Source organism: Aspergillus undulatus, assembly GCF_047715775.1.
Source record: "Aspergillus undulatus strain CBS 261.88 unplaced genomic scaffold BDV17scaffold_52, whole genome shotgun sequence".
NCBI classification, from domain to species: Eukaryota; Fungi; Ascomycota; class Eurotiomycetes; order Eurotiales; family Aspergillaceae; genus Aspergillus; species Aspergillus undulatus.
Genome location: NW_027396656.1, coordinates 1 through 222,126, shown reverse-complemented (window position 1 = coordinate 222,126; position 222,126 = coordinate 1). Strand labels below are relative to the sequence as shown.

At 51.4% G+C, this 222,126-nt stretch overlaps 82 protein-coding genes across 82 annotated transcripts; 36 read left to right on the top strand and 46 right to left on the bottom strand.

Moving 5' to 3' along the window:
* Positions 1-1,635: 1,635 nt before the first annotated feature.
* Positions 1,636-3,270, top strand: BDV17DRAFT_294361 (putative C2H2 finger domain protein; the record flags this gene model as incomplete). Its single annotated transcript, XM_073762820.1, has 3 exons — positions 1,636-1,650; positions 1,740-2,275; positions 2,451-3,270. The coding sequence occupies 3 exons, from the start codon at positions 1,636-1,638 to the stop codon at positions 3,268-3,270; spliced, it is 1,371 nt and encodes a 456-aa protein (XP_073612462.1).
* Positions 3,271-4,797: 1,527 nt separating this feature from the next.
* On the bottom strand, positions 4,798-7,221 carry BDV17DRAFT_294360 (ankyrin repeat-containing domain protein; the record flags this gene model as incomplete). The annotated part of the gene is made up of 1 exon (XM_073762819.1): positions 4,798-7,221. One exon carries the CDS (start codon positions 7,219-7,221, stop codon positions 4,798-4,800), a length of 2,424 nt encoding a protein of 807 aa, XP_073612461.1.
* Positions 7,222-7,332: 111 nt separating this feature from the next.
* On the bottom strand, positions 7,333-9,062 carry BDV17DRAFT_271899 (alcohol dehydrogenase family protein). The gene is made up of 6 exons (XM_073758832.1): positions 8,654-9,062; positions 8,418-8,564; positions 8,248-8,344; positions 7,728-8,192; positions 7,556-7,677; positions 7,333-7,492 (listed from the first exon to the last, which is right to left on the bottom strand). Exons 1-6 carry the CDS (start codon positions 8,782-8,784, stop codon positions 7,390-7,392), a joined length of 1,065 nt encoding a protein of 354 aa, XP_073612460.1. The 5' UTR covers positions 8,785-9,062; the 3' UTR covers positions 7,333-7,389.
* Positions 9,023-10,371, bottom strand: BDV17DRAFT_271895 (putative Yippee zinc-binding protein Moh1). Its single transcript, XM_073758831.1, has 2 exons — positions 9,724-10,371; positions 9,023-9,651 (listed from the first exon to the last, which is right to left on the bottom strand). Exons 1-2 carry the CDS (start codon positions 9,820-9,822, stop codon positions 9,418-9,420), a joined length of 333 nt encoding a protein of 110 aa, XP_073612459.1. The 5' UTR covers positions 9,823-10,371; the 3' UTR covers positions 9,023-9,417.
* Positions 10,372-10,423: 52 nt separating this feature from the next.
* Positions 10,424-12,069, bottom strand: BDV17DRAFT_271894 (putative translation factor pelota). The gene is made up of 3 exons (XM_073758830.1): positions 11,834-12,069; positions 11,277-11,768; positions 10,424-11,214 (listed from the first exon to the last, which is right to left on the bottom strand). Exons 1-3 carry the CDS (start codon positions 11,909-11,911, stop codon positions 10,570-10,572), a joined length of 1,215 nt encoding a protein of 404 aa, XP_073612458.1. The 5' UTR covers positions 11,912-12,069; the 3' UTR covers positions 10,424-10,569.
* A 397-nt stretch (positions 12,070-12,466) lies between these two features.
* BDV17DRAFT_294356 (uncharacterized protein) lies at positions 12,467-13,423 on the top strand (the record flags this gene model as incomplete). Its single annotated transcript, XM_073762818.1, has 3 exons — positions 12,467-12,620; positions 13,098-13,166; positions 13,230-13,423. The coding sequence occupies 3 exons, from the start codon at positions 12,467-12,469 to the stop codon at positions 13,421-13,423; spliced, it is 417 nt and encodes a 138-aa protein (XP_073612457.1).
* A 654-nt stretch (positions 13,424-14,077) lies between these two features.
* Positions 14,078-14,982, bottom strand: BDV17DRAFT_294355 (mediator complex subunit 15-domain-containing protein; the record flags this gene model as incomplete). The annotated part of the gene is made up of 3 exons (XM_073762817.1): positions 14,078-14,431; positions 14,480-14,581; positions 14,644-14,982. The coding sequence occupies 3 exons, from the start codon at positions 14,980-14,982 to the stop codon at positions 14,078-14,080; spliced, it is 795 nt and encodes a 264-aa protein (XP_073612456.1).
* Positions 14,983-16,872: 1,890 nt separating this feature from the next.
* BDV17DRAFT_271892 (uncharacterized protein) lies at positions 16,873-18,037 on the bottom strand. The gene has a single exon (XM_073758829.1). It carries the CDS (start codon positions 17,660-17,662, stop codon positions 17,216-17,218), a length of 447 nt encoding a protein of 148 aa, XP_073612455.1. The 5' UTR covers positions 17,663-18,037; the 3' UTR covers positions 16,873-17,215.
* Positions 18,038-18,560: 523 nt separating this feature from the next.
* BDV17DRAFT_294354 (LysM peptidoglycan-binding domain-containing protein) lies at positions 18,561-19,246 on the bottom strand (the record flags this gene model as incomplete). Its single annotated transcript, XM_073762816.1, has 4 exons — positions 18,561-18,731; positions 18,788-18,816; positions 18,875-19,006; positions 19,174-19,246. 4 exons carry the CDS (start codon positions 19,244-19,246, stop codon positions 18,561-18,563), a joined length of 405 nt encoding a protein of 134 aa, XP_073612454.1.
* A 2,543-nt stretch (positions 19,247-21,789) lies between these two features.
* Positions 21,790-23,863, top strand: BDV17DRAFT_300246 (glycoside hydrolase superfamily; the record flags this gene model as incomplete). The annotated part of the gene is made up of 5 exons (XM_073764019.1): positions 21,790-22,164; positions 22,316-22,810; positions 22,866-22,931; positions 22,963-23,175; positions 23,231-23,863. 5 exons carry the CDS (start codon positions 21,790-21,792, stop codon positions 23,861-23,863), a joined length of 1,782 nt encoding a protein of 593 aa, XP_073612453.1.
* Positions 23,864-24,570: 707 nt separating this feature from the next.
* Positions 24,571-25,350, top strand: BDV17DRAFT_271889 (putative necrosis-inducing factor-domain-containing protein; the record flags this gene model as incomplete). The annotated part of the gene is made up of 1 exon (XM_073758828.1): positions 24,571-25,350. A coding segment is annotated over one exon (627 nt), but the record flags the coding sequence as incomplete, so codon positions are not given.
* Positions 25,351-27,039: 1,689 nt separating this feature from the next.
* On the top strand, positions 27,040-27,949 carry BDV17DRAFT_182649 (uncharacterized protein). Its single transcript, XM_073754967.1, has one exon. It carries the CDS (start codon positions 27,307-27,309, stop codon positions 27,907-27,909), a length of 603 nt encoding a protein of 200 aa, XP_073612451.1. The 5' UTR covers positions 27,040-27,306; the 3' UTR covers positions 27,910-27,949.
* Positions 27,950-27,995: 46 nt separating this feature from the next.
* BDV17DRAFT_182617 (uncharacterized protein) lies at positions 27,996-29,050 on the top strand. The gene has a single exon (XM_073754964.1). It carries the CDS (start codon positions 28,128-28,130, stop codon positions 28,881-28,883), a length of 756 nt encoding a protein of 251 aa, XP_073612450.1. The 5' UTR covers positions 27,996-28,127; the 3' UTR covers positions 28,884-29,050.
* Positions 29,051-29,292: 242 nt separating this feature from the next.
* BDV17DRAFT_294349 (alpha/beta fold hydrolase) lies at positions 29,293-30,140 on the top strand (the record flags this gene model as incomplete). The annotated part of the gene is made up of 2 exons (XM_073762815.1): positions 29,293-29,725; positions 29,776-30,140. 2 exons carry the CDS (start codon positions 29,293-29,295, stop codon positions 30,138-30,140), a joined length of 798 nt encoding a protein of 265 aa, XP_073612449.1.
* A 543-nt stretch (positions 30,141-30,683) lies between these two features.
* On the top strand, positions 30,684-31,918 carry BDV17DRAFT_182626 (intradiol ring-cleavage dioxygenase). The gene is made up of 3 exons (XM_073754965.1): positions 30,684-31,035; positions 31,108-31,552; positions 31,627-31,918. The coding sequence occupies exons 1-3, from the start codon at positions 30,788-30,790 to the stop codon at positions 31,813-31,815; spliced, it is 882 nt and encodes a 293-aa protein (XP_073612448.1). The 5' UTR covers positions 30,684-30,787; the 3' UTR covers positions 31,816-31,918.
* BDV17DRAFT_182636 (tRNA 2'-phosphotransferase) lies at positions 31,586-33,337 on the bottom strand. The gene is made up of 2 exons (XM_073754966.1): positions 32,999-33,337; positions 31,586-32,912 (listed from the first exon to the last, which is right to left on the bottom strand). The coding sequence occupies exons 1-2, from the start codon at positions 33,152-33,154 to the stop codon at positions 32,022-32,024; spliced, it is 1,047 nt and encodes a 348-aa protein (XP_073612447.1). The 5' UTR covers positions 33,155-33,337; the 3' UTR covers positions 31,586-32,021.
* A 249-nt stretch (positions 33,338-33,586) lies between these two features.
* On the bottom strand, positions 33,587-36,977 carry BDV17DRAFT_271885 (uncharacterized protein). The gene is made up of 4 exons (XM_073758827.1): positions 36,115-36,977; positions 35,079-36,062; positions 34,935-35,027; positions 33,587-34,880 (listed from the first exon to the last, which is right to left on the bottom strand). The coding sequence occupies exons 1-4, from the start codon at positions 36,677-36,679 to the stop codon at positions 33,604-33,606; spliced, it is 2,919 nt and encodes a 972-aa protein (XP_073612446.1). The 5' UTR covers positions 36,680-36,977; the 3' UTR covers positions 33,587-33,603.
* Positions 36,978-37,113: 136 nt separating this feature from the next.
* BDV17DRAFT_271884 (Efg1 domain-containing protein) lies at positions 37,114-38,312 on the top strand. The gene is made up of 2 exons (XM_073758826.1): positions 37,114-37,446; positions 37,535-38,312. Exons 1-2 carry the CDS (start codon positions 37,140-37,142, stop codon positions 38,191-38,193), a joined length of 966 nt encoding a protein of 321 aa, XP_073612445.1. The 5' UTR covers positions 37,114-37,139; the 3' UTR covers positions 38,194-38,312.
* Positions 38,313-38,500: 188 nt separating this feature from the next.
* On the bottom strand, positions 38,501-41,200 carry BDV17DRAFT_182597 (F-box domain protein). The gene has a single exon (XM_073754962.1). The coding sequence runs from the start codon at positions 41,007-41,009 to the stop codon at positions 38,808-38,810; it is 2,202 nt and encodes a 733-aa protein (XP_073612444.1). The 5' UTR covers positions 41,010-41,200; the 3' UTR covers positions 38,501-38,807.
* Positions 41,201-42,236: 1,036 nt separating this feature from the next.
* On the bottom strand, positions 42,237-43,598 carry BDV17DRAFT_182452 (ankyrin repeat domain-containing protein). Its single transcript, XM_073754960.1, has one exon. It carries the CDS (start codon positions 43,505-43,507, stop codon positions 42,821-42,823), a length of 687 nt encoding a protein of 228 aa, XP_073612443.1. The 5' UTR covers positions 43,508-43,598; the 3' UTR covers positions 42,237-42,820.
* A 928-nt stretch (positions 43,599-44,526) lies between these two features.
* On the bottom strand, positions 44,527-49,229 carry BDV17DRAFT_182496 (uncharacterized protein). Its single transcript, XM_073754961.1, has 4 exons — positions 48,460-49,229; positions 48,006-48,153; positions 44,988-47,899; positions 44,527-44,939 (listed from the first exon to the last, which is right to left on the bottom strand). The coding sequence occupies exons 1-4, from the start codon at positions 48,485-48,487 to the stop codon at positions 44,671-44,673; spliced, it is 3,357 nt and encodes a 1,118-aa protein (XP_073612442.1). The 5' UTR covers positions 48,488-49,229; the 3' UTR covers positions 44,527-44,670.
* Positions 49,230-52,445, bottom strand: BDV17DRAFT_182449 (GTPase-activating protein GYP6). The gene is made up of 6 exons (XM_073754959.1): positions 52,364-52,445; positions 52,177-52,294; positions 51,970-52,128; positions 51,398-51,915; positions 51,204-51,346; positions 49,230-51,152 (listed from the first exon to the last, which is right to left on the bottom strand). The coding sequence occupies exons 1-6, from the start codon at positions 52,384-52,386 to the stop codon at positions 49,972-49,974; spliced, it is 2,142 nt and encodes a 713-aa protein (XP_073612441.1). The 5' UTR covers positions 52,387-52,445; the 3' UTR covers positions 49,230-49,971.
* A 78-nt stretch (positions 52,446-52,523) lies between these two features.
* Positions 52,524-54,104, top strand: BDV17DRAFT_182434 (uncharacterized protein). The gene has a single exon (XM_073754957.1). It carries the CDS (start codon positions 52,611-52,613, stop codon positions 54,027-54,029), a length of 1,419 nt encoding a protein of 472 aa, XP_073612440.1. The 5' UTR covers positions 52,524-52,610; the 3' UTR covers positions 54,030-54,104.
* A 442-nt stretch (positions 54,105-54,546) lies between these two features.
* On the top strand, positions 54,547-57,355 carry slx4. The gene is made up of 2 exons (XM_073754958.1): positions 54,547-56,609; positions 56,679-57,355. Exons 1-2 carry the CDS (start codon positions 54,693-54,695, stop codon positions 57,297-57,299), a joined length of 2,538 nt encoding a protein of 845 aa, XP_073612439.1. The 5' UTR covers positions 54,547-54,692; the 3' UTR covers positions 57,300-57,355.
* A 240-nt stretch (positions 57,356-57,595) lies between these two features.
* BDV17DRAFT_294339 (uncharacterized protein) lies at positions 57,596-58,351 on the bottom strand (the record flags this gene model as incomplete). Its single annotated transcript, XM_073762814.1, has 1 exon — positions 57,596-58,351. The coding sequence occupies one exon, from the start codon at positions 58,349-58,351 to the stop codon at positions 57,596-57,598; it is 756 nt and encodes a 251-aa protein (XP_073612438.1).
* Positions 58,352-59,463: 1,112 nt separating this feature from the next.
* On the bottom strand, positions 59,464-62,816 carry BDV17DRAFT_182420 (cyclic nucleotide-binding domain protein). Its single transcript, XM_073754956.1, has 2 exons — positions 60,045-62,816; positions 59,464-59,986 (listed from the first exon to the last, which is right to left on the bottom strand). The coding sequence occupies exons 1-2, from the start codon at positions 62,457-62,459 to the stop codon at positions 59,642-59,644; spliced, it is 2,760 nt and encodes a 919-aa protein (XP_073612437.1). The 5' UTR covers positions 62,460-62,816; the 3' UTR covers positions 59,464-59,641.
* A 1,111-nt stretch (positions 62,817-63,927) lies between these two features.
* Positions 63,928-66,378, bottom strand: BDV17DRAFT_283865 (tRNA synthetases class I (C) catalytic domain-containing protein; the record flags this gene model as incomplete). The annotated part of the gene is made up of 11 exons (XM_073760437.1): positions 63,928-63,981; positions 64,015-64,193; positions 64,225-64,336; positions 64,432-64,716; positions 64,756-64,815; positions 64,893-65,122; positions 65,170-65,578; positions 65,660-65,889; positions 66,005-66,041; positions 66,088-66,243; positions 66,307-66,378. 11 exons carry the CDS (start codon positions 66,376-66,378, stop codon positions 63,928-63,930), a joined length of 1,824 nt encoding a protein of 607 aa, XP_073612436.1.
* A 369-nt stretch (positions 66,379-66,747) lies between these two features.
* On the bottom strand, positions 66,748-67,836 carry BDV17DRAFT_182396 (uncharacterized protein). Its single transcript, XM_073754955.1, has 2 exons — positions 67,219-67,836; positions 66,748-67,155 (listed from the first exon to the last, which is right to left on the bottom strand). The coding sequence occupies exons 1-2, from the start codon at positions 67,670-67,672 to the stop codon at positions 67,004-67,006; spliced, it is 606 nt and encodes a 201-aa protein (XP_073612435.1). The 5' UTR covers positions 67,673-67,836; the 3' UTR covers positions 66,748-67,003.
* Positions 67,837-67,946: 110 nt separating this feature from the next.
* BDV17DRAFT_294335 (uncharacterized protein) lies at positions 67,947-68,470 on the top strand (the record flags this gene model as incomplete). The annotated part of the gene is made up of 2 exons (XM_073762813.1): positions 67,947-67,979; positions 68,030-68,470. The coding sequence occupies 2 exons, from the start codon at positions 67,947-67,949 to the stop codon at positions 68,468-68,470; spliced, it is 474 nt and encodes a 157-aa protein (XP_073612434.1).
* A 1,124-nt stretch (positions 68,471-69,594) lies between these two features.
* On the top strand, positions 69,595-72,644 carry BDV17DRAFT_271839 (kinesin family protein). The gene is made up of 2 exons (XM_073758825.1): positions 69,595-70,003; positions 70,109-72,644. The coding sequence occupies exons 1-2, from the start codon at positions 69,869-69,871 to the stop codon at positions 72,395-72,397; spliced, it is 2,424 nt and encodes an 807-aa protein (XP_073612433.1). The 5' UTR covers positions 69,595-69,868; the 3' UTR covers positions 72,398-72,644.
* Positions 72,645-72,889: 245 nt separating this feature from the next.
* Positions 72,890-73,687, top strand: BDV17DRAFT_283862 (peptide-methionine-S-sulfoxide reductase; the record flags this gene model as incomplete). The annotated part of the gene is made up of 3 exons (XM_073760436.1): positions 72,890-73,172; positions 73,252-73,570; positions 73,654-73,687. The coding sequence occupies 3 exons, from the start codon at positions 72,890-72,892 to the stop codon at positions 73,685-73,687; spliced, it is 636 nt and encodes a 211-aa protein (XP_073612432.1).
* A 1,365-nt stretch (positions 73,688-75,052) lies between these two features.
* BDV17DRAFT_283861 (uncharacterized protein) lies at positions 75,053-76,707 on the top strand (the record flags this gene model as incomplete). Its single annotated transcript, XM_073760435.1, has 4 exons — positions 75,053-75,106; positions 75,158-75,222; positions 75,662-76,437; positions 76,511-76,707. The coding sequence occupies 4 exons, from the start codon at positions 75,053-75,055 to the stop codon at positions 76,705-76,707; spliced, it is 1,092 nt and encodes a 363-aa protein (XP_073612431.1).
* A 2,460-nt stretch (positions 76,708-79,167) lies between these two features.
* Positions 79,168-80,588, top strand: utr2 (putative cell wall glucanase (Utr2); the record flags this gene model as incomplete). The annotated part of the gene is made up of 3 exons (XM_073762812.1): positions 79,168-79,297; positions 79,356-79,793; positions 79,846-80,588. 3 exons carry the CDS (start codon positions 79,168-79,170, stop codon positions 80,586-80,588), a joined length of 1,311 nt encoding a protein of 436 aa, XP_073612430.1.
* Positions 80,589-80,748: 160 nt separating this feature from the next.
* On the top strand, positions 80,749-81,172 carry BDV17DRAFT_182202 (uncharacterized protein). The gene has a single exon (XM_073754954.1). The coding sequence runs from the start codon at positions 80,908-80,910 to the stop codon at positions 81,124-81,126; it is 219 nt and encodes a 72-aa protein (XP_073612429.1). The 5' UTR covers positions 80,749-80,907; the 3' UTR covers positions 81,127-81,172.
* A 251-nt stretch (positions 81,173-81,423) lies between these two features.
* On the bottom strand, positions 81,424-83,656 carry BDV17DRAFT_271799 (alkaline phosphatase). Its single transcript, XM_073758824.1, has 2 exons — positions 82,072-83,656; positions 81,424-82,001 (listed from the first exon to the last, which is right to left on the bottom strand). Exons 1-2 carry the CDS (start codon positions 83,579-83,581, stop codon positions 81,673-81,675), a joined length of 1,839 nt encoding a protein of 612 aa, XP_073612428.1. The 5' UTR covers positions 83,582-83,656; the 3' UTR covers positions 81,424-81,672.
* A 49-nt stretch (positions 83,657-83,705) lies between these two features.
* On the bottom strand, positions 83,706-84,805 carry BDV17DRAFT_271797 (uncharacterized protein). The gene is made up of 2 exons (XM_073758823.1): positions 84,056-84,805; positions 83,706-83,988 (listed from the first exon to the last, which is right to left on the bottom strand). The coding sequence occupies exons 1-2, from the start codon at positions 84,582-84,584 to the stop codon at positions 83,789-83,791; spliced, it is 729 nt and encodes a 242-aa protein (XP_073612427.1). The 5' UTR covers positions 84,585-84,805; the 3' UTR covers positions 83,706-83,788.
* A 45-nt stretch (positions 84,806-84,850) lies between these two features.
* On the bottom strand, positions 84,851-88,811 carry hmt1 (putative vacuolar ABC heavy metal transporter (Hmt1)). Its single transcript, XM_073758822.1, has 3 exons — positions 87,791-88,811; positions 86,583-87,703; positions 84,851-86,528 (listed from the first exon to the last, which is right to left on the bottom strand). Exons 1-3 carry the CDS (start codon positions 88,145-88,147, stop codon positions 85,235-85,237), a joined length of 2,772 nt encoding a protein of 923 aa, XP_073612426.1. The 5' UTR covers positions 88,148-88,811; the 3' UTR covers positions 84,851-85,234.
* Positions 88,812-90,800: 1,989 nt separating this feature from the next.
* BDV17DRAFT_271785 (WD repeat protein) lies at positions 90,801-95,326 on the top strand. Its single transcript, XM_073758821.1, has 2 exons — positions 90,801-90,918; positions 90,980-95,326. Exon 2 carries the CDS (start codon positions 91,413-91,415, stop codon positions 94,899-94,901), a length of 3,489 nt encoding a protein of 1,162 aa, XP_073612425.1. The 5' UTR covers positions 90,801-90,918; positions 90,980-91,412; the 3' UTR covers positions 94,902-95,326.
* A 24-nt stretch (positions 95,327-95,350) lies between these two features.
* On the bottom strand, positions 95,351-97,188 carry cox5b (cytochrome c oxidase subunit IV). Its single transcript, XM_073758820.1, has 6 exons — positions 97,043-97,188; positions 96,836-96,889; positions 96,459-96,617; positions 96,297-96,397; positions 96,147-96,237; positions 95,351-96,083 (listed from the first exon to the last, which is right to left on the bottom strand). Exons 1-6 carry the CDS (start codon positions 97,131-97,133, stop codon positions 95,998-96,000), a joined length of 582 nt encoding a protein of 193 aa, XP_073612424.1. The 5' UTR covers positions 97,134-97,188; the 3' UTR covers positions 95,351-95,997.
* A 235-nt stretch (positions 97,189-97,423) lies between these two features.
* BDV17DRAFT_271780 (SANT/Myb-like DNA-binding domain-containing protein) lies at positions 97,424-99,386 on the bottom strand. Its single transcript, XM_073758819.1, has 2 exons — positions 97,958-99,386; positions 97,424-97,884 (listed from the first exon to the last, which is right to left on the bottom strand). Exons 1-2 carry the CDS (start codon positions 98,834-98,836, stop codon positions 97,765-97,767), a joined length of 999 nt encoding a protein of 332 aa, XP_073612423.1. The 5' UTR covers positions 98,837-99,386; the 3' UTR covers positions 97,424-97,764.
* On the bottom strand, positions 99,098-100,384 carry BDV17DRAFT_182066 (uncharacterized protein). The gene is made up of 5 exons (XM_073754952.1): positions 100,168-100,384; positions 99,946-100,082; positions 99,811-99,888; positions 99,364-99,719; positions 99,098-99,105 (listed from the first exon to the last, which is right to left on the bottom strand). Exons 1-4 carry the CDS (start codon positions 100,261-100,263, stop codon positions 99,617-99,619), a joined length of 414 nt encoding a protein of 137 aa, XP_073612422.1. The 5' UTR covers positions 100,264-100,384; the 3' UTR covers positions 99,098-99,105; positions 99,364-99,616.
* Positions 100,385-102,000: 1,616 nt separating this feature from the next.
* prp8 (U4/U6-U5 snRNP complex subunit PRP8) lies at positions 102,001-109,681 on the bottom strand. The gene is made up of 2 exons (XM_073754951.1): positions 104,896-109,681; positions 102,001-104,723 (listed from the first exon to the last, which is right to left on the bottom strand). Exons 1-2 carry the CDS (start codon positions 109,478-109,480, stop codon positions 102,247-102,249), a joined length of 7,062 nt encoding a protein of 2,353 aa, XP_073612421.1. The 5' UTR covers positions 109,481-109,681; the 3' UTR covers positions 102,001-102,246.
* A 230-nt stretch (positions 109,682-109,911) lies between these two features.
* On the top strand, positions 109,912-111,094 carry BDV17DRAFT_271772 (60S ribosomal eL34 domain-containing protein). Its single transcript, XM_073758818.1, has 4 exons — positions 109,912-109,989; positions 110,066-110,079; positions 110,201-110,324; positions 110,516-111,094. The coding sequence occupies exons 1-4, from the start codon at positions 109,966-109,968 to the stop codon at positions 110,702-110,704; spliced, it is 351 nt and encodes a 116-aa protein (XP_073612420.1). The 5' UTR covers positions 109,912-109,965; the 3' UTR covers positions 110,705-111,094.
* Positions 111,095-111,966: 872 nt separating this feature from the next.
* Positions 111,967-112,573, bottom strand: BDV17DRAFT_181958 (uncharacterized protein). The gene has a single exon (XM_073754950.1). It carries the CDS (start codon positions 112,425-112,427, stop codon positions 112,095-112,097), a length of 333 nt encoding a protein of 110 aa, XP_073612419.1. The 5' UTR covers positions 112,428-112,573; the 3' UTR covers positions 111,967-112,094.
* Positions 112,574-115,699: 3,126 nt separating this feature from the next.
* BDV17DRAFT_181912 (forkhead box transcription factor) lies at positions 115,700-117,671 on the bottom strand. Its single transcript, XM_073754948.1, has 2 exons — positions 116,717-117,671; positions 115,700-116,626 (listed from the first exon to the last, which is right to left on the bottom strand). The coding sequence occupies exons 1-2, from the start codon at positions 117,545-117,547 to the stop codon at positions 115,928-115,930; spliced, it is 1,530 nt and encodes a 509-aa protein (XP_073612418.1). The 5' UTR covers positions 117,548-117,671; the 3' UTR covers positions 115,700-115,927.
* A 542-nt stretch (positions 117,672-118,213) lies between these two features.
* BDV17DRAFT_181932 (uncharacterized protein) lies at positions 118,214-118,850 on the bottom strand. The gene is made up of 2 exons (XM_073754949.1): positions 118,325-118,850; positions 118,214-118,262 (listed from the first exon to the last, which is right to left on the bottom strand). Exon 1 carries the CDS (start codon positions 118,730-118,732, stop codon positions 118,418-118,420), a length of 315 nt encoding a protein of 104 aa, XP_073612417.1. The 5' UTR covers positions 118,733-118,850; the 3' UTR covers positions 118,214-118,262; positions 118,325-118,417.
* On the bottom strand, positions 118,851-120,902 carry BDV17DRAFT_181909 (splicing factor cactin). The gene is made up of 5 exons (XM_073754947.1): positions 120,329-120,902; positions 119,796-120,272; positions 119,117-119,743; positions 119,036-119,068; positions 118,851-118,986 (listed from the first exon to the last, which is right to left on the bottom strand). The coding sequence occupies exons 1-5, from the start codon at positions 120,836-120,838 to the stop codon at positions 118,969-118,971; spliced, it is 1,665 nt and encodes a 554-aa protein (XP_073612416.1). The 5' UTR covers positions 120,839-120,902; the 3' UTR covers positions 118,851-118,968.
* Positions 120,903-121,061: 159 nt separating this feature from the next.
* BDV17DRAFT_271762 (uncharacterized protein) lies at positions 121,062-123,356 on the top strand. The gene is made up of 2 exons (XM_073758817.1): positions 121,062-121,988; positions 122,047-123,356. Exons 1-2 carry the CDS (start codon positions 121,092-121,094, stop codon positions 123,016-123,018), a joined length of 1,869 nt encoding a protein of 622 aa, XP_073612415.1. The 5' UTR covers positions 121,062-121,091; the 3' UTR covers positions 123,019-123,356.
* BDV17DRAFT_271759 (purine-cytosine permease family protein) lies at positions 123,352-126,182 on the bottom strand. Its single transcript, XM_073758816.1, has 7 exons — positions 126,088-126,182; positions 125,266-126,009; positions 125,062-125,215; positions 124,933-125,005; positions 124,771-124,884; positions 123,976-124,714; positions 123,352-123,922 (listed from the first exon to the last, which is right to left on the bottom strand). The coding sequence occupies exons 2-7, from the start codon at positions 125,716-125,718 to the stop codon at positions 123,839-123,841; spliced, it is 1,617 nt and encodes a 538-aa protein (XP_073612414.1). The 5' UTR covers positions 125,719-126,009; positions 126,088-126,182; the 3' UTR covers positions 123,352-123,838.
* A 144-nt stretch (positions 126,183-126,326) lies between these two features.
* On the bottom strand, positions 126,327-127,472 carry BDV17DRAFT_181745 (SANT/Myb-like DNA-binding domain-containing protein). The gene is made up of 6 exons (XM_073754945.1): positions 127,449-127,472; positions 127,085-127,378; positions 126,970-127,020; positions 126,886-126,918; positions 126,745-126,828; positions 126,327-126,677 (listed from the first exon to the last, which is right to left on the bottom strand). Exons 2-6 carry the CDS (start codon positions 127,310-127,312, stop codon positions 126,636-126,638), a joined length of 438 nt encoding a protein of 145 aa, XP_073612413.1. The 5' UTR covers positions 127,313-127,378; positions 127,449-127,472; the 3' UTR covers positions 126,327-126,635.
* A 529-nt stretch (positions 127,473-128,001) lies between these two features.
* BDV17DRAFT_181849 (uncharacterized protein) lies at positions 128,002-128,937 on the bottom strand. The gene is made up of 2 exons (XM_073754946.1): positions 128,410-128,937; positions 128,002-128,310 (listed from the first exon to the last, which is right to left on the bottom strand). The coding sequence occupies exons 1-2, from the start codon at positions 128,839-128,841 to the stop codon at positions 128,185-128,187; spliced, it is 558 nt and encodes a 185-aa protein (XP_073612412.1). The 5' UTR covers positions 128,842-128,937; the 3' UTR covers positions 128,002-128,184.
* A 1,474-nt stretch (positions 128,938-130,411) lies between these two features.
* On the top strand, positions 130,412-131,458 carry BDV17DRAFT_283849 (ER lumen protein-retaining receptor; the record flags this gene model as incomplete). Its single annotated transcript, XM_073760434.1, has 3 exons — positions 130,412-130,508; positions 130,566-130,849; positions 130,919-131,458. The coding sequence occupies 3 exons, from the start codon at positions 130,412-130,414 to the stop codon at positions 131,456-131,458; spliced, it is 921 nt and encodes a 306-aa protein (XP_073612411.1).
* Positions 131,459-133,745: 2,287 nt separating this feature from the next.
* Positions 133,746-135,498, top strand: BDV17DRAFT_181706 (uncharacterized protein). The gene is made up of 4 exons (XM_073754944.1): positions 133,746-134,277; positions 134,331-134,972; positions 135,057-135,122; positions 135,173-135,498. Exons 1-4 carry the CDS (start codon positions 134,164-134,166, stop codon positions 135,428-135,430), a joined length of 1,080 nt encoding a protein of 359 aa, XP_073612410.1. The 5' UTR covers positions 133,746-134,163; the 3' UTR covers positions 135,431-135,498.
* Positions 135,499-136,332: 834 nt separating this feature from the next.
* On the bottom strand, positions 136,333-137,687 carry BDV17DRAFT_271740 (EKC/KEOPS complex subunit CGI121/TPRKB). Its single transcript, XM_073758815.1, has 3 exons — positions 137,335-137,687; positions 137,153-137,275; positions 136,333-137,095 (listed from the first exon to the last, which is right to left on the bottom strand). Exons 1-3 carry the CDS (start codon positions 137,491-137,493, stop codon positions 136,781-136,783), a joined length of 597 nt encoding a protein of 198 aa, XP_073612409.1. The 5' UTR covers positions 137,494-137,687; the 3' UTR covers positions 136,333-136,780.
* Positions 137,688-138,174: 487 nt separating this feature from the next.
* Positions 138,175-139,742, top strand: BDV17DRAFT_271739 (Bax Inhibitor family protein). The gene is made up of 2 exons (XM_073758814.1): positions 138,175-138,839; positions 138,897-139,742. Exons 1-2 carry the CDS (start codon positions 138,316-138,318, stop codon positions 139,381-139,383), a joined length of 1,011 nt encoding a protein of 336 aa, XP_073612408.1. The 5' UTR covers positions 138,175-138,315; the 3' UTR covers positions 139,384-139,742.
* A 129-nt stretch (positions 139,743-139,871) lies between these two features.
* On the bottom strand, positions 139,872-141,349 carry BDV17DRAFT_294313 (alpha-amylase; the record flags this gene model as incomplete). The annotated part of the gene is made up of 2 exons (XM_073762811.1): positions 139,872-140,396; positions 140,456-141,349. The coding sequence occupies 2 exons, from the start codon at positions 141,347-141,349 to the stop codon at positions 139,872-139,874; spliced, it is 1,419 nt and encodes a 472-aa protein (XP_073612407.1).
* Positions 141,350-142,509: 1,160 nt separating this feature from the next.
* Positions 142,510-143,253, bottom strand: BDV17DRAFT_300237 (uncharacterized protein; the record flags this gene model as incomplete). Its single annotated transcript, XM_073764018.1, has 1 exon — positions 142,510-143,253. The coding sequence occupies one exon, from the start codon at positions 143,251-143,253 to the stop codon at positions 142,510-142,512; it is 744 nt and encodes a 247-aa protein (XP_073612406.1).
* A 1,158-nt stretch (positions 143,254-144,411) lies between these two features.
* On the top strand, positions 144,412-145,589 carry BDV17DRAFT_271733 (RBM8 family RNA-binding protein). The gene is made up of 3 exons (XM_073758813.1): positions 144,412-144,747; positions 144,844-145,344; positions 145,409-145,589. Exons 1-2 carry the CDS (start codon positions 144,496-144,498, stop codon positions 145,069-145,071), a joined length of 480 nt encoding a protein of 159 aa, XP_073612404.1. The 5' UTR covers positions 144,412-144,495; the 3' UTR covers positions 145,072-145,344; positions 145,409-145,589.
* On the top strand, positions 144,994-145,589 carry BDV17DRAFT_181672 (uncharacterized protein). Its single transcript, XM_073754943.1, has 2 exons — positions 144,994-145,344; positions 145,409-145,589. The coding sequence occupies exons 1-2, from the start codon at positions 145,093-145,095 to the stop codon at positions 145,490-145,492; spliced, it is 336 nt and encodes a 111-aa protein (XP_073612405.1). The 5' UTR covers positions 144,994-145,092; the 3' UTR covers positions 145,493-145,589.
* Positions 145,590-145,855: 266 nt separating this feature from the next.
* Positions 145,856-148,252, top strand: BDV17DRAFT_271731 (putative glycosyl hydrolase). Its single transcript, XM_073758812.1, has one exon. The coding sequence runs from the start codon at positions 146,230-146,232 to the stop codon at positions 148,003-148,005; it is 1,776 nt and encodes a 591-aa protein (XP_073612403.1). The 5' UTR covers positions 145,856-146,229; the 3' UTR covers positions 148,006-148,252.
* Positions 148,253-154,409: 6,157 nt separating this feature from the next.
* Positions 154,410-155,229, top strand: BDV17DRAFT_181531 (short coiled-coil protein). The gene is made up of 2 exons (XM_073754942.1): positions 154,410-154,840; positions 154,903-155,229. Exons 1-2 carry the CDS (start codon positions 154,521-154,523, stop codon positions 155,087-155,089), a joined length of 507 nt encoding a protein of 168 aa, XP_073612402.1. The 5' UTR covers positions 154,410-154,520; the 3' UTR covers positions 155,090-155,229.
* Positions 155,230-157,962: 2,733 nt separating this feature from the next.
* artA (14-3-3 adaptor artA) lies at positions 157,963-158,993 on the bottom strand (the record flags this gene model as incomplete). The annotated part of the gene is made up of 5 exons (XM_073760433.1): positions 157,963-158,070; positions 158,123-158,193; positions 158,245-158,486; positions 158,556-158,862; positions 158,933-158,993. The coding sequence occupies 5 exons, from the start codon at positions 158,991-158,993 to the stop codon at positions 157,963-157,965; spliced, it is 789 nt and encodes a 262-aa protein (XP_073612401.1).
* Positions 158,994-160,628: 1,635 nt separating this feature from the next.
* Positions 160,629-161,518, top strand: BDV17DRAFT_180940 (uncharacterized protein). The gene is made up of 3 exons (XM_073754939.1): positions 160,629-160,963; positions 161,140-161,205; positions 161,277-161,518. The coding sequence occupies exons 1-3, from the start codon at positions 160,830-160,832 to the stop codon at positions 161,413-161,415; spliced, it is 339 nt and encodes a 112-aa protein (XP_073612400.1). The 5' UTR covers positions 160,629-160,829; the 3' UTR covers positions 161,416-161,518.
* A 326-nt stretch (positions 161,519-161,844) lies between these two features.
* On the bottom strand, positions 161,845-163,923 carry BDV17DRAFT_294306 (putative nucleoporin Nsp1; the record flags this gene model as incomplete). The annotated part of the gene is made up of 3 exons (XM_073762810.1): positions 161,845-162,054; positions 162,123-162,246; positions 162,314-163,923. The coding sequence occupies 3 exons, from the start codon at positions 163,921-163,923 to the stop codon at positions 161,845-161,847; spliced, it is 1,944 nt and encodes a 647-aa protein (XP_073612399.1).
* Positions 163,924-164,470: 547 nt separating this feature from the next.
* On the top strand, positions 164,471-166,799 carry BDV17DRAFT_300235 (DUF5102 domain-containing protein; the record flags this gene model as incomplete). Its single annotated transcript, XM_073764017.1, has 4 exons — positions 164,471-164,561; positions 164,623-165,218; positions 165,251-165,505; positions 165,564-166,799. The coding sequence occupies 4 exons, from the start codon at positions 164,471-164,473 to the stop codon at positions 166,275-166,277; spliced, it is 1,656 nt and encodes a 551-aa protein (XP_073612398.1). The 3' UTR covers positions 166,278-166,799.
* A 615-nt stretch (positions 166,800-167,414) lies between these two features.
* On the bottom strand, positions 167,415-170,825 carry BDV17DRAFT_283840 (MIZ zinc finger domain protein; the record flags this gene model as incomplete). The annotated part of the gene is made up of 2 exons (XM_073760432.1): positions 167,415-170,435; positions 170,511-170,825. The coding sequence occupies 2 exons, from the start codon at positions 170,823-170,825 to the stop codon at positions 167,415-167,417; spliced, it is 3,336 nt and encodes a 1,111-aa protein (XP_073612397.1).
* A 586-nt stretch (positions 170,826-171,411) lies between these two features.
* BDV17DRAFT_283839 (uncharacterized protein) lies at positions 171,412-174,844 on the bottom strand (the record flags this gene model as incomplete). Its single annotated transcript, XM_073760431.1, has 9 exons — positions 171,412-171,947; positions 172,071-172,139; positions 172,200-172,263; positions 172,336-172,494; positions 172,592-172,686; positions 172,839-172,924; positions 172,979-173,361; positions 173,397-174,130; positions 174,583-174,844. The coding sequence occupies 9 exons, from the start codon at positions 174,842-174,844 to the stop codon at positions 171,412-171,414; spliced, it is 2,388 nt and encodes a 795-aa protein (XP_073612396.1).
* A 1,270-nt stretch (positions 174,845-176,114) lies between these two features.
* BDV17DRAFT_283838 (putative polarized growth protein (Boi2)) lies at positions 176,115-181,668 on the top strand (the record flags this gene model as incomplete). Its single annotated transcript, XM_073760430.1, has 7 exons — positions 176,115-176,172; positions 176,299-176,442; positions 176,515-179,282; positions 179,549-179,552; position 179,587; positions 179,989-181,503; positions 181,608-181,668. 7 exons carry the CDS (start codon positions 176,115-176,117, stop codon positions 181,666-181,668), a joined length of 4,551 nt encoding a protein of 1,516 aa, XP_073612395.1.
* Positions 181,669-181,703: 35 nt separating this feature from the next.
* Positions 181,704-183,323, bottom strand: BDV17DRAFT_180868 (60S ribosomal protein uL14). Its single transcript, XM_073754938.1, has 5 exons — positions 183,120-183,323; positions 182,764-182,811; positions 182,358-182,604; positions 182,180-182,257; positions 181,704-182,127 (listed from the first exon to the last, which is right to left on the bottom strand). The coding sequence occupies exons 1-5, from the start codon at positions 183,134-183,136 to the stop codon at positions 182,095-182,097; spliced, it is 423 nt and encodes a 140-aa protein (XP_073612394.1). The 5' UTR covers positions 183,137-183,323; the 3' UTR covers positions 181,704-182,094.
* A 918-nt stretch (positions 183,324-184,241) lies between these two features.
* rpdA (histone deacetylase RPD3) lies at positions 184,242-186,798 on the bottom strand. Its single transcript, XM_073754937.1, has 4 exons — positions 186,493-186,798; positions 186,132-186,432; positions 185,537-186,078; positions 184,242-185,488 (listed from the first exon to the last, which is right to left on the bottom strand). The coding sequence occupies exons 1-4, from the start codon at positions 186,703-186,705 to the stop codon at positions 184,472-184,474; spliced, it is 2,073 nt and encodes a 690-aa protein (XP_073612393.1). The 5' UTR covers positions 186,706-186,798; the 3' UTR covers positions 184,242-184,471.
* A 530-nt stretch (positions 186,799-187,328) lies between these two features.
* Positions 187,329-188,587, top strand: BDV17DRAFT_283835 (proteasome regulatory particle lid subunit RPN11; the record flags this gene model as incomplete). Its single annotated transcript, XM_073760429.1, has 4 exons — positions 187,329-187,397; positions 187,524-187,777; positions 187,841-188,376; positions 188,439-188,587. The coding sequence occupies 4 exons, from the start codon at positions 187,329-187,331 to the stop codon at positions 188,585-188,587; spliced, it is 1,008 nt and encodes a 335-aa protein (XP_073612392.1).
* A 38-nt stretch (positions 188,588-188,625) lies between these two features.
* BDV17DRAFT_180832 (uncharacterized protein) lies at positions 188,626-190,053 on the bottom strand. Its single transcript, XM_073754936.1, has one exon. The coding sequence runs from the start codon at positions 189,701-189,703 to the stop codon at positions 188,798-188,800; it is 906 nt and encodes a 301-aa protein (XP_073612391.1). The 5' UTR covers positions 189,704-190,053; the 3' UTR covers positions 188,626-188,797.
* A 52-nt stretch (positions 190,054-190,105) lies between these two features.
* BDV17DRAFT_271657 (protein translocase subunit TIM50) lies at positions 190,106-192,392 on the top strand. The gene is made up of 3 exons (XM_073758811.1): positions 190,106-190,669; positions 190,729-191,454; positions 191,517-192,392. The coding sequence occupies exons 1-3, from the start codon at positions 190,391-190,393 to the stop codon at positions 192,108-192,110; spliced, it is 1,599 nt and encodes a 532-aa protein (XP_073612390.1). The 5' UTR covers positions 190,106-190,390; the 3' UTR covers positions 192,111-192,392.
* Positions 192,393-195,528, bottom strand: BDV17DRAFT_271656 (putative C6 transcription factor). The gene is made up of 5 exons (XM_073758810.1): positions 194,264-195,528; positions 193,770-194,207; positions 193,328-193,709; positions 193,126-193,261; positions 192,393-193,058 (listed from the first exon to the last, which is right to left on the bottom strand). Exons 1-5 carry the CDS (start codon positions 194,956-194,958, stop codon positions 192,580-192,582), a joined length of 2,130 nt encoding a protein of 709 aa, XP_073612389.1. The 5' UTR covers positions 194,959-195,528; the 3' UTR covers positions 192,393-192,579.
* A 381-nt stretch (positions 195,529-195,909) lies between these two features.
* BDV17DRAFT_300233 (F-box domain protein) lies at positions 195,910-199,238 on the top strand (the record flags this gene model as incomplete). The annotated part of the gene is made up of 2 exons (XM_073764016.1): positions 195,910-196,109; positions 196,213-199,238. 2 exons carry the CDS (start codon positions 195,910-195,912, stop codon positions 198,917-198,919), a joined length of 2,907 nt encoding a protein of 968 aa, XP_073612388.1. The 3' UTR covers positions 198,920-199,238.
* Positions 199,185-201,660, bottom strand: BDV17DRAFT_283830 (uncharacterized protein; the record flags this gene model as incomplete). Its single annotated transcript, XM_073760428.1, has 3 exons — positions 199,185-199,234; positions 199,407-201,113; positions 201,177-201,660. 3 exons carry the CDS (start codon positions 201,658-201,660, stop codon positions 199,185-199,187), a joined length of 2,241 nt encoding a protein of 746 aa, XP_073612387.1.
* Positions 201,661-202,641: 981 nt separating this feature from the next.
* Positions 202,642-205,534, top strand: BDV17DRAFT_180652 (putative C6 transcription factor (Leu3)). The gene is made up of 5 exons (XM_073754934.1): positions 202,642-203,096; positions 203,162-204,051; positions 204,104-204,372; positions 204,417-204,947; positions 204,997-205,534. The coding sequence occupies exons 1-5, from the start codon at positions 202,899-202,901 to the stop codon at positions 205,293-205,295; spliced, it is 2,187 nt and encodes a 728-aa protein (XP_073612386.1). The 5' UTR covers positions 202,642-202,898; the 3' UTR covers positions 205,296-205,534.
* Positions 205,535-206,715: 1,181 nt separating this feature from the next.
* On the bottom strand, positions 206,716-210,193 carry BDV17DRAFT_180748 (uncharacterized protein). The gene has a single exon (XM_073754935.1). It carries the CDS (start codon positions 209,586-209,588, stop codon positions 206,928-206,930), a length of 2,661 nt encoding a protein of 886 aa, XP_073612385.1. The 5' UTR covers positions 209,589-210,193; the 3' UTR covers positions 206,716-206,927.
* Positions 210,194-211,557: 1,364 nt separating this feature from the next.
* BDV17DRAFT_283827 (kinase-like domain-containing protein) lies at positions 211,558-213,743 on the top strand (the record flags this gene model as incomplete). The annotated part of the gene is made up of 4 exons (XM_073760427.1): positions 211,558-211,986; positions 212,123-212,173; positions 212,302-212,546; positions 212,603-213,743. The coding sequence occupies 4 exons, from the start codon at positions 211,558-211,560 to the stop codon at positions 213,741-213,743; spliced, it is 1,866 nt and encodes a 621-aa protein (XP_073612384.1).
* A 1,534-nt stretch (positions 213,744-215,277) lies between these two features.
* Positions 215,278-216,432, top strand: BDV17DRAFT_294289 (uncharacterized protein; the record flags this gene model as incomplete). The annotated part of the gene is made up of 1 exon (XM_073762809.1): positions 215,278-216,432. One exon carries the CDS (start codon positions 215,278-215,280, stop codon positions 216,430-216,432), a length of 1,155 nt encoding a protein of 384 aa, XP_073612383.1.
* A 661-nt stretch (positions 216,433-217,093) lies between these two features.
* Positions 217,094-220,029, bottom strand: BDV17DRAFT_271630 (putative sugar transporter). The gene is made up of 5 exons (XM_073758809.1): positions 219,145-220,029; positions 218,943-219,042; positions 218,660-218,890; positions 218,057-218,607; positions 217,094-218,004 (listed from the first exon to the last, which is right to left on the bottom strand). The coding sequence occupies exons 1-5, from the start codon at positions 219,425-219,427 to the stop codon at positions 217,439-217,441; spliced, it is 1,731 nt and encodes a 576-aa protein (XP_073612382.1). The 5' UTR covers positions 219,428-220,029; the 3' UTR covers positions 217,094-217,438.
* BDV17DRAFT_180618 (uncharacterized protein) lies at positions 219,546-220,353 on the bottom strand. The gene has a single exon (XM_073754933.1). It carries the CDS (start codon positions 220,129-220,131, stop codon positions 219,664-219,666), a length of 468 nt encoding a protein of 155 aa, XP_073612381.1. The 5' UTR covers positions 220,132-220,353; the 3' UTR covers positions 219,546-219,663.
* Positions 220,354-222,126: the final 1,773 nt, after the last annotated feature.

Below are 222,126 nucleotides of genomic sequence, written 5' to 3'. Positions count from 1 at the left end.
AAAAAAAAAAAAAAAAAAAAAAAAAAAAAAAAAAAAAAAAAAAAAAAAAAAAAAAAAAAAAAAAAAAAAAAAAAAAAAAAAAAAAAAAAAAAAGTTAAAAAAAAGTTGGGAAGGTCGAAGCTGGCACATGATGTTGGAGGCAGCACAGCACTGACCTCTGGGCTCTCGAACTTGGTTGATGTCCAGCTGGCCAAGTGCTCGTGATGGGTGGCGTAATCGCGTGTTCGGGCAAGGGTCTGACTCTGCAGGTGGTCTGCCAATATTACCGGTACCTGGAGTACCTTAACCCGGGCAAGTCGGGTTGGGTTACTCAGAAGATTGCCGGCGAGGATAGTCAGGTTCAAGAATTCTGACTTGCATGCTGATTATCTTGCCCAGCCTTGGAGAAGAGAGCTGAGATGAGCGTCAAGTCATGTTAGTCAAGTCGGGCGGCATTTCCCCATCTGAAGTGGAGCCAATCATGAAAGCAACTCAAGGCAGATGACATCATTACCCACCGGCCAGGTCGGAGACCCCCAAGCCACATCATGTTACTTGTGCTGTAACCTCTGTAACTTCTTTACAGTCCTTAAATGCCTCAGCCGGGGTATTTTACTACACAGCAGAGCTCCTTTTAGCTTCCGTAGCGTGAGCGCCGTTCCCAGGTTCGCAGTCAGAAGACTACTGGCCATGCCGAATTATTAATGCACCGCCAGAGGTCAGCGTTCAGCACTTATTTTTATAGGCAGGAGAATAAATTAATCAAGAACACTGTCAGTTATCTGATTAGCCAGCTCTATTCTCCGTTGTAATAAGGGTACTGTAGCTGTGCTAGTCGGCTCCCAGATGCGGGTGGAGCAAGTCACATCATCCTCTCTGCCCTGCTGTTCGCCCGCTAGTCAGGAACCAGCTGAGGATAATCGTTGCTTCTGTCGACTTTAATCGGCCGTCTATCTGCTCTGCACTCGGATGATTGACTGCACGTCAGTTGGAAATCCTCGTCAATCTGTCAGTAATAATAACAAGCGTCTTTATCAATCATTGCATCCCTTGAATTTGGCTGTCTGATCGCCGACCCCGCATACTAGCAGTGCAGCCAAAATTACCCCCACAAAGTGACGGTCCAGGCTCCATTGTTTCGGCAGCGTAAAATACCCCAGCTGGCACCCGATCTGCATCAGACTGCGCGTAATACCGCGTTCCTCCATACGGACACTCTCCTCGTGGTGGCATCGCTGGAGTCTGTGGTGCTTTCTGGCTCGCTGTGCTTCCATTGCTTCTCGACTGACTGACTTTCTTTCTCTCCTTCTCACCTTCAACTTCTCTCCTCTCGCTATCCCCTCAGCTCCTTGGACTTCTCCTCCCTTTCTGTTCTATTTCCTTCACGTCGACTCCCTTTCTCTCGCCCTCTGTCGCTTCCTTTCCTACTCAATCCGTCAGCGCCCAATTGCTTATCATCTGTGCCCTGAGCCCGGTCGTCCTTCGCCTACAGGTACCCTGCGCTTCCCCCGTGATTCCCCTACGTCCAGCTCGACATACCACACTGCTTCTCAGCTCTCCTGAAGACAATCGCTAACAAGGAGAAACAGGCAGTTTTGACTTTCAGCTCTTCAGGGACTTTTTGGGATTGACTTCCCCAAAGTCCGCGTACCCACCATGGCCTCATTCAAGGTAACTTTCTCTCTGTCTCCTTTGTCGGGCGTGTCCTTTTTTGTTATCTGACTCTCGGGATTTATTTCTAACTACTTCTCTGAAATTAGGAATTATCTCTTTCTCGCCCCTTCCCTCAATCCACTCCTCGCCACCACTCCCACTCCATCTCTCTTGGTGCGGTCAACCCAAACCATCGGGTGACTCGCCGAAAGAGCGTGACCACCACAGCTGCCGCCAACGCCGCCGCTGCAGTTGCTGCCACTTTGAAAGATTCTCCAGACGCGGCGGGGATTGCCATGCCCGCCCATCGTCGAGGAAGTCGGAAGGGCCTAGAATCTAGCTCGGTCGGAGCTACATCTGCCTTTAGCTCCTACCTTTCTCGCAGTATGAACAGCCCCAGTCGGGACTCTCTCGCCGCTCGCAAGGCCTCTCCCAGCCAAACCCAGAACGCCTCGCCAATGAACCAGACCACGGTGGACGGAAGCATTGCCGCCGACAAACCGGCCACCAGCAAGAACCGAAACCGTCGGGCTAGCGAAGGGGGCCATCTGGTCAAGGGCGAAGGAAAAGGCTCTAGGCCCGAACTTCGCTGCGATCGTTGTGGGAAGGGGTACAAGCATGGCAGCTGCTTGTCCAAGCATATGTGTGTAACCTCCCCCCTCTGCCATCCTGTCGCCCGGCTCGGTTCGGAGCGATGCACCATGTCGGCTCTGCAACGGTCGCCTTCGTGGTCTACCAGCTCCCCTTTCAGTTTCACGTTCCCTTTCCTCTCTTGCGGTGGTGGAGTTGCAGTCGGTTGACATGTTATCGAAACACAGGTGGGAACATGACCCTGCGTGGGCGATCACGTCAAAACTTTTGATTTCCAAGCACCAGCAAGTGCAATTGCTGGAAGCAGCGTCTGTGCTTGTCAACATGAATGTCGATGACCCGACTGCCGAAAACCCCGATGCTGAGTCGGAGACTTCTTCGGCCTCCCCAGACGCGTCGTCCGAACACCGTGACGGAACCAGCTCGGCGGAGACTACTCCACCGCCGATGGACGAGGATAACAGCGATGATGATATGTCGATCGAGCCTGAGAAGCCGTTTGCTGTGAACAACGTGGGCCCGCAGTACTCCCACTCCTTCCAGACCGTTCCCTCGAGCTCGTTCACGGGGAGCGCCCCATGGCCTTCCCCGGCTTTCTCACACTTCCGTCAGTCAAGCATCGAGACTCGTCCATCGACCGCAGAGGCCAAGCTCGCCGACGACGACGAAGCGGATCTAGCCGCTGCTATCGGACTCTGCAATTTTGGGACACCGCGTATGGGTCCGACATCGGTGTCTCCTGGCGTTCCACCAGTGCCCCCGCTTCCGACCCGCTACCTTGATCAGGCCAACGTTGCGGGAAACAACATGGGTCGCTCAGGGACCAGCGTGACCGAAACCACCCTGCCGAGCTCCCAACAGGACGTGTTCCTGTCGCTGTCCTACAATCCGTCGATGTCGTACAAGGTGTCGGACGAGCGTGAAGTCAGGCTGGGGAACACGGAACGCACCAGCCGTCAAACCCGCAACGCTGATGTTGATTTTGGCAGCCGCCTCACCCAGGTGGATGACGACGACGACGGTGTTTTTGGGCGGATGGAGGAATAAATTCTCATCCGTTGGATCGCCCCAAGGGCGACCTGGCTTCCCTTTGAGCCTTATAACTTTCATGACATGTACGAACGAGACCCCGCGTGAACTTTGCGACTGTTGCTGTGCTTTGACTAGTTGGAGTTGGAGACCCCCTTTGCGTGTATGACCATTTCAGGGACTGTACCGCCCCATTTACTTGGCTGGGGTACCCTGCTGCATGATGGATCAAGGGTATATTATATCATTTTTTTTTTCTTTTGTCCTGACCGTCTATCCCTTACTCTGGCCATATTTCCTATCTTGTATCTTTTCTCCGTTCATTTTCCATTTGATGCCCACCTGATTCCTCCATTGCATTTATTGTTTTCGTTTTTCTATACAAGGCCATCTTGTCTGGCCCCTATACCTACTATACCAACCTATACCTTTACATGTATAAATCCCAACGAAGAGCATTCTAGCATTATCACATTATTCACTCATGTTTTCTTTGGTTTCTCGACTTGACTTCTTCATCGAGTAATCGTGCTATATAGATATTCTATCATATCTCATGTCTAGATCAAGACTACCCTAGCCTACCCTATCCTATTACCTTACGTTAACTGCATGTTGCCAATCAACAACCATATTTCATCGCTGCATATTTGAGTAAGAAGTATACAGAATAAAACCTACCCAGACCCTAAAGGCATCCTTCCTACGGCTTTTATACTCTCTCCTTACACGACCTGGTAGATACTAGATACTAGCAGTCTAGAAGATTAACCTTACTCAGTAAACATCCTAAGCTCAGTTAAGCTAAGCAACGCAAACCCAGGGTCCAGCACGTACTCCGTACCCGACCTGGGCTTACCGATGGATACCGGATACCTGATACTTGAAACTTGATTGATACCTGTCTCGGTCCCATGTTTTGAAAAAGAAAGCAACGCAACTGGTCGATGGATACAGTAGTCTAGACCATGCAAATCGCCAAATCACCAGATGGTCAGATGACAGATCATCATTCCTGATTCCTCCAGCTATCTAAAATGGACAACGATAAGCGCGGAGCATCCGTGGTCCATGCAGCTAGCTGGGTAAGACGCCGCGCCACACCCGGCATTCGGCATGTTGTTGGCTGGCTGCGGGCTGCCAGCCGGGTTGTCTGGGGATGAACCTATGAAAAAAGCAATGTGGTGAAGATCTTGCGGGCTGGTGGTCGTGGCCGATCCAAGCCAACCAATGTAGGGCCGAAGGAAGGGGAAGAGGAAGGGCTTTGCTGGAGGGGGCTGATTGGCTTAGTATGTATTGAGTTTTGATTGTTTTGAAATCTTTTCTGAATTGAGTTTTCTTAGATCTGGAACAGGTTTGGGTTGTTTTCGTTTATTGGTGGTCTGTTAAGCTTAGAATCCAATAGGGTTCAATGTGCAGGTTCGACCTTGGGTTGCCAATAACTCTTCTAAGTTCTTCTGAAGGCCATGCTGTATGCATCTACGAGATGATTGTATGATTCGCTGGCCAGTTTAAGCCATTCCGGACACTGATACTCAGTACCCGCTAGGCATATGGTCCTGAGTGTGAGATTGGTGAAGGATACTGGTAAAGAACCCTGATAGTGGCCTCATCTCCAGCCCTCATTGCCAACGAAATAGGTGTCAGACCTTTCTTGTCGCCGCGGGCTACTTCGGCGCCGCCCTGGATGAGAACCTCTACGGCGCGGGGATGGCTTCCGGACACGGCCCAGAACAGAGGCGTCTGTCCCTTGAGGTCGGGAATGTCGACTTCGGCGCCGGCTTCCAGAAGCACCTGGATGGCTTTGATGTGTCCGTTCTCAGCGGCGTGCGATAAGGCTGTGCGGCTGAAGAAGTCTGCAGTTTTGAGCGATGCTCCGTGGGCTAAGAGGAGCTCAATGTTCTGAGAGTGGCCGTGGTGTGCGGCGGCGATGAGAGCTGTCGTGTTGAGGCCTGGGTTGCCGGTCACGGCGTTGGCGTTGGCGCCGTGAGCGAGGAGCACGCTGATAAAGTCAGTTTCGGGCATTCTAGCGGCTATTCCAAGAGGCTTCGGGCCCCATGGCGTAGGTCCTTCTACGTCCGCTCCGCGTTTGAGGAGCAGTTCGACGAGGTCGATGTTACCGACTGTGCAAGCAAGGTACAGTAGAGAACGTCCGTCTTTATAAGTAGTGTTTGGGTTCCCGCCTTTGTCGAGGAGAATTTCGGCAATGGCGTGTATCCCCTCAGTGCAAGCTTTGATAAGAGGAGTGCCGCCGTCCTGGTTTTCAACATTGCCTCTTACCGGATAATGCAGAAGGCTCACTGAATAGTTCAGAAGGCTCGAAACGATAAGCGGGTTCCCCCTGTGGATGGCAAATTCGAGGATGTTCTCACGCATGGAAACCATGCCATGTTTGAGGAGTAACTCGACATTGTCGTCTTGTGATCCTTGCACAGCGTAATCTAGGGCTGATTGGCGAGTTATGTCCAAGGCATCAGGCTGAGCTGTTCTCTCGAGGATAAACGCCGTCACGTCAATGCTGCTGGAACCTGCTGCGTTCATCAGGGCTGTGCAGCCGTATCTGTTAGCGTCGTTGACGTCGGCACCATGTTCCAGGAGGATTCGAAGAGTTTCGACGGTTGCGCCCCATTTAGCAGCTTTCAAAAACGCCGTGTCGCCGCTTGAATCTTTCCAGTTGACGTTGGTTATTTTTGTAAGGATAAAAGCAAGTATCTCATCACGACCAGGACGTACTGCTTCATGTAGGGGCTGCTCCTCCAGGAATTTCTGCAGCTCTGGGTCAAACCGGTCAACGACTACCTTTTTCAAAAGTTCGAAAAGATTATGGTGCACAGCCAGCCAAACCAGTGCCTTGGTACTTTGCTTTGGGCTCTCTATGCCACCTGCGCCAATCAGCAGGGATATAGTCGGGGAATACCCAGTACGCATGGCATTTAGCAATGGCGTGTACTGGTTTTTCTCGTCGATGATGGCATGGCAGTCCGCGCCTGCCTGGAGAAGGATTTTGACAGTATTCTCGTTTCCGCCATGAGTGCTGGTTGCTAGATGTAAAGGAGTATTATTTGCCCTTGATCGGGCATTGACGTCTGCCCCATGGTCCAGCAGCAGCTGTACAATGGCGGGTACGGAAGGATGGTTGGATATTACAGCCAGATGCAGCGGGGTCTGCGTGCCGTCTGAAATAGAGGCATTGGCCCCGCGAGAGAGAAGCAACAGAACGGCTGAATGGTGCACGAACTTGACCGCATTGAACAGGGGTGTCTGCCGACGAGTATCTTTCGCGTCAACCGGACTTCCCAAATTTAGGAAGAACTGTAGCATATCAAAATCCCCAGACCTTGCTAGATGATGCAGCACGGTTTCATCTTCATCGCCTCTTGCGTCTTTATATGCGCTGCGCTCACATAGGAGATTCACCGTAGACGGGTCGCCTTGGTATGCGAAGGCAGCGGCAGTAAGCGGGCAATCAGACAGGCTGCATGGGGACAAGATGTCCGCGCCGGTGTCTATCAAGGCCTCCATGGCCTTGACATGATTACCCCTGGCGGCTGATAAGACAAGCCTTCTCATAGCGTCGGGCTTACAGGAAAAGCCGAGCTCAAAAAGAAATTGCAGAACATGGGCGTGGCCATTTTCAGCGGCTGCCTCCAAAGCTATGAGCGAGTCGGGCTTGATCAAGCTTTCCTGCGGTGTGACGCGCGTGAGGATCTTCTCAAGAGTCTTGAGATTGCCGGTGCGGGCGGCGAAGACAATAACGTCAGTTAATCGGAGGGTGCGCCTGTTCTCTTCTAGCAGTGTGTCGTAGAGTTGCGAGGTCAGGGCGAAGTAGAACCGCTTGGATGTCTGGATGAAGGCGTTCAGACTGCGGAAAGAGAGCTCCTTCCCAATAAGTAAAAGGAGTTCATCTGGGAAGGAGAGTAGACCCTTGTTGGTTTGCTTGTGTTCGCTTGAAGTAGATTCATTGAGCATATTGATTTCAACCTTCTGCTGATTGTTGGGGGTGAGGCTGAAAATGCTGAGACTTTATGTGATGCTGCAAGGCTGTGTTGCCTAAAAGACGTTCAGCCCCCAAAGACGAAGTCACGTTAGGCACCATATATCTATTGTCTACATGTTCTCTGCTCTATACTCGATAAACTATTTTGCTGCCTCAAAAATCACCTTTTGCACCTTCATTGCATTAAACAAATCATATGCCTCGACAGCCTGAGACAGAGGCATAATGTGTTCCGTCATGAAGCTACCCAGCGCATTAGCATCATGTCTATAGACAACATCGCGAAAGACAATCTAGAAGACTTACCCAAGCAGATGCTGATTCCTCTTTAGTACCTCGAGCGCCGCATCCGAAACGGACCGTACCGGACACCGTCCCATCTGCAGTGTCAGATTCTTCCCGTACGCCTCGTTCCCATCCCAGGGTATCTGCTCAGCACAGTTAATAGACGTCTCAACTGGATAAGAGTGGGACAAACCTCTCCATTATGAACGCCAACACTACTAATAACCCCCCAAGGTCTCAGAAGCTCAAATCCCATTCTCAATGCCGGACTCAATCCCACAACTTCAATAACAGCATCCGCTCCCCTTCCCCCCGTCAACTCCAGCACCCTCTTCCCCAATCCCTCCCTATCCGTCTGGAAGTTCCAAGGCTCAGCGCCAAGCGACTGCGCGAGTTCCAGTCTCGATGGGACAGAGTCAACAGCAAGAATATGCTTGGGCTTGTACTCAAGGGCATTGATGAGCGCGCAGAGCCCGACGGGGCCGCAGCCGATGAGCACGACCATCTGTTCGGCGATTTGTGCTGCCGTGGCATTCTTGAAGGCATTTAGAGCAGCAAAGTACCCCGTCGGGAAGATGTCGCCCATTAACACGAGGTATTTGTCTTCAATACCTGAGGGTGCCTTAATGACTGTGCCGTCTGCGTGGGGGATCCGGACCTGCATGCACTCAGCATCTCTAGTCCATCTCCATAGGTAAGAGATGACAACATACGTATTCTGCCTGCGCACCATCCAAATGGTCACAACCCAGAAGCATATTCTTATCGCACCTCGACGAGAAGCCCTGGTTGCAGTAGAAACAGGCCCCGCTTCCAATTCACATCAGCAGCCGTTCATCCGTTGTTGATAACAATGCAACGCACTACAAGAGATGATACATACCAAGACGTCGTAAAGGCCGAAACAATTACATCCCCCTTCTTCACAGACTTCACCTCATCACCAACCTCAACAACTTCCCCCGTAACCTCATGGCCCATAATGAATCCTGATCCAGCGGGTTCGGTGCCGCGGTAGACATGAAGGTCGCTGGTTCATGGGGTAACTATATCAGCAAAGCCCAGAAGAAGAAGAAGAAGCAACATGTGTAAAATATGTAAGTGAAGAGAGCTCCATACCTCCCGCAAAGCGCGGTATATCTCGCCTTAACGATGATATCTGTCCCCTGCTGGATTTGAGGAATTGGGAGGTCTTCAACAGTCACTTCGTATGGTGATTGAAAGACTACGGCGCGCATTGTGTTGGACATGATGCTTTCAGGGTCATGTATACAGCGTTGAAAGGTCTTTCAGATTTTCGCAAACTGTCAGTCAAATAATGCGGGGAGCAATCTCGGCTACGACTCCGATAACGCAACTGTTCCTTGGGCTGGTGGGGCCGGCAGTCACCGAGCTGGTTGACGACCACTGGAACACGATGGAGCCTGCGAGATGCCCCGGAGTAAGCTCTCAGGCTTGGTCTGGGCTCTTCGAGTTGAGGATGGTGGCTGCAAGTTGTAGGTTGAGTGGATTGGTGGTGGGATACCTAACTATCTGTTGCATATCCATAGTTGAAAGAAAAGAAAAAAAAAGAAGCCGATTTCCTGGCGCTAATAGAGCACATTATTGATAAGAAGATCCAATCTGAACCGCTGGGGTCCGGCTCTGCCTCATAGCACCAGCAGTGCCGCGCTGAGTCCTTGAACTCCCAGTCCGAACCTGACCAAAACCGAAAAACGCCTACCCCCATTAACGCCGTTCACTTTGCGCCGTGCCGAATATGCCAATTTGCTCCATGCAGTCTGTGCGCATGGGGCCGCGCGAGCGTCACCGTAGCCTCGACCCGAGAAACCAGGTCCATCGATCCGTCGATATGGCACGGTGCATGACCAAGCCGAAAAGCACTAGCACACCACGCAGAGAAGCTCCTCCTCCAAGATAAACTTCCCCTCCTTGTATTTCTCGCCATTCTCAAACGCTTTGTCGTACTTCCATCCTACCGTTTCTTTGCATTGCCTGCATGAGATGTCGCGGACGATATGCTTTCCCGTGGTCATGCTACGCTCCACGGGTTCCGAGGTCGAGATATTGACGACGCTATTGAACAGATACGCTTTGCCGTGTTGGCCTCGGAAATTCTGCGAAATGGACAAGGTCGATTAGCGACAGCTCCTTAGTCAGGGGTAGAGATGAAGAACGGCGATACTCACTCTGCTGATGATGTCATCATAGTCGGCAAGGTGCGTTTTGCAAGACTTGCATCCGAATATTTTGGCAGATGTAAGGTAGATGTTGTAAGAGAGACCCATCTTGTCCTGTTGTCGCTGGTGGCCCTCCTAGTCACTGGTGAGGTGGGAGCTTCAAGGATCCTGGAGTGTAAGCTGCGCAAGAGCTAGGCAGATAAACTTGGGACGATGTCAGTTTAGAACAGAAAAGAAGAATTATGAAGCCTCAGAATAATAAGCACTGTCTGCCTGGGAGGTCCCGCCTCGAGGAGGTCGCGGAGTTTCAAGTACAAGGCGGGGAAGCAGATAGTTGCGGAGTGAAGGTCCCAGTGAAGTCACGGAACTCCTGAGGGCGGGGCGGCAGGTAAAGGATTGAGTCACAGCGACACAAAGGGCCCTTTGCAGAGGGACAACCCTCCGAGTGAATGATTATGGCAATTTGTCTGACAGGCTGAGCTGGTCTGAGGTCAGGGAGTCGGCTGAAGGTGAAGAGGTCGGGTGGAGTAACCGGAAGCCCGATAAGAAGTCGAGGAGTCACGGGTCCCCGCGATACGGCATGCAATCGATGATGAGGACAACTGTTAACACGAGCAAGCAGTGTGAGGTCCAATAATGATCTGTTGGCCTTTTCGAATTTCGACTTGGCTGCTCAGTAAGGACGAGCTGAAAGAAGCCGGGGGTGGTCGGGTGATCGAGCAACTGTAAGTTCTAGAAGCATCATCCACTACTACTCATTGGGCAGGTGCTCCCAGCCCCCCGACTTGAGGTTATCTGGATGGACAAGCAACAAGACAGCAAAATATATACAGTTCTTTGAGATCTACAGAGAATCTATTCACTATCGTCTTCCAGGTCCTCATCACTGATAGGAAACGTCAACAGTGCAGCAATCCCTCCTAACCCATCTAACCTCTTTCCACTCTCATGCTCAGAACTCAAGACACGCACCTCACCCCCTTCAACATCCCTAACCCGGTCAACGAGCGCAACCCATCTTTTCCGCTCCGCCACGTCTTGAGACCGGAATAGTTTGTTCGAAATAATAAGCACACCTCCGCCGCGCCCTACAGCACCTTGATCGACTGCACTCTCGACCTCTCGAGGTCCGTACGTAGCCTTGTTCGTCTCCTTGCGCAGTTGCTCGTGGAAGTCATCCATCAGCTTTGTTTCGCGCGCGTGTTTGGTGTCGCTCAAAAGGGCCTTTACCGTAGCGGATTGTAGGACCTCGGTAAGGGAGTGCAGGTAGCCGGAGGCCGAGTGGACGACGACAATCGAGGAAAGGAGGCGTTTCAGCGCGGGTGTGGATGTGTTTGCGACGGACTGGATGTGTTTTTGGAATGAGGTTGCGGTGAAGCCGGGGGAAGCGAGGAGAACTGGGCGCACGGGGTCGTTGGTAGACATTGAGGTTGAGCTGGTGTTGAATTCTAGGTGGCGGAGGAGGGTGTCGAGAGTTGTTTGATAGAATTTTGTCATTGTCTGTTGCTGTCAGCTTCAAGCATACCTTGACAATGTCCCGGGTAAAGGTATATGTAACGCACCTTATCATGATCACTTCCGCCAGCCCGCTTCCTCGGAACAGACATCTCAATCTTCTGCTTCAGCACTGTCCGGAACTGGCCAATGAAGCATATATGCGCCAATCCCTCTTGCATAACAACAGCAACCGCCTCCGCTTTCCGATTGCCCCCTTCATCTACCGCATCCTTCAACGCCTCTACAGCAACACTGTCCCACCCGCTCCCCTCCCCATCCGGGCCCGAGCCCTTCTCCAAGGTAAATTGTCGATTCAGTTCAAGATCAAGGGTATGATGTTGTCCAATCTTGGTATGCGGTGTCTCGTTCATAATTTGCCCACTCACATGGAGCTGGGAGTTCTGCGGGTCAAAGTCGAGACTCTTGACGCGGATTTCGAGCGTTAGGCGCACGCGCTGGGAGCTTGTTGAACCAGTCGTTGCGGCGGTCGTTGTGACGCGGCGGATTGCGGTAGCATAGAGGAGGTCGCCGGGGACTATGAGATTGTATGCGTGCCACTGGTGGTGTTCAGTACCTTTCTGTTGCTCTTGTGCTGTTTTGGTGGGGTGACGTTGTGACGTACCATGTCTTCAGGTTCTTCGGGGATTAAGGAGACGCTGCCGGCGCCGCCATGTTCGATTTTGTTCTTGACGAGGCGCATGTTGGTTATTCTATGATAATGACTGGGGGAAGACAAATGCGCAGGTCTATATGGAATCCGGAGAACGGTGTCTGCAATCACAGGGCCGGTAATTCTGAACACGATGTACTGGCCTCAGGCATATAAATGCGGGGCACCTCTCAAAGGGGGTTAGTGGTGTGCTTTCCTGTGGCTTATCGATAAGAGTGCCTGGAACCTTTGTACTGTACAGAGTATACAAGCCTTCCGAAACCTTGAGGTTAACAGTGGTTCTTGTAGGCTTTCTTGACCCTCATGAAGCCCACTTACGTCAAACAAAGGCTGTGTTTCTGACTTGCTCAAGTTAGGCCACCATATGGGAGTTCATAAGTCTGAGTTCCATAAATAGCCTGCAGCAAATCTGTGACTTAACTGGCTTGTTCCGGCTTGTTCGAGGCCTAGAGATCATATCAAGAGAGACACCAGCAGAAAGTATTTCTTTCTGTGGCCCTAACATCTTATCTCCTTGCTTCTCATAAGGGATTACTCGTTGCTCCCCGTTACATTGTATCCTACTGAACCCTCATCTCCAGCACAATGATGCTTTACAACTTCATTCTCGCTACGCTCGCCATGCCGTCGAGCCTGGCCATGCCGAATATTCTGGTCTTGCACGATGATGTTAAGGGCCCAGGGTCTCCTCAAGGCATTGAATTGAGTGCTCTCGGTCAATCAGAGGAAGGTAATCAGGGTATGTCGAATTCCCGGCCGAACTATAGTATATGTCTGGTTTCATTCAGTTCATGCCTGTCAATCCACACCCATTTTTCATAGCAGGCTCTACCAACGCGAAGATACTGGCAAGTGCCTTCTTGGATCTACTAGGCTATTGTTACCGCTATGGAGAGTCAAGTTGTAATTTCCCTGGTTGCATCAAGCGCTGTGGAGACTATTGTGAGATTTGGGATGGCGGCTAGGGTATTTGTCAACGTAAATGCCTTTGAGACGCGCTATTGATAGTGCTCTGTGCAGAAGAGAGAATCTATGCTTTCTATTATGAGATAGTTCCGATCAGAACAAAAGTGTCATGATGGTCGTAACCAGATTGCAGCACCCTCATACTCCCTTCTGCGAATAGACGAACACCCTAAGGTTGGGGGGACACGGCCTTGGTGGGTTTCAACCGGAAGAAAGCCCTAAGTTGACTAGAGATTTATGTGGACAACAGGTGCGCTTAGCGACGCATACAAGAAGTTCCTCGACGGTCTGCACGCAAAGTATACTTCCCGTCTGCAATGTACATTCCTCTCTTTTTTTTTTTTCTCTAAAAATGAGACTGTAACGCCACTAACTAGTGTAGACGACACGATCCTCGACCTCTGGGGCCTGTGCCCTAACCGCCCTCCAATCGACACCCACCATCCAGCTGTCCGAACTCACACCGTGACAGGGTTAAAGACACTGAAAGTCAACCCGGGATTCGTGACCATGTTCGCGGAGCTGAAGGAAATTGAGTCTGGTACGTCCACTATGTCTTTTTACTACACTGGGTGATTGTTTGGCATACAAGGAGTAGACAAAGTCCTCGACTTGAGGAGTGCAAGAGGAGTGAAGCACAGGGGAATGCTGAGACTCCCGCGTAGCTGCGTTTTCATGCTGCAATCTGGTAACGTTCACACCAGTGGAGGCAGTATTTCGACCACCAGAAGATAGTTATACAAATGTGGATGTAATCATGCAGTTTCCGAGGAGAAAGGTACGAAAAAAATAATTCAAGGGAACAGGATTCTGGTTTTGTGAGAGTTGTGGTCTACGGTGGAGTCATGAGGCCAACCAGCGGAGAACAACCCAGTACCATCCTATCGCACCGGGTTGTCCAGTCTCTTTTTCTTCAAACTCACGGCATTACATACCTCGACTTTCGTTGGAAAAGCTCCTGTACCAATTTACGAACTTGGACGTCTATTTTTATCTTAGCTGTTTTGGCCAGGATTCAGCTCCAGGTTTATCATCAAAAGGCCCCATCAGTAGCTCAAATGTGTTCATTCCGTTTAGCATATACCCCGTCTGCTGCTTCACTAAGGAAAAGCCAAGTGTTATGATCCGCCGAGCGCTCGTCCCGCAAGATAGAATTATGAGATATGCTATTAGGTCATATGTCGTGGCGGGGTTTACGTGTCTGCCCCTGCTGCCGACGAAGAACCGCCTCTATCTGGGCGTGCTGCTGTGGTGCCGGTGGAATCGCCGACAGATGAGGCAGCAGCCTGGCTCGAGACTCTGGGGGGCCTGTTGAAGAGCCTCTTCTTGCTGTTGGGGTTGCTGGAGATTGCTGGCGTTGAGCGGGGCCATATTCTGGTTGGTCTGTTGCGCGTTGGGTCCCTGAGAAGCGCCAGGTCGTTGGCCGGACACCTGACTCTGTTGCTGGTTGACGCGAGCAATCATGCGATGGAACAGTTTCCTAATATAATCTGTAGTGCCTGTCAGATAATCTGATGTGACCGTAATTTGGTCGTTGAGTGCCCAGTCAGGCCCAGGTTCGAATTGGCGTATCAGTTGGATACGCTATTAGATGTTAGCATGCGAAGTTATAATGAGACCTAGTCAACATACTATCCCAAGTAAGCTCCGCACATTCCTCTCTTGCCCAGGGATCTTCGCGACGAAGTGGACAAGTGAGTCCATCCTTCCCAGGAAATCTGTGCAATTGCGCAACTGTTGATTCATCGTAGTCATTTGTTCGGGCGTAATGGCGACTGTTCAATAAGCAGACAAACGACCTCTAGGTGTCCATTGTCAACTGCGTGATGCAGCGTTGTCCGTCCGCTGGCATCGCTTTGAGCGAGTGGTATGTTCAGATGTTCAAGGAGTTGTTTCACCGTGTGCGACAAAACATGACGAGCCGCATCTCGCAGCCGCGCTATTCCTAGCCATGGCTTGTCCTGCACATAGGTCGGAAGCGCTTCGAGCAACATGGTAACAGTATCCTCGTGGCCGTTCGCTGAAGCTTCTGTCAGAGAGTCTATGCCTAATTTGCGGTCGCTAGGGTCCCAGAACCCCCAGTCAATCAGAAGCCTGCAGATCTCAGTCTTCCCAGTTTTTGCAGCATGGACCATTTGATGATTATGTATAACGCCGGGTAAATGGTTCGGGATCTTGTCGAGCAGGTATGCAAGGGTTATAGGGCATCCGACGCGGGTCGCATCCTTAAGTACTCCACAACATTGACATGTCCGTTTATAATGGCCAAGGAAAATCCGAAGGCAGACGGGCAGATGCACGTCGCATCTTGTTCAAGATGGTCCTTAGGCTGCGGCTTCTATGCACTTATGGTACGTTCTATCGTCTGTGGGACGAGTCCCTGCAGGCTATCAACTCCCATGAGGAACAATTCACCCTTTTGCAGCAATCAAACGAAGCAAGGTGTGTATTGTGCTCATGCAACATCACTCCCATTGATAACTCGGGTGGTCCAAGCTCCGGCAATTTAACACCATGCCTACATCTCTTATGTGACGACTGCTCCAATCAATATAGCAGAAATATACTAGACTCAAACCAAGAAGCGTCGTCCACTAAGCGGCTCAAAGACAAACCTTGTTCTATCTGTGGGCAAAACGTCCTGTATGGACAGAAACGAGGCAAAGGAGACCAAGGCGGCCAGATCGGCTCAGATATCGCCAACCTTGGGTATTCTGCAAAACTATCCTGCTTGGCCAGCCTGTATATGTGCTGATGGAACCTCCCTACCCCCTGGCCTTATCTACCAGTCGGCCGCAAGCAAACTACAAGACACCTAGCTTCAAGACTTCAAATACGAGGCTCACGACTGTTTCTTTACCTCTTCCCTTCGGGATGGACTAATGATGACCTCAGTTTGGCCTGGGATCGAGATGTCTTTGATAGGAACTCAAGGGATAAAGCAAGGAGGTGTTGGAGGCTTTTATTTCTGGATGGGCCCGGCCCCCACGTCACTTTGAGATTCCTTGACTATTGTAAAGCCAATAAGATCGTCCTAGCTACATATAAACCCCACTCAATACATTCCTTGCAGCCCCTAGATGTCGGGATCTTCTCTCCTCTCTTAAAGGCCTATAGTGATGAGTTAGAGGCATTCCTGCATGCATCTCAAGGCCTCAGCATGATTATAAAGTGAGACTTCTTCAGGATCTTTTGGAGCAGTTGGAATAAGGCCTTATCTGCAAAGAATATTGACAGTTCGTGGAGAGCAACTGGGTTGAAGCCATTTGATTCCGAGGTTGTACTGGCTCGGTTCAAGGCCAGGGCAAGATCTTGAGCTTTATCTAATGACTCGTCTTGATCAGTACTGCAAGAAGAGGACTGGAGACACACCCAGAGGCTTCTTAAAGAGGCTGTTGCCGATCTCCATGATGAAACTACCAAGAAGTTAAGCCTTACGATGCATCACCTCTCTACAGAGAATATCTTGCTAGAGGAGCGTTGCAGGGGCCTCGAAGAGGCACTAGTGAATAAAAAAAAAAAGAGAAGGCAGTCTGGTAAGCCTCTTGTATTTTAACTGCAGGCTCCGGGGAGTGGAAATGCAGGCCTCTATTCTCCAAGGAAGATCCAGCAAGCTCGTAACCTCCAGAAAGAGAAAGATGAGGCTATACAGAAAAGCCAAAGCAGTAAGAGAGGAGGCCAAGCTACGCCAGCAGCAGGAGAAGGAAGAGAAGAAGCGAATTATTTAAGAAAGAGGGAGGGTCAAGGCTGCAGAGAAACAAATACGCCTGCAGGAAATGGAGGAGAAAAGGCGTGAGAAAGAACGCCAGAAGGAGGAGGCTCATATAGCCAAGGAGGCAGAGATGCAGCTTTAGAATAGCTTTAATTCTGCTAAACAAGGCAAGCCCAGGCCCCCAGCAACTCGAAAGGCACCACTAAAGCAGAAACAATCCCCCGCCCCCAACACCCGAATTTGTTCCGGAGGCCCCCTACAACTACTAATCGTCAAGGACGCGTAATCCGCCTCCTACAGCGCTTTCGAGAGATTTAAAAGACATGCATAGTTCTTCAGTATGTCAAGTTTACTACACCAAAATATTTTAATCTAATTCGAATTATATATGGTTCAAAAACCTCATTTTGCTGAATTTCGTTGGGGGTCGGAATCGGGCGTCACGTGTAGCCGGGCGTCAGGTGATTAGTCACGGTAAGGGAGGATAGCCCTAGGTAGGGGAAGGGGAGGGGGCACAACAAGCCCAATGTAGTCTGAGCAACCTACGACTCGAAAATCAGTCAGAGCCTCCAGTCCAACGAATAAGCCCCTGGCTTCCACGCGTTCTCCACCCCCACTCCTGCAAGCCTTTTGTCAAAGCGTCCATGAGCGCTTGCTCATAGCTCCCATCTTCCTGAGAAATCAATCCATTCGTCTTCCACCATGCCCAACTCCCCAGCATAATCCCTTCTTCCGAGCGCAGTATGCCCGCTGCAACGTCCAAGATATGCGGTCTGTTGACATGGCTGGCGAAAACGGTCGCTCCGCAAGTTCCGCAAAATGTCCTGCGTACGCCTTTGCTCGATCCGTAGCATCCCAATTAGAAGATCATCCGGAAGGGGCGGGGTCATATGGTCTTTTGGCACGTAAAGCCAGGGGACTGCATGTGTTCCTGTAACTAGGCGGCAATCGCGGCAGACGTCGATAAGCGCAAGCCATTTCGTGGTGTCGGCAGGATGAATCCACTTTTTTCTAGAGGGAGATTCAATGAAGCCTTTTTCGCGGGCGAAAATCGCTGAATGAGATGCCGCCACAGTGACATTGGGCGAGCAGTTTATCCTCATTCTCGCCGTGACGCGTATGTGGAGGGTCGGAGTCGGGGATCGATAAGCCGCCCGGCTGACTCTCCCAAATCTTCAACTGCCGATCTCCGACCGTGGGCAAAAGCGTAGACAACCCTCCATCACCGGTCGATGCGGTAAAATAATGCTCGTCGATAACCCAGACACTCTCATTTGCATTTTCATCGAATATCGAAACCGAGATATTCCATACGCCATCACTGTCCATTTGATCCCCGATATGACAGCCGCAAGTCGAGCAGAAATATTTCGTCGATGTTGCGTGTGCATGGCGGTAGCCCGTTAATCTATCCAGGCTCGATTGCAGTCGCAGATGTGTGTAGTGGGAGGGCAGGGATGAGGTTCGGAGAAGGTTGGGGACGGAGAGTATTTATAGAAGATGATGCGGGGCAATGTTGCACTTGTCCGGAGGCTGAAACCAAAGTTCCTGAACCGGGAATCGGATGCTGGGTCGGACCGGGGAGCTTGGCGGACGGTGCCGAGATTAGGGCCGGCCAAGCCTATGAGATCTACCTGTAGCTGATCGAAAGAATGGTGGTAGCATGAAGGCTATACTTCTCCAATAAGGATTAATCGTGGAAGCAAAAGGGGATCAGCAGTAAGAGGCGCTAGAACTCGGCACTATACACTTGCGGTTGTTGTCGAGCAAGTATGGTATGTACTCTAGGTATACTGGGACAGCAGGCTTGAATAAGGGTCAGTTCGTGGTTGAACGTCAGAAGACTCTCGGATGGACCTTGGTTGACTCCCTCGAAAAGAATTATTATATTAGTCTAATATGAGGAACAGTATCATCCACGTAGGTCTGGCCGGAGTTCAGATCATCTAGGTATAAGCTCAAATTTTCCCTCGAGCCCACGTGTTATTACTCGTAGCATCGTCACCCTGCTACCTGCCTCATATAAACACCCGCGCACACATAGTAATCAACCCAAAGGTTGCTGCAAGAAGCATCAATCGTAGGATTCCACTTGCGGAACTGGTCCAGGGTAATGCCGTATGCCGAGTCAATAGCCCAGCAGCCCTCGCCAGACTGCACCTTGTGGTACTTCTTGCAGTCCACGGTGATATCAGGAATTTGGGGTTTGGCGCAACGTGAACGCAGACATAGTAGTCTGGCCAGAGATTCGAGCATTCTACAGCACCGGTGAGTAAGAAGCTTAAAAGGAGATCAAGGTGTGAAGGAACACATACTATCGTCAATAGAGGAATTCCATTTGGAGAAATCAGCCTGCGTGATACCGTACTCGGCCTCGATTGTCTCGCATTGGTCGCCGGATACAATCTTGTGGTATTTGTCGCAGTTCTCGTCGATGCCGGATTGCGCTGGGGAAGGGGCGTCGGTGTCAGTGCCGGTGCGGGCTCAGAAGAGGCGGTCGAGACAACGGGGACGTGGACGCAGACGTAGTAATCTAGCCAGAGGTTCGAGCAGTCTGTCCGTCTGTTAACGGGTGTGCAAGTCCTACGGGGGATGAAGGAAAGGGGAGACATACTGTCATCAATGTAAGGGTTCCAGGAAGAGAACTGGGCATTGGTAATGCCATACTTGGCTTCGATTGTATCCATTGGTTGCCAGAGGCAACTTTGTGGAACTTATCGCAGTCCGAGGCCAGGCCGGGCTGCGTTGGGGAGGGAGAGTCACCCATCGCCGATGTTGTAGTGGCAGCTGGCTCTTTGGTAGTAGTAAACACAGCAGTGGTAGTGCTCGTGGCCATCGTGGTAGTCTGCGTCGTAGTGGTAGTGGTAGAGGACGTGGTGCTTGGCTCATCGGGCGTGACATTGCCAATGACACAATACTCTGCAAAGTCGTCAAAGTTGGTGCAATCCAGACCGGTGTTCAGCGACTTGAACTCGTCAACAGAGAGACCCCATCCCGAAGCGAAGCTCGCGCAGCTATCGTCCGAGCTTGCTGCGATGGAGAAGGAACAGTAGGCCGCTCAAATGAGACGGTGCACGGCAACGCGGACCGTCTGGCCAACATCTCGACAAACGAGACCACTTACTTCAGTGTCTCTGGCACCGGCAGAACGTCCCAACACCAGCGACACCTGGGAATTGTTTTGGCAGCTGAGATGGCAGAACTGTTCCAGATCAGAAGATCCGGCGTACAATGACACGGAGTATCCCTGGATATCCACGGGCTACGCCGGCGAGAGCCTCAACATCGATACCGTTTCTCATGGCTTCCATATGGCAGGCTACGATATTCTCGTTGACACAGTTGTCTTCACCACCCGCGAGGGCGCTAGCCAACCCAACCTCACGACCCTCACCAATGACGAGGATTGCCATAAAGCCTCGGCTCTCGCTCTCCCGCCTATTGTGGACTCGCTGAGAGTTCCACCCCACAAGTTAGACAACACCGATAGCGTGTCCATGTGTCCAGTACTCGCCAATTTGACGTTGAATTCGTCTCCGACTCCCAGCCCCTGCAGCGTTAGCATTAGCCACGAGTCTAGCATCCTGGCCAAGATCACCGACGATGAATGCAGCAATGTGCGGACCACCGCTCTGGATTGCAACGCTGATGATCCAAAGAATGACAATGCGCCGGGTCAGGACCGCCGTCAGGCAGCATGGCTTGCCGCTACGCTGGCCTTTGCCCTGGCCTTTGGCGTCGTTGGATGCTACTCGTCTCTGCTACACCTTACAGATGAGCAGGTTGCGGTATTTCATCTCAGATTCATAGTTCGGCACGGTCAAGCATATCTGCATGTCCAGCATTAATGTACTTAGTATTAGTTGGGTTGCCTCGCAAACAGCCACAATGTCCGGAATGGGTCCAGTCCACCTTCTCGTATTTTTTCCCTCTGAAAGCCCACTTCATACCCAATTGAATTCAACGCCCTAAATGGGGACCTGCATAACAATGCATTGCTTTGAATGTAACCTCACCATTTCCATCAACACCGACAATCACGAAGGAGCGGAGCCAGCCTCTCGCTACTTTAGATGGTGTCTTGGCAAAGAGGGCGTCTCCATCTGGAATGCCGACGACGGTGGCCTGGATTTTCTTGCCAAGGTTCTAATAAACTTGTGGATTCTCGAATGGCGGCGCTGTGGCATGTACCCTGAAGGTTGTGTCTCAGTTGTTGAGCGCTAAGCCTTGCTGAGAGATCTTGCGAGGCTTGGTCAAAGCTTATTCTGGTGAAAGATAGACATGCATGACATGAGTGTGCGAGAGGCTCCTCAGACTGTTTCGACCTCCCGGCTAGGCGTACGGACCCCAATCCCTAAACGAACCTCAACGCTGGTATCGGAAAAACACCGTCAGATGCCCGCGTCTGTGTCCGCAGCTGAGATCTCGCACAGTAGTCAGTAGAGCACCCACTTTGAGTGTGATTTGGAGCTCAGGCCATGGGTCACGTACGCCGTAGAACAGCCCCGAAAAAGAAACATGGCCAAAGGTGGATAGGGTCCAGGCGTACCCGACGCCTCCGGTTGGCAGCACTGGCCGACAATCGTTGGATAGGGTCAAGCGCTTCGGGCCGTGGTCGGTCAGGGACTCAGGGGCGTCAATGCACTTACTCAATGAGGCAGGAGTGTTGGACATCAAGGGTTCATCGTATATTCTACTAAATCGCTGTCCGTGATTCGGATTTGGCCCTAGTTGGCTAGCACTGCAAGGTACTCACAGCCTCACCTATGCGAGCGCTGATGACTGCTGAAGCGTGGGCTATTCCAGACTCTTGGTGGGCCAGGCAAATTCCCGAAATCCGTGGCTCGGAGTTGGTTCCTTTATGCTTCTTTCCTTAGTACCTGAGCCAAGTGGAAGAGGCTATTCAGCTCTCTTGGCATCACGAGTGCAATCTCAAAGTATACCATAGGTAGCGTGGGTAGACACCAAGCAACATGAGGCTCGAAAATCATAAATAACGCAGCCTGACGCTCCTGTTCTGCTTCGTGTCAATGATATTCTCTGTACCTGGGCGACATCCAGCAGGCCTTCCAAGTTCTGGTCTGATGCCGAGTGTCTTGACTTTGCCAATTCTACGAGCTTCACCACCACCGCGCCATTTACGTTGCCGCAACTCTCCTCAATCAAAGGCAATCACACGAGTGTCCGTACCAACACCACTGTGACTGGAGGACACCACTCCAGACGATCCATGAGTCACTCGGTGCTCCACGATCGGGCATCCGAATGCCGCACGGAGAAAGTGGGCGATGGAGACAGCTGCGCGGCCTTGGCCGAACGCTGCGGCATCTCCGGCGCCGACTTCACCAAGTACAACTCGGACAAGGGACTCTGTTCTAGCCTCACCCCTGGCCAACATGGCTGTTGCTCGTCCGGCGATCTCCCCGACTTCCGCCCCAAGGCCAATGACGACAGTTCCTGTGCTACGACCATAGTAAACGACGGCCAGAGCTGTGCGACTGTCGCAGCAGCCAATAGCCTGACAAACGACGGCATCGAAGAATTCCACAAGGACACATGGGGCTGGAATGGATGCAAAAACATCTTTGCTGGCAGTGTTATTTGCGTGAGCAAGGGCACACCACCCATGCCTGCACCCATGGAAAAACGCCCTCTGCGGACCGCAGGTGCCCGGCACTGAAGCACCCAATGACATGAGCAAGCTCGCCGACTTGGACCCTTGCCCGCTCAATGCATGATGTGACGTCCGGGGCCAGTGCGGCATCACGCCCGATTTTTGTACGGACACGAACACCGGCGCTCCAGGCACGGCCAAGCCCAACACCAACGGCTGCATCTCCAACTGCGGCACTGCCGTTGTTAAGGGCTCGGCCCCGTCCGAGTTCCGCAGCGTCGCCTACTATGAGGGATACCTCTTCAACCGAGACTGTCTGTATCAGGACTCCCTTCAGATTGACACATCCAAGTACACCCACCTGCATTGCGGCTTTGGAGGATCCATTACGGCGGACTACGAGGTCTCCATCGGAAACGAACTCATTACCTACGAATTCAACAACTTCAAGTACCTCAGCGGGCCCAAGAAAATTCTCTCCTTTGGCGACTGGGACTTTTCGACCAAGCCCGAAACATATAGCATCTTTCGAGAGGGCACTCGGCCAGCAAACCGCCTTAAGCTGGCAACAAACATCGCCAACTTTATCAAGGAGCACGACCTTGATGGGGTGGATATCGACTGGGAGTACGCTGGTGTAAGTTACTCCCTTTTCCTCTTACCATTCTATTGTCTCTCCTGACAAATGACAGGCGCCGGACATTTCTGGTATCCCTGCCGGTGCTGAGGACGAGGGTGACAACTACCTGAAATTCCTTGTTGTCCTCAAGAATCTACTCAAAAGGAAAGTCGGTCTCTATCGCTGCTCCCGCATCATACTGGTACCTGAAGGGCTTCCCGATCAAATCAATTAGTAAAGTAGTCGACTATATTGTCTTTATGACCTACGATCTGCACGGGCAGTGGGATGCCGCCAACCCCAACTCTCAAGATGGCTGCCCGACCGGCAACTGTCTGCGTAGTCAGGTCAATCTCACGGAGACAATGACATCTTTGGCCATGGTCTGTTTCCAAACCCCTACAATACACCTACATCCGCTGATATATGCCCTCATAGATCACCAAAGCCGGCGTCCAGTCTGACCGCGTGGTTGTGGGAGTCGCCAGCTACGGCCGGTCCTTCGCCATGGCCGAGGCTGGTTGTCACGGCCCTGAGTGTCAGTACACCGAATCACGCGCCAACTCCGACGCTACAAAGGGACGACGTACCGGCACGGCGGGTTACCTGGCTAATGCTAAGATCAACGAGATCATCAGTGGTAGCTCTTCAGGGCTGAACACCCGCGACACTGTTTCCAGTCGGGTTACCCAGCACTACCTCAACGAAGACAGGGACAGCAACATTCTGGTCTATGATGATACCCAATGGGTTGCATACATGAGCCTGGCGGTCCGCGAGTCTCGAGTGAGCAAGTACAAGGCACTAAATATGGGTGGGTCAGTCAACTGGGTAACGGACCTGGAAAGCTTTGTGGATGCACCGGTAGGCAACTGGTCGGATTGGAAGGCCGCCATCATGGCGAAAAAGAATCCTCTCGAAGAAGGCACGAGTCTTCACGACGGCAACTGGTCCACCTTGTCCTGTGATAATGAGTACTACACGGGAACGCCATACTACACCCCCTCGGAGCGCTGGGGCGCGCTCGACGTCGACGAAGCCTGGGACGACATGATGAAGACTTATTTTTAAATATGGTATGTGGTCCATTTCCAAATTGCGGTCTTTTGGGTGGATTTCTGACAGAGATACAGTTCTGCAGAAGCTGCCTGGCATTGCTTCGCTGAGTGATGAGGGCAAGGAGAAAGCCGAAGAAATCACAAAAACCGTTTTAGGCAAGGCAGTTGACATTGGCACGAGTCTTGTTAGTACTGAGGACCCGATAAGAGCGCCTTTTTTGAACCTGTTCCCTTGGATACAAACCCATAGCTAACCAGCGCACCCGAAACTCCAGCGACGATTGGACGGACGATGATCAAGACGGGTTTATGACTTACCTTGGGCAAAGCGCCGGTATCTGGGACCAGGCCAACACCATTGGTTTGGCAACTCTATTCGACGGCTCGGACGATTCCATCGATACGCTCAAGTCTCTTGTGGCTGACGGTCACTTCATTAACGGTGCCAGCGACCTCGGCGACGGAGATGCATACGACAGAAAGGTGGGAAATGAAACAGTCACGGACGCCTTTGCAAAAGCCTACTATGGATTCGCAATCCCAGTTCTGTGGCAGACAGCAGGCCATCATCCCTTCATTATCGACACGCAGCGCAGCTGCACATCAGACTCGGACGGTGACGACGACAAGCTCGCATCGGCCTGCTACGGGGGCAAGCTTTACAAGCTGGCCGACCAGGACGGGCAGTCGAGATCTTGCCGTGAAAATGCCCAGACTGGCGTCAAGTGCGGCTCCAGCGGCGGCGATACCTACAATGACTTTGCCACCCTTTCTGGCGTAGACTAGCTCAAGGATGGCGCTTGAGGGGGGGGGCGTGTCACTCCACAAGATATCATTATTTGGTATGCCTTTCTTCTAGTACGTCCGTTCGTGCCTTTGCTAATCCTTTCTGTCTGCAACAGAGTCGTGAGGTCCTACATTGACAACGGCGGCGAGAACGGAGGAGATACCACCGCCGACCCCAACGCGAACTTTGAAAGCCTCGCCAACATGGACATCACAGTACCTCACTTCATCAACCTCCCCGTCTGCACCGAGACTGTCGCCCGCCGCTCATGGACCGACTCCGACGACACCGAGTCAATCAGAAATGTAGACTTCTTCCCCTGCAACATCGCCAACGGCAAGGACTACTGCGGAACATCCACGTTCGTGGACCAGGGCAGCGAGGCATCCCCCCTGATCGACGACTGCAAGCAGATTATCAAGAACATCCAAGGCACAGACGGCGATTGGAACACCTCGCCGCTCGAGAAGCAGCGCTCGCTTGTGCATTCCGGCACCTGCCATTTGGGCGTCACGGGTAAGGGTATCCACGGCAATATCTCGTTTATAACTGGCGCCCAGGATATCATTTATATTATTAATGATGCCATTAAGAAGTTTGGTCGCAGTGATGGGCGCGTTGGAGGCGAAGGGAACCATGCAGTGTAATGGCAATATTAAGAAGCAGAAGGTCGACTGGGGGCTTTATTAGCCAAGTTAATGGGCGAGGCCTTCTTATATAACAGTCTAATTGATTGAAATCTTGGAACAGTCCAAACCTTAGTTTAAACCTTCTGCCGGGCCGAGTACCGTACCAACCGACTTAAAACTTAAAAATCACCTTGTATATAGTAGACAACCGAGCGATTAATGGCCGACCGTGGTTCTCATGCAAGATAAAGGCTAATCCACAATTCTTGGAAAAAGTAAAAAAAGTCAAGGTGTGAAGTTCTAAGGTTATTAGATTGGATATCCACCTCTGAAGTACAGGGGTTGCCTAGTCATGGTGTAGGTAGGGAACCAGAAGCGAACATGGCGTTGTCGATGTTTTACTTTGCTACCGTCAAGGGGTTGGCCCGCGCAAAAGTACTCCCAAGCATTATGAACCGTTGCCTTTGCAATAAACCGCCATTGCGTCTTATTGTTATATCCAATGAATTGACCAGAAACGGCGTTCCTGAATCCCAACCAGAGATCTATTTTCCTAACAAAGCGCCACCAGTAGCCGCGTCCGGCTTGCCACTGCCGGATTCGAGTCCAACACCTTTTTCGCCAGGTAACAGCACACCGTCTTTAAGAGTGACCACGAGGCCCGTTTCCGGGTCGCGGATGATGAACGTTGCACCGGGCTCGGGGCATACGGCGGCCGGGGCGGGGTAGGCGAGCGGTCCGGAGGGGGGTATAGCTCTGGGCTCGGTACGGAATGGGTGGGTGAGTTCTCGCCAACGGGAGAGAATGAGAGGTTGCTGAAGCTCATGGTGTGGTGGTGATTGTGGGTTCTTGAAGAGTGTGCCGCTTGCGGCATGGAAACTCCAAAGGGAACTAGGATTGTTGGGTAAGGGAAAGAATAACGGATAGATAGCGCAGCCAGCTCACCGTGTTTAGCAACTCGAATGGATGTGACTTGAGGGAGAGTGGTGGGGAGAAAATTTGACGGAGACGAGGAGCACAGCACAAACAGAGCACCTTTCCCAGTCAAGAGACCAGCCAAAACCTGCCGGCTTACGCACATCTCTAAAGCCCGGCAAGCCTGCTCTACTTGGATCAAGGGATTTGAGGTTGTGATTAGTCGGTTACACATTTGGCGCGTGGTCTTCAAGTACAAGTTCATTTTGAGGATGCGATGCTGGGATAACACTGATAAATCACACCTGACTATACTCCTGAATCAAACCCTCAAGCCACCTCCGCTGTTCCGTATTCAGCAAGCCGCCATCCGCTTCCTCATCTCGGCCATGCCCTTTCTTTTCGTCGATAAACAAATGCTCCCCCGTCACGATCTCCAAAAAGTCATGCCCAGTACAACTCCGAAACAGAAGTGACTGCTCCTGATACCTCTCCAAACAATTCGCACAGAGATCAACCTCAGGACACATACTACAGACATGACGACTCTCCTGCATACCATTCTCCTCCTGGCACCCATTACAAAACACATCTTGCGAGTAAGCGATGGATGCCGCGCGGAGATCGCATGGAATGTCGCCGTTGGCGCAGCAGGGCGTTGAGGTCGACAATGTTCAAATAGCTGGCAATATCGAGAACAATCTCTGTTGGAAGGTCAACTGGCCGGGTGCATTCTTCCATGGTTTTTTCCCGTGAAATGAAAAGATAAAGTGAGTCAAAAGGCAAGGCGAGTCGACAGCGGGGCCGGCCGCAGCACAGCCCTAGCTTGAATCATGAACCTACCGTTGCAGAGCCGCAGTCAGATATTGGACAGGAACTCGGTTGCATTTTCAGTCATTACCATAAACTTTGATTGAGAGCCAGTCAAGATGGTGTCGTGACTCATTACGGTAAGGTCGTGGTTGACAAGGAAGGTTGACTTACTGCCTGGCTCCGTCTCGTTTGCTGTCCCTTCATGTCCGCTGCGTATAAATTGTGTTCTGGGACCGCTCTTCCCCGCCATTTCCCCCACACATCATTACGGAGAAGTACGACGTACTCATCGTCGCCGATGCGACGGCATCGATGAGACATTATCTCGGAGCTTTGAATACCCCCCTCCCCCAGATCATCTCGATCTCCGCCCTGACTGGTTGTTTCTCGCGGCTCAGAGTGATCGCGTACCGTGACTATACCGACTGGGATGAGCTGATCAAGTTCTTGGGATGGCTTGATATATCTCCATCAGAAGGGTCCAGCAAACAACAAGATGTCGTCGCCTTCACAAAACTGCTTAACGCTCGGGGCGGCGGAGACTATTCAGAAGCCGCCAAAACAGCCCTTGCAAAGGCATACGCAATGATGCGACTGGACACAAAGACGATAATCCTCCTCTACAACGACGCTATTCCCCATGAAACAATCCCGAAGCCGGAACAGTTGACGAACGCAGACGTCAAGATGAAAGCCCTTTCAGACTCCCGCTCATACAACGGCTTTGGCCCTTCGTTCTTGGATTGGGTATCAGCGGCGAAAACACGGGCGAATGGAGACAAAAAGGCGCAGGTATTTGCACTGTTGCAGTCAGGCTCTGAGCGAAAAGCGGCAGCAAGTCGGGCCGAATACGGAAATGGAAGTTCCCAAGTTTGCGCAGAGATCCTATTCAGTAGTAGCATAGTATGTATCTAGATGGGCAGTCACGTGCCGGAGATAAAATGCACGCTTATTTACATCCGAGCACTGGTGACTTGTGACAAGTGAATGTTTCCAGGCAACCGCAAGGCAGGTCCCTATTGTTATTCACAACCCTAATCATTCTTACTATTTATTCTTACATCCTCGATGTCTACTCTCCCTCTCACCTCTCCCGCCATAGAATTTGCTGTTGCTGTTCTCCCAACATAACAATGGCCGACCGACCGCGAATCGTCCTCGAAAAGTCTCGCACCGTCCGCCGCCGGTACCAGCGCAGCAACAAGCGGTTCCAGTTTACAGCGTCCCAAATCGCACGAATCGAGCGCGAAGAAGAGCGAGAACGGCGAGCCCAGAAACTCCGTGATAAGGAGAAGAAGCGCGTACAGGAAAAGAAGAAGAAAGCGGAGAAAGAGGCAAAGGCTCGTGAGGAGCGCATGCGGCGCGGGCTTCCGGACCCTAATGCGCCGACTGTACCTGCGAGTCAACCGTTGCTGTTCAATTTTATCAAGAAGACGCCGTCTGTTCAGCCGGAGAGCCAGGGGAGTGAGACTCTGCCTGAGAATGAGACCGAGACTGGGATTGATTCTGTGAGTGAGACGGAGGTAGCGAGCGAATCTGGGGATGAAGAGTTAGGTTTGGAAGATGACGATTTGGATAATATGTTGATTGCTCTGGGTGACGCAGACGAGAAGGCTACGGCTGGCGTCGAGCATACTGAGGGTCCCGATGAGACAGTCAAAGCCGAACAGGAGGGGAAGGACGAGGACGAGTTCTCTGAATGCTCGGCTTTCTACGACGAAGATGTTATCAAAGAGACTGAGGCCGTCTTGGAGCAGATTGCTGTTGCGACAGTTGTGAGCACTGATTCCTTCCATGACGACACGGCCATTCTTCTGGAAGAATTTGCGCCTGAATTTGACCCGGGCGCCAGTTTTGACGAAGAACTTGCTCAATTGGATGCAACATGAGCTTCATTCCTAATACCGTTATACAAACATATATATCAGCGCGAGATGCCGAGTGTCTCCTCAGCATGATGCACGATTTCCGATCCGACGGAGCAGCACGGCCACTCCACCGACTTCGGATAGCGGGTCTTCGGCTTGGATATGCCCCCGTTACCCCACAATCCGACGGTTATCGGATCAAAGACCTCAACAGACGTGAATCATATTATTATTGGAGACCGATATGAAGCTATCGTAGGATCCATATCAGCCTTGTATCAAGGTGCATTGGATGATCGGAAGGAGAGTGGGCTGGCATGGGCATGACGTCGACACCTTATCTTAGCGGCTTCTGATGTTTTGGCTCCAACATTCACCCCGCAACCTTACATCTCGACATCTCAAGCATTCATCTGAGCTCGAGATCAAGATGCCATTCATCTTAGTCAACAATCATCAACTGCATTATGCAGACTCCCATCCTGACGGAGCTCCTCCTAACGGCCTCACGTTCTACTTCATCCATGGGTTAGGATCCTCGCAGAACTACTACTATCCGGTCATTCCGTACCTGACCTCCCACCATCGCTGCATCACCGTTGACACCTACGGGTCCGGTCGCTCCGTATACACCGACCAGTCCGTGTCCATCGCATCCATTGCCGCCGATGTGGTCGCCGTACTCGACGCATTGAACATTCCTCAAGCTGTGGTGGTGGGGCACTCGATGGGTGGGCTTGTCGTGACTCTCCTAGGCGCAGAACATGCAGATCGTATCAAGGGCATTGTCGCGATTGGACCGACCCACCCATCCGAGACTCTGACATCGGTGATGCAGAAGCGCAGTGAGACTGCGGCAAAGGGTAAGCTCGCTGGCTCAAAGTGAAACGAGGATAGTTGCTAACGGACACAGATGGCATGGAGTCATTAGCGAACGGCATTCCCTACCAAGCTACTGGATCAGCAGCTTCTGATCTGGTCAAGTCATTCATCCGCGAACTTGTCCTTGGGCAGAATCCAAAGGGATACGCGGCGCTGTGCCAGGCCATCGCCAATGCCCCTACTATCGACTACTCTAGTATCAAGGCGCCCTTCTTGCTAATTGCCGGAGAGGAAGACAAGTCGGCTAGCATGGAGGGATGTCAGTACATCTTTGACAATGTGTCAAGCGCCAACAAGAGATTGGAAGTGCTCAAACAGGTTGGACACTGGCACTGTATTGAGGCACCGGATTCAGTTGGCACGGCGATTGCCGAGTTTGCCAAGGGGAGCTACTAAAAGCATCAATTGGAAAGATCACACAAGTTCTAAGCTCTAAATGAAGCGCGCTATTCTTCTCATCGAAAGTTAGACGGCAGATGTCACCGTCGCATCCAATTATCAGGGATGTCTATCATACCCACTCGGGAAACTTATAGGGTGAACTTATATGTCCATCAGACAGTAAAAGATGAGAACAGGAGCCAAGTTACGTTTGTACAAAGTATACTATGTAGGAAGCATTGCGCGCTGCCTGGGCGCACTCATGCTTTATGCATCTGCATCTCATCCTTCGGCATGGCGGATCACGACCTACGCCAATTGGACCGCCCATCCGATCCGATCAGTCGGATCGCCGTCACTTCATCCACTCAACATCGGAAGTCAACGTTGTTCCTGCACTTCCATACGGCAGTCATACGATCAGCAAGCTTCCGACCGCAGAACAGCAAGTGAATGCGGGGTCTTCTTCTAAACTGAGGAGTCTGGGGCTGCGGGTGTCTTGAATTCCACTCTTCCTTACTGGCGCACTTTCTATCTAGCTCCCTATATAAGACTACTCTGCTCGGATGGACCATCACGGCTTCTCTTTCTCATCTTTCCTTCTATATCATACCAATAATAGCTTGATATTCCTGGCGAGCAGTGAGTGAAGCTTAAGCAAAATGGCCACCCACCGCTTCGACCCCAACTTCACAGACAATGTCGTCAACTCCATGGGCGACAACGTCAACCCGCGCTTCCGCCAGCTGATGAGCTCGCTAATCCGACATGTGCACGACTTTGCGCGCGAGAACGAGCTCACGGTCGACGAGTGGATGGCCGGCGTGAAGCTCATCAACTGGGCGGGGCAGATGAGCGATGCGAAGCGGAACGAGGGACAGTTGCTTTGCGACGTTATCGGGCTGGAGTCGTACGTCCCCGACAATATCTCCCTGCGAATTGCAGGCTTGAATAGATAGTTGTTAACAAGTGAACCAAACAGCCTCGTCGACGAAATCACCTTCAAGCTAGCAGACGAAGCCACCGACGCCCCAACAGCAACCGCAATTCTAGGCCCCTTCTTCCGCGCCGACACGCCATTCCGCCAGAATGGCGATAACATTGTGAAGACGGCGCCTAAGGCGTCAGACCCCAAGGGCGAGATGGCATTCATGCACGGGCGCGTCGTGGACTTTGAGAGCAAGAAGCCGCTTGTTGGGGCGGTCGTGGAGGTATGGCAGGCTTCTACGAATGGGCTCTACGAGCAGCAGGATAAAGATCAGGAGGAGTTCAACCTGCGCGGGAAGTTCAGGACTGATGACGACGGGCGCTACTCGTTTTATTGTCTAAGGCCGACGCCTTATCCGGTGCCGGATGATGGGCCTGCGGGGAAGGTGTTGAAATTGATGGACAGGCATCCGTTTCGGCCGGCGCATATTCATATTATTGTATGTTCTCATTTTCTTTCCCTTTGTTGTCAGTGGTGGTGTGGTTGGCTAATGCTGTTTGAACTTTGTTGCAGGCCACATACGACGGATACAAGCCGCTCACGACGCAGATCTTCGACCGCAAGGATCCGTACTTGACGAATGACTCGGTGTTTGCGGTCAAGGACTCGCTCGTTGTTGACTTTGTCGAGAGGAAGGGCGATCCTCAGGCTGGGCTTGAGCTGAACTATGATGTGCGGTTGGTGCCGGCCGCAGCTGAATAGGGGACCATGTACCGTACTTGAGGGAGATCTCTTCCTGTTGTTTGCTTCACTGTATATAGCTTTTCTGATATGATACCTGGAATTGCTACTGTGGTATTATTTGCATTGGAACCTCCGTTGGGCCTAAAATATGCAGGTGGCTGTTTAGGGTTGGATATTTCTATCAGCTTTCCACATCGCCGTAACCCTAACAAACTCATTCAGGTTCACCTCTTCCCCCTGCCCTTCGGATTCCCCCTCCTCGTCAACTCCTCCGGCAACTCCTGTAGAACCTTGCCACCCTCCCAAATCTTCCCAAACCCCTTCTTCCTCTCAACAACAACATCAAAGTACTCCACGGGAATAACACCACCCCCGTCCGGGCCGGCCCCAATATCCAGATTTACACCCTCAGATAAAATGACCCCGTTCTCGCTCCTCCAGAAGGGCACCCCGCCCGCTAGGGCTCTCTTTATATCAAGGTAGATCAGGACCTGCGCGTCGCCACGCATACCGGATATGACCTTTCCGCTCGACTCGGGGCCGGAATCTTCTTTGCCTTTCGCTTTCCCTTTCTCGTTCCCTTGCCCTTCCTCTGTTTCATCCCTCCCACTAACATTAATATTCCCCAAAACATCATCGAGCGCCGGCCCCGTCGCAAAATGCGCATGATTCCTCCCCATAGCACGCAACCCCCTGCTCTTCAATATAACTGGCCATGTAGAGTGATATGTCCCGTGTACAACAGTACCCGGTAACTTGTCCGGATTATCGAGCGAAAGTCTCTCCAGGAGCCCGGACTCCGCTTCAACGGATTTAATGCTGTGGCCTTGCGTTGCGCGGATGAGGTAGTGCGTTGGTTCGAGGTCGGATTTTGTGGATAGGAGCGCTGTTGCTGTTATTGTTGCGGAGTCGGGTTCAGCTTCGGTTGAGGGTGAGGGTTCTGCTGGTGTTGAAGTTGATGATTCTTCCAGGTTTGCTGGAGGTAGAGGTGCATCTGTGTGCGCATCCGAAGGAGGGAAATAACAAAGCGCGAACCGCTTCTTGTCCGATGCCTCGACCGCACTGATAATCTCGGGGAAGGTAACCTTGAGGGATTTAAGTTTTCGCCAAGCGAGCTGTACATTTCAAAATCTTCGATTAGCTCTAGGTCTTCTCCTTCTTTTCACTTAAATGCTAGCTTTTGTGAGGCGCATGGACATACCACATCCGCAACATTCGCATACCCGCGCGAATCGATCTTGAGCCCCTCCTTCTCTGCGCCATGGCGGAGGAGAAAACTCAGGGCCTTGGAGACGGTGACTTCACGGCTGGGTGGTTTGCGGTCTCGGCCGCCGCCGCCACCTTTTCCTCCGGGCATGAGGATCCGGTTGTGGATTTGGTGGTGGTATGGTCTGGGGCTGGAGTTGGAGGGATGCGGGGTGGTTGTTCGAGGGAGAATTTGTTGGAGGCGGAGAGGGTGGAGGTTGAGGAGGCGTGGGTTGAGGGGAGGAATTTTGAAGGGAATCTTTCGTTTTGGTTGTTTTTTTTTTTTTTTTTTTTTCAGGAAAAGAATTGAGGGTTCTAGATCAAGGGGAGACTGCAGAGGTGAGTCAGTGGTGATTCATGCGGCTGATCTTTGTGTCAAAACAACTTTATGCGGAGTCACGGATTTTAAGGTCGGAGATTGACTCGGATCTATAGTGACTCCCGCACTTGACATCATAGTTCCTCCGCCTTGCCTACGCCTCCAAATCACATATATTGCTCGTTATCACTCAAGTGGTGACAGATAAGTATGAAATAAATTATTGAATGCTATGCGGGATATTACCGATCACAAATACAACTACAATCCGCAACAGGACAGACCTTATGCCGCCCAAACCACTCGCGCGCATGATGCGCATGGAAGCCATGATTACAATTGATACAGAAGACAATAAATCGCTGCATGATCTCCGCATCCGAGATCTTGCGGTTCTCTGCGCCTGCGCCCGTGCTACTCTCTGCAGCCACACAAGCCTTGGACATTGGGTCGGGAGAGCCTAGGTACAGCGTGCACACGCCGCACCGCGGCATATGCCGCCCGCAGCGGGGGCAGACTGTCCCTGACATGGCGGCGGAGCCGAGCGGGTTGCCTGGCGTGGGATGGACGACTTCGCCGCCTGTGGATTGAGCGGGATCCTGCTGTGTTAGGGGTCGGGTGCAGTAGTTGCATGTCAGGCTGACTTGTTGGCGGGGTGGTTCGATCAGGCGCCGCCCGTCCCAGGTGGTCGCGAACTTGCGGGACCCGACGTCGAAGCGGGCGCGGATGAGTTGGAGTTTCCATGAGTTGATTTGCCAGCGGTAGGTTTCGCGCCAGTTTTCGAAGCGGTGTTTGTTTGGGGACGTGTTGATGAAGCGTGGGACTGTGTGGCTCATTGCTAAAACGGGGGTTTGTACATCGTTGTATTTGTTGATGTAGGATTGGAAGAGGTCCATGGCGGAGTGGCCGAGGCCTGTGAGGACGATGCCCTCGATGTTGCCGTAGTGGATAGCTCGCTTGGTAGCTTCGGTTAGGTAAGTTGTGAGGTCGTCGTCTGGTAGGCGTCGGAGAGCGACCTCGACACGATATTTGAGTGGGAGGGTGCTTTCTGAAATGACAGAGCGCCAGTCGCCTTTGCTGACGAGCGCAATAATTGCCCGGGAATATGGATCCGTGACCTCTTTTGCGATCTCCGCGCAGGTCTCTTCCCAGTCGGGGTCTGCCTTGCCCTTTGCAGCGCCGGCAATGGCCATTGCAAGGAGCTTATGTGACTGCGTGGGCGCGTTGCTTCGCAGCGCTAGATATGCCAGCTTCGGTTCGTCTTGGAAGACAGCCAGAGCAGCAGCCTTTGTATGCTGACCGTCGGCAGATAATGCCTTGACCAGCTCTTCCAGTTCAGAATATGACTGGGCTGCGCCGCAAATACGCAGGCCAAGACGTCGTTGTTCGGAAAATCGTGTTTGTAGGTTTTCCATGGCAGGTAGTTTGAGTTTTTCTTGCACTAGATCGGCGATGGTATCATTGATATCTGGGTAGTGACCAGAGCTTGGGCCCAGCCAACGTGCTTCAAGACTGGCGCCTGGAGAAGTTAGTTTGCTTAAGCAGACAGCGAGATATCATTCATAGAACTTACCCAAGCCACCCGTCCATACATCAAAAACCCCCAGATAGTTCAAATCCAACTGATTCATAATCATAGAGTCGTCCGCAGAATCAGAGCGCGCACCTTGTTTCAAGGTTAGCATAGACTTTCCCAATCAGGGTCGATTGTACGCACGCTCAATCCAGTCCCAGAAATCCTGCAATGACGGATCATCAACAAGAATCTGCTTGTTCCGCGTGGCATTGAACAGATATTCTTCCTTGCATCGCAGCCTGTTTACCGTCATAAGGGTCAATGCTTCGTTCACGGTTAGAGGGCTACCCAGTGTCCCAACAGACAACATGCGCTCTCTTTCCTCTCGACTTGAGAGGTGTTGCGCGGGTTTTTCTCCAGCCTTATCGATCTTCTTTGAGGTATCCAGCCTGTCTTGTCTGCGTAGAGCGCCATCCCGGAGATCCTTCACAACCTTGCCAATACTTGAGCCCTTGGTTCCCAGTGGTCGAACTAGCTTGAAGTCGGAATGTTTGTCGGACCCCCTGCACACCAAGTCTCCCTGCGAAGAAAGCCGCACTGAAGGCGAAGGTGGCTTGACGGTTACAATTTTGATCTGATCGTCGGCGGAGAGAGTCAAAGCACTGGGCTCATTCGAGTTACTCATATTGAGAAAGTCAAATGACACTACCCGTTGAGACTCCTTGTACCCTCGCGTAGGATGGTCATAGGGATTGAAAATATCGCGAACATGCTTGGTGTAGATCTGCTCCGGATAACTGCTGAGGGACGCCTGGCCGAGCGTTCGGTCCATCGGCGAGCGGTACTCCTCGGCCACATATTCCTTGACGATGTTGTACGTTTTCAGATGGCCGTTACTCGAAAGCACACCCAGGCAACCTCGCTTCGTCCTCGAGAACCGAAGACTCCAGATTGCCGACTTGGGCGCGTTTACGTTCTTGAACTCAAGCGCTGGCTCGTTCTGCCCGTTCTCAAGACCCGCAGCTGAAGCTGCAGAAAGACGAGCCCCGACCCTCCGGTCCCAGATACAAACAGTAGATTCCGTCAACGGCGGCCCAGACGCAATATAATTCTCATCTAGCCAGTCGATGGCCAAATTGTGCACGCACCTCGTCGGGAACTGTAGCGACGCTTGCCCACCCGGCTCTATAAAGTTAGTCGCAGCCCCAACTCACACCTTGACAAGCAAAAAACATACCCCGCAGATCATAAATCCTCACATACTGCCCCTTCACCCCGGTAACCAGCGTATCAGGCTGATCCCGAAAGAACTTCACACTCGTAATCGGCTCCGAGTTCGCCAACTTCCTCAACGGCTCCATATTCACATTCCCCTTCCCCGCCCTCATCCCCAACCGCTGATTTACATCCCAGATATTCAAGCAGGAGTCTGTCCGCACCCGGTCCAACCCCGCCGCCAGCAAACCATGTATGCTGAATGCTACCGCATTGCAGTACCGCTGCATCTTCACAGGGAGGTGGAAAGCCTGGTTGGACTCGTCGCCCTCGCGCATGCGTAGGACTGTCGCATCGCCGGAGGATTGGCCGACTGCAACCAGGGACTCGTCGATGGGGGACCAGTCGAAGGCTCGGAAGGCGGGGACTTTGGTGTGAGTTGAGATGACCTCGTGCTCGAAGGTTTGGAGCTTTGGGGAGAAGAAGGTGACTTTGCATAGGCGGAATTGGTGGCCTGTGACGTCGACGGAGAGGAAGCGTTGTTCGGCGGTTGTGGAGGAGGGGGACCACCGAATTGCTCTGTCCATTTTGCCTCTTCTTTCCAGCTATTTGCAAGCTTGGTCGCCTAGTTGAGATCCGGAGGTGGCGGCGTTGATTTAGTACTTGAGGAAGTACTCCGTAGCTCGTAGTTCATCCCATCGCAATCACGCAGTGACGCGCATGTCGTTGCGATTGGTTAGGGAGCGGCGATGATACGGCAGAGATTGAAAGCTCAATACCAATACTAGAAAGCTGTTATCGATGACCGGTTGGAGATTGAGGTTTGGAGTCAATCGGACAGTTCTAACCGGGCCGCGATCATCAACGATAGGTAGCATACGGTACCCCATTCCCATCTCCGCTCCGCCCGCCCTCCGATCACATCGGCCCGACATTCTTCCACAACTTTTTCATCTGAACTATTTTCTGCCCTCACCATCTATACAGACTTCCCAAACACAAGACCAACCTGCAATTATTTCATACATCCAAACCCACCCACCCAAAATGCCAAAAGTCTTCAACGCCCCCAAAACCACCCGCAAAACGCCCTACCCAGACCCCAAGCGCAAATCCAAACCAAATTCCTCCGATCGCAAACCAGGCGCCGAAGCAAAAGAATATCCCAGCATAAACGACCTCAAGCGACGCATCCGAGACTCAAAGCGTCTTCTCAACAAGCCCGACCTCCCCGCGGACAAGCGCATCATCCAGGAACGTGCACTTGCGGGGTACGAGAAGGAACTCGCCGATGAGGAACGGCGGCGGGAGCGGAGTCGCATGATTAAGAAGTATCATTTCGTTAGGTTTTTGGGTATGTTCAAGGTTTCCTTCTTTGTATTTTATCTTACTTAGGCTTGACGTTTGGGATGTTGTGGGCTCACGTTGTTATACATGTATAGACCGCAAAACAGCCACAAAGGAAGTCACAAAACTCACCAAGAAACACGCCGAACTGTCCGCGGACGAAACGCTCGATGACCAGACGAAACAGAGGAAACTCGCGAAGCTCGACGCCCATTTACACACGGCCAAGGTCAATCTAAACTACACAATCTACTACCCGCTCACGGAGAAATATGTCTCTATCTACGCGGAGAAGAAAAAGGGCGGTGGGAGTCGGGGACATATAGATGGTACGGAGGACTCGGATGATGAGACGCAGACGCGAAATCAAGCGAAGAACGCGAGCGGGCGTCGCCCTAGCGCTAGCTCAAGCACAAACGCATCGACCACACCGGGGAGTGGGAGTCAGGCTATGTGGCTGGCTGTTCAGAAGTGTATGGAGGAGGGAACCCTAGATCTTCTCCGGGAAGGCAAACTCAATTTGGGCGACAAGGAAACCGGGTCGAAGAAGGAGAAGAGCAATCCTGAGACGACGAAGAAGAATGCAGGCGATAAGGGCAAGAAGGCCGCTAGGAAGGACAAGAGCGCGAAATCGAGCACATCGAACACGAACATTGACAAGATCCAACGCAAAGGGCGGAGCGGTCCTTCGGTCCCTACCCCAGCACCAGTGGAAAGTGGAGATGAGAGCGATGGGGGGTTCTTCGAGATGTAGATTGCTACATGACATAGCTGTACCTTTTTCTTGCATTCCTGGCGCTTGATTTTGTTCATTGTCTATATCATATCGAAGCATTGCATTCACGCGCGCAACTTCCTACAGTTGAGTTGAGGCTTCATCTTTCGGATACCCAAACGAATACATACCATACTGTTGCAATTTATTCTTTGTCTAGTAAGGAATTTAGCTCCTAGATACATATATAAATTGCCAAGCAAGCAGTAAAAGCCAACTCAATTCGACATGGACCTGGAGATAATCAATCATGCAATGAGAGTAAGACGACTGATGCAAGACATAGATAGATAGACGACCGAATAGATGATCAAACTCCAATTTCACCGCCCCCTTCTAAGTAGACAGACAAACATGGCATGAAATGGAATGGCATAGCGAGTCGTAGGGAGGTGCACCAGGCTTCGAGTCCCACGAACCCAGCGCCGTTTTCATTGCAGTTTTGTTCGTGCAGGACGGATGTCTTGCCATGACCAGCAGCGAGAGTGTCCTGTCATACCTCTCGTAGATGCATTTCGTAAGAAGTTTCGACCTCATGGAGTGAGCCGAGTCAATGTGCCTGTGCGCTGTACCTTATATGTAGGTAGACACAGCTACATAACCACACAACTCCCGCCACTCCGCGCCCTTCTCCGTCCCCCTAGCAAGCCAAACCCATACGGCTCACCCTCATCATCCTCATTGTAAATCCTCTCTGCCTCGCGCGCCCTTCTCCTTCGTCTCCTCGCGCCCGCCCCCGCAATGCCCGCCTCCTCAGTCGCAACCATATAGTCAAACCACTTCTTGTCCAGCCGGTTAGCCGCCGCGAGGTCACCGCGGAGAACGCGCTTCGTGTGCTCTTCAACAGTCATCTGCCAGTTGTAGAAGCATTTGAGTTGGATGATGTGGTTTGGGTAGACTGTTGGTGGTGGGGGTGGTGTTATCGAGGAAGGAGGGATCATGAGTGTTTGTCCAGGCGGAGCCAAAGTGGTTTGAGTTGCGTTTGTGGGCGAGTTTGTATTGTGTGTTTGGGTGACGAGAGAGGTGGCGGAGGCGGTTTTGTACTGGCGCGGGATGTACGCGTTGCCGGACATGATGTCGCGTACGCCGACCCATGTGACGTTTGGACAGTCGAAGACGACAAGGCGCAGGCCGATCCGAGGGAGATTCTCGTCGTAGCCGCGTTTGCGGACGCGGTAGCTTGCTTCTGCTAATGTAAGGTCTGAGATGCGGGTGTTGTCCATTTCGACGAAGCGGAGAGACGGGCAACTCTTCATTATCTGGAGCATGCCGGGGTCGCTGAGTGCTTCACAGTAGCTGACGTTGAGATGTTCAAGGAAGGGGGCACATGGGGATTTTGCGAGCTCGATGAGGGTTCTGTTGCTGAGGTGTTCGAGTTCTTCGAGCTCGAGGTGCGTGAGATGGGGCGTTGTTTGTACGATGGGCACCACCGAGTCGTCGGTCAGCTCGGTAATTCCCGAGAGGTGAAGCCCTACAAGGTTGGGAACGTTGTGCGCGAGGGTCTTCACGCCGTCGTCGGTTAGGTCTGAGCACCGATGGAGGTTGAGATGCTTAAGTCGTCGGGGGGGTACGATTGCACGGTCTTCGAGAATGTCTATTTCCGGGTCGATACCGAGCATGAGTATCTGAAGGGTCTCGTCTGTGATGTCTGTCCGACTGATATCCAAGCGCTCCAATGTATTCCGCCTGAACAGTTCAAAAGGAAGCTCCTTATCGTCGAACCCACGGATCTCGCTGGCCAGGAGGTCCGTCAAGATAGGGCAGGCCTTGACAATCCTCTTCAGACCCGAGCTATTCACGTTCGTGCACCAAGAGACATTTAGAGTCCGAAGCTGGTGGCACGATTTCGCAATAAGTTTCATCGACGAGTTTGTCACGCTGTCCAATCCCGATACATTGATATACTGCAGCCGCTGGTTCCGCTGAAGAAAGGAATGTATCGCAGTCTTATCCAAGCGACTCCCCTCAAGAGAGAAGTTGATGACATTCCGACACAAGTCTGTTATCTTCTCGCAGTCGTCCGCCCAAGTATCCCGAAGCTGAACACACCCGCGCAGATTTAGGTCCTTGACGAACGGCCCTCCCGACATGATGAGCTTGATGAGCGCATCGGGAGGAATCTGGCTGTAGTACTCCGTGGTGTCAACAATGGACCACAACTGCCCATCATAGCACATTTGGTTCCACCACTTATTAACAGCGGAGCATCGAACGACCTCTTTCGGAGAGAGGTAGCTGAAAATCAGCATACCGAGCTCGTTGGGCATCTTGCCCCAGAAATCAAACTTCTTCGGCTTTGCCACAACCACAGTGTCCTCACCGGATGCGACCCCCGGTCCCCGCGACCCCGGCCTCAACTCAGTAGGCAGCGCAACCTTCCTTGACTGAGGGCCATTCGAGGCATCCGAGACAAACCGAATCCGCGCAGTCCCTTCCTGTTCATCCGAGGTATGCACTCCCGTAGGCCCCGGAGTTCCGGGACGAATGTTCAATCCACCATACAGCTGCGTGGAGCTCCCATTGCTCGAGCAAGGCGCATACGGCGACTGTGAGGCTGAAAGTGAGACGCAAGACAGAGAAGCGCCATTCCGAGGATAAGTTGTAGACGCGGATCGCGACCGATTGCGCCGGGTTAGCGACGGACTCGACGAGAACCGCTGGAGATTTTGAAGCAACTTATGTCGCCCTTTGAGCTTCTGAGGCCGGTCGAGCGGGATCTGGTCCTCTGACGAGCTAGGGCTCGCTGAAGTCGGAACCTCGGGAAATGGTACAATCTCTGGATCTACTGTGGCCATTGTTGGCAGGCTGGTGGTTTCGGAGAGTATGGGAGAGCGGGCAAGGCCGGTAGATAAATAATTCACGCCTTGACCTTGACCCAGACACGAGCAGGCAAGATTTTAGAAGCACTCAGCGACACGCGCGGAAACCGCAAAGACGCAGATCAGATGGTAGTCATAGTCAACATCCGCAATAACTGGGTGAAATGGCGCCAAACTCCGGTCGCAAACAGAAAGGAAGCAGAAGACAGACAAATGATTGAGCAAGAGGGCAAAAAGGGAGAGAAGAGGTGAGGTGAAGAAAGAGAAAGAGGGTGCGAGGCTTGAGGGTCACCAGGAGCGAAGCGATCAAGCGACAGGACGAGACGGATAACGGTTGGCGGAGGGCTGCGGCGGTGGTTCAACGCTCGGCTGCTATCGTACCATGGGACTCGCCGCGTAACGTGTGGAGGTGGGGAGGTGTGGAGTTGTGGTAGGTCTTGGAGGTCAAGCTGGCAATGTGATGAATGAATTGAGAACCAGGAAGCACAAGCTGGATGTCAGGAAGCAAAGAGGAATGTTTCCGAAAGAACAGAGAGTCGGAGGTTGGGAGAGAGACGTGGATAAGCTGCGGTAGACAAGCGGAGTGGAGGAAGAAGAGAGACTGTCCGAGCCTGAGCATGAGCCACCCGGTCAGGCGACTGCGGGCGGGATGAGATCTCAGATTCTACTACTGAGGATGGCCCAGAGTCCAGACTGGTCAATGACAATAATAAATTGGACTTCAAGACCATCGAAATGCTGCAGCAAAGCCAACTTGGAATACTCCGGGCATTCACTTTGACCCCCACAGCTTATCTTCTTTATCGATAGCGACTCCCACTAAGACTAAGAGACTAAGAAAAGAGTCCGGGCGAGGCCCCGACCATCCATGGTTCTTCCACCTACCACGTCCGCAACAGCAGGATCCCATTCTTTGGAATACCGAGGCTACTATACTCAGCAGTTCTCACGAATTCTTGAACACAAAACACCACCAAGTTCAACAGCCGCTCCTGTTTATTACCAGGGCAGGATCAAAACCTTCCTCACGTGATGCCACAGATGTACAGCGATTACGTTCCGCCAGCCCAACAGATTAGGTACACAATCCCCCATCCAAACACCAAACTTGAGTAATTCCACGCTGACAGTGCAGAATCCTCCGTTCCTGACTTCCTAACTCCGGCCCCTGACAGACCGGTGAAAGTCTCACTGGAACCATAACCGAACAAAGCACGGTACCCAAGCCCCAAGACTTTGCCACCGCAGCGGCGCAGATGTCTTGGGGTCTGGACGAGTCAGATCCAGGCTCGCCAATCGTGTCCCCGGGCCTGGCGATAATTCACTCACTACTAAGCAGTCTGAAGTCTGCAGTCAATGGAGGGAAAGTAGATAATGGATTACAATCCTGACTTTTCTCCGAGTTATTGTTATTGCAGACTGTTGAAGAGGAACAGGCTACAGAGTAGAATTTCCCCGCTTCACCCCGCACTCGCACTTGTGGATACTGTATCTTCCAGTGTCATTTTATTTTTTGTTGTAGACTTAGAATACTTTTAGTCAAAAGTCTAGTCCTTATTAGTTTAACGTTCCCGTCCGAATCTAGACTCGGAGTACCTAGTAGAGTCCTAGGGAAGGATGTCTAACGTGCAGAAACCCACGAGTGCCTGCTTCCTGCTTTTAGGTCTCTGATTGTTGTTGCTCGAAGGGGTGAGCCGGGTGAGTCAAATAGGTAAATCGCTCATGCCTTCGAGGTGATATACTCTGCCATCTGAGGTGGTCTTCAGGATGATAGCTAGCCAACTCTTCTAACAAATTGACGCTCTATCGGCCCGATTTTTGGGAGGGGTACGGCGTAAACTGGCTCTTTGGCGCCCCGTCCAACCAATAGGCTGGCACTTATGGTTGGTAGGCCTCACATATAATGAGGTGAGAAACTCGGGATCGCTGTCAATGTCTGCACCGGCCTCGACGAGCAGGCGAAATTCATCGACTTTAGTGAGACGAATAATATCGCCCCATATTCTCATATCAATCTTCAACCCCATTCTATGCTGGATAAGCAGCTGCACGATTTCGTAATTGTCGTCGCGCGGAACGGCAAATTGTAATGGAGCCATTAAATCACATTTCTTGTACGGCCCCCTGCCCGGAGTCCACCTTGATCTCGAAAATGGCACGTTCGGATCGGCTCCGTGGTTGAGCAGGAGCTTTATCATGCTCAGCGGGGCGTGTGCCACCGCTGCGCGTAACGGGGTGTTGCCCTCCACGGGCAAGGAGGAGTTGACGTCGGCGCCTCGCTCAGAGAGGAGATGCTGGACTCGATCCTCGTCGCCTCGTTCCGCAGCGTACCAGAACATGTAGTGCATTCCGATATCAAGGGTTTCCTTGAGCAACGGTGAGCCTTGGCGGCGTAGATGCTCGAACAAATAGTCCTCGATTTCATAGCAGCCCCCGGGACATTGAGGCCGCGTTCGCGATAGGGCCTCGGTCATCGCGATCGATCGGAAGCAGGTTCGCGGGCGACAAGTGTACGGACAAGTTCGAAGTGGCCGGCGCGCGCCGCTAGCGATAGGGGGCTTCGGCCGTCGAGGTCCTCGAAGTCGATGTCGACGACGAGATCTAGCAGTCTAAACACGGATGCTGTATGACCATGCTCGGCGGCATATGATATAGGATGCGCTCGAAACGACAACTCATTTATGCCTATGTGTCTGAAGTGCGTTCCAGGGTTGTGGAACGTGAATGTGCATTCCCAATACCGCGGTTTTTAGCGCACTTCTGCGCCGGCACCGAGGAATCGCTGCAGCGGTCCTTCGGAGCCATGATTCGCAGCCCAAATGAGAGCGGACTCACCGCAGGGCTTGTTCACATTCCAGGAGTAGAGGTAGTGATTGAGGGAGCGGTAGAGGGAAGAATTGCTCCGCACGATGGCATTTAGATCTTTGGCGTCTAGCTCTCCGGCAATGATTGCGAGCAGTCCATGTGGCAAGGTTGGAAGAGCCATCTCACTCTTAAGTAGTTGAGGAAGGTCGAGTGGCGGAAATAAGACCAGACCTACGAATACTCGACAGTGGGAGATGCCAGGCTGTGATGCCTTAGGAGAAATTATATGCCTCAGGCACTAAGATGCTACTGCCGTATCCAATTCCACGCCTGTACTCTGTCTGTATTCTAGGTAACTGCCCAGCTATATCACGGGGTATCTCGCTATTTCTTCGCCTCTATATCGATCAAATAAATACGAGACTTGCGTTGAGCTTCGCCTCTTGAGTTTCAGAAATATAAAAGGAAAGGAACAAGAGAAAAGACAAGACGATGATGTGCTCCGTACTAGATAGGCTTCGACTGCAGTCTGCTGCTTGTTCATCGAAGCCAACGAGGCGCAGACTTACATCCGTCGTGATAACCATATTCCGTCCTGTCCCGTTGGGTCGTTTCTGGTCGTAATGCATTGAGAAATTGGAGAGAAGAAATGAAGGGGCATCATAGTTATATTTATGATCGTTGGTGATATGTTGTATGATGCTGATTATGCGTAGTAATGCAAGGGTAATCAGATGTAGATGATTTTCGTTGTCATTTCGTGTCGGTATATATGCTCCCTCTGTTTCGTAGCGTCGTTTTATCCAAGATGAATCTCTCGAGAAATGTCGTGTCAGCTGTCGATCATCCATGGATGTTCAATGACCTCTCCTATCGTCAAGCGATTGTCCACATCGCGGTCGAGCATTCTTCTGATCAGGTCGATACAGTCCTCCGAGAATGGGATGAATGGCACCCGTAGTGGGTGATCCAAAATTTCGTCAATGTTGTAGAACGGATTCTCTTTGTAGACGATTGTGTATAGGAGAATGCCCAGTGCCCATATATCTTGCTCCTTCCCTCGGTATGACTTTCCCTGCAGCACTTCAGGTGCGGCATAATCTACAAGACCGTTAGTTTGAACCAAAGCAAGCACATGAGCTACCCTACCTATCGTTCCTACAAAGACGTCAAACGGCCCATTCTTGATGTAGGCTGCACTACCAAAATCGATCAACTTGATCCTACCCTCACCATCCAGGATCACGTTCTCGTCCTTAATGTCCCGGTGGACAACCAGGGCTTTGGTGTGCAGATGATTGATAGCGCTGACAACCTGCTTGAAGATATTACGACATTCCTGCTCGTCCATATTGGTTTTCAATTCGATATAATCGAAGAGGTCCATGCCAGGAAGTCCGTGCGGCAGCATCTCGATATAGTAGTTGACATCGTCTTCAAAGAAACTCTCCATTTCCACAATGTTTGGATGCTTGAATCCATCTCTCCGAAGATAGTCCAAGACGTGGATCTCCAACGGTACCGTCCCAAGCCGGCGATCACGAGTCCATGTGTCGACAAGGATCCTCTTCTTTGTTACATATTTGAGCACGACTTTCTTCGAGGAATTCTTCTTTAGACGAGCAAGTTTGACTTCACCATAAGCGCCCTGGCCCATTTCTTCGAGGATCACATAATCCGAAATCGTACGCTTTGTAGGCACTTCCTTGGCGTTGGCCGGCTTCATCTCCGGCACCGATTGCACAGGCTTGTCGGTAAGCGGCTCAGATGCGGCTTCGCTAAGCTGCTGGCTCAGGGTAGAGGTCGGTAGCTTCGTTGTCCCAGGCGCTCCCTCTGGGATAGTAAGCCGCGGCGCTGTACTCGTTCCTGAGGTGGCTTTTGGTGTTGCAGTCTCAGATGTATCTGTCGACTGCGGCGGTACCTCATGTGGTGAAGGAGCCCGCGCTGGTGGGCCATGAGAATGTATGTTCCTTGAATATGTGACCCAAAGCGCATAAACAAGCTCAGTCACCGTAACGGCGTCTTCAGAACCATCATCAGTTTCCCCCTCTTCGTCGACCTTTTTCTCACGCGGCTTGGGGAATATTGATCCGCTCTTCACGACGCGCAATTGGACATCCACGGCAATGGTAGAACCGTCGCGGTGCTTCGCCGCGATACCAGCAGGCTCCAGAAAGACCGACGCGACATTTGCTTTGCCGTCCCGCAGCATAGAAAGAGTCCGTGCCCTCCGGAAACTAAGCTCTGGTATCACAACGCCATCGACCAGAGGCACATTCTCCTCATCAGAGATCACGTAAAGGAAATCGTCAAATCCAGGTATGAGGTCCGTGATATCCAATCCCTCCGGTCGTTCATGGCCAAATAAGACCGAGGAAAAGACAGAGTTCGAGCTAATGATTTTCAGGCTGGAGGACGATAATACCATAATACCGGCAACGTGTGGGTAGCTGGATATTCGGAGCGAGCGTAAGCCTTCGTCCTTTGTCACCGCGGTAGGGATGCAGATCGTTCCCAATGTAGCCGCAGCAAAATATTTTATCTCAGCGATCTCACTGATACCCTTCTCAACGGAGCCCTCGAGGCAGCTTGGAGGTAGATGAGGAAGGAGTTTTGTCAGATGTTCGCCGGTTTCGATCAGGCCATGGCCCCAGACTCTGTCGGTGGCGCCACGAGCAGTGGTAATATGCCAGGTCTCGTCACAACTAATGTAAGCGACGTCTTCTTGGATCTCCTCTAGGACCCAAATCAAACCACCGCGTTTTTCCATGACCCAGATACTCGCAGAGCCCTTCACGCCATTGCGTTTTTGGATGGGAACTACATCACCGCACAGTAGCACGCCACGCGATTTGGTTGCGGGGTGGTTGAGCTGCCTCGCAGTATAAGCACTCGAGCCGTAGCCATCGTCAGTCTGAGCTCTCCTTGCTCGAGAAGGAGGTTTACTGAGCAACTGCGCTGTGACACCATTACCCATCCCCATGGACCTTTGAACCATAGGGTTCATACGGGGTTTATCGGGTGACGGCCGGGCTTTTGCAGCAGCAACGCTTGTGGGATCCCGCAACTTTGACTCGAGCCACTGCCGTCGGTCCTCCTGTACAACCTCTAAAATACTCAGTTTGCGCACCTCTGCCTGTGTAACACCAAATACGAGACATGATAGGTCATTTGCCGCTAGGATGGTCCAAGGTGCCTTGGATTCAGTTCGGAAAACGGCCTGTGATACCGGGTTCCATTTGCTGCTATGGGTATGCAAGGCGGGAGTTGGAAAAACGGATCCGAGGGTCGATGTGCTGAGCGGAGAAAAGGAATCTCCAGCGGAATATGGCTGTGCTAAAGTGTCTATCAGTTGACGCTGTGGTGTAGAAGAACTAACGTCCGTGAATGTACGTTTTAAGCTTACGCGCCTAGATGTAGGAGCGGTCTTTAGTCCTCTTCTCTCATGAGGTAGCTGTTGACTGGAGGTTAGTTGTGGCTGAGTGTGCGATTGCGCTGGTGGCTGCGCAGTCTCTTTGGCTTCTGGTAGAGGTCCCTGGGCCTCTGTAAATGTTTTTTCGAAAACATTATCGCTTCCGACGTCTGCGGGTCCGGTCATGGGCCCTAGGGAGCTCCCAGAAATGGCGGATTGAGACAAAAGATCTACCACCGCCTGCGTGTCCGTATCGCCACACATACGACTTTGAGGGCTAGCAATCACGGTGTTGCTGCTCGAGCCCCATTTGAAGCGGTCACGCATGAAATCGATGGACCTCTTCAAAATATTTTGACGGCTGTGTAATAGTTCCTCGGATTGTTGCGCAAATGAAAACGAATGTAATGATTCGGATGGGAATCGATGAAGGTCTTCCAACGTGTTGACATCTGGATTGGATACAGCCATCGAATTGGCTCTGGACGATGAAAGTGATCGCGGTGAAGGAGAGAGGGTGCGAGGGCTAAGAGCGCTTATAGAAGAGGTAGACATGTTCGGAAGGGTGAAGACGCGCGAGGGCGGTTGTGAGCGTATACGATCTAATCCGGATGGCCCAAGTCCATGTTCATGTTCAAGAAGAGGAGACCTGAATAGGATGCAAGATTGATGTTTTCAGTTTTCATTTTCTTTCATACAATGGCGATATGGTTACGACCAATGCAAGGGGATGCTGCTGCTGCTGATTTACCCACCTTGGAAGGGATTCGAGCCCAGCTGGAGGGGTCTCCACCGAGTATTTTGACGAGTCGCCCTGATTGTCAGGGAGATGCGTCATGTAAGAACCATCCTCGGGAGATTCTGAAAGGGGCCCCAATGGGGACGACAAAGGGCTCGGTTCACCTGAGGTTCAATCACATTAGCATCTTCCGAGTTTGTCCCAACTAAATCACGAAGTAAGCAACGTGGTTGCTAGAATTGCTCCGAATTGCAAGTCAAACGTGCAGTAAATCTGCAAGCTTGCAGCTAAGAAAATGAGCAGAGCGACGTATCCCATCCCTTTCCCCTGCCTCCCTTTCCACCCAATCCACGTAGCGACGTCCATTGAATCCAGCTCTTGCTCCCATGAATGCCAAATGTTTGTCGTCCCTCGAAACGAAACAGTAGGATCGAATCCCAAGAAGGAAAGAATAACAGTGTCAGACTAACCATCGGGATTATACGAGGCAGACCCCATAGTTTTCCAAGCAATCAACGGCCCAGTGGCCAATACCAGTCGGGCCGTTTGAAGGCGAGTCCTTTAAAACGGCGCAGCTTCGAGTATAGAGACAAGACGGGATAGAGAGTAAGGACGGTGATATGGTGCTACATCGGACAGTCCAAGAGTCAACAGGCAGTGGTGGCCGTGGACATGGGTTTCGGTGTCTCTCGCGATCTTGCCGGAAGATTTCGCTTCGACTCGATGCGGGCGGTCGATCGATCTCCTTTTTCTCTTCGTCTCGAGTTGCGGGCAGGTCTAAAGACCGGTGATTTGGCGTTGTCAGAAGGGAGCGACCGAAAGGGTACAACCGGGTTGAGCCTAGCTATTGGCGTCGAGAAGAGAGAACGAGAGACGCGAGGTCAGAGGGGCGAGAGGGCTGGCTGGAGGCCGACGGAGACCGAAGTGAGCAGCTGCCCCAGGAGGTCACAGGCACCGTTCCAGTGGCGAGGAGCACGCGGGAAGGGGGATGAGAGCTAGGTCAGTTTATTTCCTCCAAAAACAAACTGCACAAGGAGATGCTGGTCAGAATTTTTTTCTGCAAACCGGCTGCAGCAGTAGTGAGAAAAGAAAGACCGCCTATTAGCAGACGCGGGACCGATTCTGCGAGTGGAAACTGTCGGGGGTTCGAAGAGGGTCAAGCACAAGCTCCGTCCAGAGCACAATATGCCGCGGGGCGTTGACGACGCAGCTGGTCCCAGGGCGAAATAGGGCGTTAAAGTAAATACTTAAGGACAGATGATCGCGTAGATGGCTGTGGCTAGTTCGAGGGAAAGTGGGGAGTGAAGCAGGATTAAAGGCCCAGAGAGAAAAGACTAAGAAAGAACGGGGTTGGACGATGACGTTGTTTTGCTTTTTATCAGTCCCTCTATTGACGCATGAAAGGACGCTATGAGAAGAATAGTCTTGAGAGTGGTATATTGATCCTCAACCCGACGAAGCCAGACGAAGACCAAAGCGAATCCTCGTGAGGTCAAAGAGAAAGGGCGCAGCACGCGGTCGGGGAGCCCTCTCCAAGCCGACCGCAGCTGGTCTTAACTACCTCAAAATAGGGTCTCTTGATCACCGCCAGGCCTAGGTAGGTACTCAAACCAAAGCGCCAGGTCAAACCACCTCGCGGCACTCTCACAAATCCGACCGCTTTCAACCGAGGTCGTGATGTAATATAATAGCCTTTGGTCCTGAATCGTGAGATGCAACTGTATCTCGGACACCCACGGGCTTGTCTTGGCACATCAACTAAATAAGCATCAGCTTAAGACAACCCACCTGATAGGACAGCGTGATCAGGCTATAATGTATGCAGTAAGTGGCACGCACACTCTCAGACCCTTTTACTGTATAAAGATCAAGCCTTGATCGCAGGATCTTGTGAGGCTCGTATTGAATAATGTATAGCATAGCCACCTAAGTAGATATAGATAGCAGGGGTATATAACTCTAGATTCAGGAAAAACACCAGCCTACTCTCTCCTCTTAGGCGCCCTCAGGCTCCTCATTGCCATTTCATCCGATTCAGCATCGGGTTTCTTCTGCTCAATATCGCCATTGCCAAACAGCGCGGCCTGTTTACCGGTAGCTCGCGATTCGCCATGTCTGGTTTGTTCCGGCGGGACTGATGCTGGGCTGACAAAACTGGAAAAATGTCGATCGCCGCCCAACATCCACGAGAACTCAGAGCTGGCTAATGACGGCCGCGTAGGGTTTCGTAGAGGCCTGGCATTGTTGATTGACTTGGGGGACAGAATGCTGCGCTGCCCGCTATCGCTTCCAGTAGGAGACTTGGCAGTAGGTGTATTTGTTGCGCTAGAATCAATTGAAGAGCGTGGAGGCCTGGAGTTTTCCGACATCGAAGGTCTTCCCCCGGCAGTTGTTGGTTGATTGGGATGCTTCGCCCCATTGGTGGTATCAGCGGCCTTGGAGGACTGCGTAGCATCCGGAACAGTGTCGGACGTTTCAAGGCTGTTCTGGACAGATTCAACCCTTGAAAGAGCTTGTTTGATAGACTTGGTAGCCTCGGAATCGGGTGTTTCGTTCTCCGCCAATTGCGAGCGTATATCGTTCACTGCCTCGCTTAAAGTCTTCGCGAGCTTCCGGTTGCTCTCCCAAATGCTTTCAATCCTAGCCTTCAACTGAGCGGTGGTTTCGTATTCTTGACTTAATGTCGGATCAGGCGAACGAGCTATACTTGAGTTTCCGGACCTAGCCAGTCGAGAAGCTTGCTCCGACTGCATTGACTGCATGTTCTTCTTCGCTTCATTAACGGCTCCTCGTACAGCCTTCGCTACACCCCAATTCTCCGTCCTTCGCTGTATGCCATCTGAGACATCCTGTAGCAGAGCTTCGATACTCAACGGACTATTTCGCGCCGGCGATCTCGACGAGGAGCTTGCCGAGCTGCTGTCCAGAAAATCGCTGCGGAACTGAAATCTCCGACCCGGTCGAGTTCTGTTTGTAGAGTCGGACATCTTCGATGATTCGGGGGGTTTCCCCGAATACTTGGAAATGATGAAAGCTCCTCGCTCAGGTGTGGGATTCTGTTCCAGATATAGTCCATCTTGAACAAAAGTCGTTGGAGAATGGGGCTGAGGCGACGGATAACGAAGCAACGTCGTCAACGCAGTTGATGAATCAGAGCTCAACACTGTGTTGTGCTTGTGAGTGTGGGATAGAAAGGGAAGTTGGGGGTACTAACGCTGCCAACGAATGCGAAGTAGCATGGCGACACACACGAAGTCTACCAATTCTAATCGAAGCCCTTCTGCAAAAAGGAGATCCCAAGTTGCGAGCATGTCCTGAAACGGAAATTCACGTCCGAACAGAAGACGCATCCACCGACTTAATCAAGTCAATGACCTGTTCATATAAAAGTACCAGGGAGTAACTCACGTCAAGAAAATCTGCGGCAAGATATCGAGTGCTTGTAGATGGTCGGCCAACTCCAAGTCCGTAGCGCCCAAAAGATCATTATGAATGTGTTCACATTGAAGAACAATCGGAATCGCATCCACCTGACCGTTTGTCGACCGATGTGTATGGTGCTCGTAATATACTCTTGCACTCTGCATTACTGAACAGAACATACTGAATGCATCATGCTCGATGTACTCGAAATCCAACAGTTGAAGCATTAAATCATCGTCTTGACCAGTTGATCTGAACTCTTCCAGAGCTTTGGGGCTAATGGCATCCCTATCGAGGACCCATAGGATGGGCGCCAATAGCTCATGCATGCCTTGGCGATAGCCCAAGTCAGGGTTGAGCTTGGAGTAGATGAACAATATGTCAATCATCTTGGCTTTAGTTGCCGGCTCATGAAAGAAATAGTTCTCTTGCAAGCATCGGTCAACATCTTGGGATATATCCGCTCTGAGCTGCTCATCCTGTCGTAGAGTCTGCCAGGGAGACTTAAGAAACGGATCAGTTAACCAGACCCACCATCAAGATCGAATCTCGCATACCTGTTCATCGTCTGCAAGCGGGTCGACACTTGACTGGAGATCATCGGGGTGTTCAATATATTTGAGAAAATGTTCTTTCAAAGCGACATAGGTGCCGCGCGCCTCGGATATTTTGCTTGGCCATTGCGAACGGCTGAGATCTTCAAAAAGCAAGAATGTCTGTTCCTAGTAAGCACAGGCTCCTGCGAATGCTCCCTGAGGACATGCCTTCCAACATATTGACCTCAGCCCATCATTGCATATGTTGTCATCTTGTTCCGACCTGAGTGCCTCTCGAAGATCCGATGGCGTATCGCGGCCGGTAAACAGGGTATTCCAACGCTGTCTGTAGAGATCGACCATTAGGACCTTGCAGGAAGGGACGAGCTGCGGATTAAATGGGGCCAATAATTACCTCGAATCTTCGATAGACTTCATTTCTCCATGTGGTGCGGTTTGCAACGGTCTGTGCAGAGAGGGAGGTTGGTTAGGTGATAGGGAGATAGGGAGATAGAGCTGCTGCGGAGGTACAAGTGACTCCCGCTTGGGCGATCGTCATCGCCATCCTCGGCCTTGTTTTCCCCGCTAACGGAATTTCGGTCAACGACAATCACCGCAACATCTCTCAGCCACGATACTGATGGTGCGTGATTCAGTCTTCGATGTCGGCAGATCTGTTCGCAGAATTTGGAAATGGCGCATCCACTAGCCAGACTTCGAGAGCTGCTCGCCAGCAACCTGTCGCATCTCAGGCGGGCTCGCTGATTCCCGGCCTGATTGTCTTTGAAGATGCTATACTGTCCCAGTCCTCACCTAGCCACCTAAATGCGCCAGCGCAGCTGTCTGCGCGGGCGAAGAGTCATAGCCAAACCCTACAATTTGACGACTTCGGAGACTTTGAACAACCGCAAGCCAATGATAACGATGTACTCTTCGATGCGACTCTCGAGAGATTCTCAGACGACAACGACGACGATGACTGGGGTGAATTCGAGTCCGCAGAATTTCCAGGACATCAATTTGGCCAAACTCAAGCCCAACAGCTGGCGGAGCAACAGAAGACCGTAAACCAGTTGCCGACCAAGGCCTTACAGAGTTCCAAATCACAATCAAGACCTTCAGGGACGGTGAATCTATTGGACTCTCTGGACTCGCTTACATTTCAAGACAAGCCGACAGCTAGCAGTCGCCAAGCATCCAGTACATTGATAGATGATAGCCCAACGATGAAGGGCGGCAACGTGCGGCAGACAAAACCAGCACTTCCCGTGGAAGAAGAACCTTTTGAGGAATGGGGAGATTTTACCGATGGGCCGATAAAGATTCCCGAGTCAAAAGTGACAAATGCTCAACGAGCTCCTAGCAATAAAGAAAGCCTTACTCAAGCCACAGAAGCGACTTCTAATACTGGAGGAGCACGTCCAGCACCACAAGCTAGGCCAGTCTCTAAATCCGCCGCCCATGTGCGTCCGACGAATATCCCTCCACCATCCATCCTACTCGAGTTGTTCTCTCGGCTTTTTGAGCGCCTACGGCAAGATGGCACCGAAGCAAAGAAGAACCTACAAGAGCGGGAAACTCTGGTTTCAGTCTCTTCATCAATTATCCTCACTTTGAAGGCCGTCGCAAGGGTTGTCGCGGGCCGTACCTTGCGATGGAAGCGGGATTCCATCCTGAGTCAGAGTATGCGGATTGGCCCCGCGCGCTCAGGAAAAGCAGGCGGGATGAAACTGAACACTGTGAATAAGAATGAGGACATCAAAGAAAAGCAAGAGGCCGTCGATGTCCTCAATATGTGGCGAGATCGTGCTGCGGTATTCAATTCCGTCATTCAGGCGGCAGGCCGGCGTCCGGTGCAGGCCATCCTTGAGAATACTCGAGTCACAACAGCTACGGCCAGTCAGGGAGCTATTAAAGCCTCCCACGCCTGCGCCCTGTGTGGGTTGAAAAGAGACGAACGGTTACCCAAAATCGATGAGAATGTCGAGGATAGTTTCGGCGAATGGTGGACGGAGCACTGGGGTCATACCGAATGCAGACTCTTCTGGGAGGACAACATGGGCCTACTTGGTCAACGATGAGGCTGGTCATGGTAATCTACTTGACATATCTCCTTTGTTCCGCCTGTTGCACGACCTGGACGATTCGCGAACCCAACTGCGAAACCTGGGGCACCAGGTACAATCAATGGATGATCCTTACATTGGCAAATTTAGGCATCGTGCTGTATTTACCGGTCACCACGACATCTACAGAGCTTTATCCTGCCCGCGCTACTTGTTCGATTGGCGATAAGCCGGTAACAGCGATAGGCAAGGATAGGAACATGTTGGTATATAGGTATGGTAACGGTACAATTCAGAATGTTTACTGAAGGTACTTGTTGAAGAGAAACATCTCTATGAGCTATATAGAATCGATCGGCGCTTTTGTAGAGTAACTTGCGGCTCATCCATAGCTCGTGGCCCTGCTACATTCGATTGGTTGCCGGGCCTACCAGACTGTCTTCCCGATACAGTAAAGAATCACCCCGGCGGGCCCGCGGGCCAAGACCGACCTTGCTCTTAATCTTATCGATTGCCCTCAAGTTGCCTCCTACCTAGTTCTTTTACGCCTGCGATCCCCGGCTTGCACACTACACTGACTCTGGGCAACCTACGGCATGGACAATTGCGATTGACCTTTCCACGAACTGTACGCCGTATACACTCCTTCGGCCTCGCTAGGCTCGAGTCGCCACCGCAATGCAGACGGCAACCGACTGCATTGTGCTTTCTTCCTCGCCGGAGCACGATGCTATTGATACTTTAGTAGTGGGGAAATTGCTACGTAATCCCAGATTGTCCCGGTCACCTTCGCCTCCTAAGATATCTCGCCCTCCGACGCGCTCGAAATACTTTGCCACCTCCTATGTTAACCGCACGAAAACGACAGACGTATGCAAGAAGAAACAAACGACGGCGGACTCAAACGATGCCTCTCTAGAGGAACAACCGAAACGAAGAGGGAAGAAGTCTAAAGCCGCGGCGCAGATGGAAGTGCAAGATGTGGATCAGGCCGTTTCGGAAAACAAGGAAAATGCGCCGACGAAGCCTAAACGAACGAGGAAGAAACAAGGCGACAATGTATCTGGAGTCGAGAAATTCAAGAATAAAACGATCACTGGGAGGGTCGCCAAGTCTGGGGCTACGGAACCCAAAGCATCTGCCGCGAAGCCAGTCAATGGCGATTCAACCCCGAAGATTACACGCGAACGAAGTGCCGGGAGCAAGGACAAGGATGATTGCGATGAGGGTCTACATCTTGAGCTAGCTGTGAAGAGGAGGTTAGATTGGACCCCGATGAAGGAAAATGCCAATTCAGTCGCCGAGCTAGATGATAAGGGTGACACTGAAGGTGGACAGAACGATCTTGGTTCATTGCTTTCTGGGTACGAGTATGACGGAACGTCCAGTGTCGGCCACAGGGTTCAGGCGCTTGGAGAGGATGGACCGACAAAGCGTCGACGGATAGATCTTGTTGACCCCAGGGTACTTGTTACGAAGCCCAAATCGCTCGGTGACGATTCTACTCAGAATAGTGAGGAAGAGGCGCCTGTAACCGCAACCTCCAAGCTCAAGAAGAAACCGAAGCCGCGGGCTAAACAACCAAAAACCTTGACCGCTCGTATGACGGCCTTGTACAAGACCTCGACAGATTCGGATTCTACAGATCAAGGACTCTCTATAACTGGCGGAAGCTCAACGACGGCTAAACTTAAAGCCCGCAAAACCAAGGAAAAGACGGGTGAAAGATCTGGGTTCAAATTCCCTCCATCGATTGTGCTCCCTCCTGAGGCTGCAGTCAAGTCGTTAGACCAACAGGACCTTGTCTTTGGAACGTGTAGCCAGCTGGAGCGTGAAGACTCTCCGATCCTGTTGAGAGATACACAGGCTGCGCTTCGAGAGTCGGAAAAGGAGATGTCAACCGCTCCTTTATCGCATTCAAAGCAGCATTCAAAGTCTGCACGGCACTCGTCAGAGATATCGCGGTACGCACCCTCAAAAAATCTGTGGTCTGTTGCGGCTCGTGATGGCGAAGGGTCACTAGTGAACGTCGAGGTGGTGGATCTCAGTGATTCACCTGAAGTGGTCAAGATCGCTTCTCCGCCCATCAATGATAACAGCGAAAAGGACGACGAAATAAGGAGTGCCAGTGAACCTAGCAATGCATCATGTGTCATGCCCACGGAGACTTCGAGCCTGGGTCATACTCCTGCCAGCGAAGAGCTGCCTGAATTGACCGCTCAAATCACCAAACCAACCACTCAAAAATTCAAAGCTCCATCCGTCAGGGCAATGCCACACTACAAGGGTAAAACAGACCTTGAATTAGCAAAAGAGATCCAAAGCTACGGGCTTCGGGTTTTGAGGAAACGCGACGCCAACATTGAGCTCCTTGAGAAATGCTGGACAGCGAAGCATGGACCAGTCACCCAAGCCGGTGCTGAAACGTCACAACTAGAGGATGTCACTTCAACGTCTTCTGCATCGAGGACGCAGCAAGCTGATCAAAGTTCAAAGGAGTCTACAACGGCGACTCGTAATAAATCGAAAGCGCAGACTCAACCTCAACCAAGGACTTCCAGGCCTATAAAGGGAACCATTGAAACCACAAGTACAGTAACTACCATTACCACCGCATTCAGAGTCAATGGCAACGACCAACCGACAACAAGTCTCCAAACACAGCAGGATACAGACAGCCAGCCGGCAAAGGCTCAAGCCAGTCATGAACGCACCAGCCAACCTACGCAAACCCGCTCCTTCATCGACGTTGAAGAGATCCAAGACTCAGAAGACGAAGACTCCATCTTATCTCCAACCAATATCCTACATCAGTTCCTGACCAAAACGCCGCGAAACGAAGAGCTTGGCAAGAAGCAGATAACACGAGAATCACCGACCTCCCCGACCCCATCAATTCCGAGTCCGATACGGAGCCCCAAACGAAAAGCTCCATCTCAACCCCGAAGAGCAAACGCCAAAACACCCCGCCTTGCTGCACCAAATCCCGACCCTGACGCCAATGCAAAGCTCCCCAACCTAACCGACCAAATCACAAAAGCCGTCATCGCCCAACCACGCCAGAGCCAAAGCCCCGCGGGCAAGCTTATTCGGCCAAGCTGGCATGAGAAGATCCTCATGTACGACCCTATCTACCTAGAAGATTTCACGGCGTGGTTGAATACCGAGGGGTTGGAGCTTGTTCATGAGGATCGGGAGGTTTGGCCGGCGCTTGTGAGGGAGTGGTGTGAGATGAAGGGGGTTTGTTGTTGTTTTAGGGTGAAGAAGGGGGTTGGGTTTCATTGATGACTTGTGACTCCTGGATGGATATACTTTCGGTGTTGTTTTTGGTTTGACTTGAGCATTTGTTGGTATTTTGGGTCTATGGATCGGTCTGGGTGTTTTGCATACTTGGAGTTATTGCACTATACTAGAATATTTGGAATAGATACCCCTTATGGAGGCGAGAACTATAGGATATAAATCTTGACGATTATAACATTGAATTCTTTTGAAATAGAGCAACCAACTAACGCCATTCCCATGCAAACGCAACCCAAACGCACATCTGCACAACTAACACCGAAATATAGAATTTCTTCCTATGCCCACATCCTTGCATCAAACCTCTCATCATCGGCAACATTACGCCCCCAAACAGGTTCCTGAACACCGCAGCTAACACCAACACCATAAGCAGACTTCATCTGCCCTTGCCCAGCCGGATAATAGTTCTCTTCCGCGAAGGGTAAAAACGTATCACCAACCGCACGCATCTTGACATTATCAGGCTGCGCCCAATCCGGGAGTGTATAAGGCCCCTCGCAAGCATCCCAGCCTGATTTTCTTAAGCGCGAGGCGGCGTAGGGGCTTAGACCTAGACCGAGGCCGAGGCCGAGAGGGAGACCTTGACCGGGCCTTGAATTTGGATTTGGATTTGGAGTCGTATCATTAGCCCATCTCTGAGCATCAGACATAAGCCGCGTATTCTGCTTCCTGAGCTGTTTATTCTCCTCCTTCATAGCGTTCCACTTCTCGTACGAGGGTACTTTACGTGTGTCTTTATCCTTATCCTGTCGAACACGCAACGCCTCGAGTTCCAGCGTAAGAACGTCGATTTTCCTCTGGAGGTTGGCGTGGTCGAGGGACTCGTGCACCTGCACCTCCAGCTGTTTGTATTTCTGTTTCTGGCTTGCTCGGAACGCCATGGGGCGGCTTTGGGCCTTTATCCTCTCGTAGGCTTTTGTCTTTGCGGATCTGGAAACTGGGGTTCGAAGGCGTAGTGGTGTTGCTGTGGCTGCGGCTTTTCGTGTTGAGGAAGTAGAGATTGTGGAGGAGCGTAAGGCACTGCGGGCCATTAGGTCCTCTCACGGAGGTGTTGGGGTGCGAATTTGGCGATGCACATGCGCTTGTCGACTGTACTTTGTAGGTATCGGATTCCCTAGGTATGTAGGAAAGGTCTCTACAGCCGTTGAGAGGGCAATGGAGCACCGTGAGTTCCGGTATAGAGAAGAGGCATGATTTCATTGCGGGCTATGGGGGGGCTAAATAAGGGTTCCATCTTCTTCCATAAAGACATTTGACTATTGGAACAATGAGTAGCAAACGTCCTTCAGCATGAATAACGCCCCAGAGTGTCTGGTTCGCTGATCAAAGCGGGGGGAGTGAGGCGCTGGGAAGGATGTTATCTGTAGTGGGCTTTGTTCATAGCCTAGAGGGCTTTATGCAGCAAACTTTGTCCATTGTTTCAGGGGATTGTTTGTCTGTTGTAGAGTAAGACATTGTAAGACATTGTAAGACATTGGGACAATGACCGTGGCTTCCTCGAAAATGAGAAGGACAATGACGGTTAGCGACGGCCAGCATTTGACTTGTAAGGAAGCGACAAACATCTTCTTTGTATTTCTTCTAGATCAAAGGTTATGGCGGCAGAAGCGACAAAGGATGGAGAAAGCGTTGAAAAGAGCTAAAACAATCAGCATAAAGCCTGGGTCAGTTGTGATAGCGAATATTATGTTCCGCTAAATGCTTTGTGAGCTTGTTTGGGTTCTAGAACAAGATCCAGGACGTGGAACAGCACTCAGTGCTGTATATCCCAGTCCCGAATGACGAAATGAAAAGGAGGATAAGAGATCTAAGATACATGGAAAATTACCAGAGCCTGGTCAGCCCCAACATGCAATATGAATAGAATGGAGCACAATCCGCAACCGACACCTGCTGGCGCAGCTGTGTCAGCGTCAAACTCCTCCCATGCCTGTTCCTGTGCACCTGAACACAAAATATAAGACATAGTACCCCACTTGACAAAGACTGTGGCCTGAATATAAGCTTTCCAAGGTCAACGCACTTTACTATAAGATCGATCGCAATGCAGAGGAATCGTGATGGTCAAATCAATCGAAAACACAAGGACCACAAAGGTATGAGCCATAACTCCGGTGAATGGACCAACAGGGGTACCTGAACGAAGGTAAGAAATCAAAAGAGCCGTAAATAAGTCGAAATGAGAGGAATCGGGCGTGGTCGTAATGGTGGTAGATATTAGGAAAATGGTTGCAGATAGTGATAAAGGGCACGAGAAGAAGACCGAGCTAAAGGCAGATTCTGGCTAGAGGCGCGAGATGCATGATTGCATGAGCGAGATGTTATCGGTAGAGCCTTCCACTCACGGCAATTGTGTCGAAGAATATTTTATTTTTGTACTTTTGGATTCCGCCAGACTGAAGCCAGGGAGTTAGGTTTTTGCATTGGCTGACGTCAAAAGTTTCCAGCTGATTACAGCCATCTGCTACCGATTCGACGCCAGCCCCGGTGACACGAACGCAGCCGCGCACCGATAGTCGTTTGAGATGAAGGAGGTGGAGGCCAATGCTGCGCAACGAGGGATCGGATATGGCGGAGCCACAGAATGACATGTTGAGATATGTCAGTTGAGAGCATTGTAGCGCTAGAACCTCCGTTGCTGTGTCTGACAAAGCGCAGCAAAAAGACTATAATAATCCAGTTGGTTAGGAAATCATAGAATGACGAGGAAGAGGATAACCATACCAAGTCTAGTTCTTGCAACTGCTTTGCAGCATTGGTGAGGTAGACGATAGCATTATCAGTCAGATACGTGCAGTCTGCCAGGCAAAGCCTTCTAAGATTATGAAATTGAGCGTTTCCCCAGAACTGAAACCCGTGATCAGTGATGGTGGTACATCGTGTCAGATCCATTTCTTCAATTCTGGGAGCAGCATGAGATGCAATATGGTGCATAGATCTGTCTGTGACGTGTTTGCAGTAAGACAGAGTCAATCTTTTGAGTTCTGGACACCCAAAAACTGCCGAACCCGTCGGCGTCAAGTATGTAGGTTTCAGTGGGTGTTTCCCAGGCTTTGCAGAGTCCTCTGAAGGTTTATAGGGGCCTGGAGTGGCCCAGCCGAGGATCCGAGCTAGGAGGGTGTCACTGACTTTTCGACAGTTGCTCAGATCCACTTCTTGCAACCCGGTTGCCTTGTGTGCCATTTCCAGGATGGCGGACGCGGTGACGTCCCAAACGCTCTTCATCTTCCAGGCCACAACATTGGCACCGCAGGTATGCACTAGGTTATTGAACCCCTCATCCGTAATATGAAAACAATTGCTGATATCAATATAGCGCGGCCTATCGCGGACGAAAGGGCAGATGATATTGGTCAGTACATCGTCGGTAAGACAACGATTGTATACACTCAGATCTAAGTATTGGAGTAAACTTGAGGAAGTGTTGAGGATTTCTGACCAGTGGAGGGAAATAACTCGAAGGCGAAGTAGATCGTGCAGGTCAAGATATTGGAAAATTCGAACGAGTACATTATCAGATAATATGCCTCGATTGTCGTTGCTGGGTTCGCGCCGTGTCTTTTGTGTTACTGGCGTGGCTGGAGTGTCTGAAAGCGTACGGGAAGATGAACTGCTTGACAAGGGTTCGGAGGGGGTAGACGGTCGCTGTTGATCACGAGTGGCCTCTTCCGGTGTTATTGGAGCGACTGATCCTCGCCTACTGCGTAATCGAACATTATCCAGGCCAACGTTAAGGAAAGGATCTGGATCTGATGGTCGTAAGACTGTGCGGTCGTCTATACCATTAGGCGACCTCTGAGTGCTGTCCAACTCTGTTTCAGTGAGAGTCAAGAGTGGCATCGACTGCCTACGAGCAGATCTGATCTTGAAGCTCTCATCAGCAAAACCGGATCCATCAGTGTCCCCGGCCTCGGACATGACAACATCGCCATCGGATGCAGACTTGAGTCTCTCCTTGGCGGTCTTTTCTACCTGTAGGCGGACATCTTGCGGACATTTATCCCATAGTTCGGTCAGGACCTCACCGCTAATCATGAGACATTCAACGGCATTAATTGAGCGGACGGTGGCAGTTCGGCGAGGCGCCAGGGAAAGGCTCACCACCTCGCCAAAGTACTGCCCCTGTTTCAGGCGGGCCTTGACCTCAAAGCCGGGATACTCGATGGTATTGGGTAACGTACGTCCGCCATTTCGCAAGTCCTTCTTTTCGCTCAAGACTTCCACCTCGCCACGGACAATAAAATAAACTTCTCGTCCTTGGGAATCTTGTTTGATTATGTCGGTGAATGGCGGAAACGATCGGGGTTGCGCATTGAGGCCTAGGAAATGAAGAATATCGGGCGGGAGGCCAGCAAAGAGGGGCAGCTCTTTAAGCAGCATGCGCACATTCACGAGTCCATTTGCCAGCGCACTTGAAGTTCCATCAGCCAGTCCCGGGCTTGGGGATTTGCGTTTTTTATTGACGAACTTTAGGCTTGCACCATTCTGTTCAGTAAGCGAAAGATCCCTTAATCTTTTGGCTCCTCTGCGACCTGCCTCCATATGATCGGCCGAAGGCACTGATGTCTCCTTTTTCTTTTTCTCAAGGATCATTAGTCGCTCTTGAGCTTCGTCTCGGATGGCTTGCTCTACTTCAGGAAAGCGAGGAAGAATTCTCCGGAAGTCCTCTTTGGTCAATACCACTAACAAGCATCTGGAACGGGCGATAATGGTCGCAGTTCGAGGCCGATCCATTAGGACGCCGATTTCGCCGAAGAACGCGCCCGCCTCAAGCTCCGCGTATATGCTTTCTCCATCTCTGGATGTGACCGACACCGCACCTCGTACTAGCCAGTATATTGCCTTCGCATCATCGCCTTCGGTCAAGATATAGTCGTTTGGGGCGCAAAGCTGTGGTCGCAAATGCTGTCCAACATCGATGAGAAACGACTCCGGGGTGGACTGGAACAGGGGGAAGGAACGCAGTCGGTCAACGAGGTCCAAAGGTAAAGCTTGGATATTGGACGAGGTCAAGGGCGATGGGCGCACAGGGCGATTGGGGTTCGTCAGGGAATCGAATGAATGAATGAGCGATACACTGTCGGAGACGGGTGTCATGGCTTTGGTTGAACCTCCGCCAGCCCTGCCAAGACGCCGCATGATGGACTATTGTGAAGCTTTTGGGGGGGGAGTAGGACGCAGGGCTCAGGACTTCAGTAGCATGCGCGGAGCTGTAGCATAGAGTTCGTCGGAACCAGAGCAGACGGCCGATGACGTCGACGAAAATAAGGATATGGCTGGAGCTTCAAAGTGCGCTCGTTCCACGGCGGGAATGAGGGTCAATAGCGAGCACACATTTGAGCAGTTCGACCGGCACCGATGTTCGATCTGAGGGGAGAGTAGAGCTATCGAGGGGATTGAGAACGAATATTCAGACCGAGACGCGGACTAGAAGCAAGCATTATAGGTTAGTAAGAGAGCTGGCGACGGAGCAGTAGTAAATTCGGTACCGCGAGAGCTGGGCTGGAGGCGGGGATGGGGATTTCGCACGTCAAACGGGAATGATTAATTTAATGCTGCCGAGCTCCACCGACAACTCTGGGCGCTAGCTTCCAGTTGCGATCCGTGCGTATAGACCGTATCGACTAGGACGTCTCTTTTGCGCCGCTGAATGGACACAGTCGAGATCGATTGTGGGTGAAACTGGTGAGAATTTGAGAGCTCAGCACCAGCCGAAGATGATCCTTTCCAGAAAGATAGGTCTTGAAGCTGAATAGAAATGTCAATATAAATATAAGAAGGGCAAGAAGAGAAGTTTGACAGAAAGCATTAATAATGGATCGTCAAGAAGATTGAGGTGCTCGCAGCAGTTCGAGAGGGGTTTGGCAGCGCAAGAAAGAGATCGTTCTGCGGACCTTCTAGAAGGATTCCCTGGGCTCTTCCCGACTGCACGTACCGTTTGACTGTACTCTATACGATCGAACTTATTTATGGTGTCTATACCAGTTCCATTTCTCATACCGTACTACCATTTATAGTCTAAAGCTCAAACAAAGGAACCTCCACACCGCAAGCAACAATTTTCAAAGGTCTCTCAATGACCACGCTGGTATACGCCAAATAAGTCCCGTTTGCTGACTCCGGACCACTTCTGAATTAATCAATCCGCTTTTTCCTGTGTCAGCCTCCGATGTTGTTCGCTCGTCATCTTAATATTACTCTGCGTGTTCTTTCAATTGGGTAGCTTCTTCTTCTGCGAGGCTTTGAAGGCCTCGGCCAGACCGTCGCAATGGCGCAAGTGGAGGCAAACCACATGATTTGGACCATATACCATGATACCAGAAAGACAACAAGAGAACGAGGACAACCGCAGCCTCACTGTCAGTGGAGTCGCCGTATTGCGCAAATACCTAAGAACCGGTTCGCTCTGCCTTCGGTGAGTAAGACGACGACAACAATGGGCTTCTGTGCCCACTGGGGCCGGATTGAAGGGAGGATTCAATGATTCTCATCGACGCGCGCAGCTCGGTGGATGCTCAATGCTCGTTTCCAATGACTCCCTTCGGAGACCGATCTATAACATCCCAAACCAATGACGAAAAGGGACAACAAGCATTACCCTAAGAAATCAAGTATTCGCAGCAAGCCTGGCCTCATGAGCCTTCTTCTGCCGATCCCAGTCCTTCCGTAACTTCTTGGAACGATTTTAGGTGACAGACTCCCCTGCAGCATCTTTCGTGGGAAGTCCGTCCTCATCCCAAGCACTGCACTCGTTGGTCTTAAACATCTCCTGAGGATTTACACTTCCCTTCTCGAGTTTCTCGCGGGCTAATTTCTCTTGTTTCTCCTTCTCCTGTTGCTTCTGCTTTGCCTGTTGGACGAGCTCACCACGCGCTTGCAGGATGTCCCTGGTCACTGGCCGAACCAAGGCAGGTGTCGTCGCGATCCTCGAGATAGATACCGAGACTGAAGAGGTCCACGTCACGCAAACGATCGCACAGTGAAAGGATTTTCTTTGAGAAAGTCGCTTCTTCGGGCTTCAACAAAAAAAGGCCGACTGGAAATTATGCAAAACCTCGAAATATTATTTAGCGGAGTCCAGAACACTAGCATTGAGAGTTTATTGCTTCACGATCCGTTGAAAATCATCAGAGGTGATGGGGGTTTCTGTTTTAGCAGCCAGGCGCAGCGAGTCCCTCATAGTTGACAGCGAGTACAAGAACGGCTTTTCAGCATCAGGGACATCAATGCCCTCGCACCCAATGCTCGCGTCGTCAGGCGAGGTTACACCGTTCAATGCGAGAATCGTCACGATCCGCGTCAGCCATGTCGCTACCGTCTCGACCACTGTCGGTTCCAAGGTCCGGTTGTCTTGGGTGTTAAAAACCGGAACCAAGTCTGAAATGGCGCTCATGACCTTGGGTGTGTTGAATGAATCACAAAATTATCCGTGGACATTATATGGTGTCATTTTGAGAGCGTCTGACAGCGAGGTCTCGGTGGAAGGAACGTGAAGCTGGGTCGACTCAGCACACCCTTTGCCTTGATGAAAAAATTGGTTTATTTATCTTCCCAGGACGACGAGGCCTTGACCAGTTCCTCCGATATCTCAACGCCGTCTCGCCAACCTCCCAATAAGAAGACGATTTTCAGCCCCCGGGCGACCAATCTCCTTGATCTAGAGCGTCGCAAACTGTGGTGAAATTCTTTTAAGCTCTTAGACATTTTTGAGTCCTGGATAGACAAGTGGCCTATATGGAAGAAGTAGTTCACCCATTGTTGATTCTTAGACCAATAGGCCTCACTTTGGGCGAGTCCATTATCTTGAAGGAATGCCAAATCAACACCCCCGAATGGATGTCAATCTGACTTCCCAATCGACTCGAGGCCATGGCAAAGCACTCGATATGCCAACCAGGGCGTCCCGGTCCCCACGCGCTTGGCCAAGTTGGCTCGCCTGATCGAGGCGCTTTCCAGAGAGCGAAATCATCGGGGCTTTTCTTCTGCACTGCCTTGGTTAAAGCCCCCTCGTCATCTCGCTGGAGGGGCTGCTCATTTCGATTCCAGGCCTCTAGCCTGGCGTAATGATGACCAACTTGTCCAAACTGTTGGATATCAAAGTAGACAGATCCAACCGAGGTAACATAGCCAAACTGATTTGCCACGACCCTTTCCACAAAGTCTGCAATCCCTTGGCCATACTCCGTGACCCGGGTGATCTCGTCAGGATCGAGAACATTGGGAGCCCGCATGTCCAGCATAAAATGAGCTTCGTATTTCTACTTGAGATTCGTAAAGATGCCGTATGCATCTCCCGGTATGGTTGAGCCCCTGAGGCTATCACTGTAGGGAAGGTAGACTTCCCGAGTCCCATGGTAGAAAGCGTCACTCGTGATATCTCCTTGCAGCGCCGCCGACCCCGGTTCGGCATTGAAGCAGCGTGCGGCCTCAGCAATCATTTTCGCCGCTGGGACAACCGTGTTGATGTGCATTTGGATGTTTGCTTCCGCATCTCCCGGTTTGCCCTCGGGGTCCAGCGCCCCGCCGCGCAGGACCACTACATACACCTGTTCAGATTGCGCCGCAAGTGCTCAGGTTCCGTGTCAGGGTCAATGAGGCGGAGATTTTGTTGGATATAAAAGCTGTACGCCGTCTGCGCAGTGTGAAGGACATCCCGAGTAACGATTGGGTTCTCTTTCAACTACTCGGCAACAGATGCTGTTGTCTTCCTCTGATGATAGTCTTCAAGAGCTGTTAGAACGGGGTAACGCGATCGACGGCAGCATACCTTATCGTCCACGCCGGTTATGTTCATCACGAATCGCACGTCAAACTTGAAGTAATCCTTCATAATTCGGCGCAAGATGTCAGTGCTCACATAGTTTCGGGCGTGTCCCAGGTGGGCGTCATCGTAGACAGTCGGACCGCATGCATACCAGGTCACCTTGCGCCCGATGGCGTCTAATGGGATGAAGGGTGTCTTGGATCACGTCAACGAGTTCCAGACTGTCAACGGCGGGAGGTTGGTGGAGGGATGGGCTGGTGGTTGTTCCCAAGGGGTTTGCTTGCGGGAATCCATAGTAGATTCAATTGTGTGACAGCATTAGAGATGGAAGACGGTTTCGAACACAAGATGAAGATCATGACAACATTAAGTATTATTACTATTAGGTAGTGACTCAACTGACTCATTCTGCCTTGCAGTGCACCATTGCGGGCGTGAAATAGTACGTCAAGTTTAGTGGCTGCCTTGTTGGGCTTAGTGACTCATTGATTGTGGCAGCCGTTTGACAACTCATTGGATGATGTCTGTTGGGTTATGAAATTCGTGAGTATTCAGCCTCTGAGTCTTTTCCTTGAGCCTATTCAAGGCAGCCCCGACGGTTCCAACCATACTGTAGACGCGGTATGGAGTAGGCAGTCTCTTTTTGACAGCTGCTGTTCGATCGATATTTTGCCAAGAGAAAATGATTGAGCTTTTCTCCAAACATCGTTCGCTGACTGCATAGAAAAGCTCAGGAGATGGTATGGTTTGAGATAGTGGAATGGAGCCGATATCGACGACTTTGCGCAAGGCCTTCGGCACCCGGTACACATCTAATCGCTGCCACTGGGAGGTCTCCCAGAGGAACCAACCAGGTCAGCGATACGGACGTAAGTCATGCTTGACGCACACACGGCTACTGATAACATCTTCGAGCCATTCATTCTTTGGATCGTTGGCCTAGAAGATAATCAATGTAGGCAGGTCGGTTTCCCTTCATAGCTTCGAGTCCGTCCTGCATCATTCCATATACAAGACTCAGTTTCAGCCCCAGTTTCGTTGTTCGCGCCGCGGTGTATACGTCGTGTCGTGCTAGGCGTGCAGATGTCAGTCTTCCATCTTCTCACCAGATAAATCTGAATCAAATGTACGAACCTAGTAAGCTGTAGACGCCTGAAAAAGCTAATCCAGCGGTTACCGTGGAAATGAAATCTCTCTTGTCGTGACGAGCATAATCGACAGTCTCCTCGAATAGGCAGAACGCCAATGCGCCAGCACCAAGCTTGAACCCCATCTTCATGCCATCCTTGACTCCTCCAACAATCGAAATATAGTTCTTCGTCTTATGGTACTGGAACCAGCCGGTCGGCGTCGTAGGAAAGCGATGAGCATTTTCGGCGCGGAAACGGTATGCAGCCTTCTTGCTGCCGTGAATTGCGCCGATGCCCATTCCAGCAGAGAAAGCGGATAAAGCAGCTAATGGTAGTCGTTGACCGACGTCCATACCTAGCCGAGGAGGCGCTTCGGACAAGAATTTGTCCCAGTGTAAGAGCTTCCATAGAGTTGGGGGCTCCGGACTGGGTGATGTGGATGGCTGCTCCGCGTCCATTGTGGAAGGGAACGAACGATGTGCAGCGTTTTCGAGAGAATAATCGGTAAGAGACAGGTAGAAAGCTAGTAATAAGGAAATGTTATCGGCGTGAGATAAGACGAATCGATTTTTTGGAGCTTCCGGTCTTTGAGCGAGATCTTTGACATCGGGTGAGGTGAATTCAAAGTTGCGGTCCGCGGGAACATTATTGATGTTCTCCGGCTCGTGCCCGCACCTTCCATAGCGTCGACCCGCCAGAGCTTTTCCACTACGCAACTACTACCTCGACATCATGGTAAGTGAATTTCTTATCCAGCCCAGATATGTTTGCGCTATCAAGATGGGCACAAAACATACTGACTCTGTCGACAAAAGGCGCAACAAGATCCCTTAAGCTGGACGCTGCTCTTCAAAAAGCATAAAACAACCGTGATTTTGGTGCTTCCGCCTTCCGAAACTATCATCGGCACCAAGACTACTCTTCTTAAAGCCCTCCAAGCACGCGGCCTAAGTGACATCAACGGCGATCCAGTCCCTCAATACCCCTCCGAGATCGAGCTCGGCATCGCTGTGGACAAGAATGATTTGGAGAAGGGATGGACAAGCCTCGAAGCGCCGCAACCTGATGACGATGAAGCTCCAAAGAGAGGAGGGAAGAAGGCTGCTTCGCTAAGCTTGAAGGCGGCCGATATCAACAGCGGACAATCCATTGCCTTTCGATTCCGAAGGCCAGGTAGCTCGGCCGATCTCGATCTAGAGGACCCTGGGTGGGATGTTGTTCTCCCTAGTCTTGATGACGAAGAGGAAGCTGCATAGCGAGTACATGCGTCTTCGTGCTCCTTCACTTCCACCTTATTTCGTCTCACTTGTTTTATTTGGCGCAAAGGTCGGCATAGAGTTTACTGGGCGGGGTCTGTGTTACTTCTTAAAACGCAGCAAAACTCTCGTTTTGCCAGAGAAGTCTCGATTTTGGTATCTGATTTCAAGACGTGATGTGATAGCGCTATATCGTTCTGCCCGTCTCATACATAGATTGAATGTCCTTTCGCGTAGCGCCTTAATGCTACTGATGAGTGAACGGTCAATCCTGTCCCCCGCTACGGCAACAACTCACTCATGGTGGCCAGCGAAACTTTGGAAGAGCCAGCATTGACGTGGCATCCTCAATCCAAGACGAAGGGCGAGCAGCCATCATGCGTCAAGGATAAGCAATACAATGTCTGCTTTTGGCAGGCCGATGGAAGACATCCCTGTCCAATTATGCGTGTGTCGATAGAGATCTGGCCGTGCACATAAGGTAGTTCCAAGTGCATGTGGGGCCTCCACCAGGAGAAAGTCCAAAATGCACGTCACTAGCCCTTTTAACAACACGGCCCGCGTGTTGCTCGAGCAACGCCCGCACAACAAGCGCCAGATGTCAATCATCAACATGGAAGTCACACAAGAGTGGCTTGAAGCCTCCACTCCTCCTCATGCGCAGCTCGACAGGGGAGTCTCTGGGGTTTCGGGAGTAAAGGCCCACTACTGTCAACATTCTTCATCGGAGCCTTTTCCTTATCTTCTTCTTTGTTTGCTCATTTTTATCCCTTTCTCCCAGCGTGACGCCAAACGGTACGGGGCGGACGGCCCTCAGTTTCACGACTCTCCCGCACCGACAAGAGCTTTTCGACAACAATTCGATAATATGGCAGCCTCAAGCGACTCTTCATCTATTACCGTCGCTGTTCGAGTGAGGCCGTTTACTATCCGGGAGGCAGCGCAGCTCGCCAAGTGTGACGATGGTCCGCTGTTTCTTGGTGACGGCTCTCTGGCGGGAGCACCGACTCCAAAGCTGAACCAGAAGGGCCTCCGATCCATAATCAAGGTCATTGATGACCGATGTCTGTAAGTATATGCCTTGCACCACAAGTTGGATTCTATCCTAACCAATGCTTGAAAAGAGTATTCGATCCCCCCGAAGATAACCCTGTACACAAGTTCTCCAGAAGCGTCGTTCCCAACGGAAAGCGTGTGAAAGACCAGACATTCGCGTTTGACAGGATATTCGACCAAAATGCCGGCCAAGGAGAGGTTTACGAATCGACGACACGAAACTTGCTCGACAGCGTGCTAGACGGATACAACGCCACCGTGTTTGCGTATGGTGCGACCGGTTGTGGAAAGACACATACTATCACTGGTACCCCACAGCAGCCTGGTATCATCTTTCTCACAATGCAAGAGCTTTTCGAGCGTATTGAGGAGAGATCCGGCGAAAAGCAAACAGAGGTATCCCTCTCATTTCTCGAAATCTATAACGAAACGATTCGCGATCTTCTTATTCCCGGCGGTCCAAAGGGCGGCCTGTCCCTGCGTGAAGATATGAACAAAGCAGTATCAGTATCCGGATTGTCGAGCCATAGCCCCAAATCAGTGCAAGAGGTCATGGATATGATAATGAAGGGAAATGCGAACCGAACGATGTCCCCAACCGAGGCGAATGCTACTTCTTCTCGATCCCACGCGGTGCTCCAAATCAACGTCGCGCAGAAGGACAGAAACGCCGATATCCACGAACCACACACAATGGCAACATTCAGCATCATTGACTTAGCTGGAAGTGAGCGTGCGAGCGCAACTAAAAACAGGGGGGATAGATTATTTGAAGGTGCCAACATCAACAAGTCTCTTCTCGCCCTCGGTAGCTGCATAAATGCACTCTGCGATCCGCGCAAACGAAACCATGTCCCTTATCGAAACTCGAAGTTGACACGACTCCTCAAATTTTCACTTGGCGGCAACTGCAGGACAGTCATGATTGTCTGTGTCAGCCCTTCCAGCCACCATTTCGACGAGACTCAGAACACCTTGCGCTATGCTAATCGCGCTAAGAACATTCAAACAAAGGTTACCCGGAATGTTTTCAATGTCAACCGTCACGTCAAGGACTTCCTGGTGAAGATTGATGAGCAGATGGCATTGATCAACGAACTGAAAGCGCAGCAGAAGGAATCTGAGAAGGTCGCTTTTGCCAAATTCAAGAAACAGACAGAAAAGAAGGACGCTGCTGTTAGGGAAGGCTTAGCTCGAATTCGAAACGCCTATGACCATTCGCTACCCGAGAGGCAAGAGAGAACCAACAGCATGATTAAGCTAAAGCAGGTTAGCCGCAGGATCGGTCTGCTGTCTTCGTGGATCGCAGCTTTTGATAATGTTTGCGCCAATTCCGAAGAGGAGCTACCTTTGGCAAATCTACAAGCCGTTCGAAAAACCGCTCAAGGAATTCTGTTAGAGTTAGAAGGAAGCAGGCAACACTACCACCAGCGCCTGGCAAAGAGTGCCTGGGAACGTGGTATGCTTTCTGCTGTTGAAAACGCCATTCAGCAACTTGAAGTATTCGAGACTAGCGACAAGAGCGACATTAGCAATCTTCGACGGGAGGCAGAACTACTGAGGGCCAACAATGAACGAGAGGCTCTTTCAGCAGTTGCAGAACACGACAAAGCAGGGGAAGCTGCTACGGTGCAGCTGTTACTCCAAGCGCACTTCGAGACAGCGTCTGCTATTGAGAGCCTCATGGATATGAGCGAGGATCAGGCTGTGGAGATGGGGAAGCGAAGTCTGACCAAGATGCTCGATTCATGTTGCACCGTGACATCCAGTGTCGTCAAACCCGATGGCAACATGCCGGCTGTGCCACCTCTCAGCCCTGTCAAATCCACCCCTTCGAAGCACAAGAAAAGGGCCAGCTTAGCCATAGTTCCTCCCGGTAAGATCTTGGGTCCAGCAGTCACGCTGAACCCGACAGCTCCACCCTCGCCGACGAGAGGATCACCTCGCCGCCGCAAGCTGGGCACCGCGAGAAAGAGCGTCAGTTTCTCGCCCAAGAAGGTACAAGCAAAGCCGCCGAAGCGGAGCGTTAGGTGGAAGGATGATGAGCAGGACGGCACTCTCACTGAGATTCAGAAAACGCCACAAGAGCGTGAGGCTACTCCAGTCGCTCGAGAGAGTAGCCCTTTCGAGCCCAGTCTTCCAAGATCGTCTCCAATTCCACGCGGCATCCCAGTGCCTACTCGAAACTTTAGCCCTGCGGGCAGTTCACCTCGAAACCCAACCAATGCCGGCAGTCCATCGCCAATTCCTACACCCTCTGACCAACCCTTGAGCATCCCGAAGAATAATAGATTCAAGGCTGGGTTTCTATCAAAGAAACTAGGCAGCTCACCGATTCCTGCGCCCCCAACCTCATCCATCTCCCTTTCCGACCGAAGCTCTCCTCTGCGTGAGATCGAGAACAGTAGCTTCTTGAATCGGGCATCTGCCGAGCGACCATCTAGGATTGCGGTCAGAACTCCAAGCGGAAATTACTCACCTACCCCTGCACAACCCGAGACTGGAGGCGAATGGAAGGCAAGTAAGGATGATGTGCGAAGAATCAGCACCGCCATGAGGCGCATTTCGATCGGGTCGTTCGGGCCCGGTGCTTCCGCAACTGCAACTCGTGCCCATCGCCGCCGAAGCCCAACATCAGCAACTTACGGTAGCTCCCCGCCAGAAAACACAATGTTTACCGCACAGGCGAGGCGGATAGCCAAAGGCGACAAAGACGTCGAGAACAAGCCTGCAGTCTTGGGTCCCCGAAGCTTGCCTATCAAGAAGAATACCAGTCAGAGACGCACGACGTTCGGAGGAGACATTCGTCCTAGAGACTTTAGCTTTGGAGGCCGCGATGCAGTCCGATTGAGTGCATTTGGCGGTTTGTGATGAAAGAGCTTTGAAAGCTTCGAACAAGGGGTCGGCAGGTTAACGATCATTTGGTTTTTTTTAGTTGTTTGGCGATACGGTCGATTGAGGATGGCGTTGTGCAGTTTCTTCTTCATGGGATATACTTGTCCAGATGTGTACAATAACAGAACCTGTCAATCAGCATCGTGCTGATGGGCCAATGACTTCGCTCAGCGAAGATTAAGTCTCATTTGCGTCGACTTGCCAGACTGCGAGCAAACCGTCCAGAGTAGATGAGGATGCCAATCACTCCGCATCTTCCGCGACATTAATCAATAAGATCGCGATGCCCTGCATGAAATGACGCCACCGTCTCCAAGCTTATCTAACGCGACGGCGACATTTGGGACGACAACCATTTATACCCCGGCTTCTCGCCTTCCTTACAAACATAATACAACTCTCCTCTCCTCTCTTAACGACCCTGTCGGGATACGCGATCGCAAATAGATCCTTTGTTAGTAATATTTTATGGCTTTCGCCGCACCCGCACTCGGCACGACGTTCTCACGCTTTTTCCGCACCTTCTCCACCACCTCTCCATTTCTCTCTCACACACCCGAATCGACATCCCGGAATATGGCGAGCGGTACACAGACGGCGACCCTGGCTGCAGGATGCTTCTGGGGCGTGGAGCACCTCTTCCGCAAGGAATTCGGGCACGGTAAGGGCCTGCTCAATGCGAAGGTGGGATATTGCGGGGGGGATACGGCGTCGCCGTCTTACCGCGCTGTGTGTACGGGGGATACGGGACGTGAGTGAACAGTGCCTTATTTGCTTCCTCTGCTCTCGGAACAGTAATGCTGATTTTGATGCGATGCGCTATCATATAGACGCCGAAGCTCTTAAGATTACCTTTGACCCGTCGCTCGTGACATACCGTTCGCTATTGGAATTCTTCTACCGCATGCACGACCCCACGACTCCGAACCGGCAGGGTCCGGATATTGGTACGCAGTACCGGAGTGCTATTTTCACGCACGGAGACGAGCAGCATAAGATTGCGGAGGATGTTACGGAGAAGGTGGGCAAAGAATGGTATAAGCAGGCTGTTTCGACGCAGATTATTCCTGCGGGGCAGTGGTGGGATGCGGAAGATTATCACCAGCTCTACTTGCATAAGAACCCGTCTGGATATGAGTGTCCTGCGCAGTAAGTCTTTACCTTTCTAACTAAACCTCCGCGAGGTTGACTTAGCTATGCTTTTAGCGTGAGATGCTAATGTTGCGCTGCAGCTTTGTTAGAAGCTTCCCGCCGCTTTCCGAGTGACTAGGTGCTAGGTTTAGGATTTATGTTTTCATGCTTAAGCTGTGTGCGCGGGGCTTGGGTTGTTTTGCTGAGGGCCGCGTATAATGACTGGGCATCTTCTTGATTATGTCTTCCATGCATTAGCTCTGGTCAATAACGAATGAAAAATGGCGCTGTCACAGCTCGGTTGCCTCCTCATTCTAGCACTTAGATGGTTGAGTCCTTTAGCAAGCTGGCTGCGTAAGTCCCCTGGAAATCTTCTCTGTGGCGCTTCCGCAGACTAGAGTCTAGGCTGACGATTCACAGATCTCCGGATCAGAGCTGGGGGCTCAACAATCTCGCAAGCACTGGGGACACTGCAGGCAATGCATGCACTACACTTGAAGGCACCATAAGAAATAAAACAAACTTCCTCCTACCTTATAATGGGCAATTGTTTGTACGTACCACCATTGGGACATCTAAAATCAAAGCAACCCAATCACTTAATATCATCAAAGCTTTGTGGAGTGTTCAGCCTACCTTGAGCCAGTCCAAACAAGCCCAGAGCTCCCTAAGCATCTTGGACAAGGTCCATGGATGGATCCAGGTCCCTGATGACAAGTGCAGAAAGGAATTTTCAAGGAGGGGGTAGGTGGAAGGAGCAGTGAATTGTTGATTCACTGAAGTCAGTAACACTGGAGGCTCGACTGCCTGCTCACCCAGCCCTCAGGTTTCGCTCACCTTCCTCTCACTCGCTCCCTGCCTGCTCTTCTTCTCTTCCTCTCCTCTTCCCCTACTCTTTTTTCTTCCTTCTTCTTCCCACCGTCGAGGTCATCTCATCTTTCTCTTCATCCCCTTCGCCTTCCATCAGCAATCATCATTCAAGTCTTTTCCCTGTTGAATTCTTGTACTCTTTCACCTTCCACTCTCTTATCTCGTCTCTGGCCAGCCTCTCCTAGACGTCGTCTTCGGTGAAGCTGGCTTGCTTCCTTGTTGGCCTCTGAGACGGTTGTCTCGTTCATAGACAACACGGGGACTTCAACCTACCCAGGCCTTGCAGTTTTCTGCAGAGGCCGGGCGGGTGTTCCTGTGGCTTTCTTTGGATCCCCTCGACTTCATTTTTATCAGAGCCCCTTCTGTATCTCTTTTTTAGACTCGCCTCTTCGTCACCTAGCTCTTTCAAGACGCGATAGACTTTATCCGCAAGGCCATTGAGGTACCAAGCAGCCATTGCGCCTCCTGATTACCCGAAAACGGATGAGCTAACTCAGCATGGACCCAGGCACGAGAGCCTCACTTGCGTCTCATTTATCTCCGTCAGAACCGATACGCCTTGGCCCAGGCTTCGACGGCGACAACATACTTTAGTTGGCTCTCGGAGTAGCGCCCGTCATGACATACACCATGGATAGCGCTATGATGAGCGCCTTGAGACACCTTGACCGTGTCTCTGACTATGTAAGGCTCGATCAGCCCTAGCGGATGGGACGCGTCCTGACTGAACTGCAGTTTCGGAAGAATGATCAACATGACATCGCGAACGAGATCGGCAGACTGAGTGTCCAGCTTGTCCAGTCGGTCGATATTGGTAGACTTAGGATGTATCGTGGCGACATTGTTGTCGAACCTTGGGTAAGGCTTGAGCCCATAATGTCGGTTCTGTCTCGACTAAGCGAGCTCCAGGAAAACAACAATGGCAATCATGCGATGCCAATGACCAACCGTTCTGGTTCTCACCACCAGACCCAACAGCAGGCCCTACCGGGCATGGTCCGCGAGCCTCTCCAAGAGAGCGTTATCAATGTTGCGGTAAAATCTGGTTGCTTGATGGCTGTTGTATCTGGGACTAATTCTGGAATAGAACAATAGCGGCAGACCTCATGCGATAGCCAGCTTTCATAAACAGGCACAGCAGCAGAACGTTGGAAATGCTCGCAACACTCCCAATGCAAACGGTTTCGAAGTCGTGGTAAGAATAAACCATTGCTTGATAATTTCTATAAGTTAATATAGTCAGGGCACCAACAGTGGTCATCATGCAATGACCAACCATGCCGCCCTTCACGAACCCATCCAGCAGCAGGCAGTTCTTGCCTTGATGAACGAGGTGCAGAAGAAACAGAACGAGCCCGTTAACATCAACTCTCGTGCCTTGCAAAAATTCCCGGCAGCCAACAAAGCCGCAGCCCAGCCTGGTAGCTGGGCACAGATTGCAGGTTTTACGAAACCTGGTCCCTCTCTTCTGTCGCCAGGTTCGCTGTCTTCTTCTTCAAGCCCCAGCTTGGGCCAGAGTCAAAATAGCGACAGCGAGATGTTGTCCGGCAAAGAACTCGTCGTTTCTTCGCCTCCTGCGTCGGTGGTTCCTGATGAGAGGGCCGGAATCATCCGAATCTATGGAAGCGTCACCAGAGATACCATTCGGGATATTACCACTGCTATCCACGAGGGCCCCTTGTTTGATATTCGCGTCGAAACCAATGGAAGAATTCGGGTTGTCTTCCAACACTTATCGCAGGCTCTCGAGTTTTTCCATTCTGACCAAGCGATGGTTAAGGTAGCCGGTTATGGACGCCTTGGAGCTGGTTATCGCGTCGAGTTGGCAGAGATCGTCGATTGGAACGACGAACTCCGTCTTATGAATCAGCCGACTAGACAGCGTCGTCGTCTCTCCTTTGCCAGGAAGCGGCTCTTCGCTGACAATATGTCCCCCGAAAGATGGAGACAGGATATTTATAGCATCGCTGGCCCGGCAAACATCGAGTTCCTTTGGGTCTTTAACTCCGGCAATGGTGAGTTGCTGCAGTACCTACTGGTACCTCAATTTTGCTCGAGAACTTGAAGCTGACATTGCAATGATGGTAGCGACCGCCGTCTTCACGAGCACAGCCGTTGCTCGTAAGGTTTTGGATACCGTTAACAGATGGAAAGAGTGCCGCGTTGCCTACAGCGGTGTTTCGGTGACCTACTCGTCCGATCCTTGTGAGAAAACGCTTACCTTGGTCAGAGAAAACAACCGCCCCGGCTATTTCAAGTTCAAACACGGCAAGCGCTCGCAATGAGCTGCGCATCGCATGCTGTTTGCATATCCTCAACCCAATAAGTAGAGTATTTGTTTCTTAGTTCACAAGGGAAAACACCACAGGGAGGAAAGGCTCCGACCAAAAACATTGCAAAAGATGGAAACACAAAAATATGGAGAGAACACGGGGCCCCAGTCGACGCTCGCTAGGGATGTGAGGACGCGACCCAGGACCGCTGCATTAACGGGGCGTCGCACACAGACAAAGCACGAAGATCCTGGGCGCCGCTAGACATCGTGGTTGGAAGAAAGTTTCCTTGTCTAATTTTGTCATATTTGTTGGGTTTTATTCATCTCAGTCATAATCACAGACTTATTGGGTTACTGCCTCACCGTTGTAACTTGTAACCTTAGACGCTATGATGCACATCAGCATAAACCCGAGCTGTGTAACCGCAACAAAGGGCGAAAAATATATGTCCTGAGGTCCTGGAGAACTTGCGCTCTTACAATTCCAGGGCGCGGCCTTTCTAAAGATCGCAAGACACAATGTTTGCCGTCGCAACTCTCATCTACAGGATATCCGACGAGTGTTAGCAACATATACTCCGCAGTCCACCCAGGTATTTAAAGCCAAGGTCCCACAACAACGGTCAACTCGCAATTTAGCCCGGTCGTACCGCAAACAATATGTGCAGGTGGTACGAGGGACCTGCAGGTGCCGTGGCTTGTGACCGTGAGCTTGTATGGACATTTGGTTGTTTTGTCTTAGACCTTCTACACTGGTGAAATTGAGGCAGGTACTCCTTGCGTGGTAGGAGATAGGGGACCATTCCTAGGTCTCATGTGCGGGGTGCCTGTCATTGAATATCCCCATATTATTAGATGTCATAAAGACAGTTCCAAATGATTTTGTCTTGCTGACAAGAACGGAGTCCACCTGCGGCATCAGAGTACCTTACGTACTTTGTCGTACAAGTGACCGGGCCTGGGGTAAATCTCCAGCTGGATCTGATCGCGGAAACAAAGCATAGTACCGAAATGCTGACTTGACGTCAGGATTGCCACGCGGCAGGGGCATTCCAGGCTGTCAGGTTTATCCTGCGATCAGTAAGGAGTGATTCCTTGAAGGAGACTGATTGTCACGAGGGTTGTTTTCTAGGGTAGTTTAGTTGAAAGAGTAAACAAAGAAGCTAGGGGAGTGCTCAGTGCAGTGAGCCTTGAGCAATCCCCCCTGGACGCTTGATCCGAGTCGGCTAGCTCCGAGCTCCAGCTGTTCCCTGAGTGCCGGATATTATTAGCCGGTCGCTGTGGCTAAAGTTCACTAGACAAATGGAGCTGCGAAGGCAGTGGGGTGGTTCCTTGGTGGATGGTAGTGGTACTAGTACCGTATCAGTACTTACTTACCGGGTCGCTGCTGATAAGGAACAAGGGACGTTTTCGGAGTACGTACTGGTCATACGAGACTCGATGTCATAAAATAAATTTACAGAGTACGTAGAGAATTGTTTTCGAGTTTGAAGATGTCAAGATTCCGCAAGCGTGGTTTGACGGTGGCGAGGCCCAAGAATATCTTCTGGAGCACAGAGCTGGCAGGTTCCATTGTTCCAAGCTTCCAAGACTTGGAGCATGTCACGAGAACCGTGGATCGGTGGCCACGGGCGTGGAGTAGAGGTAAGACATCGACTTCAGATTTTGCACTCACACAGTGAAGAGCTGGGAATTCGGGATGATGTCGAGGTAGTAAATGTGCTCTAGGGGTGCTCCTACTCAGGCTCTGTGCTCTCTACTTAAAGGTGATTCATCCCTACAGGATCAGAGGTAGTTACTACTGCTTTTTTCTACTGGTAGGGAGACCCTTATCTTCCCTATCTACGTACAGTACGGTAATTACACCGGAAGCGTCCGTGAGTTGACCCCGACTTCTGAGGGACTAACACTCTAATCTCCATTTATTAACTAGGCGCTCCCTCCTTTCCCTCCTGGTCCTTTCCCTCTCGATCCGGTCGTCTTTCCTTCGTTTTCAATCTATCCAACATTCCCGATCGCTACCCGGAGCAGAGCTTTATTGCCTCTCCTCCCTCTCGGCCCTCTCTCAGCGGTGACCTGGTCTTCCTCTCCCGCAGTCCTTCGTTGATTGGTGCGCTCCTCGATCATACAACTACTATATTCAGATTGCACTTTATACTCGCAATCTGAAACGCAATCTCCGCATACTCTTCGGTAAGTTCTGCCTTCATTTTTTCGAGGCATTGTCAATCATCATCAGCACTCTGCAATAATCTGCATCTTATTGCACCCGGACCCAGTTCCTGCTCTTCTAAGGTCCATGTTCCCCTGAGTGGACCGCGAACAAAGACTTTCGATCAGGCCCACCATATTAATATTTTATGCCTACTATTCCCTGCGCTCGGCCTCTTACTGACTTCTTCTCGATCTCCTTAGACCCTGTTCTCTGTATATGATTCTTGGTCTCTGATGATCCTACATACCCTTCGCCATGTTGCGCCTCACATCCGCCTTGTTCCTGGCCTCTCTGGCCGCCAGATACGCTGTCGCGGCCGACGACTTCACGCCGCCGAATTGCAGTCTCGACAAGCAGTGTCCTGAGGAATACCCGTGTTGTTCTGGTATGTTCCCAAACTTTAGTTCTCGCTTTGTGTTGGTTCACCCGCTCATGTTGTACAGTATACGGACAATGTGGTACTGGCGCCTACTGTCTCGGCGGATGCGATCCCCTAATGTCGTACTCTCTCGATTCGTGCGCGCCCATGCCCGTTTGCCAAAGCAAGACCTACAAGTGGGAGAACCTGGACAACGCTGCTACGAACGCCAAGTACCTCGGAAACGCCTCGGCTGCCGACTGGGTCTACAGTGGAGAGCCCAAGCTCGAAGATGGAAACCTCGTCCTTACCATGCCCAAGGAGAGCACCGGCTCTCTCTTCGCCAACAACCACTATGTCTGGTACGGAAAGATCGGCGCTAAGGTTAAGAGTTCCCGCGGTGCCGGTGTGGTTACTGCCTTTATTCTGCTGTCCGACACCAAGGATGAGATCGACTACGAATGGGTTGGTTCCGATTTGACCGAGGTCCAGACCAACTGGTACTTCCAGGGTATTCTCAACTGTAAGACTCTTTTCGTCCATTGATTGTTGGATCTGTTGCTGACCTTATGTAGACGGGAACGGCGACAACTACAAAGTTGACGGTCACAACACGTACGAGGACTGGCACCACTACGAAATCGACTGGACCCCTGAGAAGCTTGAGTGGTTGATTGATGGCAAGGTTGTTCGCACACTTACCAAGGAAGAGACATTCAATGAAACCTCCAACCGCTACGAGTACCCCCAGACCCCATCCCGCATGCAGATGTCTCTTTGGCCCGCTGGGCAAGCTAGCAACGCTCAGGGAACCATCGAATGGGCTGGTGGTGAGATTGACTGGAACTCTGAGGACATCAAGAACCAGGGCTACTACTCTGCCTCCTTCGGCGAGATCTCCGTGGAATGCTATGACCCTCCTAAGGGCACTAACGTCGACGGCGATGTTTCCTACGACTTCAAGGACGACAAGGGCTTGGAGAGCTCCGTCGAGATCACCAACAACAAGACCGTGCTTGCTTCTCTCGGTGCCACTGGTCTCGACATGGACCTCGGTGGCGACAACGACGACAGCAACAGCTCCAGCAACTCCAGCACTTCGGTCCCTGAGAACCAGGGAGGCACTGGCAACGAGCCCGGCTCAAGCGGATCTTCAACCGGGTCCGGCAGCGTATCAAGCAGCACCAACGCCCCCGGCACCTTCAACCAGGGCGGCGACAGCGGCGATGACGGCACGAACGCGGCTCCCTCCGAGCGCGTCCTCAAGGGCTCGTTCTTCGCAGTCCTCGTCGCCGTTGTTGTCCTCATCACCATGTGAACACCTTTACCATCCTTCTTTTTTCCCTTTTACCTCTTCTTGGACTATACTTTTTTTTTTCCTTCTTTTACACCCTCGGCCTTTGGACAAACAGCATAGCGCGTGGTTGCGTTTCCAATCTACGATTTCCGCCGTGTGATTTGTGTCATGTTATTATACCACTACAACTTTCATGTTCTATACCTGGGCACTCTCGCCTCACGGACCCTGGTACCGGTACCACCTCCATACCAACGGGCTTCTTTCTCAAATTTCATGTCCATTGATTGATTGACCCGGCTCTTTCCTCGGATGCCTTGATGTTTTACCTACTACTATCATGATTGCGCACTATTATCTATGCGCCTGCTCGTATCGTCGTTATTCGTTATACCATGTAGAGAAGGCCGTCTGCCTCTCTTCTCTACTCTCCATAATAAATATACCCTCTTTCCTTGGTCTTGGTCTTATTCAGTTCCAATTGTTACATCGCTTTGCTTGTTTTATCCATCTTGGATGGGTTGGTTTGGTTGAGCTTGCTGTTAATCGCTACTACTAAACAATAAAGTGATGCCGGATGAGAAACCCTGACCGGGCTCAACTTTGTCTATCCCTCTATCCCTCTTAGAGTTTATCTTTACCCGTGAGTTTCTATCGTAAGGTTTGTATTCTCGGGTAGCAAGCCATGCGCGGGCGGCTTGATGCTTGATAGCCTTCCCAAGGTTCCAACCATCGAGCCGGCGAACCTTGTCCTGGGCCCCATAGGCTAGTAGTGCACGACGGTCTGGCAACTCGGATTCCCCGGGGAGATTTGTCTAGCGGGATACTACAGGAAAAAGGAGAGAGGGAACGGGTGAAAACCATGAGATATGATGTGATGTACATAACCTAACACCCAATAGACGCCAGAAATAGCCAAGGAATTGCAGTATGCAGATATTGAGCGACATAGGACCTTAGATGTTAGATGAAACCATTGACCCAAAACAGAAGTAGAAAGCAAAAGCAGAAACGGATTGGCGACATTCATGCTTCATGACGAAGATGATAATCAAATGCTCAGAATAAATTCCTAATCTCAGATTCAGATCTAGTCAGAATCAAATCAATGAACAGCCCCACACCCACACTCATCACCTAGAAACGAGCGCTTCTTAAAGTCACCATGGTACGTATCGATGCCCTCGGTGCGGACGTCATCGCCGAGCGGGTCACCGAGCCAGGTGAAGCTTTGGCCTTCAGTTTGACTTTGGCTTTCGGCGCCAGCTTCAGCTCCTGCGGACCAGAACTCGGAGTCCTGGAGACGCTTTGTGATCGCGCCGATGTCTAGATCGAGGTAGTCGGCGAGGAAGTTGCCGACTTCGGTGTTCTCGTGGTTGCCTTGGAGGGGCCAGGCGGCTTTTGAGGAGGAGGCGTAAATGTTTACATCGACGGCTGTAGAAGTAGAAGAGGTTAGTATGAGCAAAATTTATCATTCGAGAAGTGAGGAAAGGAGGGTGACTACCAGAATGACCGTGCGTGGACCAGCCGATCTGAGCTCTGCGGCTGATGATATCGGCAAAGACGTAGGATGATGGAATAGGGTTGTTGGTATCGAGCAGAGCGTCGACCTCAGCCTGGCTGGCGTCTTGTACTCCGAGGGCCTTCTTGAGGAGTTCTCGGGTGTACGCTTCCTGGGCGGACTTGTCGGTGTCGGGGTGTTCCTTGAGGTAGTTTCGCAGCTCCTTGGTCGCGAATTCAGCGGAGTGGCTGGCATTAGCGAGAACGCTAGGAAGCCAGAGGTAATCCGGGTAGGAGGTGTGCAACTGGCGAGCGGCAGCGAGTCCACCGGTCTCGTGGTCGGACGTGCTGACCATGACGCCCGGGGTGGAATCTTGTTCTAGGAACTCGAGTACCGCAGCGATCGCCCTGTCGTAGGCGAGAACCTCGTGGACTTGGGCGGCCGGGTCGTTGCCGTGGCCGGCGTGGTCGATGCGGGAGCCCTCGATCATGAGGAAGAAACCTTGCTCGCTATCCTCCGTGGCCTCGCTGAGGATCCTCAGCGCGGAACGAGCCATTTCCTCGAGGGACGGATACACGTCATTCTGAGCTCGACGGTCAAGCTCGAATGGGATATCTCCTTCCGCAAAAAGTCCCAGAAGCGGTAGCTTGGCTTCCGTGCCGCCATTGAGAGCGTCGAAACCCTTGCGGTCCTTGAGGTAACTGAACCCCTTGTCCTTAGCGATCGCAACTAGATCACGGTCATCAGCCCGACAGCTTCCCTCCGTTGTATTAGGCAGGAAGTGGCACCGCCCACCACCCATAATAAGGTCGACAACACGACCAAGCGGGTGCTCGCCAATCTCCTGCTCCGCAATCTGGTCCTCGTACTGCCGGTAGTTTACGTGCGACACGAAACAAGCCGGCGTAGCATCGGTGATACGAGTCGTCACCACCAACCCAGTCTTGTAACCAGCCAGAGAGGCAGCCTCGAGCACCGTCCCACAAGGCGAATGATCAGGAAGCACAGAGATAGCCCCGTTGTAACTCTTGAACCCGCACGAGAAGGCCGTCGCGCCGGCCGCGGAGTCGGTGACTAGACTCGAGCTTGATCTCGTCCGGGATGTACCTAGGATGTGCTTGTCCAACACGAGGGTATCGTCGGCGGGTAAGCCCTCTGTGAGTTGGCGGAAGCTCCGGGTCATACTCAGGCTGGTTGGGCCCATGCCGTCCGACACCATGAAGATAAGGTTGCGTTTGCCGGTCGGTTTTCCGCCGGGGCCCCATGATTCTTTGGAATGGCTTTGGGCCCAGCTTGATTCGTGTTGGTAGACGACTGCAATGACGATCACGGCGATGGTGGCTATGAGCGCCCAGGCGAAGAGACCGATTTCACGCCAGAATCCCCACCCCCGACGGGGTTCGGGGCGGCGGGTGCGTTCGCCGGTCAGGAGGGCGTCTTCCTCCTCGGCATTTCGGATGGAGGACTGTTCTGATGATGGACGTGGTGTCAGGAGAGGCTCTTCTCGCGGCATTGTGAGGGAATGCAGAGAAGGGGGTAGGTAGGAAGATGCGGAGGTTGGATATGGGGACCTTCGGACGGATGAGGATGACTGGATTGCTCGGCACGGGATTTGCGTCAGATCCACTTTTTGGTCAGCCCTGCACGAGATCAAGAAAGAGGTGAATTGTCTAGTTTGCTATACAAATACAATATAATACATTCGAGACGCTCAAGTCATTTAGCTGCCGCCCTTCCATCCGATCGGAATCATAGCAGCCGCAATCTCAGAAACTCCCCGCTCGGTCGCAAGCAGATTGAACTGCGCAGCAGCGTTCCTCGTATCCGCAATCTCAACCCGGATTCCCAGCGAGTTAATGTGCTTCCTGCTCTCCGGCGACAGAGGCAAAATCGAACCTCCCATCCCAAGAATCAACAGATCTAACACCATAATAGTCAGTCCATGAAACTCGTATAGATCGACCCGGAAAAGGTTCGTAAGACATACCCGGACGAGGCCACACCAGGTCCAAAATCCCCCAAGCCGACTCGTCCACCTCAAACTGCCCCTTTGCATTTACCATCCCGCTCTTACCCTCATTACCATCCTTATTGCCCGCCCAAGGCCTCCACGTAAACGCCTCCCCGCCAAGCAGCAACACTCCATCGCCACTTGTAATTTTCACGCCATTGTCGAGATGAAACCCCGCATCTAGACAAGCATCGACAGCAGTCGTCGGGGTAGGGGTATTCCCCAGGACATCCAGCGCCGCGAAATCAGTCTGTGTGTTCTCCTGAGACGGCGGGCCGCGGTCATGGCTGCGCGGTTTCGAGGGATGCGCGCGGGATACCATGCGCGGAGGGCGCACGGGTGAGCCATGGGAGGTGCTGTTACTGCGCTGGGCGGGCGCAAATGGCGAGGTGATTTGTGGCTGGATGCGGGTGAGGTTCGCGCAGAGAGGGATGGTGGTTCTTGCTGGGTTGATGGAGATGGATGTTCGAAGGGCTCGGAGGAGCTGGAGAGATGGTGGACGCATTCTGAACAATTCAATCGCAAGATTGACTCGTATTCTTAGAGGAATATCTGAGAACGGGCCGAAAGAAGGTTGTTTTGAAGCTCCGGGTGGTGTTGATGAAATGCTGCGATGCAGAAAGCGGAGGTGACGAAAGACCCAATCACTGAAGCCTTACGAACAAGGCATGCAGCTAGTCACCCAATGAGAGGCCACAGAATTACATAGCTCTGGACGCCTCAGGCACAAAACCTGACCATCCTGTCCGGGAAGAGAAAGAACAAGCCTAGTGGAGCAAAATGACCTTCTATTGATTAGAGATGCTATACTATAGGTAAGTACGATATTACCGCAGTATTTCCAAGCGAAACTATCTAGGAATAGCCCTGCTGCCTTTGCTGCAGCGGCGTCCCAGCTCAAATGGCAGATAAAAATGTCATACAAGGTCGTATATCACCCCGAACGCCTTTTAGCCAGGAAAGCAATGAACATGTCAAGCAGATAAACGTGGTAAAAATAAATCCCCGCTCCAGTCTACGAGCAGTATTCCGCCCACCTCTCTAAGTCGAATCTTGCGTCGTAAAGAATAATGCATAAGCATGATGAATGTCGGATATGTAGGTAGATGTCAGTGTCGCCGATTGGGCGCGTAACCGATATGAGCAAACACCCTATTATTGATGATGATGGAACTGCTGTGGTCGATTTGCGTTCGAACCATGCTTACTGTTCCGGTCCTCATCGGACTGGCTAGAGCTGTCCTCCGCGGCGGCCGAGGTGGATGCGCTGCGCAATCGCTGGGCTCGATCTTGGAGCACCTGCGCTTCTGCAGCTGCTCTCTGCGCGCGGATCTGCTTGCGCCACATGCTTGCATACCGGCCCTTCATTGCAAGCAGCTGTTCATGTGTTCCGCTTTCAGAGACTTGTCCCTCGCTTAGAACCAGAATACGATCAGCCGTGGTGATCGTGCTCAATCGGTGTGCAATGACAAGCATCGTGCGTCCCTGAGAAAGAGTTGACAAAGCACCCTGGATGTGTTCTTCTGTCTCAGTATCGAGCGCAGCGGTAGCCTCGTCCAAGAGAATGATTCGTGGGTTTTTGAGAATGGTGCGAGCAATTGCCACTCGCTGTTTCTCTCCACCACTGAGTCGTAGACCGCGCTCACCAACTTTGGTATTGTAGCCGTCTGGAAAGGACATGATCTTATCGTGGATACTAGCAGCCCGGCAAGCCTCATAGACATCGTCGTCCGAGACATTCGGGTTGGCATATTTCAGATTATACATTAGGGTCTCATTGAAGAGAACGGTATCCTGTGGCACCACCCCAATGTGCCTCCGGACGGAGTCGATAGTGACGCCTTCCACATCATGCCCATCGACTAAGATGCGGCCTCTTTCAGAATTATAGAATCGGAAAAGCAGGCGGAAGACAGTTGATTTTCCTCCGCCCGACTCACCCACCAGTGCAGTTGTAGTTCCGGGCTCGCAGTGGAACGTAAGACCGTTCAATGCCGGCTTACGAGTGTCGTAGGAGAATTCGACGTTGTCAAATTTGATGTCTCCCTTGCAAACGGCCAAGGGGCGGGCGCTGGGCCGGTCAACAACCGTAGGTTGTTCTCTGAACAACTCCAGCAAGCGCTCTGCGTTGATCAGAGCTGACTGGATGGAACGGTAAAATGTCCCAAAGAAATTGAGTGGGCCTTGCAGTTGGGCCATATAAGTGAGGAGTGAAACAAATGAACCTACATCCCGTTGGCCTAGCGAAACTTGGTAGGCGGCGATGAAGCAGACAATCAGTAGCCCAAGCATGAAAATAGTGTTTTGAGTGGTGTTCATGAGGTTCAGAGAAAACAGAACGTGGTACTCGGCCCGCTGGAAGTCAGACACCGCGCCTCGATACCTTCCAAATTCGTAGTCTTCGGCGTTGAAGTATTTGACCGTTTCGTAAGAGACCATTGAATCGTTCCTGGAAAGTCATGTAAGCAAGATCAAATAAAGACATGGAAGATTGACAACTCACTTCACGGCATCTTCTTGTCGAGATGAGTTAACCATCTGTCGCCGGATTTCGGCCCGCCACTGGGCCATACGGATAGTCACGTAAAGATAGCAGAAAGTGATCATAGTGACGACTAGAGCATAGTATGCGTCTAGCGCGATAAGGAAGTAGACAATCGCAACGCAGAGATCAACCAACATCGGAACCACCTGGAAGGTAACTTGCTCTAGGAAGGTGTTGATCGAGCTGCCCTTACTCAGGGCAGAAAGAACCTCGCCTGTCTTTTTGCCGAGATGGAAGTCCAAGCTGAGGCTATGGACATGTTCGAAAGCAGCCGTTGAGAGTTCCATGTACGAATACTGGCTCACGGGGATCCATAGGCTGGAGCGTAGAGACCCAATGAGCCCCTGGCTACCCTGAAGCCACCGGAACAAAATGTACAAACAGATGTCGAACCACGGCATGCTGAATTCGTCGCCCTGTTTGGACAGCTTGTTGGTAATCACACCAACTTGAAGGGGAACGAGGACGTTGACGACGCGTTGGAGGATAATAAGCAAGAAACAAACGAGGACCACCAATTGCAGACGACGCGATTTGGATGGCCAAAGATACGGGAAAAATAGGGAGTAACCACTAAGATATTCCCACCAGCTGGTGGACGGTTGTGTCGTTGGACGAACCCAAGGATCTGTCGGCTTAGACTTCTGCTGGCCACCGTGGCCATTGGTTGACCCGTAGGGGTGTCCATTTTCTGTACTTGAACGAAGAAGTCCTGTAGTTTCCGTAGGGCCATCCCCATTCATCCGGGCCGCTTTACGGGCCGCACTTGGGTATTTGAGAGAGCTGCATGTGTAAAGCATGACCATGACGAGCAAGACCAGAAGGCGGATGCTGTTACAAACGACCCCGCCGGCCTCCCATCCGGTGATGCCTTTTCGCAGATGACCGCCTGTGGGTTTTCCCACCGCAGGTTCGTGATGCGGTTGAGAGTAGATGGAGAGGGAGAGCCCCAGGATTGCCAGCTCGAGCGGCGCGGCTACCAGCCATGGCACGAACTGAGCGAAAGTGGGTGACGGATTGGTATCTAGGAGGGAGACAAGGATAATGGCATAGTCAAAGAACGATCCAACGACATAAATCTATGAAGTATTAGCTAGGCTTTCAACTCTCGGCACGTTCGGCACGGCCATCTATGAACCGTGCAGAGAGGCGAACCAGGAACATACCACGACGGCTTGGCCACACCACCACTGCTCCGATCTAGCAACCACCACATGAGCCACATTTACGGCAGCCTCCGTCACCAGCGTCACTAGGACAACAACGGAGAGCAACTTGAAGCATAGTTTTGCGTTTCGAGAGAACTTTTGTGGCGCTTTTACCACGGCCACTGAGCTCCTCGACCGCTTTGGAAGCGGACGTCCCCCTGGACCTGTCTGTGAAGCAGAAAGGTTACGGTTCGCAGTCCTGGCCGTTATCACCGAGCTGGCCACAAAGGCCGAAGCAAACACCAACAGAATAAGGATCGGGTAGCCTATTCGAAGGGATTCCAAAAACCCCCTCTTGACGTTATGACGACTCATGGTGGGAGGGTTCCTTGCGCAGGCCCCTAGGCACAATATCCAAGACCGGTATTCAAATTCTTTCCATGGCACGGCGACCGTAATGTTCCTCCCAGCGTAGGTACAGCTGACGTCTAAGCAGTGGCGAGGATGGGGTCAGGCGAGACTGAATCGGAAACGACTGAGGTAGCAAAGGACAGACGATTCGGAGGGCTGGTCTCGGGCTCTCGGCAGGATTTGTGATGATCGAAAGGATCGACGGAAGAGAGCGTCTCCGCTCTCAGTTCTTGACTTCTCAATTAGTTTTTTTTCCTGTCCTTGGACTGTGCTTCGAGGATGTGCGTATATCTAAGGCTCAGATTGCAAGAAATAATAAAAAATAAATGAAGATCAACGAGCAATTGGAAGAATGCGAGAATACAAGAGCGAGGCACGCGAGGCGATAGAAGGGCGATAGCAATGGGCAGAAAAGGACGGGGCAGGTGGAGTAATGGCTACCCAAGAAGAGAGGATGCAATAGTGGGCATGCGAAGGGAGAGCCGGGAAGAAGAAGAGGAAGGAGGGAGAGGATCGGACAGAGAGAAGAGAGGGAGACGGAGAGAGGGAGGCAAGCCGGATACAAATGAAGTAGAGCAAGCAGAGAAGGTATGGAGAATGACGGTGTGGTGCATGTGCAGCTGTGCCCTTGGTGGCCAGAGCCGTTCCGGACTCGACTAGTCTGCAGTAGCTGGCCCCAGACGGTTCTGCACTCAAGCTCCCCCTTCAATGAATCAAAGGACTTTTGAATCGCAAGTTTATGATGCCGAGTCGACCCTTGTTCAAACTTCCCGGCTCTCGCCTTTAACCGTTCAACGGTGAGAATTTCCCGGGCTGTTTGTGATGAGGCGGATCCTAGCTATCCAGGGTGTCTTCCTAGTGGGTGGCCATGGTGCCGGCCAGACTCAACTTATACATCTGTACAGAGCTCGGTGCTCTGGATAAATTAAATATTATTGGATTTTTAGTTTGTGAATTGTGGTGCACTGCGACTTTGTGCGTTTGTCCCCAGGATCTTGTTGTCGAAGATCATCAATGGCCAACAACTGTCGGAGCTAGGCGGGCCAGGGAAGGATCAATGCCCAATGGGATCAGGGAAAGGTCTTCTAAACAAACTGGAGATGGCGGTAAAAGGCCTGATTCTGAATCCCTGATGGAGATGGCCGGCGGTTTACAGAAGTACATACGGTCTACCTACACGGCAAGCAAAGGGACTCGAGGCACGGACTTCAAGCCCGCGAAGGGCCCGTTTTCAATCGAACTGAGTCAAGACCGTCTTGGGAGGATGTGGCAGCGCATTCTGATGCTTCAGTGTTTGCTTGCTACGCCAGATCATCAACGGATATCAAACTCCTGATGATTCCTAGTCCTACAGAAGTCTTCTGCCCATCCCGACCACGGCAAGCTAGCCAGTCCCACCAGTCCCGAGGCTGCGGATGATCTAAAGCCTGCTCACGGACGGTGCTTTGCAACGTTTCGCGCAGCCTGGATCGAGATCGAGACCTCTATTCATAGTACAAAGGTAGAATCCCATGATCGTGTTGGATGCCTTCTTGTCATCCAATTCGTTCCCAGACCATCAGCTCTCCCTTCCACGTCAGATGGACAAACCAAGGCATTCTCAAGTCCACCCCATCGCGCGACTACACCGCCCTTCAACATGCTGAAAGTGAAGCTCGAGCCGCCAGTCAACCCCCCTTCCTTCGCTGTTTGTTCAATCGAATCTGCATTCATCCAGCCCCGCCGCGATTGGGCCAACTGGAGGTGTCCGCTGCATTCCTCAGCGTACAGATGTGCCTCAGCGCGACAGCAACAGAGTCAGAGATGCGAGACTTGAGATATGATCTAGGTGTGCAAAGTAGTGATATATCAGCTGGACAGGTCAATCAGCGAAAAAGCAAAAATAGATCTGGAAGACCAGTGACCACAGACAGGGTACTTTACTGACCAAAAGTCCGTATCGAGCTAGAACGGCGCTAAGCCCGATTGGCGCCCTCCATCGCGTGTCAGGCCCACCAAGTACCAAGCACCAGAGCAGTAAGGTCACGGGTCGGATGTGCCTTCTGCCGCGGCCAACCATCGCAGGGGTGACCTTGCTTTGCTCTCGAGTTTCAGTATCGTCTTGATGCACATTTGCCTCAACTCTTACTCGCCTGTCTTGCATTCTTGCCGCGTCGTCAAGCAGTACTGTGCTTACTGACTAATACCTGACCCTTCTCCGCGACTGGCCGATTGCAATCACTCCGCAGATAAACGTCACTGCTCGTCTCAGACTTTCTGAATCTTCCCCACGCAAGCGCATCTGACTTTGACAGCTTCTTCGAATCTCATTACTCAGAGTATCGTTCACCAGACCATGGAGCCTCGATCTGTACTGGGCTAGGCCTTCGTTGAGTGGTCTGCCCTTCGAGGCTGCGAACCTGAAGCATGTCCGACCTCCCCCGATTGCCCACCCGCGGCAGCACTTCCCCAATTCCGCCTCCCCCTCCTCCGCCGGCCCCCGTGCAACAGAGCCAGAACAAGTACTCCCACCGCGCTGCCAGTGCCCTCGCCAGATTCGCCCAGCCGTTCTTTTCAGGGTCTCGGCCTCCCAGCCCGCACGGCCCCGGGGTTCGTACAGACCCGTCTGCTACTGCCCGGTCTACCAGGTCCAGGTCTTTGTATGGCCTCCAACTTCCCCTCCCTTGTGTCTCAGCCCACCACACTTATCGCGCGGCTTGTATGTGTGAGGAAGCTTAATTATGTCATCTGATTGGGTCTTGTCTTTCTTGCCACTGAACCTTTGACGCACCTATACTAATATTAATTGCTCGATAGGCCCGGGGCATCGCAGACAGTCACCCATAAGACCGGCATTTCAATCGCTGCGTTGGATATCTCCCCGCAACGGACGCATGCAGTGATTGGAGGAAAAGAGATTCTGAAAACGATTCGTGTCCTGCCTGATCATTCGTCGGAAGAGTTTAACCTACGCAATGCTATCATCAGTTACTCTTCAACCCACCACACTGGAAGCGGTCTTTCCGCACGCTACAAGGACCAGCTGACGGTGAGAGATGTGAAATGGTCACATGGGTTCTATGATCAGATTATTGCCACCGCGGTGGCCAACGGCCGCATCGTCTTGTATGATCTACATCGACCCGGATTAGAGTATTGCAGATTTCAAGGTCACAGCCGCCAGGTCCATCGGCTAGCCTTCAACCCACATCAACCAGCATGGCTTCTCTCCGGCAGCCAAGATGCTCACATGCGGATGTGGGATTTGCGGGATGTGCAACCGGATCGTGGCGTCGCAGTATGCGGCAGCACACACAGTTATAACGGTAATAGCGATGCTATCCGCGATATTAGGTGGTCTCCCGTCGACGGTGTCTTGGTTGCGGCTGCCACTGACAGCGGCGCCATTCAGCTGTGGGATGTTCGCAAGTCGACGAGCCCTTTGATGCGGATTACTGCTCATGATCGGCCTTGCTATTCAGTAGATTGGCATCCGAATGGGAAACATCTCGTCAGCGGCGGTACTGATCGCCAAGTCAAGGTCTGGGATTTTTCAACAAACGCCGAGCGCAGACAGAAACCTTTATCTCACTTTCGGGCTCCCCAGGCAGTCCTCAACGTCCGTTGGCGCCCGCCATCATGGTCCAGCGAAATGGAAGGCTCTGGTGACTGGCAGTCATCACAGGTAGTGACATCATACGACAAGGAAGACCCGCGAGTTCATTTGTGGGATTTCCGTCGACCTCATATCCCCTTTCGAGAACTGAACCGATATGACTCCACTGCCACAGATTTGCTTTGGCATTCTAAAGATCTCCTCTGGACTGTAGGCGACGGCGGTGTGTTCACTCAAACCGACATCCGCTATGCTCCGCAGGTGGTTAATCAACGCCCAACCTGCTCGGTGGCCTGGAATCCCAGCGGCGAGGTTCTCGCTTTCTCTCAGAAGCGTCTCAGAAGGAGTACCCTGGGTCTCAGCACGAACGAGTTCATTGGTCATACTGAAGAAAAGGGCATAAATGGCGAGACACCAAGCCAGAGTCCTCCTGACGAGGCGGTTCTTGATGAGCCCTTGTTCGCATCCATTCGACCCCGCCACAGTAAGTCTAGTAGTATCCGTACATCCAAGTCCTTTGGTAGTACTCCACCGGCAGCGGCAGATCTGGTCCCAATACTCCCACTGGAGAGAATGGTCTCAAAAACCACTTCTTCCGCCCTGTGTCAGAGAGGTATGGTGGTGAATATTCCCGGTGCCACATTGGATCGGGAAACGTTCCAGTACCTTGCTCGCCAGTACTCCCCTCTGTTCCATGACAAACTCAGTATCACTCAGAAAACCCCCTTACTGCCACTCTTAGGCTCACTAAGCCGCAATGCCCAGTGTGCTGACGACTTCTCGTTGCCTAAATTGGCGCAAACCTGGCGCGTAGTGGAATATGCTATCGTTCAGGAGCTTCAAGCAAGGCAAAGAGCACAACAAAAATTGCCCGGAAAGGGCACTCGCACCATCAAAAAGTCATCTTTGGATGACTCGAGACCCGAGAAATTGCGGCAGCTGGAGGACACAAAGCATGAAAAGATGAGGAGTCGCTTCTTCAAAGGGGTTACAGAGAGTGAAGCTCCCAAGAATGCGCTCTCCGATTTTGAGAGTACCTCGAATATGCCGACGCCGATTGTTCAACCTTTACCTGATTCTCGACCTGGCTCGTTTGATAGCACAAACTCTCAGCTCAATGCTTTAGAGGATGCCGATGATATCCACCCGCTCCCACCATCAGTTCTGAGCTCGAACCAGGGAACGATGGCTTCGACCGAATGGTCCTCCATGTCCGATATTGATTCTCGTCCTATTCAGCAACTTCAGCATCGTGAATCCAATGACAGTGAAAATGTACCCATATTTTCAGACGGTGCGCCACTTGACCGACGTGATTCGATGCCCACTGAAATTGAGGAAGTTGGGGACGAGCCAAGATCTGCTCCATTGGCAATTAGTGGCAGGACGGATTGGCATAATCGTGGTCGGCCGCAGCTCATGAAACAGATATCGGACGTGGACGAGTTTGATCAGAAGATGGAGGATAAAAAGGCTGCTATACGCGACTTCAAATATTTCCCCAAGAGGCCCTTGTCTCTCGAAGCACATGCGGGGTCTGCCAAACCGGGATTCTATCGACACGAATCAACAGAAAGTTTCCCAATGTTTTCCGCGTCGACAACCAGTTCGCATCCCTCCAAGTCACCAGGCACATCATTTACCTCTGCGGCCAGGTTGCATGATAGCACCGCGGTAACCGAATATGGCCATCGCTTGGCCTCCAGAAATGAAACTTTGATAAGGGCCCGCAGCGATTCCATCATTACTACCAGTTCTATACCAGAAGAAGAACTCGAAGAAATGCTTGCCGAAGGTCCCATAGGCCATGGCCACATCCACGTTGACAGGCCGTCGACTCCCACCTCGCTTCTGAAAGAATCAACACCGTTGAAGTCACCGAGTCAGGAAGATCAGGGCCAGTCTACTCTTCCAGCAGCAGTTGATGGTGCCTCCAGCTACTCGATTAACGAGTACGCGGACAGCCTACCGCACATTTCCATCCCATTGTTGTCCGATCAAAGCAACAATAACCCATGGAGCGCGGAAAATCTACTGAGAGAAGCCATTAGACATTATCACAGCAGTTCCAATGTTGACATCCAATCAGCAGCCCACCTGCTTCAAAAGCTACATATTCTCTTCGATGACTCCGAAAACATTCTACCTAACGAGGAAAGTCAGACCATATTCAAAGCATACAATGAAAGCCTCATACGTCAGTCGATGTATATCGAAGCAGCCGAGCTTCGCTCACTTTGCTTCCCATCTTACCCTGCGGTCTACGAGTATGCTACAGGTGACACTTCAATGAACGTGTATTGCTTCACATGCAAGAAACCATACGAAAACCCCAAGAACGACAATTCTCGCTGCCACCGTTGCAGCACTCCCCAAGACCCTTGCAGCATCTGCATGAGTCTAGATCCGCCACCAGAATGGGTTATCGAGCAGAGTGCCTCACCCCTCGAGACATCCCACGAACAGGACCTGGACGCCGCTGCCAATCTTACCCTATCTCATTCCTCTCTTCAGACCGAATCCTTCCCGCCGTCTGAGTTACAGCGCCTTGATGGAACAAGCCCAGAGATCTACCAAGACGCACGTCCCAAAGGCACAACCCTCTGGACCTGGTGCCAAGGCTGCGGTCACGGCGGCCACCTCGCCTGCATAAACACCTGGCTCAAAGACATCGAGATCAGCGAAGGCGGCTGCGCTTCCCCAGGCTGCATGCACGACTGTGGCCCCGGCCCACGCCGCGACCACAACCGCAGAATCCTCCTAGAGGAATCTAAGAGGCGCGACACCGCCAGTCGCAAGGCCGGCGTGGGCTTCGTCAAGCGAGATACCTGGGCCAAGACAGAGAGTAAAGCCGTTGAGCAGGTCCGCGGTATGCTGGGCGGTGCCGGTGCCGGTACTGTTACCCCTGGCGCTGGCGCTGGTCCGGGTGCAGGTATTGGTGCAGGTATCCCAAAGGGAAGCGCGTCCACCACGGCGACCACAACGGCCAATCCCAGTGTTGGGCCCAGTGCAGCCTCGTCAAATCTGATGTCCTCGCCTAAGAAAGTGCGCCTTGTTACTCCTAGCGAGCAGGAGAGGCCGCTGAGAACTGCGACTGGATCTAACCGGACCAGCTTCGGTTGATACGCTAGTCAAATACTGTGACCATTTCACTCGGTACCTCTTCTTATGGCGTTCACAGCCGTCATCAATTTTACGTGTTGTTTTTCCTGTCTGAAAATCCAGACACACTTTCTGATATTGGTATATAGAATCTGCTTCTGGGCAGCGACAGGCGTCCCGGGGTTCTGATAATGATCGCGAAATGTATTATCACTTTGCAGTGCCTTCTATACCCATTTTATATGCAAATCCACCCACCTTATCCTAAACGACGTATACAACCAGCCTTGATCCAGTGGCAATTCCTCGTGATTAGTTAGTCTACTGCTCATAGAGGATGCGCCTCCTCTCCCCGGGACGCTGGACGTAAATAGTGGAGGGTCAAGTGGGAGCTTCGTATCGGATATATATATGTATATCGATGCATAAATACTCATAGTACCTCAAAACTACTATCGCGTACGTATCCTCCCATCTGGACTAGTTGGTATCCGTCTCTGCTGTGCCGGAGAGAGATATATATATCACGCGATAAGAAACCGCACAGGATCGCACCTTCCTTGGTAGACAATACTGAACATTCAGATACATTGAGGGAAAGAACGACTCATGATTACTCTTGCCGTTCCCATCGCATGATACGTGGGCTCTAGCTGGGTCGTGCCTTCATCTTGGGTGGATCTCGTTGTCGGCACATGTGCTACTGCTGGTGGTTGTAGAAATATAAAACTCAATTTGTTGTCTAGTAGCAAGGTGATGCGGTCACGAATGATTCTGAGATGTACAAGCAGACAGCCTACTGGATAAGAAAACTAGATCTCCTATACCGCAAAGAAAGAAAAGATATCCACAGCTTTATTTATCTCCACTATTCTACAAACCAAGAAACAAGGATTCAGCAATAACAAAGAGTAGAAAATGCAGCCTTCCACATCATGACAGGAACAGACCGACAGATTTTATACTTTTGTCTTTGTCATATAGATTCCTTATCCACCTCACAGCATCATCTAATACAGTCGTCTTTGCGAGCATTGGAACAAAGGAAAACGAGGGAGGGAATCAACAACCGCGCCGGTATCGTCTCATCGGACCCGAGGTAGCTCGATCGGACCGTTTACCGGTACCAGTACTCGGGCTTGACGTAGTCGGCGAAAGTCTTGGGCTCCTCGTGGGGAGGGTGGTGGCCGTGACCATGGTCGTCTGGTATGGCTGTGAGCTTTCTTGTTCCTAGCAGATGGTTAGGAGAAGTTCAGGTAGACTTACGAGCGTGAGGATCCTCCTCGGGGCCGATGTAGTTGAGCTTGACAACGTTGCCGCACTCGCCGCAGCGCTCGAGAGGGCGGTCGCGGGATACCTGGAATAGCAATCAGCAAACGGGGCTGTACACCTTGGTAATTATGATGTGATCCGTACAGTGAGCCAATTAACCTGGTGAGAGTCGGCAGGGAAACCAGTGCAACCAGCGTACTGCTCGTCACCGGCACCGTTGACGATGATGGGGTTGTCGAGGGTTCCTATCGTTCGCGTCAGACCGAATGCCCCTCTCTTCCTCAATAGATATAACTCAAGACGCACCCTTGCGAGAAGCATCAAGAGGCCTCATGTCGAAGATGTCAATGCCCTGCATCTTTCCGATAAGTTCAAGACGCTCAAGACCGGTGGCGTGTTCGATGTCGGCAGGAACGGTACCGGCCTTGGCACCAGGGGGGATCAGGTCTTCCTCGGTCTTAATCTCTGCACACAGGATGGACACCAGTTAGCTATCATGTTTTCATTACGTCAACATCGGTGGGCCGTTCGAAGCTGAAGATGAAGGGAGGTAGGTGATTGAACGGAGCTCAAGACTCAATTGCAGTAGCCAGTATTGACAATGTCGTATAGTGCTCGCCAGCAATCGGAAAGGTGCAATTGATGGTTGATATATGGGAAACTCGGCGGGACGGGATACGAACCTTCGAAGGGAAGGATCTTGCCCTCCTTCTTGGGCTGCCACTTGTTCTGGTCGGCTATACATAGAGAGCATATGTTAGTTATTATGTCTCGAAAGAATTGTCTTCGATATGATGGCCAAAGACACCACCAGCCGGGCTCAATAGAGTCGCGCTGAGATATGATATGGCATGATCGGATTGAGTTGTTTGGGATTGGAGGTCACGTACCGCGAACGATAGAGGAGGAGAAAGGGCGGGCAGAGAGAGCCCGGGTAGGGGCGCGCCGCGAAAGGGCGATAGCTGTGCGTTGGAAGAACATTGTCCTGTGGGGATGGGTGCAATGCCAACGGACAGGCGTGGAGGAGAGGGAGTTTAGAGGGTGAGGTTGAGGTGAGTTTGAAGCCGCTTCGGCCCGTGGTCTGACCTGCGGCCACCGCTTTAATCATCTGTGCCCGCTGATTGGCTGCTGAGCTAGTACGGCACTCCGGGAAAGCCCGTCTGGCTGTTTACCTAATCTGGTATCATGCTTAGGGCTTAGGGCTAGCGCTCTGGACATCAGGCAATCTACAACGCAGTATTATGTAGCAGTCTCTCCAATGAGAGTCGTGAGGCGAGAACCAGCTCATGATATCCAGTATTTCCACAGGCTAATAGATATCATACAATAACCTTACATCAGCCGTCCGGTCTAGAGCCATCGCTAGTAAAGAACCCGCGTCCAAGTGCCTCTTTGTACAACCTGCCAAGCAAAGTAGGTCAAAGGCACGAATAAGTAAGGAAAAGCTGAAGGTGACGGAGAAAAGTGAAGGACAGGGAGAAAAGGGGGATTAGAAAGGGGGAGAGGGGGAGAAGAGGTCAAATATAAAAAGTGGTGGACGGAGAAACGTGAATTGCATGCCCATCCGTAAATCCCATGACATCATCCATAACCCATAACCATAACATCGAATTCAGAGCTGTGTTGCCTTTTCTCGACATGCCGCTGGTGTAAACCCATTGCCAACTTTTCCAGCAATTATACGCCAGCGATCGTTTTCGTACTCTTGCATAGCGCGCCGTAACCGTTGCACCTAGTTACTCCGTCAGTATAGCCGCCCTAAGACAAACACAAGCGAAGCCCAGGGAAGTAGAGAGTGCGCCTACCATTTCATCACTCCAGGCCACATCTTTCGCCTTCAACTTGGTGCAATAACGGACCTGCAGCGTACCGCTCGTTCGACCAGGAAAGAAATCAGCTATTTGTTTCCAAGTCAAGTTTTTGTTTTCTTTCAATTCAACCAATAACGCATCCTCCTCTGGAGTAAATTTGAGTTTGGGACCCCGCGGTCGAGGCGCCGGATCTGGCATCCCCGGTTGACCCACGACGCTCGGTGGGCCAGACGGCAAAGGCGAGGTTTCAACATTCATACCCTGGCGCTCTGCGGCGCGTAGCGATGCGTGAGGGGGAAGATGATGGTGGTGATGATGTTGGGGCATGCCCATGGGGTCTGTAGCTCCGAAACCATGGCCTGACATTGGGTGATGGTGCTGCGAGGACTCCCCGTGCACGGAGAAGAGCATTTCTGGGGAATGGGTCGCTTCGGAGGCTGCTTCTGGTGGAAGGACCGGCAGCTGTCTGATTCCATGGTCTGTACTACCGCCCTCTGGCTCGGTTTCGGAATGAGGCCTTTTCTTGCCACGCTGAACGGACGGCGGGATGTCAAAGTTGGCAGTCGCGTACTGCACCGGGAGCTGGCGGGGGAGCATTTGAGCCTGATTGAGAACAACTGCTTGCGAGATATCGGGGACTGCAGTTTGTGGTGTCGCGGTTGAAAGTACGGTCGCATTCGCATGGTGCTGCTCAAATGCTGCGCCGTGCGTGTTTCCAGAAGGGAAAGACGTGTCTGTCTGTTTCGCGTGCTGAATGTGCGGCTGCTGGGGGTGATAGACGAGCGTGCCTTCATGTTCCTCGGGTTTGCAGGTAGCATGTTGAGAGTAGTCAATGGCATAGTCTCGGTACGGATCCGCCAGCGTCGCGGACATACATCGGTGCTGCTAGAGCCTAGAAGCCCTGGCAGGCTACCGAACCAACTGTCAAATAGTTCTAAAAGAACGTTATGGGCAACACCAACGGTGACTGGCCTTGCGATATTGACCGATTTGACGATAACTGTAGCGTTGCCTTGAGAAGAGCCCTCGGATTTTCAATCAACGTCTCGCTCTGGTGTCTGATGGTTGTTATAGAAAGGAACTGCGATCGCCATGTACCAGATGACAACCCAAGCTCGCTTTTGCCCGAATCAAGAAGGATACTTCTAGCTCTACCTCTGCGTCAGAACAGAACGAGGTAAGATATCGCGATACCGTAATTGGGCCGTCGGCGATATGTGGACCAGTGATCGAAAGACAGAAAATAAAAAGGAGAGGCTGGATTAAACTAGAGACGACAAACACGCAATCCAGCAATCCCAAGGAAGTGGGGAGGCGGGAGACGAGGGAAAAGAGAAAGAGCGAAGCGAGAGAAAACGAAGAGGCGCAAGTACATAATATCAGGGATGGTCTGTACTCACCAGGGTCTGACGGACTTTCGAAGTTCCAAAAATACTAACACTCAACTTGCACGTACGCAGTAGTATCGCTTTCACCAACTAAGCGCAGGATACACCCAAATAGTGGCCGACTAAGCCCAGATCTAAGCGGGAAGGGCTGGGTTTACTCTCTGAGCTCGAGAAGCCAGCGGGCTGAATCGTCCAAACGGCACGTTAGCCGCAACCCGCGTTGCGTGTGAAAGTTGCAGAAGCGTATCGCCTATCGACTAAGATGCTAAAGGAGGTTGTAATAATGGATGGAAGAGAAGGAAACGGCAGACAGGGTCAGGATATGCCGTCGTGCATGGAGATAAAGTCCCTTTGCAGCAGGTTGAATTCTGGGCTGCGGTCAACAGCAGCCAAATACTGAGAAGGAAAGGTTCTGGAACGAGGCAGAGGATTCAGGGTACGAGCAAGGTGCGCACACACGCGGCGAGGTACATCACCAGAACCAGAGAGATGCAGGTGGCTAGAGAAACAGAAATGCCCATTTGGCGGATCTGCGCTCTGGTCAAGCTTAGCTTGCAAAGATGAGCGAAGGGACTCAGAGCGCAACGGTCTTACTCTGATACTACTAGAGAGGCGATTTGACGGGATTCCTCAGCGTCATTTCGCACCCCTCCACCGGGCTGTTCTGGTCCCATGCCAAGGCCATGGCAGTCGCAGAGGGAAACAAAAATAACGATTGAAAATGAGAAAAACTATCGAAAAGGGTAAGCAGCGAATAAGCGCGGAGGCAGGAAGAGTGTGGCATGAAACGCTCAGCACGACAGAGAAGAGTCTCACTAGGAATTGTGCTTGGCCCGATTTCTTTGAACGCCATTCGCGATCAATGAAGCGGGGGGAGATCCAAACCCAATCCATTCGCAGGTCGAGCAGCATACAAAGTTAGCTTATTGGATACGAAATGGAAGGGCAGCTGGTGGGTTTCGGAGTAAGGGAATCAAACCTGCGGCTGGGCGTGCTTTAACTAGCTAAGGAATCCCACCCCTGTCAGGACAAGGACCTGTCGTACGTCGTCGCAGCAACTCCACCGACCAGAGACGCCAGGAGTGGCTAATCGGAAGTAACTGTCGGCGAGACACCCACGAGGAGAGGTGGGTGATGTGGATGACTGGCGGCAGATGCAAGACTCGGTCGCTGGTTGGAGGGGGTTGTGTCATCCTCTTGCGAGTGAGAGGTTCCAGCCCCCGTCGCATCTTGACTCGAGCGATAAAGTCATAAGTAGATTGAACGCGCGGGATCTCGGTTCTCGAACATCCTCTGTTCTCAGAAGAGGGTCGCGCATAACCGCACCTGCGTTGCGACCGATCGAGATGGGGGCTGGAGCCGTAAGGATGAACACCGTTGTATGTGGCGTCTTCAACTATATCGCGCATGGTACGGAGCGTGAGACGCTCACTGCAGCACCGCAACAATCCCCGTCTCTTACTCTTCCCTTACTCAGAAATAGGTTGCCCGACCATTATTCCCAGACAAACAATGATTGGTGACGGGGAAACCATGCTTCTCGTCATTCTTCTACTTGGAATTTGCGTTTCAACAAATCGAGAAACTGGTCCCTCGGCGCGAGCCTCTGTCACTTGAAATCTTATTTGCCCCATTGTTCCGGTCCCCTGGGATGAACAAAGACAGACACCTGTACTCCCTCGATGAGGCCCGACAACGGTCGGACGGAGCAAACCAGGTCTAGCGTCCGAGCGTGCCAGGAGCAGGCTGTGGGTGGCGGTCGCGACAAAACATGGGAAGCTCGAACACACCCTATCCTTCTTTATGCCTAGTTCAGCCCAGGGCGGGAGGGCGGAGGACAGTAGCCCAAAGTGTATCTCCGTGCTGATTTCCAGCGAAGAGCGAGGTTGATACTAGGTAGTGGTGCCGGGTACCGGTGAGGACGGCCGTGCCTGAAGAAGATGTGGCTCTGTATGCATTGTTCGTAAGCGCAAACAAGCACAGCACATTCGATGACTAGCCATCAGCATTCAGCTCATCTTCAAGCCAACCGCCCCCATTCCGCGGAAGCTGGCCCAAGACGCTCATGCTCTCCTGCAACGAGAATAGTGTGTAAACTTATCCCTAGTCCACCGAGAAGCAAAACGAGGCTCCATCCCCGGTCGTTCCGTGCAGTGCAGCTGCGCCGCAGTCAATCAGCAACAATCCGTCTCCATCCCGCTCTCATTCCTTTTTCCGGGCGATTTTAAGTTTTCAACCCAAGCTTGAGTGTAGTCCTTGAAGCACTGGTGAAACACTGGGCTGAGATCGATAATCGCAATCGCATCCCCACGCTTTTCGCTGGTTGGCTGGAGGTGCACCGGGAAATGAAGGCTGGAGTTGGCTGCTGGCGCGAATTGTCACAGTGAGGGCTGAGACGGGCCTCGGCTCGCGAAGAGTGAGATCGAGGATTGATAAGCAAAGAAACAGAAGCGAGCAGAGAGATAGGAGTCGATGTCGAGGAGTTGGCGAAAGAATTGGGTGTGTTTGAAAGGAAAGGAAATAATGTGGAGGATGAGATTGGCCCACACTGAGTGTCCTGGTGGACTCGATCCTTCCTCATCTTACTACTGCGTCTATGAACTTACCCGACCAGATTATGAGAGTATGAAGTAGATAGATGCTATTAATATTTTTGAGATTGGAAATGCGAACTAGGCCTTGTTGGAGAAATCATGATTTATGCGCTACCTAGGTAATATACATACAAAGCTGGCCATTTCATCCCCAGCTTGCCTTTTTCTCGATTTGCGTCCGTAGTATATATCGAGATCGTCATAATGAAACATGCAGAAATGGGTTTATCACAGATGTATTATTGCAGAAAAGACGAAGAGCGAAGAAAAATACAAAACGACCAACGCCCGCAACCCTCGCTTAAGCAAAGTTATCAGAACGATCAACCCAAATGTCCTCCAGCTCGGCAAAGTTCTGGAAGTGCAGAGGGCGATGCTGGTCGTCGTAGAACCGAAGAGGCGTGTCGATCTTGACATACACCGGGCGTTTCTCGACGCTACCGTATGAGCTGCCCATGAAGCTGTAGTTCCACACATTGTCCTCGGGCACAAGGAAGTATCCTCGGATCTTGTCACTGAGCAACAACTGGCACTTCTCACCCATGCTTGTTGAGAATCCCTGCGGCTGGTCGGACGTAGTATCCCGGTTCTCGGCTCCCCATTTGTATCCTTGAGGAGTGAGCCCCCAAGCAGCGAGGGAGACGGAGCCCGGCGTGAATGAGACGGTCATGGTGACAGTCTTCTTGTCCCAAGACGAATGGGCGTTCATGAGGCGGGAGTGCTGAGTCACATCCTGCGCCGTCATGTAAGGCGGCTCATTGCCGGAGATGGTGTGGATCACTCCGAGAGGCTCTAAGTTGGCGAGATAGTCGTGCTGCGGCAGCTGCTGCGGAAGCTGGACTTCGCGAGTGTTGCCGACTTGTGGGATCATAACAATGGTCCGGACTTCCTTCACTTGATCGTTGTCCGGTGGCGAGCTACCGTAAAGATATCCGGCAACCTGCACCCGAAGATCGGCAATCATGATAAATCGCTTGAGAATGTTCTTGGGCATGATGTACGTGTAACCCTCCTCGCGGATATCATCTGAAGAAACGTAGATATTGTTCGCCCGGGTCCGGAGATTGGAAGTTGCGATGGCGCGAGTACGCCACTCGGTCTTGGAAGCGAACGACTGTTGTTCGTACTGCGATGTGGTCGTAACGATGATGTCTTCACCGCGGACGTTCTGGGTCTTGGTCGTCACAGCTGTTAGCTGCTTCGCCTCCTCCTGCTGCTTTTCAATCTCCGCCGCCTGCTGGCGTTGCAACGAGGGCGCACTGATCTCCATACCGAGAATGATATCTCGAACCTCACTACTTGTCAAGCTCTGAACGTTGACATTATTCTTCTTGCCATAATCGTTCAGGATCAAGTCACGTAGCTGGACTTCAACCTTCATCCAGTCCTCATCGGAGAGCGACGGCCAAATGTGGTGTTCGAGAGTAACGACACTCTTATCGGGACGAAGAATGATCTTAGCCTTGTCAATATTGACATGAAGAGCACGCAGGATCAGGATCAGTCTGGAAAAGGCGGTGTATGGCGAGATGGTCTTGAGCCACTCATCATAAAGGTTGAACAGAACCATCTGAGGCTCAGTTGCACGCAAGATCATATCTGCGAGTTTCTCAACCTTCATAGCAGCCTGGAAAGGCAGTTGAAGTTCAGAAGCACGAATGGAAATGTTGGGGAAATCAAGGAGGTGGACTTCGAGCGGGTCGAGAAGACCCTTCCGGGTGACAATGAGCTGCTTGGGCTGTTCTTCAACGGGGAGAGACCGAATAAGAGCAGCAACTTCTTCTGCCGTCTTCCACTTGGCAAGCTGACCAAGACGCTTCTGTCCAGCCCAGACACTGGTGTGGATGATCTTCAAGAACAGCTGTCCGGTTCTGGGGTTGAAGATGAAGATAGCACCGTTGATAGGCTTGGTAGTAAGGTTACCTTCGAAAGTCTTGTGAATGGTCACACGGTAGACGTTGGTATCGTCGATGAACAGCTGAATCTGAGGGCTGAAGAGCTCCGAGTAGTTTTGCGAGTTGAGGAACTCTTGGTTACTTTCAGAGGCGTAGAGCTGCAGACCCTTTCGGATACGTTCTCTCAAAACGTACAGGGCAGGGTTGGCCTTCATGATCTTGGCCATCGCTTGCTGCACCAGGGTCTTGAGGCCAGGGAAGTACTGGCCGTACGCGGAGTACAGGTTGTAAGCAAGGTCGACTGCAATCATAAGACCGGTCGCGGACGGGTAGATACTCATGCTGTCCGTGGTGTAGTCCAGGTACTTAGCACGAACGTATCGTTCGATATCGTGAGAGTCGTAGTCACCGTATCGCAGCTGTACGTCAAGCCAGAACTTGTTGGTTGTAGTTGGCTCGTATTGGTCCTTCGTGTCGAATAGAATGGAAGGCCGCGTCACATTCCACTTGTTTGTGGCAAACAGCAGGATGTCTGCACAAGAACTGTTCATCTTGTAAGATTTACGAGGATGGATAGTCTCTTTCTGCACTGCTTCGATGCCAAGCTGTTCAAGTTCTTGGTCAAAGACCTGACACAGGTCCATGACCACGGACTCGTGAATCTTCTGCCACAAGTGGGCACGGAAAATCTGAATCAACGAGATCTTCAGGGTAGGAATCTTTCCGTGCAAGAAGATACCTGTGAGATCTAACTGCACCTGGAAACCGACGTAGACGTTGGCTCGGTTGATGGTTGGGGACCACCACAGGGTGAACCGACGGTTGGGGATCTGATTCAGACCGGATCTTTGGGCGTTTGTGAGCTTTTTGAACTTCATAGACTCTGTAGAAACGGTTAGTTCGGCCATGGTCAATTCAAATAACGTGTGGCTAGTGCAGCGGTTCAATATCGCATGACATGCGACACGTGACATCAATATGGGGATTCGTCAACGGCCAGAAATCGACCCAGGACGGTGGAAAAAGATGGGAAGTAGGAAAAAGTTTTCTCAAACCTTCGAAACCGCTCGCTCTTTCCCAGAATAGACCCTCCCAGGACGAAAAAGCTGTTGCTTTGAACAAGGTGTGCTCAAGAATGGTCTCTACACCACCCAACGCCTGTATGACATCGGTACGGTAAGCGTTCAAATTCCACAATTTACCATCATGTCGCTGACTCGTCCACCAGAACGGATTGCTCTTCATAAGCTGATACTGCTTGAATTCAGCGCGGAGTCGGAATCCCTTGTCGAAGCTGAGCGTGCTGCGGTCCTTCTGGAAAAGCGTGTTGATACGCGGCAGACCGCGGTCCCAGCTATCCTCGAGATCTTCCAGGGTCAAACGACGGTTCTGCTGCTGGGCTTCCATGCGCTTCTGGGAGTATTCCATCCAGACGCGCTGGGAGTCGATGAACTCTGCTTCCCAGGGGATGATGTATCGGAAGATGTTGGGGATCAAGGTTTCCTCGTCATGTGACATACCCGCGCGGAAGTGGGTGATGCCGGTGTCGGTTTGCTTGGACCAGCGCTTGTCGCTGGCGGGGATGAGGATGTGGGAACCGGAAATCATACCGAGACCTCCCAGTTCCTTCGGGGTGTAGAAGACGGCTGGGGGGAAACGGGACGGCATCTTGGAGTTGAGACCAATCTTGACACGGGTTTGGATCTTGGTCTCGCACTTGACGATGGTATCGAGCAGGTTGACGGTGGACACGGCAGCTTCACGGTAGTAGGTGAAAAGGGCGATCAGAGCCGTGTTCCACTTGTTGGCAATCTTGGTGAAGGTCGTCGAACCGGAGGACATGAGAATTTGTCGAATGCGGTTGTTGAACTTTTGAATATCCTCTTCGGTGACTTGCAGGAAAGCATGTGCAGTGCGCTCCTTGGTTGAGTTGTCCACGAGAGACCAAACACTGTCCTTGACCGAGAACTCTTCATTCAAGTTGCGTGACTTGGGTAGAATGCGAACCTCAAAACCGGACATCGAGAACAAGAGATTGGGGTTATCTTTGCTGTAGACACTTGAAAAAGTATCATCCCAATCAATTGTGGTGATGGATCTGGGCAGGCGGTTCTTCAAATCCCAAAAGACAGCACGGCCCAGGTTGACATCGTGGCGCATCAAGCGCATCCGGCAGTCTCGAGGCCAGCATTTCTTGTTCTTGTAGCCGATAACGTTCTCAAAGTTGGGGTCGGGGTTCTCCGTCAGGAAACGTTGGATCAAATCGCGCGACTCGTCGGCGGTGAAGCGGAAGAAGACCCAGATCTTGTCAACGTAACGAGTATACAACCGAATCGGGTGCCTCGTTTCTGTCGCACGGTCTCTGAACTGGAGGAAGTCGTTCGGGCTCTGGGGAGGACCAGCCATTTCGCTGGCTCTTTGCAGACCGAGGAGGAGCAAATCAATCATCAACCCGTAGAACTGGAAGACGAAGCCAGAGAACTGAAGACCGCGGATCAAACCGTAGCTGTTGGTGTGATTCATGTCCTTGTAGCTTAATTGCACGTTGTTCTTAGAAGTAATGTAATCAGCCAAGTTGTGATCCATGACCAGGCGGAGAAGACGGTTCAGCAGCGTAAGATCGATCTTCTCATACACCTTGGACAGTTCCGTCTCGATCATGACGTTTGTCTCGCCCTCGGATGTTTCCCAAACATTGGACAAGTTGTTGATTCCTTGAGCCCACTTGTAGGTCAACAATGGCGGGACTTCAGAGTCAGACGGCTTGATCCAAGCAGGGAACAGGTGGCGCTGCTCAGCTTGGTACCAAAGGTACTGATCCAGATAGGCGTCAGTAATCTTCTCAATCGGCTCGACATCGTAGACCGGATTGATGTTGCTGTAGTTATCGTTCATGTCGATTCCAACTTCCTTGAACGCTCGTTGAGTAAGAAGGAAACGCTTGATGCGTGCCAGTGTCGTTCCAGGCGAATCGTACGCCTGCTCAATGAGGGCAAGTTCCTCACGCTGGCTCTGGTTCAATCTTCCCTTGACAGAGTAGGACTCGCGCAGACGTTCCAAAGCAAGAATTAGAATCTTGGTGTCATGTTTGTATGAAACGCTTGGGAACGGAATGGGCGAGAATTTCCGGGACTCCAGCCAGTGGACCATTGTGGTATAGATGGCCACGGCCTCTTCAGACGACACATACGGACCGTCCTTCAGATAGTTGTGCTGTCGTTCTTGCTCAGCCTTGAGCCACAAACGAGTCAGACGACCCAGGTTCTTCTTCGCAACTGTCTTGTCGACCGTAGCACCACGCCGAATTCTCTCACGGTTGTAGTGTGCTACAGAAATCCACCAATCGGCCTTGCTTTTGACGTAACGCAGAATGATGTTCTCAATAGGAGCAGGAAGACCAGGAACCTTCCAAGGAATGTTACTCTTCCAACATCTCCATGCTTCTGAAAGGTGTTGCAGGACAGTGTTGACCTTGTTCTGTTTGATACCTTCAGGCATCATGTCCATTAGGTCAGCCATGACAGACGCGCGAAGTTCGAGATCGAAGTGAGACTCCACACGCTGCTTGGTGACTGTCTTGGCCACGCCCTTGCTGTGACGACCCTCGAACTGACGAGAGAGCAAGTTTCCAAGCCATCGCTCGAGCAGAGGGATGATACCACGCATGAAGAAAAGCCAGACACGCCAGGCTGGGGCCCAGAAACCACAACCGGGGCCTTTACCGACAGGACCAGAGTTGAAACGGTAGTAGATCAAATGCTTCAAATCCTTGCAAGATCGGATCTGGTGCATCAACTTGTACTTGTAACGATACATACCCGTCAACTGCCCGACGTGGTTGAAAGCATAGAGAATACCATCGGCAAGTTGGAAAGCATCAATATTGCCCAGACGATACTGAACTTGAGCGTCGACAATCAGCTTGGTGAGACGTAGAATTTCTCGCATCAAGTGGAAGGCGTTTCCGAAACGGGACTTCTTTCGCTCCTTAGTTGTCAAAGTCTTGACAGGCTTCAAGTTGAAGTTGTAGTCCAAGTGCAGGTAGGTCAAGTTCTTGCGGTGAATCAAGAGGTTCAGCATGTTGAAACCTTGACGGCAGACCTGCAAACCAGCTTCAACCCAGTCGATAGTTGTCTGCTGAAAGAACTTGGTCGACTTGAGAGTCTTCAGCAGATCCTGCTTGCTTTGAGCCTTGGGCTTCTTTTGGTGAAGCTCGTTAAGCACGTATGTCTTGAGAAGCTTCTGATAAGACACGCGAACTTTGACTGGCTGGCCCGAAGGGCAGTGCTCCAAATACCACTGTTTGACCAACGGAACATCCTGTGCGCGGACCATCTTGCCAGAGCGCTTGTTGAAGGGATGCGGTGCCCACCACAGCGCAATAGCCGATGCAGTCTCAGGCGTGTAGAGATCTTCGTCAGCAAAGAAGGGCTCAGCCTCCGCGGGTAGCTCAAAGTCATCCTCGTTCTCTCCAGGTCCAAACAGTTCATCCTCGTGGCTAACTGTAATGTTCTTGGGCGCGACGGAGCGGGATGAAATCGGGTTGATGACAGGGTCGAAGTAGAAAGCGGGAAGGTTGAGGTCATCGGTCCGAACATATACAACTTGCGGATGAGAGTACCAAGAAACCTTTACGCTTCTCGGAAGAGTATTGTACAAAAAGGGGTATGCAACTCGATATTCCGTTCTAATAGGTGCGCGGAAGATAATACGGTCGATCGCGTTGAACTCGCTAAAGTCCTCGTCGTTGGGATCAATGTCCTTGTACAAAGGTTCAAAGCGAGGTCCACCGGGAATGGCGACGTTCAGTGCCTTCGCGGTGAAGAAGCTGTTCAGATCGAACATATGAAAGTAGTTCTGGTCGACGACATCGCTGAGAAGTTGATGACTTAACCGGTATAAGGTGGCCATCTGCGGGAGTTCCAGGTTCCATTTTCTGTAACTAGGACCGTTCACATGGGGTGTATCAAGGAGCGGTCGGTGATCGTAGAACCATTCGAACACGGGTTCATCTTCCTCCTCATCGAGTTCCATCTGGATCGGCTCTAGCGGCTCGACGTCCTCGATATTCTCCGACCACGAAAGCGGAGGCTCCTCGTCATCGAATGGAGGAAACCGCATACGCTTAAAGTGTCTTCGGTCACTCTTCTCCCGTCGCATGCATACCCACATCGTCGCCCACTGTGCATGGAAGACCGGCTCAATGACTCTCGGCGTCTCGTTAACGAGAGTCAAACATCCATTGACGTGGTATAACACCTTCACCTCCCTCGTCGATTCCCAGGGCATAGGCATGTTCTCTAACAGCTTCAACACAGCATGAGGCATGAACTTGAGGGCACCGAGATAGCTTCGCTTCTCGTTGGTGAATTTTTTCTGAGACACGTCGCCAATATCCCGAATGATCTTGCGGAGATGTTCGGGGGGCATATCGGCCTTTTGCGACTCGACGAAGCCGCCCTTGCGCTTCTCACCAAACCGGTTCCGTTGCGTCCGCAGCCATTCTGTCTTTTTCTGTGCAAACTTCGCGACGGTCGGGTCGGCTGGCGGCTGGTACCCTGGGGGAGGGGGCGCCAGAGGCATCGACGGCGGCGCGGATGCACCCCAACCTGGCGGTGGAGGAGGAGGCAGCGATGCCATCGCTATTGGTGTGATGGGAGTAGTGACACTCTTCTCTGGGGTTGACGTGCAGTCGCGTCAATCAAGTCGAGAAAAAGATCCTGCCGACCGGATTCATCAGTCAGGATGACTGCAAGGTGAAAAGTATGGTAGATCGCGTCGGAAAGTATCGTCAAAGTGCTGAATAGAAAGAAACCCAACTCCTAGACGATCCCCTTCCCACGACGGCGATGGAAGACGATTTCGTTCTTCACGTCAGGCTCCTTTCTCGCGATGCCAGCTCGAAAAGAGGTGGCGGCTCCGGCTTAGTCACGCTAGGCCAAAAATGAAGTTAGCGCAAGTCCGAAAGCGGGCTAGCGCAGCCTCGCCAAAAAGGCGCTAGCGCGGGCTCTGAGGGCTCCGAGAAACCCACACAAATCCAGACGATTGCAAGAATTCTACGAGGTTCACGACGACAACCGACGCCAAATTCTTGACCACCCCGAAGAGGTTCAAGCACAGTCAAAATGGCCAACAACAGACTGCAATACGTGAGTTTTTGCCAGCCTTTTTTCTGCAGATTTTGCTGTGTTGTGAAATAAATGCTAATCGAACTTTTCTACGCAGCGCCGCCGGAACCCGTACGTTTGAATTCCCTCCCAGCGTCCTTCCCATTCGTATCGTTTCTATCCGCGATAAACCACCGTTATTGCAGTTGATGGGCATTATTTGTCGGGCAGAATATTGATGGATTTGGCACAGGTACAACACACGGTCTAACCGCGTTCGCATCGTCAAGACCCCCGGCGGCGAGCTTCGCTACCAGCACATCAAGAAGCAGGGCACTGCCCCCAAGTGCGGTGACTGTGGCATTAAGCTCCCTGGTGTGAGTACTCCGACACTCTGATTGGATTTGAATTCGCTCTACGAGAAAAAAAAAGAGGAGGATGAGTGGATGGAATGCGAGGCATCCTGTGATGTAGTGTGGTGTGCCATCGGAAATAGCGAAGAGCGCAACGGAACTGCAACTGGCCGCTTTGGAACAACCCGACTGATGCACTTTTCTTTTGCCTTTAGGTCCCCGCCCTCCGTCCCCGCGAATACGCCCAGATTTCGCGCCCCAAGAAGAACGTCAGCCGTGCCTACGGTGGTTCTCGCTGCGCCGGCTGCGTCAAGGACCGCATTGTCCGCGCTTTCCTGATCGAGGAGCAGAAGATCGTCAAGAAGGTGCTCAAGGAGTCCCAGGAGAAGGCTGCTAAGCGCTAAAGGGTTGGGTTGCATATCAAAGCTCGGTGTTTTGTGTTTAGTGGAAAGCAATCAATCATGAGAAGATAAAAAAAAATAAAATTGGCTGGTATCTCGGTTCATTTGTGGTTCTCCGCGGAAGGATTCATTTCACCTTCTACTTTCTACCTTGCACCGTCCGCCTCACGCTCATTGCGGCTATGGCTATGTCTGTCGATTTCATCTCGTAGACTAGCTGTGTCGAATACACTTCCAAAACTCTTATACGCATGACCCTTTTCTTTCTATCCGAATATGCTCTTGCAGGTGAGACGGCTTGACTGCTTTGCTTTACTCTGCCCTTGCCCTGCCTGGACTCTGCTCTACCATAGCATCCGTCCAGGCTTCAGTGGACAGTCATCTAGAGTTCAGAGTCCAACTTTAGCAGCCCTGGGTAGATCAGATCAGACTCGATTATAATAACAATCCCCTACCTATATACAAAGTACCCCCGAGCTTCAAATGTCGTACTTACTACAACAGCGATACCCCGGTCCCTTCCATGTCCATCCCCGACCCAGATCGCCGGCACGCCCTTGTCAACAATCAACATCCTCGATCCCCAAGCCCAGCGTTCCTGTACTCGGATCCTGAAATAGGTTAAGCTTCGGCCTCTGGGAGTCCTGGGTTTGCTTACCCTGCTCTGTACGAATAACTTGGTCTGTACTTTATACACTCGTAGGTAGACTGCGTACACTCACGTTTTCGAGGACTTAATCTTATGTTTGGTGAGATGTTGTCTCTGTCTCTACGGAGGACGTTCCGTTTTGAAATTCAGTTTAATGGGCATCATACAGGGAACTCCCTGCTCCCTCAGCGATCTACGCCGACAAAAGTTCTGTTTACTACTACTGCGTCCGTACTTCGGAGGTACTCTGCATCTACTCTCGCACTAGCCGCCACGAAGCGCCGCTGCGCGAAACCCCACTATTCAGAAATGGAAAGAGCCTACGGGGGACTCGCAAATACGCAATACGCACATATACGAAGCGGCGTTGCCTGTGACCTGTCCAGACTCCAGTGTCCACTAACCACGGCTCCAGGCCCCGTCCGTGCTGCTGGTGGGCGAAGGAAAAATAAGCAACGGGTGTCGTGTGGGCAGTTCGTCCGAAGCTGAGGAGTGAAGACGGGAGCGGCAACTCAATGACAAAGGGTCTGACGAGCGCGAGCGAAAGTACGACTTGAAGCGAACCCTCGAAGGCTAATTTTAACTGACACAGGTCCCCGGCTGGCGATGCATACAGGCTTGGAGGATAGGTATGAAATGGAGGATGTCGTTTGCTTCCTCGGCGCGATATATCAAATACCACCACTATCAGTACACATACGGGAAGCGCTGGGCTAGACTTCGGGTGGTATTTTTCGGTACTTTCTAGGCTCTCAGATCCTCGACGGGTTCAGCTCTCAGACTGATGAAGGGACGGAGTATTGTCACGCTTGAGTAAATGGGACCTAATTCCGGCCCTGGGCTGGGCAGATCCGAGGTATCTTGACGCTTGATATTGGGTCTCGCATTGAAGCCGCCGGCTGGCGGTGGTGGAATCTGCAGGAAGATGTAGATACACGTTGATATGCACACCATCACTCGAAAAGTTCGGTTCAGGGACGGTAGCAAGTGCCGACCAGAACCAGGACGGCGGTTCCCGGGTTCTTTCGTCAGTTCACTGACGATTGAAAGAGATCCAAGGGGATTATTGGATATCATGGGGGAATCGAGTTGTGAGGTTTTGAGATTTGTAGATCGTTCTGCTCGTCGCCATACTAGGCAGTTATGGTGGAGCTGAGACTGAGGTAGGGAGTATAGTAGTGACTCGTAGATGGGGACTCCGTAGACTAGCTGGGATGGTTATTCCTCGCCTCATAGCCTCAACTCTAAATGTCTCGTTGCTTTTCTCGAAGCTCGCTATATGGGGCCGCTCCACGTCGGTTAAGTAAGTAGCCGTCCGTCTGTACTCCGTATACATAGGCAGGATGGTGGAGAAGTGAGAAGCAATTCCGATGCAGGTCAACTCAGGACTGGTGCAACGTGCTTTTGTCTGTGGAATTGGGTTGTTACTCGCTTCATGTTTCAGCTGGGGCAGTGGATATTGTTGTAGCGTATCTATGCACTGCTTGGATGGCGGCAAGAGTCGGAAGGTTGAAGTCGGGGTCGACAGTGGTCAAGGTCCGACTTACTTTGAAGAACGTCACACCCACTTCATCGTGTACGAGATCTGTAGGTAGCCTGTGGAGCGGTGTGTCGTCTTCATGCTCACATAACACCACATCCAGCATGGGTTGACATATCGAATGTCATACGGAGTTGAAGTACGGAGTCCGTACTTTAGGCGCATAACCATCCCAGTAGACTATCGAGAACGTAAGCAAGCCACAGGGATCAGGGATCGAGATAAGGGGTTGTCATGAAGACCAAGATGACAGATAATAATGTCATGCACGCCGGGGCCAAATCACACAGCGGCGTTTAGAAAGAAACGATGCGACGGGACGGCAATTTCCGAAGGCATCTGCAATGTCTTGTGGGCAACTCGCCGGTCTCTGGTTGGGCGAAGAGAAGGGTCAGAACGCTGGGACGAGGTCAAAAAGTACGTGCACCTTTTAGGTCATCGGCGGAAGAGGTACGTTCGTTCACCTATGAGAAACCATCTGAGCATGAAGCAGCGGCTCACTTGCTATCCAATGGACCAAGATATCGCGGTCAACTGAATAATATGAGCGTTGATGCAACGGCACGGCCAGTACCCTGATTCCAAGGCCGCAATCAATCTCAAACACTTCGTGAAGACTCGGGATCCCAGAGGAAGCGCCAGAGATCCAGACGGCAGGCGCCAGGAAGAGCGAGCATCTTCACAGGTCCACAGATCCACTGACATTGCTGACGCGGGGACAATAACATCAGGATGCAATGTGCGGCAGGCGCTAGACTTCGCACGAGGAAAGCGTAATATACGAGTCATAATTCAGAAGATTGTGCAAGACGCAGTAGTACAGACTGAGGATGATATTGCTTGACAATGGCCGTCATTGGATGGCGACTTCCTTCTCGGGCTTCTCTTGTGGCGAGGTAGCACGTAGTACCTGGACCGTGGACTCAGAGATGAGAAAACGCAACTAGTCAAGAACACAGCAAGAGTACGCCTAGAGCAAGGCTGGAGCACAGCTAGAAAACTAGAGCATTTCTGGTACTAGCAAGTAGTAACTTTGTAAGTTGGACCACTCGTGTAAGCTGCAGGTTTCCATTAGTTAACACTATTCAGTAGCGTTAGGGCTCTGCGGGCCGACGGCGGTGCAATGGCCCAGCAATGACGGACTTTCTCACTTTCTTCATCCTGGGTCCCAAACGCTTTTTTCTCTTGCCGAATTTATCACTGTCGCTGCGGGGCATATTGCAAGTGATCTACAGAATACCAGCCTGCCATTATTCTTCACAGTCCGTACTCACCAGGCAACTGCCCCAACTGTACTCGCGGACTCCATCGCTCCTGCCAATTTGAAGCACCAACCTGCACCAACCTGGAGCAGCCAACCCCAAAAGTAAGCAAGAGCGCACTGACTCTGTCCTCCAGACCAACCGCCACGGCCCACGAACCCAGCCAGGTCTACCTTGTCACCAGCGTCAGATCATTGTTTTTCCTTCTTCGCCGTCTCTGATTCGATCTTTCCCAGCCAATTCATCAATCACGAGGATCACAATTATCATCCCGTTGTGCTAGCGCTCATCCACCACCATTGATTCCAGCCGCCCATCTGCAGGCCATCGCTGCGATGTCGTCGTTATTTTATTGGCGACGACAACCCCGGCGAATGGGAGGATCTGCTTCCACGTAAACACCCGAGGTAAGCATCTTCTCCTAACTGGGTGCCTTGGGATTCTAGCTGCGGTTGGCGCTACGGGAACGCGAACACATCCCGGCTCTTCCTGGCGCCGGCCTTACTTTAGGCTGGTTCTAGGGAAGGGGCTAGAGCACGGTCGATTGATTACTATAGGTACCTGATTGCCCATACCCGCCAGTATGGCTCCTCATGTACCTTAAGCTTAAGTCCATCCCCACGCCAATGCCGCCATCCCACGACTCCAGAGTCCACGCTCTATCTGCTCCTCACTTTAGCCTATAGAGGGCATAGTCATCTGTGGTGAATTCACGACCGATCCAACCCCGTCTCCCACATCTGCAATCTCGATCAGAGCGTCACCAACCCCGAAACTCCGGGGCAGCTAATTGGTGCCGCGACAGTCTTGAGATGAGGACGGGCGAGCCTGGCACAGACAGTTGTCATAATGGATCCTTCATTACCTCCCTACATATCCATCCCTGATCGATTATTTATCCACCAGCCTCCACTTGAACCAAGTGGCGCGTGCGTGCGTGCATTCGTGCGTGGAGATGGTGGCCAACCCGTCTGCCTCAGGCTCTCTCCCTCGCATGAGAATTGCCAATACATCCAGGGTTGGAAACGTCATGAACCCTGGATAATTATGCCTGCGCCATCTGTATGAAGGCCCTAATGCTCGCAAACAGCCTATGAGATCTCGATCTCCCAGCTGTCGTGACCCTGACCCACGGAGAGTAATATTGAATGAAATTGACGGTTCACAGACCCAATCGAAATATTAGCGAGCCAATGCAGGGATGGAGCTTCGAGCTGAAAGGATGAAGATCCACGAGGATGAAGATCCATTCGGGAATGGACGCGATCAAAGAGGGACAAATCCCGATATGCCAGCACTTACATACGTACTCTGTTGATAGAGCTATCAAGTATGCGAGGGCTGGCCTGCATGGATGGTTCCTTTCTCCATCTAGACTCTATCTAGGGCCGCACTACCTAGATTGGAGAATCGACAGACGAGTCGAGACTGAGTAATGATTTACTGCGAGCGTACCATGGCGCTTAACTGGGTAAGGTTCAAGGCAAGTCTTGCGAAGTCCTCCGTTGTGCGGGATTAATATGTAATGAATTGGAATGAAATAGCTTTTAGAAGAAGTGTATGTATGGGCCCGGTCATAAAAAAAATCAATCATACTCTTCCGGAACGCCGTCAACCAAGACCATAAGTACTAGTAGACTAAAACTATCACGCTAGTTATCGCACACAGGTATTAACGTACATCACATTATCATCATATCTTGTCTCGTCTCGACCCATAGCCTCTCTACTGTTCGACTTGAGTTAGTGGGTTAGTGGACCAATGCCAATGGGACCTATAACCCAACGCTCAAATCAGCCGTAGCAAAAGGCGAATGGATCCCGTCCATCCCCATGAACCCAGCATCAAAGACAAGGCAATCGGGCCCCGGCCCAGCCATGTCACAGAAGATCGGGGTTGCGGACGTGCAGGGAGGGGCGTCGGCGCAGCCAACGACGTTGCTCATACTGGTGAAGCCCCCTGTCGTGGGCGTTGTTGTCGTGGAAGGTGGTCGACGCGGGTATTGACTGGGGTTGTAGAGGAAGGTTTTGTTTGGGAGACGGCGCTGATGGAGGCTTGGTGGCATTATGCGTTGGTGTGGTTGTGGTGGTTGTTGTGATTGAGAATGAGGCTGGGGGTTTAGGAGGTGTTGTTGGTAGCGATACGCTCGTTCTCGATCTCGGTGGTACTGGTACTCGTCTTGGCCGTAGCTCATGTAGTTCATGTTCGTGTTCATGTTCATGCCGTTGCTGCTGAAACCGTTGCCGTTGATGCTGCGGAACCTGTTGGTGATTTTAGTGGCCTTTCCACCCTTGGCTCCGGAGCGTTGGCGCTGAGGCGCTGGGGGGTCCGACGCTGTTGGCCTCTTGTAATTCGCGTTTTTTCTGTACCGGGTTGTAGATTGGATGCCGTTATTTACGGCCTCGTCTGTTAGGCGCCAATAATTGATGGCTTTTTTTCCGGGGGTGGATTCTTCACGGACGGCTTCGAAACCCTGTCGTTGTCACGGTCAGCAGTCCATCTTTGCGAAACACCAAGAAGTAAATAGGTTTGAAGGTTTGTGTAGATGAACGGAAAAGCTTACCGCATTCATCGAGAGGTTGTGTCGGATGCTATTCTGCCAGCCCTTCGAGCCCCGGTCACGCCCCTTGGCTGTGTTCTCTTCGAACCACTGATATATGCCCTGAAGAGGTAGTCTTTTCCCGGGTGCCGCAAGGAGAGCTTCGTAGATGAGTTGCGAGTAAGGCGGATCTGCGTTTGCGTCTTCCGCTTCGTCGGAGCTCTTTGGTGCAACTGCAACCTCGCGGGACATTTCAAGCTTCATGGGGGGACTCACGACGCTTAGTGGAAGCGAGTGGTATGACATGCCTGCTGTCGATGTGGGCGATAAGCTTGTTGTCGTGGTGGGATTCGTGGACGATTGCGAGTGCGGTCCAAGAGAGCCATGGTGGTTGTGTTGCGGGTGAGAGTGTGAAGCCTTGTACAGGGACATCGAGGCCGCTTCTGACTTGACTTGGCCCCAATCGGGCATGCGATTTCCAGTTGGAAGGCGCCGCACCTCAGGCCTCAATTGCCTGGACGAGGAGTAGTTCGATCCCAGCAGAGGATTGGGCCACTCGGAAAGGGGGCGGCAGCCCATGGGAGGGATCATCCGGGGGAGTCCGTCTGATGGAGGCTCGATTGGCGACTGGGCCTGGAACAGCGAGCAGTTGTTGTTCATAGCTGGCTCACTAACCCATGGCTGGTGTTCAGGCATCATTGCTTCCGGAGTACTGGAGCTGGAGTCGGACCATCCGTCAAACACAGAGGAAGGACTCTCGGGAGATCTGGAGCTGGAGCTGGTGGAAGACTGCGACTGGTATAGAGGCTTCTGGTCTAACACAGAGCCTGGACGAGAAGAGCTGAAGCGGTTCATCTGTGCGCCTCACGGACAGCAATAGAGTAGAACACCCGAGGCCAATTGAGAAATTGAGAATGGAAATATGAAAAATATGGAAATATAGCAGGAACTGGCTTCTAGCGAACGCATATAAGTCCACAGGAAGCATGCCTGAGATTCATAAGGCTTCGATCAGGCAAGAAGCATCTGCAAGACCAAAGCAGCCAGAGGAGAAGTACTGCAAGTACCTCTAGTACCTGCTTGAGTCCACCTACGTGTGACCACTCAATACAAGAGGATGCACAGTCGTTGTAGAGGACTTCCTGCCAGCACAGCCTGACGGACTCTGCCTGCATCTCTCGTTGAAGCTCTTGCCTCTCTGGAGTCTGCACAAACAACTTCCCGCATAGCTGCCATTAGAGCCCTCATTTCTGATTCCGCAAGCTCTTCTTTCTTTTTTCCTCTGCCCTTCGCTAAAAATAAGCCCCTTCCCTGGCCTCCCTGATCCGCCCCGGGGTTGTTTCTGGCAGATTCTGCTTCAATTGCTGCGGGCCCTCCCATTTCCCAGTGTTGTGAAACGCGATCATGCTCTAAACGGCCAATGATCTCTGCCAATGCTGCGAGAGGCTGGATCTCGTGCTACAGCGCTGGGTCTACTTGAGAGGTCTACAAATGCTAGACGGACCGGGATTGAGCAGCTAGCTGGTACAAGGGAGGGGGCGGCGGAAGCCTGCAGCAAACCCAGCCGGCCCTTCATTGTAGTGGCCAGACCTCAGCCTTCATGACAGGGTACAAAACGCTTCTGGAACTGACCTCTGGACCTTGCCATAAAAACGCCCTCTCAATGCATCCTGCAGACCTAGAGGCAACTTTCCGTCTTCCCCGACCAGCCGGATCTCCGGAACGTCATGCAGCAGGCATGGTGTTGGTAGTACGAAGCATATTCTGAAAGGGTAGAAAGAAGAAAACAAGAAAAGAAGAGAAAAAGAAGACGAAGAGGAAAATGAAGTAACGACGAGCCTGTCCCGCCCCATGAATGCCCGGTGGAATTACATCCACGTGATCAAAAAAAAAGTACGCAGAACCCGATCGGGCGGTGATTGGAGATCGGACAATAGTAGATATGGAGTGTGGAAATAAGCATTCTAGATTCATTCTGTGCACGTGGAATCCCTGTCCTGTCTGTCTTGCCGGCTGTTCTTTGTACCTATCTGATATCATATGTCCGAGATCCCTCGCGAGCTGGTACCCAACCTTATGGTAGAAGGATAATGTTTCCAGTCAGTTCGCTGCGCTGTTTGTCTCCTTGCGGTAAGGGAAGGGCGGGGGAGAAGGGCGGCCTGCCGCAGCACAAACGCTCGCAGCTGCAGGTCTATTCTAGAGCCTCCTATATGCTTTCTGCGGTATTGTGGATAAACAATGCCTGCGACCATGTGCGCGGACCCTGAACTAGGTTTTCACTTGCGGTAATAGATCTAGGGCTGTTAACTTGTGCGAGCAACCTTGAAGAGGTGTGGGACTTACTCGTTTGAATTGGAAATGTAGTTGTAAGATCCCCTGGGTAGGTTAGCGATGTTTTGTTAAGATGAATGTGTGCAAGCATACCTTTTCGAATGTGCTTTTGAACCCCCTTTCCCGTTTGGCGCTATAATCCCACTCTTTGTCCACTATGCGGAACGCGATATCTTCGTACGGTGGTCCAGCCATAAAGCGGATTAGACAGGTATCCTCCTCTCCAGCAGAGGCGAATGACTGGCCTCGTTTTCGTCCGTGCTCTCGTTCTATGCGATAGGTCGGAGCTTTCGTCTTGTCGATGAGGTCAGGATAGAAAATATTGAATTTGTATCCCTGGACAACTTTTGGTGGCGGGTTATCGTGATCGTAATGTGTTTGGTTATACTTGTTCCATTCATATCCCATCTGAACTCGGTTGAAGTACCGTGGTTTGCGAGGCCGGTATTTACTGGCCCATTGCGGCTCAGCGCCCGTGTTGACAGACTCTTCGCCGGTAAATATCTCCTCGTTTTCACTAACACCCTTGGCGAGTTCTCTCTCGTACAGAGCCTTTGTCGCCTGGGAGAAATCCTCGTTGGCAATAGCAGAGAAGCGAGTCGGGTTACTGGCAACAGGGGCGTTTGAGAAAGTGCCCACAATGGAAGCTGACGGTTTTTCAGTCTGACGTTGGCGTAGAGGGACATATCCCATCTTCAGAAGTTTCTTGCGTTCATGAGCCTGTAGATCTAGTCAGTGGCAATCAAGCGCAGAAGGGCCCGTGGTAACGCACCACTTGGTCGAGGAAAGCTGCCTCATCTAACACTTCGTAGACCTTGTCCTCTGGCCGAATCTGAAGTAATGGGTCGGGATCCAGATCATGAAACTCTGCGTCGCGGACTAACGTAGCTTGAGCGACGTCACCACGTACCAAGGGCGCCAGAGGTGCCAGCTTTGAACGAACTGACTCGGCTTCTTCGCGTTGTTGTTGACGCTGTCCGCGAGCACGTTCCTCGATGACAGCCTGGTAGACTTTTTTCAGCTTAGCGCGAGCCTTCCAGACAGTTAGACTGCGCAGGAGTTCCTCCCAGTAATCCGTATCTATAGGTTCATTGGAATCCAACTTTCTCCTGACCTGCCCTTCGAGTGCCTGAAGCTGCTCGTAGGTTTTCGGACCTAGAAGCTTATTGATATCCGCGGCAACGGAGTTGAGCACTCGCCCTTCAGGAGCCGCCGTTTTTGACCGATCTTTGCAGATAACTTTCATCGTCTGCGAAAGCAAGAGTTAGCAGGCGCTACTCCAGTCCTTGAGACTTGAAAACCCACCCGCCAATAGTCCCTATTTTGAGAGTTCGATTCCAAGCCCAAAAATGTATCAATGTCCTTCTCTAGATCCCCGAGTTGAGTTTGCGATAACCCCTCAAACACGCCCTCCGGGTCTATCAAGTCGAGTTCTGAATCCGAGATTTCGTCGTCGAGCGGATTTCGCGTCGGGTCTATCACATGCAGCATAACTGTAAGCCAGTCGATCGGCTTCGCGCGACCGTCTTTCACTCGAATCTCTGCTTTCTTTTTGGCCTGCTTGAGCACAAAGACATCCTCCTGCGCCACCCACTCCCGCGCTCGCTCGTCCTCCTGTAGCTGGTTGAGCCGCAACTGATCCTTCATCCTCCCAGCATGAGATTGGGCCGGTCGCGAGTCACGATCGCGGTATCTGCTGTCATATCGTTGGTCTCGCTCGTCGTAACGCCGGGCGTGTTTCTGGGTGTGGTCCGAATGCGGTGATCGAGATCGAGATCGCTTTGATCGCGACCGGTCAGGGAATCGCGCTGACATCCTGTGCGTTGACCCGGCAAGAATCGACGTGCCCAGCCTTGACAAGGTGTTGAGTTTGTCTGGGGAAGCTGGCCTAACCTCCAGGTCAGGTCTCTTTGAGCGCAAGGCGGAAGGTTCGCCGATCGCCAGACTTTCCTGTTGGTCCGTGCGCTGCTGCCTCCGTCACTCCGCTGCCTACAACAACTGAGAGTCCATAAACACCAGCAGGAATCCGGGGAACAAAGTTCATTTCATCAGTTCCTGGGTCCTAGAGATGCCTGAAAAATGGCAGCGACTCTGTCTCGCGAACGTCGGGCCTATCCCCTCTCTGCTGTTCAAATACTCAACGACTTCCAGCGGCTATGAGCTTTACCTGACAGACCTCAACTATATATGGTTTGAGAGTTTAGATAGGAAAGCAATCCTCAAAAGAGCCGACGAATATGAAACCGTCATCGATCCCAGTCAAGATCTGGAGCAATTCAAAGTCCTCTTACAGAAAATAGGAAAAGGCCTGCAGAATGAGCCCGGAAGCAAAACATCACTCAAACCCAGTACACGCGCGAGCACTCATGCGCTAGAGCTCACCGTTACCTCTGAGTTACCTACTCCACTCAGACCTCTGAAATGGAAGCACTTTTTGTCGAAGGAGCCTCAGTCCTCTACGACGAGCCACCTGTTGCTTCCCTTTATCAAGGCCGAGGCTGACCGGGAGGCGCGCCAACGGTCTCTTATCGAGGAGCTCAACAAGAAGGATTGGGTGCTTGCAAAGCTTTTTGATAAGATTGAAGCCATGGGTATCGATCTAAGTACGATATTCCCTGGCACTTCTGGCCTCCGCGGTGGCCGCAAAGGGCCGACGCTAGCACAGGCGGCGAAGTATATCAAGGGACTGGCGCCTTTTGACGAACAGTCGTGGCGAGAGGAAGCCTCAAAGTCTTCCTCAGATGTTGGCCTATCTGTAAACATTGTTGCGGAAATGTTCGGGCAATCCGACTCATTGCAGCCCCCGCCAGACGGATGGTGGGAGAGTATTTCAATTTCCGAGGGCAAAGGGCCACCTGCGCCTCGAGAAGATAACAAATCGAAGCCAGTGACCCAGCCATCATTAGACGCTATGGAAGTAGACATCGATCCCGGTTCCGAGACGGAAGATGACGATGAATTTGAGGTACGTACAACTCCATGTAGAGTCTAAATTCTACACTACGAATTCTCACTCCTTCCAGCGACAAGAAACGCCCCCGAGGTTCAAGAAGTTCAAACAGAGCGCGCCTCAAAAGGACGAAGACCAGGAGACGCAGTCAGATGACGACCTAGAGGAAGCGCGCAGTCCAAAGCGGAAGAGGGTAGAAGATCACCCACCTCCTGCAATGCGCCCCAAAGCAGCCCCAACAGGGAAATCAAAAAGACTCGGTAAAATTGGAGGCAAAAATAAAACGAATCAGAAATCACCATCGCCGCTGTCACCAACACCTTCACCATTACCCAGCCCAATCCGTACCCCAGAGCCGCCGCGTAAGCACCAAATGCCTCCCGCTCTAAAGCCAGACGAGGACGAAACGACAGACGGTGAAACAGACGCATCCGCAGATGAAGAATCGCGCAAGCCCCAAGCGAGTCCGAAATCAAACAACAAGGACGCGGATAACGACACCACCCGAAAATCAGCCCCCCGACCGTGTCGCGGGTTAGGCGTCATCGGGGGCAAGAAGAAGCAGAAGCAACCAACCCCCCAGCCAGAACCAGAAGCCGAGCCAGAGCCAGAGTCATCAAATACCAAAGCATCACAATCTCAACACCGATCTCAGTCCCAGTCCCAATCTACCACCGAACCGCAACAATCTCAGCAACCAGCACCACCCCCCAAGAAAAAGAAACTCGGTGCCATCGGCGGAAAGGCTAAATCGAAGACCAGTACCAACACTACGGAGACACCAACTCCCTCCCAAACAGAGAGCGTCTCACCGCCAGCCCCTAAGACGCAGTCGCACCAAAAACAAGATCGAACTGATAACGAAGAGGCCAAACGAATAGAAGAAACCCCGGCTCCGCAGGCGAAGAAAGAAGCAAAGGAAGAAACACCCGCAGAGCCAGAAAGTGAGTTGACGGAGGAAAAAGCCAATAAGAAACGGGAGGAACTGAAGAGGCAGCTTGCGGCGAAGAGTAAGGCGCCTGCGAAGAAGAAGCGGAGGTTCTAGCTTCTAGATGAATTGCTGCTGGAATTGGCGTTGAATGATTGGTTACGATATAATGGCTTTCTCTTCTGCTTTTGGAATATACTCCATATGGAGTTCGGGGGTCCATTGGAAGGCACTAAGTAAAGGAGTCTATGTTATACCTAACTTGGTATGCTCTTCTAAGTTGTAGCTGGGATTGATGGGCTACTATGATGCATATACCCCTGATATGTGACATATGAACGGCACCAAGCTTAGATTTACGATTGTCGCTCTGGAAACCGTGCCAGCAGGTGGACATCGCCCATTACTCGCTTCGTAAGGTGAATAGTACTGATGACGGACGGCGCAGCGGTCGTTCCTTCTTATGTTGGACAACCCCGAAACCCCCTTCGCTCCTTCCTAGAAAAGTGGCAAACATTCCAGCTAGGCAGGCGCGATGGACCTGGGTCGCTCTTGTCTACTCTGCAGTGAAGGGTGACCTTGAGACGGAAGGAATGTGCGACCCTTTGCTCCTGCCTGCTAGGGCTGTAAAACGTAATTGCCTATAGAGGTAGTAAATAATATGATGTGATATATACAAGGAACGATCGTCGGTGATACAGTCAATGAGTTAGGGCAGGCGAGGTCAGTGACCTTGAGTAGCCTCCAACTCCTCAACCCATTTTCTAAACTTTTTTTGGTTCTTCATCGTGATGGAAGTCGGACTGAAATGTAAGGACATGTCGTTGTGAAAGACATACCCATGTATGAATTCATCTAAGAGTTGTTGATAGACCAGTTTGTGGTAATTCTTCAGTGGTGATCTGCTGATGCGTTCAGAGATAGATTCTGTTGATGTCTACCGACCGAGCCACTTTCGTTCGATAAATCGCAGCGGAGGGTAGACCACGGCAGCCCATGAGAATCCAACGTAGTTTCCCATCTAAAATGATGTCAGTCACGACGCAAGCATTTGAGGAGAATAGCGACACATACATCGGCACCATAATCCCCAACCAATCCAGCCAGCGGCCCGATATACCAGACCTGCGCCATGCAGAGAATGGCACCAGCCCAGCCAACCAAGAATGCAAGCAGCGCCGCGATACCCACAGGATGCTTGGATGGGTCATCCCAGACAGCCCAATTATAGTAGCCATAGCTTTTCTCATTCTCGGCCCCTCCGCCGCGACGACGGAAGATGAAGCATTCCTCTAGGACAATTGCGAGCCAAATAGCCACAAAGTAGCCCATGAGTGCGAGGAAATTGGTGAAGATGTCAGCAAGGTGACTCCGGCCTGCAAGGGCGCAAACGGTATAGATCATGACGCCAAATGTGTTCCAGATCGTGCGCGGCACTTTCTCGGCGTATCGGCCTAGAACTTGGAAATCGACGCCTGCGGAATAGGTAGGAGCAATTGCGTTGGCGATGAGCCCCAGGGCGACGATGACGGAGCAGAAGTCGCCGAAGGTGTACAGAGGACTGAAGCCTTGGACTATGAGTGCACCTTGTCCAGTATTATTGTAGGCGGCTGCGTAGTCTGGGTGTGTATTTATGCTCGAGCCAAGACCGATGCCGCAGAGGAAAGCGAGAGTGAATGAGGTCATGAGCCCGAAAACCGAGAGGGAGAAGAGTTTGAGTCTGGATGTGCGCTCTGGGTAGTAGACGAAGAAGTCGGCCGCTAGTGGGGTGTAGGTGATGGCAGCGCTGACACAGAGGGAAAAGAATGAGATTCTAGAAAAGAGAAAGCTGAGCAGGGGAAAAGTTAAGATTGGTGACATGAACCTCACCTGTTGCCAATCACCGAGCGAATGTCCCCTTGGGATGGTGTAGACAAGTCGAACTTCGATGAAGATACGCCGAACAGAATGCACACAACGATGACCTGGGGTAAGAAGGCGAACCTACTCTAATTAGCCTTTTTTGAGTCCTTGAGATGTGCAATTACATACCGTTCATAATAGTGGAAACCCCCAATTCCAAACGTTGCGATAATCCAACTGATGACTGCAATAATCACAATCCCTGTTCTGATCAGCTACCGAGACCGGCAAGCTATAATTAAGGATAGATTTTCTTACCAACTGCCACTGATAGACTCCCATTTGGGGATACCGCGGAGAGTATCTGGCCACAAACGACGCAATTGATCAAACAGTAGCCGATCATTTGGATGAGATTGAGAATCACGATGAGCTTGCTAGGCCACCATCCCATAGTATAGCGCCCAAAAACCTAAGCCAGTTAAACCAAAGCATACCTTATCACCTATTTGTCGGACATACCATAGTCCGAATTCCAGAGATGGGTCCCCACGTTGCCATCCACGAGGACGCAACAGAGCCCACGAGAGCCCCGAAAACTGCACAGAGAGCAGAGTCCAAGAAGCTCAGGCCGTAGACGGCAGGCCCCAGCATTCCAAGCGTGATATTGTTCGCCGCCAAGTTGACCGACATCCATAACAGGAAGACCTGCAAGTACGATATCCAGGATACTTTCGGGATTCGTTCGTGCTCCTGCACTCGCTCTATGCCGCGAGCCTCGAGGCTATACTCGACGAGTCGGTTCTCGACTTTTTTGAGGTAATACGTAAGCTGTTGAGGGACACATGAGCCGCCCATCGCCCTGGGAGAACCGGCTTCCTCCTCATTGTGAGAGGGGTCGTCGAAGAAGGGTATCGAGCGGATCTCATTCTCCTTGGTGGCTGCCCCTACCGTGTGCGTAGCGTTTCCCGACATGCTGGAACGAGCTGATTAGCACACGCGCAACGACGACAAAGGGGATTCGTCCGCATGAGTTCTTTCGCTGGAATTATCCAGATCAAGTTCAACCGTATGATCTCAGAACGACGATTGCGGCCACTCTCAGGCAGACTTTTGAGTGGCACGCAATCGACGAACACCGGTCATCATGCAGGCAGATTACCGAGATACCTTGATCGAGAGACAAATCCACGCTACTCGGCTTCATGATGGCCAGGGTGACTCGCGAAGACGGGAGGTAGTACATTGGAAAGGACGAGGCGAGACCTAGGAAGGCGAAGGGCGTCCTGGAGTCAGTAAAGATCTGGGACGGATGTGGGGTATTCTGGGGTGTTCTAATTTCACCTCAACAAGACAAGCCAACTGGGATTGCACGAGAGCTCTGAAATGCTGGAGAAGAGTTTTCAGCACTGGCGAGGAGAAATGGTGAGGAGGAGAAGAAATCAGTGTGGAAGAGAGGCATTAACGAAAGATTAATCTCGCGGCTTAACCGGTCCCAACCTTCTTTGGCGCCGTTACATCATGAACTGGGTCTACAAAAAATTACTTCGCATTCAAGTCTATCTACCTCTTGCCCACGAATTTATAAGTCATTGTTCTTGTCATCGAGCGTGTTATTAACCCAAATCGCCTCGATATCTCTTCGGTATCTGCCGAATACAATTCGAGAATATCCAAGCCCGAGTATGCCCGCGGTCAAGCAAAGCCAAGTAAAGACAGCGAGGTAGGTATAAGTGACGAACGAACCATGTAATTTTTTCGCCTATGCGTTGCAAATTGAGACTGAAAAGCTGGTTGCGAGAGACAGCGAAGCAGCGCTACAAACCCAAGAGACTGGGGGAATCCATAAGATAATCGCGATGGTCGTTATGTCGTCAACGATCGTCCGCTGGCTAGGCATCCTTGAAGTGCTCTTTCGCATACTGCTCGCATGCCTGATATCGAGTCATTAGCGGCTGAACTGTATAGTTCTCGCTGGAGGATCTTTTCTTGGAAGCTCACCTTGGCTGGCTTTCCAACTTTCTGGCCGATGACCTTCCATTTGTTCGCCTCATATTCCTTGATTGCTTCTCGGAGGGCTATCGACTGTTGATATTGTCAGGATGTTTCCGAAGAAAGACGTACTAATGGAACAAAACATACTTCATCCTCTGCGAACTCCGCATAGTGCATGTCCTAGGTCGGTGTTAGTCAACCAGCCACTCTTCGAGAGCTCCCTGATCGCACCTTGTACCAGTGTTTCTTAACACTACCCTCAGTTCGGTTCGGGAACGTCTTCTTAATCGTCAGCATTCCAGTCAAGTAGGTATAGTACCGACCGTCGCAGCGTTATGTTACGTACCTTGGCGATCTCACTCCAGCTGCGACCAGCATCGCGCATCGTCTTCAGCCTCTGCTCCTCCTCTGCCGTCCATGGTGTGTTGGTTCTCCCTTTCTTCCGGGGGATGGCCTCCGACGCCGCAGCCACAGGGTCGTCACCAGGAGTAGTGGTCATTGTTGCTGTCGAACCTTGTGGCGGAGACGAACGTCGTTTACGCGGATTCGACCCGGAAATCTGGGATTGGGGCATAGGAATGCCCTCGTGAGGTGCTGCGCGTTGAAGAGGTTGGACCTGTGGGACTTCTTGTTGCTGTTGCTGGGATAAGAGTTGGTGTTGAGAGCTGGTAGGAAGAGACGTCTTGTTTCGCTTGGAGGTTGGGGCTGACCTGGAATGATGGGAAAGGGAGGCAGTGATAAAAGTCAGTGAATATTCGGTACAGTGAAAGAGAGGAATATTCCAGCGGCTTCGGAGAGCAAATTCAAGAGACAATGAAGACCTCTCTGGGGAACACACGCAGAGGGAGAAATCAACAAAGGCCTCAGAATGAGTGCGTGCATACATAGGTATTTATATAAGCATAGATAGTAGTATACAGAAGTAGATATACCACGAAAGTAGATACACTAGCAACGAAGTAGATTGACAAGAGAATAGGCTTTTGCTTTGGGCATCACTAGACCGAAGTGGAGAATGAGGATGGCACTTACGACATCTTGGACGAGGTGGAAGCTTTCCAATCACGTTGCGCGTGCTCATCTGTACATACACATGATGAGAAGATTAGCAACTCTGCTGCTCAAGAACGGTCCGGGGGATTGACCTGTCAAGTCGCTGCAGGCGAGCTTCTGTTACACCAGACAGTGACGATGACACGGGCACATCCCACAGCGCGAGAGTAGTGCTGCAGGTTGAAGGGAAAGCGACCAGACAGAGGCGCGCGTGGGAGGAGGGTGTTACATGCATGTAGGTAAATGGTTGGCGGCGATAGACGTGAGGCCAGAGATTCGAGGAGTGACTTTCGATGAGAGCGGGGAAACTAAGGTAGGGGGAGGGAAGGGTTGGAGGGGAGAGTGAGAATGGAGGGGCAATAGAGCAATAAGTATAAGCAGGTATAGATAAAGTCACAGGGAGAGCTCCATCCCAGCATCTGAGAGCACAAAGACTGGATAGACAGACCGGGTGCTGTCATGACAACAAGATGCTCTAGTCAAGAAGACCGTCGAAGCAAAGTGGAGATGTAAGGTCGCCTACTTACTGATCGAAGCTCATACTCCGTTGGTGGGTGGGTGGTTGGTGGCTGAAGAGGCTATTTAGGATGCGAAAACTGGGGAAAGAACTGGGCGTACAAAGCAAGTAACCGATGGGTACTCTACAGAACTCGGAGGAGAGACATCGACATAAGACAGGAGGGTTGCGCTGGTGTCGAGACGTAGCGCGTAAGGAGGAGAACTCGAACTTGAAAGAAAGAGGAAACAGGAGAGACGGCAAATGAAACAGCGGCCAGTGACCTGGACAATCCCACCTCTCTCCATGGCGCTTGCTTTTTCTTCTCGCCAGCGGCATGTTGACTCGGTTCTGCACGCCAACCCAAGGTCAAAGCAGAGCGAAAGGAGACCGAACGGAAATTGAAACAAGGCCGCCCTTGATTGGATCCAGAGATATGCTTTTTTTTCCCACTCGATTTTCGTCAGCGGGTGATTTTCAATGACAGATCTAGACGTTTTAAAGTTGGACATCTGTTCTTCAGCCATCAGACGGTGGATAAATTCCCGTGCCATCCCGTTGCTTATTGCCCTCGCTTCGGGTGCCCGCCGCCATGCTAAGCAAAGCACATCCCTATAAGATCGTGGCGCTGTGGAAAAAGCCTGGGGCTTATAACAAGGACATAGATGGGCCCAGCTGCTGTCTTTCGAATACGTATGATGAGGCTGCCCTGGAAGCAGAAAAGCATCGGGTGACCGCAAGACAAACCTACAGGCTGGCACGAGCAACGCCAGCAGGAGCCTTGGAGCCGGGAGTCGGACTTGGCGGTCCCTTGACAGGGAGAGAAGCGAGTATGGAACGATGGACAGTCTTTCTCCTTGTTGTCCCTGCTAGAAACATCGAAGCGGGGTAATTGACTGCACTACAAGTATAGCGATCTTGAGTGGCTGAACGGAGGAAAACGGGCAAAACCGCTTCAGCATCAGACGAGCCTTGTGAGTGGTCGACTCTGCATCTCATTTTTTCCAGCTCAGCAGCGGTTTCTGGTTGGGCGAGCTGGCGCCTTCAAGTAAAGAATTTTGGAAGATCCAGATGTCAGATTTTCTCTGGGATAAAAAGTCACATTTCCTTTCAGGCAGTCAATATACTTTCTCAAAACATGAGTCAACTTGCAGGTATGGGCATAGTCTCGTTATCCCCTGTGCAGGTCTGCTGCTTCCAACGCCCTGCTCGGACGATTGCAATCGTATTTCGAAGAGGGCTAAGGCGAGTTGAGCTGTTCGTGAATTGTCGTCGTCGGATGGCTGCCGATGATACGTCAGGGCCGGTGCTTTGGCATGCCGAATCTCTTTGCTTTTGCCGGTCCTCGCGCCCTAAAGTGAGGTCTTTGCCAGCATGAGCCATCTATTTCCAAGGCAACCACTTGTGAACTGGCTCGACCTTGCTTTGAGCCACGGTAAAAGGGTTGCCAGGGTGCAGGATACCTCAAAGTATTGCTGACTGCTCTATACAGAGTAGACGAGGAACCCCAGTCATCATACCAGACCAGCCCTTGAAAACGACCATTCCTTTTTGGGAGAAAGCAATCCGTCGCCCTGCTGACGTCATCACATACACGTGATGCACACGCGGCCCCGTGTCAAGCTTCGTGACAGAGCAACTCCCAAAGTTGGTGCAGAATCGACTTGCGGAAGGACATCGACACCTCGCAGTACTGTCTCAAAGTCAGTATTGTGTTGATTGTGCTATCAAGTCAATTTGATTCCGGTCGCTGCTTGTCATCGCCGAGATCCCCGTGCTTATCAGTTTCCGACGTCTCCACCTGAGCTTCGTTCCCGTTCCGTCCCTCAGCTTCCTGCCACAGCCTTCTGCCTGGCCAGCGCCTAAGACCACTTGTTCACCAATCCCTGCTGAGATCTGTCGCAACTTTGTGGTATGAGCTGAGATATCTTGTTATATACGGACAGCCAAGTTGAGATACCTGAGACCATCGTGAATGATCGGGTGAATAGAGCGAGACAAGCTACCTAAACACCTGGGCAGGCGGAGAGTTTCCCCGGCTTCGGCGTTCACTTTAATGATACAAATTGAGGCCGACTTATATGGTCTTTCTATCACGAAAATACTGAGTTTTATTCCCGCATTATGATTTTGACTGTCCCGCGTGTCATTGCGGACATCGCGCATTTCCTGTCGAAATGTGTCCTCGTATGGACGATCCATAGGAACCGGAGCGCCGAAGGTATTCATCGTACACATGGTCTTGTGACAGTTGGCTAACTATTCTATCCCCTCACAGGTGTCTCTCTCCTAACTCAGATGCTCTATGTTCTTGTGTTCCTCACGCGGTATGCCGATTTACTTCGACCGGGCGGCTGGAAAGAGCCCTATCTCCTCATATTTAAGTCCTTCTATTTCACGTCCTCCTTCTATATCATCTTCTTGATGATGAGGGCATTTCCTCGCACACGTGAAAGGGAAAGAGCATGGAAGATGGCTTTAGGCTCAGTCGGTGTCTCCCTTGTCCTCGCTCCGATTGTGTGGGCCATGCTTGGAAAGGATTCCAGTTCGTGGTTTGAAAATGTGAGCTGATATGCCCCAAATCAATCTTTGTTGTCATACCAGATACTGACTAGTTGTACTCTTTATCAGGTTCTTTGGACGTTCTCCATAATACTGGAATCGGTCTGCGTTCTTCCTCAGCTGCTGCTTCTTCGCCAAACCACCGTTCCTACCGTCATCAATTCATACTATCTTTTGATGCTGGGCTCTTACCGAGGGTTCTATATAATCAACTGGATTGTGAGGGCAGCTAGTGCCGAGCATCATGTCGATTGGATCTCGATCATCTTCGGCGTCATCCAAACGGCATTCTACGTCGACTTTGCCTGGGTTTACTATACCCGTCAACGCGTCAAGCTCCGTAACGGCGGAGTGGTCGACTCGGAAGACTATCGGAACAGCTATCTCGTGAACAAGGTGTTCAATATTAGTCGACGAAGAAGCGAAGATGAGGAAGAGCAGAGACTCCATGACCAGGATGATGACCCTGAGATCCAGCCGAGGAATAACCGATGGGGTGCGCGGGGAATCTCCGTCTCGGCCGACGATACGTTGGAAAACCAACGCAAAGGGCGGCCCCTCGCGGCGCATCAAGATGCAGAGGGGGTTTCGGACGACAGTAGCCATTAGAAAGATTTTGCGCAAGACTGGAGATCTTTGTAGCGCTCGCTGGCTGCGCCAGACAACCAGGAAGACTAGTTCTGCGGCTCATGCTGAATATCCTACATACATGAATTTAAATATAGAAATGCGATCGTGACGCTTGCTGAGAGTATTTGGGTAGCCCTGGGAATGGACTAAGGTCATGATTGAGATGCAGGTGAGACAGATGCATGCGTCGCTTGGGGCCGCCAGCCCTGCGCCGGCAATCTGGAGTCCTTTAGCCTCCCTTGGATAGGACCACATCTTTTCGAGTAAGCAGCATATATCGATGGACCTAAATTTAAACATGAACAAGTCATAGAGCCTGACGTGATAAAGAAATCTAAAACGTCAAACTATGGTAGGTTATTTCCAGGTCCGCTCCGAGCCATTGCTGCGCCAGGACATAGCCACGATCAACTGGAGAACAACAATGAGAGGACCTCGACCAGGAACATCAAACTAAATCATCACAATCAAACCACGGCCGGCATGGCAAGATGCAGGAAATGAAAGGGGCCGCTTGAGGAGAAAATCAGCCTGATGGAGAGAAAACTGCCTCGTCGTAATTAGCAACAGGGACGGGAGTACTCTGATCGGCTCGGGACTGGAGAAGCTCAGACCAGACTGTCATAGTATAATCCTTAGTCTGGGTTGGATTCTTTAGCTTAGCAGCTTACTGTACACTACTCCCCGGTTCCTGCGCCGTTAATCATCAGGCCTGACGATTACTGAGGATCTCTGCCAAATGGCTAGCAATCAGTAGGATTCTTACTTCGTAGACAGAATTGTCAAGCAGAAGACATCCAAACCACGTGCCATTGTTTTGAAGGGAAGGAGCAACCGTGACGACGGCATCCAGAAGGTCCAGCACGAACAACTCCTGAACCCTTTCCGTTCCACAACCGAGCAATGCCATTGAACTCTCCGCTTCCTTCCAAGAGTCAAGAAAATAAAAGCACCCTTCATCACGATGTGCTCCACTCGATGAGTTGGAGGGTCCATGGGATTACGGCCTTAGGCGCCGGGCTCGCCCCAAGCTCATCCTCCTCTCTTATCGATTGGAAGCCCGGCTTCAGAACAAGTGCATCCTTAAGAGGCCCTGGCGCATCGCCAGTCCTTGTTGCAAGCGACTCGTGGTTGTTGTTCGATGCAGCCCCCCGAAGTCGAGTGAAGTGAATGAGTTCCCAGAGACCCTTGCTCAGTCTTCCAAGTCAAATCGCGCGCTACTGACGTCTTGGAATCCAGAGTATGTGGTCCTCACTGGGGACTGGCGTCCTTGCGTCTAAGAAGATTATGCACTAAATTGAGCGTTCCACCAGGCCCATTGTTTTGCCCTAGGCCGGATATTTCTCGCTCCCTGCAAGGCCCAGTTGTCAGCCTGGGCGTTTAATCGCGTTCGTTTATGGTTCGGTACTGGACGACCAGATGCACGCTAACCCGAGTCTAACCTAGGCGGTGCATCTTTACCCACATGGGGTTTACAGCCGCAATAAGAAAAGAAGCACGACTCAGTCCGCTCAATCACGACTGGTTTACCTGAGAGGCCGGCTCTTCGAAGCTTCTTTGAAAACTTTCTGTTTGGTCTTGTGCCCTTTCTACGCGCGACGCCAAGGATTCCTTAGCTACCGACTGCAGCTCTTCATAATGAAACCAAGATTTCCCGCCTCGACTGCGGTGTTTGGGGGCTACAACCACTTCCAACCCGGCCATCCTCCTTGTAGCTGGCCAAATGTCAATACGATAATCGCCGTCCCTTCAGTCACCTTTCATGACCGTTGGGATCATCTTCGGATGATCTACATTGGCGTACTCAAAGCTCTTTGTTGTAGAACCCGTCAAACTACTCAAAGTTGAAGCTGGCGATCTCTTTGGTCCTAAGCGCTAATCAACCGACGCTCATATTGTACGAATCCAGAGCCGTTGAGACCGAGATTTTCCGTTGCGCTAGCATTGAATTCCTTAATCAAGGTTCCAAGTGCTAATCCCACCCCTGGAGATCCGAAGCCCTGGGTCCACGATCGGTCCTGGCTTGGCCTCTCAAGGATGGGCACGGTGGGCCTTGAAAATAGTATGCATCGTCTGAGCCCCGGAGATTGGGGGCTAGATTCGACCTAGTACTTTCTCATGTTATTGTGAAGGCTGCATGATGACCTTTTAGAAAACGGACCCCGTCCCTGGAATAGCTGGGCGCTTAAATGCAGATTCGTCTTCCATCCTCGGCCTCTGGTTAGGAGAGGGCTTGTGTGGCACGGTAATGTTGGCGGTACTCATCACACCTTTTCGTGCTCTCTGAGCCTGTTGTTGAAAGAAGAGCTTCATGACTCTGGCTTTGCCTTGCAAGGCTTTTTGGCCTTTGTTGATATCGTGGACTGAGAGTATATGAACATCCACGGCACCACCGCTGAAACCCTTCTATCACCAGCTTCGACTATCTTCAAGCAGAAGTATACTTAAGGAGCTTCATACCTTGACGGAAGAACGAATCAGCTCAACGCCTCTAATTAAGATACGGAGCAGTTCGCATTTTGTACACCTTCGAACCTCAATCCATTCGTCCAGCTTTCACCTCTTGCCGCCCTCAATACTGGCCTCCCTGTTGCTTCGTTTCACCAAACGTTTCATTGTTCTTTACTGGTTCATCCACGAACCTCACCTCGGCGCTTCCAGGTATCCTCTGATTGACTCGTTCCATGTTCGCCCAGTCTCCGTGCGAGTACTACAGACCAATGTCTTTCCAGCAAGGCAGTGGCCACCCAGACGACGAGATGGACCCGTACTATGGAGGTTACAATTCTCAATGGCCTGTATGTTGAGTACTCTTCGCATTCTCTACTGTGAATTGACACCATTGTTACAGTCATCCTACGTTGGCAACCCATATAATGCGCCAGCACCTTATCAAAATCAAGTAATTCTCACGCCAATCAGCCTTCCAGACAACTCATACGCCCATACCCGCACCAGCCCAGTCGTCAGTCATCACTCACAGGAGTACCAGTATCCTGTCTCCGATTCCTTTGCAAACCAAGGGCTCGGAATCACCACGTCTCTCCCAAGTGAGCTGGTACAGGATCCGGGCTTCCACCACGGAATTGCACCAACTGGATACGCACCAAGGGAGGAAACCCACTCCCCTCAGCCACCTCCTAAGAGAAGAACTCGCCGAGGATCTAGGCAATCCACGACGCGCGGAGCACCAGTGTCCATTGCCCCTGATCCAGAGGGGCTTCAGCGTCTAGAAGAGCAACAAAGACAGCAGAACTATGCGGAGCTAAATCCGCAACGAGCGCGGGCATCCGGACGCAGGGGAAGGTCCCAACAAGCTGAAGAAGAGGACCAATTTGTGGCACGTCTCCGCGCCAGGCAAGTTCCGTGGAAAGAAGTCGTGAGACAGTTCACGGAGAAGTTCGGGAAAGTCATCGAAAGCGAGGCCACCCTGCAGATGCGCCTGAATCGTTGGGTCAAAGCTCGAGAGGCACGCGGATGGGAAGAGCATGATGTGCGTGAGTGTACCGCGGCAAGCTTGAGACTGCTTCTTAGGATTTGGCACCATGAACTGAGAGCTAACAATCAAGTGCTCTAGGTACAACTACTTTTGCGCGCTAGAGATTTATGGCAGCAGGAGAAGTACAAGTTTATTGCGCAGAAAGTGAGTTATCCCCGTACACATAGCACCAGACTTCTGCTCATAAGAACCAGATGACAGAATTTGGAGCGACAAATACTTTCACCCCCGAGCAATGCGAAGCACGGTTAGACTATATTGAAGCGCAAGAGCGCGAACGAGCAGAACAGAATCGCAATAACAACAACCAACAATTACAGACAACTAATGAATCTCGACGCAAACGACGAAGAGCTGATTCGACTCAAGAATCAGGACACACACCACTCCAATCTAACCAAAGGGCCTCCAAAGGGAGGAAGAAGCCCAGGTCAACAACAGAAAACCGGTAGTCCTGCTACATTTGCCTTCCCCACGCTATACTATTGATTTTGATTCTATAGACCTTCTGTTTTGAAGTTCTGATTTTTTTTTCCATCTTGACGCATCCTCATGTCGCATTCGCATAGTCGGGATTCTGCTTTACCTTACTTTTCATGTTGTTCTGCCCTTTTGCCTTGTGTTGCGCATATTATATGCGCATACCATATACCCATACTGTGTACGCTCTTTACTATACTGCCATATACTACTACACCATTTAGTGACAGAAAACTATTATTAATGATTACCATTCTGCAGCCTGAATGCATAAACATCGTTCCTAGGCAGACGAAGTAACTCCAATTGCGTCAAGCCACTCTATCAAGTTAGCGCATATACTACCCAGGCTGGGGCTGTCTACGGGGAAGCGCCCGCCCCCATCGATTGCTAAAATTAAGCACCGTTCGTCCCCCAGTGCTCTTGGCAGCAATGTCCATCTCCCGGGGCTGTGAATCTCAATAATCACAGATTGATTTGATCTGTATTATTAGGAAGGCGGAGTTCAGCCCGAAGGCCGGCCCTTGTTTGAGAATAATCTATTGACCAGAAATTATCCCTACATAGGGCCATAGGCTGCGCACGTCATGCGGCTGTAGATTTCTCTCATTATGACTTGCAGTCAATCTAGACTCGAGTAGTATGGACTCGGAGGAAGAAGGATCTCACTAGCCAACTAATATTAGCGAACGCACGTTAGATCTCGGCCGGGCATCGGGGGGTCGTCGGATGTCAGGCGCTATATTGAGAATTTGGAGGTTCTACTGAGTATGGACGGCCTTACCTAGGGTAACCTACGTGGGGAAGAGTCAAGATTTGCCAATGACAACTAGAACCGAGAAGAGCCCGAAAAGGCAGGAGTGGTAGAAGGAAATAAAGTTCATGTTTCGGGAGTTGATGATATGAATTTGGATTTTAGCAAAAGGCTTGGTGCAGTCACATGGGCGAAACCCGAAGGCTGGCTCCTTTCTATCTTGAGCACGTAGGTTAGTCTTGCCTTTCTAAACTCATGTCACCGTTCATCGAGGTCACTGAGGGCAGGTACGATCAAGACCAGGGGTGGTCGCTCCATCCTCCCTTCTCAAGTCTGCAGTCGCTCCATCCTCATTACTCCCCTTCAAATGTTAGGTGGGTGCAACTGCGCGATAGGTCGATGGCTCCTTCTTGTCTAAAGTATCGCAGGTGTCGCGTCTGGAGCCGATCGACTCTGGAGCACACGCTACCTGTTCGAAGGATGAGCAGCTGACCCAGCATTGGCAAAAAGATCAGTGTGCCAGGGCCCTAACGAGCGTAATGAGAGGTACTGGTGATCTCGTCATTGTTCAAGTCGCTCCCCGCAATGCAATCGCTCCCAACACAGAAAGTTCGAGTTGTCTCTTTCCCTTGTCGTTCGTGCCATTTGCTTGGCCCGAAGGAGCGGAAGGCAAAGAACCCAGTTTATAAGCTTTCTTGATCTTCGCGATGTCGGATACCTCAGACAGTGCTTCGTCATCAAATGGCACCGCAGTGCCCTCGACGTTTTGCGCTAGGTGTACGGCGACGGAGTCATGGGTGATATCAGGGGTCACGCAGATTTTCACCACCAACAGGCTACTTGTGGTGTCGCTGATGCCGAATTTTCGAAAAGAATCGGCGATCTATGTAACGCTTGTTAGCTTAAGGTAGAACGAATGACACGCTGCGGCGCGACCCACGTTGTTCGTCGGGCTCAACGAGAAGACAACTTCGGAGTGGATGTTGCGAGATTTGAGACGGTCGTTCAGGTAGTCATTAACGGCGCGAAAAATAGCTGAGAGGGCGTGTGCTCGAGACAGGATCTGGAGTTCATGGTTAATGAGCTTGACCGGCGGTATGTCTGTTGAGACGTAAACCGTACCATGCTTGCATCGATGAACGCATATTCGAATTCTGCATTCCCTGCGAGAAGCTGCTGTCGTAGATGAGGGGCATTCTGGACATCCTTGTAGAGCGCAGCATGAACCTCGGGCGATGAGGGGAGGTGGGGTAGATGAATGGTTTCGAGGCAAGACGACATTGTTGACAGAGACTGCTCGTGATGCTTGAATCGCTGATAGCCAAGCTGTTGGAAGGATTGCACGTCGACTAATGACAGGTGCCTGATGTTTCCAGAAGACGGAGTAAAAAGAGAAGCGTTCGCTATCGCCGGCAAACTTTTTGATACGAAGCTCAGATCACAGATCAACCCCACGATAGTCTGCCGGACTTAACGACGCTAGTTAACTAGTTAGTTAACTTGACGTAATTCACCAGTGATCCGACCGCCACCAGTGATCCGACCGGGCTGTATGTCATACTAAATACTCCTTCTTTAACCCTTATTATCTTAACAGCAATAACCTCTAGAAACTTAAGATTTAGTATATACTTCTTATTATATAGTATAGAATTAGAAATTAAAAGGGTATTCTCTAAATCTAAGATTTCCCCCTAGTAATATAAAATACAGCTGTATTTTTGGTATTTTATGTGATTTTGAGTTTATAGTTTATAATAAGCTTAAAATAATTAAAAAAAGAGCTTAAATATAGTTTAGAGACCCATGCATTGGCCTACTCTAGTCTATTTTACTAGTAGTTGTTGAGATAATAAGGCTTAAAGAAGTAGTATTTAGTATGGCATACATCCCGGTCGGACGACCCGTGAATTACGTTATGGCTGAGGCTGAGTCACCAGTGGATGTCATGTGACTACGCTTCTCGAACGTTCGGGTCGCCGTAGTACTAAGCAGGTGACATCACTGGCCTTCTTCTGGCCTTCCTGGGTCCTTCAAATACTTCGGAGCTACATCAAACACCTAGTTTTGCATCACCATCATCATCGCATTGCCATCACAATAATGGCGTTCTTCTTACGACGCCCCTTTGCCGTGCCGACGGCTCTCCGTCAGGTGCCCAAAGCCGCGAACACCGCTCGCTTCATCCACAGCTCTTCATTCAAGCCAGCTCAACCGAAGCCTCTTTCCCCCGCCTCTTCGGTCTTTGCAAAGTCCAGACAGACCTTCCAGAATGCATTCCGTCGCACATATATGCAGCAGTCTACCGGTGCCGCTCAGGGCGATACGACCCAGAAGCTGATCTACGGCGCAGCTATCATCGGTGGAACCATCATGGCAACGAACTTCATCTTCAACCGCGAGACCCGGGAAGATGGCGGGATGCCAATATACGAACGGACCTACTTGAACGAGACTTTCATGCACACTGGACTTGGTATTGGTATCATTGGTATTGCTGCTAGGGCTCTGCACCAGAGCGGATGGACCTACCGTCTTATGACCACGAACCCTTGGATCGTTGCTGGTGTCGGACTCGCTGCTAGTTTCGCTACTATGATCGGTTGCCGCGCTACTTCTCCTGACAAGTATGTCAATTTCTACAGCCATTGCAATGGGAGTGCATTTTCTAACTCACATCTTAGCTACGTCATGAAGTACGGTCTCTGGGCTGGGTTCAACATTACCCAGGCCGCTCTCCTCACTCCTCTGATGTTCATGCACCCGGCTATCCTCGCTCGCGCTGGTCTCTACACCGTTGGAATGATGGGCTCGATCGCTTTCGTTGGCGCCACCGCCAAGCAGGAGAAGTACCTGTACCTCGGTGCTCCTCTCCTTGCAGGTGTTGCGGTCGTCGCTCTCTCTGGACTCGCCCCTCTCATTCTCCCCACCACCGCCACCCGTGCCCTGATGTGGTCTGAGCAGATCTGGCTATACGGTGGTCTTGCCGTCTTCGGAGGCTTCACTCTCTACGATGTTCAGAAGATCCTTCACCACGCCCGTCTCGCTGAGCGCGGTCTTGTCCGCAAGGATGTTGTCAACGAGTCTATCAGCCTTGAGCTGGACTTCATCAACATCTTCATCCGTATGGTGCAGATTCTTGCCATGCGCAACAACAACAACCGCCGTTAAAGAACCGTTTAGACTTAGAAGGTGGTAGACCCGTCAGGGTTTCTCCTTTTGTCACATACTGATGGGTCGAAGATTTTATTTGTTTGGGATACATTGATATGGCGCACGAGCTCTTATAATATCCACATTTGCTTTGTAATTCAAATCTGTCTCGAGGTCTTCCTCGTCCTTGGCATCTTGCCGTCTCTGTTGGTGTTAGATAGAGCATGAAAATCTCCACTTAATATAGCAGAAGAAATAAAAAAAAATTTGGGAAGGTAAATTCATATTCGATTGCTCTTTCACAAAAGCATATTCTAATGCAGTAGCTCCCGAGAGGTGGAAAAGGGCAAGAGGTTCACCGTAAGTAGCGTATTTCCAATTTCCCATAGAAACCAGCCCTAAGATCCCCCGAACCGACATCACCGTCCACAATTCGTCCGCCTCCCACGCAGTAGAGATGGCCGAACCGCGAAACCTCCCCTGGAAAAGTATTGACGAATGTCCCATTAAGTCCCTCCCCCCAGCGAATACCCACAAAGCCCACTCCCCCTCATCATCGCCTCCGGAAACAGAACCCTCGGCTCGCCATTATTCATATCAAGCCTCAATACCCCAGTCTCACTGACCGTCCAAGTGCGACAGGACAGCACATCCCTCACCACAACCGAAGGCTGAAAGGCATTCGTCATGTTGATAGTGTACGAGTCGCCGTTGCTTCCCTTTGTGGAAAGCACCATGATGATTTGTCGGCCTTCACGGCCTTTTCGAAAAGCGATTTCATACCACCCGCGGAAGACGGTGTAAGTGTTATAGTCTATGTAATAATCTGGGTCGATTCGTATGGCGTGTTTGCGGATTGCGTTGAGGGTGGCGATTGTGCTGTAGAGCGGCGAGGACCTGTTGTAGGATGAGGGCCAGAGGGCTTCGCGATTGTAGGGGTCTCGGGAGCCGGCAAAGTGCTGCTCTTGGCCTTGGTAGATTATGGGAACGCCGTCGAAGAGGAGTGTAAATGTAAGGACATTTTTGGCGAGCTATATGATCTTGTTCGGTATGAGTTGTATTTGAGAGTAGGGGAGGACTTGTGACTTACGTTGATGTCGTTGTTCAAGCTGGCAAAGCGTGGGATGTCGTGATTCTCGGAGAATATGGTCAGTCCGGTCACGCTGGGGCATCTGTTCTTCATAGTTTCCACTTGATTGGGGAGGGCCTCTGTGTGGCCGAGTGTAAAGGTTTCTATGAGAGCAAACCAGATAGGATAGTTGGTGACGCTGCTCATCAAATTGTCTTGGTAACCGCAGATAATCTCAACGTTCTGCTCGTACACCTCCCCGAACATGAATACATCGGCTGCGTTTTCGAACTTGCGGAGAAAGCCCGGCGTGATATGCTTTGCTGCGTCTATGCGCAATCCATCAATCGAGTAGGTCAAAATCATCTGTTGAATCCACATCTCCAGCATTGTTTGGACTCGCTCATCCTCTGTGTTAAGGTCCGGTAGCGCAACCACATTATTACCGGTCCAGCAGTGCTGGGATTGAGCGTAGTCGTTCCAATTATCGATCTGGCAGTAGGGATGGTAGAAGCTTTGATTATTAAAAGGATTGAGGGCTGAGTAGTTGACGTCTTTTGTTAAGTCACCGCCGTTCGTAAATTGCGCCATATTATTGATAACGGTGTCCATCATGAGGAACATCCCTCGGTTATGGAGAGCTTGACTCAAATCCAGTAGGTCCTCGTGGGTTCCGAAATGTGAGTTGAGGGAGTACATGTCTTCGGCCCAATAACCATGATATGCCTCGCCGTAAGGGGTAAGCTCTTCAAAGTCCTTGATAACTGGGGAGATCATGACAGCGTCGAAACCCATTCCTTGGATGTAGTCAAGGTGATTAATTGTCCCTCTCCAAGTTCCGCCGCAATAGAGCGCTTCCGTGAGGTTGCAGGGATAGGTGGTGGACCCGTCCGGCCGGGCGAACCGGTCAGTCATAGTTTGATAGACTGACCTTGTTTTCCAAGCATCTATATGCGCTGCAAGTCCTGATATGGGTAGAAGAGTCACGAATGAGGTGGCATAGAGCCATTGCAGCATTCCACTGGCCAACGCCATTTTCGCGAGGTATATGAACCGATGAGGAAACCAAATATGTGTTGTATCCTCCAAAGGTCTAATGTAGAAGCGCAGTGCTCAGGTCCGAAAGGATCAACAACGAAGGAAAGAGCGGGTGAGGGGGTAATTTTCTTGTATCGGAATGAAAGGATGGACGGGATGGTACGTTCCGGGTGGGCATGTCTGGCAGCCTAGAGCTATAAAAGTGGTCAGATCATCAGATAGAGCGTTAGATATCATGTCAAGAGCATGAAGCTTTGACAGCACAACTTCAATCTCAAATACCGTGAGGTGAGGCAGAACACAGTTCATATGAGACTAACTCACCAGGAGAGCTTACGTTCAACAGCACCCAAGAAGCCACCAGGTAGAGGCATGTATGAGCTGAAGCGATTGACCAATTTGTTCTCCCCTCATGGCCGGGAGCTTCAGGAGCTGGGGGCAATTGGCAGTCCTTGTTCCAGTGCAGTTTTTGCAAGAGAAAATCCTCATTGAGATTGTGCCTGCGTGGTGCGGTGCCTTATCAACAGGCTGCATTGAGTGAGAGAGGAGTAGCTTGTGTTTCATGTTCTGGCCTGGAGTACGAGAGATAATGCAAATGGAAAGAAGAAAGATGAGTTTCTCCGGCAGATGCGATGTGAGGCATTGGTCATTAGGAGACAGAAAGTCTGAGAAAATTGATGGGTCATTGTCTATCTAGAACAACGGGCTTATCGACAATGAAGACAACGAACAACTTGACAGGCAACTTCCATTACCCTGTATTATCCCCTGAGATCCATATCAGCGGAAACTTCTACCTCCAATAACTCCGATGCTGCATCTTGAAGGTCATTAACATTAATCCCAATTCTCCTTTTCTCCAATTCTCAGAACGCTCTTCATGATAACTTCTCAAGGTATGATTCTCCTGACCCTGAAGTGGCAGATGCTCACACAAAACCAGCCATGCCCTACTAAGAATCCAGCGTTTTCCCTGCTTTCGAACATAATTCATGCATTCATGGATGTACATAGTTCCAAACGCGTGAGCCTCTGTTTCAATGAGGGACAAGAAGGGCCTGTTTTTGGAATGCCCTCTTCGCCGCAGCTTTCTTCTTCTCAAAGATATAGTTCATCTTCCTGTCCTCCTCGGAGAATATCATGGGAGCGGGCTCCTCTTTCCACTTCTTCTGCGGCATCACATCCTTCTCAATCGCCTTCCAATCGAGACCCGCAACACCGGGCTTGTTCTCCAACTTTATCATATGGCACCAGTTCTCCGCTGAGATGCACTTGAACGTCTTGAGTATCAGCGCAACCGTCTTCCAGCCCATGATACGTTCAGCTGGCATGAAGAGTTCAAGGTGCTGCTCCGACCAGTTACACTGATAGAAGCCGTTGTAGAGCTTGCTCTCCAGTCGGTTTGGCGAGAACCCTTGGTATTTCTCCTTGTACGACATTTTGTGCTTGCCCGTCGCGGCGCAAAAGGAGTTTCGCATCGAGAACGAGAGGTGGAGGGAATTATCCGCGAGACCTTTGAGGTTATCGAAGCGCCACATCTTGGAGTCGAGAAGAAAGCAAATAGAGTAGCTTGTGTTGGGGTTTGAGGGGTCGCCGATTGTTTCGCGGAGAGACATTGCGTTTCCAATGAGGTCGAAGACAACATCGAGCTGCGCACCGCGCTGGTCGAGATGACAGACCTCTCCGTGATTGGACCCACGGAGCGTAAGCTCCAGCTTCTGAAACGGCTTCTTGGGGCGTGGATGACAGAGACATTTTGGGTCGTCGCTATGGTGGCGCATTTTCGTCAGTATTTCATTATCGACACATGACACACATGAGAAACATGAGGGTGGAGAGCTTACCACAACATCTTAGTATCTGATCCTTGAATCCTCAATGAAGGCGCTTCCAAAGTCTAACAAAGGGCGTTCTTCGTTATCTTGGGATTCATTGTGAGAAGAGAAAGTGGACAGTGTAAGAGACAACGCACTCTTATGTACTGTTGTTGTGGACGGCACCCTGAGTGAATTGAATTCATGATTGAAAGTTATCAGTCATAGGAATTCACAAGCACACCAGCAAGACCTTCAACATCTGCGTGATTAGGGTATCTGGGTGGGCATGTTTTTATACAAAGTATTGATTGTCCCTAGGAAACTTAAGAACTAATATAGAGATAGGGCTAAGGCTAGGTACTCAAAGGACAGCAGTAACTTACAAAAAAAACATATATATCCGCCCTTACTGGCTAAGTTATATATAATAAAAGGCATGTACACGCTATTCACTAAGTGAATACTGTTTTATCATCTATTCTTCACTTCTCTCTAAACCATAAATAGAACAAGCAAAGTTCACAGCAAGTTTGTGTTGTGGATCGACTGACTTCCCGGAATCCAGCCCGTGGATGAGCCTGGAGGAGATCCTGATATACCATTTCAGTCCCCATAGGTTCCTCCCAAATCCTTGACACTTCTAGTTTAGATTAGCCCTTCCGGTAGTTGTATACAGATGGGGTCAAGCAGAGCGATCAACCCTTCAATTACGACTGAGCGAACCATTGCTGATTCTATCTGGCCATGAGTGTACTGCTAGAAGAGACGCATCACACGTTTGACCCAAGTAATTCGCCTGTTTAGCTTAAGGTTGTGCGGACGCCGCAAGTTTGTATCTTAGCACTTGACCTATGCTCTGGAATCGAATGGGCTTCATACGTAGCCCTGCCTTCGGACTCCCAATTTTGAGTACAGAGCTACCAGACTTCGAGCCCCAGTCACTTAACATCCACCAAGTGTACGAGCCACAGGCATTTCTATACCATGTCAATGAGAGCACATCGATATTTTGGGCTGTGGACGAAGTAGGTACTCCGTAGATCGGGTTAGATACACCCATCGATTACATAATCACACCAAAGCTTCAGGTCGATCAGATCCCCGGCGGTCGCAACCTCAACATCCAAATTGTTCTCGCCAATCCCTTCTTTCAGATCTTTCTCGCGCAACTCTAGCAGCAAGCTCTCTGCAGATTCATCAGTCGCCATGTCCGGAGAAATGGAAGTCGATCCGCCAATCTCGCCAGAGCAAGCCCCCGAGCCGCAAACGAGCAATGGCGGCACCGATGCACGAACACAAACCGGGGCTGTTGCCGTGCGCAGTATCGAAGGTTGGATCATTATAGTGACAAATATCCATGAGGAAGCATCCGAAGAAGATGTTACGGATCTCTTCGCGGACTATGGCGAGATCAAGAATTTCAGTCTGAACCTTGACCGTCGGACGGGTTACGTGAAGGTATATTCAAGCACTTCTTCCGCCCTCGAAGAAATCATCAGTTCGGTCCATTTGCTGCAAATACTAACTGTTTTTTTTTTTAAAAAATATCTATAGGGATACGCATTGATTGAATACTCGACTCTCCCGGAAGCCGCCGAAGCCATCAAGGAATTAAATGGAGCCAAATTACTTGACCAGACGATCGAAGTTGACTACGCCTTCGTTCGACCGCCACCGTCCAACAAGGGGAAGGCTGGAGGTAGGGGCGGTCGTGGGGGGAGAAACCGCAGCAGAAGCCGTGATCGAAGTCGCAGCCCCGGAGCCGAGAACGAAAGAGATTAAGATACCATATATGACTTTTTTATGACGTTTTGTTCACATGAAATCGCCCTATACTTCTCTGTTCAGGGCCCTATTCTTGCTTCATCTCTCAGCTCGGCGGCCAAGGACATGGGACCGTCGCTAACGACTGCCGGGTTTGGTTCATTAGAGGTTGTGCCGAGACCAAAGCGACCATGGCCGGCAGTATCCCTTGGCTCTTCCCAGGACATCAGAAATGTTCGTCGGATAAGACTTAGGGCATACTTGTCGGCGTCGTGTATCATGACTGGTCTGGTACGGGAAACTCGACTTCATTGACTACCTGTCTGACGCCCGCTAACACGCAACATAAGTGTAGACACTGCCGGTCATACTCCTACCAATATGTCAATTGTCTTCTACATTCAACCACTATCCTCGAGGATTCCCGCGTGATATCTGAGCAGTAATAAAAAGTGTCGTGTGACCTGGAACTATGGCTTTTCCTACCCCGCATTTCAGTCTCCGTACAATAGACAATGTAGATGATCGGTGTGATTGGTGACTGTTCTATGCTACAATGCATGGCATCGGTGCGCCAGAAATCTCAGACGAATCCGCAGGGCACCAGATTACCCCATATTTTGTCTGACAGACGTAGGGAGCCGCGTGATGCTATCGCCAAGCACGACTCGAGAAACTCGAGGGTGGGTGTAGTGAACTGTAAACAATTAAGTGAAAATAGCCTGGTAATTGCAACTGGAGTATCTAGTATATTCTCTGAGGTATATCAGGACGCAATTGGCATTCTTCACTGCCAGGCGGAGCATTCCACTGACATCGGCAATATCGGCGAGACCGTAGGGCGTTCCTAGAGACGGGACGAGAGTACCCCAACCTGACCTGCTTCCCACTCTCCAGATTCTCCCCGCTTCTCGCATTTCAAGCCTGCCCACCTCAACCCTTGAGCTTGCATGCACGCCGGCCTCAGGGGAATGAGTTGAATTATGTGAGAATCTCTTGTCCTCATATCTGGACCCGGGCCGCATTATCCTCTTTTATTCCGCCACTTTTCCACATCTCGGGTCTTCCGCGGTCCACGTTCCTTATCGCGTTGTTATCCTTCACTGACGACATCGTTCTTGTATCCCGGGTGGTTCTCCGAGCGGTTCTCGTGGGGAAAGCAGCTATATCCTTACAATGGCACCCTTATTTAGGGCGCTATGGGCCCTCCTATCGCTAGGATGTTTTTATGAGACCCAAGCGCGAGTTCTTCTGCAGGACGCAACTCGGCACAACCAGGTTTACGAGCACCAGAACCAGGGCCAGGACGAACTGCCGCAATCCGCGAGCCAATTGAAGCAGACACTGCGCGACCTTATATCCGCCCTCGATGTAATGCAGGACGACTACTTCGTCCTATGGGAGGGCACATGGCCGAGCGGCAATGATTGGACTAGGGCTGTCCACGGGACGCACGTGTCAGCCACCATCGCTGCCTTGACTGCATCTACGGACGATGAGCTGCTGGGGGATCTGTTGGCTGATGCTACCAGTGGGAATGCCGCGGGCGGCGATGATATCATTGCCCAGAACTCCCTGGCGCTTGAGAACCTGGTCAGTTACTTCTTCGGACAGGTCACGACGTTCTATTTCGGGGAGAATGCGTTCGCGCTCAGGAACCAGGCGTATGACGATATGCTATGGGTTACGCTGGGGTGGTTGGAGAATATCAAGTTCCAGACGCTGCATTCTGATTTGCATTATGAGGGCAGTCAGGGCTCTACTAGGGCGGGTGGACGGCCCTGGCATGGAACGCAATTCCAGACGCCGGCTGCACACCGTGTGCGAATATTCTATGAGCTTGCCTCGGAAGGTTGGGATACGACGCTTTGTGGAGGCGGGATGATTTGGAGCCCGCACTTGGGTGCGTATAAGAATGCCATCACTAATGAACTGTTTATATCGGCGAGCATTGGGATGTACCTTTATTTCCCGGGTGATAAGATTGATGCGCCGTTTGTGGAGGGCACGAGTGGTCGAGAAGCAGGGGATGGTCTGCCTCATGATCCGTACTATCTGGAGATAGCACAAGAGGCATACAGATGGCTCAAGAACTCGAATATGACAGGGATTTTCAACTTGTATGGCGACGGATTCCATATTCGCGGCTACCAAGGTCCCGAAAATCCAGGGACTAAAATATGTGACGTCCTCAACACCATGGTGTACACATACAACCAGGGTGTCGTCCTCAGCGGCCTGCGAGGCCTCTGGCTAGCCACCGGCGAGGCCCAATACCTATCTGACGGCCACGAGCTCATCCAGAACGTCCAGCGCGCAACGGGGTGGCCTAACATATACGACCAAAAGTGGAACGGCCTGGGCCGCGCAGGGATCATCGAGGACACCTGCGACTCGAACGGCGACTGCTCCCAAGATGGCCAGACCTTCAAGGGCATATTCTGGCACCATTTCGCCGAGTTCTGCCGACCCTTCCGCCCCCAGGAGGAGCGATTCCTCCGCACCCAATCCTACGCGCAGAATGAACGCTTCCAGCACAACTACCAATGGCACCAGGACATCTGCAAAACGTACCGCCCCTGGATCGAGCGCAACGCCGAAGCAGCACTCGTGACTAGGAACGAAGACGGCAAAATCGGGACATGGTGGGGGAAGCGATACCGCGTCATTGACGAACAGGAGGACCGCGTCATCTCTCATCATAGCCCTCTCCCCGACGGTGCAACGGACTATCGTAACCACCCAGAGTCAGCGCCGCCGTATTTCTCGACCAACGGGACTACGCTGGCGTTGAGAGACGGAGCGGAGGATGTTGCGCCTGAGAAGGAGCCGGAATATAACGACCGTGGGCGCGGACGGACGGTAGAGACGCAGTCGGGTGGAGTAGCGGTTCTCAGAGCGTTATGGCAGTGGAAGACTGCGCCATCCTTGTCGGGCGAGACCGTATTATGAGCTTGGAAGACTACCTTATCGTATACAGATCTTCTGGGCGTCGGGGAGTGGGTATTCACTGTAGTGTACCCAACGCTCGGTATGTACCCAGACTCACATGCCTTGGAGTCTGGAGATATCCTCGTCTAGAGATATACTTTTTCCCATTTACAAACCCTCCTCACCTTTCCCGACTATTTACTCACATCGGTATTATCCTTTCCATACCAGCGCACGGAGTATTTACCAACAAACCATGCAATACAATACGCACACCCTTCAAGTTCAACCCATATTACTTAGTACCCATGCAGCTCACTGCCAACTGGTAACCGTAAACCAACGCCCTCAGGCAATAAGACTCAAGCGTATTAAGAAAGCCCAGGATCCTCATCGAACCCCCTAACTCTGACCCCTGGTTGGCCCGGACAACACCACCCAAGAAGCCCCGCCCAGGGAGCCGGGTGCGACGATGCGACGGTGCGTTAATGCACCGGTCAAATCCTTCGCGCGTGCTGACTAGGCCCTGAACGGCTAGAGATGGGGGAATGGTCCTTGTTCGTTTTGTGGTGGAATTGGTATTAGACTAGAGGTGTGGGAGGTGGGTGCTCGATTTCCCAGTGGAAGTATGGAGATGAGGTGGCTCCATCCATCGGCATAAACTGTGGATGCGTTGGTCGGATCGTTGGATTGTTCCTGGAAATCGAAAGGGAAATTACTATTGGAGACCTCAGTCCGAGCCGTTGGTACCTACTAGGCTCGGTAGGCTTCCAGTGATCCAAGGGTGTAAGGCGTATAAATTGGGAATTGCCCATGAGGGTTTGAGGCAAGCTAGACTGCTAGTAAATATATGGACGAGTATGAACTGGATTAGATAGATACTAGGTACTATCCACTCTAGTCACCTGCATCTAGGGATTCAATGCCGTGGAAACGGGAAGAAAGTCTCCACGTTTCCGTGAGACTGGAGGAGATCCCCAGTCCAAACTATATACATCCAGTTAACTACCCCATAACTATTGGAGAAGATCCCGAATTCAGATACTGACCTTTATATACCGATTCTATTGTAATGGTTGGTAGTAGCAGACTATTATTACCACTACTAGTACTAGGAAGGTAGCTTGCTTCACTTAGGCTATGCGCCGTATGCGAAGGTAGATAGAGCAGAGTCCAGTGACTTGAGTCTATTATGGACGATGACGAGAAATGTCCAAGCACCACAGAGCCTCGTCAAGTTGCAATTTTTCGCAGCGTCAGCATCAGTTAGGCATCCCTGATCCTGAATGATTTGATTCCCAGACAGCAACACTAAGCTTACTCGCAGTACGGCACACTACACCACATACACCTTTACGCGCTGCATATATCCACCCCCGTCGTTAAATTTCCAATCAGACTGCAGTTGACATCAGCGACAGCTTGTCCTCCCGCCTGCGTTACCTCGACTGCGAAGTCTCCGGTGCATACCTGGAGGCCGGAAGATCACCTTGGGACTTTGGACGGATGCCTGGAGGTTGAAGGGTTAGAATTTGCAGGATGGCTGCATACAGTGCATAGTCTAAACCGGCGTTGCGATTCCGGATAATTTTAAACTCGGTGATGTTCATGGGATTTTAACCTTTCAGTTTCAGCTTGTCGGCATTGAGCCTTCGATCTTCGAGCCCGGTAAAAGTAAATGTTGTTAAAGGCGCTGGTTGGTGGTGTCTGACGCCGTCCAGGTAACTCAAAGTTCAAGGTGACCGGGCCTCGGAAGGCATGACCATAGGCTAGTATATTGACCTGCTTGATGAGTCCTAGTGTCTGCCCGTGGAGACTCGGTGATCTTTAGTCGTATTGTTAGAACAAAAAAAAAATCCCGCGCTAGAAACACGATGTGATTTTTTTTGGAGGGCGTGAGAGTGATTGGTTGTCGCTTCGCGCGTCTTCGCTGTTTTTTTCTGCGTCAAGGGGACCTCTGAAGATTTTCTTGTGCTTGAGTGGATTACCGACTGACGGGGCCGCGTCCACTGGGCTTGTTCTTTGCTTTTTTGCTCTTCACCGATTCTTGAGAGGCGCTATGAGTTGGGTGAGTTGAAGATCTTTGAATTCTGAAGGACTCCGCAAATCAGTATCTACTTTGTAGAGTCGATGTGATATGGATGGTCGATACATAGATAAGAGTTGACCATGGAGGGTTGGATAGAGAGGACGAAGGACACCGTAGTTACCAGCCTGTTCAGGTTACATCGACCCCTCCTTGATCCGAGATCCATCTTCCATGGTGTTTGTATCTGTAGATTGAATTGACAAAGATAAGAACCCAGCACGTTGGGCGTGAAAGCCACATGCAGCGCGAGTGGGTTATCGAGATTCTTTCCAGCAGTGCAGGGTTCTGCGAGCGCGGCCTTGAGCTGCTTGCTTATCTGCCAGGTTCGTCAAGAGTGCTAAGATGTCGCAAATACTGACGCTCGCTGACTGCTGAAGAACACATAACCTTTGCAGTTATACTTAAGCTTGAGTTTATTCTCCATGTGGATGTCCGGATGTTGACCCTTTGAGTACCCTGCTTGCTCATCAATATCTCAGATCAGTGCGTTGAGATGGCTTCGGAGAGCTCCGTCGAGTACTAATTCGGCGGCAATCAGCCTTATGAGCACTACCGCATTTAGTCTTAAGAGTTCATGATATCTAACGCAGGTCTTGAAGGCGCCATATAGAACACATTGTAGTCTCTCCTGAAACCAAGAAATCTTCTCCGGAATCAGACCAATATGCAGATACCTACCTTTTAGATTGTTCATTGTCCCTGACTTCCTGCCGGCGACAAGCGTTCGGTGACTCCAGACGAAAACAAAGATGGTTAACGCCAAATGGCGCGCGGGTTGCAGCCAATAGTGGCCGGTTGCAGATCGGCGCACCGTTCTTTATCAGCCACGCAGGGATATTGCAGGCGGGCTTGCAGCCCAGTGATGTCAGTCTTATTGTATCTAGGGATGCTTTCAGCGGGTTTCAGGTGTCTCAGAGAGTGAAGCAGGGCTGACCACCTGCAACAGATAAATAACGTGGACTTTGAGAGGGCTCTGAGTTGCCTCAAAGTCGGATCATAGAAGAACGGAAGCAGCCAGGAGAAATGCAGTCGCCGGTAAGACCCGCGAGTCACGCGGCGGCGGAACTCTGGCACGTACCCGAGTGAAAGTCCCTTACCGTACGAGCCGTGTATATTATCGACTTCTGCATCTTGATACCGTTTTCGTACTGTATGGGTTTAGTGTACTTTACCAGTCCGATGCAGAATTCGCGCCTGCTGCTTCAGGCTTCGGACGAGTGCAAGTAAAAGAAATGAAGGCCAATCGATGATTTGAGTCCACTTCTACAGAGAAACTCTGCAAGAGCGCTTTGCTCGGTGAGTAAACTACTAACTCGGGAGAGGTTGCTTTGAGCGGCCCTGACTATCACCATCTGTCACAAGCTACCGTCGCCTATATTAATGCGGGGGCGACAAGAACGGCCGCAAGTGGTTCGAACTATTAGCCTTGCCGTTGTTTGATTGCGGCCTTCGTCGTCAGCTCCAAGGCCCAAGCCGGGAGGCTGATACCTAACGGCTGCTGGGAGGGAGGGGGCAAACTTCTCGTGATGAGATGCGTTGTCTGTCAAAATAGTGCCAGCAGGACAAAGGCGTGACTTGCGAGAGCCTGAGAGGTCGTTGATTCACGATGGCATTCTCTTGCCCACTTGGTGGGAGGGAACAACCGGGGAAACCTTCCGGGTGTCTTCACCTGATGGGGCTCATGTACGTTGACACTGCGCAGTGCGCCTGCAGCAAAATGCAAAGCAACCAAGCAGCGCTTCCTGGTCCTGAGCGGTGGAGTGTCCTTGGACCTTGATCAATGATCAGCTGCTTTCTTTGTTGTTAACCTGCCCTCAGCAGAGCAGCACTCTGTCGAATGACGTATGATCGTATCAATAACTTTGCCCCAGACATAAAAGTGGAGGAATTTTGAAACTGTTTCTGTTTCTGCCTTTGTCGATGCCGAACGGGTCAGGTTGAGCGAATGGTGGTGCATTGGACTGCCACTCTGTCAGCTGTCGTTGTAGTGCGGCGTGCCTCCGCCAGAAGAATAACGTGAGGTTCCCATACGAAGAGTTGCTTGCGAAAAGGCGGTCAAAGGCCAATAGGAAGCCTGCCCCATGATGTGCTCTGCCGTTGAACCCTTCATCCGACCAGCGACTTGAGCGAACAAAATTAGTCGGTCATCAGCCAACGACACCTATGAGAGGGATGAAGTTATGAACGGATAAACTGCCAGGCCCACACCAACCGCAAGGGACAACGCTAGTCGTTAGAGAGTCTCGGAGAAAGAAATTGCAAGGAAAATTCTGTGTCTTTCCAAGCCCCTTGCCAATTGATCTTTGGTACCCGCTATTCTGGGTCGGGCATTTGATAGCCACTAACTGGGAGACGCCTCCTGCACTAGGGACCGGCGACCTGCCTATTCCTGAACTTCAGCCAAGCAAATCAAAGCATTTGCGCATACCGTCTATGTGCATCAATCTTATATTCGTGATGGCTATGAATCAGCGTCCCGGGCACAGGGAAAGACTTGCAACGAGCATCCCTTCCATTTTCACGGATCAATAAAATTTGCGCTTCAAAGATGAGGGATACCGCTGCGGGAAGCGATCGCCCTACGGGACGGTTGCTTGTCAGTGGGTGGCCTGAAGGGAAGAGCGAAGCGCTCTGTTCCACCATCGCCTGCTGTGTAAGATACTCAAACCAACAGAAAGCCCGAGAGTAATCCTCGCTCTGGATATGGGGATTTATGACTGAGCCTCTGGATGTCATGATTGAGCGTCGAATACCAGCACTAGATATTGGAGAATGCCGTACGACGTCTCTGATCGACATTGCGTGACCTCATCGTTCCCTGAGCATGAGACCTTTATTTCAGCCACCCCGTAACCGAGACGGTATGGCTTCTTCTTCCCCATATTCTCAAAACGATCAACTCGGTACGATCTCATTGGCAAGGCGAGCCAGAGGAATGTCATTTCCCGCTTCTTCGGCTTCAGGCTTCGTGGGTCGATGGCAGCTGTGGAGGCGATATGACCGTAGGTGCTGAGAGTGTGCTCCATTTAGAGGATTCCGTAAGCAGAGCGCAGAGTCAGGCAGTGGCAACAAAACGACCGCGAGAGAGAAACCCATGATTCTCCGGCGTCATGATTTTTGATCATCATAGTATTGCGTAGTTACAGCTCTAGCGGTCGGTGATGAGGATCACCGTGTACCCCGCGACTGGGCGTTCTCGTTGGCCAGTGTCGTGCCCGCTCCCAGCTCGGACTCTGGGAGTGCTGAGGAACCAAGGGGCTTACAATCCTGGAACGCGCGAAAAGAACCGTGGATGGCCGACCGAACGCCGGTCAACGAACGCCTCAAACCTCCCCGCCGGCCAAACGCTGTCCTGGCTCAGGGCCTCCTCAGATGCGCGCAATTATCGTGAGTTCAGGACAACCGTGTCTGGCGCGTTTGAGACAGCTCATGTGGTTTGGACCTTTGGCGTGGCGGACTGGTACCTTTGGAGTCCGTTCAGTGGCGGCCACGAGTCGCTGTATGGTCGGGGGGCCCACTTCTACTCCAGTTGAAAGCGGACTAGCGGTATTTAATGTATTGGCTTACCGTACGTACTTCCTGTATGAATGATCAGAGGCAACATTACTTTACGCAGACTACTCTACAACGACAATCCAATTCCTACCACTTCCACCGCTCCTCGGGCCTGCTTTCACGGTTACAAGGATCTTCATTATTTGTTGCGGAGCCCAAACTGCACTCGTTCCTCGTCCTCCTACTCGGATACATTTTCATCCACATCTCTCTTTTCGTGGTGGTTGCTACTTACTGCGACGGTGCTTTTTGACTTGCAAATCCGCCCGCCGCTTTCAGGCTTGACAAACCACTTTCTTCACACCACCATACGACATTACTTAGTACTCGCCCATATCGAGTCCGAGAAGGGAAAGCACCAGTTGGATACCAGAGTCCCTGAGCTATTATTTGCAACCAGAGAAGCAAGCTCGCGCCTGGCATCACCAGCAGGATTGCTTTGTCCCAAGCATCTATCGCTCAGTTCCCAACCTTCGCTAAAAGCCAGGTCCACCCCTCCAATTCACTTCTTTCAAGCTTTCCTCCCCTTCCCCTGGATCGCTCAAACGGTCCCTCTCCGGTTTTCTTTCCTCTTTCCTCTTTTTATTTCCTCTCCCCTTTTCCATCTCTCTCTCTTCCGCCGGTCTATTTTCCCATTATTCTCTTTTCTTTACCCGGCTCTTCCTGCTCCACCTCCCCGAGAACCGTCCTCAGGGACACCCTTTCGAGCGCCGCTCACGACAGCTACCTCCAGCGACACGCAGATTCTGCATCTGAGGGATCGCTAGAGGTAGTTTTCAACCTGCGGTGATTCTATTACTTATCTTTCGCCCGCAAACTCAGTCTCTCCACAAGGTTCCTGCCCACCACAGATCCTAGAACTCTATCAACCTCGACCACAGTTTCTCGTAATATGGCATCGACGTCAGAGGTACATGGCTCTTCCCCAGTCCCAACTCTGCCCCAACCGAGTGAAAGCAATCGTGCCCATATGTCATCGCTCTCGTCCTCTTCTTCAATATCCGACGCGGAGACCGACCGAAGGGGCCGCCCCGAACGTCCTCGCATGGCCAGTCGAAAACCGAGCGCCTCAATATTAGTTCCCCGGGATCACCCTGAAATTGAAATTGAAGAAGAAGAATTCCCACCTGACGACGCGCGAGCGATGAGTCCGCGCCGAAACTCCGCTGATCTGGAGCGACTGGGCAAGGAGGCCAGACAGACCCTTCAGGAGTAAGTATAAAGCACTGTCGCCACTTCAACCTCGCCGTCTAACACTTTATTTCCTACTATAGACAAGCAAAGGCCCTCCAGTCGTCCCTCCAAGCTCTTGCCGAACGAATCGACGCAGTGAAAACTGATCACGACAAACTCGAGAACGAAAACAGATTCCTGCAGGACTATATTGGAGGTCTTACACGGAATATGAAGAGCGAGATGTCGAGATCCAGTACCACCAAAGTCAAGAAATCGCACAAATAAAGGCGACGGCGACGTTGCCTTTCTGACTCCGGCTCAGGGTAGCCGGGATTCTTTTGCCTCGAGACTGCGAAAGATCAAACCAGATTCACATATATCTTCTCGCATATTTTCCTGGTGTTCGCAGGTATTGTTTCTGCGGTCACTCATCACTTGATTTGAACATGGAACAGTCTACAACTGGAAGAACATATCCAGCACTATTCGTGGTGAATCCATGGGGTTGAACTTGGAAGCAGTTGGGTTGGTTTGCGAAGAGGCAGGCACACATGCACACGACATCGACCATTTTCTTATTCGTCTCATACAGCTGCCGTTTGATGGGATGAAACTTCGGCGTCTGAATACACGCCGACCGCGCAGCCATTGATTCGAGTTCTGAGACTCGATCACCAGCCACACTCACACGATGCTCTTCTTCTCTTTTCATTCGTCCTACGCTTCGTATTCCTCTCCAGATCGACACCCTTCGAAACAGTGACATCATTGCTTGCGATGTGTTGGCCGCTGAGGTCTGATCACAGGCCTTGGCGCCGATGCGTGAAAACGATGGCCAATCTTTGACCGGGTTCGCGGCAATGTGACACCTTCGCTCAGGTAATTCGGGTTTCAACTGTTCATATTGACCTATCCTTCTCAACCGAACCTCGCATTTCTCCGATTTCGTTTTTCAGTCTACGGGCGGCATGGTGTATTTTTGTGGCATAGCACGCTCGGCGTTAGGACAGTTGTGTTTTTACTGGGGAACTTCTGTTTTTAGACTCGGAACCGTTTATCATGGGGGTTTGCATTTGTTTCAGTCTCACGGTCTTGAGTCTGCTGTTCAACAGCAGCACGACACGACAATTTCCCACAAAGCAAAAAGGGCGGGACAGCATTTCATGGAGCTCCCCATTTCCCTCTTGTCTTTTCTTTTCACATGACATCGCACCCGATTATACCTTTCTCTGCCACAACATCTGTACATTGGAAATCGTCCTGGTCTGACGATTCATTCGGGTTGACACTGACATTGCATCAACATTACTCAGCAATCATCCATTTGGGCTCTGAAGACATTTGCTTTATCATACCCCAAACAAGCGGTTACATTATCTTACCAAGTTGAGAGAAAAAAAAAACAAGAAATTATCAATCAGTCCATGTCCTTAAGTATTACTACCGTAGGTATGATAAACCAGTAACACCGCCAATCGCATCAACCGCAATACCGCAAGAAAAAAAAACATTCTCATACAAACAAATAGAAAAACAGAGAAATAAATAAAATAAACCTCCGAATCCCTGAGAGTTGAGACACTGCAGAGCGCCACATTCTTCCCCTCCAAGCCAGCCGCCAGCCACCATCTGTCTAGGTACTGTTCCAGTTAAGCGCCCTTGCAAAAATTGTACTCCATCTGTACTACGGAAGTCTTCTCCGGGGCTTGACCCTGTCACCCTCACTAATATAATCTATCTTATCTAGTTATATCCGTGGTTCTATAAGTGCTAGCTAGAAAGTAAATAGGATCTGTGCCCCGTACTAGACGAAGCTTGAATGGACTCGGGCGGCACTAGACGGTAGACGGTGCTGCCTACGGTTCATATCCGTGACATTTACAGAGTATGCGAGTACTTCATTCATATTCGTAGACCCCTCGACAGGATCCGGGGTAGAGAAAGGGCGGTCGGCGTCTGAATAGTCTATCCACATCGACTGGATCAGATCAGGGAACTAGAACTTGTTCAGCTCAGGCAGGATATCACTCAATTCCAGTGCGACCACCAGTGCCTGCCGCGCTGGTATCCGTACGCTGGGCTGTTCGACCAAGGACTGAGTAGATAGATGATAGATAACACCGTGACCTACATAGCCTATCGACTGGATTCCAGCGCGGGTGGTTGCCGTTACCCAGGTAGCCTTGCAGCCTGTCCTGTCAAGCAGGCATCCGATTCCACCCTCAAGCAGAGGCCCACAGGCAGCGCGCGAAACAAAAACGAAAGCCCGCATACCCCCAGCTGTAGGATCCGAAGATCAGTGGGGTGCCCTGTACGTACTTCCAGCGTGCGTGCTCGGGAAAGTAGGGAGGGCAGGCTGAAGGAAAAAGGGGGGCCGAGCTTTATTTGCTGCAAGCCGCATAGATCATTTGTGTTTTGGTGGGCTGAAGGAGAACCATCACGCTTCAGGCTGGCTGGTGGTGGCATGGATGAATCAGACGGGTGATAGATGACGATGCCGCGACTTGTTGTTCTTGGTTCGAATGGAAACGGGGGAAGATTAATTGGTGCCTACATCACTTCAACCGGCTCTACGTCCTGTCTTTGGCAGAATGAAGCAAGCATTGCAGATACGATCTTTTACAAAGAGCCATCAGATTTGAATTTCAACTTTCTTTGGGACCACTGCCGGATTTGAGATCTAAACTCGAGCTAAGGCGACAACAAACGCCCATACGTGGCACAAAAGAGGTAATACCAAGACAAATTTCATAACATAGTCAAGGCTTGGGGTGGGAAACATTCCGACGGGTGTTGTGGTAAGGGAAAGGTATTCTTTGAGTAGTCGAGGTAATAGGCAAAATGTAAATTAAAAGAAACCAACGAATATATGAATTGACGTGCCACGGATAGAGATAACCAGGTCACTGGCTCTGCGCTGGGGTCGAATGAAGTTCGAGGGCTAGCGAAAGGCAAAAAGCAAAAGGAGCACCGCGACCTGGCACTTCTCCCAAGAGCTTCATGTCATCGAGACAAGCGTGCTAAGTGAGATGTGACAGTGCATCTCCCTCCGCTCGCAAGCCTCCCATAAGCACCTCACCGCTTTCGCACTGGCAGTGTAGCCCTGCTCCCACAGTTGATCTGTTATCCATGCCGGACGCGAGTCCTCCATCTCTTCTTTACTCAGCGGGCTTCTCCTCGCCCTCAGCGGCAGCGGGGGCTTCATCCTTCTTTTCAGCGGGGGCGTTCTCAGCAGCGGGCTCAGCCTCGGACGAGGTCCAGAGGGTCTTAATCACGTTAGCGTACGTCTCACCGAGAACGATGCGAATATTGACATACCAGGTTATCCCTGAGGAGCTGCATGATAAGAGTAGAGTCCTTGTAGCTCTCTTCGCTCAGAGTGTCAAGCTCTATGACGCGTGTTAGCGAGCGCCTCTCTCATGGGAAGCTGCTTTACATACCGGCAATAGCGTCATCGAAAGCAAGCTTGGCGAGGTGGCAAGCCTGGTCGGGGGAGTTGAGGATCTCGTAGTAGAAGACGGAGAAGTTGAGGGCCAGGCCGAGGCGGATGGGGTGGGTAGGGGCAAGGTCAGTTTGAGCGACTTCGGTAGCGGCCTTGTAGGCCTCGAGAGAAGCATCGGCCGACTCCTTGCGCTTGTCGCCAATGGCGAACTCAGCAAGGTAACGGTGGTAGTCACCCTTCCTATGAGGAGAAAAAGGGAATTAGAATTTTGCTCTCGGTCGCATCGCCGAACAGAACGCAGAGACCTACATCTTGTGGTAGAAGACCTTGGACTCGCCGCTCTGGGCAGAGGCGATCAAGTGCTTGTCGAGAACGTCCAGGATGTCCTGGCAGATCTTGGCAAGTTCGTTCTCAATCTTCTGACGGTACTCCTTGATCAGAGTGACCTGAGACTCGTTGCCCTTGGACTCCTCTTTTTGCTCGATCGAGGTGACGATTCTCCAGGACGCACGGCGGGCACCGATGACGTTCTTGTAGGCAACAGAAAGGAGATTCCGCTCTTCGACGGTGAGCTCCACATTGGAGGCGGCGACGGTCTTCATGTTCTCGACCATCTCTAGATGTATTCCATCAGTATCGTAGACGCATAATGGCGGACACGGTCTGGAAGAAGGGAGATAACGAACCCTCGTAGCGCTCAGCCTGCTCAGCGAGCTTGGCCAAATAGACAGCATCTTCGTGACCCATTTTGGAAGAACCTAATCGGGTACAACAAGAGACGAAGTCAGCAAAAATCAGTCGAGATGAATGTGCAGTGGTTTTGGTGCTAAGACTCGAACTTTGTGCCTTTCACAACAACGTGGGGGATATAAATAAATCAGATAAAATTCACAGCAGCGAGGAAAATGAAGGAGAAGAGGGCCTAGATTGCAGCAAACATGTGAGGGGTAGGGTGCGGCTATCACGGGGTGACGGAAAATGAGGCTGTGACGAAGGCTGCTGCCCTGGTCTGTCCGCGCTAGGGAACCCAGTCACACGGCTGATAGCACGACACAGTGTAGAACTCTCCAGAAAACCTCATATTTTCGATCGGGAGAAAATATGCAAAAATATTGCGATGTAAAACAGGTCACGGCTTCCGTCGACAGTGTAGATATTGATGGGCTTGTTGTTCTGCGGGACCTTCACACGGGCGGCCGCGAGTAAACAGAATCGCGTTGTGAAGTCCAGCGTAGCCCGGGGGCGGTTGGTACTTCAGACACTGCAATTCAACCCGAGTCCATAATTTATAGACAGTCCAGAGGGCTCGGCAGCGACGAGATACGGAGTCCATGCAACGTATTCGATGATTCCGTAGATAACACTGATGGGTGGGTGCGTTGAGGCGGAGGATAAGGGCGAGGGAGGGGAAGATCGTGGAAATGGACGGAAGGGAAGCAGCACTCACCTGCGCGATGGGAATGGCAACAATGAGGATTTGGTTGCTAGAAAGAGTTGGATTGGAAGGGATAGAATGAAAGCGGGAGAGAAGTTGTGTTGGAGAGGTGGAAGAAGGTTGAAAAAGTGAAAGGGGAGATGGAAAGACGAGAGCGAAGTCGCAAAAGGAGGAGAGGAAGTCGAAGTTGGAAGAGGGGGAGACTGCCACAGGTGGGAGGGGAGACTTCCCTCCTGCCATTTGCTGGGGATTCTCTGCCTCACCGTTCAACCGCCCACTCGTCTACTGAGCCCTCTTGAATCCGCTCCTATGCTACTAACTATTACTTGTCCTATCAATTACCTGGTTATTCTGATCTGTTCGATTGTCGTTACCCATCCTCTTCCCTCTACTATTCGAGGAGTGCTCTCCTCTCCATGTCTCCCCTTCTCTGTTGAGCTTTGTGTGGTAGCAGTGGGCCTCTCCGGCGTCATCCCTATTTCCCTCCGCCAATCGTCAGATACCGCATTATTGAATGAGCCTCGCTGCTAGTGCTTGTCCTTCTCCTGTTTACAGGTTCAGGAGAGCTATATTTCCAGCGTAGCATAGTGATGTACAGCCGTTTGACTCATGGTCACTTGACGTTATTCGATCGAGTTCTATGGCGGTATGAACATCGTGACGAGATTTCCCGTCCACAGATATCTGATACGCATTCCTTCCTGCCTGCCCAGGTGCCCGTGGTTACTAGTAGCTTCCTTAATTAATGATTAATTCCTCGCTTGACTTCTGATCCTTTTCATGATCCAGAAGCCATTATCGGGCCTTCATAGAGCTATTTGCAATCTTTGAGTATCGGCCATACGCCACTTACTGAGATATCCTTGTACTTTTCGTTAACAAACCGTATCTCTCATGACTGCGAGCAATCCATGGCTGAATCATCAAATCACATGACCTGAGCGCACGCGGATGTCGTCATAGCTCGACCGCATCGTCTGATTCGCGAGTCTCGACCCGGCAGCCGCTGCCACATTTCCAAGGCAACGAATTAAGGTACGACATCAGATCATCCCATCCCCCTCTTCTTCTTTCTCTCATCCATTCATCTTCACTCTCATCGCAATCGATAAAACCTCCTCTACGTCCTTCTTGATATATCGTTCAGTATGCTTCGTCATTCCATTTCTCGTCCTCTCGCCACGACTTCCCGTGCCATCCTCGCTCGCCCTTTCTCCGCAATTGCTCCCAGGATGGGTGAAGGTGATACCGGTGCTACCCGCTCTGGCGGTGCTCAGGCTAGGTGTGTATACAGACCTCTCTTTTTCTTTCATAAGCTGGACGCTGTTTTGCTGCTCCAGGGCAGCAAGCCAACAGCCAAACTGTCCTGCAGTTCATCGTCCGCTGCGTTCGCGGGCATGATGTCATCTTTTCAATCAAGGTCTCAAACCAGTCAGCTAACAGATGTCTCAATTCCAGCGACCAGTTCCAGAAGCGCGAAGCCGCGCAAGAGGGTCTTTACATTCACCAGAAGGAGCAGGAAAAGTAAGCACGCCCGCCGCGACAAAGCCACTGCCGGTCTTGAACAATGTACTAATCTCCGAACTCGAATATAGGCTCGCCGCCCTCCGGAAGAAGGTCCAAGAGCAGCGCAAGCACCTGGATGATCTGGACAAGCACCTGTACGGCTATTTTCTCAACCTCTCCATTATTCAATCCTTGTACTCTTTGCTAATGCGATTTTGTCTTCAGTGACGACCTCACCAAAGGCGACAAGAAATAGATGCTTATCGCCGGTTTCGAAAGCGTTTCTGCAGTTGTCGTAAACCGTCGCGCAGTACATACCATCCCATTATCTAGCGCTGATGTATCTGGCTCAATGTATTCTACATAATCAATTGACACCCTTCTCAATTCACGAGCAATTGACCGCTTGTTTCTCGTACAAGAAAGTAAAGGAATGATCAGGTCAAACTGCGCGGACTCGATGGCAGTGTCCTTGAACGGAGGCAATCAAAGCATTGATGATAGAGAAAAATCCCAAGTTCACCTGCACCAAATACAACAAGCCGGTTCCATTCACAGTAATACACATCTTTACCTAGTAAACCATCCCATTGCATCCTAGTCCTAATATCCACTCATTAAAAGTAAGAAACAAACTTGTATGGAAATCGAACTTTTCTACCGACGACCCATGTAAGAGCGGTAAAAGTCATCCGCCGCATTTCCATTCCCAACACCGGACATGCTGTATCCGTGTCCGAAGCGCGCAGACATGGACTGCCCGGCCTTTTGAGCCGCAGCAACCTTCGCCTGCAGTTCGGAGGTGCCCACGTCGATAGTTTGCAATTGGGAAAGATGTGAGTTGAGGATGCGAACGATTTGAGAAATCTACGTGTTGATTATAATTAGTAAACTTTTTGAAGCTGCGAGAAAAAGATGAGGCGAGGATGACTCACCGGTTCGTCGACCTTGTTCGTTTTGCTCAGCGTTGATGAGGCGCTGTTGACTTCCTCGATCATGCTGGTAAGATCCTTGCCCATGTCGTCTAGGCGTTCGGAGAGCTTCTCGGCGAGTTTGTAACTATTGAGCTTGAGTTAGCTTGGGAACAAGGGAAAGCCATCTACGACTCGATTCAAAGCGTACGTACGTTCGCTCACGCTCCTGGTCAGGTCCCTGGAGACTCTCGCCAGGACCGACTTGCTTGGACATCATTTCGTCGACTTCGCGTTCGTAGCGATCGAGCCACGAGCTCAGTTCATCTTGCTGCCCCTCAACAGAGGAAAGCTGGCGCTCAACTTCCTGGGTGGCTCGTTCGGCATCCACTGTACTGCCATACAACTTCTGAACCTTGGTGCCATTCTCAACTAACATCCGATCCCATTCGGCAACCTTTTCGGCCTGCTCTCGGAATTCTTTCTGATACTTCGTCAAATCCGTCGCCCACCGAGTGATGATCTCATCCATAGTCTTATTCTTGAGGCGTGACTGAGCCGGGGGAACCGGGCCAGCGGTAGATGCGCCGAGGGCGGGACCTCCTGTCGCTGTGATAGCTCCTGTGCCGGTGGTTGCGGTGGAGGTAGAGGTTGTGGTAGGGCCAGAGGTGGCAGCTGGCGTCGCACCTGTTCCCGTTGCGGTCGTGGTTGCAGATGTGCTAGGGGCCTGCGTGGTCATGGTTTCTGCGGGCTTGCTGAACATGTTGCCCGAGGCTGCCGGCGTTGTTGTGGAAGTTTCCGCAGGCTTTGAAGTACCTAGACCAGAAAAGAGACCACCAGAAGGAGCTGGTGCGGGGGTAGACGAAGGGGTGGCGGACGATGACGATCCACCAAGAGAGAAAAGAGGCTTGGGTGGGGTGGCGGATGATGTGTTTGACTGAGTGTTTGTGTTGTTGGTGAGAGAAGGGAAGGCAGGCTTTGAAGCGTTGGTACCAGAGGATGGAGCTGAGAAGAGCGAGGTTTGTGCACCGGCGGCAGGGGCGCTTCCGAAGAGCGGTTTTGAAGCATTGTCTGCCGTTGTAGCCTTCGCTGTCGATTCCGCTGGCTTGCTTGCTCCAAGATTACCAAAAAGACCGCCGCCAGAAGCTGGTGCAGTCTTAGAAGCGTCATCAGTAGCCGGTTTGAACAGGTTGCTGCCGCTGGACTGACCAGCTCCTCCAAAGAGCGATGGTGCGGATGTGGCGGGGGCTGTAGAAGAGGATTGGGATTCTGACGAAGTTGTTGCTGATCCAAAAAGACCGCCGGGCTTTTGCTGTCCGAAGAGAGATTGGCCCTGTGCAGGAGCGCCTCCTGGGGGAGGACCAGCAGGAGTGGTTGATGGCTGTGCACCAAAGAGTGAGTTTGAGCCTGACTGTGCGGGGGTCGCAGCTGCTCCAAAGAGGCCTCCACTGGGTTTGCTAGCGGCGCCGCCAAACAGTCCGCCGGTTCCAGCTGAAGTCGAAGCTGGCGTTTCCTTGTTCGGCGTTTGCGATGCAGTGCCAAAGATGGATGGTGATTGCGTCCCGGAAGACGCACCAGAGCCTGCGTTTCCGAAACTGAATGTCGGAGTACTTTTAGCACCCGCGCCAGCACCAAACAGAGACGAGCCTTGGTTGGCGCCGGAGGTAGCTCCAAATGAGGGCGAAGAAATGCCGCTTGTGGTTGCTCCTACATTGCCAAAAAGACCGCCGCTTGAGCCTGTGTTGGATGTAGCTCCAGCAGAGCCGAACAGGCCACCACTGGAGGTTCCGGATGAGGATGGCGGCTGAAAGTTGAACATAGACATATTTTTGGAGCGCAGCGTGACAGGAGAATATGGTAGCGATAGGGCAGCCCTGGGAAAATACAAAACAGAAGTTTAGCAAGGGTCTACTAAGTTCAGAGAAGAAGGACTGAGGAAACCTTACTGCACCCGAGATCAGAGGAGATATGCAGTTGAACAAGCAAGTGCAACACCCAGGAAGCAGAATAAACAACAACAAAACCAGGCACTGACAATCGGCAGGATAATATAAAGGATGCTGGAGCTGCCCCCGGTGGTCGCGAAGTTTGTTGCGGCTACATACACCAATCACGCGGTTGCGCGCTTAACTCAGTTGCGCCTAACCTTAAGGCCTCAGGCATCAAATATTCCAGCCTCAGGCGCTTAGGCCTCCAACGGTCCAGGCTGGACTTCGCCACCAGACAATCTGGATCCCATTTCCATCTAAGCTACTCTCCGCTTTCTCCAGCCTCACTTCCTTCTGTGCGTCTTCTTGTTTACATTCAGCCCAGGATACTTCATCTCCAAGTATATATGACCCTAATCAAAGACTGAGCCAAAGCTTATCCCCATGTCGGAACGCCCCTCTCCTCCTTCCAGCTCGCACTTGGAGCCCCCGAGAAAGAGCGTGGAGCTCGAGGACCCAGGGGCCCCCGGTCATAGTAAGACGCTCATGCATGCTGCAGCTATTTCGTTCATTGATTGACCATCTTACTGTCTTAGACACTGAAAGCGACGAAGAACACTTCTCAGATGCTAGCGAGGGCAACTCACGCTCTCGTTCCCGCCCAACGTCTCGTACATCTTCCATACCCCGGACTCGGGTTGAGAAAGTGGACGATGTCCCCTCACACGGCGAAGTGCCCGGGACGAGTGCCTTTGAGAAGAGGGAGCAGGATGCTGTTCCTGATGAGGTCGAGGTGATTTCACGCAGCAGAAGTCCATCCACTGCGGGGCAGCGTCGCCGCTCTGTAACTCCCGGGGGTACACGCATCCCGAGAACTGTGGTGGTAAAGGTCGATCCAGGCCAACCAAGCTATGGTGACGTCCCTGGGACAGAAGCGTACGAGAAGCGGAGGGCGGACGCTGTCCCAGATATGGTTACGAAGACCTCCGAGTCCACAACTCCCTCAGGATCTCCCACGGAGTCTGAAGAGGTTCATACCACGACTACATCGATGCCGGGCACATTACTTTCCGAAGTCGAATCGTCGCCAGATGATGGGACATTGCACTCAGGTCCGCATGCTCACCGTAGACGCTCAAGCGACACACTACCGGATGCGACAGAGAAGGTCTCGGACCCTCCCGGTAAGTTCGTCCAGTTCTTTATTCCGGCTCAAAAACTCAGGGACGATTGACCAATTCAGATCCCGCGCTTGAATCAAGTAGCCCCACGCATCCGTCTCACACTCGACAAAAATTAACATTAACCGGAGATGACCCTCCCCAATTCGCTGGCGGGGATGACTTTGACGATTTCGAGGAAGGGCAAGATGACGACTTCGGAGATTTTGACGACGGTTTCCAAGAGCCCGACGCGGGCCTTGTTGAACCGGAACTTGTCACTGTCCAACCGTCTCCGCAACCGACGCTGCCCTACGTGGTGAGTTCTGCCCAACTGATCGTGCTCATGCATTCCCGTATGCTAAACCCTAGTATAGCCCCCTCTGATAGACTTTGACACCGTCAAATCATTCCCCGATCTACTTAACTCTCTCGACGAACCTCTTGGCCGACTTTTCCCCTCATCCAAACCCGCAATTACCACCCAGCCCGAGCTTGAACCCATTTCGAACTCATCCATCATCTTCGGCACCGAACGCTCGCTCTCTCTATGGTCTCAACTAGTCGCCCCACCCCCGCTTCAACCACAAAACTGGGTCAAATCCCGGATCCGCCGCCTCTTCCTCGTCTCTCTCGGTGTGCCCGTAGACCTTGACGAAATTCTTCCCGCGTCCAAGCAAAAGAAACTCATCCTCCCGTCCATCAACCTCGGTGGACCAAACTCAATCGCTCCGGGCTCACAATCTCGCTCACAGAGCATCGCCCGGAAGGGCTCCCAAAGCGGACCAAACAGTCCCCGTACGTCGAGCACCGCGAATCGACAACGGTCAACTAGGCGGCGCGAGCCCTCACCACCAGAGCTCGACCTCACAATAGTCCGACGACTTTGCGCAACCACAGACGCCGCGCTAGACGGACTCACCGATTCAGAACTTCAAACCCACGTCAAGGAGCTAGAAAAGCTCACCCTGCGCGCGTCCACAGTCCTCGAGTTCTGGCTCAAGCGCCGGGACGGCCTCGTAAGCGAAAAGGAAGCCTTTGAGGGAGTGATAGAGAACCTGGTCAGTCACGCGCGACGAGTAAGGAAATGATGACCAGTTTGCACAAAAGCACGAAGCAAATGGCATTCAAATGAGGAGTCATTCATATTACGACTAGTACGAAGTGTTTCTAATCATCCCCCCATTCATACCATAGATAGCCCGTTCGCTTTTCTTCACTTGATGTACCTACCTGCCTGCCTGCCTACTAATTAATGTTTTTCGAACCATTCTTCCTTCTTACCCTTTTCTCCATTTCCGGTTGCGTACCATCATGCCAGGGAGCAAATCAATGTATGCCGTCTCATCTCTTCAATCACAACTCTCCCCTCCAAGGTCTCGACAGACTCTACCCGACAGCAGGCCCTCTATTTCCAACAAGGTCACTTGGATTTGGCCTCCCAAGGCACCCTCTGTCTTACTGTCGTTGTACTATACAATGCCTTAATGGCGTCGTTTTCTTTTCTCTTTTCGTACCTAGCACCAATACCATTGCCCATATCAGGTTCCAAATATGAGTTAAGTACTCCGTATTACCTACATACCAAGGGGCTTGCAAATCGGGTTTCAGATGCAGATGGAGGGAGTAAAACGCAGCACATGCGGTCTTTATTCATATGTAGGTAGTCATATCATAAATACTCATCTAAAACTAGGTATGTAGGTAATAAATAGGTCACGGGTAACCCCGAATTATCTACCAGCCAACCAACCAACCAACCAAACAAACCCACAAAAACAGCGAAACTTTCTTCAAGAAAGATGCAAATGGTAAAAAACGAGAGAAAAATAAATCAGTACTCCACAATTTGCATGAATGAGACGAGTAAGCATAAAGCATTTTTGAAGCGAGCAAGTGACGGGATATTTGAACAGCCCTTGTTCTCGGACTGATCAGGTTGTCACTGTGCGTAGTAGTAGATATTTCCCGGAATGGTTCTGGGTTCACATATGCAAGCAAGAAAGGAAGAATACCGGAACAATGAAAATAGAAGGGAAGCCAAGAAGAAGAAATATATCGAAGAACGTAAGACAGGATGCGGGGGGTATCATCGTGCAACAACTAGTGCGCCTGTAACTGTGCAAGTGGGTGAAGTTGACCGAAAAGAGGACTCGGAGAGAAAAACAGAATACGAATGTAGATAAATGGAAAAATAAAATATGCAGGGATAGCAAATATGCTTTTTTTCAGTCTAAGATGACGACCGACGAAGACTGATTTGGTGCTGCGTCTGCCGTAGAGCGTGAGCTGTCGAGCTTTGGCCGTTGAGCGACTTCGTTCTCCAGAATGCTTGGTTTGCGTTTTGCAGCGGGGCTGGATGGTTGTTCGGAAGACGGGCAGTCTTCGTCGTGCTTTACGTTCCAAGACCCGTCCGCTTTGATGACTAGGGAGCGGGCGCCTTCACACCGGTTCGTGCGTCCCAGCTCTCTGCGTACATTGGCGAGAAATTCGTCGACGACGAGCTTCTGAGGGCGAGCATCTTGACGGCAAATGGGACATCTCCAGTCTGCTTCTACAGCTGACTGGGTGCCAAATTTGAGAACACGGGTCTGCAGGAATGTCTCGTGGTCAAAGCACTCTGTGTGTTCACAATGGGCGCCGCGAACAGGCACATTGAATAGGCGGGCGGTGTATGGATCGACGAGGTTGATCTTGAGATCATCGCTCACGATACTCAGCTCATCGTCCTCATCGTCCGGCTTGCGTGTAAGCCTTCCACATATGCGCTTTTGCGACTCGGCGGCTGGCAGGGATTGGGCGAGGGATTTCCCAATGGCGAGAGTGCAGAACGTGATTATTTCTAGAGCCATGGCGTAGGTAAAGTCCTTTTGTTCAGCCTGTCCCAGGATGAAGCCAATCTGAATATAATTCGTGTCTTTCTGGAGGTACGGCGTGATATCTAGCGGGAGATCCCTAGTGTTGTGCATTTTGCGGCGCGGACGGAGATCGTTGCCATTGACCTGCATGTAGATTGCGGTAGGCCATGTGGTCTCGGCAACACACCAAGAATGCTCGCCTAACTCGAGGATTGATTGTTGAACCTTGATACACCTCAGTCGATAGATTTGGTTGCCATTCACTACGGTGCGAAGCATCCGCTTTCCCGTTTCTTCTTCCTCGTAAGAGGCGCAATTTTTCATTTCTTTCTCGGACAATGTCAACCTCCATTTGAAGGAACGGTTTGGCTGGCGGAGAACTTGTGGTCCCACAGCAAAAGAGGTCAAAAGCGGCAATAACTCTGATTGTTGCTTCTCTCCTCCTTCGCTGATGAAGAAGTGATTGACCGGGTCGCGAAGGTTAGCCTGGTGAATTGCAGATCGATTGGGATCTGGTCTTGTGTTTATCACGGGAGGCAAGCCGGCTGGTGGAAGGAACGACGTAACGCGGCGTTGCTGATGCTGTGGTTGCTGTATTGTGGCATATTGCGGGTTAGGGTGCGGGCCTCTGCGGCCTGCTAGCATATGCGCCATATGGCCTGGGTGTTGAATAGGTCCCGCGCTCTGTGACACTAACTGTTGAGGTTGCTGAGCAAACTGGCCCGGAGACATACCAGGGCGTGTCATAAGCTGAGGTGCAGCCTGCACGACTGGGGATGGGATATTGCCAGTCACCGGCAGCGAACTCGCCTGCAACTCTGCGCCACGTCGTTGTGTCGATACTGTCGAAGTTGGATCCCGAGGGCTGCTTGATGGCACGGTGACAGGACTTCTGATCGCTGCGGGAACTACACCATTCATACCCTGCACACCAGAACGCGGCTGCACATAAGGGGGTACATAACGTGCAGAGTTCTGCGCGTTCGATGCAATCGTTGCAGGCCCAGGAGCCGATATTGACTGGCTCGAGCCTGCTACACCCTTGACAGGGGGGGAAATCCCGTAGGACCCTCCGCCATTGCCCTGCATCGCGCTGAGAACACGGTGGTACCGCCGCACAATTTCTTCGTTTTCGCGAGCTCGCTGTACAGCAGGGATGCTAACGATGAGGCTGCGTTTGAAGTAATCAAGATCTTGGATGAAAATTTCTTGCAGCTGACCTTCGACTCTGGCGCTCGGGATCCGGCGACATAGACATAGGAAGATATTGTACTGCAACACAACCGACACGACGTTGAGTGAGCGAACCATATCTTCCACTAGAGGCGGATGGTTCTTCATTTTCACTGTGTTTTCGAACCCAATCCAGCAATCCACAAAGCAAGCCAAGAGACGTCGAACGCCATCTAGGGCCTGCTGGTAGAAATGGTCTTTGAGCAGCTCGGACATTGGCTGAGGGAAATTGACACACCAACTCAAGAAACCCTCTGAGGCTCGGCTGTTGTCCACCAAAAGATTCCGCACAACTTCCAAACCCTGTAGATGCTTATCAGTGAATCGAATGTCGTCGCCTCGAAGATCAGCTTCGCGCAGGCTGCTCAGGCAATACACCTGGTGGAGGGCTAAATACACAAGATCTCGTTCTTGACAAGCATAGCCTAGGAGGTGAAGCCGTGGAATCTCCACCGCCTCTGACATGGGCGTTAATTGCACCGTCCTCGCTATGCAGTGGTCAACGGTGTATTTTGCCCGCTTAAAGAATTCACGTGTAAGAACTGGACCGGAATCGTCGGTCGGCAATACTTGGAAGGCGCCATTTGTCTCTCGATATGACGTTACTCGGGCGTGCGCAGAGCTAGGCAAAATATGGGACGAGTTTGACTGAACATCGAGTGTATATGGAGCAGCGCGAGCATTTTCTCGATGAGCTGACTGGGGTTTTCCTTGTTGGTTGTTTGGCAGAGACTGGGAAACAGGGAAGGGACCTACCATGGAGGCATTAGGCCGTGGTTGATTCAGAGTATTCGTAGGAACTTGTTGAAGGGGAGGTGACGGGAACGCAGTCGTAGGGGGACTGGCGATGGGCGGTCCATATCTCTCAATTGCACTTATAGGACTGGTGCGCGATCGAGGTGGAATGGTGGGGTCGGGTGAAGGTAGTGAAGAGGCCGACTGCTGTTCTAGGTGCGCCTGTAACTGCTGCTTCTGCTGATACAACTGAGCTTCGGCGGTTGTAGGTAGAGCTTGAGAATAAGAGGCGGGGGAGCGTGTTAAAGAAGGTGGCGTATTGGAGGTGGGCGAGATCTGAGGACGATGCGGGCCAACATTCCAAGGGGCCGCGGGGGCAGACGAGGTGACCGGACTCTGGTTAGGGCGGAATGAGGTGGAATTCTGCTCCGGATGGAATGAAGAAGGATTTCGCATGCCTGTCGGACGCGTCGGGGAAGCCGACGAGACCGCGGCCACCGGCGGCGTGGAAGCGGATGATGTTGGGCGAGCAACGGCAGGAGAATCGGCACGAGGAGAAGGAGGAGGGGGAGGGCGAGCAGCAGAGGGCGTGGACGAGCTGGACACGAGCGTTTGGATGGAGGGGTTCTGGTTCCTGCTGTGCTGGGGTTGATTGAGGATCTCGGTGCCGGTGGACATCCACGATCTCCGAGCAGCGCCCAGAAAAAGGTTGGCGGTGGAGTTCGAGCTGGTCAGTTCGACGCCCAGTGCCCCCAGGCGGCTGTTGCGACGCGGGGGAGTATTGCTGACATTGTTTGGCAGGTGCGAAGTCATCCTGGCATCTTGAAGGGCAGTTTGGACGATAGCGAGGCAGACGACGGAGGACTGCAGGACAAATGTTTGCTGCCAATCAGTCTGTTTGATTGCGACAGGGAAGCCAGGGAAGCCTTGCGCCTGGGTTGCCTCTTTCGGTCTGCGTGAAGTCGGTGAACAAACTTAGACTGCAAAACTGGTTTGGAGAAAGAAACAAAAGGGAGAAATAAATAGCTGGCTGAGTGGTTGGGCTCAAGGTACTTTATTTCTTTTGGAATTTTCTGCTGAATATGCAGTGCTGAAATGGGGTGGTCATTGAGATATTCACTTCCAGCAGGTGAAGGGCAACATGCAGGAAGCCATGCCACAGTGACTCTGTACCCCTGGATCTTATTCTAAAAAATTCCATGATTCAACAGTAAAAGCTAATTATATATCTATAGTCGTTTTTCGGCGTTCTACACAATAACATTTACGGTTAAGGTCAGTTTCTATTCACTTTGTCCCATCTAACAGTTAATACTCCAGTCACCATACGCTATATGACAAGCACATTCCTACAAGCCTTCGCCTATTGGGACACCTCAGGCTCATACAAAGCTCCGACTCAGTGGAACCCCTGGCAGCCGACATAAATACCAGCGAGTCTCGACTCCCTTGGGGCTGTGTATATCCTGTTGTACGTTGATAGCTGCTCATAGGTTTCCGCGGCCGCTTCGTCTCTACACCACACATAACGCCAGTCAAACCTTGCAATAGCGGCCGCCTCAGAAGGTGAGTCAATGACAAGCGGCTTATTCAGGAGTCGCCCATCACGTTCGATCTCAAACCCGGTTTTCAAAAGGTCGTGTGCTCTGCCCACGGTCGACAAGCCAACGATCCGGTCATTCTGTACGAAATGAACCATCTGGCGCGTGCTGCTATTGTCAGAGTCACCTATGCTTGAGCAAGTGCCGGATCTATAGACGAAACTCAGTTCGACTATAGCCATGTCTTGGAAGTATGCCTCGGCTGTGACGATGACATCTTTGAAGCCGTTGTCTGTTGGTATTTCAAGATAAAGCTTTCGTCCATGGTCAAGGGAAGACCATTGTTGTGGGACCGTTATCTGCCTGCGCCGGTTGCGGTCTGTGGAGGTGACAGCTTCGGTCATATTCATTATCCGTTATCCACGAGATAGCTGTCAGTTTTTCAAGGTGGTTGCCATTATATTGGTAACGCAGCTCGTTGGACGATGAGTTTAAGTCCGGAAGAACGAAACAACACTACGAGCATACGATGTTTCGATGTGTATGGCAGCTACTTGACTTGATTTCATACCAGACGAAGGCAGGCCTGTCGAGGTGAGCCAGATACTCAATGACTACACTTCCTCATCCTGAGACATCTCTATACTACCGCCAAGCTCAATCATCCACTGCCCTACAACACCGGGGCTTGGATGATTATGATATTCGAGCTTTAGCCCGGAAATGTGAGCAGAGGATCTGGATCAGTTTTGCGTCCCCGTAGACGCTTGTATCCTCCGCACATTCTTGAGCGATGCGTACGTCTGGCAGTTACCGGTAATCTTGCTGCTGATGGAATACGAGCGCTTTTGGCCATATTCGAGTTGATCATATGACGTTTGATGGCATCCGTGATCCAACGTATCCGGTAGTATGGGCTGTTTATTATCACGTTGTTGGGACTGGATACCGATTTAGGTGAAGCCGAATTTGTCTTCCTGCGTCGGGTCAGGCTGAAGCTTCAGCTAATCCAAACACCGTATAAGAACTACTACTTACCGACTCAACGGCGACAAGCCCCGTGATAGTGTGACTGTCCGGCAAGCTCTGTATCAGCTCAGTAGCTTCTTGTTGAACTCGATGATAAAGAGGGGCTGGCGATATAGTTCGCCCATAGTTCGTTGAGGTCTAATCCCTTTTTAGCTTTTTCTTGAGATGCTCGAGGGTGAGTGGGGATGAGTAGAAGAAATCTGCAAGCCGCACAGGCTGGGCGGCGAGTGCCTGCCTAGAATGCGTTGTATAAAACTAATTGGATTGATGCGCTCCCATTTTGGTCCATTGATAAAATAGGAGATCCCGCAGCCGCCGTTCAAGCCAAAAGAGTAGAGACCTCTCGTGTGAGTAGGCTGTTTCGATCCCGATTATTGGGTGGAGACCGGGCGTCACATAGAATGTAAGTCTTTCCAATAAACGAGAAGCAAGCCTCCTGGGCCACCGAAGTCAATGTCGGTCAGTGGCAGAAAATTCTGGGGAGGCCAAGGAAGCGAGAGAGTACTCAATCTCAACCCATCCTGTAATGGGGCCGGCGATATCCATAGACGGGATCGTACAGAAGACGGACTCATCACGTCTTGAGACGCAGCCTTTGGGGAATCCACAGCATGGTCGACCAGCTGGCTGATACTCATTGAAACGATCTTGGATCGAACTAGACCTGCGAGCAAATGGTGCCCATATGTTCCCTCTGGCATGCTAAGGGTTCCAATACCAATGTCCGTGCCATGGTTCTCACCAACCCAGCCTGAGGAGTTCAAATCTGTACACTCAAGCTTGATTCCTCTTAGCCCTCAGAGCAGAACCCCACGCAGATTTCTTTCACATTCGCATCGGAGTTGGAGGGTATCTTGATCCACTTCGCAGGAGAAGGGATGTGATATCCGACTAGACAGGCGATGTTGCAGCCGCCCAACGTATGAAGGTTTATTCCTAATATAAATCTGCGCGCTCCAATCTGAACAATTGAAACGCCTATTCGACGTTCATGCTGTCGATCGAAGGGTGCCAACGATTGAGCCCTGTAATGGAGTACCCGACAACCCTCAATCAAGGGGCTGTCTGCGCTGATAGAGGCTAGCTGCCCGGGGAATGAGCCAAGTACTTTCATGGCCTGAAGCTGCTCTTTGGGGCTATGAAAATAGCAGCTTTGCTGCTGCAGGGGGCTAAAGGCCGATCCAAATGGGCCGTCTCGAAAAATAGTCTCTTGTTCGACAAGAGCAGCAATAGGCTCCAATAATTGTCGAACTCTCTCCCGGTTGATCAAGGGCAGAAGTCCTCTTTTGAGTGATGCCCTAGTCTCGAGATAGAGCTCAAACCGGTCCTGTAGATCGGTGAGACAGGGGAAGAGAAATTCGGCTTCCTGGCCGAGAAGAAACCTACTTCGCCAGTATGAATGCGGACGCGTCTCGACAGCTGCAAGTAGGGCTAGATCACGGCATACCAACCTGATATTTTGGAGCTCATCAAAGGACAGATATGAGAAGATTTCGAACAGTAGCTCAAGCGATAGCCGATTACCGATAGTGGGATACTCGTACCGTTCTAGTTTCCTGTAATCGGTAGATGAGGGTAAACGCCTGTGGCCATCGGGTCCACAAGGGTCTCGGCCCAGGTGTGCTGTTCGTTGCGATGCTTAGTTCCTACCATGGACATGCTTCTTTGTGAGGTAACATATGTCCTTCCCACCTCATAATGCGTTGCACCTTCAATCGAAGGTGGAAGAAATGGCCCATGGATCCGCGTAGAAGTGTGAGTCCGGGGGTCACCATTGGTCGCCAGCTAGACTTGTGCATATGAGCAGCACCCTAATAGTCATGTCCGAACTTGAATATAAAGGCATCAGTGCAGGGGTTATGATGAAGCTGGTGGAAGACTGACTCTGCAATGGCCGCAGAGAGTCGTCCGGCCCATGGCCGAGTCTGGCGAGAAGTAATTTCCAACACGACTTATGGAAGGCATGGCAGCAAGGGCACGATCTGATAAATGACAAATACCCCGTTCGTGCAGCGTCTCTGCGTCTACGTAGGCGTAGGATAGGTTGCTGTCTAGTGGTGCATAAAGCCTGTGTCGTAAGCGCACTATCCCCAGCCCTTTTACGGCGATATTGCGAGCGGGGTCTGAGTAAAGGCCTCGAACTTCTGCGTACCAGGGGTGGGCATTGGTCTCTGGAGCTGGATGGTCACCATGCGGGTAGCGGCCAGGTAGGAGGATGACTCTACAGAGGGGGCAGTACACGTTAGCATTCAGGGGAGGCATCGCACGTTTTAGATAAGCTCCATTGGCTTATACAGGCCACAAGAAGTATGGACTTGACAGCGGCGCAATCTATCTGAAGCAGCTCTGACAGGTTTAGAGGAAAGGTAGTCATTTCTTTCCAATATTAGTCACGTGGGATTGCCGTCGTGGCTGGGTACTTACCGGTAACAGCTAGTAGGAAACTCAGTGGTTCCTGCCCTACGAGAGTAGCTAGGTGAAATCCCCCTTTCTTATCGTTGTTGGTTGATTATCTTTAGAATTCTAGTGATTAAGGTTTATTGGCTTGTATTTGGCCGTGAGTTTGTGTATCATTGTGATCATAATATGTGTGTCGATCCCGGCAGGGTAAGAATATATACTGCAGCTCTATACAGAGTGTTGATCCTGGACCTCCGCCCACCATACCCAGTAGACATTACCCGTCAATTGCTACCCGGTCTATGAGCTAAAAAGTTCCTCAGCTTGCCAACGCCTGTGCTCAGTATTTAACATTGGAAGGTAAAAATAGAAAAGTCAACAAAGGGCACTGCAGACGTTGAAGGCGGTCACGTGATGTGTACAATCCCTTCGTGCAGTGAGACGTTTTCATCCAGTCTCACTAGTAACACTATATTGTCCAGCGGAGGATAGAGTATCTGTTTATAGAGCGGACATGCGTTGAGCAGCTTACTATGTCTATTATGCTTAGTTTGACCTGCTCGGCTACGTAGGGGCGCCAATTGTAAAGTGATGCTGGCTCCAATCACACACTTCGGCATTGACACTTCAGCTTTACCAGGGCTTTTCCAAATTCCTCTCTACTTTCCCCTCTTATATGGGCAAAGTCAGAGCCTGCAGTCCGCCAGTTCCTGCCCTGCTCCTGCTGCTCTTGCTGCTCTTGCCTGCTCCCTTCCACCTTCCTGGCCACCGGAAGTCTGGTCCGGGCCTCGACCACCCCCCAGCGAACCATTTGATTAAGCATCATTCCAGACTCAATCCAGTCTATCTGCCCTTTCCCCCCACTTCGAGACCCTGGAAGTCCATTCTTCTCTACATTCATTCATTCAATTACTTCTACTATCTTTATCCAAGGTAATTTCGTGCTCGAGGGCCTTGCTTTGCCAGAGAGCGGAGGTGACGCGCTGCGCTGATCCCGCTCTTATATTAATTATTCCGACATTATTCTATCAAGTCGTCCGAGAATTCACTCGCGTCTCCCTTTCTTCTCCTCTGTCCTCGCTGTCTTCGACCCCCGAGCTGCATTCCCTGGGCTCTCCTCGGGCTGAGCACCATGGTTCTCTCATCTGCGCCTCGTGCGTTTAGTCCTGGAGACATTCTCCTCGTTGTTCGTGAGTTCCTCGTTTTCGCCGGTCGCAAATCGAGCCTCCACCCCACTCTCACCCTCCGCGCCTCGGCCTCCTCTGCCCCCTCTATTGTCTCACATCATGACTGACACATGCCAATTTGATTTGTAGACGACTTCGATGCGCGCTCGGAGGATGAACTTACGCTGCGAAAGGGCGAAAAAATCGAGTTGGTAGAGCTGGATGATGGTTTCGGCGATGGGTGGTATTTAGGCAAGGATGTGAAGACAGCAACGACCGGTCTCTTTCCAGGGGGTGCGTGATCCGCTCAATAATCTGTTTTACCAAGGCGCGGCTCTCGCTGACATGGGTGTCTCAACCCCTTAGTTTATACCACCAAAGCACCCAATATCCTTGTGCGACCTCGGACCGATGGCCCAGAACCAGATGCGCTCAAGTCCGATGGACCTGAGCAACGAACGACCGCCCAAGAAATTCCCACACCAGATGCCGGCGACCTTGTTTCAACACCCGTGGTCGACGATTCCACCCCGCAAGCTTCTCGACACACTAGCATGACCAATCTTCGGGGTGCTAACGCGCAGAGCGAGATGAACCCTTCCCTCCTCGCGCCCACGCAGCAGCAGCAACAAAATCGGTCCAGCTCTTCCCCTTTGCCGAGCAGCACCAAAATAGCAGGCGATATCGCGCAATCTATCCGTCAGACGCTAGACCCCAATATGAATGGTCAAGATAGCCCAGTCATGAATGAGACCCTGAGCGTGATTGACGAGCACATTACGGACCTGAGTACTCCACGACACAGTGTGAAGCCGTCCGCTGACCAAAAAACGATCAACGACTCTGCAAGTGAATACAGCAGCCATCTGGATCACAGGTTGTCTTATATTAATGGCCATGAGACCGACGAGGAGGAAGGTAATCAGCCTTCCGAGGAAGACGTACGGAGATGGAGCATTTCAGAGACTGTGAAACACCTGCGTCAGTTGGAGATTGAAGATAAGCACTGTGATATTTTTGAAGAGCAGGAGATTACGGGAGATGTGCTTCTGGACATGAATCAGGATTTCATCATGATGAAGGAATTTGATTTCGGAGTGATGGGACGGCGGCTGAAAACATGGCATAAAATCAAAGCATTTCAAGAAGACATCAAAGGATTTAGAGAGCAACAGTCTTCAACTGCCCGCGGCTCGGTTGCCAACTTTTCGACAACATCTGAAGAACGCTCTGCGAGCCGTGCTGGTCAAACAGGACCGCTGCGCCCCAGGGTACCGAACTATAGAGGCTCATTCAGTGGCACCACTCAGCATCCGCGACTGGTCAGCAACAACATGCAGAGCGAATCAAGTTCACCAATCACTCCTCAGACGCCATCTGTTCCGTTCATGGACCATACTCGCCGACCGTCCGCCGCCTCTATTAGAGAGATCAATCATCAAAGACGCCATTCGTCGTTGGACGCAACTCCTCACTCCTCTCCACACATTGGAACGTCCCATGGCAAGAAGGCATCCTTTGACCGCGGCTGGACCATGTCTACATCACTCGCTGCACAGCGGGCAACTCCCCGTCCTGGAACCTCTTTAGGCGCTTCCAGTATTGGCTCTCAGAACGCCAACGGAGTGGACTCGGCCGTGACTGATGATTTGGACCGCGGATATTTCTCAGGACCGGAGGTGGACTCTCGAGCGTCGCGCAGAGTGCTCCAGAAGCGAGGATCGGTGGCCGGCAGCGCTCACTCCATGCAGTCGAGCCACGCTGAGGCCAATCGGAGACACTCACGGATCAGCAGCGTAGACTCGATCATCGATACCCCTCCAAATGACCTGAATGCGGGGACTACATATCCCATACCTACCAAGGGACGACTGCGCAGTCTGAGCACTCGGATTTCCTCCCAGCAAACGCCTCGCAGCGCCGGATCTAAGGGATCTGGTGGCGGAATTTTCTCGTTTGGTCCAAAGGCTGGAAAACCCGATTCTGACTCTGCGCGCTCGGCCCCGCAGTCGCTACAGCAATTCAAGAACGCCGGGCCAAAATTTCGACGTGCTGTTGGCCTCCGCACGTCTGCCGATACGGCTAGCAAGGCTGTCGATACCTCTGTCGTCCCTGCGTCCCCTATCAATGATACTGATCCGGCCTCTGCTCGAACGGGGTCGACTACACCTTCGACATCGAAAAGTTCTGAAAGACATAGCACTGACGGCTCTGGAAAGGCCGGGGAAGCCGGCATATCAATGCCACGAGCCCGACCCTCTGTCAAGGCCGGTGTGAAGTCGAAGAAGGACACTAGTGCTTACAGGCGGGGTCTGGAGAAGAAATCGCCACAGGAGCAGATGGATGGCTGTGAATACTCAGGCTGGATGAAGAAGCGGTCGTCAAACCTAATGACGACCTGGAAACCCCGCCTTTTTGTCTTGCGTGGTCGTCGTCTTTCGTACTATTACTCCGAGAACGATACGGAAGAGCGTGGCTTGATTGACATAACCTCTCATCGAGTTCTCCGGGCCGACAATGACCCCATAATTGCTCTGCACGCAACGATTACTGGCGCTACGGTTTCGCCCACATCGCCGGCAGGCAGCATCCAGACCGGCAACGGCTCGGCTTCGGAAAACGGCTCGACGTCGGAATCGAAGCGGGGAGACAAGGAAGGCCCGTTTTTCTTCAAACTCGTCCCGCCCAAAGGGAACCGTACGGTGCAGTTCACAAAACCCGCCGTCCATTATTTCCAGGTTGATAGCGTCAAGGACGGCCGCCTGTGGATGGCCGCGTTGATGAAGGCGACCATTGATCGAGACATCCAGCTTCCGGTTGAAACCACAAACAAACAGAGGACCATCAGTCTCAAGGAGGCGCAACTGACGAACCAGCGACCCCCGGCTCTGATGACTGAAGCTCCGGCATCGACGGAAGAGACATTGGTTGAAGACGTTGCTGTCGAAGATGCTGCCGCAGAGGATGCCGCAGAGGACGAAGAAGTGACGGGATTGATGATTCAAGGTCTCGACATCAACCAAGTTGAATCGCCTGTTGATATTGGGGAACCTGAACGCCCGTCAAACCCCTCGAATCCGTCTAATCCCCTGGGCGACCTTGATACCGGCCCGTCAACTCTGCTACCAGACACGGTTCGCACCTCTCAATGATTGACGTGACCGAAGACTGCTGTTCTTTCCTTCCTACATTACATTCTCTAATCACCTTTATATCTTATGTTTTGGCCCTATTGCTCTACCCCTGGCGTTAATGTGATATACCCCTGTTTCGGAACGTGTTTCAACGGTCAGCATCATCCTTTTTTATAATCTGACATGGGTTTCCTTGGAGTGATTGGATTTTGATGAGACATCGGATGATGATTTGGAAGTTGTTGGACTGTCACGAATGCAGCGAGGAATGTAAGACTGGATCAGTGTATGCGATATTATATAGTGTAATAACTAGCTAGTCTAATCGCTATTTCCTTATTGTACTCAAGCACTCTATCTTGTGGTTCATAGTTTATAATTCCTGGTGTATGGAAGATCTGCACTCTCCCCGCGCCGAGCCGCCAACAGAATTAAACCTGTCGCGAAGTCAAGCTTGTTTATATCTTCCCCTTTTCATTATCCAAGAATAATTGATGAACATGAAAGCCTAACATAATATCCATACCCCTATCATCTATGCCGTCAACTCGATGTCCCTCCGCTGGATCCTCTCCCGCCTCCTAATTGGCCTCCTCCCGCTCGCCCTCACCACAACCGTCTACCTCTACCTCTACCCCGTCTTCTCCGGCTGCGCATATCCTCTCCCTACACACAATGACCTCCCCAATGCCGCAAACAACCCCAGCGCGTTTCTTCACACCCTCCGCCAACACCTAACCCCGCAATCAGAGTCCACCGTCGACCCCGAAGCAGCAATCTTCCGCCTCCTCGTCCTAGCAGACCCCCAGCTAGAGGGCGACACCTCCCTCCCCCGCCCCGAATACCGTCTGCGGTCTCGGCTCCGCAGACACTGGGAAGATACCCTCTCTTCAATACAAACTGCGCCGTCCCCCTTCCATCCCGATGTATGGCGGACTATCGAGGATGCCCTGCGGAGCCTCGTGAACCGTGACCTCCCACGCGCATTCGCGGCCACGCGGAAACGGCTCGATTTGTTGGGGAATGACTATTACCTCGCGCATATATACCGCACGCTGCATTGGTGGACGCGGCCTACGCATGTTACGGTTCTGGGAGACCTCATTGGGAGTCAGTGGGTTAGTGATGAGGAGTTTGCGTGGAGGGGGGAGCGGTATTGGACGCGTGTGTTTTCCGGCGGCAAGAGGGTAGAAGATGAGATCACGAGGATGGGGGAGAAGGGATATGCTTCGGCAGAAGGAGGGGAGGGATTAGATGAGTTACCCTCTCCGTCCTCATGGGCGCACCGGATTATCAATATTGTGGGGAACCATGATGTGGGTTATTCGGGGGATGCGAGTGAGCGGCGCATTGAGCGTTTCGAAGAGGTCTTTGGCCATGCGAATTGGGATATTCGTTTCCAGCACCCACCTGTCAAGGTAGATGGGGCGAAAGGAAAAAAAGAGCTAACGCCAACACTGCACCTCATCAACCTGAACAGCCTGACGCTGGACGGACCGCCTTTCTCGCAGGACGTCCAGGGCCACGGCTACGCCTACATTAACGATGTCATCTCGCACCGATCATATCCGGTCGAAGACAGGACGACGTTCACCCTCCTCCTCACCCATCTCCCGTTGCACAAGGCCGACGGCGTCTGCGTGGACGGGCCGTACTTTACCTTTTTTGATGCTGACGATGCAGATGAGAGTCAGCGGTTCAAGGCCGGTGGGCTGCGCGAGCAGAACCACCTCAGCGAACATGTTAGCACGAATGGTGTCTTGCAGGGTATCTTCGGTATGACTGGTGATGACAACGCACCGGGTGGTGGACGGGGTCGGAACGGGCTTATTTTGACTGGGCATGACCATGAAGGATGTGATGTTGTTCACGCCATACACAGGACACAATCTTCAGAAACTGCTACAGACGAAGGCGAAGGCGAAGACCAACAACCCTGGACATGGAACGCAACCCGCTACAACCCTAACCTTTCACCTGACTCCTCTCAACAACCCACCCCTTCCATCCGCGAAATCACCCTCCGCTCCATGATGGGCGAGTACGGCGGAAATGCCGGCCTCCTATCTCTCTGGTTCGACGCCCACTCCGCGGAGTGGAAGTATGCTGTCTCGATGTGTTCCGCGGGCGTGCAGCATATCTGGTGGGCTGTGCATGTGATTGACATTGTCACTGCAATTGTTGCTGTGCTGTACGGTCTTGTCTCCGTTGGGTCTCTGAGGTCGTTTGCGAAAGATAAGGGGCCGGTCCCAGTCGTGAGAGGGGATAAGAAGGCGAGATAACGGATATCTTGTCCTCTATGACGTCCACTGTTGGTGATACTAGAATGTACTATATGGGGCATTGGTTGGGTACTGGTGAAACTGGCAGTATCAGTTGTTCTTGAAGAATGGTTTTGAGATTCATGTATAAACAGTTTCTTGTATATTGGTTTACCCTGAGGTATAGAATGACTGGAATGATTATCCGAGACGTCAAGTTGGAAGCTCCTTCCTCCAAAAGTAGCGCGGTATTCCAACTCAGAGGGAAAGTGCAATGGGGCCGGGCTTAGTTGCTCCTTAATCCTGAAGCAAGATGACAAGCCATATATCATCCTTTTCCTGGGCAAGATACAAGACTGAGCCGAGTGACAAAGGTCGACTGAGCATGCTACGAGGGCAAAGTCTAGACCGCGATGCTATCCCTTGAACAACGCGTGCTAAAACGCAGAAGATATGTAGGATGGAAAGAGTATCAAGTTCTTTGTCATTTTTGAAAGAAAAGCCCGCTGGTATTTCATCTAATACATCCCATTTCTCCCGTTGAAACCCGTTTACATGACAACACCGGAGTTGGAAGCAATACGCTAGATACCAGATTAGCACAATTGAGGTAAATGATCGTGGAGAGAAACTCACAGGCCAAAGCTCAGCTGCCTCCTTACCGACGGGGCCGGTAATAGCGGAACCCTTCATTTCACCCTTGGCGTTGACGATCTGTTGCACCGTGTTAACAGCATGCTCATCCAAATTCACCCGGACCCGATCCCGCGGGGTTCGTCTCATTCATTCGGAGTCGGAGGGGTTGTAAACGTACCACACCGGCATTGTCCTCGAAGTAGAGGTAGATGCCGTCAGGTCGGCGCCAGGGCTTGCTCTGGCGGACAACAACAGCGGGCATGACCTTCTTACGGAGCTCGGGCTTTCCCTTCTTGACGGTGGCCATGACCATGTCACCGACACCGGCAGCGGGGAGACGGTTGAGACGCGCACCAGTGCCCTTGACGGAGATGATGTAGAGGTTACGGGCACCGGAGTTGTCGCAGCAGTTGAGGACGGCGCCGCTATTCCACAAGTCAGTTTTCCAGTTCTTTTATTCGGATTGTCGAAGTTCAAGGTATGAGGGTAAAAGGGTTCAGGAATTCGGCTTCGGTGTTCGATGTAGGGGAAATCTGAATCCGAATCTCTGGGTTGCATTGGGTTGGTGGGCGGTTGGAACGTACCAAGGCAGACCGAGCGTCATCTTCAGCTTGTTGCCGGCAACACCACGACTATTGAAGCAAAATGATTAGCAAATATCCTTGAAGGTATGATGTTCCCAAGCAAATTTCGAATCTCGAATCCGTATCAGATCTTCTGTCGGGCGCGGAAAACCAAAGCGATCGGGTTGCTTGTCGAACTCGTATCCTGAGCATGCAGCCCCTCCTCATCTCTTTCCTTTCTTTTTCCTCTCCTCGGATCCGTATCCCATATCGTCTCTAGCACTGCATCCCAAAGAATCGAATGACCCGAATCGTAGTGGCGTAGAGTATCCCAGCGCAAGAGCAAAAGCACAACCAAAGCAAATTCAAAAACTCACCCTCTCTTGGAAGACATCTTGGCTATGTATTCGCGTTAACGGTGTCGGATAACGGGTTTGGCGACAAAAGGGAGGCGACGAGAGGTCGAGACGGAGTTGGATGGCTTTCCACTTGGGTTTCTCAGTGTTCTCGCTTAGTGCGGGTGTGCTTGCAAAATCTTGGCGCTGGAGCTCTGATTGGCTATACTTAAGTGGATGCCGAGCCCTAAGGCTTTACCGTCTTGGGAAGGGCGGCGCAGCTCCAGCTCCATCGAGCTTCCTTTGTCAGCTGTATAGTTAACGTAAATCACCGGTCATCCGACCGCCACCAGTCATCCGACCGCTCCTCCAAAGTCCACGCGTTGTTCTACACGTCGCTCTTCAGCTCACCACCATGCCACCAAATCGCAGAAAGTCTCGTCAAGATTTAATTGAGCAAGAGGGCCGGATCCAACTTGCAATTCAAGCTTTAAAGAAGAATGAAATTCGCGGTATACATCCTGCAGCAACTGTATTTAATATCCCGTACGGAACACTTCGCGACCGCGTCAACAGCCATGAATTCAAAACAGAACGCCGCAACCATAACCTCCGACTATCTGAAACTCAAGAGGAGGCTTTACTAAAGTAGATTCTATCTAGGGATATGCGTGGAGTCCCCCCTCAGCCTTTACACGTGCAAGAAATAGCTAATATAATCCTCTATACTAATAACCCCTCTGGGTATAACCCTGTCGGCCCTAACTAGGTTACCAAGCAGAAAAAGGCATGTTCTAAGTAATAAATAACTCCTATACCAGGCCTTACTGTACAGGAGGGTTTAGACCTTATAGTATTGAGGAATACTGAACTAAATACAGACAGGGGCCCTTCTACGAGTTCTGCACTATCAAGTTCTGGCGTGCCAAGACGCGCTCCGCCAAGGTGTTCTAGCTGTCATATTGTAGGCCATATTAGAACATCATGTTCTACGCGATATGAGCAGCAAAATAATTAGAAATATAGACTTTTTGGTGGTTGCGAATAGCTTCAAGTTGTAGAGGCGTAGCGGATCGCGGGTGAGCGGTCGGATGACTGGTGGCGGTCGGATGACCGGTGATTTACGTTACCAGTGCATAAGTTGTGCTTGACAAGAACCATTCTAGGACTCTAAACTTTTCACAAATAGACCTTATATGGAGGGTGATATAAGAAGAAACGAAAGTGATTTACATGATATTCATCACAAGGCTTGATGTAAAGCGGTATAAATTGAAAGAACAAGAACCTCCCTTTTGAAAGCAATGCATTAGGTACCCCAGATAGTCTTCCCAAACACCATGCCCTTTGCGCCAGGAACCCGAGTACAAACAACGCTGCGATAGCTGTTGCGCTCAGTCCGTACTCCTCGCCGCCTCGGTTTGTGGCTCGGCACTTGGCTCCTTGGACTTGGACGCGCCTTGCTCTGTTTGGAGCATGGAGGATTCATCTGCCCAAAGAGCTTCAGGAGCTTTGTCTTGGGTATCAGCGGTGGTTGTTTCTATAGGCTCGGTCGCCTTTGTAGCCTCTGGTTCCTTTTTCTCCTCAGCATTGTGCTCGGAAGTTGCATTTGTTTGAAGCGTCAACTCGCTTGTCATGTTATTCGATTCCGCGGTTTCTTCAGTGGGCTTATTCTCTTGCGTTTCGCTCGCCACTGGCGCTTTCTCCTGCTTTGTACTGGGCGCCGCCGTGCCCACATCTGCCATGGCTGTGTCTTCGTCTACTGGCCTAGGAGACTCCGGACGGGAAGCAGGGGTCGAAGTCGGGGCAGGCTCTCTTGCGTCAAGTGCCATTTCGGTAGATTCCTCAAGGGACCTATTGTCTACCTTGGATGGTGCTTCAGCAGCGGAAGACGTCCCCTGGGCTTCAGAATCAGCCTCTGGTCCAGGCGCGTCTGCCATCTTCGCGTCAGCAGCAGTGTCCATATCATCATCAGCAACGGATGAGGCATCCCGCGGTGTAGCCATTCCACTCTCAACTCCAGAATCGGCCAGGTCGAGTCGGTAGTTGGCTTGGTTTCGACGCTTCAGGTGAGCCGGTTTACGGCTGACTCCATTGGCTGCATTTTCGTCCTCATCTTCACTGTCGCTAAGTTCGCCAGGTTTTTCGATGTACTGATCAAAGTGCCGCTTTGTGAAACGCTTGTCTTTATTCTCATCTTCGTCCAAGTCATCTAGGATCGCCTCGGCTTCATCGTCCATGCCGTCTACCAGGGATTCACGTGGCACGTCAGTCATCTGAACCGACGGCGCAAAGGCTGTCCGCTTAAGGTTCTCCACGACTTGAGTGCGAATCTTGTCTAGGTATTCTCTCGTGTTGGCATTGTCCATATTCGATGGACGGACATCCAGCTCATAATCCGGTGCAAAATACTATCTCGTGTAAGCATATTGATCCATGCATGAGTAGTTACGACTCACCTCGTAATAATCATTGTAAGGGAGATCAGATCCTAGGTTGTCCCCTACAAGAATACCTGTTTCGAATGCCCAGGTTCGAGCAACATTGCGCATGGTATAACCACCACCTCCAAGGATCAAGGTGGGAAGATTGAAGCTCTTGACGTAGTTGACGCAGTTCGCGTGACCACGCATGCTGAGGTTAAAGCATCCTAAGCGATCACCTGAGAGACTGTCACCTCCGCATTGAAGGACAACAGCCTCTGGACGGTACCAGTCCATCACACTCTTGATGACGGGTTCAAAGATACTCTTGTAAGAGACATCATCAATTCCGTCACGGAGCGGGAAGTTGACAGCATAATATTTACCCTGTCCAACGCCGATATCACGGAGTTCTCCCGTTCCGGGAAAGTACTCGCCGTATTTGTGAAATGAGACCGTCATCACGCGGTCCGTGGTGTAGAACGCCTCTTCGACACCATCACCGTGGTGAACATCAATATCTATGTACAGAACTCGCTGCTTGAAGCGGAGCAACTCCAGAATACCGAGAACAATGTCTGATGCCATTTATTAGTGGTGTAAAGTAAACGCAAGCCGGCATTAAACCTACCATTCACGTAGCAAAATCCACTAGCTTCGCTCTTCTTGGCGTGGTGTAAACCACCCGCCCAGTTGACAGCAATATCACATTTATTGCGGTTGAGCCGGGCCGCACCCTCCATGCTACCGCCAGCACTAATGCCACAGAACTCAAAGAGCCCATCGAATACAGGGCAGTCGTCACCGACATTGTATTTGCTCTGTTCTTTGGCGTATGCCTCCATATTGTCCGGGGTCACTTTGGAAAGAAAGTCGATATACTCGTCGGTGTGGAATTGGGTCATTTCGAATTTGGAGGCGGGTTTCGCACGCTACGAGGGTTAGCAATCAGCAAACAGCTCGCGCTCAATACCCGATCGATAAGAACTCACATAAATCTCCATCTTCTTGTATAGACTGTAGTTCATCACCAAGCTATGCGTCATCCTGATGCGATGGGGCTTCATTGGATGTCCCGATACATACGCATAGTTTCCCACATCAGAGTCATAGAAGTAGGCGACCCTCTTGCTGCGATCCGCTGCCCCATTCAAATTGATAGGATCCAAAGGAGGCCCTGCAGGCCCTGAATGCCCTGAAGCCATATTTAAGTCGGTTGGAAAGGAAGGCCGGCGAATCGTCGCTAAAAAAGGCGGATAGCGAACTCTCGTGGAGCTCGCAGTCTTTCCTCGGGGACGAGATGCGAGCGTAGATCGTGGAAAAGAAGAAGGCAACAAAAGACAATGGGAGACTGAAGCCTTCGGAGGTATACTGATAGATCTGCCCACCAGATGAGGGTTCAATGCATATACATCAGCAAAATTGGCTCACTTGATATCGGCGTGGATGAGAATCTACTCCGGATGAGAGAATCGAAGGGGAGGCCGAGCGAAAGGCGGCGGGCGAGAGAACGGAGCTGCCCTCACCGCCTTCGTCAGCCGCTCAGTGCCTGCGAAGAAGCTCAAGCCTCCAAGCCTGGATCATCACGGCATCTCAACTAACTAACGCCCCATTCGATACCTCTCTCTCATCTTCGTCACTTTACTCTGTGATCTCTCTTCGCTGCGATCTCAACCCTGCACGACCTTCGTATCGTCTATATTCCCTTCTGAGCCTCACCTTGCTGGTGCCGTTTCAACGCCTACAATCCGTTTGGAGCTTCCTTCCATTGAGGAAGTGATCCTCTGCATCGTGCTTTATCATTACACCCTAAGCATCAGCAACAGCCATGGATAGACTCAGTCGAATGATCCAGGCCGCTCAAGGCATGGGGATGGGCGGTACTGCTCCCGGTGGTGTGAGTAACTCTCCCGGTTTCCTTAGCCTCTGTTGTTCGTTTTTTTTGGCATCATCGGATTCTCGTAACTTGGCGACTGAAGCTTCCAGATCCATATCATAAATTACTAACACCATATTCATATAGGATACCCCCAATCTCCTCGATAACTGCGAGACCGTACACATCTCATCTTTGGCGCTGCTGAAGATGTTAAAGCACGGACGGGCAGGTGTTCCTATGGAAGTCATGGGTCTCATGTTGGGCGAATTCGTGGATGAATATACAGTGCGCGTAACCGATGTGTTTGCGATGCCCCAAAGTGGTACAGGTGTCAGTGTCGAGGCTGTGGACCCGGTCTTTCAAACCAAGATGATGGACATGCTCCGACAAACAGGGCGGTAAGCTTTAATTCGGTCCCTTCGAATGTATTGTTGTGCTAAAAAAACAACATTCTGTTATAGACCAGAACCCGTTGTTGGCTGGTACCACTCCCATCCTGGATTTGGGTGCTGGCTTTCCTCCGTCGATATCAACACCCAGCAGTCCTTCGAGCAGCTTACACCCCGTGCTGTCGCGGTTGTCGTCGATCCAATCCAGTCCGTCAAGGGCAAAGTCGTCATTGATGCTTTCCGTCTCATTCAGCCTCAGACCGTCGTCATGGGCCAAGAGCCCAGGCAAACGACCTCCAACCTTGGTCACCTGAATAAGCCATCCATTCAGGCTCTGATTCATGGCCTAAACAGACATTACTACAGCATTGGAATCAACTACCGCAAGACAGGGCTTGAGGAGAACATGCTGATGAACCTACACAAGCAAGTCTGGACCGAAGCCTTGCAGATGAATGACTTCCACAACGAATGCCAGCATAACAATGACCGTATGAAGCAGCTCGTCAGCTTAGCCGAAGGCTACGAAAAACGAGTAAAGGAAGAGACGGAGCTCACCAAGGACCAGCTGAAGACGAGATATGTTGGAAAGGTCGACCCTAAGAAGCGTAAGTCCCCTTTACCTGTTCCTCATAGTTTCATGCTGTTTGCTGACAGCAACACTTTCCAGACATCGAAGATGTGAGCCAGCAGTTGATTGAAGACAACATTGTCGCCGTATCACGGCAGATGATTGACAAGGAAGCATCGGTGGCACGGCAGTCAAACGGCAAGAAGCCTCAGAACGGCACCGGCATGGATGTGGATGATGAGCTATAGTGGACGGGATATTTGTATCATATCATCTAGATAGGTACTAAACCTCATGACTTGACGAAACGACATTGTGACGGTCGTTTTCGTCAACAACATACAGCTTGAATTTTGTAATCAGATCTTGCAACATTCTAGGGTAGTCTGGCGCGGAAGCTATATACAGAGTGAAAGCGAATTCTATACATAGATAACAAATTGAAGGGATCATGGATCTTACTTGACCTCTTCGACTAAGGAAGGGCACTTCTTGAGGTTAGTCACCTGTCGTTTGGTGCTCTTGAGTTCATAGAAAGACAAGTCCATAACCATATCTTCCTTATCGTAATCGGTCCATCCTCGCTGAGGCCCCCATACGATTTTCTTACCAGCCATTTCAGCCTCATGCAGCAGTCGTTTCATCAACGACCCGTTCTTGAGGACAGATGGGTTCCCATCAAACTCGATGTATTCCAGTGTTGGCAATTTCTCGAGTATTTGTTGCAACAGACCGCCTGCGAAGTCCGAATAGAAGTTATCGGAGATGCGGAATCCGCGGAAGACGGGATGAGACGGGTCACACTCAATGAAGACCTTGAGCAGCCGGAGGCGAGTCAACTCCTCCAACCCTAAGTTGCGAGTGACCTTCCAAGAGCGAGGCGGTGCCGTCCAGCTGGACCCAAGGATCAACTCGATTGTGCCGACGCAGGAACGATATTTGCTCGGAATGGCTCTGAGAGTGGGTATTCGAGAGTAGTCTTGAATATGGAAAACGCGAAATGCTTGCGTCGAGTAGAAATAATCAGTCGCTTCATCGTGCATTTGTTTCGATGCGAGGAACAGGGCGATGCGGTGGGATTGAGGCGAACGCTGAGGGTTTTTCGACGAGGCCCCTACGCTGCCATTTGACTGCCTTTTGCGGCGCGGTGGCGTGAACAAGGCAAAGTGGTATACAATTAAGCGGATTTCAGCGGGTAAGTCGAAAAAGCGAAACGGCTCTCGTGGCGTTGGGTGTTCTTCGTCGCTTTCCTCCTCGGAATCATATTCCGTGCTCGTTATAAGTCGGAGCCTGGATCGATCGCTTCCCGGCGGAGGATCCGTGAAACGTACTCGCCTCAAGGGTTCTATAAGAGAATCGGCCATTGCGACAGATTGAACGACTGTGATCTAGGACATACGCAAAATGATACGGGAGTGTGAAGAGGTGGCACCTAGGCGAATTTGATGGTTTGATTCATGCCATTATTGAATTTTAAGTGAGTCGAAAGTGAATAAGAGGGTACGTTCTCACTGTGTCGCAAGCATCGCCCACAACTTGTCATCGACACAGGGAAAAAGAGGACTGTATCCCACCAACGGGGCTGCAACTGCACAGAAGATCTTCGCTGCGGCTCTTGGGTGTGGGATTCATCGGTCTCCCCAGCTAATACAACCCGGCATGCATGAGAGAGGCTTGAAGGGTCAAATTTGTGGACTGGGTGATCAACTTTCAAAATTGGAGGAAAAAAAGAAGAGAAACGAAGAAATCGGCTGGCGGCCGGTCCTTATAAAGAGCCGGGAACTGCGCAGGTGGTCCGTTGCCACCCGCCGTAGCAGCCAAACCGATGATGAAACTTCTCAAGTTCAGAAGAGTCCAACTTCGACCTCGAACACCGCCTCCGGTAGCCTGCTTCAACCGCGAGTTCTGCAATTTTATTCGCTTCGCCGCTCAATTGAGTCCTCGTGTCGCGAGCGGCGTTGTCATCTGGCCTTGTGCCGAAACTTCAGACACGTTCTTGTGCATAGCATAAGTGCACTGCTCCCTTGATTTCCACATCCATCCATCACAGCATGCTTCGCCGCGCCGTCTTGCCTCTAACGAGGCCGAACGCTCTCGTCTCTGCTCCTCGACTATCAGCCGTTCCTGCCTCGCATTCGCGATGGTACGCAAAGAACACGAAGCCCAAGACACCCTATAAGCTCCCCGATTCTGTCAAATCCTCGAAACGCGAACAACCTGCCAAGAAACCTGAACAACAAGAACAGTATTCCGCGGAGCAGGCGGAATTCGAGACGCCAGCAAACCCTAAAACCAACACTGAGAACACTACATCGAAAGCTTCTGAATCTGTAAGTCCGGATCTCCAGGTATTAGTACGGATGTCCCCAATCTAACTGGCATGCCCAAGCCGAAATCTTCCCCGACACCATCCGAACAAGACGCACCGCGGAAACCGCTCCCCGATCTTACGCAGGGCATCCCGTCAACCCTCGCCGCCGAATTGGAAGCTCGCTCCAAACCCCGCGGCTCTGGATCCCTGAACCTCACCGAAGATCCTTCTAGATTCGAAGAAGAATACGGCGAAGGCGGGGGCGGAGATAACACCAACTATGAATCTTCTCTCGACCGCAAACGCGCCCGCATGGCCAACCTGATGTACGTTTTCTTCCTGCTCGGAAGTGTTGGTGGTATTGCCTACCTGGGACGGAACTGGGACACAGCTGAGGAAGAGAACGCGCATCCTGAAGCCCCATCTGGTTGGGGATTCGGACTTTGGTACAATCGTATCAAGGCTCGATATGGCGAATTCACAAGCTATTACAAGGACCCTGCTTTCCCCAAGTTACTCCCCGATGAAGACCCCAACCTTCGCCAGCCCTACACACTAGTTCTGAGTATGGAAGATTTGCTTGTACACAGCGAGTGGAGCCGTGAGCACGGATGGCGAGTTGCCAAGCGACCTGGTGTCGACTATTTCCTCCGTTATCTCAACCAGTACTACGAACTCGTTCTTTTCACCACTGTCCCCAGCATGATGGCGGATCAGGTGCTCCGCAAACTTGACCCTTACCGTATCATCCGTTGGCCCTTGTTCCGTGAGGCCACTCGTTACAAGGACGGAGAATACATCAAGGTAAGACTACAATGGGAAAACCCTTGAAGCAGCCTTCTTGTGGGTCTAACTTTATTCAATAGGACCTTTCCTACCTCAACCGTGACCTTTCCAAGGTGATCTTGATCGACACCAAGGATGAGCACGCCCGGCTGCAGCCAGAGAACGCTGTCATTCTTGACAAGTGGGATGGAAACCCCAAGGATAAGACACTAGTCGCGCTGATTCCTTTCCTTGAATACCTGGCTGGTATGGGCGTGGAAGATGTGCGCCCCATCCTCAAGTCTTTCGAAGGCAAGCCAATCCCTGTTGAATTCGCCAAGCGTGAGAAAGCCATGCGCGAGCGATTCGAGAAAGAGCTTGCCGAAGAGCAGAAGAAGCGCCCACGTAGCGGCATGGGCAGCTTGGCCTCAGCACTCGGTCTGAAGTCGTCCACACGCACCATTGACGGCGAGCAATCACCCTCTCAGGGCCTACAAGAGGGCAAGATGCTCTGGGATCAGATCCGTGAACGTGGCCAGAAGAACTACGAGCTGATCGAGAAGGAGATCCGCGAGAACGGAGAGAAGTGGCTGGCTGAGATGGCCGCGGAGGAGGAGAAGCTCCGCCAGGAGCAGATGGAGAGCATGAAGGGCTCGTTGACCGGCTTCCTCGGCGGCGGCTCTAAGAAGGAATAGACTATTCCCTCTCTTAAGGAAATTCTATAACACATACTTGCTATCTACCTACCGGACAGGGAAGAGTACCTGCATGCTATGAAATCTTCTTCTTGCTCTCCTCTCTACCCTGATCTATAATGCGCGCCTAAGATGCTTCTTGCGGTTTTTCTTTTCTCGGATGGGGTGTATTAAATAGATGGTTTTTGGCTACTAACTACTTAAGCATCACGGGTGACTGTAAAATAGCATGTTGATGTTGATAATGTTGTATAAATTGAAAATTACTCTTAATAGATGCAACCACCTTCCCGCCATTCAGTATAAGGTGAGTTTGTTTCATAAGCTATTGTTGAACATACATTTCATAAACCATCATAGTTGGGTATATACACGGACATGGAAGTAGAGCATCCACCCCACCAGGGCACCTGTTAAGAGGGCCCGCGCTCTATGCAACACCTTCCGAAGCAGACATTCTCACACTGAATCAAGAAAGATTCACATCCTGAAAAACAGAAACATCCCAAATCCCGGTCATATCAAAAGGAAACCCATCCATTGTCCCAAACGTATTCGAAATCGACATCATATCATCCACAATATCATTATTCGTCTGCGTCTCTGGCATCTGAATCGATATCGCCGCTGGGTTGACGAGCGAATTATCCGGCGGGCCCATGAGGCCAACAGTGCCCATATTCCCGTGGTGCGCGTCGCCGGGGCCAGCACCAGAGGTGCCGTTTGCGCTGTTACTGCTGCCGTTTGCAGGGAGACGGTTTAGGATGCGCTCGCAGTGATCGAGGCACATGTCTGCTACGTCCCAGTCGTATTCTTCGCGGACGCGGCGGAGGATGACGCGGAAGGTCTCGACGTTTGAAAGGCAGGTGCGGGCGACTTCCGGGTCGGATGTTTCGAAGGCGCAGCGGACGAGGAGGGTTGCTGTTGAGGTTAAGTGGAAGGCGCTGTCTAAGGGTGGGTTAGAATTGGATGTTTTGCTCAGGTTGGGAGATGGATACTTCGAGTGGTTGCGTACAGGGTAGCCAGAACTCCTTGAAGTTCTCTTTTCGAAGGGATGAGATGAAGTGCACGATTTCTTCGGCACCCTTTCGGCACTCCGTTTGGAAGTATCGGCGGGCTTCAGGGAGGTCTGTTTCTGAGTTGTTCACGTCCTGTGGTTGAAAGAGGTTAGGCCGAGGTTTCGTATAGAACAACGACTTCTCGACCGTGATGCTTACATTTAGCTCTACTCTCCCGACGAGCAGCTTGACTGCCATAAAGGCTAGCTGCAGACTGCAGAGACCAGCGATCCGCTCTTCTGATGAGTCTAGGGGGGTCCTCAGCCAGTCTGGGAGCGAGTCTTCCCAGACGTCCAAGTCTGTGCGAATGCGGCGGACTTCTTTGCTGGTTTCACGCGGCGATCGCTGTTGAAGGCCATAGACCAGGGGTAGTAGCTCGCCCAGAATCTCTGTCAGTCGGCATAGGGCAATGTGGCAGTGTGCTGCTCTAACACGCTCAGGAGACCGGGACGTTGGTGGTACTAGAACTTCCACGGTAGGAAGAGGAACATCATATTGATTTCTGGCGATTTGAGGAGGTACACCATGTCCGAAACTCCCCCTGGATGCAAATCATGTTAGCAGCTCTAAGATCGTAAAGAACCATGTCTTGCGAACTGACCAGCGATCATGTATAACAACAGCCCACCAGAGACGAACGCGCTGATTCTGCTCCTGTTGGGACAACTTCCAGTTGCTCGGGTCCCGATTCAAACCAAGGCAATGGGCGAGAGAAACCATTCGTCCACAGCTAATTGCATTCCCGGTCATGGAAAATATAGGACGTCCAGTTAGATCAATAAGAGCTGCACTGATAGTTGACAGCCCAGGAGCCGAGAATTCCTCGTGAAGAGCTGCAACGGTCAGGTTCACAGCGTACCGAACATCTGGTTTCGGATGACAGGCAAGCTTCGGAGTATGCTTCCAGTGAACTAATGACATGGAATAGACTTGGCAAAGGAGCGAGGCCGGTGGCTCGCTGGGTGAGTCCGAAATATAGGCCTCCCAGAAAGCCTCGCCGTCAAATATGGGAAAGGCTGCATTAAAACGGTCTAGGAATCTGAGTTATGGTATCAGCAAGAGCTCCAGCATATATCAATGGTCAGGACAGCGTACAGTCTGACGAGGTCATCTTTGAATGGCCCAAGTATTTGCTCCAATATCTCTTTCTGATTCTCTCCAGGTGGTATACCAACGCGCATGCCCTGCCTCCGCCTGGACACTGTTTGATAGAGAATGGGCTTCCTAGGGTCGCTAGAGTAAACATTATATGGGTGATTCTTTGGCTCCACAGACTTGTTGGACTGGCGCGGAGGCATGTGCTTCTCGATCACATTTGCGTCGTCGGCTACGACTGGGCCAACTATAAAGACAGACTCGTTCTGAGGGTCTTCGACCCCGTGCCGTCTTGACTCACTCCCTCGACCCGGCCCTACTGAATGAGACCGCCTGATCTCAGATAGACCAGTGGGCTGACGAGGAGGCTGTGAAGGGGAAGCCGTCTCTGTAGTGCGTTTGCGCTTCTGACCTGCGTGGAAGCTCTCCCCCAGGGAATCTGAATGCCATACTGCAGATTCCTGGCCATGAGGGGTTGGTAACTCATTGCCGGTTTCTTCCTGGTAGTGGCATTCCGCTCCTTGGACTCGACATAACATGCATGATTGACCTGGAATATCGACTGTACATCTTGACTTGCGTTTCCGACACAGATCACAGGCCCTGACTTTGTGTGACCTATAGGGTCTTGCCCCCGCGTTCAGTGCCGGGGAGGTTTTCGGGTTTGAATTAGACTTGACTGCTGCAGGAGGCATGTTATACCCCGACGACGCCAAGCAACTCGTCTGACGCTGTCCGCATAGAGGTGAGGGCTTCCGCTTGAGCTTTGCACGTGACTTTCCCGCTTATCGGGAATCTGAAACTGTTCAGACAAGGCGGACTCGAGAACGGGGAGTGCGAGGTTTGTGACTTAATCGCCTGAGATCTGCAACCGGAGCGGATAGTAATGAGGTGCACAGAGCTTTACCTCGGGGCTAGAACATTCCCAGGCTTCTTCAACCTGAGACAGGGCAGTTCGTTCGAGCGCAAGAGCCAATTGCAGAATCCTTCAGCATCACAGCCAATATCATGGATCAGACATGGATAAGCAGAGGTGATCAGAAACCGATTGATAGGACAACAAGCTGCGACCAATGGCTTTCTCTCTCTGTTTCGCCCTCCTATCACCAGCCAGCAGCAACAGCGGAGTTCCTTTCTTTTTCTTGGGCCTTGCCCGCGGAGGCCTGTGTGTGGGGGTGGTGCTGAGTCAGCCAACCAACCAACCACGTGCCTTTTATTTATATCGGCCTGCTCCGACGCTCCAGTTGGTCTACACTGCACTACCACCGCATCGTCACCAAGCCTTCAGTTCTGCCTTGTCACAGGCTCGCAGCGCACTGCATCGTCTCCTTCTTGATTCGTATACCTTGGCCCGACCGCTCATTTCTATGGTGTATCATCCCGTGCTAGCGTGTTTGAAACATCTGCGGGGATGCGGTTTCGCTGCAACTGGGCTTAGACTCGACAGCCAATAAAGCGGGCCTCTTGTGATCGGGCAAGATCTCCAGTGCAGCGACACAGCCACCAGCGCAAGTCGTTAGCGAAGATCTCAGGCTTTTACATGACCAGCTCCCCCCTGATTTTTCTCGATTTGACAGGGAAGATCATGTATCCACGCCATTGATCTCGGACATGCCTTGGATCCATGTTATGTCCTTCGTCTGAAGATGGAGGAGGATGTTGGGGCCCCTCATTATGAGCGACCCGGTGTCGACGGCGAGTCGCTTGTCGAGTCCGATGCCACTCAAAATCGCCAACAACACTCGGCAGCGTCACATGTAGTAGAAAAGAACGCTTCGACAGTTCCGGTTACGCAGGATACACCAGCAAATCCATTCAGCCGTTTACCTCGGATTGTGATTGAGCGGTATGTACATTTTAACCTGCTCGGAGCACATACATTTACTACGATGGTTACGCACGCTCCCTCATACTATAACGGGTGGGATTTTTCATTGACTCGACGATAGCATTCTTTACCTAGCTGATGCGTGTACATTCGCATCGCTGACCCTGTTGAACCGAAAGTGGCGGCGAATTTCCGATTCGCCTTCGCTATATGGCCATCAACTGTCCCAGTGTCCATCGTTTGCATTGTCTCGAAAGGCTACTGAGGGAGACTCGACTCAAACCGACAATCTAGCTCTTCTCAAGCAGCAGTTCTTCACTGAAATCAGACGCAACGGGTTCGACGTGTTTTTTCGCCCCCACCAAACTCTGGTCAAACTTATCTCCACTTCTATGAGCTCCTCGACAGCGTTTCCGCGAGGTGAAGCCTTTCGTTTTGTCTTCTCGCAGAATGCTCAACTCATCCTCTGTATCAGCTCTTCTCGGATAGTCGTACTAGACGTGGCATCCGAGCCGCCTGCCGTGAAGCATGAATTCAAAACCCTGAGGCGTCCGCTGCACGCCACTATCCTGGATGACGGATCACTTCTGGCCGTTGTGTCCTCGAGCCATGAAGTCAACATCTACAGCCTTTCTAGCGCAGAAGCAAAACTCATCCAGAACCTCAAACTAAACGATGTTCCGCGTACACTGGCTCTTTCGCCAGCTGGAAGCGTACTTGCCATCGCGTACAATGAGATGATTGAGGTGTACGCAGTCGGTGAAAGCGCGTTGGTGACAGAGAGACGAGCCGTTCGCTGCGCTGGGGTCGATTCACTTTCGTTTTCATCAGACGGTGTCATCCTTTTGGGCTCTTCGGACAACCATTTGACAGGAAATTTAGTCACTATAACAGCGCCCCTTTACGGCGAGCAAGAAACCGACTTCTCCGTCAAAGACGCTCAAGTTCAGATGTGGACAACACAAATCCTCTTTCCGGACATTGTTCAAAATTATAGTTATGCTTGTCTGCTGCCGTTGCACACCGAGGGCGAAGGAAGCTGGATTTTGGGCTTTGATAATAAACTCGGAACGTTTAGGGCTATCGGTGCAAGTAGGTCTAGTTCTGGCACAACATACTTTGCAAGTCCGATGTCCCAGGACACCCTTCAAGAGCACCCTCCAATGATGCTTGCTTCTTCAGACTGTGAAGGTGAACTCGTGGCTTTGGGATTTCAGGACTCTGGTGTTTGGGTCTATGGCCTGCCTGATCGTCTTGACATTGCCCCTGTGGCGCAAAATACTAGCGAGTCACTACTTCGGCCTTGCACTGCTCAAAGTCATTCGACGGACTCTGGAATTAACCTTGGCCGGCTACAGCAGTCCATAACGCGGCCCAAGGTGCTCATCAATGGCCACAAAGTTACGAATATTTGCGGCATCACTGCTGCCCATTGGGTGCGGCGCAATTATAGCATGGGTGAACAACGGAGGCTGGCTGCTGTGGCGCCTGGCGGAGTCGATCATACAAGCTTTGGTGAAGAAGACGTACCCCTCGATGGTGGAAGAATTCTACTTTTGGACTTCGCGCGTTCCGCCACCAATGGAAAGGTGACGGAATTCATCATTGAAATCGGAGAGTCAGAGCCTGTGCTACTTCGCGAGCCGAATTCCAGTCTAGACACCGAGGTTGAATTGGAGAGGAGAAGAACTCGCTTGCACCGTGGAAGCTCAGCTGGAGTGCCAGGCAGAGGAGTCCGGGAATCATATCCAGCGGCCAGTTCCAGTGCTCGCATGCGCCCTCGCAGAAACAGTTCTTATCTCTCTGCGTCCTCAAGTGAAGTCGTCGAAGGTGAAATACCTGCAATTCCAGATAGTCCCTATGACAACACGCAACCTCGATCGCAAGACACATTACGGCGTGCTGCCACTGCTGCGGCCGCAAATCGCAGGCGTGTTGCCCGTGAACCACGTCATGTGTTCCTCAATAACCCTGTTCCCCCTCTCTTCCAGATCCCCCACGAAAGCGACGCAGACAATTGGGTTCCTCCGCCTCCTCCTTACTCGCGCGAGGCGGACGCTCCCCTTCCGGACTACCTCAGAAGGACTCTACTTCCTCAACCGCGCCGATCTGGTCAGAATGTGGCAGAGGCATTCCGAAGGTCTCTTTCCACTCGGCTCTCATCAGACTCCTCCCGATCCTCTTTACACAGGCTTAACACCGTCACCGGTTCAAACCTGGCCTCTCGAGTGAGACGACAGATGGCGGACTCCTCGATCTCTGACAGTCAACGGAGGCCTGCCAGCTTTATTCGAAGGAGGGAAGGCTCAAACCCAAGTCAGCTACTTAGCAGTGTGAACGAGTCCACCGCCCCACCGCAACCGCAGGAGTCTCTCGTCTCTCCTCACACTGTACCAAACGGCACAAGCCACAATCCGTCCCCTTCCACCCAAATCCAACCCATGACCATCCCACTTCCAAACAACAACCAATTAGTCAACTCGCAACACCCTATGCCAGCAGTCCCACCAACTCCACCCGCTATGAACAACTACCTCTACTCATTATCCTCACCAAACCTCATCCCTCCAGACCTCATCCCCGAATCACCAGAGACTCCTATACATGACGGAAACGCTCGACAACACGACCGCACACAATCACACGACTATAGACCGCCCCTATCAGCAGCAGCCCTCCGCAACCGCCGAGCATCCACCGACCCCACACATTCAAGCGCACAATCCGTTGCGCCAGAACAGCAATGGCGGAGGCGCATCGAGGAGTGGAATGAGCGAACTATCTACGAACGAAGCAAGAAACACCGCAGCAAGTGCAGCGTGATGTGAAGGGACCTTATTCTATTGAGATTTAATTCCTTCTGTATCTATAGTATATGATCCTGTTTTTGGCATATTTTCTTGGCATATATATCCTAGCGATATTTACTTTTTGGATAAGAGGAATGGTACCAGATTTTGATCAACCCCAAGACTTCTTTTTGGTATATACCCACTTTTGGCAGTCTTTTCGCAGATTTCTTATAGTTTGAAGGTTGAACGAGGTATAATGTCAACAGAGGTTACAAAGGGACGTGGTATTGATTAATGGGGTCTAATTAGGGTATTCGTAGGGCATATCGTCGCAGGATCTTGAGCTAGAATCTATAAGAATGAGCCAAAGAACAGGCATCACAACATAGAAGACCAAATAGTTAGCAACCACCACCTCCACCACCTCCACCACCGCCGCCTCCGCCTCCTCCGCACCCGCCGCCGCCACCACCGCCGCTACAACCACCTGCACAGCCCCCGCTACACCCCCCTCCCTTCCCACCACAAGCCCCAGCCGCAACACCACCACCACAAGTCCCCGAAACGCAATTCCCCGCCGTTCCCGGCTGGAAACTCATGCACCCTGGATCAGCCGCATACGCATCACAGTGCACACCAGGGTCCCCGCCATACGGCGCATAATAAGGAACGTAGACGGGGAACCCCCACATGAGCGGGTAAGCGGCGTAGACGTCGTTGCCATTTTTATCCTTTGAGCTTTGACTCTTGAGGTCGTCTTCGGGTTGGGAGGAGGATTTCCCGCGCCCGATGCTGAAGCCTCTGAAGCTCCGCTTGTTGGCACGGCGGCGCATTCGCTCGTACTCGGAGCGGAGCTTGAGGTATTTCATCTGGTTGAGATCGATGCCTGCTGCGGCCATGGTTTCAGATTTGAGCTTCACGGCGCTGTGCGCGGAGATGTGTGGGTTTTTGTTGGGGTCAGAGGAGATATTCGGGTTATCGTGGAGGTCTGTGGCCGCGGCGCGGGCTTTGGAGTTTGAGGAGGATGTGAAGGGGAGGATGTTGGAGTGGAGGTCCGAGACGCGTGTTGCTTCGCAGTACCAGCACGTACAATCGGAGTAGATGCCGCCGTCTGTGAGCTTGCGGTAGAGCTTAGATGTCCACTCGAAGCCGTCAGAGAGTTTGATTTCGGAGACTTTGTCGTCGTGGTCGATGAAAATGGCGCGGCGGCCTTCTTGCTGTGTGCGGCGGGTGGAGTAGACGAAGTAGCGACCTGGCGTGAGTTGGTGGGTGTGCCAGGCTAGGTCGACATCGAGGGTTGGAACGGCCATGTGACCTGGATTGGAAGCCATGATCTGAAAGAAGACGGCGTATTTGCGGATGAGGCGGTGCATGGTCACTGTTAGGGTTGGGGAGTGCAGCCAGTCGATATTGTCCATTTTCTGGACGAAGGTACCTTGGCGGACGACTGCACCAACAAGATCAAGAGCGAATTGGGAGCTGTTGTCCCAGTAGCGAGACACCATGCGGCGGAACGCAATTTTCTCTTCTTTCATTAGAGTCATTCCAAGGCTGCTTGTGTTTGCTTCGTGCATGACTTCTCGATCTTGCATCAAAGCTCCTAAGTGGTCGCGGAACATGAGCATGCTGGGAGAAAACCGCAGAGACGATTGCATGTATTCGTGAATGTCACGTTTTGCTGCTCGAAGAAGCCGATTTGGGAAATCCATCTGTTGCCAACGACGACGCGTTGCACTTTGAGCTTTTGGGATGCCCCATATGCTGAAAAGTGTACCTGGCATAGGAATGCGCTTATCTAGCAATTCGTTTACATCGGCGCCAAATTTCTGGATGCGCAAAGCGTCGTGGGTAATGCCGAGCTTGCATCCAGCACAGTATATCCTGAAATTCTTGTCCGTAAAGCCGTTCCAGCTGCCAAAGGCCCGTTCGAGCGGAAGTGTCAGTTTCCCCCCATCCGTCCAAGGAGCAGAGATTGTATGATTGCAACGAGGGCAGTTCAACGTCTTCGAGGGCAAGTCTTGCAGATTATTCCATTCAAGATTGGTTTTCCAGGCGAAGACCGCGGCTGCAGTCTTTCCGGCGTCATAAACTAGTGTTTGATCGTCGATGCACGCATTGATAGCTTTCCATGGGAAACCCGTGGACCAAAAACTGATTTTCCCGCCCCGAATGCAGTCTTCAATAAAGGACCGAGGGTTGAGCATATGTGCATGCCAGACCATCAAGACGTCTAGAACCATCGTCAGCAACCTGGACAGCGATGAAACGACTTTGATGGAAAACGGAAACTCACCTAGAGGAGGCAGCTCATCAGGGGTCCAAGCTAAAGGAATATTGCAGACCGTTATATTCTCATATTCTGGGGTGCAAAGCTGGTCAATGGTAGGTCGAGACCGAGATCTTGGGATGCATGTATTCCACCAAGCTGTATAACGCTCAACAGCCTTTGCCATGTAGACAGTCCATCGTTTTTCTTTGGCCATTGCCCACGCTTCATTTATATGAGATCCGAATTCCCGTGGGTCTGGATCAGGAATATTGAAAACGTTTGAGTTGCTCGTCACTGTATCACGCAGGTCGGATAGCGCTGCCAGGAACTTGAGATGAGCGATGCACTCATAGTGAGTGACCGTCGTATAGAGCTCGGGTCCTGCATTTTGGGACAAGTCCAAAGGAGGAACAGCGGGCAGCTGGGTTGAGGCCTGGGTATAAGCCGGGAGTTTGTCCCCATATTCTTTTCTTTCAGTCTTGATTGTTGCGCCGTCTGATAAGCCCATAATGGTAAATTGTTTTCGAGTCTGAACTATATCAAAACCAGAAAACGAGTTGCAACTTGCTCCTAGTTGCCTTTATACTTCGATTCGGCATCGAAGAGTGACCTCACAGTTGGGGCCAAAAAGGCTGATGGATGAAGAAGGAAACGATAGCCGCTGCGCCGCCACGAGGGCAGCCCAGGGCACCATTGCACAGCGCTTCAATACGCACACATTATTTTCTGGCATCTAGTTAGTGGGAACCGGGCGTGCTACAAGCATGAATGCGATCGGATTGGCAAGTAACTAAGCCTTGTTTATGGAGGGATGACAGCCCGGGGGCGGCGAAGGAGCACAGCCCCGGAACTTTCTCCTCTCCACAATAGACCCTTGCATCTCGTTCATATCACTGCCACAGTGCAGACGTCAGCCTGTTGAAGATCATGTTTCCCAAAGAATCCAAAAGGCGAGCCTTGTCTGGCAGCGCACGGGGATGTTCTCGAAGGCATGTATCTAGTCTTACTAGGAGTAAGCTTCTGAGGCGTCCATTGTGGGGTACAAAGCGAACCCAAAATAGTCAATGATGCAATGCGATCTGCAGGTGAAGATCATCAACGACAAAGACATTGACAGTCAGTCATCCATTGCTGGAGGAATGTGCCGATTTCACTTGTCCTTTGATAGATTCAGAATCAGATGTAGAGGTCGGAGCAGAGTCCCGCAGGAAACAGCGGAGGAAAGACCCTAAAGCGGCAAGGGACGATCCCCTTCACGTGTGTGTCCACGTGACCCAGCGATGGCCCCGCCGAGTGGTCAAGGTTCGGAGTCTCTGGTAGACTGTTACTCACCCACCGCAGACCCAGCAATCCGGATCATCCCACCGTCCAAACCGACGCCGCACTAGCCAGACGAAAAAGCCAATCTTCAAACTCGGTGTTGGAACTTGCTGCAGCTCAATTGTTGATTTGCAATTTGCCCGTGGGTACTCGGAAACGACGTGACTCGATTTCGCCGGGTACTTTTTCTCGCCTTCCGCGCAATCGGGACTTCTTATCGTTCACAAGGCTCGACCGAATAACCTGAATCCAGTCACTACAGTCTCCCCGAAATCGATCCTACTGCATCGTCCGCAGCCCCGCCCTCTTTTTTTCAGTCTGGCGTCGTTCGGAGGAGTGCCCAGTGGAATCGGAGACAGGGGTCTACCGGGGACTACATCCAAGTCAAGCCCGCAGGATAATGCTTCTGTTGCCACCAGTCCCGTGATGGGAGGCATCGGTCATACATCTATATCACCGGCCGTCGCGTCCGATGGCGCGGGCCAGGTTAGGAAGCGAAACGTTGGCATGGCGGGGCTCGACAGTTCGCCCGGGAGCGTGGATGATGTTGAAGAAGCCGAGAACCGCGACGAGAAGCGACGACAGCCGGTGAAGCGGGCCTGCAATGAATGTCGACAGCAAAAGGTAGGACTGTGTCGGCCCTCTTCATTGAACTCCGATCTAGACAGCTGACCTTTTCCGTGCTGAAGCTCCGGTGCGATGTGATCCAAGATCCTTGGACAGACTGCTCTCGCTGTCGACGACTAAAACTCGATTGTAAAATCGAGTCCAACTTCAAGAGAGTCGGGAAGCGAAGTCGAAACGCAGAAATGGAGAGAGAGATTATTGAGCTCAGGAAGCAAATTGCGGGTGTGCAAAGCGGTTCAGTCGGACAACAGCCTCTACATGGCCTTCCTTCAGCGCAACAAACCCCAAAACAAGAAACCTTGTCCAATCAAGTCAGCCCAGCCAGAGCATATCAGACACCATCCGCTATGTCTGCTGCAGACCAGTTCATGGGATCGCATGAAGCGGTCGCCTCCTTACTTGATTTGCGGTCTGGATTTGACGGCTCGAACTATATGCGAAATGGAAACCAGCACTTCAAGCGGATTGAGGATGTGGCAGTCGTACCAGAGAGAGTGGCAGAACTTTTTGATCTGTTTTTCACGTATTACCACCCGTTCCTTCCGTTCCTCGACAGGGAGCAATCGCCTGAAGAGTATTACACTGTCTCTCCATTGTTATTCTGGACAATCATCAGTGTTGGCGCACGGCGCTATCAACCCGATACAAATCTACTCAACTCATTGGCCGGTCCGGTGACGCGTTTGGTATGGAGTACGCTGGCCGATGTTCCACAAAGCTATCATGTCGTCAAGGCGCTGTGCCTGCTCTGCAGCTGGCCGTTTCCCACCAGTAGCACCTCTACGGATCCTACCTTCATGCTATGTGGCTTGATGATGCAGATTGCAATGCAGCTCGGACTCCACCGTCCGTCTCACACGCAAGATTTCAGCAAGTATAGAGTGGAACTTATCGAGGAAGAGCTCAGAGACAAAGTCAGGACGTGGGCAATTTGCAACATTGTTGCGCAGCGGTATGCATCGCCTCTGTATTACGTTTCAGTCCTTTTGCTGATGCCTGTGTAGAGTTGCAACAGGATATGGGCAGCCACCTTCCACACTGTATGACTGGACGTTGTCGTCCCAAGAGTCGATGGACCCCAATTTCAAACTTCCTGATAATATCAGACACAGACTTGATATCGAGAAATTTTGCGACAAAGTCACCAGAGCTCTTTACACTAACCGTCAAGACCCTGTTGGTTTGTGCGGTAGTCAAGAGCGATCCACATTGACCTCTCTCCTTTCACGAGACCTAGACGAACTGGAGACACAGCTGAAGCCGCACAGTGATAGTATGTCTTCGATGCTTCTTGAAATTCCTAACTAATCGGAATAGATATCACCGATCTCTATGTACGCGCATCAAACCTCCACCTTTACTTATCCGCGTTCTTTGACGATCCTACCTCTAAAGATTATCGCGAGCGACTTCTATCTCTTTTCTTTGCAACAACCACGTTTCTTGAAGCCGCAATGAAGCTTCAGACGCAGGTTGGTCCGATGCTCGCATATACGCCGTATTACATATATCAAATGTTGGTTGCGGGAGGATGCACTCTTCTTAAGCTCTGCAAGAGTTTCTTCGCGGCCCATATCGACATGGATTACGCCAAGAACCTTTTCAATCGTACTATCTGGGCTATACGTACCGTATCAGTGATTTCGAATGACCTTCCCGAACGACTTGCTGAGGTCCTCGCCCAAATGTGGAAGCTCGGCAGTACACCATCCCCGAAGCCACCTCTCGACGGTGAAATGGATGACTCTTTGATGCTCAAAGTACGATGCCGCATGAGCATGTCGCTCTTGTTTGACTCGGTGTGGCGATGGCGGGAGGATACGCGAACCAAGGGCCGCAACATCGAAGGTGAGTTCAATCGGCTTCTCTTACGCAACATGTTATTGACAGTAAGCAGCGTACCTCAAGAACCCCACAAACCCAGACTCAAACGCAGACTCATCCGCTTCGTCTTCCGTGGGCCCACCGCGCACATCACCTGGCATCACCGGCAATAGCGACCCCAGTCTAGCGCCGCCTCTGCTCCCTCAACCTAACATGGGCGTGCAATCTGGGAACGGGCTACCTAACCTACCGAGCGGGTTCATGGAGCCCAACTACGAGGTTTTCGATCCTTTGAACTGGTTACTCGACGGCCTGGTAGACCTACCGTACCCTTATTCGGTCTCCGGCATGGAAACCCAAGGAATCGCATAATCACCCTTCTTCGTCTCCGTCCCTTCTTCTCTTCATATCTGGAGCTTGTATGAGTTTCTTTGCGGCTTGTATCACTATACCAATGGGTTCTCTACCGACAACATCTGCCGGTTAGGCGCGCGGCGTCCGTGAATGAGCTTACTTGATTTATGATTACTATATGGCTAATTTACCCTTATGACTGATGATTTATTATATTCTTATATACAACGCTTGCTGTGAAGGTTTCTATTCGGCTAGATCCATTTGCTCTTCTAGACTCCTACGTTGTCACTGCTAGCCCATTAATCTGGTATCGTAGTCGGAAAACTTTTCAAGCAAATATCCATAATATTCGAAGCGGACAGTTCCGTCTGATCGATAACACGTTATATATTGCCCTTCGTTGCCTCGCCCCGCAGTCGCAGATATCAGATTGTAGATTGTAGATTTCAGATGACGTCGGTTTGGCTCTAATCTCCGCCGCGACGCCGCGACTCCGCGACTCAACCTTGCGTTCCCAACCTCAACCCCAACAATCTACCCATTTGACCCAAGTCCCAAGTCCCAAGTCCCAAACAACAGGAAGATGGAAGCAAAGCCTCCTTCAACACCCGCAGGATTTATATCGCACCGCGCGAAATCCACCCTGCTTATCCCGACCAAACGCCCTCTTTCCTCGAGCTCGAGCTCGAGATCAACAACACGAACGCCAACACCAACACTCATAATACACAGCTCAGCGCTAGCGAAAATTGATAAGAGAAGCGAGAAGAGGCGCATCGAGGTTGATTTCAGCGCGGCGCCGCAGCCGTTCCTTGACCCGGCGTTGTGGGGGCGGATGAATAAGGATAAGTGAAGGGGGAGGAGCAACGGGCAGACCGGAAGCAGTTCTGAGCCCGACTAGGTACATATGATACATGGATCAAGACGTCGACTGTCGGTAACTACCTATCAATGGGCACAAAAATGCGATCAATACCCAGTGGTTGGAGGTCCATCGCACCTTCCTCGCTAGGTGAAGGAGCGACGCCCGTCGCTACTGCGACCATTGCACCTGCCACATGAGCGACAAAATAGGAGATACTCAACAGGAAGGAACGACCGACATCCCGCTTGGTCCGTCGCGCCTTCCTCGCACGAAAGAATCCAATATTGAATGGGGAAAGGAGGAAGGAACGACCGACAGCTACGTCCCTCGCACCTTCCTCACAAATTGCCTCCCACATCTTGCGTACAAGTAGGAAGGAGCGACCTTACAGATCTCATCTCTTTAACAGGGAGGGGCGGAAGACTCCCGCTGGATGTATCGCACCTGCCTCGCCTAGCGAGTGGTATGGTATGCTAGGATGAACAAGAGGGTAGGAGCTACGAGGGGATTATGATATCGAGCATGCAATGAGTGTAAGCAGAATACATCGCACGCATCGTTATGAAACTCGAATAAGAAATATGATACAAGGTCATCATCGTCGTAACGGTCATCATCTGTAGATTCCATCCCGTAGTGCATTTCATCGACAACCCTTTGTTTTGCATAAAAAAATCAGAAAATCATCAATCATGTAGTGGTGTATCATATAAGTCGTGTCATGTCGTGTTGTGTCGAATCTAAATAGAAGTCATGTCTCGTGATATTTCACTGTCGTTAATTCATTGTATAGCTCTTCGGACCTGGGTGCTCGAGTCCATCAGGACTGCCTCTCCGATACTCTGCTTGATTTTCTCGCGCCTGACTTCGCGCTTTCCCTCCGCACGTTGCTGCATCGAGCGTCGGACGCGCCAGCGGAGAGGCCGTGCCAGACCGGATCGGAATCGTAGTCGCCACCATGACACCGATGTGGATGGGAATCGTCGCTGATGGAGCGAGGTCTGCGAGTAAAGGGCCTCTGGTGTGAGAATGCGGCTTCCGACAAGCGCGTCTCTGTTGGTGCGGTGGTAGCCGTCGATTCGCCGTTTGGCGCCCGGACGTGAAGTGGAGAGAGGGGGGCCGTCGAATATGATCCGCTTCTGTGGCATTCCTACTGAGTTGCTGATGACCTCATCTGGCTGTTTATTCCGGTATTGGGAACCCTCCTCTGGGGACAAGGAGTCAGGCGAGTCGTCCCAAAATCGACGTGGGCGCCAGAAAGGTTGAAGTCGGCCGTCAATGTCCTCGCCGGCTTTGGGATTTTTGGCCGAGCTGAGCGAAAGCGTCCGCGCGAACGAATTAAAAGACTCAGATCGCGGACGAATCATCCATGGCCGTCTCTTGTGTTTGGTCCGACGGCTGGTGTCATTCATTGGGCACATTCCGTTATTCGATTCCTCTGCTGTCGGTTCTAGGTCAATTGAATCGGGTTTAACATTGGCGGTGGAGACCGGCGGATGTGGCGGTGGCCGAGGGTTCCTCAAGGGGGAATCCACGTTGGCGTTGGGCTGCTGCGTAAAATCAGGAGTTTGTGGCTGGTCCGGCTGCTGCAGCTGCTCTCGGAGGCCGGATTGTCCGTGTGGATTGACCAACAGCAGCGACTCGTTGTTGTGCGGGAAAATCGCCACTCTCCTTACCTCGTTGATTTCGAATGGACCAGGCGATGAGGACGGAATCGAATGTGGTGTGAAAGGTACTGAGGGCGGCCGTAGGTGATGTAAATCCTCGACACCAATGAGGATCGACTGAGTTTTGGGGAGTTCTGCAGATTCATGCCTATCTTGCTTGGACGCACCCGAAACAGGTACGGGAAGAACAGGTTCGGGTTTGTGAAGACGTTCCAGTGCAATATGTTTAACAGCACGATTATGGCTCCGAAGACTCTCTGAGGTCAGAGATGTAGCTCGAGAGTTATCTTGACTGGTGGGTGCGGAAAGCGAAGAGCTGCGAGGGGGAATGTCAGGCCGATTCAAACCACGACCTCGAAGGTCGGCCGGGATATTTTTGGCATGCGAGTCAGACACGGTGCGTCGATTCTGACGTGAGATATCCAGAGATTCGGGTTGATTTTTTCGCACCGTCGGCGCACGGCTAACTGGTCGAGAGCGTGAGAGAGATGGGTTTCTGCTGGAGGGATTTGTAGGCCCCATGAGAGATGAGCGTCGCTGAGGGATCACAACTACCGGCACTACGTCCGCGCAATGCTGCAGAGCACCCAACGTTGAACTTCCAGAGAGGGATATCTCTGAGGTGATACTTCTCCGATCATTTTCCGTTATCCGAGCGGTTTTGTGGCTCAAGCGGCGCTGCAGATCGGAGCTAGACGTAGTAGACGTACGCTCGGATTTTGTGATAGGCGAGCTTGCGGAGCGTAAGGACGATCTTTTTTCTGTATGTCGCAAAGCCCGCCTAGCTGGTTTGGGAGTATCAATGATCATTGCTTCGACTGTTGAAGACGTGGACACGCCCGAAAAACGCCGAGTATCATCCTGTTCAGCCGAGTTAGACTGGTCCTCCGCGGATAACCAGCCGATTTCCTGGCGAAACTGATTCATTTTTGAACTCTCTTCGGACTGTTGCACATGGGCCACGCGATCCCGTAAGCTCCTCCTTCCGCGCATAGAAGCGTCTATATCGGACATGTTGGCATCGGCTTCCTTACGAGATCGTCCCGACTTATTTCGGCAAGGCCTAATGCGAAGTTCTGGGTTATGGCCACTTGAAATATCTTGCTTGCGGGGTTTATTGGTCCGAGATTGGTTTCCATGGCCTTGTAAAGACGCATTAACAGGAACTTTGGGGTGCGGAGAGCCTTGGACGTTGGAGCGCTGGCCCTCATGAGCAGCTCCCTCTCTTGTTCGCGCATCGGACCAGTCGACGCCAGCATTTCCTCGGCTACTCTTTGCGCTCTTCTGCGTATTTGAGCGCGAGAGAGGTGGAGGCGAAGGACGAGGTGTCGCTGATTCAGCGTCGGAGATCGCCTCATAGGCCGTTTGAAAAGATTCGGTCCGCGATGAGGACGATATATATTCAAAATGACCTAGCCCTGAACGGCTTGAAGCCATACCGCGCGGAGGCGTTGTTTCCGGAGTTGGGGGATGTGACGGCTTAGACGGCGTAAGCGCTGCGACGACCGAGTGGGAAGGGGTCGGTTTCTGCATATCTATCTCGGTAGGTGAGTCGTCTTGAGTGGCGCCTGGTGGCGTCAGCGGAAGAATTGGCGCGGTCGTAAGAGGTAGCCCGTCTGAAGATTGACCATCGTGATCAGTGGGTGGTATTTGAGCGGGCCGGCCATTTGAGCTGAGATTTGTCCGACGAGGTAGCAACTTGTGGGACCTGAACAAGAGCCGATCTGGATGTTCTGACGAGGCGGGAGAGGAGACGGCGATCTCAACGCTGGGCATTGTTATTGACGAGCTCAACTGCGCATCGAAATGAGCGCGACCAGATGGAGTCGATAAAATTTCTAGCCAGGTTTGCGCTGTCACAAATAGCTGCGAGAGTCAATTGGTGTGAGGAACATGACACTTGGGTCGTTTCAGAGGTTGGAAGCGACCAGTTGGCGAGAGCGCATAGCGCAACAGGGCAATTCAGTCAAAGCCGAGCCTTGACTCGAAATGAAGCTGCAAAGGAATGTAGTTTGGTGTCTCTTCGGAATCCTCCCTGAATTCCCGTCTGCTGAAAGAATGATTTGGATGCAGATTGGATGAGGATTGCAGCGAGACGCAAGGAAGGTTCAGGATAAGGACGAAGCCGCTGTCCGCCAGGCGCGTCTCACAAAGCAAGCGACGGCTGCGACGCTCGACGAGCAAACAAACGAATCAGAGTCGACCCAGGGCCTTCAAAGGAACAGGTCATCCAGAGTCCGAAGGTGAAATGCAAACCTGAGTGGCGGAGAGGGGCCAAAGGCGGGCTGCAGGAAGCGACCAGTTAGTGAGAAATGAGAATATGCCGGCGAGCGAGTCGACAAGTCAAAAGGACGAGTGAGAGAAAGATCCTCATCCACGTTGCAGACAAAGCGACTTGTTCCTGATGCTATTTAGAGCATGTCAGAAATGGTATAAATAGGAATGAGGCTGCAAAGGTGAGAGTTGGGATATACTCTGTGTCCACTCTACCACTCATTTAGTACTTCTGGCCAGGTCACGGGACCCTGTCTTGAGGTTCCTTATGCGACCAGTTGCAGTTTTAGTAGTTTCGAGAGGTTGTTCCGGAGGTTACCTTGGCTTTGGGCTACTCTTACTAAAACCTCATCCTTTGAACTCTGTGTATCACGTGAAGGTATACAGGTGCGCTCCACTACCGTTTTCCTGTTATGAACTCCATTCTTCTCCGTACAAGCAGATCCTCCAGTTTCCCTGCTCTTGTATCTTACTCGCAGATTGCACTAATTAGCGCACCTGCTGGATCATCAGATCACTAAATGTGTCCGCCAGCGACTAATTAGCGTCTGCGCCCAGCCTCAAGGCCGTCAAGTTGGCGTGACCTGTGTACACCCGTCAAGTCGCTCAGCTTTCAGAGACTGCTGAGTCATTGCATGGCATCGCAGCCGACGTCATCGCCAATGGATGACGAGATGCCCTCATAAATTGTTGAAAGTATGAAGACAAGAGATTAGATAGTAGTGAGATAGAGTATGATACAATAATAGGAGCCGTTACTGCTCGCTTTGGCTCTGACGTCGTGATCCGCCATTCCGTCATTTGCCTGATGGGCTGTTGGATACGAAACTACGAGTGGCCGACTCCTGGAAGTCTCAACTCCCAAATCCCCACCATCCGCTGTCTTTTGGCATATCACGCTGCTTTCCATTCTTCGCTTGGTCGTGGCTGAGCCTCTGATTGCCCGAGACAGAAAGGCATCGCTTCCGACCATTGATAGTCGTGTCATTCCCTTGCTGCGCTCCTTTTGCGCCCTTTGCTGCAGTGCAGAACAGAGAATTAATCTCCGGCTGCTCCTAGCGGGGCATCAGTTTCATCAAATATCCAATTCCAGGACCAGAAGTCCAGAGAAGCAAATCGAGGCGTGACTGTGACAAAGAAAAGCCCAAGGGAAAAAGCAAGCAGCCATTCACGTCATAGCAGCCGCTGCTGTTTTCTCCCCCGGCCAAACTCCAGCTTCAGCAGTCAACCATCATCATTCATCATTCATCATTCATCATATCTCATTTGCCGTGCCCTGCCTTGCCTTGCCTTGCCTCCTTTACTTTTTTCCCAAGGTTCCCTCTTCCCTCGCCCTCCTCCCTTCCTCCGTTTTTTCTACTCTCCCTTTCTTCCTTCCCCGGTCACTTTTCTGTTACACCATTCGCTGGTTTTGATCTTACCTGCTTCCTTTTCCTTCTCCCCCCGCGCCTCCCTCCCCTCCTCTCCTACCATGAGTACCATCCAGAGCCTGAAAAATTTCATACGTCATGGGAAACAAGCCCGCCTTGTCACTCCCCATGCCGAGCCCACAACCAACGTCTCTGCTGTCCACGCTGAACAACAGCGTCAGCCTCAGGGTTCCTTTTCCCCCGCTGCTGGGAATTTAGACGCAATTGACAACAAAATGGGGAACGTGCAACGGGACTCGGCTGACGTCCTTGTCAAGAGGGCTCGTGAGGCCGAACTCGAACAGATCATCGCTGAGGAGAAGAGTAGTCGCTCCAAGATGCCCAAATACCCGGGTTTGGAACGATTTATTCTGGTGGAAAAGATGGGAGATGGCGCCTTCAGCAATGTCTACCGTGCCAAGGATACAACTGGTGAATACGGCGAAGTAGCCATCAAGGTGGTTCGAAAGTTTGAAATGAACAGCATACAGGTAGGTTAACCTTGCGATTTTGTTTTGGTTCTTTTCTTTGGTTGCGTGTTCTTGCCAGGATCGTCCCCTTCTTCATCGTGGCTATTGTCCTGGCGCTGCTTTATCGCGAACTATTTCGCCAATGTTGTTTATCTAGTCTGACGCCCACCTACACCCCGACTTCAAAAAGAAGCCGAAAGCCGCGGAGGTGCGCCCTCATCCTTTATTCTTGTGTGCAACTAGCGGTCGATTCAAATCGCCTCATCACATGCTGCTCAATTCTTGCGCGCCAAGCTAGTTCACCATTGCATGGATAGTTACTGACTTTGTGTCTAGCGAGCCAACATCTTGAAAGAGGTGCAAATTATGCGCCAAATCGATCATCCGAATATTGTCAAGCTGGTCCACTTCTCTGAGTCGCGCCAATACTACTACATTGTCCTCGAGCTTTGTCCCGGCGGAGAACTTTTCCACCAGATCGTGCGCTTGACGTACTTCAGTGAAGACCTTAGTCGCCACGTTATTGTTCAGGTCGCCAAGGCGATCGAATACCTGCACGAAACATCAGGTGTTGTGCATCGGTATGCTTATCTTTTCTTTCTATTCAAAGTTATTGAACTAACCTTGATCTCGCTAGTGATATCAAACCTGAGAACCTTCTGTTTTACCCTACCGAGTTTATACCCTCAAAGCACCCGAAGCCACGCCAACCCGGTGACGAAGATAAAGTGGACGAGGGTGAATTCGTCCCCGGCAAGGGCGCCGGTGGGATTGGTACAATCAAGATCGCCGACTTCGGTCTTTCCAAAGTCATTTGGGACACTCAGACGATGACGCCATGCGGAACTGTTGGGTACACTGCTCCCGAGATTGTCAAGGATGAAAGATATTCGAAGAGTGTGGACATGTGGGCGCTAGGCTGTGTTTTGTATACCTTGCTTTGTGGATTCCCTCCCTTCTATGACGAGAGCATCCAAGTCCTCACTGAGAAAGTTGCTCGAGGACAGTACACCTTCTTGTCGCCGTGGTGGGATGACATCTCCAAATCGGCCAAGGACTTGATTTCCCACCTGCTGACGGTCGATCCCGATGAGCGGTATACCATCAAGCAATTCCTGGCTCATCCTTGGGTTCGACAGACCGACGAGGAGACACAAGCTGCGACAGGCGCCCCACCACTTTCAACTCCATCTGTAGTTCGGGACCAGCCCCTCGACGCAGTCGCAGCAGAACTTGCCCCATACCCACCAGCAAGTGCACAACTCGCCGCTGGAGATCGGCCCATGGATTTCCGATCCCCTGGTGCGATCAACTTGCGTGAGGTGTTCGACGTTGGGTATGCTGTCCACCGACAAGAAGAAGAAACCAAACGACGCAAAGCTGGCCGCGGATTACGGGGAGCGAACCCAACCTCTTTCCAATCAGCACTCAACCCGCTCAACGAGGACTACGACGACGAGGATGCAATGGCTTACACCGTTGGTGACGACGGACATCCTCCTGCTAAAATGCAGAAGTCCGGACAGAACGCTGGCGACGTTGCTGCAGTGGAAGCTCAGATGCGACAAACAAATTTAGGGGCTACCAGCCATGCAGCAAAGATGCGCCAATCCCATCAACCTCGCCAGCAGGGCTATGGAACACATAGCGCCAACGTTGCAGCGGCCGTCAAGCAGAATCAGGTCCGCAACGCCCGAGCACCCTTCGAGCTTAATATGGATAATGCGACTCTGTTGGAAAAACGAGGCAGGAGGGTTCAAGAGCAACCCGCCATCTAAGATACCCTTTTGTCTCTGTTCGACGGAAGTTCACGAACTCATGATATCGCCAGGCCAATATTTCCTTCAAATTTCATGACGTCATATGTCTGTTTCTCATCTGTTGTCTTTGGTTGTGGGAGCCCTGTTGATCGGGGCAAACCCGCATTTGTTCCAGGCGTTTCCTGTATCGTCTTTTGCTTATCATCAGTGGGTTTCGGTCGCCAAAGCGTTTGTTATGCATATTAGTGTTTCTTTTTACCCAGTTTCTTTACCTAATGAGTTATACTTGGTGGGATACGGATATTTGCGGCTTGGACATGTGCAATAGTCCGGGAGTTCTAGACGCCACTCTTACGTTTTATGATTTCCTTCTGCTTGCTTGCATTAAGATCATTAACGTTGATGATACACCCGCTTTCCATCCTCGATTCATTTATCAAGTTTCGACTGATTTAGATCTGCGCCTCAAAAGACTACTGTTTCGATTAGCTGCTGTCTTACCCCCGCTGGATTTGGAAGGGAGCGGCAGCAACGGGATGCACTAGTACACAGTACTACAACTGCTATGATGTCTGTCTGACCTAACTGCGCTAAGATGTACTCCATCAAATGTATGCTCCTAATCAATCTGTGCTACTAACTCTTGCCTGCTGTGTGCCTTCCGTGGCCTTGCCAGTCACCGCGAACTCATCTGGGTACTGTCTTATTCAATTGTAACATTCTCTGCTTCCGTTCGTAGCCCACGCAGTCCTGCATCTGGGAAGTAGTGGCAATTCAACCCGGCCCCATCCATCAAAAGGACCCAACCCGGCCGGGGGCGCCACAGCCAGGGTTCGTTCCCTGTTTTCTGCCTTCCGTCGGGTCCCTGCACTGTCAACATCGGCCCTGACCCGTCTCGTCGCTAGGTTGCAGATTTTTGGCTATGACAAGCACTAGGGCAGCGATCTGTAGTCTACTTTGCTAAGCCCTATTTAGCACCTGAATTAGGGCAGCTTATACAGGGGTGTTTGGATTGCGCGTGTTTACTAGTGATAAGAATGGGACAAAAGCGGGTTGGATCTAAATTGACAACAAGGACGACAGTTTCGCCTGGACAGGCTCTTTTCTCGGGATCTTTTCCGTCTATCATAAGTGAGGTACCGGGTCAGGCATCATGAATTGGACACTGGCCCTCAATTGTTCACTATTGGAAATGTTGAGGGACAGTCGTCTCAGCATTCACTAAAGAGTATACCAGAAACCATCCAGGATTGGCAGGCACGCTCCATTAACAGTCATAAATATTGGGAAGGACTTCACTTTCCCAAGCCAATTCTCTTGCCTTCACTTAAGCCATGCTCAACTGCGTCTAGACCCTTCCAACCATCATCACAGTTCGTGAACATCGTGAGAATCATGGGTTCACTCTGTCTCCCAGCTCATGTCCTTCAAGGACTACAATCCCAAAAAATAACAAGCGACTCTCAACCTCCTGCTAGTTCAATCCATCCTCTACTTTACGCTTTCCCTCACTATCCATCTCAAGTTCAAGCTTCAAGAAAAACCGGGCAATATGAGGGTCTCTGTCATGCTGCATGCTATTATCCTGTTATTCGCTACTCAATACGTGGCAGCGGAAGTTACTGAATCAGACAGCACTTCCGTAGAGGACATTTTATCTGTCTCCTCCATCGTCTCGCTTGATTCTATCCATAATGGTTGCGGCACCGCTGACTTCGCGTTTGCTGGATTCGATATCGATGACCTTGCGGTTACTTCTACTGCCATTAGCACCAGCACTCTCGGCAGCGGATTGAACATCGTTGATACTAGTGGCACCGAGCCTGCTATTATCTCAACCGAGACGACTAACGTACTGTCCATACCTACTGCGAGCCATGAGTACGACCTAAAACAACGTGACGATGACCCCGACGACCCTCTGCCCTCGGATTCGCTTCCTCCTCTTCCAGGATATGGTGCCGAACTGACCAAGTACCTGCAAGGTATACAGGAAAGGCTAAACGAGGAAAAGAAATGGTTGAACCATGAGCAGGCTGATACATTCGGAAAGTGGTACCTCTTTACCCAGAAAAAGACGGCTGCAGGCGTGAAAGGACTCTACGGATGTACCTCGGTGATAATTGTATCAACGCAGGGAGTCTACGCTTCGCACATCTACGAGAACCCCGTCTTCGTGCAAAAGAGCAAGTTCGGGACAGAGCGGCCAACGCCTGAAGATTACTTCCGCAAAGCCTCGTTTGACGCCCTGATCAACGGCGATCCTGATTCTGATTCAAAACCGATCAAGGATCTGATCGGGACAAAGGAAGACCCAGGCGCCTTACACTATACCCACAACCCGAAAATCTACCTAATCTCACCCTACAAAAACGGCGGCATCGGACCTATGATGTACGCCAACCGAATCCAGTGGCTATCCGAACAGCTGCACAAGTACCTCTGCCCACCCGAATCCTCAGGACAGAGCCACAAGCCCACCGCATTACCGTATAAGATTGCATCCAAGAAGGTCGCTGATGAACCCACCGCTATCCCGGGAAAAGCCATTATGGAATTCACGCCAATAGACCGGTACGAGCAAGACGGTGATCAGCTTACTGCGAAAGCACGCTGGCGACTATGGGTTAATGGGAAGGAAGCTGCTGTTTGCGATTATCCAAATGAGGAAATTATATTCCCTGCCCAATGCGCACATCACGATTGATTGCCGATCTCCGAGACGTCGGCTGCTGTTAAAGTTCTTCTTACACGGGCAGCAAGGGGTCTGCAATTTAGTATGGAGCACTAGTATGGATTGCGATTGCCTCACCCTCATGTAGTCTAAGCGGCTTCTAGCTTTTGAGCAAAGTTATGGTGCATATGTCTATACTCATCCCCTCGATCCGTCCTGAGACACTCGTAAATTATCCCTCTCTTGTATAATAGTCCAAAAGTTCCGGACTTGCAGATCGATACTAGACTACCTACTATACCTGAGTGAGTGGAGTTGAATTTATCACGATAACACTTGCAACGAAAACTTAAATGCCCTAATAATAAGGAGTGTAGGCACTACCTACACTCCCACCCACTTGAGGTCAAGTCCGTCGACTACCTAAATGGTTTTAGTGTAGCTATGGAGCAGAAGCCGGAGCCACAATCCTTATTTCAATATAAAGCATGTATTATCTACTCCGCATCTACATAGCTCATGTGACTTGTACTTGTGGTGTTGAGACGTTATTTAGTTTCTGATTGACTGGCTGATTGCTTAAGACTTATGTCTGCAATATCAAACGTTAGCTTGAAAAAGGAGGGCGGGCTCTTATTGAGTTTCCTTAGGTGCTCAGTAGAAACACTGAAGTACGAGATAGATGCAATGTTGATTATACTTATATGCTTTTAATTCCATTCATTGTTAGATAGGTATATGCATGGAGTTGTCTATGTACATCGGAGCTAAACCAACAGATACAAGAGAAGGCTGGATAATCGGTCCCTACTCAATCAAGGCAGGTATGGGAGCAAAGGACTTGCAAATTTATGGAAGATGGGAATCTGGTATCGAGATGAAAAAGGAAACAATGCAAGAAAAAGATAAGAAGGCCGTTAGCTCATTGGAATCATTCATGTTTCTAATAGAAGTACGTAAAAGCCATGCAACCTCTAAACAAGCCACTGAGAACAGAATTCAAGATTCCAAGCGACGAAATGACTGGAAAGAAATAGGTCTAGAGTGCCTGGCGGCCCCTCGTCTCAATAGGGATGAAGATCATCGCCACAAAGGCAGCGAGGATCAGCCCACCAGAAGCATAGATAGGGGCGTCAGCATTCGCGCTTCCGCCGTAAATTGCCACGATGGGCGCGCAGAGACCAGCGATACGGTTCAGACAGCTAGATATACCACTGCCCGTGCCACGGTTCGGTGCGGGGAATACCTCGGGTGTGTAGGCATAGAGGACGCCGTACATGATATTTTGAAAGAAGGCTTCGAGGGAGGAGCAGAGGAGCTGGATGTCTGGGTCTGTGGAAGCGGTAAAGCAGAACAGTAGAGCGCCGGTAATCAGGGTAGCGGTGATCATTGTGCCCTTGCGGCCGATGTGCTTGATGTCGACAGTGAAACAGGCGAGGATGGAGCCAGGGAGACCGACAATAGAGGTGATGGCGTAATTGCGGTAGACAACACTGGTGGATTGAGCTTCACCACCGCCGGCTCTTTGCAGGTATTGTGGGAGGAAGGCGTTGAATAAAGGGTAGCCCATTCCGATGGTGGTCCAGCAGAACCAAAGAATCACAGCTAATTACAGTTAGTTGAAAAGACAATGCCAGTGGATTGTCAGTGAACTTACTCGTAACTCCGAGTTTCTTGGTTGCAAAGAGACCCCTGATGCGCTCCAATGAGAACTTGGACATGTTTCTCTGAACGATTTCCTTTATGCTGAGTTCCTGGCGCGTTTCCTGTTCGGGGTAGCCACCAATTTCATTGAGAATGTCGTTGGTGAGCCATGTGGTGACGCGATTTTTGTACGCGATACCGTGGACTGCAGTGACGGCATCTTCTTGACGACCACGAGAGAGCAAGAATTTGGGTGACTCGTACAGGTGGAAGAGAAAGAAGCGGCATAGGAACATGACAAAGGTGAGAGCACCCAGTGTAAGGACTAGATACCTCCAGCCCATGTTGTCCTCTTTCCTGCATGGTCCGTCTCCGGAACAGCTGAAATTGGGGATAAAAGCCCAGGCCAGGAGACTCGAGATCAGGTTACCAAGAGGCCACCATACACTCAGCATGGTCAAAAGATTTCCGGAGGCGAAGGGTAGGAACTCGAGAAAAAGAGCACCATCCACGGGCAAATTTCCACCAACTCCGAGACCCAAGCACGCGTACAAGGCACAGGTTCTGCCGCCACCGTTAGCTCTGACAAGATTCCAGCATGGGGCATTAAGCTTACCCAATCCAATTGGGACCGCCGCCAGAAGCAAGACCGAAAGCACCGCTGATCATGAGTGTAAAGTTGAAAGCTGGACGACGGCCAATGACATCTGAAGCAATACCCCAGAAGGACGCACCCAGACAGAGACCCAGGAACAGGGCGCAGGTTGTGAAACGAACACGGTTCTCGTCGACGCCAAACTCCAGAGACAATTGGGGCAGGGTGAGCGCAACTCCTTGCAACCAGAGACTATTGAGCTGTCAGCACCATATAGACTGAAGTTAAATGCGGGTCAACTAACTTGTCGGCGAGCCAACCGAATCCACAGAGAGCAAAGAGCTCCCATTGGTAACGGCCCATACCAATGTCTTGGATCGCCCTGTTGATCATTTTCGCTTTGCCTGCACGAATTCAAATTAGACCTGATACCTCAGCCGTAGGGAAGGGATCTGCAGAAGCAAAACTATCTCCTCCATATGGGAAAAGTTGGATTTTGCACGTACGATCATAGGCAGTATCCTGGCCCGAGGCTACCATATCATTCTCGACTTCAGCGCGCAGGATATCCAGTGTAAGATGACCATCCTGGCTCTGGTGGTGACTGTGGATGGAGCCATTCTCAGCGGAAGAGGATCTGTCGAGGCTCCCAGCATCAGTTTTATCATCAGCGCCTACTTTCTTCTCCGGGTCGAGTCTCGAATGCGCGGGGGCACTGCTGAGGGGGACCACCACGCCGGGGAACTCGTGGTTGTCTTGTTTCGCGAAAGGATTCACTCCAAACGGCATCGTGAAGGGTTGCTGCTATGGACAGGTATTTGGCGCTGTGGAGTCGTTTCGCGAGGATCTACTGGCACAGTTATGATGGCGCAAAAGGCAAATCTAATTCATCCGAACGGCCGGTCATGAAAGTCACTCAGGGTCAATGGTGAGGGAGTTGTTGCTAGGGCCAGATAAAAAACGCAATGGCTCTCGATCTAGTCGACGGCGGCAGAGACGGTGTTGCTGCTACGGTACAGCTGAGATCAAAGCCGGAAGCCACTGGTCGAAAGGTAGTAATTGAAGTAAATGGTATGTAGATAAGACGGCGAGCTGAGGCCTAAAAGTCCAGTTGACCTAATATGACAGGAACGTGGCGTGTGGGATGAACCCAATGATTGCGGTGGTCGCTGATGATGAGCTTCTTCCCTGTAAAATCGAATACAAGAAAGCCTCTCGAAGTATGGGATGGACAGGGTTGGAGGTGCGAAGAGGGGTCGGAAAGAGTCGAGCGAAGACAGAGAAGAAAAAGGAGGGGCGAGGAGGATACTTATGACAGAGAGAGAAAGAAAAGAACAGAGGAAAAGGCGATGGTGTTGGTCTGCAACAGTGAACTTTGGATGGGCGGATCGCCACCAACCCACCTTCCTGTTGCAGTCCCCAGATCTTGTCCTGGGTACATCATAATGGGAATTACTCTCTTTCAAGGACTCTCCTACGGAGTATTCTAGCATGCATATTATTGTTCCACGTATACTTCATACCTGATGCTTATGCTGTGCCTCTACTCTGCCGGGGATCAAGATCAAGACAAGCACCGGCCAGCCCTGGGCGTTCTTGGGGTCCGGGGTGTCGGAGCAGTCCGCCTCCATGCATACAGGTCGTTCGCTCCAGAGGCAAGATCGAGTCGACGACTAAGAGGTTTTCGCTCACTGTCGTTCCCAGGTCAGATGCTTGTCGCCTACCCTGTCGGTCCCGAGGCACTAAGAAATTAAGAAATCAGCCACCGCCACCATTTCAACCGGCTTTCTATCTTACTCTGTTGGTGAGGTTGTTGATTGAAGCTGCCCGAGGCGGCTAAGATGGGCTGCATTAGTCCGATCGCACGTGCTCAACGTCATGCACTATCCCCGATCCGATCCTTTCGCCATCGGTCTCATTCCAACTCTCTCTAGCCTACGGAGTATCTACGGTTCTTCCATTTCGAATGAGGTCTTTCAACTTCTACTTGATACACAGTGCTCGGGAGAAGCAAACTTCGGTGGCCGGATTGAATGAGCGAGCATCGCCGCAACACTAGGCTTGCGGCGCCCGACCAAATCTTCTGCCCCGCGATGATCGACGCCGCCCCTCGTAACAGACCCCAGGGTAACATGGTCTGATCATTTCCGTTTCTTATCTAGTATTGTTAGACACTCGTTTTACTCTGTATACCAGACATCCAGTCTCGTAGTCATTGCACTAGTGCTGCTTGGGTATTCCATACAATCACTTACCAGATGAGACAAAGATGTGCACACTATCTTAAACAATTAAAATTCACCTTCATGCCCACGGATTTTGCCTTCTTCTCTCCCTCAAGATTTTGAGTATTGCTATTATCATGACCCCATATTGAGCCCCTGAGACACTCTGAAAAGAAAGCGCGAATTGCCGCACTACCCAGTACTCGGCTAAATGATGATACCCCAGAGTCCCCGTCCATGGGCAATGGTTCGGAAGTGTAGTTGCGGTACGGCCGGCGGCCGGTACCTGAATAGTGAATACTCACTACTTACCTGGAATCATCCATCATTTGATCCAGGGTCAATCTGCTACAAATGAGTCTCACATAAAGTCGTAGTTCATGTGATGGCGATCGGAGATCTTTGACTATTCAGTGCTTGTGATGTGCGGCGTAGAGCCGCTGAGGTGGATAAGCGCCTCAAGGGACAAGTGTACTAAGAAGGCGAATAATCGATCTTTGGTACACGGATCAGTTGAGGATTTGACCCATATCTCGCCTAACCTACAAAGTCGGCCATTCTAGTCACGTGATTGTTTTTACTGCAAAGATTCTGTTTTAACTAGCTAAAAGTCCTGAAATCATAACCCTGGATAACCACCTAAACCCATTTTAAAAATAAAAGTAAATAATATCTTGTCACGCAGTGTGCACAGTTCGCTATATCGGTCATCCCTGATGACTCAGTTCTTCGTCAGCATTAGGTAGTTAGCTCCCGCCGCCGGCGGTCTCTGAATAGCATCAACTTATCCACTTCCATACTTCACTATAGGCCTGTCGGGTCCCAATTCGCTACATATCTTAGGCATAGAATAGGGAATTGTCGTACGCCTGTGTCAATCTTACCTGCCCTGCTATGGCTGAGTCATTCGTTAGTCAGCTATTCAGTTCTTCTAACGTAATCCACGGGCGAACCGCGCTTACGGGCGAACCGCGCCTTTTCTGCCACTTCCCCATGTCAACATCTTCAACGCGTTACCTCTTTACCAATTCTCTATAAAATGCCTCTATCTAAAGAATCCCGCATGCAGATGGCTATTGCTGCTTCAAAAACTGGAAAAATAAAAAAAATAAAAAGGGCTGCTAGGACCTTTAGTGTGCCTGAATCCACCCTTCGTGAGCGGCTTGCAGGTGTCAAACCACGATCAGAAACACGTGCCAATAGCCATAAGTTGACAAAAATTGAAGAGGAAATACTTGTGAAGAAACTATTAGATGCTGATAA

Bases quoted from the DNA above. Each gene is read 5' to 3' on its own strand.
- BDV17DRAFT_271899 (XM_073758832.1), bottom strand. From the start codon at position 8,784: ATGTCCAACACAATGCGCGCCGTAGTCTTTCAATCACCATACGAAGTG. The intron at 8,193-8,247 runs GTATGTTGTCAT...GAGTGCATGCAG, and splicing joins ATGGTGCGCAGGCAGAATAC to GTCCGGATCCCCCACGCAGA. The intron at 7,493-7,555 runs GTAAGTCTTCTA...TGCGCTGGGTAG, and splicing joins AGGAATCAGCATCTGCTTGG to CTTCATGACGGAACACATTA.
- BDV17DRAFT_271895 (XM_073758831.1), bottom strand. From the start codon at position 9,822: ATGGGTCTCTCTTACAACATCTACCTTACATCTGCCAAAATATTCGGA. The intron at 9,652-9,723 runs GTGAGTATCGCC...TCCATTTCGCAG, and splicing joins ATGATGACATCATCAGCAGA to AATTTCCGAGGCCAACACGG.
- BDV17DRAFT_271894 (XM_073758830.1), bottom strand. From the start codon at position 11,911: ATGCGCCTCGTCAAGAACAAAATCGAACATGGCGGCGCCGGCAGCGTC. The intron at 11,769-11,833 runs GTACGTCACAAC...GAACACCACCAG, and splicing joins CCGAAGAACCTGAAGACATG to TGGCACGCATACAATCTCAT. The intron at 11,215-11,276 runs GTGCGTTACATA...TGACAGCAACAG, and splicing joins GCGGAAGTGATCATGATAAG to ACAATGACAAAATTCTATCA.
- BDV17DRAFT_271892 (XM_073758829.1), bottom strand. From the start codon at position 17,662: ATGAGGATAAACTGCTCGCCCAATGTCACTGTGGCGGCATCTCATTCA.
- BDV17DRAFT_182649 (XM_073754967.1), top strand. From the start codon at position 27,307: ATGAGACATTATCTCGGAGCTTTGAATACCCCCCTCCCCCAGATCATC.
- BDV17DRAFT_182617 (XM_073754964.1), top strand. From the start codon at position 28,128: ATGGCCGACCGACCGCGAATCGTCCTCGAAAAGTCTCGCACCGTCCGC.
- BDV17DRAFT_182626 (XM_073754965.1), top strand. From the start codon at position 30,788: ATGGCCACCCACCGCTTCGACCCCAACTTCACAGACAATGTCGTCAAC. The intron at 31,036-31,107 runs GTACGTCCCCGA...TGAACCAAACAG, and splicing joins GACGTTATCGGGCTGGAGTC to CCTCGTCGACGAAATCACCT. The intron at 31,553-31,626 runs GTATGTTCTCAT...ACTTTGTTGCAG, and splicing joins CGGCGCATATTCATATTATT to GCCACATACGACGGATACAA.
- BDV17DRAFT_182636 (XM_073754966.1), bottom strand. From the start codon at position 33,154: ATGCCCGGAGGAAAAGGTGGCGGCGGCGGCCGAGACCGCAAACCACCC. The intron at 32,913-32,998 runs GTATGTCCATGC...TGAAATGTACAG, and splicing joins ATGCGAATGTTGCGGATGTG to CTCGCTTGGCGAAAACTTAA.
- BDV17DRAFT_271885 (XM_073758827.1), bottom strand. From the start codon at position 36,679: ATGGACAGAGCAATTCGGTGGTCCCCCTCCTCCACAACCGCCGAACAA. The intron at 36,063-36,114 runs GTATGTTTTTTG...CTAACTTTATAG, and splicing joins GAGGATTTATGATCTGCGGG to AGCCGGGTGGGCAAGCGTCG. The intron at 34,881-34,934 runs GTAAGTTCTATG...TAACTTCTCCAG, and splicing joins TGTATGGACGGGTGGCTTGG to GCGCCAGTCTTGAAGCACGT.
- BDV17DRAFT_271884 (XM_073758826.1), top strand. From the start codon at position 37,140: ATGCCAAAAGTCTTCAACGCCCCCAAAACCACCCGCAAAACGCCCTAC. The intron at 37,447-37,534 runs GTATGTTCAAGG...ATACATGTATAG, and splicing joins TCATTTCGTTAGGTTTTTGG to ACCGCAAAACAGCCACAAAG.
- BDV17DRAFT_182597 (XM_073754962.1), bottom strand. From the start codon at position 41,009: ATGGCCACAGTAGATCCAGAGATTGTACCATTTCCCGAGGTTCCGACT.
- BDV17DRAFT_182452 (XM_073754960.1), bottom strand. From the start codon at position 43,507: ATGACCGAGGCCCTATCGCGAACGCGGCCTCAATGTCCCGGGGGCTGC.
- BDV17DRAFT_182496 (XM_073754961.1), bottom strand. From the start codon at position 48,487: ATGGGGTCTGCCTCGTATAATCCCGATG. The intron at 48,154-48,459 runs GTTAGTCTGACA...ATTGAACCTCAG, and splicing joins TGCCTCGTATAATCCCGATG to GTGAACCGAGCCCTTTGTCG. The intron at 47,900-48,005 runs GTGGGTAAATCA...CATCCTATTCAG, and splicing joins GGGCTCGAATCCCTTCCAAG to GTCTCCTCTTCTTGAACATG.
- BDV17DRAFT_182449 (XM_073754959.1), bottom strand. From the start codon at position 52,386: ATGAAGTCTATCGAAGATTCGAG. The intron at 52,129-52,176 runs GCATGTCCTCAG...TACTAGGAACAG, and splicing joins TGAGGTCAATATGTTGGAAG to ACATTCTTGCTTTTTGAAGA. The intron at 51,153-51,203 runs GTTAGTACCCCC...AGCACAACACAG, and splicing joins ACTTCGCATTCGTTGGCAGC to TGTTGAGCTCTGATTCATCA.
- BDV17DRAFT_182434 (XM_073754957.1), top strand. From the start codon at position 52,611: ATGTCGGCAGATCTGTTCGCAGAATTTGGAAATGGCGCATCCACTAGC.
- slx4 (XM_073754958.1), top strand. From the start codon at position 54,693: ATGCAGACGGCAACCGACTGCATTGTGCTTTCTTCCTCGCCGGAGCAC. The intron at 56,610-56,678 runs GTAACTACCATT...CTCCAAACACAG, and splicing joins CCATTGAAACCACAAGTACA to CAGGATACAGACAGCCAGCC.
- BDV17DRAFT_182420 (XM_073754956.1), bottom strand. From the start codon at position 62,459: ATGCGGCGTCTTGGCAGGGCTGGCGGAGGTTCAACCAAAGCCATGACA. The intron at 59,987-60,044 runs GTATGGTTATCC...GGATTATTATAG, and splicing joins AGTTGCAAGAACTAGACTTG to TCTTTTTGCTGCGCTTTGTC.
- BDV17DRAFT_182396 (XM_073754955.1), bottom strand. From the start codon at position 67,672: ATGGACGCGGAGCAGCCATCCACATCACCCAGTCCGGAGCCCCCAACT. The intron at 67,156-67,218 runs GTTCGTACATTT...CTGCACGCCTAG, and splicing joins AGGCGTCTACAGCTTACTAG to CACGACACGACGTATACACC.
- BDV17DRAFT_271839 (XM_073758825.1), top strand. From the start codon at position 69,869: ATGCAAGAGCTTTTCGAGCGTATTGAGGAGAGATCCGGCGAAAAGCAA. The intron at 70,004-70,108 runs CTGCGTGAAGAT...GGAAATGCGAAC, and splicing joins GTCCAAAGGGCGGCCTGTCC to CGAACGATGTCCCCAACCGA.
- BDV17DRAFT_182202 (XM_073754954.1), top strand. From the start codon at position 80,908: ATGATTGCGCACTATTATCTATGCGCCTGCTCGTATCGTCGTTATTCG.
- BDV17DRAFT_271799 (XM_073758824.1), bottom strand. From the start codon at position 83,581: ATGCCGCGAGAAGAGCCTCTCCTGACACCACGTCCATCATCAGAACAG. The intron at 82,002-82,071 runs GTAGTCACCCTC...CTACTTCTACAG, and splicing joins GTCCACGCACGGTCATTCTG to CCGTCGATGTAAACATTTAC.
- BDV17DRAFT_271797 (XM_073758823.1), bottom strand. From the start codon at position 84,584: ATGCGTCCACCATCTCTCCAGCTCCTCCGAGCCCTTCGAACATCCATC. The intron at 83,989-84,055 runs GTATGTCTTACG...TTATGGTGTTAG, and splicing joins CCTGGTGTGGCCTCGTCCGG to ATCTGTTGATTCTTGGGATG.
- hmt1 (XM_073758822.1), bottom strand. From the start codon at position 88,147: ATGAGTCGTCATAACGTCAAGAGGGGGTTTTTGGAATCCCTTCGAATA. The intron at 87,704-87,790 runs GTATGTTCCTGG...AATACTTCATAG, and splicing joins GGTGTGGCCAAGCCGTCGTG to ATTTATGTCGTTGGATCGTT. The intron at 86,529-86,582 runs GTGAGTTGTCAA...ATGACTTTCCAG, and splicing joins CGACAAGAAGATGCCGTGAA to GAACGATTCAATGGTCTCTT.
- BDV17DRAFT_271785 (XM_073758821.1), top strand. From the start codon at position 91,413: ATGCGGATGTGGGATTTGCGGGATGTGCAACCGGATCGTGGCGTCGCA.
- cox5b (XM_073758820.1), bottom strand. From the start codon at position 97,133: ATGTTCTTCCAACGCACAGCTATCGCCCTTTCGCGGCGCGCCCCTACC. The intron at 96,618-96,835 runs GTTCGTATCCCG...TCCTGTGTGCAG, and splicing joins CAAGATCCTTCCCTTCGAAG to AGATTAAGACCGAGGAAGAC. The intron at 96,238-96,296 runs GTACGGATCACA...TTGCTATTCCAG, and splicing joins ACCAGGTTAATTGGCTCACT to GTATCCCGCGACCGCCCTCT.
- BDV17DRAFT_271780 (XM_073758819.1), bottom strand. From the start codon at position 98,836: ATGTCCGCGACGCTGGCGGATCCGTACCGAGACTATGCCATTGACTAC. The intron at 97,885-97,957 runs GTAGGCGCACTC...CGGAGTAACTAG, and splicing joins TGGCCTGGAGTGATGAAATG to GTGCAACGGTTACGGCGCGC.
- BDV17DRAFT_182066 (XM_073754952.1), bottom strand. From the start codon at position 100,263: ATGCTGCTCGACCTGCGAATGGATTGGGTTTGGATCTCCCCCCGCTTC. The intron at 100,083-100,167 runs GTGAGACTCTTC...CCTTTTCGATAG, and splicing joins CGGGCCAAGCACAATTCCTA to TTTTTCTCATTTTCAATCGT. The intron at 99,720-99,810 runs GTGTGTGCGCAC...ACCGCAGCCCAG, and splicing joins CTGGTGATGTACCTCGCCGC to AATTCAACCTGCTGCAAAGG.
- prp8 (XM_073754951.1), bottom strand. From the start codon at position 109,480: ATGGCATCGCTGCCTCCTCCTCCACCGCCAGGTTGGGGTGCATCCGCG. The intron at 104,724-104,895 runs GTTTGAGAAAAC...CCGTTTCTACAG, and splicing joins AAGAGCGAGCGGTTTCGAAG to AGTCTATGAAGTTCAAAAAG.
- BDV17DRAFT_271772 (XM_073758818.1), top strand. From the start codon at position 109,966: ATGGCCAACAACAGACTGCAATAC. The intron at 110,325-110,515 runs GTGAGTACTCCG...TTTTGCCTTTAG, and splicing joins GTGGCATTAAGCTCCCTGGT to GTCCCCGCCCTCCGTCCCCG.
- BDV17DRAFT_181958 (XM_073754950.1), bottom strand. From the start codon at position 112,427: ATGATATCCAATAATCCCCTTGGATCTCTTTCAATCGTCAGTGAACTG.
- BDV17DRAFT_181912 (XM_073754948.1), bottom strand. From the start codon at position 117,547: ATGAACCGCTTCAGCTCTTCTCGTCCAGGCTCTGTGTTAGACCAGAAG. The intron at 116,627-116,716 runs GTAAGCTTTTCC...TGACAACGACAG, and splicing joins ACAACCTCTCGATGAATGCG to GGTTTCGAAGCCGTCCGTGA.
- BDV17DRAFT_181932 (XM_073754949.1), bottom strand. From the start codon at position 118,732: ATGATATCAGATAGGTACAAAGAACAGCCGGCAAGACAGACAGGACAG.
- BDV17DRAFT_181909 (XM_073754947.1), bottom strand. From the start codon at position 120,838: ATGTCAGCGCGATTCCCTGACCGGTCGCGATCAAAGCGATCTCGATCT. The intron at 120,273-120,328 runs GTGGGTTTTCAA...TTGCTTTCGCAG, and splicing joins AAAATAGGGACTATTGGCGG to ACGATGAAAGTTATCTGCAA. The intron at 119,069-119,116 runs GTATGCTTGCAC...TAACCTACCCAG, and splicing joins TCAAAAGCACATTCGAAAAG to GGGATCTTACAACTACATTT.
- BDV17DRAFT_271762 (XM_073758817.1), top strand. From the start codon at position 121,092: ATGCCTGAAAAATGGCAGCGACTCTGTCTCGCGAACGTCGGGCCTATC. The intron at 121,989-122,046 runs GTACGTACAACT...CACTCCTTCCAG, and splicing joins AAGATGACGATGAATTTGAG to CGACAAGAAACGCCCCCGAG.
- BDV17DRAFT_271759 (XM_073758816.1), bottom strand. From the start codon at position 125,718: ATGTCGGGAAACGCTACGCACACGGTAGGGGCAGCCACCAAGGAGAAT. The intron at 125,216-125,265 runs GTATGTCCGACA...TAACTGGCTTAG, and splicing joins TCTCTGGAATTCGGACTATG to GTTTTTGGGCGCTATACTAT. The intron at 125,006-125,061 runs GTAAGAAAATCT...TGATCAGAACAG, and splicing joins GAGTCTATCAGTGGCAGTTG to GGATTGTGATTATTGCAGTC.
- BDV17DRAFT_181745 (XM_073754945.1), bottom strand. From the start codon at position 127,312: ATGCCCCAATCCCAGATTTCCGGGTCGAATCCGCGTAAACGACGTTCG. The intron at 127,021-127,084 runs GTACGTAACATA...CTGACGATTAAG, and splicing joins GCTGGAGTGAGATCGCCAAG to AAGACGTTCCCGAACCGAAC. The intron at 126,829-126,885 runs GTATGTTTTGTT...CAATATCAACAG, and splicing joins CGGAGTTCGCAGAGGATGAA to TCGATAGCCCTCCGAGAAGC.
- BDV17DRAFT_181849 (XM_073754946.1), bottom strand. From the start codon at position 128,841: ATGGCACGGGAATTTATCCACCGTCTGATGGCTGAAGAACAGATGTCC. The intron at 128,311-128,409 runs GTACGCCCAGTT...ATCAGTAAGTAG, and splicing joins ACCCATCGGTTACTTGCTTT to GCGACCTTACATCTCCACTT.
- BDV17DRAFT_181706 (XM_073754944.1), top strand. From the start codon at position 134,164: ATGTTCGCCCAGTCTCCGTGCGAGTACTACAGACCAATGTCTTTCCAG. The intron at 134,278-134,330 runs GTATGTTGAGTA...CCATTGTTACAG, and splicing joins GTTACAATTCTCAATGGCCT to TCATCCTACGTTGGCAACCC. The intron at 135,123-135,172 runs GTGAGTTATCCC...CATAAGAACCAG, and splicing joins ACAAGTTTATTGCGCAGAAA to ATGACAGAATTTGGAGCGAC.
- BDV17DRAFT_271740 (XM_073758815.1), bottom strand. From the start codon at position 137,493: ATGTCGTCTTGCCTCGAAACCATTCATCTACCCCACCTCCCCTCATCG. The intron at 137,276-137,334 runs GTACGGTTTACG...CATGAACTCCAG, and splicing joins CGTTCATCGATGCAAGCATG to ATCCTGTCTCGAGCACACGC. The intron at 137,096-137,152 runs GTGGGTCGCGCC...AGCGTTACATAG, and splicing joins CGTTGAGCCCGACGAACAAC to ATCGCCGATTCTTTTCGAAA.
- BDV17DRAFT_271739 (XM_073758814.1), top strand. From the start codon at position 138,316: ATGGCGTTCTTCTTACGACGCCCCTTTGCCGTGCCGACGGCTCTCCGT. The intron at 138,840-138,896 runs GTATGTCAATTT...CTCACATCTTAG, and splicing joins CGCGCTACTTCTCCTGACAA to CTACGTCATGAAGTACGGTC.
- BDV17DRAFT_271733 (XM_073758813.1), top strand. From the start codon at position 144,496: ATGTCCGGAGAAATGGAAGTCGATCCGCCAATCTCGCCAGAGCAAGCC. The intron at 144,748-144,843 runs GTATATTCAAGC...AAATATCTATAG, and splicing joins GTCGGACGGGTTACGTGAAG to GGATACGCATTGATTGAATA.
- BDV17DRAFT_181672 (XM_073754943.1), top strand. From the start codon at position 145,093: ATGACGTTTTGTTCACATGAAATCGCCCTATACTTCTCTGTTCAGGGC. The intron at 145,345-145,408 runs GTACGGGAAACT...ACATAAGTGTAG, and splicing joins CGTGTATCATGACTGGTCTG to ACACTGCCGGTCATACTCCT.
- BDV17DRAFT_271731 (XM_073758812.1), top strand. From the start codon at position 146,230: ATGGCACCCTTATTTAGGGCGCTATGGGCCCTCCTATCGCTAGGATGT.
- BDV17DRAFT_181531 (XM_073754942.1), top strand. From the start codon at position 154,521: ATGGCATCGACGTCAGAGGTACATGGCTCTTCCCCAGTCCCAACTCTG. The intron at 154,841-154,902 runs GTAAGTATAAAG...TTCCTACTATAG, and splicing joins GCCAGACAGACCCTTCAGGA to ACAAGCAAAGGCCCTCCAGT.
- BDV17DRAFT_180940 (XM_073754939.1), top strand. From the start codon at position 160,830: ATGCTTCGTCATTCCATTTCTCGTCCTCTCGCCACGACTTCCCGTGCC. The intron at 160,964-161,139 runs GTGTGTATACAG...TCTCAATTCCAG, and splicing joins TCTGGCGGTGCTCAGGCTAG to CGACCAGTTCCAGAAGCGCG. The intron at 161,206-161,276 runs GTAAGCACGCCC...ACTCGAATATAG, and splicing joins CACCAGAAGGAGCAGGAAAA to GCTCGCCGCCCTCCGGAAGA.
- BDV17DRAFT_180868 (XM_073754938.1), bottom strand. The intron at 182,258-182,357 runs GTACGTTTACAA...ACGGTGCAACAG, and splicing joins TCGAGGACAATGCCGGTGTG to ATCGTCAACGCCAAGGGTGA. The intron at 182,128-182,179 runs GTGAGTTTCTCT...TCTGGTATCTAG, and splicing joins AGGCAGCTGAGCTTTGGCCT to CGTATTGCTTCCAACTCCGG.
- rpdA (XM_073754937.1), bottom strand. From the start codon at position 186,705: ATGGCTTCAGGGCATTCAGGGCCTGCAGGGCCTCCTTTGGATCCTATC. The intron at 186,079-186,131 runs GTAGGTTTAATG...AAATGGCATCAG, and splicing joins TGGATTTTGCTACGTGAATG to ACATTGTTCTCGGTATTCTG. The intron at 185,489-185,536 runs GTGAGTCGTAAC...TACACGAGATAG, and splicing joins CTTACAATGATTATTACGAG to TATTTTGCACCGGATTATGA.
- BDV17DRAFT_180832 (XM_073754936.1), bottom strand. From the start codon at position 189,703: ATGGCCGATTCTCTTATAGAACCCTTGAGGCGAGTACGTTTCACGGAT.
- BDV17DRAFT_271657 (XM_073758811.1), top strand. From the start codon at position 190,391: ATGCTTCGCCGCGCCGTCTTGCCTCTAACGAGGCCGAACGCTCTCGTC. The intron at 190,670-190,728 runs GTAAGTCCGGAT...GGCATGCCCAAG, and splicing joins CATCGAAAGCTTCTGAATCT to CCGAAATCTTCCCCGACACC. The intron at 191,455-191,516 runs GTAAGACTACAA...TTTATTCAATAG, and splicing joins AGGACGGAGAATACATCAAG to GACCTTTCCTACCTCAACCG.
- BDV17DRAFT_271656 (XM_073758810.1), bottom strand. From the start codon at position 194,958: ATGCCTCCTGCAGCAGTCAAGTCTAATTCAAACCCGAAAACCTCCCCG. The intron at 194,208-194,263 runs GTACGCTGTCCT...ACCATAACTCAG, and splicing joins AAAGATGACCTCGTCAGACT to ATTCCTAGACCGTTTTAATG. The intron at 193,262-193,327 runs GTAAGCATCACG...TTTCAACCACAG, and splicing joins TCGGGAGAGTAGAGCTAAAT to GACGTGAACAACTCAGAAAC.
- BDV17DRAFT_180652 (XM_073754934.1), top strand. From the start codon at position 202,899: ATGGGAGGCATCGGTCATACATCTATATCACCGGCCGTCGCGTCCGAT. The intron at 203,097-203,161 runs GTAGGACTGTGT...TCCGTGCTGAAG, and splicing joins ATGAATGTCGACAGCAAAAG to CTCCGGTGCGATGTGATCCA. The intron at 204,948-204,996 runs GTGAGTTCAATC...GACAGTAAGCAG, and splicing joins CAAGGGCCGCAACATCGAAG to CGTACCTCAAGAACCCCACA.
- BDV17DRAFT_180748 (XM_073754935.1), bottom strand. From the start codon at position 209,588: ATGCCCAGCGTTGAGATCGCCGTCTCCTCTCCCGCCTCGTCAGAACAT.
- BDV17DRAFT_271630 (XM_073758809.1), bottom strand. From the start codon at position 219,427: ATGCCGTTTGGAGTGAATCCTTTCGCGAAACAAGACAACCACGAGTTC. The intron at 218,891-218,942 runs GTTAGTTGACCC...ACAGCTCAATAG, and splicing joins TTCGGTTGGCTCGCCGACAA to TCTCTGGTTGCAAGGAGTTG. The intron at 218,608-218,659 runs GTAAGCTTAATG...CGGTGGCGGCAG, and splicing joins GGCGGTCCCAATTGGATTGG to AACCTGTGCCTTGTACGCGT.
- BDV17DRAFT_180618 (XM_073754933.1), bottom strand. From the start codon at position 220,131: ATGCTAGAATACTCCGTAGGAGAGTCCTTGAAAGAGAGTAATTCCCAT.